This window comes from Ochotona curzoniae, unplaced genomic scaffold (genome assembly GCF_017591425.1).
Source record: "Ochotona curzoniae isolate NIBS_2020 unplaced genomic scaffold, NIBS_Ocur_1.0 contig_430, whole genome shotgun sequence".
NCBI lineage: Eukaryota > Metazoa > Chordata > Mammalia > Lagomorpha > Ochotonidae > Ochotona > Ochotona curzoniae.
The window spans coordinates 21951577-22239934 of record NW_024466219.1 but is presented as its reverse complement, the minus strand read 5'-3'; the positions used below and the strand labels follow the sequence as shown (position 1 = coordinate 22239934).

At 45.1% G+C, this 288358-nt stretch overlaps 2 protein-coding genes across 2 annotated transcripts; one reads left to right on the top strand and one right to left on the bottom strand.

Annotated features, from left to right (window-relative positions):
- The first annotated feature begins 51190 nt into the window (after positions 1–51190).
- On the top strand, positions 51191–157885 carry PTPN14 (protein tyrosine phosphatase non-receptor type 14). Its single transcript, XM_040985306.1, has 18 exons — positions 51191–51518; positions 64089–64258; positions 98265–98362; positions 101532–101599; positions 111394–111464; positions 112126–112213; positions 117113–117201; positions 119415–119502; positions 120303–120385; positions 123419–123476; positions 126698–126776; positions 129196–130652; positions 134752–134895; positions 139221–139439; positions 145175–145303; positions 147061–147295; positions 151780–151943; positions 157540–157885. The coding sequence occupies exons 1-18, from the start codon at positions 51345–51347 to the stop codon at positions 157666–157668; spliced, it is 3543 nt and encodes a 1180-aa protein (XP_040841240.1). The 5' UTR covers positions 51191–51344; the 3' UTR covers positions 157669–157885.
- Positions 157886–167274: 9389 nt separating this feature from the next.
- SMYD2 (SET and MYND domain containing 2) lies at positions 167275–212798 on the bottom strand. Its single transcript, XM_040985673.1, has 12 exons — positions 212617–212798; positions 193219–193282; positions 184190–184300; positions 181885–181945; positions 181073–181197; positions 177664–177731; positions 175232–175334; positions 173158–173268; positions 172514–172634; positions 171528–171702; positions 169448–169556; positions 167275–167666 (listed from the first exon to the last, which is right to left on the bottom strand). The coding sequence occupies exons 1-12, from the start codon at positions 212787–212789 to the stop codon at positions 167586–167588; spliced, it is 1302 nt and encodes a 433-aa protein (XP_040841607.1). The 5' UTR covers positions 212790–212798; the 3' UTR covers positions 167275–167585.
- Positions 212799–288358: the final 75560 nt, after the last annotated feature.

The window sequence follows — 288358 nt, the reverse complement described above, 5'->3', positions numbered from 1 at the left end:
TTCTGAAAACAATCAAGCTTTAAGAGAATAGTGAAAAAATAAAATCAAAGCATTCCTCAGTCAAGATGTGTAGTTATTATTGCCGTGGAAGTGAGTTAAGTGGCCAAAGCTATCCAAACTGTTCAATCTTGTGTGTTTTAAAGTCTGGGAGAAGGGATTCAGTAACTGCCCTGTTTGACACTGGATGGTCTTGATTCCATTGGTTTTAATATTCATCTTGCCATCTGACTTGCACGACAGAGAATAACCACCTGACATGTAAGAACTGCTTTTCCCACAAACTGTAAGCAAACCCTCTTTACCCTCTTACTTGGTTTACTTTGTAAGTGTCGTGTGGCCTGCTGCTGCACTTGTCTCTGGCTTCTGCTTGGAAATAGTGGTGTCTAAACCTCCCCATAAACATCCTTGATACTGTGAGCATTTCCTCATAGCAGAGGCAAGGTGCCTTTGCAGGGAAGATAGCAGAACTCTGCCTAGCCAGTGGATCCCGAGACGGACAGAGGGAGAGGGATAGAGTTTGGCAGTGCTGGTTTGGAGTGCCTTCCACCTCATTTAGCTGAGGAATGTCAGAAATTCTCAGAACCAAGGGCATCGGCTCTGTGTTGGGCCACACAGCCTGATGCAACTCCTAAGAAACAGTGTACCTCTGTGGGGAAGAAGCAGGTGTAAGTGTAGGAGAAGCAAGTTGAAGTGTGAACTGGCGCTTTCTGAGTTGCAGCAGCTGCTGGCTGCAGAATGTTAGGGGTGAGAGTACTAAGGGTGTTCATGTTGTTAAGCATTTGGGTTACTGTTGATGAGGACCCGTTTGCTTTTTAAAGTTTTTATTTCGGAATGAATCAATCTTTGGTTACAACTGGGTGCTGAAACTCAATAAATGCAAATGAGAGTGTTTTATAAACCAAGCAACTGTAGCGTAAAAGCTTTCAGAAACCACTATAATGAAATGGTATCCCTGTTGGTATTGCATCATTGTATGCCTTGGTTTAATTTATAAAAAGGCTACTACCGAACTCTACCTAGAGATTGTCACTCTTATCATATGTGTTTTGTTTGTTGTTTGTTTTTAAAGATGTATTTATTTGAAAGAGACATATAGAGAGGGAGGAACAGATTTTCTGAATTTTGGTTCACACAGTAAAGAACTGCAATGGCCTGGGTTGGGCTGGAATCCAGGAGTTTCTTTCAGGCCTCCCATGTGGGTGCAGGGGCCCAGGTGCTTGACGCCCTTTCTGCTGTTTCCCAGACATATTGACAGGAGACTGGATTGGCAGTGGATCCTCCAGGATAGCAACAGGGACCAGTTGCCCGTGGACCAGCGTTGCAGGTGGCAGCTTAGCGGGCTCTGCCACAACGTTGACCTCCCTAGAGATTTTCCTTAGCTGCAAATAGTTGTGAGAACAAAAAGCATGCTTATCTTTGAGATATGTTCTGCCTCCCTGAATTATTTTGGATAGATGAGGTTAAGGGTGTAGGAGCTATTATATGTATAGAGCTTTGTGGCCTGGGGCTCATCACTTAGGGGACACCATTTTGTGTTGCCCCCAATCAGCTAATGTTACTTTGTTCACCCCCCAACCTTTCTTTTTGTATCGCTCTTCCCGCTGAGCCTCTGTGTTGCCCCACTAGTGGAATCCACACATTTTCTTTTTACAAGACATGTTCTAACTTTCTGTGACAGGATATGTATACAAGATATTTATTAGTGATTAGTCAATCACAGGAATCCAGGCATATGGGGTCACCTAATGGATGATTGTCAGGCTTAAACGTATAGTTGTTGACCTAAGACAGCTGTGGCAGTGGGTTGGTCCCATCAACACAGTTGATTGTCCGGTGCTGTAACTTTTTCAATACAAAGCAGGTTTGTGCTTGCTATCACCCCATTCTTCATCTGTGCTTGTTGATGCCTGTGAGTTTGCTCATATTGAGCTTGCTCATATTGGAGGCCAGTGGCCAGGCCGTGTTGATTTCTCTCATGTCTCCTTGTTGCACACCTCCATGGACAAACATTCAATGTGCCAAATGTTGCTTCTCCACTCAGAGGTGAGGTCCACTTGTCCTCTGGTGTGTGACTGTCATGTTCTCTGTGCATTCTGCTGCTTGAAGGTTTTTGTTTCCCAAACACCTGATGTAGATCAGTTATCCATAACACAAGTTAGGACTCATTATCTTGACACATGTGCTGGAGCTATCACATGGAAATCCATTTTAAAAAGAAACTTTATGTATTTGAAAGAAAAAGAGGAGAGAGTGATTGATTTTCTATCTGTTGGTTGACTGAGCAAATGCCTGCAACAGGCAGAGCTGAACCAGGCCAAAGCCGGGAGTCAGGAGCTCTGTGAGGATCTGCCCCGTGAGTGACAGGAGCCCTCACCTGCCACCTCTTGGGGTGCATGTTAGCAGGAGTGAGGCCAGGACTCAGATCTAGGCACTCTGATGTGAAATGCAGACATCTCAAGTGATGTCTGGAAAGACAGAGAAAGATCCTCCAAGTGCTGCTTGATGTGGAGCAGCCAGGACATGACCTGGAGTCCATATGGGATTCCACAGCTTGAAGAAGGGAGAATAGCCAATTAAGCCATTGCACTGTTGTCGCCCCCCTGCCCCCCAGTGATGACTTACCCATTGCACCAAATGCCTACCCCTAAACTTAACCTTTGTTTCATTTTTCCAGGAATTTTTTGCAGTTTTGTGAGACTTAACTCTGGAATTATCTTAGATTCCTTCATTGTTGTGTTTTGTTTCTGGGCGAGTCCTCTAAGGATGACTTTTCTTTTTCTTCTACAAACAAATGTTATTTCTACTTCTGGTAGTCTGGACATCTGAGTCCTTAACAGATCCTAAGGGCAGTTCCTTTTATAGCATCTGTTTTCTCTGTAATGGAATGTATTCAGATGGTGTTTCCCCATGAATTATTATTTGACCTTTAGAAAACCAAGTAGTCAATTTTTAAACAAGATTTATTTTTATTGCAAAGTCAGATATACAGAGAGGAGGAGAGACAGAGAGGAAGATTTTCCGCCTGCTGATTCACTCCCCAAGTGGCCAGAGTTGAGCCAATCTGAAGCAAGGAGCCAGGAGCCTCTTCTGGGTCTCCCATGCAGGTGCTGAGTCCCAAGGCTTTGGGCTGTCCTCCACTGCTTTCCCAGGCCACAAGCAATGAGCTGGATGGGAAACAGGGCTGCCGGGATTAGAACTGGTGCCCTTATGGGATCCTGGCACGTGCAAGGTGAGGACTTTAGCTGCTAGGCTACCATGCTGGGCCCTAATCAAATTTTTTTTTTTTAATTACTGTTGGTGCGAGTATGCTGTAATTCCAGCTTAATTTTGATCAGTCCGATTTTTTTGTTTAACAACTATCCATACATTATTGGAAAGGAGTGTAACTTGCTGCGTGAATCTCTAAGGCCACGTAAGATGAAACTGCCCTGTGCAGATGTGTAGTGGGCCAAGTCCATCTTAGATTTCTGCCAACTCCGCCCCCTTGCCACCCATGTCTCTCCTTTTGCGTGCATACCTGTGGAATTTCAGGAACCCAAGCTCTGCTTGTGCCCCTAATCAGCTCTGCTGGGTTGTCAGCAAGCTGCTAAGCCTTTCGGACTCGGTTTCCTTGTCTTCTTCACGAGTTAGTTCATCAAACAGTTGGATTCCTTGAGTTGCCAGCTAACACGTCTGAGAAAATTCACTGCTTTTGGAACACTGTGCTTTGATGCTGCAGTTGAATTTGTTGTCTGACTGAAAGAGAAGACTTCTCTGCTGGGATCTTTCCTGGGAGAAACCGATTTATTTTTGTCCAATGAAAGAATAAAGTAACATTTAAAGTAGTCCGCTGAAGAGTTTGCTTTGCAATCATCCTCATTGGGGTTCAATGATTCGGCAGCGTCTGTCTAGCATCCTTGCCATGGAGAATGGGGCGGTTGTGTTCGCACGTTCCCATTGTTACATTTGTTTCATTTAAGGTTAAATTTTGCTTGTATGTGTTTCTACAGTTTCCTCATTGGTTGCTGAGGTTGTTTTCCGTGACAGTTGCCCAGTCCGACATTAGAAGTTACTGGGTGAGGGCATTAGTCAACTTCCGTTATAGCTATTGGAAAAAAATATCCTGTACACCCTGGCACCCCCTCGGAAGCATTGACGCCCATCACAGTGCCCGCAGCCGCATCATGTCCATGAGAGATTGAATGAGGAGTCGTGTTTGGGGGTACAGATGCCATATACCTCTTTAAGGGGCTTGTGTGGTAGTTATCTGCTGGCATTTCTTGGGGATTGCACCCTCCATGGCAGATTTCTTTAGAGTATATACTTATGACTTTAATTTGTTTCTGAGAACTTCGTTGCTTATTTTTTAGAGACTTTGAGGCCACTGGGGCTGTTTCAAGGTCTGAATGGGGAATCTTCGGTCTGGAGAGCAGGTCATGACAGCCTGGAGTGAGGAAGAAGTGGGAGGCAGGCCAGTGGTTTCCACATAGCAGGTTGGAGAGGAGCACAGGCAGGGAAGACAGGTTTCCTCGTGTCTTTTCCTTTGTTCCTATAATGCTTTGAATCCTTTCATATTGATTTTTAAAAGGTGTATTTATTTTTATTGGAAAGGCAGATATACAGAGAGAAGGAGAGATAGAAAGATCTTCCATCTGCTGGTTCACTCCCCAAGTAGACGCAATGGCCAGAGCGGAGCTGATCTGATACTAGGACCCAGGAGCCTCTCTTCCAGGTCTCCCACTCAGGTGCAGGGTCCCAAGGCTTTGGGCCATCCTCGACTGCTTTCTCAGGCCACAAGCAATGAGCTGGATGGGAAACGGGGCTGCCGGGATTAGAACTGGTGCCCATATGGAATTCTGGTGCCCATATGGGATTCTGGTGCTTTCAAGGCAAGGACTTTAGCCGCTAAGCTATCGCACTGGGCCCTCGTATGATTTTTAAAGGCTCTTACTTTCCAGAGGAAGAGTGAGTGTGCGCTTCGATCTGCCTTTCATTCCTTGAATGGCTGCAGTGGCCAGAGCTGACCGGAACCAGAGCTCTTCCGGGTCTTCCACATGGGTGCAGGAGCCCAAACACTTGTGCCGTCTTCCACTGATTCCCTGCGTACATTAGCAGGAAGGGAGCTGGATCAGAGGTGGAGTCTGGACTTGAACCTGAGGGCTGGTGTGGCAGGTGGCGGTTCTATTTGATGTGCTGCAACTCCAGCCCTTTCATGTTTTTAAAGCATGGCCTGATGCTGCTTTTCTTCTACTCTCACTGGGTTTTACGTTAACCAGAAAGGTTTTTTTTCTTTAATTTTAGGTATAGATAGATATGCAATCTATTTTTGTCACAGGTTGCCTTTTTTTTTTTTTGGCTTTTGTTGCTTTGACTCCTGGCTGGTGTATGTTTCCTCCTCAAAGTTTGTCAAGCAGCTCAAACCAGGAGGTGAATTTTCCTGTGGAAGCGAAATTGGCATTGGCACTCAGATTCTCAACTCTGGCAGAAATGCGGTTGCTTCTTAAGTAGCATACTATAGAATCTCACTACTCTGAAGTCAAATACTATTTCAGTCTAAAAATAGTGCAGGTGCCCGGGCTGCTGGAGTGGCTGGAGTGGCTGGACGCTTGCTGAAACTACCCTCAGGCTTCCCAGGCAAATGCTTGGAGCCAGAGTGATTAGTCTGGATTCATTCTTCCTGAAAAAGGCTACTCCTGAGGGGGTGTATAAGGAAAATGCAAAGATCTGGGGAAGAAAGAATAGGCAGATGTTCAGTGTGATAAGGACAGGCCTGGCCTGGGAGATTCTGCGCTCTGCAGTGTGAGGGTTGCACCGGTATTCACAGTGTACCAGGCTCTGTAATCTTAGCTGCCTCCCTGGCTGTGGTTGAATCTTGTAAGTCTTGGATAGCTTTATCATTTTCTCCCACAGGCAGGTGCCTGTTCACCATCGCAGTCCTCAAAAGTTGCTCGGTTTCAATGGTCTGCTGGCTTTGTCTCTTTTTTCCCCCCTCTCAATCTTACCTCTGCAATGTTTTAAATAACATAGATATCACCTGTAGTTTTGTGAGCAGTCAGCTATGAAGCAGCACAGTGAGCCATTAGAAACATCATGAAGTTGGTTTGTGCACTTGGTTGTCCTGTTAAAAAGTAACATGTTCACTGCTCACAGTGGGATTTTTCCTTCTGGTGGTCCTCATTTACACTTGTCCTTTTTCTGCATTGCCAAGGGGCAGGTGGGTTAGCCTGGTGGTTAGGATGTTTTTCCTCTTTGTATCTGCCTCTGACCCCAGTTCCCTGCTTAGGCAGACTTTGGGAGGCCAATATGATGGCTCAAGCAATTCTTGGCATCCGTGTGGGAATGAGTTCTTGGCTCCCAATTGCTGAGGGTTTTTGCAGGTATTCAGGGAAAGTGAACCAGTGGTTGAGCTGTAACTCAAAGTAAACATTTTGAATACAATAGCTTTTAGTTTCCTGACTGCGCTTCCAAGCAACCTCTTCTATTTATTCTTATTTTGTTTATACTCAAGGAATGTTAGCTTTTTAAAAATGCTGGTTTAAGCTCAGTGCAGTTAGGACAATCAGTTTCAGAACCTGATATAAAAAAGGTTGTATTCTACCGATTCGGATAGTTACATCGTATTCCTTTTCTGAACATATTTCTTTGAGTTGATTGAATTAACCTTGTAGTGACTGGTTGCTTTGCCTTTATGGTATTGTAAGAGATGGATGGGGTTTCTCTTCCGTGAACTGCGTGCGACTGGAAGTGTTTTGGATTTCAGGTGGTTTTGGATTTTTGGAATGTTTGTATGGACTGTCTTTAATTGCAGGAAAATCTAAATACTTCAAGACCTAAACCTTCTTGAGCATGCTGAAGTGTTGACTTGGATGCTTGGACTGGATGTTCAGTGTCCGAAGTTTCCCTTAGTCATGATTGTATCAACCTCCAAGTTGGCCACAGGTTTCCCTTTTGAATCTGTGAGATGCTGTGTTACTGGTATGGAATCTTTAATGTTCACGGGGAAAAATGATGCAAGAAATTCCTGACTTACATTTGCTTGTAGAGTAAGAACAGAGATCTGATAAGTGGGCCAGCATTTCGTTGCAAGGAGTTAAGCTGCCATTGTGACTGCTGCATTCCCACTGTGACTGGTTCCATTCCCCGGTGTTTGACTTCCAGTTCTGCTCTCTGCTCATGTGCCTGGAGGGGCAGTGGGAAGTGACCTGAGAAGCTGGCTCTCTGATACCCATGTCGGAGACCTGGATGAAGTTCCAGGTTCTTGGCTCCAGTCTGACCCAGCCCCAGCTATTGTGGACACTCGGGGAGTGAAGAAGTGAATGGAACATCTCTTTTCTCTGTGTAGCTCTTTTTGTCTCTTGGACACTCTACCTTTCAAATAAATAAATAGATAAAATTGAAAAACTCTTGAAGTATGGCTGTGGGTACCTGCTGACAGTTGGGAAAATTGCCTGCATTTTTCCTAGCTGCTACTTTTCCAACCTTATATGGTCCTTCCTGTTGACCTCTTGCTCTTTCTTGTTTCTATTTGTTTGTATTGTCATCGTGGTCAGCGCTTACATATCCCTTCCTCACAAGGGAAGGGATGTGATACATTAATTGTGCAATTTGTCAGAGAGCTCTTTTCTGTACCTTGATTAGAGTAGGTGGTTAAGGAATCCTTTTGGCCGCTAATTGTTTAGTACTTTATGAAAATGGCTGGAACAGGGCTGATCCAAAGCCAGTAGTCAGGAATTTCTTCTGAGTCTCCCACTTGGAGGCAGGAGCCCAAAGACTTGAGCCATCTTCTGGTGCTTTCCCAGGCTGTAAGCAGGGAGCTGGATTGAAAGTGGGTTAGCCACGGGCCTGACACGATAGCCTAGTGGCTAAAGTCCTCACCTTGCATGCGCCACAATCACATATGGGTGCTGGTTTGTGTACCAGCTGCCCTGCTTCCCGTCCAGCTCCCTGCCTGTGGCTTGGGAAAGCAGTTGAGGATAGCCCAAAGCCTTGGGAATCTGCACCTGCGTGGGAGACCCGAAAGAGGCTCCTGGCTCCAGGCTTTGGATCAGCTCATCTCTGGCGGTTGTGGCCACTTGGAGAGTGAACCATCAGATGTTAGATCTTTTTCTCTGTCTCTCCTTCTCTCTGTAAATCTGACTTTCCAATTAAAAAAAAAATCAATAACTCTTTAAAAAGAAAACAAACACAAAAAAGTGGAGCAGCCAGGACATGAACTGGTGCCTGTATGGGACTTTGGCTTAATCTACTGGAGCACAGTGCTGGCCTCAATTCATGTCTTTTCAACAGTGTTTTTGTTTTTGCAACTTTATTGAACAATTTAAAAAAAGAATACTTGTCATTTTCCAAGATAGACTCAATTCTCTGTGTAGGGAGACTGATGACCCTTCCCCTAAAATTCCTGGTATGGAATGACACACAGACCTGGCAAATGGCGAATTTATTTATCCCTGTGCTACAATGGCCAACGAACTCGTTTTAGCCCCTTAAAGAGATAGGCTAGCCTGGGGTAAATAACCACTGAGTCCAGGTGGGTGGAAAAGAATGCTGGTGACATTCTTTTCCGCAGCTCCCTGTGTAACCTCCAAGCAGGAGGTCAGGCAGTGAAACATTTGAGTGAACTGGTGAAATGTTTTGTATTTATTTACAAGGCACTTAATCACCAGGTTGATCCCAATAAACTCCACAAGTGCACAACCGTGAAAGGGCCACGCAAGGGGTCTGGGAGATGTCCTGCAGCCTACTCCTCTGCCCTGGTGGTGGATCTCAGCCGTGGGCCCCGGGCGTGTGAGCTAGGTCCCCTTCTGTTGCCACCTGCTGCTCAAGTTTGGAACGTTTTTGCTTTCAGGTTCCCGGTTTCCTGAAGCATTTTCAGTTTTTAACATTTCTATAGTCAAACTTTCTCTGTCACCATTCCTTGCTTCCTCTTTATTTTCTGTTGTGCTGTGGTTGATGATTGCAGTGGTTACTTCAGTGTGATTTCAAGAAAAAGATGCAAACATGTTCTCAGTGTTCATTTGTTTTGACATGGTGTGGAGAGAATAGAAAAAAAAGATTACAAGGAAAAAGCATGGTTTTTCTGCTAAGAAGTCTGCAGCACTCTCCCAGAAGGCCTGGTGCCGAGTGCCTACGTGAGCTCCGGGGTGGACAGTCATCCCCTGTGTCCATCCTTTCCTGCCTTGTGTCTTGGTCATCTTCACCCAGTGATGGGCAGGCAGACAGCAATTCTTCCTTGACGGGCTTTGGCTTCTTTTTATAAGTGGAATAAGAGATTTCACGGTGGCAGAGTTAAATGACATGTAAATACAATCCAGTTAAACTTGGAAGATCTTTGATTTAGTGTGCTATTAGAAAGCCAGTTATGCAGGCAGTTATCTGTTTCTCCTAGCACAAGGATAGGTGGAATTGTTTTAATGAATTAATAGTTTGTTGTTAGCTTTGTTGTACAGATAGAAGTCATTTAGTGTTTGAAGTTTGGTTACTTAGATTCATTTTTGAAAGCTGTCTTTGGGCTGTATTGGTGGATCTTAGGAAGTTAGGACCAGCAAGCAGTACTGAGATTCAGGTGTTGCAGGTAGAGGCTGAAACTATGCAAATGAAGAAGGTGCACCGAGTTGAGGAAGGGGTGGGAGAAGGGATGCAGAGTGAAACTTTTGAAAATGGGCTGGACTTTGGGATTCACTTGAAGATGCTATAGGAACATGAAGATCCTTCTCAACTGTTAACTTTTATTTAATGTGTAAGGATTGAATTGTTGGCATGTAATTTATTTTTTAAAAGATTTATTTATTTGAAAGGCAGAGTAACAGAATGGAAGAGGCAGAGAAAGGCCTTCTACCCCCTTGTTTACTCCCCAGACGCCCACAGCAAGCAGGAATTGAGCCATGCTGAAGCAGGAGCCAAGAGCTGCTTGATCCACTGCACCACAATACTGGGCTCTGGGCTTGAGTGGTTTCAGTCCTTGGGCACAAGAGAACCCTGGGAAGTTGTTGTGAAGACTTAGTGTGAAAAATTAATTGATCATTATCTGCTGTTGCTCACTGCTTGTGAAATATTTCCCTCTACAGTAGGTGGGAGGGAATAAAAATTTTTAGCCAAAGAGCCTCTTGTTGGAATAGTTGAATAGAATAACATTTAATCTGCATAACTATCTTGATGAACAGTGATGTAAAATGAAACATAGTTCTGGAGGTAGATGTGTGGTGCAGGGGTTAATTCAGCACTCGGCTCACCTACAGTCCACATCGGAGTGCCTGGCTTAAGTCCTGCCAGTCCTACTTCTGATCTAGTTTTCTGTCAGTGCCACCTTAGGAGGCAGCAGGAGCTGGCACTCACTTTGAATCCCTGCCACTCACATGGAAAACACGGATTGGATCCTGGGCTCTTGGCTCAGCCCTGCTGGTGCGGACATCTAGGAAGTGAAGCAGCAATGCGTCGCTTTCTCGTTCCTTTAGCCCCGAGCCTCTGCTTTTCAAATCAAATGAAAATAAGTTAATAAAAGTTAAAGAAAAAAATACTGTTCTGATATGACTTAGCCCATTCTGGAGAAGGTTGTGACACTAACCTAAGGAGTCTGCTATGTTGTGCTGGGGAATAGGGAAGTGTTTGTGGTCTACTGAAGTCATATTTTAGTTTTGTAGAAATACTACAAAACTTGCTTAGATGATAATTGACTTAATGTAATAATTTCATCTTTTGAATGTTGATATTGTGTTATAATATTCACTTCAGTATTTTGATAAACTCATGGGTAAAATACGTGAAATGATGCAGAGTTGGCAGTTGAGGTTATGTACAGATATCCAAAACAGCTTTCCTTTTTAGGGGATAAGCTTTATATTTATGTGTGTGTTTTATATATATTTCAAGTCCCATTTGTTTTCCTCCCTTCCTCTGAATTTTTCTCTCCCCTTGCCTTTGAAGAGGCAAAGGTCTCATTTGCTCGTGTGTACTTAGGTGTTTTGATTTCTGACCTCTGGTTTGCACTGATAGGGTTTCTGAGTCCTGGCAGTTAACTGGTGTTTCTTCCTTTAGCTGTCCTTCAGATTTAGGAAGCAAATTTAGCACAAGAAAATATTACTGGGCATGGAAGAATGAATAGGATGTATTTGTTAGGGACACAAGAAAGATCTCCAATAAGCGAGAGGGAGCCCTGGCCATGAACAAGGCAGAGAGGGAATGCCTTCAGATTCAGGAGTATTGAGGAAGCTAGGAGGAGCCCACCGTGGCTGGTGGATGGATGGGAAGGGGCCCCAGAAATGCCTTCAAGTCTGGGTACGATAGTAATGATGTCACTTTTTCATTTGGAAAGATCAGAATTTTCCTGGACGGGACATTCAATACCTGCCTGTCTCCCCGAGTTGTTCTCATTTATCAGCTAGTCCAGTGTTTTCAAACATGAACTGCCTTTCTATTTCCTTTGAATCTGATCCCAAGGAAAATAAATACTTAAAGTCCTGGTAGGAATCTATAGTGCTTGAGTAAGCTTTTAGTAATAGGTAACTTCAAACACACTTTTACCAAGCCACATTTTGTGTTTGTTTTGTTCTGGTGCTAATCTGGCAAGAGTAGTGTCCAGCAGGAAAGTCAACATATCTGAATAAACCATCTGTTTCATAGGAATGCCAGCATTCTGGCACACACAGCAGCTGCTTGGCGTGCCTAACACCGGGCTGACTCTGCTAGACACGTGCCCTTGGGCACAGCGGCACATCTCACTGGTCACTGCTTAAAAGGATTGTCTGAAGGGTGCGGAATCCTTCTTCCAGCTGTATGAAGAACTCTTGGGCTGTGAGCATTAGGGAAAACAGGTGACAACAGGAAAGCACTTGACAGAAAATAGTCTCCCCACTTCAGTGTGGAGGCTTCAGCTCTGAGCAGTGGGTGAGGGATGTGAAGAAAGGGCTTGTCAACTGTATGTGCCAGTGTGGAGGGTATTTTTGAGAACCCGGGAGTGGTGGTATAGAGTGGATAGGGCAGACCAACGTCCTCTGGGGTGAGGTGGAGGTGTCCTTCTTGACCCTTTGCCTTTGGAGGAGCTCTTTGGTTGAAGCATGCCCAGATACAGAGGGCTTCTTTGAGAAGTTGCGTGCAGAGGGTGGGGCCACAGTGAGAATACCAGCCGAGTTACTTCTTGGCCAGGAAAGTTATGCATTGCCAAATGTTGCTTTTCCAAGGGCAGTGAGATAGCAAGGCATTTCCTGAAAGATGGAAGTAAGAGAAAATTCCACTTGTAAGATAAATGAGGCAGAGAGCATGCTGAACTCTGTTTTTCCAAAGCTCTGTTGGCTTGAAGGTTGAGTTTTTCATTTTTTTTGAATCCCTGAAAGAAGGATTTCTTCTGTGTAAGAAGGGGCTTTTCTGCTGGATCATGCTGAGATATAAGGCATACAACAGGTGCCAGTCCCTGAGCCATTGAGTTGCAGGTTAAAAGCCAGGTTAGGAGGAAGAATTTTGCTCTCGGTCCGTCTCAGCCACAGCAGTGAATGGCGGAGGGAAGAGCATGCTGTTTTCTGACTGGAGGAGCTGAGCGGCTGGAGACTGAGCAGGCTGAAGAGGGCCTCTGTGACGACCCACATGCTGCGCCTGGGGACTCTTACTCTCTGCTTTGTTCAGTCCTTGTAATCCATGTGGTCTTATTCTGAATCTGAAAATGAGGGTCCAGAGAGCACCCGCACTGGGTACTGTCTTGGTACCCGCATTGCATGATTGTGCACAAAGTTGTCTGAGCTGGTGTCGTGGGGTGAGGGCTTCCTGAGATGGCAAGAATAAGTTCTATTCTCAGAGTAGCCTGGGAACTGTCAAGAGGCATCCCCACTGCTGGGTTATGCATTCAAATTATGGTTCTTCTTGGGAACCCAAGGCTCAAGAATCAGTCTTCAGTGGTATACTCCTGGAATCTGTATTTTAACTGATTTCCTAGGTGGTGTTTCCAGTTTCCCTAGACAGGAAGCCACAAGTTTATATTTAAAACTATCCATAGACAACTGCTGTTAGGGGTCCAATATTGAAAAGTCTTCCCAGGCTGGTAGGTAAGAGGCTCTCAGTGATTCATTCTTATGCACCAAGATTATATGCAGCACATCTTAAAAAAAAAATGGTTACTTTGGGATATCATTGAGGAGACCTGGAGGGGTTTCAAGTATGATGTTGCCATTTCAAGTGGAGGTGTTTGATCCCTTTGAAGGACATCCATGGACTGTTAATTTGGCTGCCTGGGGCTGTGTATTGACTTTACCTGCTTCTCTGGAACTTACAGCTTGGGCGCATCCAGATGGGGAAAGGCTACCTAGGGTTCTTGGGCCAACTGTCCAGCTTAGGCTGTCTTTTTTTTTTTTTAAAGATTTTATTTTTTATTATGTTTTTATTGGAAAGGCGGATATACAGAGAGGAGAGACAGAGAGGAAGATCTTCTGTCCAATGATTCACTCCCCAAGTGAGTGCAACGGGCTGATGCCATGCCGATCAGAAGCCAGGAGCCTCTTCCGGGTCTCCCACGCGGGTGCAGGGTCCCAAAGCTTTGGGCTGTCCTCGACTGCTTTCCTGGGCCACAGGCAGGGAGCTGGATGGGAAGTGGGGCTGCCGGGATTAGAACTGGCGCCCATATGGGATCCCGGATGTGCAAGGCGAGGACCTTAACCAGTTGCGCCACCACGCCGGGCCCGACAAGGCTATTTTCTAGCTGGATAATGTAGATGAGGCAGGCTTCCAACATCAAACTTCGTTTGAGTTGATGTTTACATCAAGATTCCTGGTAGAAAGTTGTTTTAATTTTTTAAAATGGTGGTAAAAAATATATAACAACTCTGCATGTGCTCCCACACTCAACCCTTGGGAACCACCATTCTGCCTTCTCTTTCTCTGAATTTAGTTACCCTGGATACTTCTTGTGAGCGGGATCACAAACAATATTTGTCTTTTATGATTGGCTTACTTGTGTGGATTGTACCCCAGAGATGTTTTCAATGTTTCATTTTATAGGTAGGAGCAGTATGCGAGACAGTGCAGGACCATTTGGGAAGGCAGCAGGGTCAGTCGTTTTAAAAAGAAAAAAAATTGGGGGCCTGGTGTGGTAGCCTAACAGCTAAAGTCCTTGTGTTGCATACACTAGGATCCCATACGGGTGCTGGTTTGTGTCCCGATGACCCTGCTTTCCATCCAGCTCCCTGCTTGTGGCCTGGGAAGGCAGTCAAGATGGCCGAAAGCCTTGGGACCCTGCACCTGTGTGGGAGATCCAGAAAATGCTCCTGGCTCTTGGCTTCAGATTGGCACAGCTCCAGCCATTGAGGCCTCTTAGGGAGTGATTCAGCAGACAGTAGATCTTCCTCTCTGTCTCTCCTCCTCTTCTCTGTATATCTGCCTTTCAAAATGAAATGAAATGAAATAAAAAGAGATAAAGAATAAATAAAATGAAAAAAAATTTTACAGAGAGGGAGATACAGAGAGGAATATCTTCCATCAACTGTTTCATTCTCCAATTGGCCACAAAGGCTGGGACCTGGCCAATCTGCAGCCAGAAGCCAGGAGCCAGAAGCTGCTTCTGGGTCTCCCACATGGGTGTTGGGTCCCAAGGCTTTGGACCATCCTCGACTGCTTTCCCAGGCCACAAGCAGGTAGCTGGATGGGAAGCAGGCTACCAGGACTTGAACCAGCACCCATATGGGATCCTGGTGTGCCAGGTGAGGATTTAGTTCCTGACCCGTTGTACCTGGCCAGGCAGGGTCAGTCTTGGAGCAGGAGTCTTTTGTGCTTTTATCGGAAAGGTAGAGCAGAGTCTGTAGTGTAGCTAAGGGCTGATGAACTGGAATAATCCTGGTGAGTTTTGGGCCACAATTGTCTGATGGTCAACTATGCACTGATTTAGGACAGGGCTACTGATTGGTTTGTTGAGTGAGAGATGGCACTGCATCCCTTAGTTTCCATGGGAAGGATGCATGGGCATAGAGGAATGAGCCCTTTGCCATCTAGCCATTGATGAACGCTGGGACGGACAGTTGCTCCATTCAGCCAGTCCACAAATGCTGGAGCATCAAGAATGCAGAAACTAAGGAAGTGGGGTTAGCATACTTGGTCCTGTGATGAATGGATGCTAAATAGAGGAATACAGAATGCCAGAAAATACAGCACATTGATTTAACTCAGTGTATCTTTGTTTCAGCCGTGTGGTGCTGGATGATGGGATTTCCTTTCTTTTTGAGACCGAATAGTGTTCCCTTGTATGTACATGCCAGTTGGGTTTAGCCATTCGTTGATGGTCACTTGGATTACTTCTACCTTTTGCCTGTTCTGAGTAATACTGCTGTGAACCAAGGTATGCGGAAGTCTCTTCCGATCTCTCAGCGCTTGTGCATACATACCCAGACGGGGAATCCTACGTTCACACTGAGCTTTTGTGTTTTGAGCGACTGCCATGTTGTTTGCTCGGCAGCGACAGCAGTCTCTGTGTTAACCAAGAGTGCACAAGCATTGTAGCTTGCCACATCCTCACTGTTGTGTGTTTTGTCTGTGTTTCTTGCTGATAGTGGCTGCCACATGAAGGGCTGGTCTTATTTCGACTTAGCTTTCCCCTTCCCTGATGATTCCTGATGTTGAACATTTTAACATGCTTACTGGCGCTGGTTCTGTTTTGTATTTTATGATTAGTTGCTTCAAGTGTGGGAGCTTCCAAGTATTGTAGAAATGTGTTTTATATTGCTCTTGTGTTTCGGAGAAACCTTCTCAAAGTGACTGTGTTCTACAGAAATGCGAACACGCAGGCCTGGTATGGTAGCCTAGCAGCTAGGGTCCTCGCCTTGCACGTGCTGGGATCCCACATGAACACCAGTTCTAATCCTGGCAGCCGGGCTTCCCATCCAGCTCCCTGCTTGTGACCTGGGAGGGTGATCAGGGATGGCTCAGGACCTTAGGACCTTGCAGCTGCCTAGGGACGGACCCAGAGGAGGCTCCAGGCTCCTGGTTTCAGATTGGTTTAGCTCTGGCTGTTGTGGCTGCTTGGGGAGTGAGCCAACAGACAGAGGATCTTCCTCTCTGTCTCTCTTCCTCTGTGTATATCTAATTTTCTGATAAAAATGAAAGAAATCTTAAAAAAAAAACCTGCTAATACCCAGTCACCCTGCCTGGGAGAGTCATTCAGGAGCAGACACGGGAGGCAGGAACCCTGGCTTCTGGCTTTAACTGCTCTGCGACTGTGAGCTTTCATTCAGGGTCTGCTCTGTGCCGGGGCTCAGAGCCATCAGAACAAGCACAGATGTAGTGAGGTTTGCCATCAGGCCAACACAGAGGTGTTGCTTTATGTAGCCGGAGCATCTTTTGCTGGCATCTGCTCAAGCTTTTGTGGATGAGATGAAGTTAGGAAAAGTGAGATGAAAAAGCTGAAGTAACTGAGCTTTAACTGGTTTCCATTTTTTCCCCCCGTTGAATGAATGAAAGAACAAAAAATGTTTCATTTGCTGGTTCATTCTCCAGGTGCTCACAGAGGCTGGGGCTGGGCCTGTACCAGGTTGAAACCAGGAGGCTCAAACTCAGTCTAGGTCTCTGATGTGAGCAGCATGGACACAAGCTCCTGAACCATTGCCTGTTGCCTCCTAGGGTACACATGATCAAACACTGGAATTGAAAGTGGAGCTGGAACTCAAACCCAGGCATTCAGAAATGGCATGCTGGCAGCATCTCAACTGCTTCAACAAATGCCACCCCATCTTCTCCCTGTCCACCGTAACGCGAACTTTTATTCAGAAAGCTGAGCTGTGTGATTATGTCAGTCTATTGTACATAGAATGGATTAATAAGCTACTGTGGACATATGTGAAAAATCACTTTTCCATTCTATTTCATTACTATAAGATTATTTGGTACTGAGGGTGGTGCTAAGTAATTACTTTGTACAAATGGAAATTAGCTGAATCAGTCTGATGAAAAAATAATAATGTTTAAGCTGCCACAGCCCCACCCCCAGCCCTAGAGGAGCGTGAATTCAAACTCCGTGACAGCCAATTTGTAGGATTAAAAGGTGTTGTATATACCGCTTGGAAATCTCATTCTGGGATTTAATGATATACTGTGACCTCCTGCTGACTCAGGATTAATTAAAGAAGATAACAATTGTTGACTTCTTCATTCCTTGGATATCCTTCATGGCTAGAGCATTAATGGGAGAATTGGCTATGTTTGCTGTAACCTTAGACATGGAAGACATTCCCACCTTTGTGGTTGGCAGTGTGGAGGATTGGGAAGGACATAGGGGGATGTAGCTAGTCAGCTGGTTAATAATTAACCCTTGCAACATGCTAGACACAACCTACTATTTGGTGAGACCTCCTGCCCGGTGTGAATAATGGTTAACCATTCTTTACCTTTGACTAAGACCATATGCCTTTCGCAATTTGTTCTTTCAAATATGTGAGACTGTGAAGTTTTTCTTGTTCTTTGCGAATAGGAAAAAGTTTTATGACTCATTCCTTACAAAGAAAACAGGTGGTATCCATGAATAGTTTGCCATCTTTTAGGAATAGAATGACTGCTGCAAATTTTTATTTCACCTTTACACAGCTGTATTGTTAGAGACCAATATAAAATGATGTGTTCCTTTGTATAAAATATAAAAAGCAAATGGTGTTCTTGTTTGCAGACACGTGCTTTTGTCTGCTCTTTTGAATGACAATGAAACATTCATGTTTATGTGGACCAGTCATCTGGACTGGAAAGACATTTAGAAAAAGAAGAGGGGGAACAGAAACAATTCTGAGTCACCCATCCCTCACAGGCTGCTTTGGGCTGCAGACAATGTCCACAATTTGATGCTTGAGACTTTGGAAAGAGCCATCCACCTCCCTGGCTAACAGGCAAAGGCCACTTGGCAGAAGGTGTACCATGAATGTACAGTGTCCGCTTGAACATGTATTCTATGCAGTTAAAACTTTTGGTGTTCTTAAACCTTCTTAGAACTAGTTTTTATACTAAGGAAAATGTCCTGAGTCGTGCGTCCTGCTTTCCTTTCCTCTTACTGGTGGTCTAAGGGACCCCCCTTCTCTCTGAGGAGCTCTTCAACTCCAATTTGCTTACCAGGATCTTTCCATGTGGCTGATCACAAGTGTCTTACACTCTGCAGAGTTCATTGGCTGTCTCTCCAATCCTACCCCTCCTCTGTCTTCCCATCCATGGTAAGGTGTTTCCAAGCCAAGGTTAAGGAAACTGAGTCAACCGAAACTCATCCTAGTATGTCTATAAAAGAGTAGTCATCAAGTCTTCTGTCTTCCTCTGGGATAGCTACTTTTTTTTTTTTCTCATCCAGGTGTCCTTCAGATCTGTCTCCAGAACAATTGCCCAGAATTCCCAGCCCCAGCTCTGTATCCTGGGGTTGATCTGGCCCTCAGTTGAGCTTAGGTTGGTGCCATGCGTCATTTATTGCAGCTTCACAGTAGCAGGGGTGCCTTGGAAACAGCGCATTCATTGGAAGTGTCAGTCTTACTTCCAAAGCTGATGTGTGTGCCACCCTTTGCATTTGGAGACGAAGCTGGAGCATCCCTCTGTGCACGTTCTGATCTTTGTTCCTGGTGCTTGTTTTTTGTCTGGTTTTGTCCAGCACAGCTGTGGGAAGGTGACTGGAATTGGAGGCAATTTTGGTATAGAAGGAAGAGCACGTTAGAGTATATCAGAAGCACCTGATGTGGCATCAGTTCACAGGAGTGCTGTGTTTGCCATGGATTCGATCAGGTGCTTAGATGCAACCCTGATCAAAAGGTCTCCTGCATGCTAGATGGTGATTGACTTTAAGGAACTTTCATAATTGACTCCTTGGAGTACAAAGGAAAGATTGATCTTCAAAGAGGGAAGGCTGAAGCAGAGGCACAGACACTTGCTTAATGTTCTGCAACCAGTACTGGAAGACTTGAGTCTTGGTTGAAGTCTCCACATGCCGTGACCAGTCCAGAGACACTGGGGAGCGGTGATGTCACTGGCGGCATCCTAGACTGTTGCCTAGTTGTACAGGAAAGGAGGAGGAACATGGACGAGTTTCCTTCTTTCTAGGGGTAAATGGTGGAGTCCCAGGACTTGTTTGCCCTCGACTTGTTCATACTGGGGAAGCTGAAACTCACTTTTGATCTAAAGTGGATGTAGAAAAGAGAGACCTGTTTGAAGTAGGTGACAGTATATATGCTGCTAAACACGGAAATGGTTTCTGTGCAGATGAAACAACTTGGAATGTTGCTGATGTTGGTATATGCTCTTCCTATAGCTAAATATGTCATAACTTCCCTGACTGCTTCAGCTTAAGTTGTTTTTTTGGAGCATTAGTGGTGTTACTAGTCCACATTATAGTAGGGACACCAGACACATGTTAAGGTGTTGCTCTTTGAGAGAAGAAAGGATGGGTCTTGGGAAAGTAACCTGAACTGAGACCTGAAATAAAAATTGAATGCTAGTTTTAATTTTTTCATTTCTTAAACTCTGTAAGTTTAATTTGTATTGAAAAATATCTACTGTGTACTGAAGATAAGGAATAAGGGGCAATTGATATTAAAGTATAACTGCATAAGATTCAGTCCAGTTAATTACTGAGCTATGTCAAAGGTGCTGTGTCTGAAAAGGATATCTAGGAGTGGGTGTTCTTTGCAGCAGGTTGATAAATTGCTCAAAGTGGCTGTATCCCACACTGGAGTGCTGGTTTGAGTCCTGGCTTCTCCACTTCCCCTCCAGTTTCCTGCAAATGTGCAGCATGAGACATAGAAAATGATGGTGGGAGTGCTAGGGCCTCTGCCACTCGTATAGGAGACGTGGATGGAGTTCTGGACTCCTGGCTTTGGCTTAACCCAGACCTGGTTGTTAATGGGCATTTGTAGAATGAACCAGCTGATAAAGATGTCCTGCTCACTAGCTTTTGCTTCCTTGCTGTCTTGCTTGGCAGTTCTAGCAGTTAAAAGCAAATGCTTTTCCCCTTCAAGCCCAGTGCTCAAAAAATGTTCAAGTCAGATTGCCACTTGTGTGTCATTAGAGATTATTTTTGAAGATTTAATGAATTGGTTTGTATAAAGTACTTAGATAGTCTGCCATGGGAAGCACTAAATGATGCTAGCTGTATTTTTTAAACAACTATTTATATATTTGGGAGTCAGAGGCACACACATACGTGCAGGTCGAGCTTTCGTGTGCTGGTTCGTGCTCCAAAGGGCTATAATGGCCAGGGCTGGGCCAGGCAAATGCCAGAAGCCAGCAGCTGCTTTCAGGGTTCCCACATGGTTGGGAGGGACAAGGACTTGGGTCAGTTTCTGCTACTTTCCCGTGTACATTAACAAGGAGCTTGGTCAAAAGTGAAGCAAGCAGGGGTTGAATTGGTGTGCACATGGGATGCCAGTGTCCCAGATAGTGGCTTACTCCACTTAACCTGATGCTAGTTGTTTTACTTGTATTTAAAATTCACTTATAGTGGTGCATTTCATGAAGTATCTAGTAATGTAGTTTTGGTTTTGATTTTAAAGTTAGAAATCCCTCCATTGACAGAATTTTGTCCACTTGGTTGAATTTTCTTTTGAGATTTTTTCTTTTGCTTCAGTAGAGCTAGTGTGGTTATGTATGTTTTCAGTAACTAAAACTATTAGTAAATTTAAGCAAAGTTGTCACTGAGTTGAGAGACAGAGTGTCCACCTACTGGTTCACTTGCCAGATGCCCGTGACAAGTCCTCACCTGCTGCCCAGAGGGTTCATTAGCCAAGTGGAGCAGAGCTGGGGCTCAGGCACTGCACTGTGATAGAGGATGTTAATGTCCCCCAGGAGGCCTAACTGCTAGACCAAATACCTGCCCCCAGGACAATTTTTAAATCACAAATTTGAACAACTTTTTTTTTTTTAACTTTGTGTGTTTAATCCTTTTTCCTCTGGGAACTGAATTATGGGAAATTGAGTCTTAACTTTGCATATGAGGAAACAGTTTGTAAAATGTATACTATTTGCCTGGTTATTAAAGAATGGGGCTGAATTGAACATAAATCTCTCTGTCCAAATCTCAGGCTTGGGTAACTACCGCAGTAACATCTTGTCTTGGTGGTTCCCACCAACATCAACAAGGTAGTGGGACAGGCGGTCCCAGCTCTCATCTCCCATTGAAGTTCCTATTTCTAACCATCTGTGGATGAAAAATTTCTTTATGAGGGCTTGGGCATCCACTTCTGCATATTAATTATGTACAGCATTTTGTATGTCGATCGTAAGTCAGATGGGGGTTTTTCAGAAACAACTTTTACAATGAATTGAGCTTGTGGCATGAAAAATGGAGTAAGTTAATTTTTTGTTAATATTACCCCTGGAGATGCTAGTTCATTTTCTTAGCAACTATGTGTTGAGTTCCTGATACATCCCAGATGCAGAATTAGAAGGAGGGAAGAAACAGGCGTGGAATTCTCTCTTAAGGAGTTTGCAGTCATTTGTTAATAAGATTCTTGCTATATATTTATTAACTTTTCTGTGGCAACTGTTCTTTGGCTTAATGGTAATCACACTGTACTGTTATTAAAATAGGAGACATTGTGCTTGCATTTTTGCTCAGTTCTACCAGATGAATTTCAGTATTTGCCATATTATTTGAATTTTGGTGTTGACTTAACACTGTACAGCATAGCAATTTAGAATAATGTTTAATCTTTAGTTTTCTCAAGCACTATTATGAGCATGATTCATGTTTTAATTACTAGTATTTTATGAGGCTACTTAAAGACATTTGTGGAAAATGGGATTAAAGGCCTTGGCGTGGTGGTCTAGCAGCTAAAGTCCTCCCCTTGAATGTGCCAGGATCCCATATGGGCACTGTTTCTAATCCCAGTGGCCCCTTTTCTCATCCAGCTCCTTCTTTGTGGCCTGGGAAAGCAGTTTGGGACAACTCAAAGCCTTGGGACCTTGTACTCGAGTGGAAGACCTGGAGGAGGCTCCTGGCCTCTGGATTCAGATTGGTGCAGCTCTGGCCTCTGTGGTCACTGGGGATGAATCATTGGACAGAAGTTCTTTGTCTCTCTTCCTTTCTGTATATCTGACTTTCCAATAAAAATAAATCAATCTTAACAAAAAAAGGAAAATGGGATTAAAAATAAGTGTCTTGGTGCAGACCATGTTTGATATCTATAAATTTCTTTTTAATTCTATTTTCATGCAATTTCTGCTGCCCCATCCTCCGTAGTTTCTAGTAATAATTAATAGTTACCAAGTACCCAGTGTTGGAAAATCTATCCTAAGTAATCACAACTATCTCGTTAGTGATGAACCATCTGAGGCTCCCCAGCCCCCAAGGAGGTCATTCCAAGGTGCTGGATGCTATCTCTGCGAGATATCTTTCAACTGTTTTAGGATGACCTTTGGTAGGCTGTAGCACATTGTACCCTTCTGAGGTAGCCGGGATTCCTCATAGCACGTAAAATTTTGTGAAATATGAGTGAAGAGATCTCTTCCATTGATCTCGGAGAAGTACAGACACCTTAGGGCCTTGTCCTGGAGAGCTCTTGTCACTTGACTCAAAGATTCAGTTTTCTTGGCTAGGAGCCACAAAGGAGTCTTTCACTTTCTTCTTGGTTGCTGAGAGGGTGGCACTGATTATAAGATGCCTGTCAGGTAGGTGTGAAATCCACATCCTGTGACATTTTCCCACTAGGAAAGCCAGGGCTTTTCAACAAACTTGGAGTTGACATGGCAGTGTTGCTGAGATTGTAACATTGCTTGAATGGGAGGAAGGCACGGATCTCTGGTTGCTTCCAACAGGGAATGTGCAAGGTAAAGCCATCTTTGTTCCACACCACTGAGATGATTTTCCTATTGTCTTTGATAAATATGACATCAGTAAGATGGGTACATGTGAATATGCACTACTTATTTGGGGGAATATTCTGCAGAGTACTTTAATTCTTGGGCATATCGCATTGATGTGTTTGGAAGAAGTATAAAGCAAAAGAACATGATCTGGAATTGTGATTCTTTGTCTAAAATGAGAAATTGTCACGTGGGAGGAGCTGTCACAGATACTCACAAGTAGAAAGGGCATTTGCTGCTTCCCCTCCCCGAGTGAGAGAAACCGAAGGCTGCCCAGGGCCCGGGGTTCCTGCAGGAAAGGGGGTGGCGTTTGAAGTTGAGTTTTCTGTCGTGTCAAGAGTATTTCTCTGTTCCAGACATAAAATGAAACTGAGTATTATTTTCCTTTGAGTTGATTCACAGGCGTTCTTTTTAAAATGCATACTTAAATTAGAAGTAATATAACAACTTTATGGAGAGTTTGACAGTTTAACCATTTAAAAATTACAGTTAGGTGAACTTTGGCAGACTTTCTGAAGTCATATAAATGGATCATGTTACTCTAAAGCATGTGCTTTGAAGCTTTCCTTGAAGGGCAGAGATAACTTCAAAATTTAAATTATGTTTATTTTTGCTTGAATGGGTAGAAGATAAACATGATGACAATTTTAAAAGTATGAAAGTGAATGCAATGAAATGTTTTCGTTCCCTTCCTGCTTTGTAGCCTGCTGGTACCTCTGCTGGAAACCAACTGTTAATAGTTTATTATGTGTTATTCGGAGATTTTTTTTATATCTACAAGCAAAGATGCTTCTTCCTCTTTTCCCACAGACTGTGTCTACTGATCTATCCACTATTATATGCCAGTATTGTCTGTTATTTTGGAAGCCCATGAAATAGAATTTTATGTTGCTTCCAGAATTTATTTATTAGAAACGTTTTAAGATTTCTTTTTTCTTTTTTATTGGGATGTCAGAGTTACAGAGAGAAGGAAAGATGGGGAAAGATTCTCCCTCCACTGGTTCACTCCACAAGTGACCACAACAGCCAGAGTTGAGCCAAGCAGAAGCTGAGAGCTCGGTTCTTCCATGTCGGTGCAGGGTCCCTGGGCTTTGAGCCATCCTCTATACAGTACGGGCAGGGAGCTGGATGGGAAGTAGAGCAGATGGCACATGAATCTGTGCCCAGATGGCGATCCTGGTGCATGCAAGGCAAGGATTTATCCATTAGACTACCACACTGGACTCTGTCTCCAGATTTTACAGAATATTTTTTTTCCCCTCCTGCAGAGATGAGTTCTAGAGTAAGTTCTTTTTAGTGGAACTGCTAGATTACAGTGTCTGTGAATGTTCAGCTTTGATAAGGCTTATTTGCTGCTGTCAAAATTATGCCACTAGTAATATATTATGGTGCCTTCTAGACTGTTAGCTTGGCAGGTTTTCTCTTGAGGTTAGGAATTTGAAAAATTGAAAACACACATTTAGACAAATACTCAGCTCATTATGTAAGTAAACATGTACATATTTAGATATTTCAATACGTATTTCATCGAGTCATTGTATTTTGGTCTTTTTCCTGGTGTTTACGTGACAGTTGTTAAGCATCAAGAGCTCTCAGGTTGAGAAAATGAAGAGATAGCGTATGCAGCTTTTGGTTTTGTTTTCTCTTTCTCCAGAAGAATATTCGTTTGTGTGACAGACAGCGAGGCAGAGGGAGAGAGCACTTCATTTTGCTATACTTCCTATATGTCCACAAAGACTTAGCTTCGCCTTCCTAAGAATCCACGCCCCTGATGTGGGTGGCAGGGACCTGACAGAACTGTCACGGTTTCCTCCCAAGGTTTGCATCAGCAGGAAACAGGCTTTGGGAGCTGGAACACAGAGCTGCATCCAGGCACTCTGACAGGGAGCATGGGACAATTTCTCTGGTTTCTCATTGGTTATAGGCATTTAAAAATATTTTTTGTAGTGGTGGTTGTTCTGTGTTACAAGTATTTTCTCCCATGTGGTTGCTCTCTGACTTGCTTGATGTTGTGGCTTTCATCTGTGTAGGAGTTTAAACTACTAATAGAATCTGTTATGGTTTTGGATTTTATTTAGGAAAACTTCCATGCCTTCAGATTTGTAATATGTATTTTTCTAGCACTATTACAATTTTCTTTCTTCCTTTCTCTCTTTCTCCTCCCACACTCTCCCTCCCTTCCTCCTGTCTTTATTTGAATGAATAGTAGATGAGACAGATCCCTCCACCCCCACTGGTCGTTCTCCAGATGGCAGCAATGGCCAAGGCTGGACCAGGCTGACGTCAGAAGGCTGGAGCACCAGCCCAATCTCCCATGTGGGTGGAACAGGCCTAAGCCCTCTGGCCATCTTGTGATGCCTTTCCAGGTACAGTAGCAGGGAGCTGGACTGGCGTGGAGGAGCCGGGGTTCAGACTGGGTACTCTTGTACAGGTATTGCTGTAGCCTCTTGATCCACTGCACCACAATGCCAGCCCTATAATTTCGTTCTCAAAATAACTGAATTAGACTAGTTGAGATTGGTTTTTACTGTTCTTTTCCCACTGTAATTTAACATTGAAAGGCAGGATTTGTAATGCTTTTGTAACTTATTAATGCAGTTCCATAAATGTAAAGGTACAGATTAAAAGTGAATTTTAGATTGTTAGATTGTTAAATTGTTAGATTAAACAATGTTAGATTGTTTTTTAGGATTTTCTAACTCTCTCCGGCTGACATTGAGTTCAAATGAGCAGCTGTTCCCTGGTCACTTTAGTGGTCTAGACTTTAAGAAAAGTCTTAGAGGATACTGAGTTCAGCTCTTCTTTTATCTGTAACATTTATTTAAAGGTAAGGTTGTTAGAGAAAATGGAAACCGGTGACTTGGCAGTCTTTGAGGCCTCAAGAGTAGGGCAGGGAGTAGCAGCCTGCTTTCCCAGGGGGGTTACACTGACCCGAGTTGGGTCTGCATTTTGGTGAGTGTGTGGTGGAGCTGGAATTCCTTGCCCTGGGGGACCTTGGCTGAGCTCCCTTGGCAGGTTGGGCTGGGCCACACTGTTTCCAGCCCTATCCTGTTACAGTCATAGAGTGTGTTCCGTCCTTTGACCTTCTGCTCTGGAACACTTTGCACACTATTATTCCACATTTCCTCTTGGATACCTTTCTCATCTGTTTGCTGGGATCTAGTTATACAGAAGCAATAAATACTGCAGAACATAAATATTTTTGTTGAGAACTGAAGTACATTTCTAAATCTGTGAGCACAAAACTGAAATGGAAAATTACTGGGTACATCAGACGCTCAAGAGCGAGAATGCCAGGAGAGTTTTATTTTTATGCTTAGAAAAGAAACGGAGTGTTGTTTATCTGTAGGTGTGAAAAATGTATTTGAAATAGCAAATGGTGATATTATTTAGGAAGGTTTTTCTTGCCCTATCTTAATTTGATAACTTTAGTCCTGTCTAAATATCTTTTGTCCTGGTATAGATTAAAGGTATATTATTTCTTATTCAGACTCCTTTGAATTACTGCAGCTTTTCTGATAGATGATTATTCCTCACCTTAAGGGTATTTGTATTTTTTCAGAAGAGGTATATAAGGAAATTCAGTACTTTGTGTTACGTTTTACAGTTATGAAGTCTCAGACTTAATGCTCAGATTCAAGGCTGTCATATTCCTTGTTTTTATTCATTTATTGGAAAGGCAGATTTACAGAGAGAGAGGAGATACAGAAGGATCTTCTACGTGCTGGTTCAGTCCTTAAGGCATTAACAGTCACTAGAGCTGAGCTGATCTGAAGTCAGGAGCCACGAGTCTCTTCCGGGTCTCCCACATGGGTGCAGGAGCTCCTCTGCTGCTTTCCCAGGCCACAAGTAGGGATCTGGATGGGAAGTGCAGCTGCTGGGGCATGGACCAGCACCCAGGGGGTGCATGCAAGGTGTGGATTTAGCCACTGGACCATTTCACCAGGCCAGGGCTCTCTTAACTGCTCTTTGTTATTCTGCTTTCTTTAGTTTTATTTTTTTTTTCCCACCTGACTGAGCAGCTGCAGGTGTCTCCAAGTCGTTCTGGTGTGAGGCTAAGAGACACAGAAGTCAGCACTAGTGTCCCAGTTCTCAGACAGCTGCAACTTGATTCTAAGTGATGCTAATGTCAGGTCTTCTCTGAGACCAGTTTGTTTCAAGAGCTGGGCAAGAGGAACTGGACTTTCAGACATCTCTTTCCCTCTACTTCACTTGGGGTGAGGATTACACCTGGTCAACAGTGTAAGCTGTACCTTTACTCTTACTCTTCCTTGAATTTCCTCTGATGCACAACTGCTCTCTCTTTCCCTGCTGGCCTGCCTTCCGCCCTGCCGTGTAGTGGTAACTCTGGGTTTTAGAAACACCACGAGAAACCACCCTTTCTTGAACACACAAGCATTTTGTTAGCTTTATTTCTCCTTTGTTCAGGTGAGAGCTGCACTTGCCTGACCAGTTTCCTAGCATCATCTCTTTCCACTCTTGCAGACAGGGTGGTTCTCCTTTCCTGACACTGGCTAGCAGTGAAGCACAGTGGAGCATGGAGTCTGAGTTGGCTCTCTCAGAAGGGCACAAAGAACCACATCCGAGGCTTGCTCCTGTTTCAAACTGAAGCCATTGAAGTCAGAGTTCTGTATATCACGAGTCAGCAACTCTGTCACTCTGGAGGATGCTGGCCCATGTAATAGTGTGGACAACGGGATGTCATGTGTGCAAAGTTTGGGAGGTACAAAAGTGGGGAAGGAAGGCTGTAAGGACAGGAGAGGAGCTGCCATGGGATGCTGGCGGTGATTTCTTTGACATCTCTGTGCAAACTGGGTGCCACAACTTTCAATAGTGCTCTTGCTTTCTTTGATGGGTGCTGTCATAATAGGAGTTGTAAAAGATCTTTCATGTAGATCATTTTGCCACATTACAGGTTTGTGTAGCTCTCGACTGTGGACACATGTCCTTGTATCTATAGCTTTGGTGTGTTAAAGTGGCCTAGCATCGGTCAGTGTGTTAGCATATGTCCCTAAGTAGGTTACAGTCGGGTTAAAAAGAAAAATTTCATGTTTTACCATTCTCTGCCAGTTAGGATGTGACAATTTTACTGGTTGCCTGACACTTCTTTCACACCTTGGGAACTCTTCCACTTACAGGTTGCTGAGTCTGAAGCTCATGTACAAACCATTTCTCCAAGTCCATCACTTTTTGGAGTTTAGTCGGGGAGGTGCTTTAGCTACTCTCCCCTTCTAAGGCTTTCTAGAACTATGATTGCTTTAATCTTCAACCAGCCCAGATTTTACATCTTTTCTCCAAATATAACTTACTCTCTCCCAGTTAAAGTCTAAACAAATATTTGAGAGGCAGAAAGAGACAGAGAAATTCTTCCCATCTACTGGTTCAGTCCCGCAAACAGCCAGGACTGGGTTTGGTTAGGCCCAAGCTGGAAGACAGAAACTCGTCATGAGTCTTGGCACTTGAGTGGCAGGGACTCCGCTGGATGAGCCAATCTGCTGTTGCCTCCCAAGTTCTGCCATAGCAGGAAGTGAAAGCAAGAGCCAGAGCTAGGAAATGAACCCAGACCCTTCAAAGTAGCATGCAGCGTTCCTCACTCTGGCTGTGCAGATTTAGCATGCATAATAGTTGATCATTCCCTTGCTAAAAACAACCACTGTTGGAATCCCACTGGCACCAACTCCCAGCTCTGTCTCCTTGACACCATCTCCATCACCTTACTCCGGGAGTCTGACTGCTCCATCAGCTGCTCTACAGGACCCCTTGTTTATCTGCAGAGGCATGACCATTAAAAGGGATGCCTTGTGTATAAGGATATTATCATACGCTGTTGACCCATCAAATGTCAAAAGACTGTCACACTTTTTATGGTCCTGTGCTTGGACATACAAAATGGAAATAATTTATAAAGGCATTTAAATAAATTGTACTGTTCAAATTAGTGTTACATGGTCTCAACAAATTTATAATTCAGATGTGTCTCAACAAATTTGTAACTCAGATTGTAGACTTCTTGGCATTAAGCTTATAGATGCTGAAAACTCATGCTGAATTTCCTATGGCTTTTCCAACCATCCACTTTACGTAGTAGCTGTGGGTTGTACTTTATTTCTTCTTTCTTGTTGGGGGGATCAAGGTTTTCTTTTACTCATTTGTATTCTCCCAAAGTTTAGTATGGTATTCTGTACTTAATAGATTCTTTTAGTAGAAGTGAATTCAATTAATGAGTGAATGAAAATCACGTTTTGAACTAAGATCACAATCCAGAAAGCAATTAAACAATGGGCATGTGTGGAATGGGGTGAAAAAAAAATCCTATAGCTGAAAAAATAGTATAGGATGCATGGAAATGGCCAATATTTATGGATAGATCAAGTAATCTGGATGTAATTATAAATAGTATATTTGCTGAATATTATATGGTGGGCTTTAGACTTAGATGTAGTATAATAAATACATATTATTTGTTTTTGAGGTTGAAGGCCATTAAGATAAGAATGAAGAATGAGAGGAAAAGGGTGAGTGTTTGCTTTAGGTATCCTTCACATGGAGTGGACTCCTGGGAAAATCTTTGTGTCTCCATCTCATCCCAGTCCTCTTTTCAAAACCAGCCCTGTAAATGCTAGGGGTTTCCCTGGTAAGCCCTGAGCTTTTGAAGACAGGAGAAGAGTAGAGGTTGCAACTTACATGCAACAATACAACTCCTAGGTCATATTGAGGCTTTGTAACAATGCATAGGACTTGATTTTAGAGGTCTTCCGGACTACTCCCAGCCTCACCCAATTTGCTGTAATGAAATGTATAAATCTTGTACATTTTTAAAGAAGACAAAATCTAAAAAGTAAACCCTACCTAAGCCAATGAATTAGTGGGTTAGGTCATATTAAGAAAATCATCCCTTTTCAGAAAGCTCTTAAAGTGTTGAAATATATTTGATGTGCAGACTTTTATTTGAAAGATAGACAGGTAGGCAGAGATCTTCTGTCTGCTGCTTCATTCTTCAAATACCTGCAAGCCCTGGGGCTGGCCAGGCTAAAGTCAGAAGCTGAAGCCCCACTCGGATCCCAGGTAACAGTAGTAGGGACCCAATGACTTGAGCCATCACCTGTAGTCTCCAGGGTGAAGATGAGCAGGAATCAGGGATTGGGAGCAGAGCCAAGACTCAAACTCTGGCATTCCTGAATGGGATGACGATGTTCCAATTGACACAAACACTTACCTCAAGAAAGTAATGTTAAAAATGTGATCTTGAATATCACTGAATGTAGGTATTGTTTGTGGTATTTTCATTTATACATGCAAAATTGCAAACATTTGAGCTGTCTTATTTATAGCCAGATGGTATTTTGATGAAGATGCTTTGGGCAGATACGGCTTTGAACTATGTAACTTTGGCTGTGATGGAGTAAACGTGAGGCTCTCAGTAGTACTCTGTGGAAGATAAATGTTACAGTAGCTACTGCTTTGTGGTGAGCAAGGTCATCCATCCAAGGAAATGCTGTTTCTGGAGGAAAGATTTAGATTCAAGGTTAGTGAGTAAAACATTTTTACCCCCAATAGCTTTGTAGAAATCCTAGAAGGGTCTTAAAATGCTTCCCTCTGGAAGGGAGCTGGATTGGTTGGTGAAGTTATTTGCTCACCCTGAAGCTGCCATATAGGAATAGCTTTGTATTTCTCCTACCCTGGGGAATAAGGAGAAGGAAGAACTGGGTAGTGAGGACTGAGTCCTTCAGGGTGATAGATCTGGTTTCTGACCTGCCCCCCCCTTTTTCTTTACAAGTAGCTACCATTTGTTAGCCCCTAGAATGTGTCTCTTGCTGAGCTAAACTGCCAAATTGATACTCTGAGCATTGACTTTTGTGCCAAATGCTACTGATGGATTCGTTTTGTTCTATTTTTAAAGAAGATTTATCTAATTGGAGATGAGAGAATCTTTCATCCATTTTGGGGTCAGTCCACGAGTGGCAGAGACTGGGCCAGGTTGAAACGGGGAGCCTGCAACTTCACCTGGGTTCCTCATAGGAGGCAGGTACCCAACCATTGGGGTCATCAGTTGTGGCTTTCCTAGACACATTAGTAGGAAGCAGAGGAGCTGGGACTGGAGCCAGAGCTCTTGTATGGGATGCTGTTATTGTAGCACGGTGGTGTCACCGGCTGTGCTGAAGCACGCACCCCTGGTAAGTTATTTCATAAAAGAGGCACTGAGGCTTCAAGAGGTGAAGTGTTTTGGTTAAGTTGGTAAGAGATGGAGACCTGACTTCAGGCTCCAGAGGCTGTCCTGGCAGTAGTCCTTAGTTCCAGTTCCGTTCCCTCATTCCTTTGTGCGATCACCCTGCAGGATTGATGGTGTCAGCTGTAAGTACTACGTAAAATTCTGGGGCTCTGGAGAACAAAAAGGTGCAAGACCTTGAGCAGCTCATGGTTGAAGGACATGGGGATAAGGCCTGCGAATGAGGAAGTCTGGAACCACTGCTGGACTCCAGAGAAGAGGTGTTAATAAAGACAGTCTAGGAAGGATCCTGGAATGTGGAAGGCCAGGGAGAGTTGGCTGGATGCAGAGTGGCAAGCAGGGCCTCCTGGAGGTACTGACACTCAAAGGCGTGGAGTTAGAGATGGCTTGGTGATGTCCTGCATTTGCAGGTGAATGATTCAGGTCAGGAGGGAGCGGGCGAGGGGGACAGTGTGCATGTACTCGGGCGTGGCTCCGTCACTTCCTAGGTTTATGTCTTTCAGCAAGACCTCTCCTGCTCCAAGCCTCAGTTTCCTCATGTGTAAATCAAGGGTCATTATTATTTTTTTAAAAATCTTATTTATTTTTATTGGAAAGGGAGATGTACAGAGAGAAGGAGAGACAGAAAGATCTTCCATCTGCTGAATTACTTTCCAAATGGCTACAACGGTCAGAACTTGGCCTATCTTAAGCCAGGAGTTTCCTCTGTGTCTGCCACGTGGACACAGTGTCCCAAGGCTTTGGACTGTTCTCGACTGCTTTCCCAGGTCATAGGCAGGAAGCTGGAATGGAAGTGGAGCTGCCAGAATACTAACTGGTGCCCACATGGGATCCTGGTATATGCAATGCCAGGACTTTTGCCAGTAGGCTGCCGTGCTGGGCCCAAGGGTAATTATTATGCCTAGCTCAGAGTGCTGTTAGGAGAGTTAAAAGATCTAATTAGGTGAAGCTGCTTAGCTCAGTGCTTGACCCATGATTTCTTCGTGCATCAAAGCTACATTTATTACTCACCATTGTCATTAACACTATCCTCATCTGCACCTTCATTATCTAGTTAGGTGAGGACCAAATCCCAGGGGCCTTCTTAACACTTGGTTTTTGTTGTTAAAAGTTTATTTATTTTTTTAATTGGAAAGCCTGATGTACAGAGAGAGGAGAGGAAGATCTTCGAGTAATGATTCACTCCTGAATTGGCTGCAATGGCCAGAGCTGAGCTATTCCGAAGCCAGGAGCCAGGAGCCTCTTCTGGGTTTCCCATGCCTCCCGTGTGGGTGCAGGTTCTCAAGGCTTTGGGCTGACTCAGGCCTCAAGCAGGGAGCTGGATGGGAAGCAGGACTGCTGAGATTAGAACCAGTACCCATTTGGGATTCCTGTGTGTGCAAGGCAAAGACTTTTGCCACCATGCTACTGTGCCGGGACCTTCTTAGCACTTGTTAGGTCACTTTTAGGAGCAGCCTTAGCCATGCCATGAACTGGGGAAAGTTCTAATGCTTTGGGTATACCCCAGTGAGAGGAGAGGGGTGTACAGAGAAGTCTCTTTAGGCTCCTTTTGATGAAACCTCCTGCAGTTATACCATAGAGGTGTGGGAGTCGCTTCTGACGCCTGTGCTGGTGATAGGGATCGACACATACATATATTCTCCTAGAGGAACTGTATAATGGAGCCTAGCATGCCAGGAAGTGAAGATACATTGTAGTGTGTGTTTCTACACCCAAGTGAAAGAATGACTCGCAATGAAATTGTTAAAGATATCTTGGCAATAGGATACTGGCCTTCTGCCATTGTCTATACCTACAAAAGCATGATACATTTAAATATCAGAATGATGGACTTGTGACTTGCTGAAGGACTATACTATTGTAACAATATGGGGAATTGGGAGGGGAAGGGGGGATAGAAAGGATGGAAGAGGAAATCCCTGAGCCAATGGAATTGTATCATGAGAAATAAAAATTATGAAAAAATACTAACAAAACCAAGTCATAAAGTAATCTCAGATTTTACTTAGTTTTCATGAAGGATTTGTCTTCAGCTTTAGGGTACTGCAACATTAATTTATGAAAAAACAGGACTGTGATTAGCTCCCAACTTTAAACTCATGGAAATAGGCAATTTGGCTCATATAGTCAAAATCTTCACTCGGGTAATGACCAAATAGCCTGTATAAACGTCTAAAAGAAACTAATGTTTGAGGCATCTCTCTCTCTGTCTCTCTGTCTCTCTCTCTCTCTCTCTCACACACACACACACACACACACACACACACACGGGTCTTTCCCACTGGAAAATCTTGAGATTTTAGGTTCTTTGACTTTATTGAGGGCGGGTGGATTCAGCACTTTTCTTTCGGAGACTTAACATTTTAGAGATGCTCATCAAGTTTAGAGGTAGTTGAAACATATTGTTGTGCCGGTTTTTTGAAACCCCCAGATAATCATCAAGTCTGAAGTCGGTGCTGAGGCAAAAAGGTGGTTTTATTCAGGTTAGCCTAGGTAACCCAGCGACCTCCCCCAGCCCAGCATCGCTGGGCGGGGGAGGGGCAGCCACAACTGAGGCTGCAAGGATCCACAAGGAGGACAAAAGAAGCGCGAGCCAGAAGAGCCAGGGAAGGGCCTAGAGCCCAAGCCCCCCAGTTCTTATACATTTCAGGCTATTAATTATACAGTCATGATTTAGTAGGCTTCTATTGGTGGGTTTGAAACAAGCAATTTTCAAAAAGTACAAATCGATGAGCTATTGGGCTATGAATCTTATCAAACACCAGGTACCTCCTTCCGTAGGAGTGGTCTACCTATGTGACCTGCCAGGTGTCCTGTCGGGTGTCACGTAGACTATCAGGCCTGAGGTTCACACAGCCCCCAGCCAAGCCATTAAGGCGGAATCACAAAAGGCAGAAAACGCCTAGGTTCTTCAATATTACATTTAACAAATGAAACCTCAGGCAGATGTCATGTCACTTGTTGCATACTAAAGTATTACCATGGTCAGGGATAACATGATTAATCTTGTCTAATGTGCAAATTAAATGATCGTTTATAAATAGTGAAAAAATTAAATAATAGGAATTCTAGTTTGGAATATTTAAAAATTCTGAAGTCAGTACTGGAAGTGTACGTATTGCAGAATAACTGAGTTGTTGTCATGACAAATGTGTTTACACAGATCTGATTCTTAAAATTATGATGAGCACAGCACTGATTTTGCTGCTTTTCTGTTCTGATGGGTCAAACAGGAAGATAAGCAACTTTTAAGTGTAGGAGCTATGTCCAAGGCACCATCTGCTACAGGTTGGGATTATTGAAAAACAGATACCCAGATGGAGCCAAGATCCACAAAAGATGCCTGAATCTAAGTCAACGATACAGGGCAAAATAGCATCACCTCAGGCTGCCGGTCCTTACTGTCATTCTACAGCATTGCAACGGTTGTTGGCAAGAGCTGAGAGGTAAATGCTGTTCCCATAAGCTGCTTGGCATTCTGAATAGATAAACTGTAAATCAGATTACTTGACATTTTGCTTCAGTGACACGGACAGAGCAAATATCTAAATATTTTTAATATGAATGCATTTGTTTGTCATGCGAAATACTGTTTGTCACAAGCCTTTCTTGTTAACTGACCATGATCATTTACCAGGATTCAGCTGATAGGTTCCTTTCTCAGTGTTTTCAATTGTTTGCTTACTTATATGTAAACAGCTCCCAATCAATAGTAATAATACAGGATATAGCTTAAGAGTGACTAATTAGCAGCTGAGAAATCAAACAGCAGGTATCATTATTGTGTCACAAAATGCAGCACTTGGCGCAGCTGATTTCTGAAGTGTTAAGATGAGAAATCTGAGCTTCCAGAGAGGCAGGGCTCTGGTGTTTGAATCAAAGGAGGGTGAAGAAAGCCAGGATGGGCGTTGGGAGAGGATGGAAGGCCAAGTGTGAAAGCTTGCTGCTTCTAGCACCCCCAAAGTTGAGTGTGCAAGAAAAGGTATCTACATTTAAAAAGTGTATAAATGATACGACCAACAGAAAGAGTAAAAAAACAGTCATTTTCAGAAAAGTTAAAATGAAATATTCTACAGAGGACCAAAGCTGTGCTTGAGCCACATGTCTTATCTGTACAAAGCCACTGAAACTCATGAGTATTGGACAAAAAACCTGGTAGCTGAAGCCCATGACAGACAAAGCGAGGCCTCCGCCTGGCGTTCTGTACGGCCCAGACTGTAACCTGTTAGAGAAGCTGGAGTGATAGGACAGGCTGTGCTTGGCAACTTCTGTGTCTTTCAGTTGAGCTTTTGGGGCCAGTGTATCCGGCTCCGCCAGGTTTTGTTTTTCTTACCATTTCTGTTTGTATTTTGCGGTGTGGGTTTTCTGAACTTCTCCCATTTTGAGCAAACGTGGAACTTTTAATATCTGTGTCTTGTTTGCCTTTGAATTAAGAAACAAGTGAAAACATATTCATTTTGCCACTTAAATGCAGCCATTCCTGCCTTCTAGCTATAAATCTCTGGGTATTGGCTGAGATAAATGAAGCAGGCTGAAACAATAATTAATTATATCTTTATATGCTGGATTCGTTTGATGTCTTATTTTCCCTTTTATTCTGTGCATCATTGTCACAGCTTATGTGTCAACCAAATATAGCTAGCAGTTTGTTATATTTTCTTTCCGAATCTTTCAGTGGTGACAAAATCTTTTCCTTCAGACACAGGTTTTTTTTTTTTTTTTGGAAAAAAAAATCCAAATTTATCTGTTCTCATTTTTCATGAATAAGCAGTCTCCATGCATTGGGTTATAGATTATAAAGATGAACCAGCTCACTGTAGTAGTGCAAGAATAAAAAGAGAAGTTATTGGAAAATGACAGGGATTTTTTTTTAAAAGTTGGTAAAATCGTTCTTAAAATAAGAAGGTTAAGAAAGGTTGGACAGTTGGTGTGGAAGCAAGAGAGCAGTGTCTTAATAACAGCTCAACCCTTAAAGGTGTAATCTAGTTTAGGATGATGGTTTCCATTTGCCCTTTGCAAGATGAAAGCCTTTCAGAAAAATATGAGCAGTAGAGTATATCAGTAGCATAATACAGTACAAAACCAGCAAGGTACTTAGCCCCAAAGTAGTTTCCTCACCGTGAGCCTGGTTACTTAGTTACTGGAATGAGCTGTTGGAGATACGGTCGCCTAGTGCAGTTTTTCATTGATGTGGTTAGCCATCATCTAAAGCTTCTTAGCATTTAAGTGACTAAGCACTGTTTCACTTTTTCCAAAGCAGTCCATTCACCCTTGAGAACATCCAAGCACAAGTAGAATAGTGTTCCTCATTCATGACTTGCTGGTTTTCAGTGCTGTGTTAGAAACTGCCCACCCATCTCAGTGGCACAGCACTCGTGAGAACTGAGGGTTTCCTATGGCTCCAGTGTTGAACATGTACATTTTATTGTTAGATATTTGAATCTCTCATGGGTTCTTCTTAAATTATTGAATTAGGTGAAATAAACGGAACTTCGATAGGCTTTGTTCAAGACCATCCTACGCTCAGAGGTCTAATTTCCTTTGAAGAATCTCATATCCTCCTTTTGACTATCCAGAACCCTTCAGCAGTTTCCAGATGACTGTACATTCTCATCAGGTGTTTCTTTATCACCCTTGGCTGTGTCTGAGCTAATCTCCGCTCGGCTGCACAGGGTGTCTGCTACACTTTGACTCTACTCCCACCTAGCATTTCACATGACTTGGGAGGCAGAGAGAATGTCTCCTTTGGGAAATGCCACAGCCAATGTTGTGTATTGTAGAATCATTTTTGAGTCAGTGGCATAGAAGTATAGGGAAGCATAGCCATTTGATCCTCAGGCCAAGTGAAGTTTTCCCAGTTGCCGCTTGGTGAAGTTTCCATGGCTTTCCCTCTACAATGGGACCAGTCACTGTGACTAAGAAGAGGGATCACTGATTTGAATGACGGTTGAGCACATCTGAGGTCCACTGTCGAGTACACACTGTATAGGAAATGTATTCTGCTTCTGAGATCTCTTGTTAGTGGGACCAGCACTGCGGCGTAGCAGAGAAAGTCACAGCCTGCAATACTGGTGCCCATATGGGTGCCAGTCTGTCATGTCCCAGCTGCCCCTCTTCTGATACAGCTCCTTAATAATATCCTGGGGAAAAAGTGAGTGATGACCCAAGTGTTTGGGCCCCTTCCACGTATGTGGGAGACCTGGGTGAAGTCCTGGATCCTGGCTCCACTGGGCTCCACTGGGCTCAGCTCTGGCCGTTCAGGGCATCTGCTGGGATGTGTATTCCCTCCCCATCAATCTGTCTGGCTCTCTGGCACTCTGCCTTCCAAGGAAAATAAGTTTTTACAACAAAAACATTTCTTAAAAAAAAGTTCTCTTGGAGCTGGGGACATTCATATTTTGATGTGTTTCCCTTCTGGGATGAGTTTTTTTTTTTTTTAAAGATTTATTTATTTATTGGAAAGTCAGATACACAGAGAGGAGGAGAGAGAGAGGAAGATCTTCGGTCCGATAATTCACTCCCCAAGTGAGTGCAGTGCCGATGCTATGCCAATCTGAAGCCAGGAACTTCTTCCGGGTCTCCCACACAGGTACAGGGTCCCAAGGCTTTGGGCTGTCCTCAACTACTTTCCCAGGCCACAAGCAGGGAGCTGGATGGGAAGTAGAGCAGCAACCATATGGGATCCCGGCGAGTTCAAGGTGACGACTTTAGCTACTAGGCTACGCCACCAGGCCCGATTTTTTTTTAATTTGAAAAGGCTACTACTTTTTTTTTTTTTTTTAAACTAGGCATATGCAAACAGAAATCCTACTCCTGAATGTGGGAACTCATTCAAATGATCGATTGTCTCTAAATCTGTTTCTAAATCCAACATCATTCCATTCAAAATTTCAATAAGCTTTTTAAATAAGTTGCTTCTAAAATTCATGTGGTGAGCCAAAAGGTAAACACCTGTTTAGTAGGAGTTTTTTTTTAAACAGATGACAGAGTAAATCAGAGACTAGCAGATCTGCATTTTCATCTGGTGTCATTTTCTTCCAGCCTGTAGACTTGCCTTTTCTTGTGACACGTTGTCTGAGTTTTCTTCTGTTTGAAAAATGTATTTTATTTTGGCTGGGAATAAAATGCTACAGTTTTCTTTCAGCACTTTAAAGATGTTGTTTCATTTGCCTTATCTTGGCTATTTCTGGTTAAAAGCCAGTGTTCATTGGAGTGGATAACCCCTTGTTTAGAATGGTTGCTTCTAAGATTTGTTCTTTATCTTTGGTTTTTGTTGTAGTTATTGTGTTCAATAGTTTGTAGTTTTTGTTGAATCTTTCAAAGTAAATGACTCAAAATTCCACAGGTTAAGTGAAAAAAAAATTTTTAAACTAAAGCTATTTTTTTATGAAAAAAACCCATAATTCTTATTTTAAAAAATTATTTATGGGCCCAGCGCGGTGGCGCAAGTGGTTAAAGGTCCTCGCCTTGCACGCCTGGGATCCCATATGGGCGCCGGTTCTAATCCCGGCAGCCCCGCTTCCCTTCCAGCTCCCTGCCTGTGGCCCGGGAAAGCAGTCGAGGATGGCCCAAGGCTGTGGGAACCTGCACCCGCGTGGGAGACCCGGAAAAGGCTCCTGGCTTCGGATCGGCATAGTATCAGCCCGTTGCGCTCACTTGGGGAGTGAATCATCGGATGGAAGATCTTCCTCTCTGTCTCTCCTCTCTGTATATATGCCTTTCCAATGAAAAAATGATAAAAATAAATCTTTAAAAAAAAATAAAAAAAATTATTTATTTATTTTTATTTTAATAACATTGTATTATGTGATACGGTTTTATAGGCACTGGGATTCCCCCTCCCCCCGCACAACCCTCCTCCCATGGTGGATTCCTCTACCTTGTTGCATAACCACAGTTCAAGTTCAGTTAAGATTCCTTCATTTTAGGCATATACCCAGCATAGAGTCCAGCATCTTATTGTCCAGAAAAAAACCCCATAATTCTTACAAGTGATGTTAAAGTGGATCTGATAAAAGAAGCTATTATGTGAAGTTGATTCTGTTCAAGTTTGAATTTGTCAAGCTTTACACCATATGGTTTTCATTGAATTACTCAAACTTCTTTGTTTCAATCATTTTAGCAAAAAAATTCAAGGGAAATTATAGCTTATTGTCATAATTTTCTGCATTTCACAGTAATTTTGAAGTTGTATAGGTAAATACAGTAAGAAACTCCTAAAAAGGCATGCTTGGTCATGGTGCATCTTCTAGGGTGATGGTGAACAACAGAGCTTTGATGCAGCCTGTGCCACCTGCTGGCTCTGCAACTTCAACCAGTTCATGTGGCCTCAGTTTCCTTCATCTATAAATGAGGATCCATAAGGAATAAGATAATACAAGTAAATATCTTTGGCACAAGTAATCATTAAAATGATAGCTGAATCGATAAACCATATTGTTATAATACCACTCCTGAAGCAACCAGATTCGACCAAATTTATATAATACTTTCATATTTATGTAATACTTTTATGTGTATATATATAAGGCTTTCATATATATATTCAATATTTAGGGTGGGCAGGCAGACAATGATTAAGAATAACGCAGAGATCATGTAGAGGGAATAGGCATTCTCTTCTGCTTCCCTTTCATCCTTCTGAAGGAGCAAGTGCTGCAGCTGCCGCTGAGGTCACAGAAATGCAGGTGTGTGCGTCAGGGCTGGTTTTCGCCTTACAGTTGTATAGTATCCTGCGACTTTTCCTGCTTAGTAACAGCAGCGAGCATCCCTCGTTCAGTGTAGCTAACCACTTTGTAATCACTGCCAAGTACCCTAACCCTGTGCTGTGCTGAACTGGATGAGAACCTGTGTTACAGATGCTCGGGTTGGTATTTCCCACCTGCTGCTACAGGCTGTGTGTTGATTTCCTATGGAAGTTTCCCCAGGCCAACATTGTTGACTCTGAGTTTGAGTTGGCTAGAGTGCTGAGGGATTTGAATTTGCGAAAGCTGAGTAAAGGGCCTGGCATGGTAGCCTAGCGGCTAAAGTCCTCGGCTTGCATGTGCCAGGATCCTCTATGGTTGCTGGTTTTAATCCCGGTGGTGCCGCTTTCCATCCAGCTTGCTGCTTGTGTCCTGGGAAAGCGGTTGACTCCTGGCTTTGGATCAGCTTAGCTCTTCCACTTGGGAAGTGAACCAGCGGATGGAAGATCTTTTTCTCTGTCTCTCCTCCTCTCTGTTATCTGGCTTTCCAATGAAAAGTAGTAAATAAGTCTTTAAAAAAGAACGCCAAGTATAACTGCCAGTTTGTACACAAGCACAGTGGAGAATGTGTGTGCATTTCCTTTGTTGTGTATATAAAGGTCAGTGACTTGCTCAGCTCCAGGCAGATCTGAAATTCTCAGTGCCTGAAACGTGGGTACAACACCAAGAGCAAAGGGAGCCTCTTAATTTCATCAGGCTTAAATCTCTGTAGTCTTTTCTGTATTCATTATTAGACAGGAACTTGTTAGAAATTGTGCATGTTGAAGTTCTCACTTGGAAACAAAAAAACGCTTGACCTTTGCCTTCCGTTTCCTTGATGTGCTTGCACCCTATGTGGCTGCAGATGGGGTGGTGCCATCCCCACACCCCCACATGCGTCCTCTGCTCCTGTTGAACACATGTGCAGGAGGAGGAGCAGGGCTTCCACATGGGGCCACCAACCATGACAGGAATGGCAGTACCCTAGTAGTTTTTACAGCAGTAAAGTTAGAAGCGGATGCACGTCTTCTTTTCTTTGTAATGTTGCTGAGAGCTACTTAGTATATAACATAAGGTATTCTGAGTTCCCTCTTCAGTAATGGGGTGCATGTCTGTGTGTGTGTCTTTACAAGGCAGTGGGGGACAGAGAAAGGACAGTTCTGTGTTTGTGGCACCCGTTTGTGCAAAAGGAGGGCAAATCTGCTTAGGCGTTTTGTTTTCCCACACTGATACTTAATGCTTGGTTACATCAGTGGGGTTATACAGCTGACACTAGTCCATACCTGTTTGCATTCTTTCTCCCTCCTGATTCAACTTCTTGGCTCAGAAGTGGCAATTGCATTGCAGTAGTGTGGAACCCGCCGGCTCATATTCTTGACTCACCTGTGGTGATCACAGATCTGAAACCCACTGGGCACCCTGTCCCGCTTCCAAGGCAGTGGGACCTGTAGTTGCTTGCTTTGCTTTCATGTTCTGCCTCCTTACCTGTAGAAATCCCCTGCTCTGTAACTACTGATTTGATGAAAGCAGTCTTTGCGGTTGTGGTTCATTGCATTTGGTTTGTTTCCTTGAGCTTTCCACAGTTGCCAGTGAAGTGGCATTGATCATAGTGGCAGTGATGGCAAACACATAAATAGTTCTTATTGTATGCCAGGAATATTATACACAGGTTGAACATTCTTATTCCCAAATAACTGAAATCGGAAGCTTTCGGAGTATTAGCCTGATGGTGCAACCGAACAATTCGATACTATAAACCTGTTTTAGGCAGGTGTTTGACCAGGTGGTTAAGATGCTGGTTAAGATGCCTGTGTCCATGTTGGAGTTACCTGGTTCAGCACCTGGCATGACTCTAGTTCCAGCTTCCTGCTAAGGCAGAACTTGGGGTGCGGGGCACAGCATTGATCACCCACTGGGTTTCCACAACCCATGTGGGAGACCTGCGTTGAGTTTCCAGTCCCTGCCTTTGAGCTCCTCTCAGCCCTGGTGTTGCAGGTGTTTGAGGAGTGATCTGGCACGTGGGAGCTCTGTCTCTGTGCCTTCTAATACATGAACTGTGTAAAATTCCCTGCATGTTGTGTGCAAAGGGTGTATATGAAATGAAGTTTGTGTGTTTAGACCCAGATCCCAAACCCCAAGATTTTTCTTTTTGTATAGATGGGTATTCCAAACTCTGGGAAAAAAATATAAAACATAAAGCTCTTATAGTTTCAGGCATTTTTTGGTGGGAGACCCTCAGCTGTTGTTACTAATTCTATAATTGTCAAAATGGGTTTCTGTGCTGGGTACTGGTGCCAGCTGTGCATGGTTTCAGTGAAGAAAGCCGGGAGCTTCTGAGCCATGAGTGTATAGCAGGTGACTGGCTTATACAGGAACATGATTCTGCAGCCAGGGTGAGGCTCACTGGTGGAGCAGCAGAGTTCTTGAACTAGGCCACCTGCCCAGGGACACAGCATTCTTACTGCTCAGACCCAGCCTGGAAAGAGTTGGCATAGTTGGTCTGTGGCTGTGCCCTGATTGATGGGAAGTGACACAGAGGAAGGTTCCCATCCATGAGGCCTGGCCCTGTGAGAGCAGTGGAGGGAGTCACTTCATGGGCAGGAAGGAAGGGAGGAGAGAGAGATACGGAGAACTACCATGGGACGCCACAGGCTACTGCCTCTCCGCAACGGCCCTGCTCTCCACTAGGTCTGTGCCTTCAAAGACACATCTCCGGAGGAGGCTGGAGCAGGTGAAAGGTGGATTTGCCTTTAATGAGGTTCTCTCACTCTGGATCATGTGTCCAGGCTGGAAGACCTCTCCAGAAGCTTATGTGGTTGTGTTTTAGAGTTGCCTTTGAAGAGGATGCTGCGATATGCCTGGACTCTGCCATGGTACGGCACAGAGCTGTACTGTAGACTGGAGCCTTTTGGGTGAGAGGTGCTGGGGGTGCTCCCCTGGGGATGGATCCTGCGTTGGGTTGCCATGTCCTCTGGGTTGCCATGTCCTCCAGCATCTTGTGGCTGGAATTGAGCACCAGGCTATGGGTCCATCTTATCTGAACAGTGGCCATTTTAGATGAGCAGAGAAACTACAGGTGCTGTGTTACAACATTCCTTGTAGAAGGTGGGTGCTTGCTCTTGTCAGTATTATTTGTCTCTAGCCCTCTTTTGTGTCATATCATCATGGCTCCCTTGGCAATGTCATGGGGTCAGATGGAGCTCTGGATTTTGAACTTGACTGTTGTTAGTCACTGTGTGATCTTGGTTGGGCAGCCCCAGTGTCCTTGTTTGGAAGCTGGGGTAGAAGCAGAGCAGCTTTCCTGGGGCTGTGAGAGTTAATATTTGGTGGAGTGCTGCTGTCTTTGCAACTGCTTGGTGCATGGCAATCCTTATCACCACCTTATGAGTTCTCTGGCACTTACAGGGGTCCCCCAGTCTAGTTCCCAGTTGTGATTGGTACTGACTGACATTCCAATGACACACCTGGCAATGGGTGTAGGCACTGACTGAGAGAAAAGATACAATTGGAGAGTTGCAGATTCCACAGACTTTCAAGGAAGGTGTGGTATCTTAGCACAAAGCATTCCTACCCTGTAGAGACAGAGAAAGTTCATTTGAGGAGACAGGATCTGGTGTCTTCTCATAGGATTGTTCATGAATGTTGAGGGGGGAAGACTTTATTTTATACCCGATTGATTGATCTTAGCATTTTGAACAGCTTCTCAATAGGCCTTCAAAAACTTTCTTGCTATTTTAAAAAATGAAGCAAAAAAAATTATTGCTGCTGGTTTAATCAAGTTAAAAGCAAATTTTACTTGGATGGACAGAAAATTCAGATTCCCTTTTTCTGACATGCCTCAATAAAGAAGTTCTTGAATATTTTGCCAGGTAACTCTGCAGAAATATTGTTTTGCTTGTAAAACCCTTGCACTTTTTACCTTAGAAAGTTTTGACACGTATAGAAGCATAAAGAATACATGATGCCTGAACATATTTAGCTCTCGTGTTCAACACTGTCAGGTCCTGACAACTAATATTGCTTCATCATAATTCCCATTCCTTTGATTTGTTTTTTAAAAGGCAGATTCCAGACAACATGTGATTTTATCCATAACATCCTAGCTGCACTTTGAATACCTTAATAGATAAGCGTTGGTAAGGTAATGAGAAGGTGCTGTGCTTTAAGATGCTTCTTGTGGCATAGTCATACCCTTCTAGAGAGCTCAGTGATCCGCAGAGGAGGCCTGGAGAAGTGACCTTTTAGGAACTGCTTGTCCTTGCTGATCATGGCCTTCTACACCCACAGAATGAACAGTAAGATTTGATAGTCCCTGAGCTGGTTTGTATCTGAGTGTTAGAGTGCAAGATAAGAGAACTTTGTGTAATGCAATGTGATTCCAGGTGACAGATATTGTGGTGGTGTTTAGATGGGCCTTACGTGAAGATGTATTTACTTTCTGCCTTCTTCAGCAGATGTTGCCATGATTTAATTGGACTTATCTGCAATAGAGCATTTTAATCTCTTGTCCCTGTGTGTGTAATAGCTCTGGGTCTTTCTGAAATCTGCTAAGGACTGGGAAGACAGATCAAAGAATTTATAAGGAACTGTACATGAAGCTACTGTAATGGGATGATGTGATTTTTGTTTGTTTCCTGAGCCAAGAGGATTTTGTGATCGTTGACTGCCTACAGGATGTCTTGGCTCTGCTTTTGGCTGTCGGCACACACAGGTGGCATTGCAGTGCAGTTACTTTTCTTACAGATGAGACGTAGCTGTAATAGAGGAAGATACAACATGTCTCTGTTCCAGCTTCAGATATACTTACAGAAAGATGTGCTCTGAGATAAATTTCTCTGTCACAACAGAATGTTTAAAAATCTGTCTGGAAGAAAATAATGGCATTTTGAAATATGCTTTTTATCGTAGGTTCTTTTCTTTAGAACTAAGGAGTGTCACTTGTATGTCTGGTTTTGTCCAGGTTTACTTGACTGAACGGCATGAGTATACGGAACTTATTTGGCTGCTCTGCACTCTAATAGGGAAAGAGGATGCTAACAGCCTAATTTTCAGCAAACAAAACAGATTCTCTGTTCTTTAAAGAGACATCTAAAAAGGCATTTTCAGTATCCATGTTTTTCCTACGTCTCCTCCAACCCTTTTTTTTTAACCTCTCCTTGGGAACTTGGGAAAAAGCTTGATGCTTTCAAAAACTGAACTGTGTCTTTTGCAGGTTTCTGCACAGGATGGACCTGTTGCATCAGTTTTTCCTGTCTCAAGCCAGGCCTTGTTACATAGTTTTGTGAGGTTTACTTTGGAGTTGTAATAGCATGCAGTGCTGGCAGACTTCCACATGCTGTTGGTAAATACAGCTAAAGAGCAGTCTGTCGTGGTGATTTCAGAGCTGAACATTAGGGAGGGGAAAAAGTCAAGTACGGTGTAACAGAGCAGGAGGAAATAAAGAGAAGGCGTGACGATCATATGCAACATTTTCATTTCAGCTTCTATTTTTCATTTTCTGAAAGACTGGGCAGGTTATTCGGTAAAGAGAGTTGAACTATGTTTGGTTGATGTGTGTAAAAGAGTGCGCCACGTGTTACCCAGTGTTTTAAAGATTTCCTCTTACCCAACTGCTCTTTTGAAGCCTGGGAGAATACTCTTCGCTTTGTGCTTTCAATTTTAAAGGTTTTTATAGGCTTTTCTTCCTCATGACTAAAAACAAGAGTATGAAATAATGAAAACTCACAGCTCATAGTTAAAAAAGAAAATGTAAGGCATGAGAGCTTCTGGGATGCTCATTGGATCTTTGTGAGAGGAATGCGAAGCAACATTTTTGAAGCTGTAGGTCCTTTCCTATTGTAGCTTTTTCTATAAAAGGTTTTTCAAGTGTGGTGTTTACAGAACAAATATCCCAAACACTGCTTTCAGCAATCAAGGCATGTAAAAAGAAATGGAGTTAATAGTTCCATGTATGTGTGTGTGTACACATGTGTGTGTGCACTTGCATGAACTTGCCTAGTGTGTGCCATATCTCTGGTCTTCTGCTGCCCTTCCCCCCAAGTTAGACACATCAAAGACATGAAAGGCTGGAAAGGGGAAACTTGGGTAGTGAGGGTGTTCTTTTGGAAATCTGGGTTCTGTTGCTCCCCAGTTATACAAGTGAACTCAGTACCTTCACTCTTGTAGTTTAATCCTCACCTAAGACTCCAGGTTCAGGCTTATCTGAGACTTTAGATTCCTCAAATGGTGTGAAGAATCGTGGAAGCCACCCTGGAGGCTCCTGCCCCATCATTTCGAGGTTTGTTTTCTCGTTCCTCTTCAAACCAGGTTTTTATCAAGCTGTCCAACACATCCGGAGCCATGTTTATGGTGGGAGGAGACAATGAAACTAAGTATGACACAGATCTTTGGCTTTGGGATGCTAATCATGGCTAAGATATCTTGAGGAGTTTCTGTAGTGTGAGAAAAACCTGTGTTGTGGCAGCCACAGCAGACACACAGCCATGGGAATTCTGAGACCACATTGGGGTCAGTTTGCCCTTAGATCAAAGGGACAATTGGTGAGACTAGATGTTATGCACGTTGTCATTGGCTAGACCAAAAGGACTGCTGGAGTCTCCTATGCCACTCAGGAAGGGACATTTAATCTGCTGTCTCTGTTTTTGCTTCAAGTGTCAGAGTGTAGGGAGGCATGTGTGGCTTGATCCATTTGCCCAGGGGATAGTCTCAGCTTTATATCAAACTTGATATTCTTTGCTTTTCTTTCTTTTCTCTTGAAAAACACTTTTTTCCCATACCAGCTGGTAGGGTACTCAGTAACTAACACACCTGCCTAGCAGCCCTTTGCATACCTTGTGAGGGTTCTGGGAGAGGAATGTGAAAAATGTGTCCACATTGATTTCCAAAGTGGCCTTCTGGAGGGGTCAGTAGTTGTTATTGAAGCCAGTCCACTGGTAATGGCCAACTCATGCCTGCAGGTGTGTGCCTATTCCCGTCCCTCGCAGTAAGCTTCTATCTTTTGTCTTTCTGGACAGAACCTTCTAAAAGGTTCTCCACTCCGCTCCAGACAGCATTTTTCCTCTGTCCAGGTTTCAGCTTTCCATATCTGAGGGCTTTGTTATGACGGAGGCCCAGAAGCCAGTTCAGAGTCTGTGGCAGGGTCCCATGGCCTTGTTTTCCCATTCACTTGGCTTACTAAAGGGTTAGAGCCTAACTCCTTTATCTAATGCCACTGTCTTTCAAGGATGCACCCAGGACAAAAGATGATTGGATTGTTTTGAAATTAGAATATGCTACTGTTTGTCTTGAAAAACAAGTCATGAGTTAGCATTGTTATTTTTATCAACCAGCTTTAAAAAAAAAAAAACCTTCAACTTCCTTGAATAGATCTGTTACAACTTGATATTGCTATTGAAATATAGGATTTGCCCTTAACATCTACCAGAGGCTGTGTCTGAGATAGAACTGTGTGTCTGGGTGGATATTTAAAAGGTGGAATTGTGACACATAAGTATGGATTCCTTAAGAACTTAACAATGGTGGGTACTTTATAGACTATTAAAATCATAAAACTGAGAGAGACAAGAGATCTTCTCTAACCCTATCATTACAGGTTCAAATCAAACAGATTCTTTGCCTGGGATAATTTCGGTATAGTACTTTTTGAAGGGTAGAGAAGTCTTAAAGGAGTACCTGATAGTTTTTTTTCAGATACCACACTCTGTGACTGTGCAGGCACTGATATAAATGTCATGTGATTTTAGTTTAGTTAGTGTGTGTGTGTTAGATGTAGAAGATACATCTTTGTACCTCTAGAGGGGTTCAGAGCCCAAGTGTACTAATATTTTAAACAGATTGGTACATTAAAATAAGCACTGGTGATTGTGGGTGTTCAAATAAAATAGAGATTCCTTTTGGTGGGAAAGATTCAAGACAGCCCAGAGAAGAGGGAGACATGTTGAAACTGAGTCTTAAGGAGTAGATGTGAGCTTGTTGAGTGCCTGTGGTGAAGGTTGCCCTCTTTTTTAACATTTTAAAATTATTAAACTAGTATCATTTATGAATTTTTAATTATTTATTTGAAAGAGTGACTGATATTTGTGGGGTGGGGGTGGGGTTTCTGTGTACTTCTTCACTGACTGACCAAATGTGAGAGTGGGAGAGTCGTGTGGGTGTCAGGTGGGAGAGAGAGGAAGTGAACAAGCTCTTTTGTCCATTGGTTCTTCCCTGCACAAATGCTTGCAGCTAACAAGGCTGGGCCAGGCTAAAGCAGGAACAAGGAATTCCATCTAGGTCTCTCATTTGATAGCTAAGCCCAAGTATCTGCTGCTTTCCAGGCACATTAGCAGGGAGCTGGATTGGAAATGGAACCATGTCTCTATCCCAGGTACTGTGGTACGGGACACTGTCATTCCAAGTGATGACTTAGCCTGTCACCCCAAAATGCCTGCCTGTCTTAAAACTTTTGAGGCATACAGGAAAGCTAAAAGCATAGTACTGTGACTATGTGTATCTCTACTTTCTCAACTGAAATGCTGGTGAGATTTTATCCTATTTGCTTTGAGCCTGGACTTGTATATGTGCTTATTGGTACATGTGTGGGATCCTAGAATCAATCCCTGGAGGAGGCCGAGGAACAACAGAACTTTACATTTATTTGCAAAAAATAACATCAGACTGTTGTGGAATGCAAAAACAGTATAAAACCACATCAAGTGTACCAATTAGGATTACTCAGTAGCCCTGAGATCATACTATAGCTGACCTTTTTTGTTTCTGTGTTTTTATTTGCTGTGGAATCTGTGTGCATTGTGCAGTTGGCTTGTTATTTCACTGGCTGTGCATTGTGAATAGTTCCCCGTGGAACAGGCAGTGGAAGTTGTTTGTGCTGTGATGAGCATGCACCAAGCCAGCCACATTCTTTCAGGTGTTTAAGGTGAGACACACCCAAATGTCAAGTGCCTGGCCCAGGATTAGAAATATGGCTTGTGCCCATAGAGCAAATACTTTTCTGTTTAGGATTCTCTGGCTCGTGTTGGGTGTGAATCTTGATCCCTTCTGCGCTGTGCTTCTGTAAGTTGAGGGATATTTGGGAGTGTAAACACTGAAGGTTGTGTGTTTGAATTTTGGGTTCCCAGTGGTGCTGCTGCAGCTTTATTTGGGGTGTATCCCTCCAAGTTTTTGTACATATCAAGAGATCAGGTTGGCATCCCTTGGAGGTAAACATGATACTCTGCCAACATAGTGATTTAGAAATGTTAAGATATTTTAGCAAACCCAACTTTCTAGCATATGTATTTTAAGCCATCATAAAACACATACCTGTCATGTTAAGGAATGTGCCCAGGGCAAGTATTAAAGGCCTGCTGTGAGAGTCTGGGGTGTGTGTTTTGCTGTGTTGTACGGTTATGCCCTGACAACCACCATGAGGCCTAGCGTACACCAGGGAGTGGCTTATAAATATTGAAGCCCTTCTGTTTATTAATTTTAAAATTCCTACAGGTCACAGTTACTCCCGTTTGCCCTCCAAGTGCTAGAAAACTAAAGGATAATAATAATGGGCAGAGGGATGAGAGTGAGAATGCCTGTGTGGATCTGCCAGAGTTAGGGACACAGGCTAGAAAGCAAGCAGATGAGCAAGAGATGGTCCTTTGGGCCTGATGGAGAATGAAGTTTTGGATGGACGAGTTTTGGGAATGTTGTTGGCTTCTGTGCAAGGTGAGTCTTGTGAACTCCCAGCAGGAGCATTGCTGGCTCGGGACGGACTGGTAAAGCTACGTGTGTTGTTTTTCTCTTGCGTTCTCCGTGGCAGTAATGTCATCATCTTCCTTTGGTGGAACATAAGGGTGCTTGAAAGTCTGCTGCTGCTAAGTCACATGATCTGTAATTTTACACAAGGCATCTTATAAAAGAGCATGGTAGGGTGGTTTCCTACATCTGATTGTCTAAATGTGTATTAGAAAAAAGAGTTGCGGTTTTCAGTGCAGTACCAGATTTTGTTTTATTTTATAAAAATGGAAAATAACTGACTGTATTCCATATACATTCCTACCATTTATTGTCATTCACTGTAAATAAATATTAAGATAAAAGCAAGCTAGAAACGAAGGCTAATGATAGGAAGAGAAGTAAAAAGAGGTAGTGTTGCAGAACGCGAGGAGCAACAAGAGAGGCACTGGGATTCACAGAACCTCGCTTTTTTCACTGGTAGAAGAAGTAACAGGACAGTCTATGCTACAGCATTGTTCATGGGATTGAAATGAAAGAATATACACTTTCATGCTGAGTTCTGCTAGCACGTTTTGAGCATACGGTAAAATGGTACTTTGAAAAGTTCCTGGAAAATGAAATTTAAAAATAGTTTATTTTGGTGCAAAACAATTGGGGGCTTGTATTATGGCAAAGTGAATAAAGCCTTTGATGGCGGCATCCCAAAGGGGCACCAGTTCTTGTCCCAGCTGCTCCACTCCCAATCCTTCTCCCTGCTGATGGCCTGGGGAAAGTTACGGAAGATGGGCCAAGCATTTGGGCCGTGCCACTCACCTGGAAGAACAGGATGGTATGCCTGGCTCCTGGTTCCAGCCTGGTATGGCATTGGCTGTTGTGACCTTGAGGGAAGCAGTCCGGCACATGAGAGCTTTCTCTCCCTCCGCACGTTGAGCCCCCTCCTCCCAATCATTCTGTAACTCTGATTTTCAGATAAGTCAATAAGTAAATCTTTTTATTATGCTATGAACTTTTTTGGGGGTAAGACTTATTTATTTTCATTGGAAAGGTAGGTTTATTGAAAGAAGGAGAGAAAGAAAGATCTTCCACCTGCTGATTCACTCCTGGATGGCTGCAATGGTTGGAGCTCAGCTGATCTGAAGATAGGAGCTTCTCTGGGTCTCTCACATGGGTGCAGGGTCCCAAGGCTTTGGATCATCCTCTGCTGCTTTTCCCAGGCCATGGGAAAGTGGGCCAGCTAGAACAAGAACCAGCACCAGTATGGGATGCTGTGCTTCGAGCTGGAGGATTAGTCAGTTAAGCCGTTGTTCTGACTCCAGTAAATAAATCTTTAAAAACTTGTAAATCTACGTATCTTCAGGGACTTCAAAAGTTCATGGGAAATTGTATTATGAAAAAAAAATGTGAGCTGCAAAATGCTTTTCAACACAACAGACATGTGCTTTAGTTCTAGTTCAGTGAACTTTTAAAAAGTACCCTCATAACGTACGTGACTTGAAGTCGCATGGACCTAGGTTTGCATTCCGTCTTTCTGTTTATATCGTGCATCCGGTGATAAGTTATCGAATCTTTCTGAGGCTCCATTTCTTTAAGTGTAAGCTGGCTTTTTCCATTTTATTCTTATGTGATGAAATGCATGGACTTCTCAGGCTTGCAGGTGCTTGAATTTGACCACTCACCTGTCAGGGGGCTGAGCCTGTGTGTCTACAGGATGTGTATCATGCTGTCACTAACTTCCCTTCCAGCCCTTAACTGTGCTCTTTTCCATTTGCAGCCATCTTCCGGAGGGCCACGCTGGGCATGGACGCCTTATCCCATACCTGGAGGAGCAGAGGTGATAGTGCGACCACTCTGCCACAAACCTACTAAGGTCAGCCCAGGGGCACGTGGGCCAGGATAGAAAGGCAGCATCCAAGGGCCACATCACCATGCCTTTCGGCCTGAAGCTCCGCCGGACTCGGCGCTACAACGTCCTGAGCAAGAACTGCTTCGTCACCCGGATCCGCCTGCTGGACAGCAATGTGATCGAGTGCACGCTGTCAGTGGAAAGTACGGGGCAGGAGTGCCTGGAGGCTGTGGCCCAGAGGCTGGAGTTGCGGGAGGTAAGAGAGATCCATGAGGAAGAATGACACGGATGAATTGTCGCTCTGGTTTCTTGTACCTGTCTCGTTCTTCAGTCTCAGCCCTGGACTCATGAGGGTCCTGTGATTGTGCAGTGGATGGAGAAGTGCAGATACTTCCTGGAGCTTGCTGGGGTGGAGGGTCCTCTCGGTTCCCTGCTGGGAGGAGGACTTGGGGGCATGGAAACCACTCCTCCCCAGGATGGGTTTCCTCTCTTCAGAGCAGTCACGCCTGTAGTTGGTGTTTTGATGTTCCACCTGAGTTTCGAGGAGACAGCATCCTTAAGTGGCATGGCAGGAGCTGCTTTTTTGTTGGTTTGTTGCTAAATTTTCCTGGAAGAGAAAACCACTGGAAGTGGGTGTGCCCGCTGCGGCATTTTGTGGGTTTGCCAGGCAGGGGCTGGGCTTCACTGTGGCTGCCTCGTGGCCCCCTCTTCTTCAGCATCTTGTTTGGGACATGCCCATGGACATTCTGCAACCCAAGCTGACACTTAGCTGGGCATACTGTCAATCCTGAGAAGAGACTTCATGGCTGTGTAGTTTGTGTAAAGAAATTTCTGCTTTTTTCTTTCTATCTATTTAATTGGAAAGACAGATTTATAGAGAGGCTATGACACAGAGTGCCTGGCACAATGGCTCAATAGCTAAATCCTCATCTTGCAAGCACTGGGATCCCATGTGGGCACCGGTTTGTATCCCAGCTGATCCACTTCCATAAACATCATGCTTATGGTATGGCCTGGGAAGGCAGTGGAGAATGGCCCAAGTGCTTGGGACCCTGCACCTGCGTGTGAGACCTCGAGGGAGCTCCTGGTTTCAGATCAGTTTAGATCTGGCTGTTGCGGCCTGTTGGGGAGTGATTCGTGGGTGGCAGATCATTCTCTCTGTCTGTCTTCTCTGTAAATCTGTTTCCCCTCTCACCTCCCAAACAAAATAAATAAACAAAACAAAATAAACAAACAAAAAGAAAAAAAAAAACAAGTCCAGCACAGTGGCTCAGTGGCCTTGCAGTTGCCAGGATCCCATCTAGATACTGGTCTATCCTGGCTGTTCCTGTTCTCATCCTGCTCTCTGCCTGTGGCCTGGAAAAGCATTAGAGGACGGCCCAAAGCCTTGGGACCCTGCACCCAAGTGGGAGACATGGAAGAGGCTCCTGGCTCCTGGCTTCTGACTTCAGATCAACTCAGTATTAGCCCTTTTGGCCACTTGGGGAGTGAGCAAGAGAATGGGAAATCTTTCTTTGTATCTCCTCTCTGCAGATCTGCCTGTCCAATAAAAAGTAAAGTATTTTTTATAATTGTGTTGGGTCCAACAAAATATTTTTTTAAAAAAGAAAAAAAACAAAAGTGAGATCTTTCAGCTACAGATTTACTCTCCAAATGTCTGCTATGGTCTGAGCTGAGCTGATCCAAAGCCAGGAGTCAGGAGCTTCTTCTGGGTATCTCATTTAGGTGCATGACCACAGGCCTTGTGCCATCCTCCTCTATTTTTCTAGGCCATAAACAAGGAGCTTGATCGAAAGTGAGGTAGCTGGGACCCGAATCTGCACCCAGATGGGATGCCAACGTGCTGTAAGGTAGAGGATCAGCCAACTGAGCCATCACCCCTACCCCCCATGCTTTTTTTCAGTCTTGTAGATGCTCTGGACAAGAGACTTGTGTGAGAAACCTGTGCATAAGCGTTGGCATTGTGAGAGCCACCTGACAGTTTGTAGATGGGCGCCTAGGGTGTAATGGTTGAATGCTGCTGGAACTGAGTCATGGTAGCCCCCAGAAACTCAGGAGAGGAGGAAAACCTGTGAAGCTACCCTCTGGACTCTCAGATGGCCCAAGTGAGCTTTGCCTGGTTTCTCTCAGATGGCAAAGAAGTGTTCGAAGTGACTGTAGTCTGCACCTGCAGAAAGGGTCGATCCTCCGTGACTTACCTCTGGGAGCACTGCTTTACCCCAAGTGTGTCCCTCGTCTGCTGCCTTTGAGTGTCTATGCCAGTCGCAGCTATTTTTCTGTGCAGGAGACTCTACAGGGCAACAGTGTGTACGGCTCAGCAGCTGGGTAAAACAATAAATGTGAGTGGTTCCAATGTATTGATAACTGGCTCTCCTTTGTACATTTTTAGCACTTCAGGCTCCCCAAAGTTTTCCTAAGTTTAAACTTTAAAAAATTGGGAACAAAATTATTCTCTTGTTTATTTGAAATGGAGAAAGGGAGGACGGGAGAGGAAAGGGGGAAGGGAAGGGAAGGAAGAGAAGTGAAAAAAGAAGTATCCTAGGGGCCCGGCGCCATGGCCTAGTGGCTAAAGTCCTTTCCTTGAACGCCCCGGGATCCCATATGGGCGCCAGTTCTAATCCCGCCGGCCCCGCTTCCCATCTAGCTCCCTGCTTGTGGCCTGTGAAAGCAGTCGAGGACGGCCAAAGCTTTGGGACTCTGCACTCGTGTGGGAGACCTGGAAGAAGTTCCTGGATCCTGGCTTTGGATCGGCATAGCATCGTCCTTGCGCTCACTTGGGGAGTGAATCATCGGACGGTAGATCTTCTTCTCTGTCTCTCCTCCTCTCTGTATGTCTGACTTTCCAATAAATAAATAAATCTTAAAAAAAAAAAAAAGAAGTATCCTAAATTCCCTTAATATGCTAGGCCAAAGACAGGGGCCTGGAACTTGATTTAGGTCACCTGCACAAGTGGCAGAGTCATGTGTGTGAGCAGTCAAGTGGCACCTGTCATGGTGTGCGTTAGCAGAGCTGGGACGTGAGCCCAGATGCTCTGATACGGAGTCTGGGGCTTCTGAAGCAGGGTCTTACTTGCTGTGTCAAACATTTACCCACTTAAGCACATACACGCATGGAGAGCCATGGGCATAAGGGAGATCCCTTAATACCATAGATTTCTTGGACATCAGACTTACCTAATGCTTACAAAAATGTAGTTGTAGAACATTTAAAATGCTGTGCAATGGTTTAACTTTGGAGTGCTTCCGTTACCCGCAGTAGGGTTCTTCACATGCATGCCCAGCAGTGTAGCATGTGGTAGAGTGATTGTTAAAGGTTGGCTTTCGCGTCTTGCACTTGGTTCAGATGTGTGGTTCCATGACCACAGTAGTTGGGTGACCTTGGAGAAGTTTCTAAATTCCCTGGGCATTAGTTTTCTCACCTGCGAAATGGGAATGATGGCACCTTACATGGATGTTAGGAATGCTGAAAGAGATCCTCCGTGGAAGTGTGTAGTGCTATATCTGACAGTTTATAACTGTTCAAATTTAAGTTTTAAGAAGCAATTTTTTGGATAAAATGTTGAACTACATTGGCCCTGTTTTAGTATTTACTAAGCTTCGGGTAAGTAAGGTGCAATTCTGCCTACAGCACAGTATCATAGGGGGATCTAGTGTTTTAATAGCCAAGTGGAGACTTAAGGACCTAACTCGGAACGCAGGCACATTGTGGGGGCAGCGGCTCACCACTGAGCTGTGCAGTGTGCGGCCCGGCCCACTGAATGCTCCAGCTGGGGAGAGCGGCCTCCATGCAAGGTTAACAAGATTTCGCTCTGAATAGATTTGAAATATGCCATGGAGCAAAACACCTGAGGAGAAAGGCAGAAGGGCATGCTAGCTTGAGTTTTCAGTGATCCAACGGTGTGAAAAACCGCCCCCTCCCTTCTTGGGGGTTGAGCGGCTCTGGTTGTAAATCGCCAGGTAAAGCCAGAATTTATGGTGAAAGGTGGGTGGGGTCTGAAGACAGTAATAATTACTTCCAGGAGATGATTGTTGCTTTCTCTGAGAGGGCAAAAGTCAATCCCAGATTATCCCACAAGCGCATTGCCAGGGAGGGCGGAGCAGGGCAGGCAAGGTTCTGTTGTCAAGTGTGTCTTGCTGTTTGATTGACGTGCTGTTGCACAGGTTACCTGTCTGCTAGATGCTGTTTGTTTCGCTTTGGCTTTTTGTTTGTTTCTTTGCTTTTGCTTTTAACATGGGCTAGCGTTGTATCCATGTTAGAGAAAATCACTTTCTTGTAGAACTCTGCTTTCCTTGGGTGACGGATACCCTCGGGGGCAGGTGTGACCTTTGTGAATCCATCTTGTAGGTATTCTTGAATAAAGGATGTGCTATATGATTGCATATCTTGCTCTTCATGTTCTCATACCTTCCTCAGAAGCCCAGTAGGGAGGTGCGAAGGCAGGGTCAGTTCTCGCACTTTAACGTCGCCTTTGGACCATTTTCCAAGTATACTTGATGACATTTTCTAAGTGAAGGTGAGAATCCATTACAAAACATTTAGCCCTTAGGAAGACTTGAAAAGTAGAAGATGGTATTTGGCTTTGGTATTAGAAGTGGTTTAGATGGATCCTAAATCTTACAATTGCTTTATATTAGGAAAGGATATATGGTATACTTAACAGTAATTTTTTTTAAAGGTACATGTAAGGCAGGGTTGGGGAAAGAAGGGAAAGGGAGAAAGGTGGGAGAAAGAGACAGAGATGAAGTGCTTCCTGCCATTGGTTCACTCTCCAGATGACGAGGTGTTTAAAACTGGCCCAGGCTGAAGCAAGGGGCCAGGATCTCCATTTGGGTCTTCTGCATGGGTTTCATGTGCTCAGGTATTTGGACCACTTTCTGCTGCTTTCCAAGGCTCTTCAGTGGGGAGCACGATTGGAAGTGGAGCAGCCAGGGCCCAGTCTGGCATTCTGATAGGGATCCATCATTGCAGTAGCATGCTTAGGCCACTTAGCTACAATGCCAGTTCTAAAAGTAATTTTGATGTACCTTTGTTAGATAACTTAAAAGTAGATTGACTTAGGGCCCGTTGCGATGGCGCAGTGGTTAAGGTCCTTGCCTTGCACGCCCGGGATCCCATATGGGTGCTGGTTCTAATCCCAGTGGCCTCGCTTCCCATCCAGCTCCCTGCCTGTGGCCCGGGAAAGCAGTCCAGGATGGCCCGAAGCTTTGGGACCCTGCACCCGCGTGGGAGACCAGGAAGAGGCTCCTGGCTTCGGATCGGCATAGCATCGGCCGTTGAGCTCACTTGGGGAGTGAATCATCGGACGGAAGATCTTCCTCTCTGTCTCTCCTCTCTGTATATCTGCCTTTCCAATAAAAATAAAACAAATCTTAAAAAAAAAAAACAACCGGGCCCGGCGCGGTGACGCAAGTGGTTAAAGGTCCTCGCCTTGCACGCCCGGGATCCCATATGGGCGCCGGTTCTAATCCCGGCAGCCCCGCTTCCCTTCCAGCTCCCTGCCTGTGGCCTGGGAAAGCAGTCAAGAACGGCCCAAAGCTTTGGGAACCTGCACCTGTGTGGGAGACCCGGAAGAGGCTCCTGGCTTTGGCTTGGCATAGTATCGGCCCGTTGCACTCACTTAGGGAGTGAATCATCGGACGGAAGATCTTCCTCTCTGTCTCTCCTCTGTATATCCGCCTTTCCAATGAAAAAATAATAAAAATAAATCTTAAAAAAAAAAAAAACAACCAAAAAACCCCCCCATGGTTTGTTTGCGTATTTTAAAAGTACATACATGGAAAGGCACCAGAATTTAGTGGCTGGAGAGGTGGAGTTGGACCAAAATGTGAGAATTTTGAATTTTGGCTTTTTCGTGTACCTGTCTCATCTATGAAATGGAGATGGTCAAGTAACAACTTTGGTTTGCTATTGGGAGAGTTCGGTTTTGAGAAGTTTGTGCGGCCTCCCTGGCAAGGGGGGCTCCTTGCCTGATCCATCCGGGCATGGTTGCTGCAGGGCTTGCAGAGCCGGAGCGTCATCTTGCCCTTTTGCAAGTTTGCCTGTGGCCCTTTCAGATGGCTGTATCGCTCCACTTCCTTGCTAAACTCTCTGGAGATGGAGAACATCTATGAGCAGGTGATCCAGCAAGCTGAAAAACGGTGATTTGGAGCACCACTGAATGGTGGCGGGGGTCTCTCCTCAGGTGAAACTAAGAGCCCTTTTTTTTTCAAGGAGCCTAAGAAAAGCAGGGTGATTTCCTCTTACACAACTTCTATTGTGTCTTTTTTTGTTTTGTTTTTCTAAGTTTTACTTATTTGAAAGGCAGAGTTACAGAGGAGCAGGAGAGACAGAGATCTTCCATCAGTAGGTTCAGTCCCCAAATGGCCACAGTGGCCCAGGCTGGGCCATGCTGAAACCAGGAGACAGGAACTCCATCCAAGCTTCCCATGTGGGTGGCAGGGGCCCAAGGGCTTGGGCCACTTTCTGTTGCTTTTGGTTTGAAGTGGAACAGTCCGGTCTTGAAGCAGTGCCCACGTGGGGACAGGTGTGGAGGATGGCAACTTATGATGCTGTACCGTGACACCAGTTTCATGTCATCACTAAAAGTCATTTTATCCAAAGATATTACAACAGGAGTAGTTTTCCACATTTTACATTTCCATAATGGCTAGAAATTATAAAGGACAATCTTAATGTGCATTTTGCATCTTCAAAGAGAACATTACTTTAAGGTAGTTCTAGGGTTTGATTTTCTTGTTACTGACTTCAGGAATATATCATTTGTTAGAATCCTTCATACGTTGGTCCCTGAGATATTAATGAAATTCTTTGTTTTACAGTTTAGTGAACCATACATATATATATATATATATACATATATATATGTTTATATATGTGTATATGTATGTATATATAGACACACATATTTATATATTTTTGTTTTCCTGTAGAGAATTAAAAGAACCCACAAAGGTTAGGTATGTACTGAGGGGTAGGTGCTGCAGCATAGTGGTTACAGCTGTTGCCTGCAGGGCAGGTACCCCATATGAGCTCTACTTCAGGTTCTTGCTGCTCTGCATCCCATCCAGTTTTCTGCTGTCAGCCTGGGAAAGTAGATGGCCCACCCAGTTGGGCCCCACCACCGACTCCTGACTTCAGCCTGGCCTAGCCTCACCATGGTGGCCATTTGTGGATTGAACCAGTGGACAGATAGAAGATCTGTCTTTTCTCTCCTTTTGTGTGCTTCTCAAATAATACATCTTTAGAAATAGACTATATATGTGTAGTCTTTGATGCTCAGCCCTGCAGCCTTAGAGTGTTTTCTTGGCTGTGCATCTTGAGTCTGTGTTTCTTTCCCTGAATTTTCTTTCTTTTTTTCCTTTTCCTGTATTTCCATGAAGCGATTGGCTGGAGAAAGTGGAATGTGCTGTCGTCGGTTGTAGACGTATCGGGTATAGAAGTCCCAGGCCTATCAAGTAAAGGCTGATGGCACTTTGTTTGTTTGTTTGTTTGTTTGTTTTTGCGGTTATCCAGCTGTCACACAATGGTTTATTCTCCAAAGCCATTGAACTGTACTATGTGAAGTGTTGTTTCAGAGTCTGCTTATGGCTATTATTTGAGGTAATTTCCATGCGTCAGTGCCAGTTACAGTGCTTGAATGTGACTCCTATGTATATTATGTGGAGATATTCCAAATCTGTTAATTTATGACTGAAATGCTGGGTAGGACAGGCTGCCTGTTATGCTTTGAGCTTCTGCCTAAGAGTGACTAGCTCTTCGGAATGCTTTCAGGAACATTGCAGGTTTAGTTTCTCTTAATGATCAAGATTGCATCTGTTACCTTTAGAAATGGCATTAAAGCCTTGCATTGGCCACAAAACTGGAAAAAAAAAGATAGAAAAATCTTTTCCTATTATTAGCTAATGTGTGGGATAATATCTCTTTAAGTGGAAAAACAAATTGACAACACTCCAAACTAGTTTTCAGTAGACTTCATTATTTTTTTTATAGCAGCTTTGGTTTACAGTAAAATTGAGCAAACACTAGAGGGATAATCACTTTATACTCTTGTTCTCCCTGCTTCTATTTTTAAAGGCTTTTATTCTTTTTGTGTTTTTGTAAAAATTTATTTATTTTAATTGGAAAGGCAGATCAGATTTATGTAGAGAAGAGACAGTTCTTCCATCCACTGCTTCACTTCCCAGATGGCCACAGTGGTATGAACTGAGCTGATCCAAAGCTAGGAGCCAGGAGTTTTTCCAAGTCTCCCGCATGGTTACAGGGTCCCAAGGCTTTGGGCCATCCTTACTGCTTTCCTAGGCCATAATCAGGAAGCTGGAAGGAAAGTGGAATAGTCGGACACAAATGGGCGCCTATATGAATTCTCAGCATTTGCAAGGTGAAGATCTAGGCCATTGAGCCATTGTGCTGGGCCCAGGCATTTCTTCTTTAGGATCTGTTCATAATACCCACAGGAACACTTTGACACTATTTGCACATCTATCTGCCACTGAAGAAACTAGTAGATTTTTAATGTGTGTGTGTGTGCATGCATGCATGTGCGCGTGCTTCCTTTTTTAAAATGCAAAAACCTCAAGCCAAATGAATCAGGAAACTACTCTTGTGAAAGTGACATTTTAGTGTGGTTCTCCCTATACCGATCAGTCATGGTGTAGTTTTGATAATTGCATCAGCGATGCAGTTTCTCTCCCTGAGAGCTGGTCCTCTGTCTTGTCATCATTGCAATAATCTCATTGAAGAGCTCATGGCCCCAGAGCTATATGCTGTAGCTATATGTTTTTTTTTTTAAGATAACTTGAGAGAGAAATAAGATTTTATACTTTCCTGAGAGATGCTGTGAGGACTAGATGGGCCTGTCTCAGGTGTTGGCTCAGGTAATGCAGGGAGACCCTTTGGATCATGTGGGAGTGGGCTTCTGCTTGGAGTCTTCCAGCATGTTACTATTTGGCCATACTTAGCAATTAAGCTCAGCTTCCAAAACTGAGCTGCAGTTTAAACAGTTATGAACAGGTCCAATGTGCAGTCAGCTGGACTTGATGAGATTAATTGTGCCTTTGCAGGAAGTTGAGGGATGCACCTGTTAGAGTTGGTGAATGCTCAGGCTCTTGAGTTTGCTTCCTTTTTGGCAGCAGAGCAGGTATCAGCTGCATTGTGTGGTTGGGCAGGGTAAATGTGTAGGAAGCTTTCACTGTTTAGCCAGGGGTAGAACTAGGAAAGAAGATTGCTTTGGAGATGGACTCACAACACTGTGTGGGGATGGCGAGCTCATGCATGAATTTATCTTCTGCTGGACCACCAGACTCAACCCTTCTAAAAGGGCTCCCCTTGATTGTGCCCTGGGCTGGAAACTGCATTTCTTAAGTAGCATGGTGAGTCACTCTTGCAATACTGTGTCCTTTGGAAATACTGTGTTGGAACAATAAATAAGTCCGATGCCACAAATTAGATTTTTACACCAAACGTGATTTGCTGTGCTATCTAGAGCTGTGTAATAATTTTAACTTCACTCAAGATACCATCTTACTATGTACTTGTACTTCATCATGTTCCTTTTCAACATACATATGCATGCACATACATGTCTGTTGCATGACTGCATGTGCACACATGTATGTGTACTGTGGAATGTTTTTTCTGTGGGTAATTTCTTAGGGAGAAAGTCGCTTTGGTGATCTGTATGGGTGGGAATGTGATTATGACATGTTATAATTCAAATGAAGTACAAATCATAAAGATATTCCCAAAATGCCAAAAGGGCATTTAGTGAAAGATAATATAGCTGGTTAATTGGTTAAGCGATTGCTTGTGAAGCATGCTCTTCCTTTACCCTTAGTTGAAGCAACTTGGCATGTGAAACAGTGTACGTCTATTGCTCATTCATTCTAAGCAGTCTCACTGGTGGTCACCCCAAATACAGTGGGATGCTTGTTTATAAGTACCGTGTTCCACAGAGGAATTCGATGTAATCCAGAAACACCCTGGATGCTTCTTGATAAACCTTGATGAAATTACTACACACATGACCTCATTTTAAGGTTAGCCTAAGAGCCAGCAATGTGACATAGCAGATAAAGTCACTGCCTGCAGTGCCAAACTCCCATCTGTGCTCCAGTTTCAGTCTCAGTTGCTCCGCTTCCCATCTAGCTCTCTGCTAATGACCTGGGGGAGCAGAGGAAGATGGCCCAAACTTGTGGGCCCTGCAGCCATGTGGGAAACCCCAGTGAAGTTCTGACCTATCTCTGGCCATCTGGGGAGTGAACTCGTGGATGGAAGATCTTTCTTACCTCCTCCACCTCTCTCCCTCTTTGTAAATCTGCCTTTCAAAAAAGTAAATCTTAAGAACAAAACCCAAAATGGTTAGCCTAAGCTTAGGTCATAGATTCCCAGGACAGAATCAAAGTGATGTGAAACTTGCAAGAAGACCTGAGGGTAGGTACTGCTTTGTGATTATTTTCTGTGTACATTTTAAGTTTACATTTTTGTCTGTAGATGGTCCAGCTTCTACTTTTGTCTGCATTTTTCTCTCACTTTTCCAGTTAACATTGTGTTGCTATTCCGTCGTTCACAGAATATGCCAGTAGTGCTAACAAAAAAATTATTAGGAGTTGTTTGCTTTCATGTACTAGCGATGATGCTGATGTTGGTAACTAAAGCAACAAGCATGACAGAAGGCACATGGCTGACAAATGTCATTTCATTTCTGTTCCGTCCATGCTGTGAGTCAATCTTATCAAATTCCCCATTTTACAAATATGAGAGTGCAGGGACCTCTATGAAGTTACTGAGACAGTGAGCGCCAAAACTGGGAGCAGCACTGGCTTTAAAGCCTGTTTCCTTTGGATTCAGCCACAGTTCTTCCAGTCCTTCCCTCACATTGCAACAATTTAGGGGCTCATTGAAGCCAGAATATGCACACAATTGTCAGAATTAATTCCAGTGGTTTTGTGTTAAGTTGGTAGAGATATGACCTTGGGTGCCACTTTGCTTGAGAAATGCTCAGGTTGCTCATGTGAACTTCCTCCTTTTTGGAATATGGAGAAAAGCTATTTAAAACGTCCATGAAAGCATCCAGGCATATGGTTTTATGTAGGCAAGGATACATCTGGTTTGCTGGTAAAGATGAGTCACACCTTCACCAGCAAGTTTTTTTTTTTTTTTTAATTGGAAAGGCAGATATACAGAGAGGAGAGACAGAGAGGAAGATCTTCCCTCTGATGATTCACTCCCTAAGTGAGTGCAACGGCCGATGCTATACCATTCCAAAGCCAGGAGCCTCTTCCAGGTCTCCAATGCGGGTACAGGGTCCCAAAGCTTTGGGCCGTTCTTGACTGCTTTCCCAGGCCACAAGCAGGGAGCTAGAAGGGAAGTGGGGCAACAGGGATTAGAACCAGCGCCCATATGGGATCCCGGGCGTGCAAGGCGAGGACTTAACCACTTGCGCCACCGTGCTGGGCCCACCAGCAAGTTTTGATCAAGGCCCAGATGGGTATGAGTAATATTGAGGTGATGGCCAGTTGGAGTAGCAATAGTGATCTAAGAATATCTTTGGATGGCAGCTTTGTGGCTTACTGGGTTAAGCCCCTCTTGCAACTCTCAAATCTCATGGGGGCGTTGGTTTGAGTCCTGATTACCCAACTCTTGATCCAGCTTTGTGCCAATATATCTGGGAAAGCAGCAGAGGATGGTCCTAGTGCCCACATACCCTGTACCCACGTTGGAAATTTGGAAGAAGCTCCTGTCTTCAGCCCGGCCCAGTAATGGGCATTGTGGGTGTTTGTAGCATGGACAGTGGATGGGAGACCTCTGTCTTCAGATGTCCCTCTCTGTGGAATTCTGCCTTTCAAATATATAAAACCAATGTTTAAAAACAGAGAAGACCTTTGTAAATTAAACATTGTACCGCAAACATTCTTTTGAAGATATTTTTCCAGGTGTGCTATAACCTATTCTAGGCTGTAATTGAAACAGAAAAGAATCTTCAAAAGCAGTGATAGGGTTTTTTGTGATTATTGTGCTAATCCTGAAATCCTAGCATGAATTAATATAAAGATGGGATTGGGTGCATTAAAGTACCTGTTTTAATCATTTAGCATGTTGTTCAAAACTAAACTGTTTGAAGCTTCCAGTCTAAGGGTGAAAATTGCACTTTCATCTATCAAATCCCACCATCATGTGCCAAGAGCTGCCACCAGGGGCTCCAGTGGCAGCTGTGAAGAGGAGAGCCTTCCAGTCTCAGAGCTGGATACCGGGAGAGATTTGCTGCAGCTCATGTATAATAAAGTGGTAGAGGGTGAGGGTTTTAAAGTACTTCATTAAAACTCAAAAAGAGTAAATAAAATTTCTGTTGAGATCTGATACTATACAAAGCAGTTTTACAGTGCACACTCTTCCAGTTAGACAGTTTTATCTTAGGGGTGAGTGATACATTTCTTTGCAGCAGGGGTGAGAACAGCATTGACCTTTGCCAGCATGTGCCATATGAGAGCTTGATGTGTTCAGACAAAGCCAGCTTCGTGTGTTAGAAGCAGATCAACACCAATCCGCACCCTGCATATACTACTTCCTTTTCCAGGACCCACCTGCATGGGCATTAGTAACAGAAAGGAGTCCTGCATCTTGTGTAGGTGATGGCATTGCGTGAATACAGTTTTTTTGGTTTTTTTTTTTTTTTTGGTTTCAGTTTCTGTTTTAATTTGCCCCAAAGTTAAAATAAAAACCAAGTTTTTGTGTATGGGCTGGGGGAGCAGAGACCAAGCCTTGTTTTCTGTGTGGTCTTGTGTTGCTTGTGGTGAGAATGAACTGATGCTATTTTATCCTTTCATCTAGACGCACTACTTTGGCCTTTGGTTTCTCAGCAAGAGCCAGCAAGCACGATGGGTGGAGCTGGAGAAACCTCTGAAGAAACATCTGGACAAATTTGCTAATGAGCCTTTGCTTTTCTTTGGAGTCATGTTCTATGTGCCAAATGTGTCATGGCTTCAGCAAGAGGCCACAAGGTAGGTGCATTTCCCTACCCCCCTGCATTCCAGATGAGGGTGTGGACTAACTGTGAGTCTTCCAAAGAAGCAGATGAGATGGCTGATTTAAGGGTGTGTGTGTGTGTGTGTGTGTGTGTGTGTGTGCGCGTAGGTAGTGGGGAGATGGTGGGGTTGCAGGGAATTGTTTACTTGGAGCTAAGCAGCTTCTGAATTTCGGTTGAACTCCTGTAGCTCCTATCAATAAGGCAGTAACCAGATTGAGCCAATCTAGTTTTGTAACTTGCAATCTCAATTATTAGTTGGACACAGATTAAAATTGAATTGGTAGAATGTAAGTAATTAAAATGCTGGAATTTAGTAGGAAAGGAACTACCCAGTGTTGTTCTGTCCATTTGTTTCCTTAAAATATTTCCCAGCAGAGTGAAATTGCAGATTCTGGATTGGAAGATAGGGAAAAGTCACTAAAGATGACAGTGTGTCAGGGAGAGAATGTGGAGACAGGAGTTCCGATTGCCCTGGCTTAAATGAGAGGAGACTTGGGTAGGGTTTCTATCCTGCTGTACCTTTGAAATGATACTTTTTTCTCTCATTTGCAAAGCAAGGAGTTTGATGAGTTCACAAAGTTCTGATAGTCTGTGATCAGCAAATGAAGCCATGTTCATTTTTGTGTTGTACAAACAGTAGTTTTCCAAAACTATCTGGTGAGTCTTCACATTCAGTGGATATTTCCAGTATCCACTACTTTTGATCTTTTAATTGGGTCATGGCGTTCACACCAGTGACATCCTGAGGAGGAGCACTGCTTGCTCATCGCTTGTGTGGTGTTTCAGATTTTAAATTTCTGAAGCAAGGATGTCATCGAATTCTGTTTTCTTTTGTAAAATCAAGAGTTGTCGGGCCTGGCGTGGTAACTAGGGGCTAAGTCCTCACCTTGCATTCACTGGGATCCTATTTGGGTACTGGTTCATGTCCCTGCTGCTCCACTTCCCATCCAGCTTCCTGCTTGTGGCCTGGGAAAGCAGTCGAGGACTGCCCAAAGCCTTGGATCCTGCACACTTGTGGGAGACCTGGGAGAAGCTCCTGGCTCCTGGCTTTGGATCAGCACAGCTCCGGCCTTTGTGGCCACTTGGGGAGTGAACCAGCAGATGGAAGATCTTTCTGTCTCTCCTTCTCTCTGTATATTTGCCTTTCCAATAAAAAAAAAATGTTAAAAAAAAAGTTGGATTAGCAGGAGTCCTGTGAGGGTTCCCTCCCCGCCCCCCACAGTCCCCCACAGGATTTTAGGAATTTTTGTTGCCTTACAAAGGGTCCTAAAGCTAGGGCATACCAGTGAGTGTCAGAACCAGCAAACGACTTAGGCTGGGAAACAAGAGAAAAACATGTTGGAAATAAAGGAATGAAGGCTGATAGCAGGAGAAAGAAAAGGAAGAATTCAAATAGTTTTGGAAGGTTGAAGACCACTCACAGAGCTTGTCTGGGCTGTAGGAGAGTGAAGGAGGCTTGATTTGGACAGAATAATGTTTTTAAATGCTTGATTTTGGTAGTGCAGATGAAGAGATGAGCAAAACTTGGATGTTTTGGGGACTCAGGCCCAACATTGTTGGAGGGTTCTGGAAACATCTGAAGTCTGAACTGGATGGTGAAACTGCCTTCCAGGCAGAGCTGCTGAGGGAAGCCCTGGTGGTGGGGCAGGATTCCAGGGGAATGTTTCACAGGAGGCCCCGACAACATTCATTAGGAGCAGGTTAATGATTAAGTCACCTGTCATCCACTGTTGCCCAGTCGTCCCAGGTGGCAAAGGGCTTTGGCATCTCTGAGAGCACCTGGGATGCCATGTCTAACACAAAACACTCAGTCTTTGTGATGCTCCAGGGTAAGGCATTTGCATAGATTAGGAATAGAAATCTGCCTTTGATTTGTGGGAAGCCCATTGGAAGCTGCAACCATTCGGCCATCTGTGCTTTAAAAATAAGCCTTTGTCTGCAGCCAACCAAAGTTGTTTTCACCCAACACATGTTTGCCTTGGTTTGGCTACTCCTGTTTGAGAGTAAAACAGGTTCCATAGCACTCACGGGCTGGAATTAATATGCAAGGCTGTGTTATGCGGATGAAAATGCATACAACACCGAAAAAGAAGCTATCTTTAGATATTTCCCCTCTGGCCCCAGGCAGTCTCACCCATGGGCATTTGTAGGAATAACACAACCAAAAACAGGAAAGAAACCCTCTGAGGATGGTGTTGATTGCAAAGTGTTTAGTAAGGCGACTGACTTCGTTAGAATAGTGAAGTTGCAAGTAGGAAAGGGAGAAGCATTGCCTCTTTGACATTACTTTGGCATCCCGTGTTTCATCTGCTCTGATGGCTGAGAGTTCTGAGGAGCAGACAGCTTCCGCAGGGAGGGAACCTGCTGGTGCACCCTTCAAGACACACAACCCAGCCCCTCTCAAGAGCAGGGAGACAAAAGATGCTGAAAGGAGAATTCACACAGGAGTAGAAACACAAAGGGAAAAATCCCCTGTATTATTACAAAGGCGTGAAAAAATAAACTGGTGAAGAGAACACACTAGTAGACAGATGGAGGATGAGTCATGAAACCATAGGATTTCAAGAGATTAAGAACCACTGAGCTTTTGACCCCACTCCAAACTGTAAGATGTGTTACCCCTGCACATTGGAAAAGGGTGCTTTTCTCTCTTTGGTTAAAATGACTCAAGGGATGGGACCACCACAGATTTTTCCCATTTTGCTTTGCTTCTCATATTACTTTCTGCCAGATTTTTTTGTTGTTGTTGCTCAGCAAAGGGATTCTTGCTAGCAATTCATCTCTACCTGCGTTTATATTCTCCTCTTAACTCAAAGGAAAGATTCTTGTAATGTGTTTTAGCGATTTGCATAGCAACAGGCCCTTGATAAACACGGGTTTTTTTTAGGGTTGTCTAAATCCCAAAAGAAAAATGATGGCCTGTGAGAAGTGGAGAAATTTTTGGTCAAACAGAAGCATACTTAATAATAGCGAGGGGAAGCCAGAAAACTGCTGCTCGTAGTTTAGGTCTGGGATTTTTCCAGGTTGTCCTCAAGTGAGGAAGTCCCTCTTTCATTTTCTTCAATATTGAAGAGAACACTAGAAAAGGGAAAAGGGATTTTTGAGAAGTTGAGTTTAGGCTTCCATGTTAATTAATGAGTACCTATGTGGTTTCTTGAATGCTTAATTCTGGGCCACTTTTCTTTATACCAGAACACATTTTTCTTTTTACCAGTCTTCGCATTACTGCTATTCAGTGCAGAGACACTTCTGCTTATCTTTCTGAAGGCAGGTAACATTTCCTGGTGTACCTTTCCAGGCAATGCTGTCCACTCTCTTCGACGTGAGCACTTGGCAGAATTAACATAACTCTATTTCTGTTCTGGGCAATGTAGTCACTCCCTTGGCCAAAGAGTCTTGGTCCACTGTTATACATTAGAGGAGACCCCAGGTCTATCGGACTAGTTCCAAGTGCCATACAACTGGACCTGGATTCTTGTCTCTGACATAGCAAGGAATTCAGGCATGATATGGATGTCAAGGTCAGCAGAGAAGCAGGATTTATTTATATTAATGCTGGCAGTCTATACTTAAGGAGTGTGGGCCTACACTAAGGAGCTTTGCTTGACAAGATTTATCATTTTATGTCATCTGGAGGCATGAAAGGTGGTGTCTAGGACAGGGTTTAATGGATGGATCATAAGGCACAGAGTTTGGGGATGGGGTTAAGCACTGTCCATCTCCTTTGCTTTTTGCTGGGGGTTAATCTTGGAAGTATCATGACATGAGATATATGATGTGGGTAGGAGTGTCAGCCATGGTAATTTTATTATAAGTCTAGAGTGAATTAAAGGTCATTATGGGGGTGCAACAGGCAACTGTGTTGGACATTTGGGGCCAGTGATGGATCTGAGCAGCAATTTTGTGGAAGCTGCCATATTCAGCTGCATGGAAATGGTGTAGGGCTTTGGGTGGTGCTGGTGGGGTGCACGGAGGGGCTGGCGACCTCAGTTCCTCCTGGTGAGCTGCCTTCTCAAGTACATCATAAGGAACCTATGTGCAAGTGGAGCCACATGGGCATTTTTTGAATGTCATGGCCACCGTGGTCTCCTGCAGTTAGGACCATTCTTCAGTGCATCATCAGTTCCTCCAAAATCCTCTGCCACAGGCTCTCTTGTAGTCTAGTGCCAAGCTGCACTTCTTACCAGTCATTATCGGAAAGACTTTTAAACAATTTCATCTGCAGATGGGCTTGTATGTGCCTTCACTGAAGTTGTGGGCAGCTCCTGTTTGGAAATAACTGACAGGGCAACCAGGAGTAGGTGCTCACCTTCAAAGCTGTGCTTTTGGGAAGTTTAGGTACCTTAGGGAGGGACATGGCGAGAGAGCAAGAGTCAGGTTGCTAAGTTTTTAGATTGTAATGGGGAATTTTCCTCCAGTGACATATTCAGGTCTGTTGCATGTCGATGGCACGGCCAGATGAGGTGAAGCTCTGCATTCCTGCAAAGGACTCCAGGGCTGTTTCACGGAGTACATTGTGTTAATTGGGACTCAGGAAATAGTTCCAGGACCTGAGAAAGCTTTCTTCACCTTCCCTTTCTTGTAAATTCCCGGGCTTTTCCCTCTTAGACTCCTGCTGGCTGCCTTGGGTGCTGTTGTAAACAAGTTACTGTTCAACCAGTGTTTAAATTGTCTCCTGAGAAGCTCTAATGATGGTAGTGTTTCCATTTCCCTTTACAGCGTCCTTTGTTTTGTTTCTCTGGTTCTTATAGTCCTCTTATTATTTTGAAATGTCATTTTAATGGATATTTAACATTTACCCGTGGGCTGGAACATAGGGACTCCCTTCAAGAGAAACTTAAAACTCAGCATCAATTTCCCATGGATAATATAACTTGCTGAGTGGCAAATCCTCCTCTTGGCCAGCTCCAGCTAGTGAATGGGATCTTGTTCTTTCTCTGGCGGTTATTGAGAATAGAGTTATTTCTCTAGATACTTCAGACATTTTAAGATAAAATGGACCCTGGATCTAATCTCAAACATTCTGTGTGGTTAAGGTAACGTATATTCTAGTAGGAGAGGAAAATGATTGTCTGTCATAGACAGAGCAACCTGGGAGGAAGAAAGAATTGCTTTCCCTAAAGTGGATTTAAACTTACAATGCTAGTTTCTATTGGATTTTTAAATTTTCAATCCTTATTAAGTATCAATTTCACATTAGATACTCGGCCGGTCACTAGAAGTGTAAGAATAATTAATTTCAATGTCCAACCCTCCCCTCCCTCCCCCAAAGGGCGTACCTCCAAACAGCATTCATTTCATTTCCATCCAGTTGCTTTATAGATTTATTTGAACTTGCCCTTACAACCCTTGTTGCCAGAGCCTGGCTCGATAGCCTAGTGGCTAAATCCTCGCCTTGCATCTGCTGAGATCCCTTAATGGGTATCAGTTTGTGTCCCAGCTGCTCCACTTACCATCCAGCTCCCTGCTTGTGGACCAGTCGCCTTTGTTTTTTCTCTTAGCCCTGACACCCTGGGAGATTGTTGGCAGCAGTTGGAGAGAGGATTGTTGATTAGCTAGGATCCCCTCATCACGGTCAGGGGGATGATTGAAAGGAAGCCGAGAATGCGCCATCAGTGTGAGCCTCAGTGCACAAGTCTTCTGAGACAAGGGCTTGCTTCTTCTTTGTTTCCCTCTTAGGGAAAAGATAATTAAAGTTACAGGATGTGCAGGTATGTGGCTAGCTATCTAGCATCCCCCTGCCCCTGAATAATGAAGTATAGATGACTTAAATGGAGCTAGTTTTACCTCAATAGTCTAGGTGTTTCTTTGAGATTTTTCGCCGTAAGGATGTAGAGAACAAATTGTAATGTTGTTCAGTAATATCACGTTAAATTACGTTATTCATTGTAGCTACAATATAATAAAATGAAAAATCAGAATTTTAAAAAGGAATCTTCAGAGATTACCATTTTTAAGGCATCTGAAATGTTTGATTTGCACTCTTTTTAAAGCAAGCAATGCTTTATGAAATAATGCTTACAGGCTTTGCCTGTAAGGTGACATAGGCTCTCGTATTTTAGTCACTTGGTTCATGTGTACTTATTGGCATTTAACAGTCTGTCTGGAACTTCTCAAATGCACAGATAATGTGTTTCTGTTGAGCTACTTTGAGAACAGCATTTTCTTAAGGGAGCTGATTTTGTCCTTCAAGAAGTCTTTGATTTTCAAAGGCTCATTCATCGATTCCAAATGTTCTTTGTTAGTACTGCATTCCAAGACAGAAGATGCTGCATTCAAGCCATGAAACAATAAAGATTTGTAATACAGCATGGATTAATTTCAAACATTTTTTTAAATGAAAGGCTACATTGAATATGGTGGTGCTACACTGAAGGGTTTGTTTTTCATAAAGAGGTGGGAGGGGACAAACATAAGCTAGGGAAGCAATGTTTTTTCTCTTTAACATGCAAGCTGTGCTTTAGGAAATCTTTTAAAAGATATCCAGTTTCTTTTTAAAGATTTATTTATTCTGTATTGGTAAGTCAGATATTCAGAGAGGAGGAGAGAAAGAGGAGGATCTTATTTGCTATTTCACTTTCCAAGTGTCTTCAACGGCCAGAGCTGCACTGATCTGAAGCAGGAACCAGGAGCCTCTTGCAGATCTCCCACATAGGTGCAGGGCCCAAGGCTTTGGGCTGTTCTCGACTTCTTTCCCAGGCCACTCGCAGGGAGCTGGATGTGAAGCGGGACTGCTGGGATTAGAACCAGTGCCCACGTGGGATCTGGTACGTGCAAGGCAAGAACTTTAACCACTAGGCTACTGCTCGGAGCCCAAAAGATATCCACTTATCAAGGATTCCTAAGATTTGCAGAGATTGGGACTGGTGTCTTAATTTCAAAAATACATTTAGGGCCCGGCGCGGTGGTGCAAGTGGTTAAAGGTCCTCGCCTTGCACGCCAGGGATCCCATATGGGCGCCGGTTCTAATCCCGGCAGCCCCGCTTCCCTTCCAGCTCCCTGCCTGTAGCCTGGGAAAGCAGTCGAGGATGGCCCAAAGCTTTGGGAACCTGCACCCGCGTGGGAGACCCGGAGGAGGCTCCTGGCTTCAGATCGGCATAGTATCGGCCCGTTGCGCTCACTTGGGGAGTGAATCATCGGACGGAAGATCTTCCTCTCTGTCTCTCCTCTCTGTATATATGCCTTTCCAATGAAAAAATAATAAAAATAAATCTTTAAAAAAAATACATTTAAAATAAATCTTGGGTTGTGGAAGGCACAAGGAGTAGATGTTTAAGATTCTTTGCTAGTCTGTCTTTCTGTAATCTCAGTGTGAGGGCATTAGGCTGGAGCAGAGTGGGTGGAGAGAAGGGGACACGTGATAAATATACTGTCTCCAGACATTAAAGAGACTCAGTTTGAGCAGGCAGGATGTAGGAAGCACAGAACTGGAGACCTCTGAACTTCCCAGCCTGGCGTTAAACCACTCTCTCAAGTTCTGTGGAAGAATATTTCACAACAGTAATAATGCTGATAATGCCTAGGATGAGCATCTATGTAGAGATACGGTGTGCGCGATTTCTTACATGATTATCTTTTTTTATCCCTGCTAGAACCTGATGGAATGAGCACTGAAAAAGAAATGTATATATATTTTTTTAAGTAAGGAAAGTTTTTTGGTTTTTAAACAGTGGAGATTTAGGTCATCAGTTGAGTTGAATCTTTTGTATTACTTGGCTGGAGAAATATATCCTAGCATGTATCTCCTCACAAGCTTATTAAAGTAACAGGAAATTTTGTTTCCACAAATGTTTTGGACCTGAAGTACTGGAGGAATTGGAATAGAAAATTGTGAACTGGTGTGAAGCAGGCTGGGATTGATATACGGTGGCTTTTGTTCCACTAGGGTCATTTTGGGAAGATATCTCATACGTGCTCAATAAGTTGAGATACACTGTGGAGCTTGGCCAAGTTCCCTGTAGAGCTGCAGTTGTCAGCCTTTGCTCCTTCGTGTGACCCATCTGAGCCCAAAGGCATTTGGGTTGTGACTTTGGATACTTAGCACTTTCCAAAACTTCCAATGCCTCTGGGTCCTTGGGACAGCCCATGCTGCCTCAGTGACGTAGGTAGTTTACTCTCAGTCAGCGGCATCCAACGGTTTTACTCCCAGCAGTGTCTGAAGGTGCTTCTATTAGATGCGTGAGCGTACGTTCCTCTAAGTCCTTATTCCAAATCTTTGTTTCTTTCTGAGGTCATGTTCCCTGAACTTTCTGTTACAGAGACTGACTCAGGCATGTCGGATTTGCTCTTTATTGCTTTCCATTTGTGTCTCATTTCTGATTACTTACAAAAAGGGACATCCACAGCAAAGGTTCCAGGTGTCTTGTAGGCCTCACAAAATATCACCCAATTTGTGAATATTACATAATTGAGAAAGTACAGTTTGCCTAGTCTTAAAATAGATAACTTTTTAAAAAATTATTTATTTTTATTGGCAAGCCAGATATACAGAGAGAAGGAAAGACAGAGAGGAAGATCTTTCATCCAACGATTCACTCCCCAAACGACTGCAATGGCTGGGGTTGCGCCGATCTGAAGCCAGGAGCCTCTTCCGGGTCTCCCATGACTCCCTCGTGGGTGCAGGGTCCTAAGACCTTGGGCCATCCTCAACTGCATTTATCTAAACTTTAAAATATCTTTACTGGTCCTGCCCTCTCCTCCCCTGTGAACAGCTAAGACACACTGTGCAGTTGGATTGGATGAGTTGTGTCAAAGAGAAGGAAGTGTTTGAGACAAAGGAAACAAAGTCTGGGGGAAACCAGCAGTTCTTTGAATGGAGTTCTTTATTCTTGGTGGAGATTGGAAGTAAAAATGGGTTTTACTTAGCATTTTATTAATTATCTCCAGCCCTGAGTACCAAATGAAAGTGCCAGGCTTTCAGCTGATACTCAGAAGAAGGGTGAAGAGCAAAGAGCTGGAGATTGAGACATTGGAATAAATGGTAGAAAGGTGTCGGTGGGTATCAGGTTATCAGATGTGACTATGAAATAGTGATACTGCTTTCTGGTGTATTGTGTAAAAGCATGGGGTAATTGTAACAGGTGTGTTGCAACCCACTTTAGTTTGCAGCCCAGAACTCCAGTCCATGGTCAGCTGTCAGTCTCATGTTTGTTGCTGGGGAGAGTGAGTAGCCATTTTGCCTGCTTCCTGACAGTGTAAAAATGTACTTACTGTTACACAGAGGATTTTCAGTAACATACTGATGAGATATGTTAATACTTGAATCAACAGTGTGAGCCGCAGGTGTTTTTGGCAAGTGCAGATGTTTTGAAGAAGGTAGAAAAGACAGAGTGCTGACACAAGTAAGGAGCTCAGAGAGTCCAGGATAGTCTTGAGAAGGTCTGTAGTTTGGCTCTTTTAAAGAAATGATCAACTGTGAAATGATAGAGAAAAATGAGAATTCTAATAGAAAATTTGAATGGAAGTTATGCCTCTGTTAGAACACTGCTGTGTATTTTAAATAATTATTAGAATTAGCAAATAAGTAGTTTTGGGATTGATTTTTCAAGGAAATGATATGGCATACGAATCAAATTCTGTAACAGCAGGAGCACAAAGGTGAAGTCTGAAGGCATCCTCCCGGTCCAGTGTCTGCAGTTACAGTCAGGAGATGATGCAAGCAGAGTTGGGAAGGATGAGCTTAGAAAGCACCTGTCACAGCATTCAGCACATGGCTGTGGGAGTAACGCATTAAGTTATTTGATACAGTAGAAGCTGATGAGGAACTGCTACATGCCCCAGGAAACTGTGGTCGTAGAGGTTGGGTATCCCTAATTCCAAATATCTGAACTCCCAACTGGAGAGAGATTTGGAGCTATCGGGGTGCACAACCATTAAGTATTTCAACATCTGAAACATTTCTGATGCCAAACATTTCAGAGAGGGGATGCTTACTCTGTGTTAGTCATGTAGTTTTTGTCCCACACTCAGCAGAAACCTACGTGAAGGAGTATTCTGGGACATTGTAGTTCGGCTTAGCCAAGTTAAAGCAGTACAGTGTTACCATAGCACCTGGTACATCACTGGGGATTTAAAGGTTAAGTTCTCTAAGACTCTTCAGATGTATAGAGTGTGCATTTGGAATTGTCTCATGCATTCCAAAACCCAGAATTACCCCCTCCAAAGACAAAGGATTTAATGCCAGTGAAGAGAACTTCAGGTTTGACCTTTACCCTCTCAAGCATTTTCCAGAGGTGGGGTTACAAAAACAAAGAGGTTAAATGAGAGTTTTGTGTTGTCATAAATATATACAAAAAATAGTTATAGGCAAGTGAAATAAAAAAATACCTTTATTGTGGTGCAAGAAATTTTTTTGAAATCCATGCATAGTAGGGCTCTTCAAAATGTTCAGTGAGTGTCACGGAAGTTCCCACCCGTTTCCCAAGAATTTTGCCTGTTTTGTTCCCCATGTCCACACACAAGGAGGGCTGCAACAGGGTGTCCAAGCTGGCAGTGTGTCCTGTGCTTGAGTAGGCTGAGGGTATCAGCTGAGTGGGCCTGCCCTTGGGGCTTCGCAGATGGCGCAGCAGCTGTTTAGACTACTGAAGCCAGATTGGCTGCCACAGGCCAGGCCAGGCCAGGCCAGGCTGACCCAATGCTAATCTCACAGTACTTGTAACTTGAAGAGGGTGTCATCTGAAAAGATCAACAGATTCCAATGAAAGATTATTTAAGGGGATGACAGGCTGTTTGTGATTGACAGTAAAAAAACAAACTGAAGGCATCAAGGTCCCCTTTTTTGTTTTCACCCAAGCGTGATCCTTAAATCCTTAAATATGTCATGGTCAATAGTGTTGTGTTGTGTTTTTTTTTTTAAAGTGACCTTTTAAAAAAATATTTATTTATTATTATTATTATTATTTTATATTGGAAAGTCAGATATACAGAGAAGAAGAGACACAGAGAGGAAAATCTTCTGTCCATTGATTCGCTCCCCAAGTGGCCACAATGGCCTGAGCTGCCCCGATCTGAATCCAGGAACTAGGAGCTTCTTCCAAATCTCCCACACAGTTGCAGGATCCAAGGCTTTGGGCCGTCCTTGACTGCTTTCCCAGGCCACAAGCAGGGAGTTGGATGGGAAACAGGGCCATGGGACATGAACTGGCATTCATAAGGGATCCCGGTGCATCTAAGGGGAGGACTTTAGCCACTAAGCTACTGCTCCGGGCCTGAAAAGTGACTTGTACCTTACTGTAAGATTCTTGAATCAGAAGATGTCCTCAGTGAGTGTCACAGGTGACTCTCTTGGGGGCAGTGTGCTGTTGTGCATTCGGCTGTGCTAGTGTTAATTCCGTTAGTTCAGGGTTACAGGTGTGCGTGATACGTTTGGAGGATCTGCAAAGAAATTAGAAAGTGGCAAAGTTTGAAAAAGTTGACTTCAGCTGATGAAGTTAGAGTGTAGATGTGTGGTCTTCATCACTTTACGAAGGGTGAGCAGTTCCCTGGGTGTTTCTAGAATGAGCAGAACAGGGAATCAAGACTCTTTATGAAGTTTGATGAGTTTGATTATATTTCTCTTTTCAGAATATTTTAGCTTTTTAAACTTTCATAATGCATAATAAATTCTTCATAATGTAATATTTAACATATTCACTGAACTGATTTCAATGATTTCTTGCTGTTTTCTGCTAATTTGTGTTGCATGCAGATAAGCAGAGGATGAAACCATGAGCAAGTTTAGAAGCAAGTTATAAGAACATTGAAATTCCTTTTTATGATTTGGCTTTTTAAAAAAGACACGAATTCCGGTGTTAGTTCATAGAGTATTCCCACACCCAGCCACTGACATAACATATTCAATTAAAAAAAAAGAAATTTCAGTTCTAGAGGGTTAACTGTAGTTGTGTTGATTCTAATTTTCTGCACAAGTTTCTGTGATTACCTCTTGCTATGCACTGAGACATGGTGTGTGCTGTGTTCGCGGCACTGCACATATCCATGCTGTGTAAGGTGCTGACTCCTGCTCACAGTCCTGGAAATATTGTCCTGAGAACTCATGCTGTGCCAGTCTTTCACACACAAAAATTGGCCTTACGTAAAAAAGGCTTAAAGTGTTTCATCCACAGGAAGTTGGAAAATTCCATTGAAATGTATCTTTACACCTGGTTGCTTTGTCGGCCTTTTTCCCGGGGGCACGATGTTTTTTTAGCCATTAAGTAAGTAATACTTTTCCCTTTCTAAAATGTGCTTTTTTTCCTTTCTGATTTAATGTGAGTTTTGACCAGTTTATGGTCTTGTGCAGTTATAAATAAAATACAATTAGAAATCTACACTGAGATTTAAGCATCTATAGAATGGTTGAATTGTGGACATCTTAAATTTTACTTTGTGGTACTTTTTTGCCTGAACACACACACACATTTTAGTGACCGTATTCCACCTTTCTTTTAACCCATGACATACATACGTATATACACGTATGTGTCATTACCTAGCATTGAAATAAATGCGGAAGAAGCAATCTAGGCCTTCATCATGGGGGATCAAACAGATGTTTCCTATTTCGTTATCCAAGGTAAGGCTTGTGTGAGATCATGAAGGGAGGTCATATGTAGGAATTGTATTGATCCTCCCCTTTTACACTTTTCATTTAAGGAACACAGAGCTTTATAGTAAGTAATATTATAAAACCATAAAGTTGGAAGACTGCTCAAGGAACCCAGTCTCAGCACTTTAACATTTGGTTGTTTTATGCTCCTCGAATGTTGCTTTTGACCATGCTTTTTTTTTTTCCCCTATAACAAAAATTAACCACAAACACTTTATACCTTTTTGCTGCTTACTATTTAGTATTTCTTCTTTCAGCACCGGAATAAATTTTTCTGAGTTTTTTGTTTTTTCTTTTTTTTTCCTTTCAGTCCATTGACCAGTTATTTCTATCACTTTTATGTTTGTTCTCTCTTGCATTCTTGGGGAAAGAAATTATGTTCACATTGATTTCTTGACTGCTACCAAAGGATGCTGGTACCACCCCTCCTGACTCCTCCCAGTCTGTCCCTTTTGATGACCTTCACTGTATTGTATCTCCAGCCCACTCTCTTTCTTTGAAAGGCATGAAGACAGAAGTAGAAACACAGAGGTATTCCATCTGCAGGTTGCCTACCCAGAGGCGCAAAACAAGTGGGCCTGGCCCAGGCTGAAGCCAAGAGCCCAGGACATAGTCCAGGTCTCCCACATGGGTGGGAGCAATCCAAGTACTTGACCTGCCATCACCTCTTGCTGCCCACATGTGTATTAGCAGGAAGCTGGAATCAGAAATGGAGCTGGAGGTCAGACTCAGGCAGTATGAGATATGGGTGTTCTATGCAGTGTCAGGTACCACACTGTCTGCTCTGATTCAGTTCTCTTCCCATTCAAATCCCCAGTCTGGTGGAACTCAAGTCCTTTCAAATTTTCCTTTTGTTATACTTGTTTTCAGCTCCACCACCTATCTTTTAAAAGTAATTTTTGACAGATGTGTGCTGATTTTTATAACCTATATTTTATTGTTGATTTTGATTCTTGCTGCTGATGAGCGCAGTCATTCATCCACATACTGATCATTTGTGCAGAGCACTGGATGGCTGCACAAAGTGCAACCCTGTTAAGCACACATTCACGGGAGCCCGTTGGCTTGTTACATTCTTGTTTCAGACTGCTTTGGGTGGCAGTGAGAGCTATGACTTATCAGTCGCCTGTCACCAGGACACTTAGCTGTTATTTCAGTCAGTCCTTGTCTTAACCAGCAAAGCAGACCGTGATGACCTGTTATCTCCTTTCTGCATGCTCTTGATCTGAAATCTTTCCCTGAATAACCTCATTTTTCTCTAAGTAGTTTCTACATTCCTTTGCTGTCACTAAGGGAAAAGTTCTCCACAGAGATTTTTGTTCCTGTGTTATTTATTACTCCAGACCCTGACCGTTCCCTGGCTTTCTTCCTTGGTAGAAGGTTCTACTTGGAGTAACATTGTTACCTTAATGCCAATAGTCATTTTTTTTAAAAAAAAAAAGATTTATTTATTTTTATTTCAAAGTCAGATATACAGAGAGGAGGAGAGACAGAGAGGGAGATCTTCCGTCCACTTACTCACTCCTCCAAGTGAGCGTAACGGCCCATGCTGCGCTCATCTGAAGCCGGGAACCAGGAACCTCTTCTGGGTCTCCCACGTAGATGCAGGATCTCAAGGCTTTGGGCCGCCCTCGACTGCTTTCCCAGGCCACAAGCAGGGAGCTGGATAGGAAGTGGAGCTGCCAGGATTAGAACCGGCTCCCATATGGGATCCTGGCACGTTCAAGGCAAGGACTTTAGCCACTAGGCCACACCGCCGGGCCCAATAGTCATTTTTTTAAAGTAAACTTTTTCTTAAAGCAAAAATTAGATGCCTTTCAGTGAATCTTTGCAGTGATCATATCCGTGTTACCAGTCAGTCCTTAGAATAAAATCAGAACATCACGAGCTTTTTTTTGTTCGTCTTTTCTGATTAACATTTCAAGAGAGGCATCCATGTTGTTGTGCTTAGTTCATTGCCACATGACATTGCATTGTAGGAATGTGTTGCAGTTTACCCATTCTGTAACTTGAAGAATTTTGGTTAGTTTTGAGTTGGGAACCATTATGGATTGTGTTGCTGTGAACATTTGTAGTGTTCATCCTATGGATGGTCTAGCACAGGGCTTTGACGAATAAATGCATTTTTAAAAGATTTATATGTTTTATTTGAAATGCCGAGTTGTACACACACACACACAGAAGGAGAGAGACAGAGAGCGAGATGTTGTGTTTACTGGTTCACATCCCAGATGGCTGCAATGGCCTGGGCTGGAACCTCTTTCCGAAGCCAGGAAACAAGAATTCTATCCAGGTCTTCAAGTGGGCACAAGTGGCCCAGACACTTTAGGGTTCTTTGCTGCCTTGCTAGGTGCAGTCACAGGTTGCCGGATCAAAAGAGAGGCAGTCGGGACTTGAATTTGCATGCGTAGGATGCCAGAGTCACAGGCAGTGGTCTACCCTGCTCTGTTGTAAACACTGGTTTAGTCTTTACAACAGTTTCTGAAGATAGTGGCGTTATTCTGAATTCACAGAATATGAAACAGGCAGAGAAGTTGAGTAACTTGCACAAGGCCACAGAGTGCGTTTGTGACAGAATTGTGATTTGAGTCCTCTGTGTGGCTCTGAAGGCCTACATCGATCACTTTGCCATGTGGTTTTCCAGTTAGATCTCTCCTAGCCCACCCTGCCCCCTGTGACCTGAAAGGAATGAAGTGATGAAAGGCACAGACTTTAGCATCATCCACCCTTGGATTTGAATTCTGGCCTGCCACCTGCTTGCTGTGTGACCGTGGGTGAACTCTTTGACTAGTGTCTTCCTGAAGAGAGTTCATTGTTAGCAGGAAGCTGGTTAGTAAATGAGGTGCTGCGTCTACACTGGCACCCACAACGTTACTGTTGTTTGGTCTCATAACTTGTATGTATGCTACCCATTTGTGAAATATAGCATACGTATAAGCTGTAAGCCTCTTAAGACTGTTTTGCTCATTTTTTCCTAAAAATCTTCGTTGTCTTATCCATGGAGGTTTAGCCATTGCAAGACTGTCTCTTCCTCACTGTTGCCGACTTGCTGACCTGACGCTTTCTTGTTTGCATGCTGAGGCCATTCATTGCCTTCAGCCAGCCTGGGCTTCTCATCCTGGTCTTTGCCTGTACTTGAAGTGTCCCCCTCTTCCTTTTTCATTCCTGCCTTATGAATTTCCTTTGTCTCCTTTGAGCTGCAGGCATGCATTCGCCATGTTTATTGAGTATTTCCAAAGTATAAAGCACATTTCTAGACTATGGGACAGTTAGTTGATCACCTAACAGTATTTTGGTATGTGACAGATGGCATTCATGGATAGAACAATGAGGAAGAGCTTTGCAGAGACATATTCTCCCAGCATCTCCAGAGAAGCAGAACGAATGGCATGTGTTTGTGTATTGGGGGAGAAGTTTATATTCAGGAATTAGCTCAGTGAGTCATTGTGGCTTGGCAATTCCAAAATCTACAGAATTGATGGCAGGATCATGACCAAGGAGGAGTTGTGGTTTAAGTCTCCAGGTAAACTTCTGAATTCATTTTGTGAAAGAATAGCCTGTCACTTTCCAAAGAGAGGCCTTTCTCTCAAGTCTCCTTGAGGTGGTCGATATTTTTATTAAGGCCTTTGGCGGTTTGGAAGAGGCTCACCTACATTGTGGGATGTAATCTGCTTATTTCAAAGTCTGTTCATTAGGATGTTGCTCATCTATATAAAATACATTCCTAGAAGCATCTAGAATGGTGTTTGAACAATCAGCAACCTGGCTATCATGGCATAGCCAAATTGAGGCATCCCAAGGAGGTATCCCTGGAATTGGGGTTTTGATCAGAGTATATTGGATTTTGATAAGTGTTTCAGACTTCTTAGATGAGAAGACCAGCCAGCCCATGGGCTGTAAGTGTTTTGTTCTTAGAAATACAGAGGGTAAGGTAATGCCACCTGTAAGAAAGGCTCACTGGCAAATTAATGTGGAAGGTAGGAAGCAGGGGGAACTATGCTTGGAGAGAAAAATTGTGTCCAGGGAGAAGAAATTTGCAGTGTAGAAGTCCTTGAGGTCATCTGGGAGGTGGTAGGAAGCAACTAAAGGGGAGCAGAAACCTTGAGTTTCTGTGTTGGCTTCACCCCTATGTCCTGTGTAGGAGCTGCCAGCCCTGTGGGAGCCAGTTTCTGCATCCAGAAGGTTGATGATGAGGATAATGCTGTCTTTCTCCCTTCTGCCAGCACAGGCAGACCCCTTGTTGAATTACCTTGTCTAGATTTATTCTAAAATCTATGATCTGTGACTTCTATGAAGATGTCAGCCAGTCTCAGTAAGCACAGTCATGTCTCTATGGAAGAATTCATGAAGCCACAAAGAATGAAAGAGCATGAAAAACTGAAGAAATAGTTGTAGTTTGTTTCTTTGTGACAGGTATAAGAATACAGTATGGTTTGCCAGCATAAAGATCATAGTGGCACTCTACATTTTCATTAAACCAGCAAACTTTTTTAAAAGAAGATTTATTTATTTTTGTTGGGAACTCAGATATACAGAGAGAAGGAGAGACCGAGAAAAAGCTCATCATAGGGGATCCTGATGCAAGTAAGGCGAGGATTAGGCACTAGGCTGACATGCCAGGCCCCCAGACAGCACACTTTGAGTGGCGGTAAATACATGGATGAGTGACTGTTAATTACACAGACTTGTTTGGCTTCCCGGTCCTTTTGTTGAATGTCTTCTGGGCAAGTTGTCCCACAAAGACTGATTTAATGTCATTAGCCTTCAAGTTGCTGGTGTTTTTTTAAAGTATGGCAGTTTTACAAGAGGGAACATATGGGAAGGGCTCTAGGTTTGGGCTCTCCTGGAGCCCTGGATACAAACTGTATTTCCTTTCTCATTTCCTACCAACTGTGGGTTTCAGTGAAAGATAATGGTGGTTATCATTTTCTAAAAAGCAATAGTTAAACTTCCAAATGTATTTTGTTTGAGACTAGTCTGTCGGTTTCCAAAGAGAAGTCCTTGTCTGAGTCTGACTTCAGCTGCTCAAACAGAAAATCTCACAGCGTTCTCTAACTCACTCCACACACAGCCTTGAAATACGTCCATGTTTAGATGCTTTCTTCCACATCCACTGCGCTCCCTCTCATCTGATCTGCTCTTGTTTCCCCTATCTAGGGTTCCTGCTGCTGCCATCGTAGGGCCTTATGGCACAGGTTCCATGTGACAGCCAGTGCCATCCTTATAAGTTTGTGTCAGTGTGCGTAGCCCCTGTGCTTGGTACCTGCCTCTGGTGTGCCACCATCCTCCTCACAGTCATGGTCATTCTGTTGCCGTAGGGGGCCTTCTCTGCCGTGCACCTGCCTTCGTCTGTCTCCTGTCTCCTGTCGCCTCAGCCTCTCATTCTCTTGCTCACTCATTGCAGCAGTGGCCTCTTTCACGTTCAGGATCACGCCATCATACACTGTCCCACAAACCCTTGTGCTTGCCCTTCCCTCTGCCTGGAGCTCTATCATCCCCTCCGACATCCCCCGTGTCCACATGGTCATGCCTTGCTTGTGCCTTTCAGAGCTTTGCTTGGAGCTCACATTAGCAGAGGGAGCATTTTGGTCACTTTAGCTCTATTGCCCTTTATATTGCTTACCTGTTTTTGTCTCAGTGGGCCTAGTATTTATTTACTTGATTATTGCCTGTCTGTCTCTGACCAGATTGTAAGCTCCACATCCAAGAGCAAGGGTCTTCCTAGTTTACAGCAGTCTTCCTGATGCCTGGACTAGCTTTGGTGTGTAACTGAATCTCTGTGCCTTTTAGTACTTTCCAATAGATTGAGTTGAAGTTGGTTTACATTTTTTCAGTTAGGAAGCTGTGTGGGGATTGAAAAAATGATTGTGCTAATAGAATTTGAGAACTTTTCTAAAGATTTGTAACCAGTAAATCTTTGTGCTATTTCACGAATATGTTAACAAACTATAGGAAGCTCTGTATTTTTTGCAATCTAATTTACCAGAAGGAAATAGTGAGGTTTTTGCTGAGGGAGGAATTTTGAGTACCTACTTAATATTTTCCTGTAGGAATTCTCCCCTCTGAATGAGTCCTTGTCCCACAGTGCCCGCCCAGCCTCAAACTGGCATCCTCTCTGCATTTCATGCTACCAAGGCTCTTGGCTCTTAAAGAGACATTTGCTGTGTTCCTATTCTGGGTTCTAGTAAGATCGTCTTAAGTTTTTGTAAGTTTGGATGAATAGGAGTAATCTATTTATAGTGGTCTTGGGTGGAGTGGCAGAAATGAAGAATTTTCTCAGGTTTCAGAATTATAGGTCTCTGCTTAACAACGCTCATCCTTGTTCCCGTTCCCTGAGCAGAGTTGACCTTCTCTCTGTGCGTTGTCCCTTGTCACTTTGGGTCTTCAGTTTTTTTTTTTTTCCTGGGAAAGTGTGCTCACTTCCTGCTGTGTCAGAATTACACAAGATTGTGTTAGAAAAAGTTTGAAAATTAAAATTCTGAAAGAAGAAAGAGTGTCTGCAGTTACTTTGAAATTATACTCAGCAAGTGAAGTTTGTTAGGTCTCTTCCCTTAATCTTAGAAACTCAGAAGTGATTTGAAAGGAAGAATTGTTGAAGGACATTTCCATGCTTGAACTTCTTAAACATGATTTTGGCAGAAGTCACAGCAGAGGAAGATTCTAGATTCTTAGGCAGTGAGATGTTTGCTGCTTTGGTATTTTATCTTTGGCAGTTGTTGCCACATTTGATACTCTCAGTTCCTTTTGAAGATTCTGTGAAAGAAGGTTACTCGTGTCCAGCATTAAAAATTCAGTAAGATGGTCAATGGATTCATGCTGCAATGTGTTTATAACTTTCTCCAGTTTTTTCTTCTTCTTTCCATTTTTGTGTTTGAGATTTACATTTCTGTCTTATAGAAACTACAGACATGCCCACGTAGGCACAGGACTGGAACAAAATAGCACTTGACTCTAAGATCTCTGGCTTAGAGAGGCTGGGCCCCGCTCAGAGCCCCTCGGTTCTCCTGGGTAAATGGGACTTCTTGTGGCTCTCTTAAAGGATTGTTGTTTGAAATACCACTCATGTAAACACTTGGAAAACAATGCCAAATATGCAGAGCGTTGTCATCGTGTTTGAGCATTTGAATACCCCTATTTTTTAATTTCTAGGGAAAATTATTTAAAATCTAACTGGGGAGCTTTAAGTCTTCTAAACTCTTTGGACTTCCGGAGTCTGAAGACTCCCCAGGTGAGGTTTCATAGAAGTCTCCCCATCTTGACTGCTGGACTCAGACCCTAGCCTCAGGAAAAATCACGGCATGTATGACCACGGAGTACAGGAGGCAGGACTGGGCCTCTTCAGTTGCTCATGTGCATACACCGTGGAGAATGTGTCCTGATGCACACAGAAGACATGACGGCCAGCTCATCTGAGCCATCAGAGGACACTGAGCACCTCGCCAGAAGATGGAAAGCAGAACAGGTCTCTCCTGACCAGACCTTGCAGCACGCGTCTGGGTCTGTGGATACACTGCAGTAGACCTGATCAGTCAACAGAACTTAGATTGTCTCAGCCCTGGCAGTGTCCGAGAACCAGCAAGACCATTCAAGTAGCACCACAGAACATTCCTGCCCATATTGAGGTGTCTAAGGCAGTATCAACTGACTGCTGCCATCCCCAGGTGCTGACTGTAACAACAGGGAAAATAACCTGAAAGTGGAAAATGGGAAGGGAAGAAGGATGGAGGGGGGGATCCCTATACGTACAAAACTATCATGGGAAATAATAATAAAAAAAGTTGAAGAAAAAATGTTCAAAGATTCATTTATTTTTATTGGAAAGTCAGATTTACAGAGGAGAGACAGTGTGAAAGATCTTCCATCCTCTGGTTCACTCCTCAAGTGGCCACAATGGCTGGAACTGGGTCTCCCATGTGGATACAGGGTCCCAAGGCTTTGGGCCATCCTGTAGTGTTTTCCCAGGTCCCAAGCAGGGAGCTGGAAGAACAGTGGGAGCAGCTGGGACATGGGATCCTAGTGCAGTCAAGGTGAGGATTTTAGCCACTAGGCTACTGCACTGGGCCCACAATTTTTTTTTTTTAAATGACACAACTCCTTAGGTTTAGGGATTTCCCCTCCCATCCCCACCCCGCACACAGTATTTTCCCCTGTATTGTGACAATAGTATAGACAGTCACATGTCCATCATTCTTCTACTTAAGTGTATCATGACACTGTAGCTATAGACAATGAGGAAAGTGCCGCATTCTGTTGTCAAGATATATTTAACAGTTTCATTGCGAGCTTTTTATTCAGTAGAAGCACTGTATACTTCACTGTATCTTCAGTTCACGGTGTATTTTCTTCCATTATACAGTTCCTCTGGATAAGTGTATGTATATACATGCTTGCCTATATATCTCTTGATTTTATATTTTGCATAAAGGTTGCCTTATATTAGAGAGGACATCTGATTTTTGTCCTTTGGGATTGGCTTATTGTCTTTAGATGGGACTATTTGGTTGTAAATGGTAGAATTTCATTTTTTTAATGGCTGTGTGGTATTGGTATTCCACTCCTCTTTTGATGGGCATCTGATTGTTTCCATGTCTTTGTCATTGTGGATTGTGTTAAGTATAGGATTACAGATCATTTTCTCATATGCATATTTTAATTTCTTTGAATATTTCCCCCCTGTCCTGCAACAATGTATTCCTAAAAGTGGAATAGCTGGGTCATATGGTAGATCAATTTTCGGTTGTCTTGGCTGTCTCCATGCTGACTTCCATAGTGGTTGTACAAGCCTACACTCTTCCCACAGTGAAGGAGGCACCTTTTTCTGCACATCCATGTCAGCAGGTGTAAGTTCTGAATGTAGGCTAGTCTTACTGGACTTAGGTGGAACCTCGATGTATATTTTTTTCTAATTTCCCTAGCTATCAGGGAAATACAATTTGGGTTTTAATAATCAGCCCTCTTGTAAAAATTGCCTCCCAATGGCATTACCCTAGTAATCGACAAACTTCATATTAGGCCTAGTCACTAATATTTGGATCTGGTCTCACTCTAGTCCATTAATCATTATCATGAGATATTGTAGACCAAACTGAATATGTTAAGTCTTTGGGTGACACCGTGCTCGTGTCCGAACGGTAGCATCCTAGACCCTAGTGAAGTCCTCTGATGGACGTGTGTAGCAGAGACTTGCCATGTGCTGTATTTTGAGAAGAAATGTAGATATGAACAAATAAGGTTTTCAAACTATCCAAGAAAGTGAAAATGGATAGATATAAGTTCTTTGTTTAAGTCCATGTTAGTTACAAAATGTGATGGGAATGTGGAGGGTGGAAGAATTTGTCCAGTAATTTGAGAAATGATAAAGGTTATTATTATATAATAAGCTGGAATTTAGTAGTTTTTTTTTTGTTTTATTACTTAGTTCAGTATTATGCCAACTCTTTCAATGGCTAACTCCCAAGAAAGCGTTCTTTTAACCCAATGGATTTTTCTAAGTTTGTAGATTATCATAATGCTTTTGACAGAACAGTCTAGGATTATCTACTGAGTCTGTGCATTACAGAACAAAGGGAGATGATCCCTGTGCTCAAGGTGTGTATAGGCTAGTAGGCTACAAAACAGAGGTGAATCTGGCCTATTGCAAGATAACATTTTTGGTCTTGAAAGCTGTGATTGGAAGAGATTGAGCGCAAGTCCTACTGGCAGGTGGAAAGTGGGATGGGTATTTTCTCACCCTGCGGGATTAAGGTCATCCAGTAGGAATTCAGAAATATCTCCTGTGTCTGACTTTGGAGTAGAAATAACAGCTCTTTTACTCAGAGCGTTTCAGCCAGCTTTTGTGTGTCTGTGTGTGGTTTTCTGTCCTTGTTTTCAAGTTTGCCATTACTAGGGTTCACTGTCACGTGGCTTTGATCTTTTCAAGTTGTGGAAATGTAAATCAGGTGGCTCGGCGAGCATGGGGTATGTGGGCACCTTAACTTGGCTGATAAACAGAAGAGTCGGGCTTGGCTAACCGGGACTCAGGGTTGTGGTGACAGTGACAAACCTGCTGAGGTGAGGGGTGTAGATGACGTTGCTCGGGGTGTAACAGTTCCAAGACAGATGATCCAAGATAAAGACAGGAACAAATCTCTGCCCATCAGTGTGGACACACACAAAGTCATGAATCACTTCTTCTTAACTGACGTGGGAAGGCCGCACAGCTGACAGGCATTCCTTGGGACTGCCTTGTCACTTGCCTTTGGCTAATGCCGAGCCTTAGGTTGCTTTGCAGTGTGAGAGTTGGTAGGCCAGCATGTTTGAGCTGCAGGAGCTGAAGAAGACCCTTCCTTGTGCTTGTGGTAGGAATCTGGATTGAAAAACACGGGAGCCTAGTACTTTGTGTTCTTACCCTGTCCCTGGTGAGTTTCACAGTCTTCAGTAATGGGCCTATCCACGCATATGCATGGGTCTCAGCATTTTTTTCCCCCCACAAAATAAACTTTTAATTCTACTTTCCACATACTTTTGTAAGTACCCTCATACGACTTGGGAAGAAATAGGTGCTACCTTGAATTAAGAGTTGGAAGAGAGGATTGAGACTGTTCGGAAAAAAACCTCTTGCCTTGGATTTGATTTTTTGCAGTGTCTCCTTTAAAGCCAGCGTATTGCTCAGAACAGGTTTTCTCCTTTAAACTGTTCATCTGCTAGCTCACCAAATTTCCAAGGATGTAGAGCAGACTGCTCAACCACGAACCTGGCTCTTTTCCAGAACGGCAGATCCTTGAGTTGTTGACTCATCTGACTTCCAGATGTCGTTTAAACTCCTTTTTCCCACAGTAGAGTTTTGGAAATATTATGAACACATGATTTTCAGGGGAAGCAGGTGTGTGTTTGGAGCTGATGAGTCAAGACATGTTTATTGCTCATGTAACAGGGAAAAGGCTCCATATTGTACAGGTGCAATTTAGAAGTGGTTAGGGCTAGCTGCTCAATATGGGCCCTTGTTGTGCATTGTTGATTTGTTGCAAAGGGGTCTTGTTGATCTCTGCTCTCTTTGCCCATTAACAGGATTTGTTTATTTAATTATTTTTGTTTATTAAAAAAATTAAAGAGCTTCCAGTTCTATCCACTGGTTCACTTCCCGAATTCCTGCAGCAGCCTGTGCTGGGCAGGGCTAACCCAGGAGCTGGGAACTAAGTCCAGGTCTCCCACTTGGGTGGCAGGAACCCAAGTATGGGAGCTGACACCTGCTGATTCCTAGGATGTTCGCTGGAAGGAAGCTGGACCTGGTCTTGAACCCAGACACTCAGGAATGTGTCTCAGGTGGTGTCTTACGTGTTTCACTGGATGTTCGCCATCCACAGTGTATTGAATGCTCTTGGTTCCTGATGGCAATTCATCCCCATGTTATTCCTTATAAAGCTGCTTCACAGATCAGATTGAGTGGTTTACATGTAAACATTGTATGCTGATGGAGTATTTTTGTTCTTACTGTGAAGTCAGAAGTTTCTTAAGGCTGTCTGTTTGTTGGGTGATGGATTATGTTTCTGAAGCCAGCAAGTGCCTCTTTCATACCATGGAAGTAGTGTCCAACAGCCTTACCACGAGGTGACTAGTCTCCCCCCTCCGTTGCCTTTGTCAGTATTCCAACTCTTCAGAAACCCTCGTGGAGCATCTGTTAGTGCCAGTTGTGGAGGGGGTCACGGTGGAATGGGTTGGTGCTGCAGGAGAAGCATGGGGTACCGGACTGTGGGGCTGTGAAAGGGGCCCTCTTACTCATTGAGTGGATTTCAGCGGAACCTGGCAGGATGGGCACGCTGGTGTGCAGATGGAGGGGGATTGGGTAGGAGCGAGGAAACAATACAGAGGTGGGAGAGAGCCTGGCAAGTGTTGGGAAACACAGTAAACATTCTGCAGCTCCAAATTGGGAAGTATGATGTAACATGAAATTGGAAAAAGAGGAGTTTTGACCCTCATGTGCTATATCAGAGGTTTTGATATTTTCCTGGTTCTAGCCATTATGTATTTTGCTCCTTTTTGTAAAAAGAGGGAAAAAAAATCATGTAAAATTGACCATCTTATTTTAACTTATACAATTTGGTGGTTGATAGTGTATTCACAGGCTGTGTCACCCTGTATATGATCCAATTAGAATTCATTCTCTAATCCCCCCCTTCCTCCAGCTTCTAGTGAACGGAACCATACCAGGTGTGACTTTATGTGTCTGGTTTCTTTTGCTCAGCACTCTGCTTCTCAGTTCTTATTGTGGCATTTATCAATTATCCTTTCCTGCTTGTGGCTAAATGATGTTCCATCATGTGGGGAGACACGTTTGTTTGTTTCCTCTTTCTGCTATTTAGAATATTATTGCTGTAATCATAGACAGGTGTCTGTGTGTGAATGTGTTCTCAAATCTCTGTTCTTTTTCTGCATGTGTAATTACTGGGTCTTGTGAGTAACTATATTTAACTTTCTGAGGAACAGCAAAACTTTTCCAAGTCATTGGAGATTTTTTAAGGCTAAGCAAAACACTTAAAACAATTTTTGGACACTTTAGTATACGATTTCTTTGGGGGGATAAATATTTCTACATGTGTTATATTTTTCTGTTCAAGTACCATCCACAGCAACAAGCTTTCTCTGGCTCATTTAAATGCTATGCAGATGATTGCTGGAAAGGAATCTGTGGTGTTTTACAGAAAATGAGTTTGCTTTCTCAAACCGAACCCCTGATTAAATTATAGGCTATTATTAGGGGATTTATTGTCCTTATAAACTGTGCTTGGAGTCCCTGTAATTTGTTATAATTAATGCAAGAGTTCAAGAGCAGAAAGCAAGGATCAGGTTGTGGCTTGTCTGTCTCTTTTGCAACACCTTGCTGTCATTGGCTGTTTTTCACTGCTGGCTAAGGCCCTGTGCATTTGTGTGCATTTAAACAAACAGTATCCTTTTTAGGAAAAAATTGCAATCCCGTGACTCATTGGAACCGAAGGAGTCTTGGGAAGGAGTTAGGTGTCTCTGGCAAACGCACGTATTTATCGATCCATGCATGTTGAAAATGTCTGAAATTGAGCTTTTGCCAAAAAAAAAATCCTTTCTGTGTTTCTGCGTTTGAATGTGTTTTTATTTTCCTGCATGCACATGTGTTAGCTGGTGGTGTGAAAAAGCCTGAAGAAAAACCTTCCCTTTTAAGGTTGCCTTTGTCGGAGTTGTAGTTTTAGCCTTTTTCTTTCTCTGCTCTCCCCCCCCCCCCCCCCCGTTTTGGGGTTATTTTAATTGCTGAGTTGCCAGTGCATTGACTTTGTAACAACAGTGCAGAGTTTTACTTGCCAACCTGAACATACTTTAAGAGCTTTTAGGTGGTATGTGGCTCAGGTACCGACCATGTTATTACACCTTGCTCATCGCAAGCTGAATTTCTTCTCAAGGATTTTGAGACAGAGGGAGGGAGGCATTCAGGTTTATCTGGTTGCATGTCTGCGTATGTACTGTTTATCTGGGCCTGGCAGCCTGGAGCAGTGTGGGCCACCCTGTCCATTATCTGGATTTACGGCTGCAAACACCCTGTGGAATGGATGGAATGTGCAATTTCTCTCCTGTTGGCATCTCTGTCAACCCAAGATTCAAAATTGTTTTTCTTTGCTCTCTGGTGCCCCAGAATTCTGGGACAGTGTGTCCCTGTTCCCCTTGTCTTTTACAGTAGAGAAATTTGTACATTTGTTTCTTATTTAATATAACAATATGCCAGTAGACAGCAAACAAAGCTGTGTGGTGCTTTGGTATACACTGCCTTGAGAGAACTGGGTTCCCATGCAATCTAGAAGGATTCTCCTGATACTGCTACTTGTAAAGGGAATTTTCTAATGAGGAAAGGGCACTTTAGGTCTTACCCTGCTCTTAATACCAATGCCAGGACCATCTTTCAGTACTTTACACCCTGGTGTTTCTTTTTAAAAAATTAAAAACTACCAAGACTGAGGGATTTAAGGATGAGTTCTCTCTGAATTGCCACATCCCTGTGGACACACAGATAGGAAGAGACAAGTTGATTTGCCTGAACTTGAGCTGTGAGGACACAAGGCAGAGAGGAGCCTGCGATGATAATGGCATTAATGGCAGGTGAGTAGTGAGGCTGACAGAGTGCTCTCACTCAGCTGCTGCTCAGTAGGTCACAGAGATTTGGATCGATCCAAGACCTCCTTGAATAGTAGGGGCCAGAAAGGGTAATCCGATTAGGATATGTGCTGTTCACACAATCATGCTAACCACGTGTTAGCATGATAGCAACAGAGTTAAGTTTGGATAGCTGTTTTACAGACAGACAGAGCTTCCACCTGCTGATTCACTCTCCAAATGCCTGCAATAAGCATCACTGGGCCAAGGTGAGGCCAGGAGCTGGGAGTGTAATCCAGGCCTCCCATGTAAGCCGCAGGATGCCAGTTACATTAGCCATCACTTAGAGCCTTCCAGAGTCTGCATCAGTGGTAAGCTGGACTCAGGAACAGAGCCCATAGAATCGAGGTGCTCTAATACAGGACCCGGTAGGCCAGATACCCACCACTGGGTGATGGCCTAAGGATCCAGAATACAGAAACCGCTATGTGCACAGGGCCAGCAGAGACATGTGTGTGTAACTGAATGTTACTGTTTTTTTTTTTTTTAATCTGTATTTAGATATACGTAAGTGGGAAGCCAGTCTCTCTCTGCTGCTGCACCTAGCCTCTTCCAGGCAGGGGGCCTGTGATCAGAGTCCCTGAACCTCTGTCCCTCAGTGCCATGTGTGACGCTCATCCTCCTGCCTCTGGGGCAGAAATGTGAACCATCTCAGTTGATGCTGTGGGGAGGGAAACAATCTAAAGTATCCACAAGCCACAATGTGAGAAATGCCTCTAATGGGATTTGATTGAAAAACTGCTTGGTGAACCTGCATTGTGCTGCAGTAGGGTAAAGCGCCACACACAATATCACGATCCCATGTGGGTTCTGATTCCCATTCTCTTCCAGCCCTGTGTTAATGCATTGTGAAAATAGTGGAAACAGGTCCAAGTGCTCGGAACCCCAGAGCGAAGCTCCTGGCTTCGGGCTGGCCCATCTGCAGGTGCTGGGCCATGTACAGAGTGAACTGGTGAATGGAAGGAAGACTTTTCTGTCTTTGTAACTCTTCTTTTCAAACATATAAATACATCTCTCTCTCTTTTTTTTAAGGTTCTTATTTTGTTACTTGTCACATGTACAGTGGCAAGACCATCTGACTGGGGTCCAAGGAGGGTTTGGTAATTGAAATGTGCTGGGATGGGTCATAAAAGGCCACAAGGAGTAGTGTCTTTAATCTCATTTTTGTGATGAGGCTGTTATGGAGCTGATGGGGTTCAGTGGTGCAGGGAGTCACATCACACTCCCAGTGCATCTGTGGTTGGCTGAACTCTGCTGCAGTTCTGGTCCTGCCTTTAGGGAGCAGTGACACTTTTAGCAGGTGCTCATCTTTCTGGAGCAATGTCCTTTTATTGGACCCAAAGGATGTACTCAAAAGTTGTAAAATCCTTCCTTCCTTAACTTTCTTAGCCTGGAGGATGCTGATATATGCTTTGAGCTTAAGCTTAAAAATGGCGCACTTTATGACCCCTAAATCTCGGTAGCTTTCAGAAACAGAGGCTTACTGCTTTTCCAGCTTGCCTGTCCATTGTAGGTCCAGGAGGCTTCTGCCCCCTGCTGTCTTTCCCAGGACTCTATTTTTACTGAGCCACAGCCCCTCCCTGGACACTGCAGGTTTCAGGACACCAGAGAACTGTTCTGAAGGCTTTTGCATGGGAATAACTGTCACTTCCATTGCCATTTCATCACTTGCATTGCCATTTCATCACTTGTCCCAAAGCTAGTTACAGAGGAGTGAAGTCCGTGGATAGGACTCAGAAGGCAGCACTGAGAGCAGCAGTGGACATTTGGAGTAGTAGCCACAGCCTCCCATTGCTCCTATGTCCACCACCCTGTGATTAAGGCCGAGAAAGCTGCATTTTTGCATGGAAGTGTGGCCAAAATGAGATTGTAAGGCCTTCCTGTTAGATGTTACTGTTTCCTGATTGGGGTACTGTTCGCTGACCTGAATTTGGAATGAAGGTTTCACTTTTGGGGTGGATAAGGTAAGTATTTTTTAAAAGCAGCACATACTTGGCCTCTGAATCCCTTGTGCCTTCCTTGTGGTATTGTGGCAGTGCACTCCGGACTTGGAGATTGCTACGTGGAATTTCTTCATCTGAGAAGTTGAATAGACATGCAGGTGGAACTCAGTTGCATAAAGGCTTAGCACGAGTTACAAAGAGTGATCAAAGGGCTTAGTACCACTTCTCTTAATATTCAGAATGTTATGGGATATATTTTTGAAAGGATTCTTCAATATTTGTTGGAAGTTCTGAATACTCTATTGATTTAGGATGACCTTTTAAAAATGTTTATCCTATTTGAACAGCAGAGGCATGAGGGGTGGGGGGAGTGCAGAGACAGGAGAGAGAGAGAGATCTGTCTTGGTCCTCTGTGCCACTGTCTCTGCCTCCCAGTATGGGGTTTTAAAAACTTTATTTCTAAAATTTCAAGGGAGGAAGTAACTTGGAGAAGTCATTTATTTTCTTGCCATGGAGTAGGAACATCTCAGTTCTGCAAGGCCTCCTGAGACTGGCTCATAGCATGTCAGCTTCCAGTTGTGGTCTTTAGTGATGTGGCTGATCATAGAGCTGTTTCCAGTTTACCCAGGCTAATCTGTATTTAATCAATCAGTGAGTCTGTAGAACGAAATGAAAAAGAAAATTTGAGAGTAGAAATTTTGCCTTTATTTCATAGTCATAATTATATTCACCAGTTCTTAGAGGGAGAGCAGAATCCTAAACTAAAACCACTCTTTGGACCTCAGTAGTCAGATGGGCTATTTCCAGGTCTTTGAATATGAAAAATATTACAAAGTTTTCCTTGGGAACTTGGATTTTCAAAGAGGATCTCTTTGGAAAGTTGGCAAATACTTATTTTCCTGGCATGAGGATTGGTTTTTTTTTTTTCCTTTCCTCTCCACCCAGAGCTGTGACGGGGTGGAGTATACTTTTGTGAAATTGCATGTTTCCAAAATAGACTCTACTGTTATATTTTACTGCTGTTATAATTGAATCTCTAATTAGAAATAAGCTGAAACCAAGCATGCTAAAAATAGAGCCTCAGTTTATATTCTCTAATTTTCACGTCACACAGGATTTCTAGATTTTACAAAAGTGTCTTTTGTGCACAGACATACCAACCCGTTTCTAAAGTGGTTGGATTTTGTTCTTGTTTCTGCAGTCTTGCGTAGTTACACCTGTAGTCTCATGGGGTTTAAGTGCTGTCTCGCTGCTGCTGTTCGGATTATCCTGTAGTCTGGGTGGCTTCCCAGATAGAACATTGCTTGCAGGCCTATTCCCACACCAAAGGGCTAGGCTCTTCCTGATATTCCCTGCTGGTGGAGTATGAGTCACTATTGACTAGGTTAGGATGGAGTTGGAACAAGATTTGCTCATGAATTATACAAGTGAGAGCTGTAAGTTAAAGTTTTGAAATAACAATACAAAAAAGCTAGAACTACTATTTTGCTGGATCTTGCCGGCAGATTGGTAACATAGTCCCAAAGGGAAACTGATAATTTTCAGCTCCAGGTGGTGTGTGAAAAAGCTGCAGCTCTGGCACAACATACTGCCAGGGTAACACCTTGTTAAGATGTCTTATGTCTTGGACCTGAAACATTGAACCCATAGAAACCGTGCCAAAAAGCCATGGCAGCAGGGGTGGGAGAGGTGCTGGATGTCTCTGTAAGTCAGAGTCTGTCTTTGCCTTCTGTAGGATGACTCTTGGCATCTAGTGGACCTGTGCTCAGAGACAGTGTTAAATAAATAGGTGTTACTGTCCATCCTAGGCTTACAGGACAGAAAATAAGAACTATGCAAAAGGGAAAAGATGGAATGACAGCTTTAAAGACTGAAACATTAGATGTTGTGTGATTTGCAAAAGTAAAGTCACCATCCTTTCCTGCCTTGAGGCTCTCAGGTTTTTTTTTTTTTAAGATTTATTGTATTTATGTAAAAGAGTAACAGTGATTTTCCATCCACTGGCTCACTTCCTGAATGGCAGCAATGGCCAAGGCCGGAGCCAGGAGCCAGGAGCTTCATCCAGGTCTCCTACAAGAATAGTAACAACCCCAGCACTTGGTCCAGCCTCCACTGCCCTTCCCAGGCCATTGGCACGGAGTTGGATGAGAGGTGGAATGGCCAGGACTTGAACCCGGCACTCAAGTGGGCAGGTGGCTGCTTCAGCTAGTATGTCACAGCACTGAGCCCTCTGGTTTTGTTTTGAACATTCAGAATCTTTTTTTTTTTTTTCCAGTGAGCTTTGGGATTGTTTTCTATACAGATTCCTTTCCTTTCCATTCCTGCTTTTGCATATTTTGGAGGCTTTTGTTTGTTTCTCTTACCTACTCGCTTTTTTCCTCTTTATAATTGTGCTTTTAAAATAATGTCTTTCTGAAACACCAAAGCACCCTTATTTTCATTTTATTTAAAAGATTTCTTGTCCACGGTCTCTCCAAATGCCTGCAAGAACCAGGGTAAGGCCAACCCGAACCCAGAACTCCAACTGGGTCTCCCATCCATGTGGGTAACAGGGACCCAAGCATTTGAACCATCAGTGCTGCCTGCCAGTGCACATCTTAGCAGGAAGCTGGGATTGGAGACAGAGTCAGAACTCAAATGCAGGCACTGCTGCAGGACGAGCAGCTCCGGGCTGTTGCCTTAGCTGCTGTGCCAGATGCCCACGCCAGGGAGTACATTTCTTGATGCCTAAGTAAAGCATTTTTTTCTTGCTGTGCTGAATGAAAAAATGCAACCTAATAAGATCCTTGATGTTACCTGTTGACAGTTCTGTTCTCTATCCTTATGAGATGAGAAACAAGCAAGCAGCAGTGGCTGCTTGGTCCATAAGAATTCGAGGCACCCGCCTTCTTCAGTGTTAACTGATATTATGTGGAATGGCTGAAAATACAGCCCAGCTCAAAACTCACAGGTAGAAAATGAGGAAGGAAAGGAAAGGCAAGGTGGAAGATAGTCGCGTGACATATTTACTGTGAGAATCCTTTAATCTTGGCTGATTCAATATTTGATTTTCTTGTCATGTTTTTTTTTTTTCTGCAGATTCCCTAAAGCACACACACACACATACACACACCACAGAGAGCCTTTAATTTCCTTAATTTTACCCAGTGTTCAAGAATGCACCTGCCGGGCCCGGCGCGGTGGCACAGTGGTTAAGGTCCTTGCCTTGCACTCCTGGAATCCCATATGGGCACCGGTTCTAATCCCAGCAGCCCCGCTTCCCTTCCAGCTTCCTGCCTGTGGCCCAGGAAAGCAGTCAAGAACGGCCCAAAGCTTTGGGACCCTGCACCCACGTGGGAGACCCAGAAGAGGCTCCTGGCTTTGGCTTGGCATAGTATCGGCCGTTGCACTCACTTGGGGAGTGAATCATCGGACGGAAAATCTTCCTCTCTGTCTCTCCTCTCTGTATATCCGCCTTTCTAATAAAAATAATAAATCTTTAAAAAAAAAATGCACCTGCCTAATGTTAGGAGCTTGTACCCAGTCAGAAGCAGCAGTGCTGCCACCTCCCCATTAGTCTTCCAGCTGTGAGTTCCTATTTGTGCCTTTGTTCCTGTTTCTTGCCACTTGGCTGCTTAGACGAACGCTGGATTAGGAGGTTGTCATGACTGTGTGAAGACAGCAGTATCCTCAGAGCCCCACCGTGTGTGAGTGGACACAAAAGCTTGCTTGTGTCTTTTGGCAAATTTCTTGGAAAGCCGGTGGAAACTTTTTCAAATAAATGAAACAAACAAAAAATTTAAAGAAAAAAAAAAGGCTCCTTTCCCTCCCTGTTCCGAAGATTATTTATTTTACTTGAAAGTTCAGAGATACTGAGAGAGATCTTTCATCCACTTTTTCACTCCCCAGGCTGGTCCAAAGCTGGGAGCCATGGCTTCTTCCAGGTGGGCCATCTTCTGTGTTTTCCAAAGCCATGAACAAGGAACTGGGTCAGAAGTGGAGCAGCTAGGACACGATCCAGCACCCACGTGGTGTACCAATGCTGACAAGTGGAGGATTAACCTTTTATGCCAGCATGCCAGACCCTTTCTCGTCTATTCTAAGGAGTTTTTAAACAACTCCCAGTGTTTGCTTTTCTGATTTGAGCCCATGGTTTTCCCACCTAATGCTGACATGGTTGTCTTCATCCTGCCAATGAGACCCATGAGGAGAGAGGATGAGTACAGAGGGTCTGGTTCCTTTCCACAGTGGGTGCTGAGTGGATGTGTAGTGAGTGCTGTGATCCCAGAGCAGAGCCAGCCTGGAATCGCTTAGCTCTGATCGCCACTCGGAAGGAAAGCCGGGCTTTGGGTTGCTGGAGTCCCCTGAAGTTAGGTTCAAGTGGAGAATTACGGTATAGCTGGAGCGGAAGGGTTATTAGAAATTAAAGCCCACAAAGGGGACTCTAGTAGGAGTGCGCTCAGATTATGGTCAGGGAAAGCAAAATGCTCAGGTGTGAAATCTGCAGTGAGGAGTTTCAGGTGTTGAGGTGGTTCCAGGAGCAGTGGCACGGGCTGTGCCTGGAGCAGCGATCCGGACTGTGGCTGGAGGCTGTGTGTGGACACATCCTGTCCATCTGCACTTGCTGATTGGAATATCACTTCAGACTGCAAAGTTGCATTTGATTTTGAGTTCATGGGTTACAGATATGTAAGGTAAAGCTCTGGATTTTCCGATAGTTTAGCCTGTTTGCAGTTTTGCTATCCGGTTTTCAGTTTGTGAGGTGCTGTATCTCTGGAATTTGTTGATGAATGTGTGGTGTGTAGCTTTGGCAGTTGTGTTATGGGCGAGGATGAGCGTGGTCGTTCTTGATGCTGTGTTCTAGAGATCTGACCTTTTATTAGCGATTCATCCTGCTGGTCCACATGTAAGTGCTCTGTTGGTCCCGCTCTCCAACCCAGCGAGTGGGATGCAGCACCTGCCATGTCAGACAGAAATAAGCAGAGATAAGCAGAGACAGAGGTCACCTCCATGTCACAGAGGTGACAATCATTAGCATCACTGTCCTGTCCTGCTGTGTACATGAACGTCTGTGTTAGGATATGAGGGTACTTCAAAACGTTCATAGAAAATAGAATTGAGGTTTATTTTGATGCATATTTTTAGTACATATGTTATATTTTTTCCTAGTTCATGCTTACCATTAATTTTATAAAGTCCCCCTCGTATGCATAGGACTCAACATTTTTTATCCCACAACAAAAATAAAATCTTTCTAGTTCCTTATTTAACCAACTTCTAAGTATGTGCTTATAAATTTACTTATTCCTCTATTCCCACAGATATCAGTATTACCTGCAAGTTAAGAAGGATGTGCTTGAAGGGCGGCTGCGGTGTTCGCTGGAACAGGTGATCCGGCTGGCCGGCTTAGCCGTCCAAGGTAAGGTACATGAAGGGCCGTGTTCTTTGTGTGATGGTCATGTTGATGACGTCTCAGAGAGAAAAGGAATGCTCCGTTTTCGTTGTAAGGTATCTCACAGCAAAAATGCAAAGTTAGCAATCTGTAGTGGCAGGGTGGGACATTTCTTTAAACTGTAAGCTGCTTGTGACTTCTTAACTACAGTTTTATTTGAGGACATAGGAGCTGTTTTCCTGTCTTCACTAGAGCTACATTTCAGGATTTGTAGGACATTTTCTAAGAACTGCTGTGCTGCGCAGTGTGGTCAGATGCTGTGGTGTGAAGCTGTGGTTGTGTGGCTGTCGTAATAATGTCATGTTATACAGCCTTTTATTTTTTCTTTTTAATTACACATTTGAAAGGCAGAATGAAAGAGGAGAGAGGGAGAGACAGAGGAAAAGAAAATCCGTTTGCCAGTTTACTCTCCAGATGTTAACAGCAACAGATTGGCCAGACTGAAGCCAAAGCCTGGAACTGCTTCCACATGGGCATTCCCCGTGTGGAACCCCAAGTATTTGTGCTGTCATCATCACCCATTGCCCCCCATGCACATTAGCAAGAACCTGGATCCAAAGGGCCGGAACTGAGACCAGGAACTCTGAAATAGGATGCTAATTTCCCAAACAGCAGCTTACACTGCCGTCACGCTGCCTGCCCCAAGTGTGAGAGCTTTAAACATTGTACTGCAATTCATTGTAATGCAGTTAGGAAGATAAATTCAGAACTCACATTGGTGATGTGAATACCAGATTTGTATTGGAGTAAGTGTACCTTTCAGCCTGCCCTATTTAGATTTATCAGACAACAGCTTTTTACCACCTCTAAATTGAGATGTCTGGTGACTTCTGTTTCTTTTCTTGTTTATGTGAGTTACCTATTTATTTGGATGGCAGAAAGACAGAGAGCTTTTCTGCTGTGTCTCTTCTCTGTTGGCCCCACTGTCTGGGAATGGTCTAAGCCAAAACCTGAAGTCTGGAATTCCATCCAGTCTCCCGTGTAAGTGGCAAGAAATTACCACATTCCGCTGCTTTCCCAGGCACATTAGCAGGGAGCTGCGTGAGAAGGGAACACGCTTGAACTGAGGCTTGAACTGTTTCTTATATGGGATGCCAGCATTGTAGGCTGTGGCTTAATGTACTGTACTGCAGCTCTAGCCTCAGATATCTGGGTACTTATATAATGTGTACACACACATACACATTTTTTATATTTTTATACTTTACTGTTTATGGAGTGTTGTTTAACTGCCTTTAGTTATATTGAAAATAAGAAAAAAGAACTAGAATCTTTTTTTAAAGAAACCTGTCTTGCGTATGTCTTTTTTTTAAACACCGATGTTCGTGTGTAAGCAGTTGAGTTTCCATCACGTGCACTGTTGTCTTAGAAGCTGCGGATTGAGACTTTGAACTGAAGTTGTAACTTGGAGTTCTAGATGTCTGAAGAGCCTGTCCTTGACCCCCTTTGATCCTGGGCTGTTTAGCGGGTATGGACAACTGTGTAATTCCTGTACAGTTGGCTGCTGTTGTCCCTGTGGATAGAAATGTGCACATTATGTCATCTCGCATATTTCTGGAATGACTGGGAGGGGAGGAAGCCTGGAGCGGCTCACATAGAAAAGCCAATGGTGGACCACTGAGACGGTAGGAGGAACCGGTAATAGAGGAGGCACGAGACCCAGTAGGTTCTTCCTTTGAAAAATCTCTCTCTGCTGTTTGTTTCATTTACTGTCCCTTCTCCTGAGCTGTAATACAGGTGTTCTGGACGTTGGAGCATCCCCAAGGGAAACTGTCAGACTGATTCTGGACTTCTGTTTCAGTTGGGTCTTTGAAGCTAGGGTCTAGTGTGGTGAAACCTCCTCCAGCTGTATCGTGTTTAAAATATTGTAGGAGACATGTAACATAGATATAGTCTGTTAACAGTAACACAGTGTAACACAATTGCGTTATATAGTCATTCTTTTACAATTATATTCCTGATTTATTGGTTTATTAGGATGGGAACATTATCAGAAATGTAAGATGGAATGAAATGTGATAATAGATCATTAAAAATAATCTAGAAGGGCCCAGCATGGTAGCCTAGTGGCTAGAGTCCTCACCTTGTATGTGTCAGGATCCCATATGAACACCAGTTTATGTCCCGGTGTCCCCGCTTCCCATCCAGCTCCCTGCGTGTGGTCTGGGAAAGCAGTTGAGGATGTTCCAAAGCCTCGGGACCCTGCACCTGCATGGGGGATCTCCGGGCTCCTGGTCTCAGATTGGCACAGCTCTGGCCATTGTAGCTGCTTGGGAAGTGGATCAACAGATGGAAGATCTTTCTGTCTTTCCTCCTCTCTATATCTGACTTTCCAATAAAAAATAAAAATCTTTAAAAAAAAGCTGGGAGAGTGGCTTGTGCAGTGCTGCAGTGTGTCAGCTGGCTGGTGAGTAGAGTTGTACTGTACTGAGACAGTTGCCGTCTCGGCAGCTTCCTCACAAGGACCTTGTCTCTGTGTTTTCCTTTCATTCTATATTAATAGCTCTCTTAAAGATACCCGAGTCCATTTCTGTCAGATGTTAGATTCTCCCTATGACGTTAAAGCTTCACATGTGTGTGAGAGCATGCAAGATAAAAAGGCATGCATTTACATGCGTATTATGTGCGTTTTGTATTCATTTGCTTTTTGCTCAGCCATGCTATTGCGAGATGAAAGCGGCAGAGCACAGCATTGCTTGGCATCTTGCAGCATGCGTGGTTGTTCAAAAGGCATACGATTTTGCTCGCCAGGGGTAGTTTACAGGGGGGGAATTCCAGCTGCATACTTTAGCAAAAAGTGCAGATGTGTTTGACATCTTTAGTTCTCCAGATTAATCTCCGCTTTAAAAGTCCCCTTGGCAGATATTCTTAAAACATGAATTATTAACAAATGTTTGTTTTAATTTTTTAAAGTAGCATATAGGAATCACTTTCAAATTTCCCTATTTGAAAATTATGTAGTGTTGCTGACATGCTGGCGTTTGTAGTATTTCTAAGTGAAACTGATAACTATCAAACACATCTGGCATTATTGTTGAATAATAGTGCAATAATAGAGTGAAGTCGGGAAAGTTACTGTGATGATGCATTTATCTTACTCCATTTTAAATCTTGTAAACCCTTCTTTTCTTCTTAGCTGATTTTGGAGACTTTAATCAATTTGATTCTCAAGATTTCCTCAGAGAATACGTGCTGTTTCCTATGGTAAGTGTGTTTGGCTTTTGGTTAATTTTCCATCATGATGTTTGATTTTTTTTTTCTTCTGTACATCTCAGAGGACTTAAATATACATATTCCCGGAGAAGGAAATCTATGCAAGTTTTTGAAAACAGACTGCGAAAGTAAAAATGCCGCCTGCTGCCTCACGGGGCTTTCCTGCCTCCGTTTTAGATGGTTTCTTGTTAGCATAGAAGACCTTCACTGATTTTTGCATATTCATTTTGTAACTTGCAGCTTCATGTACCAATTCTAAAAGTGTTTTTGTGAGATCTTTGGGGTTTTCTACATGTAAGGTCATGTTGTCAGCCACTTCACTTCACTTCTTCCTTTTCTGATTGAATCCCATTTATTTCTGTTTCTTAATAATTACTTTGGCTGCAGCATCCAGGACATTGCTGCAGGGAAGCACAGAGAATGAGCAACAGAAGAAATAATAAATAAAATAAAATAAAAATCCATTTCACAAAAGCAGCCAAAAGGGAAACACACACACTCGAGTCCCAAAATACTTAGCAGTGAATTTAACCAAAGAAGTAAAAGACTTTTTTCCTGAAAAGTATAAATGGCTGATGAAAGCAATTACAGATGATACAAATGGAAAGAAACTCTGTTTTCAGGGAAAGTTCAGTATGTGACATTCCCATACTAGCATTCAGTGCATTCCGTATCCAAAATGTAGTGCCACTCAACACAGAAATTAACAACAGCAATCCTAACATTCTGGTGTGCTTCAAATTTCCGAATATCCGAAATAATCTTGTACAGAAAACACAAAGCTGGATATATCCAACAGGATCATGAAGCTGCGTTAACCAACAGAGTGTGGTAGAGGCCTCGAAGCACACGCATTCGCTGATGGAATTAGGTTATAGAGTCCAGAAATAAACACTACCCATCTATGCTCAATGGTTGTTGACTAAAAGAACAAGAATATAAAATGGGGAAAAGACAGTCTTTTTAATACATGATGCTGAGCAAGCTGGCTACTTACATATTGAGAGATGTACTTGGAACCTTCCCTTATCCATTATATAAGAATCCAACTTAAGGGCCCCGGCGGCGTGGCCTAGCAGATAAAGTCCTCACCTTGAATGCACCAGGATCCCATATGGATGCTGGTTCTAATCCCAGTAACCATGCTTTCCATCCCCCATCCTGCTTCCTGCTTTTAGCCTGGGAAAGCAGTGGAGGACGGCCCAAAACATTGGGACCCTGCACTCGTGCAGGAGACCTGGAATAGACTCTGGGCTCCTGGAATTAGATCAGTTCAGCTCCAGCTGTTGCAGTCACTTGGGGAGTGAATCAATGGATGGGAGATCTTCCTCTTTGTCTTTTCTCCTCTCTGCAAATCTGACTTTCAAATAAAAATAAATAAATCTTAAAAAGAAAAAAGAATCAACTTGGGCCCAACATGGTAGCCTAATGACTTAAATCCTCGCCTTGCATGCACTGGGATCCCGTACGGATGCTGGTTTGTGTCCCAGCAGGTCCATTTCCCATCCAGCTCCCTGCCCATGGCCTAGGAATGCAGTCAAGGACAACCCAAATCCTTAGGACCCTGCACCTGCGTGGAAGTTCCCGAGGAAGCTCCTGGTTCTTGGCTTCGGATTGGCTCAGCTCCAGCGATTGTTGCAAGCACTGGAGGAGTGAACCAGCAAATGGAAGATCTTTTTTCTGTGTTTCTTCTTCTCACTGCAAATCTGGCTTTCCAATAAGATATACGTACATCTTTAGAATCAACTCAGCATACATAGGAGATTTTAAGATCTGAAACTGTAAAAATGTTAGAAGAAAATATGGGCATCTTTCCAGGTAGTGCAAAGTGATGGACAATTCGGGGACAACTGGCAGAGGTGCCAGAAGACTGGGGCCCAAAGGAAGCCCTACCGTAAGGTTGTTGACATGAAGCTCGGCCCCTGCTGCGATGCACTGTGGGTGTGAGAGAGAGGAGGCAGCAGGAGATGCCGTGCTCTGAGTGCTGTACACACAAAGCAAGGGTCCATAGTGCTTCCAGCAACAGGCTTGTCCCCACCAAGACCCCGTTGACGGCATGCTGTGCAAATCCTATTTCGCGTTGTTCCTGTGCCACTAGAAGAGGTCCCAGCTAATTTCCCAAGAAGGAAGGCATTTAAAAGAAAAACAATGGTCAAGGAAAGCTAAGAAGAAATATGATGAAAGGACAACGGATGCCAAAGCCAGTGGCAGTCTTCTGGAAGAGCAGTTCCAGCATGGCAAGCTGCTTACGTGTGTGGCATCAGAGCCAGGCCAGAGTGTGTGGCATCAGAGCCAAACACACAGCTGTGTGCCAGAGTTCAAGAAGCTGGAGTTACAGCTGAGGAAGATGAAGGCCTGGAAGGTCAAGTCAGTCCTCCCTCATGTGATGAAGGTGTTTATTCTAAGAAAGAAAAGAGACAAGGAAGAAAGTAGAAAAAGAAAGCTACATTGATTTGTGCGATGATTTTTTCTATAAATGGCTTCCAGGCACAGATAATAAAAATAGAATTGTATCAAACTGAAAGCTTCTGAACAAAGGGAACAATCAAGCATGTGAAGAAACTGCACCTGGGATTGGGATACGATGTCACAGTGTATTGTACATCAGACACAAGTCTCGGATTCAAAATATATAAAGAACTCAGACTGCTCAATATCAGCAAAACAACCCTGTTTTAAAATGCACAAAAAACCCGGTGTTTCCTATCAAAAGACATACCCCCCTCCAAAAAAAAAGATAGATAAAAAGCCAACAGATAGACTTAAAAATGCTCAACATCAATAATTATCAGGGAATGACAAAACTGTGATGCGGTATCACCTCACACCTGTTAGAAAGACCAGTGTTGGGCCTGATGTGGTAGCCTAGTGGCTAAAGTGTGCTAGCGTGTGCCAGAATCCCATATGGGTGCCAGTTCTAATTCCAGTTGCCCCACTTCCAATCCAGCTCCCTGCTTGTGGCCTGGGAAAGCACTTGAGGATGGCCCAAAGCCTTGGGATTCTGCACCTGTGTGGGAGACCGGAAGGGGCTCCAGGCTCCTGCCTTTGGATTGGCTCAGCTCTAGCTGTTGTGGCTGCTTGGGGAATGAATCATTGGACGGAAGATCTTCCTCTCTGTCTCTCCTCCTCTCTGTATATCTGATTTTCCAATGAAACATAAAATAAATCTTTTTCAAAAGAGGCAGCCTGGTGTCAGAACAGTGGATAGTAAGTGTTGAGAGAAGGGAGCAGGGATGGCATGATGCCATAGCATGCTAATCCTCTGCCTGTAGTACTGCCATTCCATTTGGGCACCTGTTCAAGTCCTGGCTATTCTACATCTTGATCCAGCTCCCTGCTTATGGCTTGGAAAGCAGCAGAATTGGCTCAAGTCCTTGGGCACCTGTGCCCATAAAGGAGACCCAAAATAAGCTCCTGGGTGCAGACTTTAGCTCTGCTCAGCTCCAGCATTGCAGCCACTTGGGGAGTGAACCAGTGGATGGAAGTTCTCTGTCTTTATCTCCCTCTCTCTCACTCCCTTCTTTCCTCTCTGTCTTCCTCTCTCTTCTTCTTTCTTGGTAGCTCTTTCAAGTTAAATACATGAATTTTTTGTAAAATGGTGTGAGCAAAGGGAACCCTTGCGCATGGTTGGTGGGGATATAAGTTAGCACAGCCACCATGGAAACAGTCTGCCAGTCCTCAAAAAACTAAAAGAATTATTTGATTTGTCAATCGCATTTCTGGGTGTAAATCCAAAGGAATTGAGATCAATATGTCAAAAAGATGTTTGTACCCCCGTGTTCATCACAGCAGTATTCAGAGTAGCCAGGATATGGCCATCAACTGATGAACTGATTAAGAAAGGAAAAGTGGGGCCCCGGCGGCGTGGCCTAGTGGCTAAAGTCCTCACCTTGAATGCGCCAGGATCCCATATGGGCACCAGTTCTAATCCCGGCAGCTCCACTTCCCTCCAACTCCCTGCTTGTGGCCTGGGAAAGCAGTCGAGGACAGCCCAAAGCCTTGGGATCCTGCATCCACGTGGGATACTCGGAAGAGGTTCCTGGTTCCCCGCTTCAGATCGGCACAGCACTGGCCATTGAGGTCACTAGTGGAGTGAATCATTGGACGGAAGATCTTCCTCTCTGTCTCTCCTCCTGTCTGTATATCTGACTTTGAAATAAAAACAAATAAATCTTAAAAAAAAAAAAAAGAGAAAGTGGTGTGTAAAAGAGAGTGCAGTTTTGTTATTTGTAGTAATGTGAGTGAATGTGGATGATATTACACTTAGTAAAATAAGTCAGGCACAGAAGACAAATACCACATGATCTCAGGTATAAGTGGAATCTCTCCGGAAGAGTGCAGCTCTGAGAATCATTGTCTCCACTACCAGGAGATGGGATGGTGGAGGGGTGGGATGTACATCAAAGGGGCAGCTTCAGGTACACAGGACTAAGTTCTGGTGACTTCTTTCCTGGCAAGGTGACTACAGTTACTAATGTATATTTCAGAGTTGCTCAAAGATGTCTTCACCAGCCCCCACCCCAAACACACACACACACTCACACACACACACAGTGAGATGATGGTTGTGTTAATTGGCCGACTTACTCATCCTGTGGAGCTGCATGTATTGAAGTATTGCAGTGTACTCCGTAAACATGTGCTGTCTGCCAGTAAAAAGTAAAAAAGAAAAGATGCAGAAGGCCCTTTGCTGCCAAGCCCCTCTGCTTTCACTCAGTGCCCCTCCAGCCTTTGCTGCCTTCTTTCTGAGCAGCTTCTCACCCCAGAGCCTGTGCCCTGGGTGTCCTTTGCCTAGAGTGCTCAGCTCCTTTGCTTAATGTCAGTTTGATATCTGTGTAGACTTCTTTTTCATGGCTACCTGTCTTTCTCATTCAGCCTTAACTGCTTCCTGTTAAATCACTGTGTGTGTGTGTGTACACATGCACACACGCATGTGCACACACTTCAGGGCTCCTTCAGCACCTGAAGTCGCACCCTCCTCCTTATTTTTGCTTTTATTGTCAGGCAGAATGCTCATGGGGAACTTCCCCATCTTGTCTGTTCCTGTGTGGCACATACTCAGTGTTCACAGAGATTAATGAAGTGAACTGCCCGTTCCTGAGTGAGACCAGGTTTGAACTCCTGGGGAGTCTGGTGGATGATTGATTGATAGCTTCGGTGTAAATGAGAGCATTTTAAATGAGGAAGACCTCAAAGATCTGAAATGCCATTGTAGGGAAAAGTGAAAAGCAGCCTAACAGTCCTGGCTCTGACTCTGGATATTAGAATCATTCACTGCTTGTTTTTTTTGGATCCGCTGTTTCACCCAAAGTACTGATGTGGGTAACTAATACCCAAGGGATAAAACTGTAGAAGAAATAGTACAGTGTGGTTGAGGGAACAGGAAACTTACAAAATCAGAAGGCAATGCCAAGTGCAGTCACGTACACAGGGTTTATGTGGTAAGAGGTCACCTGTACTTGAGGGATTAAGGAAGGCTTAGAGGCTAATGAAACGTGAGCTATGTCTTAACGGTGACAGAGTTGTGTCGGGCAGAGGTGAGAAGCACAGAAGTAATGCTGGCAAAGGAGAGAAGTGATATGCTCCAAGTGTTTGGGATCGAGGCACCTGGTCAGTGTAGCTGTAGCTTGGTGGTACCAGAGGGGAAACTTGGTTGAGGAAACTGAGAGCATCGGAGAAATTAGGGACCATGCCTTCCTTCTGGGGTTTTGCAGTCCCTACACTTTGAACTGCTGGATTAGAGCAATGAGACCTGTTTCCCAGACCTTGGACATGAGACAGAATTTATTTAGGTGGTAGCAGGGAGATTAAAATTAGAAAGCATTGCAAGAGATTTTTAAAGTAAAATGCTGTATGGGAGAAAGTTAAGTGTGGTAATAAAGGCGTTATGTTTTGAGAGATTAGGATTAAGGAAAAAAAGGATTGCAGTTATTATGCATTTTTCTTGCATGAAATGAGTTTAAATTAGTTCCAAACTCACTGTGTTCTTAGAGGTTAGGGAAATAATTCAAATCCTTGACTTTTCATGAATGGATCCATTATTCTGATTCTTATTCTCTATAAGAAAGCAGCAGTGTTACCTCCTGTGCCTGCTGTTGGTAATGCCTTACTGCTTTATCCCTTAAATCAAACTGCAGAGACATTAGCATATAGCTTAGCAGAGAACCTACCCTAGGACTTAGTGTCTGTATGCTTGAGCCAGCCTCTCTGACATCTCAGAATATCTTCCAGTGTGCTTTGTTTTTGAAAGTGAAGCAAATATGATTTAGTGAGTTTATGTTTTTGTGTCACATGGAATTGCTACTAATTGAGGTTCAATTTTCCCACCTGTTTTCCCCCTCACTCTCATTGGAAGCCATTACCACAGGCCTGGTTGAAAGACTAGGGTTTGTGTGCTGGGCAGAGTTTTCAAAGATACGAGTTTCAGATGGTAGAAGGCACGGACAAGTCACAGTGCCATGGTGTAATGTACTCCTTCCAGCCTTACCCTCCTTTCAGAGCAAGACTGTGCCTCTATCATCTCAAAGTATGTGGTGCTTCATCCATGTCACCGCTGGACAGACATTAACCCCTATCATTATAGAGCTAAACAGGTGATCTTCAGGGTGAGAACTGCCAGCTATTTATATTTACATTAGTTAGAAAATCCAGTTCCTTCCTTTCATTGCCTCCATTTGGGGCATAGTTTAGCGAGGTGTGTTTGTGTCTGTTAGCTTATGCTTAGAATGCTTCCATTGACCTCCATGGCTTGCTGGGGACACTGAGGATGATGGAACATGTGTGTCTGAGCTTCTGCCACAGCTTTCTCCCCACCTCCCCCAGTGCTGTGTTCTGGGGGCACTGTGTCCTGTGGTTTGCAGACCTGGTGCCAAGCAGTGCGGTGCCAGGCCCCTTGCTGAACCACTTGCTTGATTTTATGACCCTGGGCAACTTACTTAATCTTCTTAGGCTACCGTGAGGGTAACGTAAGCCCAACTCCTTTTAGGTAAGCGTTTGTTGTGAAGTCCCTATCTTGCCATATAAGAGTCTCAGTGTTTCTCCAGTTGTCATGTTGTTGGTAATGGTGGTAGATTTCTGTCTATACGAGATGCAAACACAAGAATGTTGATGACTGTACTTTCCAAAAACCATATTCATCATTTATCACTATATTCATTTAACAGTGTAGACTGCTGGCCCAGTGTGGAATACAGTTATCACATGCTCCTTGGAATACCTGTATCCCATATTCAAGTGCCCAGCTTCCATGCCCAGCTCTGCTTTTGTTAGTGTGCTCCCTGGGAGACAGCAGGTCATGGCTCAAGTAGCTGAATTCTTACACTTACGTGGGAGACCTAGGGTGAGTTCTTGGCTCCTGCCTTAGAATAGCTTGATTGTTGAGAGCATTTAAGGAGTGAACCAGCACATGGGAGATCTCTGTCTTCCAGCCTTTTAAATAAGTAATTTTTAAAATATAATCAGACTGAGCGTAGGCAAAGATGCAAATGATTATTAGCCAGTTTGACATCATTTGAGGATCTGGAAATTGTATGTTGCATAATGAGCTCAGTTCAATAAACATTGATCACCTACTGTATATTGACACTTTCTAAGTTGTCTTTGAGTCAAAACCCTGCTAGAGCTGTTCTACATTGTGAAGAGGAATTGCTGCAACAGAAAAGCAGACAGGAGTAGGGGATAAGACAGGGCATACAACTAACTGCCAGAAATGCAGTAGGCAGGCTATGAAAAGGGCTGTGAGAGTGGGAAAGATAAGTCCAGAGCAGGAATGCTTCATCTAGCTGGTATCGAGGTAGGGGGTCAGGAAACCTCACTGGAGAAAAGTGGTGTGAAGGGACTGGATTATCCAGGAAGGGTGGGCCTGAGCTTGACTGGGGATATAAATGCAGTTGGTGCTAAGGGAGAGGAGTTTGCCTGAGACCTTGATGCCTTGGGAGAGGAGGTCTGGAAGGGAAGGCTGGGTCATACCAGAAGAATGGGCTGAATGCCTGCTCCAGGTGTTGACCTAATTGAGTTGGCAGTGGGGAGCCATGGAAGGCTGTAAACTTTCTGCTTGCTTCCATTGGGGCTTTCAAAGAGAAGAATGCATTCCTTTGGTGGGGGAGGGAAGATAGGATGAATGGCTGTGTTTGATCTTACAAAGTAACCGAATTTGTCAAATGTCATTTCTTCAGCAGTGAAAAGAACAAAGTTAAGTACACAGGGCGCTCCACAGGTGTGCGGCTGTGTACAGGCATGCAGGCTCCCATTTTTCATTCACACACACACACAGGACCACTTACATTTCCCCCTAGTGGGGCCCATACCCCAGTGAGGCCCCAGGCACAGATGCAGGGGTTTGAGTACAATAGTAGGGGAAGGGAGTACTATGGGACATTTTTGTTTCTAAAACTAGGAAGCAAAGAGGGGTTGTTGATGGAACTCTTTTTGATCTTCACTTACCTTTATTTTCTTGTGTTGATGGCTTTTCGTAGCTTTTCAGAATTAGCATTAGGTTATGAGTTCTACGCAGTACTGAGGTGCACCTGCCTATCTGAGTTACTAAGCCTCATGGTATGTGGGTTTTTTCTTTTTTAATTTATTTGAGACTGAGTGACATAAAAAGAGATAGAATCTTCCATGTGTTTGTTTATTCAGCAATGGCCACAATAGCTAGGGCTGGTCCAGATCAAAGCCAGGAGCCCAGACCTCCATCCAGGTCTCCTGTGTGGGAGCCCAGGTATTTGAACCATCTTCCACTGCTCACAGGTGCACTATCAGAGAGCTGGATTGGGAAGAAAATAGCCATGGCTGGAACCAGTGCCCATATGGAATGCTATGGTTGTAGGTGGGGCTTAACCCACTGGACTAAAGTGCCAGGTCTGCCCCACCCCCCAGTATCTTTGTTTTTGCACAACATGAAAGTGTTGAGCGTATTTTTTATTATGATCTGAGTCATTTCAGTGGATGGCTGAATAGGAAATAGCATCTGAATAAGTTAACAGGTAGAAAACAAAGGTTACCAGTAATTCCTTCAGTCTTCTGAGACATGAACCATACAATTAAAATCTAAAAACCTAGAGCTCCAGTAAATTGTTAGGTCCTTATTTTTTAGTTGTTAAAAGATACTTTTCTTTTGTATTTTAATTTCCCAAGATGAGATGTTTTTCATGGTTTGGGGGTACATACTTGGGAGGGTATGGCTTTAACCTTGAAACTTTGGACTGGAGGTCAGTCTTTGTCCACGGACATCTCTCAATATTTGTGTGACCCTGAGTTCAGGATCTCTACGCTGGCACAGTCTGAGAATGCTCAAGTTCCTTCAGAATGGCATGGTGTAGCATAGGGCCCACGCGTATCCACCAACGCGTTTCATATCACCTGTCAATCACATGTAGCATCTAATTCAGTGTAAATGTTAAGTAGTTATTGGATAACAGGGCATAGTATGCACATACTTCATGCAGACTTGACTATTTTCCAGCTATTTTTGATCTGTGCTCAGTGGACTCGATGGATGCAGAAGCCAGGGATTGAACATGCAAAAGGTTTTTGATAAAATTGTTTCTGAGAGACAGGCAGAGCAAAAAAACAATGCTCCTTGCTGGGCACTACAGATGGTAGAATTGTCAGGCGTAATGGCTAGCTGTGGTCTAACAACAGAAATGAGCACTCGGTCTCATAAGTTGATAGCCTGTAATCTGTAGGAATGAGGAGAGTTTGCGCTAAGGAAACTGATCAGGATAGCCTGGGAGGACAGCCTGGGAGGACAGCCTGCCCACATCACATGCTTTCTGTGCCTGCAGGATTTGGCCCTGGAGGAGGCTGTTCTGGAGGAGCTGACCCAGAAGGTGGCGCAGGAGCACAAAGCCCACAGGTAAGGCAGGCAGCTGGAGGCTTTCATTTTCCACCTGGAGCCCTAACTGGAGCCAGAGCATCTCTGTGGCTGCCAGCAGGCAACAGCTATGTGCTTGGTCCTGAGAAGGGGCATGAGAGCCTTGCTCCTCTTTCCTGTTCCTGTTTTTGTTTTCTTCTCTCCTCTCTGTCCCTTTTTTCTGTCCTGCCTCCCTCCTTCCACACCAGGAAGCCCACACAGATGTGGACCAGGGCCGTGACCTCAGGACCTCCTGGTGCTCATTGGACCGGTAGAGAACATACCCCCCTCCCCACCCACCCTTGAGCACTTGATTACCAAAATGTCATCCCCACCGTTAACCTTTTCTTCTTGTCATTTTCCTTTTATTTCAAACAGCCATGTTATTGACAGAGATGTCTGGAGTAGTTGTTTAATGTTCTGAATTAAGGCTGGGGCTGTTCATTAAATACCTTAGCTTCCTCTTATTCCCTGGTGAGTAAAAAGTCACCGGGAACTTGGTTAATAAATTACCTGGTAAGATACCAGGTCCTCGCCATTGGGTAATGATTGCTCTTCCCAGAAACTGAACCACAGCTCTGGAATTTGCCAGCACAGAGGCAGAGTCTTCCATTGGCTAGGCTGCCCTTAACCATTTCCTCCTCTGCTGCTGTTTTGATTTCAGTGGAATCCTGCCAGCTGAAGCGGAGCTGATGTACATCAATGAAGTGGAACGTTTGGATGGCTTTGGACAGGAAATCTTCCCTGTGAAGGTAACGAGACACACCCCATCCTGCTGTCCACTTCTCAGAACAGGGCAAGGTCTGGAGAACCAGCCTGGCTAGCAGAGGGGCGCAGTGCCATGGGCTCCTTGCTGCACTGTGACGTGAGCCCAATTCAAGTAAAGTGAACAGATTTATGAGCCGAGAGATTTGGAGGTTCTTCACAGTCCTCAGCGGAAAGTCTCAACAAGTAGGCAGTCACGTAAGTGTATCACTGACGCCAGCTCAGCGAGCACCCTGAAGGCCTCTGGGCTCCATCCGGTCTCACCACAGGACGGGGGCTGGTATCACGTGTGCTAGCAAAGGCCATTGCCAGTAGTTTCCTTCCCGAAGCTTCCTCTCCTTTTTGACTCTGTCATTGAATGCAGGGATCACTGTTTTTGAGGGGTGGGCGGGTGATGTTTCCTATATGCAGTCATCCTTGTGCAGTACCTCTTGGGGGCTGTGTGGACATTAGCCCCAATTTAAGAAAAAAAAGTTTATTCAAAACCTGAAGCCCCCGGTGGGTTTGAGCAATGTAGGAGGGGCTGTTGTCTCTGCAGCACGGCTCTGCACACAGTTTTTTTTAAAAAAGGTTTATTTATTTTTATTGGAAAGGTGGATATACTGCGCCCTGTTTTATAAGTGACCTGCAGTGCTGCCCTCCCCAATAGCCGAGTCTTTGCCCTTTCCTTGATAAGAACTGCCCGTGTGCATCAGCCTGTGTAGGGTAGCCAAAGCCTGCAGAAAGAGGTAGATGGCTTTTGGGGCGGGGTAGGTGGTATTGTTTAATTTTGTGTTTTGCCTCTGTAGCAAGTGCTCTTGGTAGGCTTGTAATCCAGCTTCCTCACAGTCATGCCTTAGGAAGCCATCTGCATCCCACTTATTTTCAGCAGCCCATATATAGTCATGATATTTTGGGTCATTAAAAAGTCAGAGTAAACTTTTCTCCATTGCTGCAAAACTGACTTCTCAACCCGTGGAAATGAAGAGCTTAGGAGATGCGGCCTTTGGTTGTTTTTTAGGGATTCTGAGGTGTAGGAAGCAGGGGTGATGGAAGTAGCATTGAGACCCATTGTGTTTCAGTTGGATGCCTGCAGTTTCTGCTGTGCCCTTCACTGGAATCCAGGGGGATGCTCCACCTTCCTCTGAGTGGGAAGACAGGTGCTGCTGACTCATTGCCGGTGGGAGCAGTTGGGCTGCCCTGCTGCGTTTCCCCCGCTTCTCTCCACATGACTGTTGATGACTAAGAAGACCACCTCGGAGCACATGATGCTAGGCGACCTGTGGGGGTGGAAATGTGGTCACATGGGAAACAAAGAGCCAACAGGCAGAAAAGGGCTTGGAAAGGACTGGGGAGAGAGGGCCTAGTGGCTAAATCCTCACCTTGCAACTGCTGGGAATCCATATGAGTGCTAGTTCGTATCCCGGCTGCTTTAATTCCCATGCAGCTCCCTGCTTGTGGCCAAGGAAAAAGACTGGGGAGAGATACTGCAATCTCGTGGTTCCTGTCCTGAACTGAACAAGAACTATGAAAGCGCGTCAGGATGCAGCCCAAGAAAGAAGCACTCCAAGAGATGTGGCTTTTTTTTCTTTTTTTTTTCCCCTGTGAATAACAGTTCCTTGAGGATTTCCAAGGTTGGAAGAGCACTTTAAGCAGGCCTGCTCCTTCCTTAACAAATACAGGTGTGCCTGCTGCCTGAGCCAGTCCTGAACTATTAGAATTCATGGCCGTGGGGAATTGTGCTTCTAGGATTGATAAGACAGCCTGGCGCCCCATCCTTATCTAATTGGACTCAAAGCTCTGAAGTTTTGACCAATGCAGTGCCCCTCTTCATGGAGTGCCTATCTTGGAATCCCTTCTGTGTTTCCTCCCCATTGGAGAACTACTGTTCTCCTGTCCACCACTGGAGTCTGGCGTGGGCCTGGGGAAGGTACTCAGAGAAGTGTTTGCAGACTTTTACCTTCTCTTTGTGTTTCTCCTGCTGTCTTCTTATCCCATGTACCTGCCTCTGCAGCCTTCCTTACTTTCTCAGTTTGTCAAAAGCACCTGGACGATTCTCTTTCTCCACACTCCCAAGTTTTCGGTCTTAACCCTCTTTCTGCTTTTTCTGCCTGTAAGTTGTCTTAGCACTTCTGTATCCTTGTTAGAAGGCTTCTGTCCTAAGGTATGCTGTGGTGTGTGGGTTGAGAATGGGACTCTATCTTATTTACCTTGAAGGAGATCTTGTGTTCTAGGGGGATGTAAGGGCTGCTCTTTCCTCACCGTGTCCCTCCTTGTGTATGTCCTTAGCCCCAGATAGGGGCCTCCCCTGGCTGAAAACAGTGACCTGAGTGGTGGTCTGTTGGCCAGCTGCTGAGCTCTGCTCCCACTCAGCTTTCAGAGCCTCAGCCGCCAGGGTAGGTTCTGCCAGGTAAGAAATTGGAAGACCACAAAACCAGAGTTGGTCCCAGCACAGGGGCCAGCAAGATCCCTGGCAGGAAGGTCCACAAATCCCTCTTATGCTCACAAAGAACCCACCAGCCTTTGGCATCCCACTTGCAAATGTGAACAGTCAAGCCTCACCCTCGGAGCACATGCCCTGCTAGGAGTTTCAGAGGCCCTCCCCGTGAGAATGAAGCAGCCTGGAAGATGCAGAAACTGCAGGGAAATCCTGTCTGGTTAATCTCAGAGACTTAAACTGTCATTTGCAGCCAGGGAGGAACAGGGTGGTTATGAAAAAGGCCACTTAAAAGATAATGAAATACAGTATTAGAAATGGAAAACTTAGACCCCCAAGAGTATAGAACCAAGAGAAAGCTTATCAAGAAGCAAAATTCCCCACATCCGGGACTTAGGGTGGGTGGGAAACTGGGTGGGGCTTCTTCCTCTATATCCCTCTTTACCTCAGATACATGAAGGAAGCAGTATGGAAGTGGTGGTCTTGCCCACTTCCCTGTAGCCCTTGAACCTTTTTTACCCCAATTAAATATGTAAGGGTTGTCAAAATAATAAATAAATAAATAAATAAATAAATAAATAAAGTTGTGATTCAGAATTTAAAAAAAAAAAAAGAAGAAGCAAAATTATGTAATGTGGGGGACAGGAGACCTTCTAGTACAGCCAGCATCTGAGAGGGGCTTTCTAGAAGGAGTGGATGTAGGAAATGGGGTGTGACAGGAGCTCATGTCCCAGCTGAGGGCTGGTACGTGTACACTGAGGACTGAGCACCATGGACACTTAAATTCACAGGCCTCCTAATCACTTCTTTTGCATAAGCCAAAAAGAAGACTCAACTCTGTGTGTATGTAACTATGATGTCAAAACAAAGCTAAGATTAAAGAAAAAAAAATCAGGGTTGGTGTGATAGCCTAGTGGCTAAATCCTCCCTTGCATGCCCAGGATCCTGTGCTGGAGACAAGTTCATGTCCTGGCTGCTCCATTTCCCATCCAGCTCCCTGCCCGTTGCCTGGGAAAGCATTAAGGGATGGCCCAAAGCCTTGGGACTGTGTACCCACATGGGAAACTTGGAGGAAATTCCTGTCCCAGTCATGGCTTCGGATTGGTTCAGCTGTGACCATTGCAGCCACTTGGGGAGTGAGTCAGAGGATGGGAAAATCTTTCTGTATCTCCTTCCATCTGTAAATCTGCCTTTCCAACATAAATAATTAAATCTTAAATAAAATGAGATGCTCATGAAAGGGAAAATCACAAAGGCCAGTGGATCTTGAAAAGCTTGGCTACCACAGAGGCTACCAAGACATACAAAGGGGCAGGATTGTCTGGCTGCCTGAAGTTCTGATGCTGCCTGAAGTTCAGCTCACTGTAGGCATAAATGGGTGTGGCATTCACCATGGGCTGCAGCCAGGTGTTACAGGACCACTGGTGGGCCAGTTCATGAGAAGTTAAACCTTTTTTTTTTTAAATTATCTATTTATTTTTTAAATTTTGTTTATTTGGAAGGCAGAGTCACAGTGGAAGGGAGAGAGAGTGAGCCATCTGCTGCTCTACTCCCCAGTGCGATGGCTGGGTCAGGCCACAGCCAGGAGTCTGGAACTCCATCTGGGACTCCCACAAGCATAGCAGAGGCACAAGCTCTTGGGCAACCTTCTGCTTTCCCAACTGCATTATCAGGAAGTTGGATGGGAAGTGGAATAGCTGGGAATCAAACCAGCATTCAGGTGAATGCCTGCATTGCAGGTAGTGATTTAACCCATTGCATCCCAGCACCAGGCTCAGATTACTTTTTTAGTTGGCAAATAAAGATTATATATTTAGTGTGTAAAACATGTTATTTGGAAATATGTGTGTATTATGGAATGGCTTGATTGAGCTGATTCATATATGCATGACCCAAAGACTTAGATTTTGTTTTGTTTTTTTACAGTGACAGTTAAAGTCTCAATGATTTTCCAGAATCTAACATTGATTTTTACTGTATCAGTAGTGATGTGCAATGGATCTCTTAAAATTCTGATATGTTGTATCCTGTGACTGACAAAGGCTCTCCTAGCCCCTGATTTGAGGAATTTGACATTTTTAAAAATTCCACATCTAAGTGAGGTTTCACAGTAAGAAGAGTCTTCAAAAAGTTCTTGGCAATGTACATTATGAAAACACTACCCGTGGATTGAAAAAAACTTTTGTGCCAAAGTGAACATTTCTTTTGTTTCCATTTTCTACCGGCCTTTATATTTCTGTGCCTGGCTCATTTCACTAGACATGATGTCCTCCAAGTTCATTTGTTTTGTTGCAAATGACATGATTCCCTACGTTTGAGAGTCTGCTTCATGTTATGTTATGTCTTTCTGGCACATTCTCTTTATTCATTCCCCTGTGATGGCACTTGGGCTAATTCCGCATCTTGGCTGTTTGAATAACGCCACAGTGAATCTGGGTTATCATAAGTGTCTTTTGTTGTTATCACACAGGACAATCAAGGCAACAGCATGCACCTTGGCATTTTCTTTATGGGGATTTTCGTGAGAAGCAGAATTGGAAGACAAGCAGTCATACACAGGTAGTCTGATTTGCCTTTTTACTGCCTTGTTTTCTTCTGCCATTCAGGGATACTAGACAACTGCACTGAAAGTTGGAAGTATCCAGATGGGTTAAAAGCCAGGCTCTGGATTAGATCTGAGCTTCTCCTAACGCAGATAAGATCAGCTCTCTGTGGGATTTTCAGCAATTATAGAGAAATTTATTTTGCTTCTCCTGAAGGCCAGTCTGGGGAGGGGAAGCCTGTCTACCCACCTGACTTCAGAAAGTATGTTGTGAACTCTACTGAGTCAGAGGAGTGGAATTCAGCATACAGAATGAACCTCATTTGAAATCACTCTTCAGTTAGCTTCCTGCTGGTTACCTTTGACAGGATTACCTAGGACCAATCATTAAATGCAGACCGGCTGCTTCCTCTTGTCCTGGCTCTTCTGCACCACGTGCTGGAAGAGCACAACTAACCTTTGTATGAACAACAGAGTATTATTTATAAAAGTGTGTTTCGCAGAGGCCATCAACTTACTATAACTGGGAAGACTTTGGCACTTTTTTTATTGTTTTGATGTTTCACCCTCTTTTCCACTCCCCATGAGTGTGTCCAGTATAGGGAGGTGGCAGAACGCCCTCCACCATTATCTGTCCGTGAACTTGTGCTTTGTGCCACTGCCCATGCATTCCGTTGTAATGTCCGTTCTGAAAGACTGTGTGTGTGCTTTCATTTAAGCACAGCTTTCCTGTGTGTGCGTCTGATAGGCAGAGCGTGCTCTGGGACAGGTGATCAAAGAGCTCTCAGAGGCAAAGCACACAGCCCACGTTCCCACCGTGCGTCTTGGCCAGCTGGGTATTGTCTGGATCAGCAGTCACTGTAGTTGATTTTAAGACGGTTTGCCAACCTAAAGCTTCCTGATTGGCTTTTATTTTCCTAGGTCCCCACCCTGCCGTTATTTTTTATGATTTTCTCTTACTCTTTGAATAAAGGCACTATTGAAACCGGAATTGGTAGGGAGATCTTCGAAGCTATGAAACAAACTTTTTTGACTTTTGGATTTGCTGTATGCCTGTAACAGTGTAAATGAATTGAATAAAAGGGGTAAATATAGGCAGAGTTGTAGCCAGGTTTTTAATGTCTATTCAAAGCTCTTGAAGCATCTAGTCCCACCAGGTTTCCAAAGTGAAATTGATATTTCAGTGTTTTTGTTTGTTTGTTTTTGAGTCTACAGAGAAGTAAACAAGTCTTACCCATCAGCTATTGAGGTAAGATAGAAGAAAATGGAAGTTTGCAAGTTGGATAAGCAGAAGCCCTTCAGAAGTTGTGTTTAGTTTTCTTAGGAACTGATTCTAGGCCATCTCGCCTTAAATCCCTCTACTGACATGCCACATTAAGTATGCCACCAGTCCTGTGGTGAGGGGGAAGAATGTGTGTCCAGAGTTTGGCATTGGATTTGAAGGTAGGGAGTCAGGGGAGACCAAGGATCTTTTCTCTCCATAGGCCTCTGAGCCCTGCGATAGAGCAGAAACAGGGGAACACCAAGCTAAGGGTCAGTGTAGTCCAAGGTGGGTAGACGTTGGCTCCGGGCAGCACAGGGTTCAGTAGCTTGGCTTAGCTTGTCTGCTGCTGGCTTTGATGTATCTCACTTTAGGGAAGGTATCCATGAGGAAAAGGTGAAAGGGAAGATCTGCTTTTGTGCGTATGTGTGTGCTTAGATCACAAAAGCATGAATACATCAAACCTCCCCATTTTTTTTTTCCTCAAGTGACACCGGCATTCTGTAGAGTACTTGGCAAAACAGAGCCCATGTGGATACTTTGGTCTAGATTTCTGGAAACATGACTTTTTAATAATAAACTCTTTGATCATTAAAAATCAAGAGTCATGGAAACTTATTTGGTCAAGTCTGGAAATGTGAGAGGACAAAGACAATAGGAGTTCCTTGTAGATTTCCCTGAGAGCGATTCATAAGGAAGTAATACTTGGTAATACTTGATCTAGCTTTGGTTTACATACAGTTTTGACCCATTTAAACAGACGTGTGTTGTGTTTTTCTACCCTCCTCCTTTGAGAGAAGGAGTTGTGCTTGGTTTTCTTAGGAACTGATTCTAGGCCATCTCACCTTTGAATACTTATTTATTTATTTAGGTAAAATGAGGCTTGACTGTAGCAAGTGACCTTCCTGTGTGAAGGCATACATGCATGGAATGTCTTTGGGCAAATAAAGCTGTACTTCTTTTGACCAGGTGGAATGATATTGGGAATATCACTCATAACAAATCAACTATTCTGGTGGAACTCATCAACAAGGAGGAGACAGTGCTCTTTCACACGGTAAGCAGCATGGACAGGCAAGGGCAGGGCACAGGGGCAGCTGCCTGTTGGAGTTAGCAGCTCCTCAAGACCTTCCCTTGATCTTCATACTCTAAAAGAATATACATTTTGTTGCGGAGAGGTGTTCCAGTGGCTGTCCAGTGTTACCATTACTGAGCTCAGAACAGTGGTGATGAAATTTCTTGTTTGAAATGCTGTGTTTCGAAGCTGACTTTTGATCCAACACCCCCACTTGCCTTGCATATTTCTGATGGAGTACTTGTCTGGCCTGCTGCATTCCTCAGCTCCCCACTTAGCAGCTGCCAGCTGGTAATCCTGGATTATAGCACATGCATTTTCTCTTGCTGGCTGACCCAGATCTTCATTCCCATCATAGTCCAAGCTTAATCTGAAGTCAGCTGAGTGACCTTCTGTTGAGTGCCTCATCAAGAGCTAAGACTGCTCAGGCAATTCACGGCCTTCGCATTGATGATGTCTGATGTTTTCTGTTCACTCTGCCTCCCGTCCAGTTATTTATTTTTATAGTTCTCAGTTTGGAATTAGTGAAGGCATGCCAGTTCATCAGTGTAGCCCAAGACCTTGGACATAAGGTCTGCCTCTTTTTTTTTTTTTTTTTTTTTGGTGACCTGTATGGACATGTTGGCCACTAAAATTTAGCAGGTTGGTTTGTTTGCCGGTGCCACAGGCTCTTGTGTGTTTGAAAAGGAGGGGAAGGTAAGTTATGTTCAGATCAATCCCAGGGAATTGTTTACCTCAGCAAACAATGCTTATATATTTTTTCTCCATCTTTCTTTTCCAAGGATGATATCGAGAATGCCAAGTATATTTCCCGGTTGTTCAGTACAAGGCACAAGTTTTATAAACAAAACAAAATCTGTACTGAGTAAGTAAACATGTAATCCCCCATCTTGCTAGCTGGCTTGTCAGTCTAGATTCACTTGCTTGACAGGCACTGGGAGTTGCATTTTCGTCTCTTTCCTCGCTAAAGAAGGAAGCTGTCACCTTGCAGGAGAGAAAGAGCGGTAATGATGAAGACTGTCTCATGTAGCATGCAAGCCTAGAGAGAGAGTAATTCGCAAATTGACTGCCAGTGCTCGACTGCCTGGGCAGGATGGCTGCATTAGTGCCTTTCCACCCCCAACTCTGAGTTTGGATAAGTTGAGAGGCTGCCAATTTGCCAGGGTGCCCCTTCGTGTCAGATGTGGAGTGGGCTCAGACGTGAGTAGTGCGGTGACGAGCCCGCTTAAAAGAGAAGAAGCGCTTGTCATCCTCAGCCCCGTTTTGCTGACACAGTTGGCTAACCCTGCGTGTCGTGTGCTCTTGGGTCATGTCATCTTACTGCAAATGAGAGGCCAGGGTAATTAGAGGAAGATTTGGAAGACACTCATAGATGGCACAAATCCGTATGTCTTTTTTTTTTTTAAATTTAATTTGGATATAAAGATGATAAAAGGGTGTCTGATGAGGACACTTAACTGTGACCTGACCTTGGCGACCGCGTGCTGGGACTCACCCCGCCGTGGGCTCTGCCCTGATTGCCTTCAAAAGACATTGGGAGTGAGTTCCTGAGCAGAGTGTGTTCAGCCGTTGGGACACCCAGGGCACTTCATTTTGTTTCAAAGAACGTCAGGACTGCCAGTGCGCGGGGAGTGCTGCCTTTCCACTGCCAAGGTGGACACGTCCTGGAATCAAGAGTCCAGTCCTAGAGCACTTCCTGCTGAAGCATGTGGCTGCTTTGTAGCTGGAACCCAGGATTGATGCAGACTTTCTGTTCAGCATGCTGGAAGCTCTTTCAAAGCAGTCAGTGCAGTCAGGCCCTGTCGGGATCTGAAGCCAAAGCCTATGGCCATAGGCCTACTAGCACAGTTAGCAAATCTAAGACACAGGAAGGGTGAGCCAGGGAGGAAGAGATCTGAGGCTATGTCTTTGCTCCAGACACTGGTGCCCCATACCCACTTCCCTCCAGGACGCCTCTGCACAGTTTTTCTCTGCAGTGTTGATTTTTGTCCTTGACCCCATCAGGAGCACTGGACTTGACTTCCATGGAGTGAATGATTTCACTGTAATTTTCTGGTTGAACCATTTGCAGATTTTATTGTAGAGCTTTCTGTGTGTATTTCTTCTGTGGTCCTCTAATATTAGTGAACACTACATGTTAGACTAAAAGCTGAAGTGAAATTGGGTTTTCATTCTCCTCCTTCAATATCCAACTCTTTCTTAGCAAGCCTAGGGATGTTGCTAACTCTGATGAAAACTGGGCACTGTCTGTGAAGGGTCTCTCCGCCTCTACACCCACTCACACGTGTTCAGTCAGCTCTGTGTGAGCTGCAGAGGCTCAACATGGGCTGGGTCACTCTGGAGTTCATTGACACCGTCATCAACAGGTCAGCATCCTTCTCCAGAGAGTCCTGTTTGCTGGTCTCCACAAGGATGCTCTTTGGTGTCACTAGGTAGTTAATACCAGGAGAGGCTCCTGGCATGTCAGGGACAAGGGGAAGTGGTTTAATATAGGTCTGTGAATGATGTGTATATTCAGACATTTTACGAGTCAAATATTGCTCTGTCATCTCCACTGGCTCTTAAAAGAAAGTGCATCATTACCAGAAAGGTAATAATGGGAGGAAGGATGGGCTCTGAGACAGGTCTGCCTGTTCTGGTTTTTATTCCATGCTAACACTGAGCTTTGGAGAAGTGTTCTCATGGCATTTGACACCCACCTTAAAGGCCCCTTTGATTTTAATTCTCATTTTTAGCTCTTTTCTCTTTTTAATTCATGTTGGCTATCCAGAAAGGAATATCTGTAATAGGTGTCATCTTAACAAAAAGTACCTTTGGATAGTCATGTTCAAAAACATTATATCTGTTTTGGAGTTTTATTTATCTAGAAGCATTTTAAGATACTTTTCTTATTGCTTTTTAAAAAATCTTTATTTATTTATTATTTTCATTTTATGATACAGTTCCATAGGCTCTGGGATTTCCCTTATCCCCTCCTCAACTCCCCTCCCCAATACCTGTCCTCTATATCATTACTAAAGTATAGTTCTTCATACACAGTCATATGTCAATCATTGCGGGCATGGACAATGGCAGAGAGTCCAGCATTCTATTGTGAAGATATAGTAAACAGTTTCATTGTAAGTCCATCTTTGTCTGGAAGTAGAGATGCATACTACATTGTATCCTCACATCTGGATATGTTAGTCTCCATTTCACAGTTACTGTACATCCCCTTAAATGAAAAGTCATAATACAAAATCAACAATGGAAAGAAAAGTAGAAATTTACAATGCCATGAAGTTAAATAACATGCTACTGAATGACTAATGTATTGCTAAAGAAATGAACACACATACAGAGCACCAAGGATCGTTTTTAAAAACTATATTAAGGATTATGTTTTTTGTTTCATAACCGTATTTTCTTTATAATAAGCTCCATTCTTTTTTTAAAAAATGATTTGTTTAAAAGAGATGAGAGGACAATATCTTATGTTCCATTCCTGGGCCAAGCTGAAGGAAACTTTTGTTCTCTCATTTGAGTGGGTGGTACCAAATACTTAGGCCATCTTCGCTGTTTTTCCAGATATGTTAGTAGGAGGGTGGACTGTAATTAGAACAGCTGGGACTCCATCAGTCTAGGGTGCTGGCATCACAGGCAGAGGCTTATTAATTTGTTATGCCATAACACTGGTCCCAGCCTTATTCTTTTAATAATACTTTTGAAAGCTTATTACAAACATATGTGTTCCAAACATTTTGAGGATAAAAATGGAAATTGAAATGGTTCTTAGCATTAGTATCTAGAAATAAGCACTGTTCATGTTTTGGTGTCAGTGCTATTGATCTAGTCTATCTTATCAGCATACATCCGCTCAATAATGATAGTGATTCTCATTTTTTTCTACCTCTTGTAGACAGTCAAATTCTCCACCTCCCATCAGACGCCAGCCCACCTGGAGCCGGTCCTCCCTGGTACGTACAAGATCTTCAGTCAGTAACTGGTTGGAATGCTAGGGAAGGAGTGTTGGTGAGGACCTGGTGACCAGGGGAGATCTTGTGAGTACACAGGAAGCTATGTGGGCGCAGGAACAGCCTCCCAGTTCCCATTACACCTGTCCCTGCCCATCCCTTCTCCAGTGTGGCCTGCATTTACCTTTCTACATCTTGTTCCCAGCCAGTGAGAATTGTAAGGTTTTAATTATCCAACGAAATTCAAATCCACCCATCATTATTTTTTTTCAACCAAACTCAAACTAGTGCAACTACTTTAGGGAGGTGAGGTGAGGTAAGTCTCCCTCCTCATGTGAATAAGGAAATACAACTCCAGTTCTAATGTTTGTGATCTTAGTTGGGCTGTGTTTTATTTTGTGGATTACTCAAAAATTAGGAAGTAGAAAGATGCAAAGAGTTGATTTCCTTTTCAGCGTTCTACTTGTTTTGTGATAGTTCTTTTAGGTCTTTTTTTTTTTTCTTTTGGTACAAAATCAAGGTAGATATGTGGCCATTTAGTTTTTCTAGATGAACTGCTCTTTTTTGTAAGAGAACAAAATTACATTTTTGTTCACAAACAGTGTATACCCTCTGGTATATCGTTGACTTTACTTAAGTCAGTCTGCGGGCAATTTGCTACCTAGAGACCACATGAGCATGGAATCACAGAGTGGCTGAAGTTGGGCTGTGACATTATGACATGAGAATTCACGAGACTTCCCTTGAGTGCTGGTTCTGTCAGTATCATGTACCACATCTCACCTGGAGCCCTTGGCCTTGGAACTGTAGGGGCACTGTGGGAGTCCTGCTGGAGAACCAGTGGATTGGTCTGTGACTCTGGTGTCTCTATTCTCTTTCCTTTGCTTATGTTTTTTTCTCTTTCTCTTTTTTACTGCCCAAATGTCTTTAATTAGTGAGGACATTTTTCATTTATGGTCATGAAACACCACAAGGGCACAGTGATCTGATCTCATGTAATTATTCTGGAGGCATGCAGAGGCTTCCCTGTCTTACTTGGGTGAAGTCAGTCCAGAAGTTGGTTTTGGGGCCTCCCCACCCCTCCTGCCCTTGGGGTTTCAGCCGTTTCACCAAGAGTCCCTTACAGCAACGTTATCTCTTGGCCTCCTTGCTGATACCCAGAAGCGGCAGTCATCATGCTCATTTGGCCCTTCTACTACCTGTAATTTCAGTCTGAGAGAAATGGGACAAATACTACTGAAATGTATTGGGAGGTTTGGCAGCTACTGTCCTTAACCTGTACATTTAGGAAAAGACTTAAGAAAGCTTGTGGGCAAATGAAATGTAAAGATAAATCTATGTTAGTACAAAGAAGGTTTTTGTATTCGTGCAGTTTTTTTTTTAAAGAATGCATATTTTCCACAAATATATACTAATTTACAGTATATCCTTATACAAATACCTTCCCACTATTTTTAAAACACAAGAAAGCCACCAAGCCGTTGCACTTACCATGGAAAATTTGAAATGAATTATATGTTGCCAAGAAGAGAAAAAAATTTTCAATTATACTGTAAAAGTCACCCAAAGAGACACTTGAAAATATTTCAGAGAATTTGTATAATTCTTTACTTTGGTACCCTGAACTACTTTCTCGGCTTAGTTTAATTTCTTTTCTGTTGTTTCCTTTGAATTTTTGGACTCCTTGTCTTCACTACCTTCTTCAGTTGCCCCCTTGATGCTCATGCACATTTGGTAGGAAAGAAAGAGAAAGTACTCCAGAAAAACACAAGGAAATTTGGATTTGGATTTCAGAGAAAAATTTATATTGGTCTTAAAAAAACAAAATCCATAGGTAATTTTTTATAAGTTTTGTTTTTTATTGGAAAGGAGATTCACAGAGAGGAGGTATAGAGAAAAAGATCTTCCATCTGCTGGTTCACTCCCCACGTGGCTGCAGTAACTGGAGCTGAGCCAATCCAAAGCCAGGGGCCAGGACTTTCTTCCAGGTCTCCCAAATGGGTACAGGGTACCAAGGCTTTGGGCCATCCTCGACTGCTTTCCCAGGCCACAAGCAGGGAGCTGGATGGGAAGTGGAGCAGGGCATGAATTGGTGTCCATATGGGACCCTGGCACATGCAAAGTGAGGATTTAGGCCACTGAGCAGCCACACAGGCCCTGGATAATTTTGTCCATAATATACATTCTCTGTGAATTTTTGAGGCTCCCTTTATTTTAAGAAAAAGTCCATGTCAGGGGAAAAATCTTGAAAGTTATAAGCCTAATAGTAATGTGAATGTAATCCTTACAAACTTAAGAGATTTTTTCCTTCTGACATGGATTTTTTTCCGTAAGACAAACTCTTACCTGAAATCCAGATGTAAGCAGAGTGGACAATGATTGAGGAAGGAGCTTCATTGGATTGACAGAAAATGGTGACCAGCTGGAGTTAGAAGTCTTGCCCTAGGTCATGTTCGTGAATAATCTTCTTTCATTTGTTGACCCATCAACTATTTACTCTAGGTGAGGACCCTTCTAGGGGTTTTAAGATTTGTCCTCTTCTGCAGCAGGAGTTTTTCAGGGTCACTGCAGTCAGTCATCTGTGAGAGTCTGTTGGGAAAGTTTTTCCACTTGGAGAGTGGCTGGTATAGCACTGAACTGGATTCCCAGCCAGGCCCTCACTCCCACATTTGGTTCTGTGTTTGGGGGGAAGTCCATAAGTGATCTTGAGAAGTGCACACTCCTTATGGGCCCTCTTTTAGATCATTGGGCAAGTTCACCTCTGGCACCAGCTTAGCACTGACTTTACCCCTGCTTGAGGTTAATGTGACTCAGCCTCGTGGGCACAGCTTCCACTGGCCTATGAGAGCTTGTGGCTCCAAGAAGAGCCCATTGGCCTCCCCTGTCACTCTCCCATGATTTCTCAGGTGGGTGGTTCTAACATACCTTGCTGAGTGCTTCCTGTGAGGCAGGGCATGGAGAACCTTGCACGGATCAACGGGCCAGATGGTAAACATGGAGCTGCATGCTGCGTTTGTAGCCTCTTCCTCTGCCTGATCCTGAACCCAGCTTGTCACTTATTCCCTCATGGTTTGTCCAGTCCCAGACTTAGTTCTGATCTGGGGTACAGATGAGAGGGAGAGGTCCAAGGGAGAGACATGAGGCATGGGCGGTGGTTCTCTGATGATTGGGTGTTGGTTCATGCCGAGGCCTCCTACCCAGCTCCGCTGTGTTCTCTGTTCCAGCCCAGGCAGCAGCCGTACATCCTGCCTCCCATGCATGTCCAGTGTGGCGAGCACTATTCGGAAACGCACACCTCACAAGGTAACTCTGCCTTTCCTCCTTCAGGCGCTGGCGATGCCTCTACTTTAGCTTGGTTGTGGTCTGCGTGGAGGCCAGGAGTTTCAATTTGTGAGAAACCTGCGCATCAGTTATACCTGAAAGAAAATTGCCCCCCAAATTCTCTGCCCGGGAAAGTCAGGGCTGAGACGGTGAATGAGTTCTTTTCTCCTGCCTCTCAACGAGATTTAGAAGAGGGCAGCTGAACCAGCCGAGTGTGTTAGCTGCAGGGCCAATATCACAAGCTTGGAGACATCGGCCGGTATCTCATGGAGACAAGTGGGGACAGGTGTTCTGGCCAACCGGATGTAATCCACTGTCTTTGGGAGCAGCCTTCCATATTGAAGCACCTCCTGGGAGGATCAGCTCTGCTTCCAATTCCAGCTTCCTGCTAGTGTATACCATTGGAGCTGTAGGTGATGGCTCAAGTACCTGGGTTCTTAGCATCCATGTCAGAGACTTTGGTTGAATATCCTAGCTTCCTGACCTTGGCATGGCCAGCTCTGAGTGTTGTGGGCATTTGGGGTGTGAACCAAGAGATGGGAACTTTCTTTGTATCTTTGAAAAAAGAGAGAGAGATCCTTCTTTCAGAGTTTTTCTTTCCCTTCATCTTTCCCTGTATCCTGTTTCTTAAGGTACTTGTTGCCTCTCAGAATAAAGAAAATCCGTTTTTGCTCTTTTTCTCCCTTACGAAAAATATGTGAAAAAACTCTTTCCAGTTGGTAATCATAATTATAACAGTTCAACAGTAAACATTTATAGAACAAGTGTGTTGTGCCAGGCACTGCTCTAAGTAGTTAGTATTGATATACTCAGTTAATCCTCAGAATAAACCTATGGTGGTGTTATTCCAGCTTATCGGTATGGAAATGGCATAAAGAGAAGGGTACTAGTGAAATTTGGATGTGAAAACTGACATCTCAACCATTACAGGAACTGCTTCTCAGAGAATACTAGGAAACCTGGGGTGTTACCTGAAGCCCTGGGATCTCCAACATCTCTTGGCCAGTTGGGATCCTCTGTGATACCAAAGCATGAACATGAAAACAAAGACAAAATTTTAATTTAATAAAACTACTGCTTTAAAAAAAGTTCAGATGGCAAAATTACCCTGCCTCTGGGAGATGGGGGTAGCCAGCCCCATCGGAAGCAAGTTCTACTGGAAGTGTGCGTGTTGTAGCCTGTTCATCTCCTTTGCCTTTTGTCTGATCAGATCTGTTCCTATCCTTCAGATCATTGAGTATTTTTAATTGCCATTTCTGCCTGTTGCCTTTTCACCTTCCGCTGCTTTGTTCTTTTTTAAATCAGTAGTGGAAAATGTGTTTTGGGTACAGAAGCGTGTTTGATCAAGAGGTGTCCTTTCTAGGGACTGTGTGTGTAATGAACGTGGGACTCCTAGAATGGCTTCCCTTTAGAAATAGATTTTTAGTGTCTAGAAGAACTTTTTCACAGTTAATAGTTACTTAATTGGACCTCAATGATACAACCAGGTCAAGAGGAGGATTTTGGAGAGGGCTAAAAGAATGTCTTATTTTTTAGAAAAGATTTATTTAAAAGGTAGAGTGACAGAGATACAAAGAGATGGAGATCGAGAAAAGAGAGATCTCCCACCAGCTTTCTCTCCTCCATGGCTACAATAGCTGAAGCTGGGCCAGGCTGAATCCAGGAGCCAGGAACTCTGACCAGGTGTGCCACCTGGGAGGCAGAAACTCAAGTACTTGAGCTATATCTGATGTGTGCCAGGAGCGTTAGCAGGGAGCTGAATTGGAGGTGGAGTAGCCAGGACTTGAGCCAGGAATAGGAAGTAGGCATCCCAAGCAGCAGCTTACTCCATTATGCCATGACACCCACTCAGAACTCCTGGATCCAATCATGACTTGCTCTGGTTGCTGTTGAGAGCATGCCAGTGGTACAGCTGTTACTGCTTTGCCAGTTGTCTTGTGGCTTCCTGACTTCTGAGCAGCCCCATGGGTAAAGAGACCCTGAACATCGCAGCTCGGCAAAGTAGCTCCATATGCTACAAAACCTCAGATCTGTCCTTTTGTTAAAGTTCTTGGCGTCTTGGCCAGACATCTGGTGATGGTGCGATGCGGGAGGACAGGTCTCCGCGATGGGAGGGCTGTTGCTGAGGCTTGCTCTAAAAGCTTGTGCTTGGCAGAATGGAAAACTGACGCAGACAACACATTCTGAATGTGCGTAGCCTTGTTTACATTTGGGTCTTCCTTTTAGCATGCTTGAAAGTGTTGCTTCTGCCTGCTGGCTTCTTTTCTGAGAACTTTTCCATTTTTCTGTGAAATGTGTTGGTGGAGACCGTGGATTTCACTTTCCATGACTCGTTTAAATCACCCTCTGTGTTGGAACGGATGACATGGAGGTTCATGTGCCTCTGTTTGGCCTCTTGTAGACAGCATCTTTCATGGGAATGAAGAAGCCTTATATTGCAACTCTCACAACAGCCTGGACCTAAATTACTTAAATGGCACTGTCACCAATGGCAGCGTGTGTAGCGTTCACAGCATCAACTCCCTCAACTGCTCCCAGAGTTTCATCCAGGCTTCCCCTGTCTCCTCCAACCTCAGCATCCCTGGGAGCGACATCATGCGAGCTGACTACATCCCCAGCCACCGGCACAGTGCTATCATCGTGCCCTCTTACAGGCCCACCCCTGATTACGAGACCGTCATGCGGCAGATGAAGCGTGGCATGGTGCACACCGACAGCCAGAGTCAATCTTTGCGAAACCTCAACATTATCAACACCCATGCCTACAATCAGCCCGAGGACCTGGTGTACAGCCAACCCGAGATGCGGGAGAGACACCCCTACACCATCCCATACACGTTGCAGGGTGGTTATGGAAACAAGCTCCTCTGTCCCAGTGACCCAATGACCCCAAAGAATAAGGCAGTGCCCAGCAAGCCCGGGGCCAGTGCTATCTCACACACGGTGAGCACCCCAGAGCTGGCCAACATGCAGCTCCAAGGCAGCCACAACTACAGCACAGCCCACATGCTCAAGAACTATCTCTTCCGGCCGCCGCCCCCCTACCCTAGGCCCCGGCCAGCCACCAGCACACCGGACCTGGCCAGCCACCGCCACAAGTATGTCAGTGGCAGCAGCCCTGACCTGGTGACCCGCAAGGTGCAGCTGTCAGTTAAGACCTTCCAGGAGGACAGCTCGCCAGTGGTGCATCAGTCTCTCCAAGAGGTGAGTGAGCCCCTCACAGCCACCAAGCACCATGGTGCGGTGAATAAGCGCCACAGCCTGGAGGTGATGAACTGCATGGTGCGTGGCATGGAAGCCATGACGCTCAAGTCGCTACACATCCCCCTGGCACGCCGCAACACGTTCCGTGAGCAGGGCCCACCTGACGAGCCCCCTCAGCTGCCCCAGTACCAGCACAAGAAGACTCTGTCTGACGCCACCATGCTGATCCACAGCAGTGAGAGCGAGGAGGAGGAAGAGATGCCTGAGCCTGTGGCCCAGATCCCCACACTTCGGGAGAAGATGGAGTACAGTGCCCAGCTGCAGGCCGCCTTGGCTCGCATCCCCAACAAACCCCCACCCGAGTACCCTGGGCCAAGGAAAAGTGTTAGCAATGGTGCACTGAGGCCAGACCCGTGCAGCCTCCCACCTGCTGTCACCCGGGCCAGGCTGCTGAGGCATGGGCCAGCCAAGGCCCTTAGTGTTTCCCGGGCCGACCAACCCACTGCAGCCGGACCCTCGCTTGGCCCATCCATCTCTGAACCCGACCTGACCAGCGTGAAGGAGCGGGCCAGGAAAGAGCCGGTAAAGGAGAGACCTGTGTCTGAGATGTTTTCCCTGGAGGACAGCATTATAGAGAGAGAGATGATGATCAGGGTAAGTGTCTTCCTCTTCATGGTGGGGAAACACATGGTGCTAGGTGCTAGGGGGTGTGGCCAGCAGAACATTCGCAGGAAATGCACATTACGAGACAGTGATGCGTGGGTCTCAGACATAGCTTACAACAAAGGAAACTCATCTTTTGGTTCCATTTTTGAAGTGCCTTGGTACATATTTTTAAGCAATAAAGAAGATACTAAAGATTTATTGAGTGAATGTGTTGCTTAAAAAAAAAAATCATCAGACATAGGACAGATAGTATTTCTTTTTCTCCAGATGTTGATTTGTATCCTGTCAAGTAAACCTCCCATTGTCATTTGTGGCAGCAGGTATACTTGGCGTGCAGTGTCAGAAGAGAATTTTGGGATTGTTGATCAATTCCTAACCCAATATTTTGCTGTTTGGGAACTCAAATTCTAATTGTAAAAAGTGCTGAAAGCTTGTTTCCCTGTATCTCTTGGCATCCTTTTTTTTTTTTTTTTTTTCCAGGAGAAACACTTTTTCCCCCAATCAGCTGTCAAGGAAGCAGCCTTGCTATATCAATCAACTCTCTGTATAGATCCATGTCAAGATAGCTCATCAGTGTTGTCCAGACAATGATGTAGCTAGCCTTATTTTCACATTTTTGTTCAGCGGATGTTCAATTCAGGAAAATCATAATAATTGGATATATAAATTAGAAATTTTCTGTTGTCTTTCTGTTTCCTATCGGGCCTCTTCAGAGTTCACGTATGTAAGTGTACACATACAGACCCATACCCACACACATAGTTGTGGCCTCTGAAGGCACAAATTAGATATTGACAGCTCTTCTAAGCACTTATGACCCAGGTGACCAGGGATATTTTCAGGCAAGATGCACACCGAGAACAAAGTGAATCTCTCTTCTTAAAAACTTGTTGGATTGAAATTGCTGCTTTTAGAAGCTCCATTGCTGCTTATCCTGAAAATTTTCACTCTCATAGAAACACTATTACCCACTCCAGACTGACTGCTGTTCATTCTCTATAGCTCTGCTGTAAAGTTGAACCTCATGTAAGAATTCTGGTTGCAACTGAAACTTTGCTTTGATGGGGTTCATTAGTCTTGCTGTGATTATAAGTCATCCTCACTCATCACTGGAAATCCATCTGAGAATGATCAGAAGCCAAGATTTTAAGGAGACTGCTTTGCCAAATTAAGGAATCTAACCATAGCAACTTGGTTGCTTTAGGAAAAAAAAACATTCTCAGCCTCATAGTTTTGGACTAAGAGTTTTGTACAAGCAGAACTTTTTCCACTTTCTGCAGAGCTAGAGGGAAATTGTGAAAGATTACCTGCATGGCTGGCAATGAGAGTTTTTGGCTTGGGGTGCAGTGAAATGTGGAGGGGATGCCACTGGGGTAGAGCTTTCCCAGCTTGGAAAAAAAAAAAAAAGAACTCATTCGTAGAAAGGGGATTTTTCAACACTTGTTGGCCCCGGGCCTTTGAAAAGCAACTGTAGCCTCAAGAATCTATTAGTCTTGCCAGCTTGATGCTTAATGACGTCCACATGGTCCCATAACCTCATTTGGTCATATTCATCCTCTTAAAGAGCCTGTAGTCAAAATCATGGTGTTTGTCCTTGCATTATTGCCAAGGAGCAAGGTGCTTGCCATTCCAACCCTCCCCTCCCCGTATTCAGTTCCATTCCATCCATAGGCATATGAGCAACTAACAGGTTTTAACCATTAACTTTCAGTTCAGGAACATGATTATTGTTATTTTTGTTACTTCTTTTTCCCCCAAATCCTTTACACAGTCTGGAGCTCAAGGATTACAATATTTGCTGGTATCCAGACCTCAGAAGAGGGTTCGAGACTCCGTGTCAGGGAGGAGACCAAGCATGGCCGAAGGCGATGGCCATCTTTATTTTTGAATGCAGGGACTCTGCCCTGACCTACATGGCACCTGCATAGCTCACATGCATCTGTCCTCCTCTCCATGGGCTTGCTAGCAGTGGTTGAGAGGACAGAACCACCAGCAGCCATCCCAAGGCCTTCTGGATAAGGGGACAATGAGAAAGTGTATACAAATGGAAGCCAACTTTTTCCCCAGTGGATGAGAAAGAAGTATGGTAAGAATCCTCCCTCCAAGCAGCTCTGAGTGATGTTGGAGCTGCTTCTCTGTGCAGTGGAGGAATCCAGACTGTGGACTTTATGGCTGCTCGTCCCAGCTCCTACTGCTCTCTTGAAGACATCTCACTGTTTTTAGTTCTCTAACAACCAGAATCCAGACCAGATCTTTGAGTTATGAATGTTGTTTCCCTCTCTGGTAAAAAGCTGAGTATAAGAAAAAGTTAAGAGACAACTCTTTTATCACTGGGCCTTCCATTATCGCCAGAGAAACAGTAATTCTTTCCCACAAAAAATACCAGTTACTGACTTACTCTCTTAGGTCTACTTGAGGTCACTGTCTAATGTGAGTAAGAAGAAAGAAAGACTGTTGAGAGACACTAAGAACTGTTTTTCTAGAAACTTTGGATAGGAACAGTACATTCCCAACTAAAAAAAGGAGTGATGGGGAAAAACATCCTATGGTCCCAAAATGCAAACAAGGACTCACCGATTTAAATCCAGAGTCTTTTGCAAGGTGTTGCCTGAGATTGAGAAATCCAGGCCATTCTGAAGGGTGTTGTGCCTTCTGGCTGAGAGTCCTTTGTGCTCTTCACTTCCTTGCCGTTCACTCTCCCCCAAGGTGTCTCTCTGATCTCATGGGTGAGCAGACTCCATCACCAGGACAGGTGTCTTACAGGCAGTATCACTTGCAGAGGCTCCAGTGCTGATAGCAGGGGACATCACAGTGACAGTGTTGCACATGCAAGGGTAGCATGGGATGGTAGGATGTGCCGTCCCTCTATTGACAGAGTAGTCTCCTACCCTGTGTGATCACCGCTGTCAGGATACCTTGGGAAGACATTTGCAAGTGATAGAACCAGAGAGAAAGTCCCTGAAGGCTTGAGAAAGAAGTGATAAGGTAACCCCTTCATCTGAGACAGTCAAACATGACCCTTCAGTTTCCATTTCAGTTTGGATCAAAGTCTGACACTCTGCTTCTGTTCTTCTCTTAATGCATAAGATAAAGTTATTTTAAGGGAATGCTCCTAATGAACCCTCAGTGAGTTTGAAGGGTTTTGGTCACAGCTCAGTCAGTTTCAGGCACTGGGGAGGGAGCAGTGGTGGGCCTCACAGCCAGTGCTCAGCTCATCTCATTCTGATTGCAGGTGCAGCTACAGATAGAGTGTGGACCCCCAGAGAGCTGCAAGCCACTCTCTGATGGGAACATGTAACTTTTCCTGTGATGATCTGCTCAGCCCCCGTGTCAGGCTTCCCCATAAATAACGTGGCCTTGTGAGATACGTCCTGCTGTGGTTGTTGGGAGACACAGGGTCGGTCCATTCCTTTGGGTCCGCTGGATGAGACATGCAGGGCAATCCTGGGCTGATCAGTTTCACTGTCTTGTGGAGGAGCACAGCTGTGACTTCACCAAGGACCAGATACTAGTACAGGGTAGCATCCTCAGGCTTAGTTCCTGGGGATGGAAACTTAAGGAGACTCGGCCTCTCCTGGATATGTCTGCATCTTTCTCCGTCAACAGCACAGAGGAGGACGTTTTACACATATGCAACATTCCTTCTTTGAAAGACTCCACACCATTGGGATTGGATTAGTTGATTCACGTAACTTTTTGTTTTCTTTGTCCTGTATTCATTTAACCCTAGTCTTTTAAAATATAGTCTGCGTGTCTTATATATGTGTGCATGCATGTATGAAAGAGAGGGAATGCAAGAGACGGCATGCCCTATGGCAAGATATGTCTGTAGAGAACCTTCTACTTTTATTTATTTCTCTAATGAGTGAATTAATTAAAACTTAGAAGTACAAGCTCAGCAGTCCTGTAGGAACTGGTTTTCTCGGGTATAGAGGGAATAATGGGAAGTCTGGGTTTGCATTTTCCCACCTAATGGTGAGTGTCTGCATTCCTTGGCTGGGGAGTTACAGATTTGGGGAGATTAAAACACATTCCAAGCTTGTGCTGGTATTCTAAACAATGAGGACGTGCCTTTTCTTGCTGTAAGAATCTAGAGAAGCAGAAGAGGGCAGGCCTGGAAGTACAGAAGAGGCCGCTGATGTTGGCTGCTTTGAATGGACTCTCCGTGGCCCGCGTCCCGGGGCGGGAAGAGAGCCGAGGTGATGGCGCCCGAATGCCCATGGATGAGAGGGTGAGTGCTGGACTCCTCAGACGTGTGAGTCATTCCCAGCCCCCTCCCTGCCCAAACATGCCAGGCCTTGGGTTGGTTTGTTGAATCCATTCTTCAATTTGAGGTTGGCAAGATCTGGTCTGGCTAGCATTAAATTGACCTTTTCCAGCGTCTTGTGTTTCTTTCTTCAGATCTTCCCACTTTGTCAAATTGCCTTAAAAGACCATCCTGTAACAAGCTGTATAGTGTTGTTCAACACTCATTTTCTTTGGGCCTGTAATATTTTTGTAAAAAGAAAAAGAGAAACAACAGCTATGCTCTCCACTTCTTATGATTTTTGTAGATGGTTACTATTTCTTAGAAAATGGTTATTTTATCTAAGGCGTTTATAGAATTCTTTAATATGCCGTCCTCCTGTATGACTGCAGAATGTGCTTTGGTTTTGAAAAGCAAAAAGAAGGTGAAGGTGATATTTTTAATGGTGAAAAATATTTTTAGAGGTGAAAAAGAAGATGCTCCTGGGAGAATCAAAATGAATAGGGTAAGGACACATTTAAGCCGATGGAGAATCATTAGCCAGCATGAAGCAGGGAGAGCAGATTTCAGGAAATAGAGAGGACAGGCTGACAGTAGAGGGGCACCTGGAGACTGGCGGACACAAGGGAACAGTGGAGACAATGGAGTGGTATTGTAGTGACCAGATACCCCAGCAGCAGTCAGCGAGTGGCTGTCTGAACTCCACCAGTGGCCAGAGCTCCAGCAGCAGCTAGATGGGAATCAGAGTTCACCAGGAGCTCAGGAGGTGAACCCAAAGAACTGGCTATCCTGCTGATTTGTTTGATTCAACCAGGAGCAGAGATATAGCAACAGACCCCAACCAGGCTATGCAGGAATAGGATGGCTTTCACAGCCCAGACACCTACCACAGCCACATGGGGCACCATTTTGTGTAGTAAGGCAAAGGTTATGGGACTGAAAGGACAACAGCAAATTGTGCATGTACTAAGGTGGGACCGAACTCACTTCCTGCTCAGTGCATTGCACTGGTCCCACACCACAGGGAAAACAGTACTGACATGGTATCTTATAGGTTCCACCCAAAATAGGTTTGGGTAGACCCTAGACCTAATTGCCAGCAGACCCAGAATTCCACCAGTCCCCTGTCAGGTGCATTTTGGATAGTATGGCAAAAGCTGTGGGACTGGAGGGACAACAGTGAGCTGTGCATATGCTAAGCGGAAAGAGAACTCACTTCCAACTCAGTGCATTGAACTGGTCCCACAGGGAAAATAGTACTGAGTTTGGCACCCTATGGGCCCCGCCCAAAATAGATCTGGTTAACGCTCAGATCTAACAGCCAGCAGGTTCCAGCAAGATCAGCAGCACCAACAGCCTGGCTATTTTGGACACCTGATGTCTCCTTTATCCTGGGAACTGCTTGAACCAGAAGTAGGAAAAAGATTGTACAGACAGTGGTGCAGCAACAGCACAGGATCACAGGAGGTGAAGAGTGGTGAGCCAGGAGCTGGGGCTACAGAGACTGTGGTGAAAGCCTAACAGAAGAACCCAGACCTGGACCTCGCTGGAGGGAGTAGCCTAAGTGACTACAAAGAACTGGGTACCAAACATAATCAGTAAAATTGAACTGTGACACAGCTTAGAAACTTGCCCTAAGGAGAAGAATATGCTAACCAGAAGTACAGTGACTAAGAGCAGAAGAGATAGAGGCACAGTGAATATTACTGAAGATTTCCCTGCAAAGGAGCAAAAGGCTTTACCAACCTCAGAGTTAACTGAGGGATACATCGAGGAAATAGGGGATAAAGAACTTCAAAAAATTTGTTAGAGAGCTTCTTATCCACAACGAGAAGCACATACAGGAATTTAAGGAATATGTCATGCAGGAAATAGCAACACTGAAACAAAATCAAGCTGAATTATTATAAATGAAGAACACAATGAAGCAAATTGAAAGTTCAGTGGAAAATCTCCATAATAGAATGAATGAAACAAAAGAATCTCAGAATTGATATTTCTTGCCGCAATGATGACACAATCAAAAAACTGAAAGTGGAGTATAGGGTCTAGCTAAAAAGGTAATTGAGAATTAAGAGACACTATCAAATGGCCAAATAAAAGAGCTACGGGAGTTCCAAAAGGTACAGAAAGAGAAGCTGGGTTTAAAGATGTATTCAATGAAATAATGTATGATAATTTCACTCATCTGGAGAAATAACTGGAACACAACATCCAGGAGGGGTACAAAATTCCCAACAGGGCTGACCAAAAGTGATCTGCACCGTGACACTTGATAATCGAGCTGTCTTCTGTCGAACGTAACGAAAAGATCCTTAAATGTGCATGTTTTAAAAAAATCAATTGTCATATAGGGGAATGGCAAGCAGATTCACAGCTGATCTCTCACAAGAAATTATAGGCCAGAAGAGACAGAGTCATATTCCAGATTCTAAAAGGAAAAAAAAATGATCAGCCCAGGGTATTGTACCCAGCAAAACTTTCCTTTGAAAATAAAATAAAATCCTTCCACAATAAAGAAAAATTCAAAGAATATGCCTCTTCTAAACCTGCTCTACAAATGATAAAGATGTTCTCTTGATGGAGAAAAGGAATAGCATCTACCAAAGCCAAATGCAAAGAATATCCCAGTAAAATGACAATAGAAGACTAAATCAAACAATGAACAACCCAGTACTAAAATGACAGGACTAAATTACCACCTATCGAGATTAACCCTGAATGTAAGTGGCTTGAACTCATCAATGAAATGTCAGATTAGCGAATGGGATCAAAAACAAAACCCATCTATCTGTTGCCTACAGGATACACATCTCGCCAACAAATATCAGCATAAACTCTATCTCATGAATTTTGATGTTTTTATTGTCATTTCTTCAAAACAGTTTTTTTTTCTCAAATTCTTCCCTGACTCACAGGTCATACAATAGCACCATTTTCTTCAAGAAGGTCCTTGATTTTCATTTCTTCAGAGACATGTTAGTCATTCAGTAGCGTGTTATTTCATGTTGTTGTAAATTTCTGTTTTTCTTCTGTTATTGATTCTGTATGGTGGGTTTTCAATTAAGGGGATGTATAATAACTGTGTAATGGAGACTATCATATCCAGATGTGAGGATACAATGCAGTTCTACTTCCAACTCAAAGAGGACTCCCACTGAAACTATGAACTGTATCTTGACAATAAGATGCTGGACTCTCTGCCATTGTCCATGCCCACAATGTCATGATACACTTAAACAGCAGAAGGATGGACTTAAGACTGTTTGTGAAGGACTCTACTATTGTAACACTATATTGGTACAATTTGTGGGAAGTTGGGAGAGGTAACTTGGGGAAGCGTATACGGGAAATCCCAGAGCCTATGGAACTGTATCATAAAATAATAAAAAAAAGAAAGAAAAATGCTACTGTAGTTTCTGTAATTGCTATCAGAAGATTAAGAGACAAGTAGTATTAATTATTTCAGAATGTTAGATTTCTGCCAGTATGCATGCAGTATTAGAATGAAGGGACTTTAAAGGGACCATTTAGTGCTATTAATATCATATTATTATAATTAGCAGTTTATTCAGGGAGGGAAATTAAAAGGAGGGAGATTTAATGGGAGCTGTAGACTGTGACCCAGTGTTTTCTTAGCATTTAACTCAACTACAACAACTGGGTAAGTGGAGAAAAGGATGTTTAGAACAATGGCCAAAATGGTGGTTTTGAATGTCAAGTCCTGCTAGTTGTTGAAGATGTGTTCTGTTTACCCTGTGAGAAAGAAAATGATTGTCTGGCTGGAGAAGCTAGCAGGGTGGTTAATAATGAGACCAAATATTTACTCTCATGTTAGTGACACATCTTGAAATCCCTCATTATCGGGCCTGGTACAGTGGCCTAGTGGCTGAAGTCCTCACCTTGGATGTGCCAGGATCCCATATGGGCGCCAGTTCTAATCCCAGCTGCCTGACTTCCCATCCACCTCCCTGCTTGTAGTCTGGGAAAGCAATCGAGGATGTCCCAAAGCCTTGGACTCTGCACCCGCTTAAGAGACCTAGAAGAAGCTCCTGGTGACTGGCTTCAGATCAGCTCAGCTCTGGCCGTTGTGGCCACTTGGGGAATGAATCAACAGATGGAAGAATGTTCTCTCCGTCTCTCCTTATCTCTGTAAATCTGACTTTCCAATAAAAATAATCTTCAAGAGCAAAAATTCCTCGTTATCGCTTTCCCTCATTGTCACTGTTGATGTAACATGCAAAGGTATTGGGTGATTTGCTTGGTTTTTGGGGATCATTTAGGGAGCTGAAGATTGGTTGCTGTTGCAGTTCAGAGCCCTGAAGAAGAAGCTGGAAGAGGGAATGGTGTTCACAGAATATGAGCAGATTCCAAAGAAAAAAGCCAATGGCGTGTTCAGCACAGCGACCTTGCCAGAGAATGCCGAGCGCAGCCGCATCCGCGAGGTGGTCCCTTACGAGGAGAACCGGGTAGAGCTGATACCGACCAAAGAGAACAACACGGGTTACATCAATGCCTCGCACATCAAGGTAGGAAGGGGAGAGCGTGCGAAAGTTGGGCAGGGTCGCTGGGCTACCGGTGGAAACAGGGAGAAAGTACAGGGGCTGCACCTGGGCCTCCTGGCTTGTCGCTGGGCCTCTGGCAGTGGGAGGTGAGGAGTGTTTTTCAGCTCCTATGTTGTTCTGGTCTCCTGGGAGGGCATGGCTATCCACGCAGGGAAGGAGGTCTGGCAGCCTCGGGGAGACTTTCTCTTCTCTGTGTGTTGTAACTCACAGGAGCAACTGAGGACTGCCTCTTTCTGTTCCAAAACCACAGGGGTTGTTCTGTGGTCTTTGAGGTTTTTATCCGGTTCAGTAGCAACAGAGACTGTTGCTTTTTTTTTTTTTTTTTTTTTTACAATACTCATGGAAGCCTTAATTTGTAAATACTGTTTAGGTCCATGCATATGTGTACGTACGTACACACACACACACACACACACACACACACCATGAAGATGTTGTTGATAGTGAATCTTGCAGGATTTGCTATAGTAATTGATGAGTTAGTGCTGTTAAATTTCTCTTATTATTTTTAAGTCCATCATTTCTTCAAGTCTCCATATTTGTAGCTTAAGTCAACTTGAGTTAGAACAAAAAAAAACTTTGTTATTTATTTGTATATTGGAAAGGCAGTGTTACAGAGAAAGGGGGAGAGGGGGAGAGAGAGATGTTCCTCAGATGATCACGGTGGCTTCAGGTGGGCCAGGCTGTAGCCAGGCGCCTGAAAAGCCCATCTGGGTCTCCCATCTGTGTTCAGGGGCCCAAGGACTTAGGCCATTGTCCACTGTCCCAGGCACTTTATAGCAGGGAACTGAATCTGAAGCAGAGCAGTGCAAACACCAACAGGCTCCCGAATGGGACCATGATTATAGGCTGGGGCTTAGCCCACTGCTCCACAAGGTGTGCCCTGAGTTAACAATTTAATTACAAACATGCACAGAAACATATAGCCCATCTTTCCTGAATAGCCATCCAGTAACAACAAGTTTACAAGAATAAGCAATTTTTTTTTTTTGCCAGGGATCATTTGGATATTTAAGACATAATTTGTAGTCATTCAAAACTGTCAACTTAAAACTTAGTCTACTATAAATTTATTGATTTTCTAATCCTGCCTGTGGTTGCCTGATAGAGTGCGAAGGTGGAATATCCCCTTTGGCTCTGAACTTAATTAGGAAGATGTTCTCATCCTTGTTATAGGAGCATTTAAAGCAGCACAATTTGCACCTCTAGTCCCTATGTTCTTAGTCGTAGGGGACCTGTCCTCCATGGAGTTCCAGTCCTCGCAGAGGCACTAGTGGCTTCTGAGCTTCTGAAGCTCGCTGAAGTGGAGGCTGTGTGCTGGTTGTGTTCAGTTTCCATGCAGAACATGTAAAGGACAAGAGTACCAAAGAAAGTGTGTGGAAAATGCATGTCATGAAAAAGCTACATGGGTTTCAAATCTTTTTTTGCCCCCGAGATGAGCTTATTGTTTAATTCTGTTTTCCATGAACTTTATGAAATATCAGCTCATGTTGCGGTTTAGTGTAGTGTTTCAGAAAATACTGTCAAAAGATGTACGGCATTGCAGTGCTTGGGGCTGCACCTCGGGATGTAACAGGTTCAGCCTCGGCTTAGGACTCTCCAGGCCCTGTACTTGTGTGTCTGCTTCAAGGCTTGGCTGCTCTGTGCTTCCAATCCAACTTCCTAGTCGGGAAAGTGAATAGTAGCTCATTTTCCTAGGCTCTTGCCACCCGCACAGGACACCCAGAGGGAGTTCCTTGCTCCTGGCTTCAGCCTGACCCAGTCTCAGCTGCTGTGAACCAGTGACTGGAAGGCCTGCCACACCCCTGCCTTCCTCTCCTACGATCTGTCGTTCTCCTTTTGAAATAAATAAATGCATCTTTATAAATAAAGACCAGGGGTCTGGCGCCATAGCCTAGTGGCTAAAGTCCTCGCTTTGCATGTGCCAGGATTCCATATGGGCACCAGTTTGTATGCCAGCAGCCCCACTTCCCATCCAGCTCCCTGCTTGTGTCCTGGGAAAGCAGTCGAGGATGGCCCAAAGCCTTGGGACACTGCACCCGTGTGGGAGATGCGGAAGAGGCTCCTGGTTCCTGGCGTTAGCTCAGCTCAGCTCGGGCTGTTGCAACCACTTGGGGAGTGAATCGTCAGATGGAAGGTCTTCCTCTCTGTCTCTTCCTCTCTGTATATCTGACCTTGCAATTAAAAAGAAAAACCTTTTTTGAAACTTTCTCCATCCACCCATATGAATTGAGTAAAAGTAATGAATCCAATAAAAATAAGTAATTTTTTTTAAGATTTATTTATTTATTGGAAAGTCAGATATACAGAGAGAAGGAGAGACAGAGAGGAAGATCTTCTGTCTGATGATTCACTCCCCAAGTGAGTGCAACGGCCGATGCTACGCCGATCCAAAGCCAGGATCCAGGAACTTCTTCCGGGTCTCCCACACGGGTGCAGGGTCCCAAAGCATTGGGCCGTCCTCGACTGCTTTCCCAGGACACAAGCAAGGAGCTGGATGGGAAGTGGATCTGCCAGGATTAGAACCGGCACCCATATGGGATCCCAGTGCATTCAAGGCGAGGACTTTAGCCGCTAGGCCACGCCACCGGGCCCAAGTAAATCTTTTTTAAAAATGTAAAAGAAAACCAGCTATCAGAAAGTGTTGCTTATTTCATATTCATTTTTCTTGAAAAAATTATTCATTTGAAAATTACTCATCTTTCCTTTCGAAAGGCAAAATCACCGGACGACACAGAGAAAGACCTTGTATCCATTAGTTGATTCCTCCGATGGTCACAACAGCCTGTGATGGTCCAGGAAGAAGCCAGAGGCTGTGCCCAAGGACTTGGACCATCTCCCATTGCCATCCCACGCACATTTGCAGGAAGCTGTGTCACAAGCAGAGCAGTTGCTACTCAACTGGTGCTCATATGGGATACTGATATCACAGGTGGTAACTTAACCCACTGCATCTTAACACCAGTGCCTATATTCTTAGTTTGGGAATAAGCGTTAAAACAGTTACAAAACAAAACAGTAACCTAAGGAGGCCAGTGTTGTGACGCAGTGGACTGCTGCCTGCAATGCAGACATTCTATAAGAGCACAGTTGGAGTCCTGCCTGCTCCACTTACGGTCCAGCTCCTTGGACCACAGCAGAGGATGAACCACGTACTGGGCCCCCTACCGTCCACATAGGAGACCTGGATAGACTTCCAACTCTGTCTGCTTTGAGTTTGGCTCAGTCTCAGCTGTTGAGGCAGTTTAGGGAGTGAATAGCAGATCTCTCTTTCTCTATGTAGCTCAAATAAAACAGGTCTAAAAGTAAATACATAAAAACTGAACACCATGAAATTCTGAAGTATGTTGGCAGTAGTGTTTCAGGAGGCTTAGATTGTGAAATAATGAGCAAAATAAAGTACTCAAGCAAAGATGCCAATGACACAGCTGCTTCTTGGTGAAGTATCTGACAGTCTTGCATGGCGTTATTGTTCTGTTCTTTCAGCCAAATTTCTTCCACTATTTTCCAAATGCTTTCAGGAGAGAGCTGTCACTGTATGAGCTGTCCCTGTTGGGTGTTGGTATCGGGGCCATGCTCTTCCTCCGTCCTCTCCCGAGGCCCGCATTTCATCCTGCGGATCTGGGTTGGACCTGGCTGCCTTTGGTTGACTCACCGAGTTTACAGGAACATTTCCGTGTGTTTTTGGAAGAGGGTTGTACCTTTTGCCAATGTTTTCTCCCCTGAGTTCCAAGCGGCCGTTAACACAGAACGGAGATTTATGTACTCGAGAGGTGAAGTCACAGCTGTGCAATCCGCCTCGGTAGCACTGCTTGGTGCGTTCTGAATGAAGTTTTGAATGCCCTCCTGCCAGGACTTGGAATGCCCAGAAAAGCCCCGGGCAGCGGTGTTCTTGGGAGGTATTTATGATTTCTATATGTTGGGTGCCAGAGAAGCTAATGTTTGAAATCACAGTTCTGCAGATAAACCAAACTCCGAGCCAATAACTTTATGAATGTTTTCTCCCCCTAGTATGTGGAAAATAGATTTCTCTTGCCAGCTGTGACCTAAAACTGTGTTGTGTTATAAGACAATAGCTAACATTGTGTGTTTGAATCAAGTAAGTTCGTTGTTGTCTAAAACAAATCCAGAACGGTTTCAGACAATGATCACTCCATGGCTCCTGGAACTCCCTGGAGCTCTGTGTTGGCCCAGCGGGAAGGAGCCCTGGCTTTGCAGTCTCATGGCTTCAGAATGGAGGGGGGAAAGGAAAATATTCCGCCAAATGCAACAATTTTACTTTGACCTTCAACACATTTTGAGTATCACTTCTTATTGAAGATCCATTGTGGCTGGTATTTCTAGCTGCACAAATGATCCTCCTTTGATTGCTCTGAACTCCAATAGGAGCTCAGAGCCATCCACATTTGGTAACTCTGTAGTTCATTGGGAGGTTGTAGCACTACCCGAGGTGAAGCCCTTGATAAAATACCATGTATTGTTGACAAGTGCATTTCCAAAATCCCTGCTCTACATGTCACCAAAGGGCAGTGATGGCAAGGAAGGTTTTGGGTTCTCATCAGGTCAGGAATGTTAATTCATGGTAGGCTTTTGTAAGAGGGCACCATGGAGCACTGTTTTTCAAAGTGTGGGTTGCGACACAGTGGTGGGGCTGTGGACAGTCAGGATTGCGTGTATGTGCTTGTATGCATGCTTTATAAAGTAGAGAAAGAATGTAAAACATCAGTTCATTGCAAATAATAGGCATAAATTAACTGATTAAGATGTGCACATGTGTATTTATATATGCTTATGTATATGCGTATATGTATACGTATACTTATTGAGATAGAAATATGTTTATTGGAAAGTCAGATATACAGGGAGAAGAAGAGACAGAGAGAAAGCTCTTCCATCCTCTGTTTTCACTACCCAAATGGCCACAATGTCTGAAGCTAAGCCAAACATAGCCAGGATCTAGGAGCGTCTTCCAGGACTCCCACGTGTGTGCAGTCTACGGTTTTGGACCATTATCTACAGCTTTCCCAGGCCACAAACAGGGACCTGGAAGGGAAGTGGAGCAGCTGGGGCACAAATCAGTGCCCATATGGGATCCTGACACATGCAAGGCAAGGATTTAGCTACTAGGCTATTGTGCTGGGCCTGAAATATATGTATTTTTAAAGGTTTGTTTATTTATTTTGAAAGGCAGAGTTAGAGTTAAAAACAACTGGTTCTCTTCCTGAATGACCGCAGTGCTGGCTGCTCCTGTCTGAAGCCAGGTGGCTGGAGTTCAACCCAGATCTCCCACATGGATCTAAGCACCCAGTGGTTGGGGCCATCTTTCACTACATTCCCACGCACATTAACAGAAAGCTGGAGTAGCTGGGACAAGAACTAGATCCCTTATGGCATGCCAATGTCTCAGGCAGTGACTTGACATGCTCTGCACAACGCTGTTCCCAGATGTGTTTCTAATATGTGCTGGTTTGCAAATACCGTGAGTTGCAGAAGAGAAGAGGTCAGGTAAATGTTAAATAGAGCTGAATGGCCGTGTCATTAGCTTTCTGTGGTCTTGGGATTTTTGATCAAAACGGTGGCCCAGTTAACTCTAAAGATACCGTCCAAGGTTGGATATTGGATACAGATGACATTGTGATCAGTAGTTGGCTCTGTCCTGGACCTGGGGTTTGTTGACCAATGCTCTGCTTGGTTTGCAGGTGATGATCAGTGGGGCGGAATGGCACTACCTTGCCACTCAGGGGCCCCTGCCTCATACATGCCACGACTTCTGGCAGATGGTGTGGGAGCAGGGCGTGAATGTGATCGCTATGGTCACCGCAGAAGAGGTAAGGAAAGTGGTCCACCCAGTGCCCTTCTTGGGGCAGCGATGATGACAGAGGCACTGGTGCCAGCGGGCTGTCCCGTTCTGCTTTCTGCAGCCGTTCCTGCACAGGTGCTTCTGTTTTGTCTTCTTCCTGCCACAGTTTTTTGTTTCTGTTTTTTCTCCCAGTGCTAATTTCTTGTTGTAGCCTTTCCCTCTCTCATTTTCATCTGGCTTTCATCTCATTTCCTTGGGTTGTTATACATGAAAATTAAAATATAACAGCATAAAAGCTAAAGCAACCAACCTTCAGTCAGCTGACTGCATGGCAGCCAAAGACATTGCTGTTTGCACCGTTCGAATCTGAGCTGCTCAGGCCGCTCCTGGGCAATCACCCTCTCCTCCCAGCCTGAGCCCCACCGGGCCCACATGTCATACTGCTTATCAGCAGAAAAGAGACCTGAGCTGTCGTCCCGGGCAAAGGCTGCTATGGGAAGAGGGAAAGAAATGTCTTTTTCTTCGTCTGCCAAGCCAAACACAGTTTTTCTGCTGTAACTAGAGAACTGCTTGTGGTGTTACTCAACCTGGCACATACCACCGCTTGATCCAGTTAGCTTAGACTTTGCTGTCTTTGGGGAAAGAAGTATTGTGTTTCTTCTCTTGTCACATTCTCAAAAAAATGTTAGCACCTCCTTTGTTGACTTTCATGAAATTCCAGCTTGTATTGTTTAAGTCATTGAAGGGGCTACTGTCTTGCATTTTTTTTACCACCTCTGCGATGTGGCAGTAGTTTGAAGGCATCAATAATAGAGTTCTTCCATTGACTGTTTCTAGAACAGCCCAGTGGAAGACAGTCTGTAGATCTTCAGAGTCCACTGAACTTCCTGGGCTGCCCTTTGTTTTGACACTACCTGGAAGAGAAACAGTCTCTGGACCCAGTTGAGTCCCTTACAGAACTGCATCACTGCAGTGGATGCATTCCATTCAATTCAAGGAATCCCATGCACTTAACCCAGGGGCATAGCAAACAGTGAAGCAAGCACCATCCTTACTCCCATGGAGCTTCCATCGTAGTGGGAGAAACCGTGAAGAAGTTCAGAAGTTCAGGGAGTAGTCACTGCTTTGCAGAAAGCAGCGCAAGGCTTTGGGGAAGAGTGTTGGAGGGAGAGGGAATGGCGGGCTGGATGTGGAACACTTTAGGTAAGAGAAGCAGCCAAGGCTTCTCTGTAGAGGAGCCATGAGTGACAAGGAAGAGCCCAATGGTTGGCGCTGTGTGATGGAGGCAGTGTCAGCAGGCAGTGTCTCAAGACAGAAAACAGTCTGAGCTGAACCAGAAGCGAGAAGTGTGGCCAGAAGGGTAACTGGTGTCTGGTACTCCCTTACTTAAAACCTTTGAGTGGCTTCCCCACCATCCGTAGTGTGACATTCAGACCTGTTGCATGAGCTGAGAGGTCTTTTGTCCACCCGTCTCACCTCTTCCCTGCTCACCTGAAGACCTTTCTGTTCCATGAGTTCAGCATGCCTATAGCTGTCTCAAGTTTATGCTTGCTCTCCTCTTTCACTTACACTTAAATGTGGCTCTTAAATTTTCTGTTGATCTAAGTACCATTTTAAGTAGTACTGGTCTTAGCCAAGACATACAGAATCTACCATTTGCTAGACACTAAACCATACTATGAAGTTCATTGTTGAAAAGCTATTTGCATTTTATTCTGTGCTTAGATTTTAAGATGAAGAACTTTCTCTGACTGACTGCCAGTTTTGCTTTTGTGTGTGTTTTAGGAGGGTGGAAGAACCAAGAGCCACCGATACTGGCCCAAACTGGGTTCCAAACACAGCTCAGCAACGTATGGCAAGTTCAAGGTCACCACTAAGTTCCGGACAGATTCTGGTTGCTATGCAACCACAGGCTTGAAGGTCAAGCACCTTTTATCTGGACAGGAAAGGACGGTTTGGCATTTGCAGTACACAGACTGGCCAGATCACGGCTGCCCAGAGGATGTACAAGGATTTTTGTGTAAGTTCTTGCTGTTCTGTGCTTAACCAGCTGCATCAGCGGTCTGTCTGTCACAGATGAAATGGACAGAGAGAATTCTTTCTGATGTTGTAAAATATTACAACATCAAAATATATGTCCCATTATTTTTTTGGTAGAAGAATAATCCGTGTCATTTATTCTGTTTACCGGTTGCAAATAAGCTAAGACTATAATAAAATAGTTCATTTTACATTGGTAAAACACACTTGTGTATATAGGTACTCATTCATTGCTGTCCTGATACAGGCTACAGTATGAATGAACCCTGAAGACATTTGACTAAGTGAAATAAGTCAAACATAACAAATACTGTGGTTTCCTTGTGAGGTACCTACAATAGGCAAATACACAGAGACAAAAAGTTGAGTAGGGAAGAGGATTGGGGAGAAAAGGCTTAGGGAATTATTGTTTGGTTGGGAAAGTGAAAAAGTTCTGGAAATGGATAGTAGTGGTGATTGTACTACATTATGAATGTATTTAATGACACTGAATTGTACAGTTAAAATGCAAAGTTTTATATTTATGTCTGTTTCATCACCATAAAGGAAAATAGAAAATAAACAATACATACTTCTCTTGAAGGTTTACATCTCATAAACCCTGTATTTTGCAGCAGCAGTAAATCTTAGTACTTTATCAAATTGAGATCACCTTGTAATTTTTTACACTAAAATCTGCAAGAAAACTTGTGTATTATTTCACATTAAATGTAATATATATTACTTTTTTTAGGATAAGGTTGTTTAGCAACCAATTCATAATATTATTCAGGAATTTATTTGAAAGGCCAAAAATTGGGTATACGCCTTCTCTGTGCCAAGCATTGGGTCAGGCTCTTAGACAGAGCTGGATCCAGGCCCACAGTCTAATGAGGAAGACAGACCAGTGATGACCATTGGGGGGTGGGGGAAGGAGGGGGTCCGCCGTGGACTTTGCACTGGTGGTCTGGGTTCTCCCTATCCTTTCCATGTGTTCACTAAAAAGTGTCCTGTATGTGGAGAAACCCTTTCCTTTCCTTCCCTATCTGGGAAGGTCATCCTATTGCTTGCAAAACTGTCACTGCCACGTTGGGAGACCTGTGATTACCAGGAAGGGACTGCTAGCCAGATGTTGAATCATGCCAGACCATGATTTGATTTCATCAGAATGGATGGAGTTGGATGAGAAAGGAGACAGAGATTTTCAAGAGCTAAAAAAATACCAATTTATAAGTTCCAGCAGAAAATGTCTGATGCATGCTTATTCATTGATATAAGTAGTTTAATTCCCTCATTAGAATAATGATGGTACCTGAGTATTTGGATGTGGGGAGTGGCAAAACCACTGGGATCAATCAGTCTGGTAAGAGCAGGAGAGGGTTAGTGGTCCTCCAAACTCAAATGGCCAGTCATCTTTATAGCTCATTCTTTTTTTTTTTAAAGATTTATTTTTTATTATTTTTTCATTGGAAAGGCGGATATACAGAGAGGAGAGACAGAGAGGAAGATCTTCCGTCCGATGATTCACTCCCCAAGTGAGTGCAACGGGCCGATACTATGCCGATCCGAAGCCAGGAGCCTCTTCTGGGTCTCCCGCGCAGGTGCAGGGTCCCAAAGCTTTGGGCCGTCCTCGACTGCTTTCCCAGGCCACAGGCAGGAAGCTGGAAGGGAAGCGGGGCTGCCGGGATTAGAGCCGGCGCCCATATGGGATCCTGGGCGTGCGAGGCGAGGACCTTTAACCACTTGCGCCACCGTGCTGGGCCCTATAGCTCATTCTTAATAAGGAGGGCAGGCTCTGTCTTTCCTTACAGGTAATCTTTAACTAATCTACTTACTAAAATTTCCTCCAACAGGCAGAAAATGGAAATAATACAGCTGGATTAGTTGGGTGATTGACTAATGGCTCTGGTGAAAGCTAGAGCTTTTAGAAGTGGGTAAAAGTATAGTCAAATCTTTGTACTCAGCATCCATTTAAGGGAAGCTAATCTAAATTACTGAAAAATAAAGGGAATATTTGCAGAGTTTAAGTTCATATATTAAGTCTCATTTCTAAGAAACTCAAGGCAAGTGTTCTGTCCAAGGCCTTGGAAATGCTGACTTTGCATTTCTTCTGCATCCTAAATATTTTTAGCCATGCTGAAACTAGACTACCCGGGTGCAGAATACCCACACCATACTGCTGCTCTCCAGAACTCTTCAGTGAGTGAAAAGTTAAGGATTGATGGAAGAACCTTCCATTTATCCAGTTTCTTGGTATTTTGTGAACTTCAGTTGAAAGTAGCATCTGCTCTCTTTTCCAACATTCCCCCTTTTTTGATTTATTATTATTATTATTATTTAATTGGAAAAGCAGTTTACAGAGAGAAGGAGATACATAGAGAAAGATCTGTCCACAGGTTCACTCCCCAAGTGGCCGCAATGGCCCGAGCTGAGCCACTCTGAAGCCAGGAGCTTCTTCCGGGTCTCCCACTTTGGTGCAGGGAACTGGAAAGGAAGAGGAGCGGCCAGGGTACAAACCAGCACCCATAAGGATCTCGGTGCATGCAAGGCGAGGACTTTAGTCACTAGGCTGTTGCTCTGGGGCCGTGACATCCCTTTTCTGTTTCTTAAATTTAGCTCCAGAAAAGCTTCATCTCTTGCATGAGAACACTCAGCTGCCAGATTTCTTTCCCTCCTGGCAAGGCAGTGATGAAAGGCATCCCTGTGTCCAGCAGCAGCTCCTTGCTTGGTTCCTCTCGGGATGTCTCTCTTTGTTTCATCTTACTTTATGTAGCAGTGATGACACTTCCCAAACAGATTTATCTTCTAATTCCATTTTCCAACAACTTTTTGAAGTAAGACCATACAGGTTTTTCTTACCAAATTTTTATTTATTTACTTATTTATCTGAGAGGGAAAAGGAGGGAGAGAGGAGAGAGGGAAGGAGTATGTGTTGGGGAGAGTGGGGGACATTGAGAGAAAGAACATGAGAATGAATGTCCCCTACCTACTTGTTCACTCCCCAAATGCCCACAATGGACAGGGATGGATCAGGCTAAAGCCAGGAGCCGAGAGCTTAATCCAGGTCCTTCGCATGAGCAAAGGGGGCCAAGTACTTGAGCTAGCATTGGCTGCTCCCCAGGATGCTCGCTCGCTGGAATCTGGAGCAGAGCTGGGCCTTGATGTTGGATGCAGGCTGTCCAAGTGGGGTCTTGACCATGGTGCCAGGTCTCTGCTCTGCAGGTTCTTTTATTTTATTGGAAAGTCAGGTAAAGAGAGGAGGAGAGACAGAGAGGAAGATCCTGTGTCTGCTGATTCACTCTCCAAGTGACCTCAGTGGCTGGAGGTGAACCAATCCGAAGCCAGGAGCTGGGGAGCCTCTTCCAGGTCTCCCACGTGGGTACAGGGTCCCAAGGCTTTGGGCCACCATCCTCAACTGCTTCCTCAGGCCACAAGCAGGAAGCCGGATGGGAAGGGGGCTATTGGAATACAAAACCGCGTCCATATGGGATCCTGGCACATGCAAGACGAGGGCTTTAGCCACTAGGCCACTGTGCTGGGCCCTGCAGGTTCTTATTTAACTGCATGTGAAAGACACTTGAATTCCTTCCATGGTTTGAATATGTGTTTTCTCTTCAGCAATTTGTTCCCTTATTGTCTTATTTCTACTGCTGCATTAGGATGAAGTTTTCTGAATATCAGCACCTTTATCTCTGTCTCCTGACGTAGTACAAAATGTAAACTACTAATTTCCTGATTTTTGGACATTGTTGACTACATTATATACTTTTACCTTTTTCCAAGATAGTGTAAAAGTCCGGAAATCTTGTATGACTGGGATCTTTTTTTTTTCAGTCTTATTCCCTACATGGCTCTGGTGGGCTCGGCAGATGTTGGAAGGGACGTGAGGGCCATGACCCCTCACCCCCCACACATGCTGGCTCAGGAAGAAAGACCCGCTGGGCCCCTTGCCTAACCCCCTGGAATCCATGTTGAAAAGCAGCCTCCCCATAGTCTACTTGAAAATGTAAAACTGTAGTCAAGCCACGGTTGACATTCACTCATTCCGGGCGGGAAGAGGAGGGGCAGATGGACGCGCTCTGCCTGCCAGAAATTGGCTCTGACAGGCGGACGTTTCAAGGGGACTTAGCTGTTGTTCCGATCCCAGCCTGTTAATAGGAGGAACTGCTGTAAGTAATGTCTAGAATCATCTGCTTGGGGGACTTGGGGATTTACAGAGGGGAAAACAGAATTTAATTTTTTAAAAAAAGAACTATTTAATTTAAAAGTGCAGAGTCTCCCATGGACTAATTGACTCCCAGCTGGTCCATTCTGGATCCAGGACTGTATAGTGGGTACCAGCCAAATAATTAGTGTCTTAGAAGAAGTGTAAATTACTGTCAGTTTTAGAAGATGCACCATCTCCTCCCCACTACACACACACACACACACACACACACACACTCCTATGTACTTTGGTGACAAGGTTTCCCTTTTGTCCTACAGCCTACTTGGAGGAGATCCAGTCTGTCCGTCGCCATACCAACAGCATGCTGGAAGGCACCAAGAACCGCCACCCTCCCATTGTTGTCCACTGCAGTGCGGGAGTTGGGAGGACCGGCGTGGTCATTCTTTCCGAGCTGATGATCTACTGCCTGGAGCATAATGAAGTGAGTCATTCTGGGCTTCTCCAAGTTCTCCACCTTGGGGTCAAATGTACTCAGTGGCTACACCTGTGCCTGTGCCTGTGCCTTTTCATGGTCAGTGGTTCATTTCCTGTCTCCTCACCATCGTTCTCTTAGACCCCCCCAGCCCTTAGTCTGACCCTGTCATTTATAACCTTCCTTATCTTTGGCCTCTGCCTCCTTTGTGTGGATGCTCAGATAACATGGAAGAAATAATGTGATGCAGGAAACATTTAAAAGACCAGAACCCCAGGCAGCATCCATTTCCAGAGAAGTCTGTGCTATTTGTCAACAATCCAGTTTTATCGAGGGTCATTGATCATGGTGAATTACTTGGTCACGTACAGTTTAGATGCATCGTGCATTTGGACATTGTGTTCTGGTCTTAATCCTGTGGGAAAACGTGTCTGCTTGGAAATGTTTTTGATCACACACAGCAAAATTTGCAAAATTTTTATTTCAAGAGGGTTGATAGAGCTTCTTAAGGTTGGCGTGGGGTGGCAGAGAGGGATCCTCTGAGAATGCATGCGTCACTAGGGCCGAGTACTATAGCTCCTGTCCCCAGGGAAGCTGGGAGCTACTCGGTATGCACCCACAAGGTGCATGGCCTTCCTGTCCTGCTGTCCTTTAGGGCAATCCAAGGAGAGACCAGCCATGTAGTGTAGGGCAGACAAGCAGCAATGAAAAGCTAACGGGCAGCCCCTCTGCGTTCTGTTTACATGGTGCTGTGCAGTAAACATAGAGCTTTAGTCTGCATCTTTTTATCTTCCTTGTTGGCCTTCATTTCCGCAATGTGGAAGAGCTATGTCCTGGCTGCTTACATTCAAGAGGGATGCAACTTGTTCTGATAGAGAATTATTCTCCACCTGCCCACTGCTTCCAAACAAGAAGTACCCTTGTTTAATTTTCAGGATATACAGCTAAAGGAAACTCAGTGGTTTGTAGATTTTAAACCACAGAGTGTTGGGCAAATCCCATGGCAGAATTGGTATGTTTAGGCATTTGCTAGTGATTTGATGGTTTGAAAACCAGATTAAAATCATGAGGATTGATAAGTGGAAACTTGAGGAAAACAAATAAATGCTCAGTTTACACATGTTCAAAGGACTTTGAAACTCCCTTCCTCGAGAAGGTTACATTTTGGAAGCTTTCGGTGTTCACCTAGGAGAGCTTGTGCTCTGAAATAGCGGATGAGGGTTGGCAAGGCTTCAGGTTGGTGTTCCAGAATGGTAAACAACTTGTGGATGAGTGGAATCGGTTCAGACTACATGACAGAAATCTCAACATCATCTCTCTCTTACTGTTTTGTCTCCCAGAGAATCTGATTATTCGCTTCCTCCTGCCCTGTCGCTGCTAGAAGTGTGTAGTCACTTCTCTTCAGTGAGCAGTCAGTTCCTGAATTCCCCAAGAGCTAGAAAGATGGCATAAAAAGGGTGGGATCAGTATACATGTGGCCAAAGTGTGTCTGTACTCACCCTGGAAGCTTGCATGGGTTCCAGGGAGAAAGTGGGAGCGTCCCTATCTTTGTTTCCCTCCTTCGGGGTCTCTTCTTATCCTCAGAGCATGTTCTTTACTGAATTCCCCTTATTTTCTCCATTCTTTGTGTATTCTTTGCCCTCTCTCCTCCTTTTTCACATCAAGAAGCTTCTCTGGGGACCAGCACAATGACTCAGTGGCTAAATCTTTGCCTTTCAAGTGCCAGGATCCCATATGGGTGCTGGTCCATGTCCCCGATGCTCCAAGTGCCATCAACACCCTGCTTGTGGCCTGGGAAAGCAGTTGAGGATGACTCAGAGCCTTGGGACTCTACCCATGTGGGAGACCCGGAATATTCTCTGGGCTCCTGGCTTCAGATTGGCTCAGTTCCAGCCATTGCAGCTATTTGGGGAGTGAACGAGTGGATGGATCTTTCTGTTTCTCCTTCTCTCTGAAAACCTGCTTTTTCAATAAAAATAAATAAATATTTTTTTTAAAAAAAACTGCTGTGGCTATGGTGAGTCACCAAGGTGAGTCTGTTCTGAGCTCTTTGGAGGTCTGGCAGAGGCTAAGTCCCTGCAAGGCAATGCCACGGGACTCATTGATGTCCGCACATTCCTTGTCCAGGAGAACAGAGGCAAAATGGCGGCAAGGTACAGATGGATTTAGCCAGGAAGGTGCATTTTCTAGGTGTCTCCAAACATAGCGACTTCCCTCAGTGCCCAACTGCATGCCAGGATATTCTGTGCTGGCACATGGTCAGTCCGCAAGGGACTTTGTTCCATTGATATTCAAAGATAGCCAGATGACTCATACTTTTCACTTCCGTTCCTCTAGCACAAATATAACCCAATTCTTCTCTCCTGTTTCCTATAATTGCTATTGGTGAATGTTCAGGGAAAACACTTTGTTCTGATGCTGTTTCAAGCCTGCCTAGTTAAGATTTGAGCCCCTGTCTCAGGAGAGACTAGAACACGTTAAGTTTGTGGGATTTTTTTTTTTAATTTATTTAAAAAGCAAAGTTACATAGAGAGAGAGGTCTTCCATCCACTGGTTCACACTCCAAATAGTCACGATGACCTGGGCTGGGCCAGGCTGAAGCCAGTAGCTTTTTCTGGGTCTCCCACAAACGTGCAAGAGCCCAAGGACTTGGACTATCTCCTACTGCTTTTCCTGGCCACTGGCGAGCTGGATTGCAATTGGAGCAGCTGGGTCTGAAACTGGCACCCATAATGCTACTGAAAATGGTGGCTTAACCCTACTGTGTTACAGCTCCAGCTTTTTTGGGGGTTTTTAAGCAAAGTTTGTTTTGCTTTGCTTTGTTTTTAAAATTTATTATTATTTTTTTTAATTGGAATAGCAGGTTTACAGAGAGAAGGAAAGACAGAGAAAGATCTTCCATCTGCTGGTTCACTTCCCAAATAGCTGCAGTGGAACTGATTGGGAGCCAGGAGCCAGGAGCTGCTTCCAGGTCTCCCATGTGGGTGCAGGGTCCCAAGGCTTTGGGGCCATCCTGTACTGCTTTCCCAGGCCACAAGCAGGGAGCTGTACAGAGAGTGGAGCAGCTGGGACACCAACTGGTGTCCAGATGGAATGTCGGTGCTTGGAGGTGGAGGATTAGCCAGTTGAGCCAACTTGCCAGCCCCTAAACAAACATCTTGACAAATAAATGTGAAGTTGTATGTCCCATTCTCCTGCTCAAACTTCCTTCCTTCCGCAGCTGGATTTAGCATGGTTTGTATTTCAGTCTATTGTGTACCTTGTTGTCACTTTGTGAATCACATGGCTTGTGGTCTCCTTGGACTCTTCCTCCTTGGTCTCATTAACATAGAGAAGCTCAGCATAAGCCATGAAGCGGGCCACATGAGGCAGTAGTCATGAGAACCAGAGTAAGCTCAGCCTGGCTGCTCAGAGAAGCCCGATAGTGGAGGGATTGGGGGACTACCGAGTGTGAGCTGGAGCACTCTGAGGGGCGTGTAGTTTCTTGGAGAGTTCAAGTATGGGTTCCTGTACTTTCAGTGTTGTTAATGCAGTCACCTGTCCCTGACATAGTTCCTTCTGGAAGGTTGGTTTCTCAGTCTCTGAAGAGCAATTGTGGCAGCCATGCTGCTTTTCTTCATCTCTTGCCTGCCTCGTGGAATGTCAGCCACCTGGGGGCTTTGTGACCAGTTCCTACAGTTACTGAAATGAGGCTAAAAGCAATGCAAGAGGAGGGTTAGGTGCAACATGAGGTCGTGGGGGAGGGTTGATGATGATGGAGGTGGTGGGGGAGGAGACGGTGATGGCGGTATTGACTGTGTGTCCTTACTCTCCCAAGAGCCTTGCAGAATTAACCCAGTAGTTCTCATGGTGGCATGGTGAGTTAGGTCCTGTCCATGCATTTCTGTAACAAACACTGAGTCATAGGAGATGAAGTAACTTGCCTGTGTGTCACTGCTGGGGAGCGGTAGAGCTGGGAATCCTAACCTAGGGTCTGTGCTCGTGGCTCCTGAGTAGTCTTGCTTCTCCGTCAAAGCCTTGCACAGGCATGACAGGGACAGTCACATTCTCTCTATCCTGTGTCTTCGGTGTCCCAACAGTAATGCTCGTGAGATTCTGTATGAACCAGGTTCATGATCAGATACACCTGGGCTGTGTGCCAGGACACTGGTCACTTTGGAGTATGCTATAGGCCAAGACTTGTTGTTTCCATCAGAGTCTTATAATCGAGGTTCTGCATTTTGGCTCATCGTTTGAAGATTAGCTGCTTCCCTCCCTCCCCGCCCCCCCCCCACTCTTTTTTCCTTCTTATTACCCAACAGCTTTGTCCTCTCAGAGTCTGTGATGTGCATTCCTTAAGTGGCTTTAGAGACGAGCGACCAATGGGGATATAGGGTGTTGTGATATTGCATGTTTGAAAAAAAATGATTCATTTTAACGGGTTACAGGTTACAATGTGAGACTTGCAGCTGAATTTCTATTGCCTTACTTCCCATGCTTGCTCAGCTGTGCTCACTTCGTGTTTAGGTTAAGAGCATCCCCAGCTGACAGGTGCATGTCCCTGCTGGTCCAGGAGGATGGAAATGGTGAGGGGACACTGCACTGTGCTCCAGCACTGATGGCTCCTGTATTAATTTCCTTCCCTTGAGATCAGCTCTGTATTTTCAGAGAATTCACAGGCAATCCCATTTACTACTCAAAATGTTTTTAGTAAAGAGCTTTTGTTGCAACTTCGGACAAGTGTTCAGAGAGTGTGCTTTTATTTTCAAAGGGCAACACGTAAATTATCTCTGCTTATCTTGGCCACAATCCTGTGATTTAAAGAGATGGGCAAAATGGTGTTCCTAATATCTTTATTAATGTTCATAAGATAAAGAGTTGTTTCTGTTAAGAACTCACTGTTGCCAGAGACCAGACTAAATCACTTTGTGTGTGTTTTGCCACTGGATCCTGCGAGGTGAGTATTGTTTATTACCCCATATTTCTGCTAAGGAGATGTCACCACCTTGGGTAAGACCACTCTCCTATTGGGAGAAAATGCAATTACTCTTATTCTCAAATTAGGAAACTAAGACCCAGATGTATCTTATTATTGAATTGTCTTGGAGTTGAGAATGTTGGTCAAGGTTTCATTCCAGCCTCTCTCATCTAGCAGAGTAAACTATGGGGGGGAACTACAAAAAGTTAATGGAAAAATGGAATCAAAGGTGTGCATTTTGTGATTAGAATGTTTTGGAAACCCGTGCATGCAAGAGAGCTTCTCAGCAAGTGCACAGAAACAAGTCCCTTCCTATTACAGAAGGAACTGTGCCAAGTGGTAAGATCAATTTCTAATAGCATTTTCCATGAACTTTTTGGAAGTTCCCACCTAATTAAAATATCACACTGGTGATCCCTCATGTCCATACTTGATGTTTGCTACAAGACCGAGGAGCGGTTGATACCTGATGTTCAGATGCCCCAGTGGCAGTGGAGACGCTGACTCATAATACCGAATGGGAACAGAGGCCTTTGCTATATCTCGTGCCTGCGCTTGGCGGCAGGCGTTTCCCTGCTGAACGAGGGAAGGGGAATGAGCCCAGGGCAACTTCCTCTCTTAGGATCTTATGCCTTTTCTTTCTCGCAGAAAGTGGAAGTCCCCATGATGCTACGGCTTCTCAGAGAGCAAAGGATGTTCATGATCCAGACCATCACCCAGTACAAGTTTGTCTACCAGGTCCTCATCCAATTCCTGCAAAACTCCAGACTCATTTAATCTCCTCAGTGGAACATCACCTCCAGACAACATCTGGTCCCCACCGCTGGGGACAGATGGCTGGCACCAGGCTCCCTGAAGTAGGAGCCCAGCGTGTTCGCGAGCATCATGTATTATTTTATATGAGATAATTTATTTTTCCCCCTTTGGAATAACTTTTGTGAATTATGATAATACAGTTTTCATGATAATATAGTAATTTTCATTTAAACAACAAGTTGACTGATCTGCATTGTAATGTGGTCGTAGGAAAGGTGGCTTGTTAGCTGGTTTGGGATTGCAGAGGCAGGAGGGGCATATGTCTAGTGACCATTAGTGATCAAGTGGGTTTGTCACCCACCTGTGGAAATCCCCAGCTTGATCCCTTGTGGCTAAATTATAGATGGTGAGAAAATGAACTCATCCTGAAATACAACAAAAAGAGCCAAGATGCTTTCCTTAAAGAAAGAAAGAAACCTAGTCTGTTTTGGGGCTCATGTGCTTTGATGCAGGGGTGATTTCCTCTCTTCTTCATCTCTGCTCTCATCTTCAGTAATCTTCCTTCTCACCCTCTCTAGCCCTGCCCTCCCAAGTGTGAGTTAAAGATAGGAACAGTCGGAGAAAATGTTTCCATGCCATGTGGGAATGGCCATCTGTGGATTGAGTAGTGCCTGCTGTGTCTATGTTGGTCATCTCTTCCTTATTCTGGACTCCAGAACCTGGTTCCTTGCCAGCCCTGTGCCCTGGGTGCTCTGTGCTTCTCTCCATTTATACAGGAGGCCCCCAGCCTGGGGTGCTGAGCCCTGAGCCAGCCCTGGGTACCCTGAGGCCTCTTGCCTGATTATGAGAAGTTAACAGACCCCAGGGTGGGAAAAAGATGGCATTGGTGGGGCCCTTGGTACTCTGTGCTAGAGAGCTCTGATGTGTGTGAAGGATGGGCATAGCAGGTACAGGGCTCGGGTGTGTTTGCCTTTCCGTCAGTTGCTAAGTTATAGAACAATCAGCTGGGGAAGTTGATGGCTGGGAGCTGGTAGGCATGTAAGCTGGCAGGTGAGCGGCCATGAACCACTCTGAGTGTGACTGCACCAGGCTTTGGCCAGAACGGCAAAGTTGATCCTACTTAGGACCCCAAAGCTCAGATCATGGTGCACACGATGAAAGATTGTGGCTTTTCTGTCGCAGCATCCTTCTACGCTGTTCCCTTTCACCATGAGACCCACTCACTGGTTTTGGCGTGAACCACTCCGAATTTGAAGCTCATTTGCCAGTTTCTGCCTTTGGACTTCATTGGTCAGTGTCCTCTCCCATTGCTTAGTGACACACCTGTCAGACCTGTTCCATACCCTCTCCCTCTTGCTGCATTTTGAGTTTAGTGTTTCACAACTTCTTTTTTTAATACAACTTGTAAACTGTGGTGTTATTCTTAGGATTCAGTGTTCTGCTTGCCTGCCTCCATTGCTGCTTACCACCCCCTCCCAAGCTAAAACACCAAGCATGGCATGAGATCAGCCAGAAGGGGCATGGCTGTGTGACTTCCTGTCACCTCTTACGGACAGATTCCTTTGGACTGTGCATCAGTAGGTCTGACATCTGGCCAGGTGTCATGCGTTGGACTCTGTATTTAGACTCGAGATTATTCTGGGAAGGAGAGCTTCCTCTTTCTCTTCTTTGAGATCCGACGACTAAGTCATGGAGTGTAAATTCAACTGTTAACATAAGTCTCCAGTGAGCAGCGTGTAGCTCTGGTCTCCTAGACCTCATCACTCATGGACTTCCTTTAATCCTGTCCGCCGCTCCCCTTTTACGCCATGGGTAACAGGATAATGCACAAAATGCAGGAGGGGGTAAATTTAATATCCAGCTTCCTAGCCAAGGTTTATATGGAAACCAAAGGAAAGCATCCAAGAGTGATCCCACATAGTTCATTTTTAAGAACAAATGGCTTGCTTTTTTGCATTCCTTTTCACATCTCCAGTAAATGCCAGTGCATCTCTTGTTCCATTAGCAGCAGCCATTTCTGTGGCATCTGTATAATAATTATCCAGAGATGCTTTATATCTGGGAAGCAAGCCAAGGAATAAACCTTGAAGCAAAGTGTATTAAATTAGTTATCTAGTTAGAGCTTTTGGAATGATTTCCTGATGAGGTATCAAGTCTGAAGCTAGAACTGTCAGGGTCTATTGCTGCTGTGAGGATGTGAAGAAAGAAAATGAAAAATAGAGGAGGAGGGGGAAATGAGACAATGCCATCCAGCATTTTCAGGCCTCTGGTTTTGAAATTTTCTAGTTTATTTGCCCTTTTTCATCCACACTCATTTGGCTACACTGACCCAAAGGGTGTTGCCTAAGTCGCTGAGGGCCCGGGCCCAGAATTTGATCTTTATCCATGAGATGAGCTCCGTGGAGAAGCCAAGGCTTATGTTGCCGAACGTGTTTCATTTTGTTTGGGCTCTAAGAGACTCTGCCCTTTAGTCAGAGTCTAGTAACGTGTACAGATAGCACTTATATTTATATGGGAGGCATTCCAACACACAGGAGAAAAATGTGATGATATGATGCTTATTTTGGACACAGCACTTTTAAGTCCTTGCAGCGTTGTGTTCATAATATGCATTTTCAATGAACTTTTGGAATTCTCCTTCTCGAAGCTCTTTTATTGCATAGGAAATAAGGAAGGATTTCGGCAGAAGCATTTGGTCTAGCAGATGAGTTTGTATCCTAGCTCTGCTCCTGCCCCATTCCAGTTTGCTGATAATGACCACCATGCGCAGACAGCAGGATATATTGGGACCTTGGCATCCACGTAGAAGATCTGCATTGAGCTCCTACTTTCTTGCCTTTGCCTGGCCCAGTCTCAGCTGTTGGAGGTATTGGAGGTGTAATCCAGCAAGTGGGAGCTTTTGATATTTCTGTCCATGTGTGTCACTCAACCTGTCAGATAAACAAAAATTAAGACATGGCTGCATTAGAGAAGGATGTCATGCCCTAACTGAGCTTCTCCACTCAGGTGCAGGTACCAAGCAGATCAGGGAAGATAGACACATTTCCAGATGGATTATTTTTAGCAATAAATTCCTTCAAATCAGGAATTGACTTCTGTCCTCTAGTCTGAGAAGGAGATGTGCTTTGTAAATTACAATGGAACTGCCCTGAGCAGAGAATCTTGGTAGATTCCCCTGAAGGAATCCCCGTGGGATTCAGCCACCTGCTCACGTTCAGTCTAAATTCCCATTCTCTTCACTTTTCAGATGTAAACCTCAATGGGTGTCGCAGGTCACTGTTTCTAGCCAGCTGACTCCTTTTCTTTTTTCCACATGAATACTGACTGCCCCACGTGATCATCCTCATGACTGACAGTATTTTCAGTAATGACACAAAGTTCAAACAGTAGGCAGACAACTTCTACCCTGATACAGTATGATCCCTAACACCAGGTGTCACTTCTCCAAGCAGGTGCTAATGAGTGTGTGTACCAGGCAGCCTGCGTCTTCTTGTAACCCTTCCGGTTTGCTGTAGCGGCCTACCTCCCTCGCTGTGTGTGCCACCTTCTGGCCCTTGGAGGTTACTCTGCAGAGGGGCAGCGGTGTTGCTTCTGTTCGGGCTGGCGATCAGCCCATTGAGGGAGGACTGTAGCTGCTCCCCTTTCTTGATGTGTTAGCTGAGTTTGTTGCATTGATCTGTATTAGCTGATCTCAGCCGAACATGGCAAATGAGTCCCAGATGTGTCCTCTTTCAAAAGGCAGACTGTAACTCTGGTGTGTGGTTCCTGCTCTCCTCTCTCCTTTCAGTGGTGTGAGTGTGGAATGGAAGAGCTGGCATCCCACAAAGGACTGGACTGCCTCATTGGAATCAGTTCCACCATGGTCCGTAGAGTGGGAATCAAGGCTGACACAGAGCCAAGTGGATGTCAGCCAGGATGAGGATGTGCACTTTGGGATCATTGCCTGGGCTTGCTGCTCGACAGCACAGCCCTGCGTCACCGTTGTGGCCACCTTTTGTGGGATGCCAGCTCTTCCGTTCCACACTGAGGTCGCAGGTAAGAGGGTGCAAGCCTCGTGAGCAGAGGGCCGTGCACACCTGCGTGGCTCCCGGAGCTCGTACCCTCTTACTTGCGACCTCACTCTCCTTTCCAGCAAGTCGTGTCCATGCAGGGGAGAATGTGAGCACAGCAGCTGAGCTTGTCTCGGGTGAGGGCTGGCTGGGAATGCCTTCTCCTGTTACCGTCTCCATTCCGAGACGCCCTCGCTCGCTTAGGGCTCTGCTGGCCTTCCGGTCTTTTGTGTTTTCTCACTTCCTACTTTTTTTTTGTTTGGCTGTTGAGCAACCAACCTTAGAAGAGTTAAATCTGGTCATGGAGAATTCATTATCTCAGAGCTCTCCAGTATATGTAATTAGGGAACCTCATTTTTAAGCTTGTATGATCTCAAGGCATAGGATCTAGCAAATGATAATTCAAATGGGAGCAGCTAAAAAATAGCCCTACCCAGGAATCTCCCTCCTTTGTCCTTTACTCTCGTGGTCTTAGGAATTGTCCCTCGTGCAGGCGTGGAAGACAGACATGGTCCTATTTAAAAGGTTGCAGTTGTCCTTGTATTAATTTCAAGATGAACTTGTATAGGTTCATGTGGCTACACTTGGCATAACGATCAGACTAATTTGTTTCTCACTTTTGCTTGGGTCCTGCTTCAGGCATCTCTGCACTGGCTGGCCAGCCTGGTGAGACAGCTCCCAGGCTGCCCAGGCACTGGGGATGGATTTGCTTTTAGTGAGGAGGGGAGAAAACCGTGACCCACCGTCCCATCTCTATGTAGGTGACATCCTTCCTTCCCAGCTGCAGACTCTAGGTACCATCCCATCAGATAGAATTTTCTAGAGGGAAGCTGAGAATATGGGATCGGGATCTTCCTGTGCCTTGGGGTGGAACCTTTCGCTGAAATCTCAGGAATGCTGCCCTGAGTTCCACGAGGGTGGCTCTCGGAGCAGGAGGGCCTGGTGCTCTCTGCCTTTCTCAGGGGCCTCCTCCCTCACTGCGGACCAAGGTGTTAGCTAATAAACACTCATGGCCATGAACTGCAAGCTTTTAACTCAAAGCTGCTTCCCCTGAGAGCTTGAATATTGTAACATTTTACTGCAATTTCTTTGAGGTTCTTGCCATTATTTGGAATTCCAGACATCCATTAGCCTCATGGTTTGAGATAGTGAGGTCACTGCTCCCCAGGATGATTTCCTGTGTGCGTCCTTTGTGGCTTCAGCAGGCACTCCCCTGCTTAGGGATAGTAACAAGGAAAAAGAGGTTTACATATGCAGGTGACTATTCATTGTATTACCTAGTGACTTGGGTTACAGCAGGAACAGCTTCATCTAGTTTGTCTCACTGGACTCTTGTTCTACAGTATTTTGATGCTTTCCTTGGTCTGTGCTTTGTAAAATGTTGTGAATTTGGTATCATTCGAAACAAGTGCTATTTAATAGGTTTCCTCTGGAAATGATGTACAGATAGGTCGCCAACTTAGAAAACAGGTGCCCTTAAAATTCTGGGGTCAGCCCACAGAAGCCTGCTGCCTTCCGGCACAGCTGAGGTGTAGCACTGTGTTGGCTTTTGTGGGTGGACCAGAAAGCGTTAACCTGCACCTCTTCTGCTGTTGCTGCAAGAAATGCATTCCAGGTTGGAAGTTGGAATCCTGAGAACAGACTTGTTCTCGTGGTGGCCACTAGCTACTTTGCAAGATGGAAACTGGATCTCTTTACCACCAGACTACTGTTATAGCAGGGCAGAGGGCTGAAAAGTTGAAGGACATTCCCTACATGGGGACTCTGGTATAGGTTTCCTATTAATTTTATGTTAAAAGCCTTAAGTAAATCTATGCATGCTATTCTATGTGCTATTTTATATCAGTAAATAAGCTTAAGCTTGCCAGTTTTATACGTAACGGAAAGATGTGTAAAACTGACTTTGACAGTATTTTTTGCACTGTTTCTGTTTTTATAAAGTTGTATTTAGATACTGATTCTAGTTGATGTTCTTCTCACTGTTCATGCTGTAAAATTTTTCATATGTGCCTTTACAAATGTGAGACCTTTAACCTTTTTGTAAGAGATATCTATTGATTTCCATATGCAATAAACCTTTTTGTTTTTCAGAGAAAACAGTTAAGTTGAAATTTTCAGTACTAAGTATGTTTACATTAGTTGAAAGCACCTGTATCTCTTTACTGCTAGGATTATTTTTATAAGTTAGAATGTCTGGAAAGTCTGCCTTCTTGGGCCTCTTCCTTACTAAAGGTTTAGGTGTGGCTTTCCCAAATTCATCAGTGTTAGAGTCACTAAGCAAGTAGAATCGGTGAGTCTCTCGGTACACAGCAGTAAGCTGCATTTAACTCCATCTTCTCCCTCTGCCAGTGTCATTTACTCAGAGAGCAAACTGTTGATATGAAAGAGGCAGGCACCAGGCTGCTATTGGAAAACCCAAAGTCTTGTTCCTGGGCTTTCAGCTTCCTGATGGCTCAGTTTATTTGTAGGTTGCAAGGTTGCTGCCTCTCCAGATTTCCAGCCAACAGCTTCTACAAGACGTGCAGGGTAAGCTCCCCGGATGATGAGGGAGTCTTCCAGAGGGTGTGGCAAATGGATATTTTCAAAATACTCGGTGTATTTTTTAAAAATTGCAGAAGTCTTCAGTTCCATTTCCAAAAACTTTCTGATGCCCCTCACATCTTTGATAGGTCAAAGGGCCGTGTCACAATTGGAGCCAGTAACCAGTCCACAACCGCTCTTCACTCTACAGAGAGCCATCGGAGGGCCCAGTCTGTTTCATATCATGAAATGAGAATCGTTGAAGACTCTTGGGGTGAAATGGATGACAGCTCCATTAAGCATTTATGTCTGTGTGATGACTGTGGCATCAAAATCATTACAATTATTTAAAGAAAAGCTAAAAAGTGTTTAAAAGATGGTCATAGGTGAACTAGAAAAGTCAGAATGGCAGAAAAGGTAAACTAATTAATTAACTAATATTCAGGTGCTGAGTAAATAGACCAGGCTTATTTTCTTTGGTTGATTAAAAAAAAAAGTACAGCCCTCACAACTTAGAAGTTCAAAGAATGTGACTACTATTAGACCAGTTGTCTCCAACTGGACTGTTAGCAGAGCTGGGGAAGAAAATTTATGAAAAGGTCTGTCCAGAATACAAAAATTGTAACAAACACTGTATACAAATTTGTGATAAAATGACAAAAACAGAATCAAGCTATTTGTGATTCTGTTTTCCTCAAGAACAACAGATTGACAAAAGCAGATTTACAGTTAAGAAAGACAATGTGGAGAGTTCCCTGGGGTTGGCTTGTGGCACAGTGGAGCAAACCAGTGCCTGCAGCGGTGGCATCTCTGGCATCACAGCTGCCTCTCTGCTGACCCAGCCCCCTGCCAGTGTGCCTGGGAAGGCAGCTGAAGGTGGCTCAAGCCCTTGGGTCCCTGCCGCTCCTACGGGAGCCCCTAGTGAAGCTGCAGTCTCCTGACTTCAGCCTAGATGAGCTCCAGTGTTGTGGCCATCTCAGGAGTGAATCAACCACTAGAAAAGTGCTTGCTGTTTCTCTTCTCTACCTTTCAAATAAGTAATTCTTAAATACATATATATTTGGCATATGAATTAAGAAGAACGTGTGTATCTTATAGAAATATGACAACTATTTTTGAAGCCAAGTTTAGACAAATTGAGAAGCTCCCCAGATCCCCACACACATCTGCTGTGAGAACTGGTGTGAAGAGCTGGGTCATGAGTATTAATTCATAGTAGAAATGCACTAATTCCTGGAATTAGAAGCAGAGTCTGAACTTGATCTCAGGGGCTTCCATGTGGAAAGTCCCAGTGGACAAGCCCAACACCCATACCTGGAGTAGTTTTTTCAAGGAAATATGGTCATGTTTATTTTTTAAAGTTCTCCCACTATTTGATCTTGACTTATACTTTGACAGGCTAACACTGACTGAGCAGTTTGTTAGTTAAAGTTCTATTTTTTCTAGTAGCAAATAGGGAGGGGCGAGCCAAACGTCCATGTGATTGTCATGGCTCAGTGAAGGAATGCCTCTGCTTTCAGTGGGATGTTCTGCCTGTAAAACAATGAGGCAGATCTAAGTACTGAAGTGAAGAGTGCGTGTTAAGTCCGAGCAGTGGGTTAGTCATGTGTCAGTCCCATTCTACCTCTGCTGTGCAGCTCACATGGATCCATCCTATAGGCATGGAGAAAGGTGTGCCCATGGACCAGGCTGGGCACATGCTGCCTCTGTGGGCAGGGACTGGTGGTTTCTATGGGATGAGTTTACTGGGAAAACACAGCTTCCATGAATTTTATAAAGCCAGTAGAAGGTCCAGCATGGTAGCCTAGCAGCTAATGTCCTCGCCTAGCACACGCTGGGATCCCATATGGGCACCAGTTCTAATCCTGGTGGTCCTGCTTCCCATCCAGCTCCCTGCTTGTGGCCTGGGAAAGGAGTCAAGGATGGCCCAAAACCTTGAGACCCTCTACCAATGTGGGAGACCCAGAAGGGGCTCTGGGATCCTGGCTTCAGTTAGGCTCAGCTCAGACCATTGCAGCCACTTGGGGAATCACTGGATAGAAGATCTTCCTACCCTGTATACTTGACTTTTCAATCAAAATAAAATAAATCTTAAAATAGAAACAGTGGGCTAGGCTTATGGTCAGTTTACAGAATATGGAAGAAATTTGTTCTCTTAAAACACTCAGCTCCTCTGACCTGGGACCACTCGTTTACTTTTATGTACTCTGAGCTATGCCAAGGGGCTTACACATGGTAGGTGACCAACACTCGGCTTGTGCATAGGACCTGAGAACAGAATGCATTCAAGCTGTTGAGTCCCACTGTGCAGCCAACTGTGAGAGGTAGGGGTCTGTGTGTGTGTCTGCAGATGAGGGGTGGGACATCTACCCTTAGAGCCATTCGACCCATGTGCAGCCCAGGACCAGGGAAGGCGGTACAGTGTCAGCTGCAGCCAGCTTGCCTGACATGCACAGGGACCTCTCAGCACGCCACAGGGCGCTTTCCTAAGGGACACATTCCTTACCTGGGTGTGCAGCCACTGCCAGCAAGCCAGCCCTCGGCTCTCTGCTGCCTGGGCTGAACGGCCACTGAAAACTGCCTTCCAGCTATCTTGTGGTTGGAGACCACTGTGTTTGCGCACAACACAGGGTTGGTAAGGAAAGAACATGTTTCCTTCCCAAGCTTACCCTGGAATCTTTCCAAAAATAGAGAAGAGTACAGTGCAGAGCAGGCAGGGGGTGCATGATGGAAAGTCTGCTTTCCGACGCCCGGGGGAGAGCCGAGATGGTGAGCCTGTGCCAGGCAGTGCTCTACACTGGAGGGCAGACGGAGCAGAGGCCGGCACCTCCCCACCCGCACTCTCTTCTTTCACTCTTGCTATCTTCTCTTGTCCCGTTCCCCCCGTCCCCCGTACGTGTCATCCCAGGAAAGAGTGCCCAAATCAAGATGCCTGCCAGCCCTAGTGGTGGGGAGAAGTTTTGGGCTCACAAGGTTACAGAGAACACACGTCACTTCAAGACTGGGCTCCCACCACCACATGCACACAAGAAAACACAAACCACCTAAACCCATTCTCTTCCTTCTCTCTCCTCCATAGGATTTATTCAGAACATTACAGTAGGGATAAAGGGGAAGATAGTTGACATTTTTTTTTACAGTATTATAATATGCAAAATCATGCTGCTCGCTCTCTCAGGAAAAGAAACATTCAAAACTAGTTTGCTGTGTAGACAAAGGCCGGTCTGGAGGGGTGGCGTGTGCAAAGTTGCAGAGCAGAGAGGTGCTGTCATCGCAGCGGGGTCACGGTGCAGGAGTGATGGGCTAGATTGGAGATGAGCCCTCTGAGGTCTCGGGACTGAGCACATGGGGAGATCAGGCACCACAGTCTCACTGGCTTCCCAGCTCCTGTTTGATCTCAGAGATGTATGGGTGATCTTTGCCGTGAGCTACTTCCATGATTGCAATGGCCTAGTGAGAGAAAGACACGGAAGGCGTGAATGTAGAGGGCCCAGGGCACCCAGACCTCCACCAGGGTGGACCGGGGCTCCAGCCAGGCTCCTCCGTTTGAAGGCACGGGTGGGAATGGGCTTTCGCAGCCCGTGTGCTCCTTGCAGAGCCAAGGAGCTGAGGTTGTCTGATCACCAGCTAGCCACCCGGGCCCTCCCACCAAGGAAAACATGCTGGAGCACTGATGTGCCGAAACTGACTTCACAAGTTCTTTTGCCACAGTATTCTGGCTACTGGAGCCCACAGCGCTTTAGAGACCCAGGGGTTGGGCGATGCTCAGGCAGAAAAGCAGGAGGTGCTGGCAAGAGGGTGGACAAGATGGACTTGTCAAACCCACCTGGACTTCGATGGCCTGTAAGATGTCCCTCACATCTTCCCTTCTGGTAGTTTTTACACACACACACCCCTAAGAACGGGTGGTTTCAAGGGATGCTGGGGATCAAATGTTGGGTATGGTTTCTTTACAGTGAGATGACAACAGTATCCTGTGACTCCAGCATTTGCTGTGTGACCTCAGGCCATTTACCTAACCACTCTGGATTTTTCCCCTACACAGGAATAACAGCTCCTTCTCAGAACACTGTCTGGCATGGAAGGAAGCTACCTGTCAAATGCAATTTTTGGGGCTGTTTGTTGTCTGGTCTCCAACCTTGTTACTCCCAAATGGGAAAATCAGAATGATTCCCACACGCAGGAGACTCCGGCTAGCCCTGACCTGACGAGGCCTTCTTTGCAATTACGCTTCGACAGGAAGCGGGCTGATGCACAGGGCATGGCCACAGCCGTCACCTGTTCTGGATACCTTCCCTGCCCTGTGCTGTCCCCTCCAGGCTCGCTCCTTGCTCAGGTCTGCTCCAGCCCTGCAGCTGTGACCTGCTGGGCTGAGTTCCCCTCACTCTGTGCGGGAGACAAACCCCTAGCTGGAAAAAAAAATCCAGCATCACGTTCAGCTCTCATGGTCAGCCTGGCTGGACCCTGGATGTGGGTCCCTGCTCCCACCTCCCCACATAGTCCCTGGGGAAGCTCTGCAGAACGTGCAGGATTTGGCCAACATTTAAACACGGACTCCCCCTAGGAATGAATCGATGGGCCGCCTCTCAAAGGACACGGTCCTTATAGGAGCTGTGCACCCACACAAACAGCAAGGACCCAGCTCATACCTGGAGCACGGTGACTGGCAAACACTGAAGGCAGGCTGCCCAGAAGCCCCCACCCTCCTGCCAGTCACACTCCATTCAGTGGCACTCCCAACTTTCAGCTCAAAAGACCGCCAAGGAGCCAGGCCGCTCACCTGAGGCTCTCAGTGTGACAGGTACTCGATGGACAGTGTAGATGCAAGCCCTGACACTGAACAAGCCCATTCCCGACTCCAAATAGCCTGGTGCATGATTCTGCAAACTCCTGAGGACCATGTCCTCATTCTGGTCCCCTGGCCTGCCTCTGCCTTCATCCCTAGCTGACCAAGGGGACAGCAACAGCCGCTGCTCCCAGGCCTCAGGCTGAACATGTGGCTGCAACTAGCCCCACCTACTCTGCCTAGATGAGGGTGGCCTGGGTGCAGGTGGAGGCGAGGCTCAGCCGCCCCACTCCCACAAGAGGGAGCCCACCCCAACCCAGGAGTGTTCCTGGGGCAGCAAGGCGGGTCAAGGGCTGCTCTCCTCCATGCTGCTGCCCTCCAGCCAGGCTAGGTGTGAGGTGTGCCCAGGCCACCCGGCCCCTGCCATCCAGGATCCTGGACCTACCTTCTTCAGGGCTTTCTCCCCAGCAGCTTTGTTTTCCAAGCCCATGTAGAGTCTGCCCAGCTTCAGCCACATGGAGGCCACATTGAGCGAGTACAGAGGATAATACTTGCTGGAAGGAGAGAACAGAGGCCACCTCATCAGGGGTTGCTGAACTCAGCTGAGCATAGCGTGGTGGGCAGCCGGGCTCTTCCAGACCCACAGGTGCCAGGGGTGAGCATGCACAGGCCCACAGCCCCCACTTTGCTTCAACCCACTCTGCAAATGGCCTGGGAAAGCTGCAGAAGGCGGCCTGAGTGCATGCATTCTGCCACCCACATGGGCAACCTAGATGAAGCGCTTGGCTCCTGGGGTCGGTCAGGCTCAGCCCTGGCTTTGCAGTCGTTTGGAGAGTGAGCCAGTCAATGGGTAAGTCTCTTTCCACCCAGTACCCTCCCACCCCCACTCAAATTCGGAAATAAGCTTTTGTATTTTAAAGCCCTATTCATGGGAGCAACAAATTGGCCCATCAGTTCACACGAGGAGGCTTGCATGTTTCCACACAGATTGCCACCATGCAGTAAGAACCCAGTTTCCTGTCGCATCCCATGCTGTTTAGCAAGACAGCAAGCTGCCCCGAGCTGGGGGATGCTCCTTCCTCCTAGAGGTTGCTGTCTACACACTGTAGTCCTCTGAGTGTTTCTAGGTTAGAAGGAGCTGGGGAGACAACATCCTCCACCCCAACGCGGGCTCACTCCTCCAAGGTCAGGCAATGTCAGGGCTGCGCTGAGGCCAAAGCCGGAGCCAAGAACAACTCCCACTTGGCTGGAGGGAGCCCAATTCTTTGAGCCATCAACACTGCTCCCCAGGGTCTGCGTGGGTGGAAGGCTGGAGTCCAGAGCTGCAGCGGGGCGCTGGAACCAGGTATTCCAGTGTAAGGCACAGCTGTCTCACTGCCAAGCCAAGTGCCTGCCGCCTCTGTCCACAACTGAAGGTGGACGTGGAAAGTGTCACAGAGCACCGAGTCCCAGAGACAAGAAGGGACTGTGAACCAGTGGTTCACACACAGGCTTGTCGGCCTCACCTGGGCCATGCTTAGTCTGCTCCTAACACTATCGGGTCCGTGGGCAGGGGCCAGCACGCTGCTTGGAGGGAGCCCTGGGCCCAGCAGCCCCTGGAAGGCCAGTGCTGCTCCCCCCAGACAGGCCACTAAAGCTGAGGGAAGGCACAGCACAGCAAAGCCTGCAGAGCATTCACCGCACAGCGATGCAGATCACCCAGGGGCAGGCGTGTGACCAGAGGACTCCCTAACCCATTGGAGGAGCAGGGGATGGGCTATGATTGGAGACCTAACAAGTTCTGTCTCCAAGAGCAGTGTTCAGGAGCCATCCTCCCCTTGGGCTCCCCCTGCTGGTTGATCAGGGCACAGCAGGGTAAGGAGGTAGAAACCTGCATCAGGCACCGGGTACAGGGAGCCCTGCCCGGTGCTGGGAGGGGGGACTTCTGAAACTCAAGAACACAGGCATGTCTCAGTCTAACGGTCACAGAGTCCGGTCACTTGGTCTCGGGCTGACTCTGTATATGTCCCCAGGGACTTGACCCAATCATCCCAGCAACCAAATGAATAGTCAGAGGGACGACAAAGTGGTGACTTTTCCGTCACCCACTTCTCAGGCAAGACACCGCCCTGTGGCTAATACCCACTGTTACTAGCACCAAGAGCCTTAGCCGTTTAACTCAAATCTTATGATGCTAAATAACTGCAGCCAGCTCACTGGCCCCAGTGGGAAAAGAGGAGCCCAAGAATGGGATGGTGTGAATGACATGAGTGATGCTGGGAAGGCAACCGAGATGCTGCTGGCTGGCTCGGAGCTGCCACTCAGGCCGAGGAAGTGGGCAGAAGAGCAGTGCCCGGACGGCTTCGTGACACCAGCTTGGGTAAAGGACCTGGGAAGGAACCTGCCCCAGCACCCCATCCTCAACTGTGACCTGCCTCCCCGCACGAGTCTCCTTGGGGTGAAAGCGGACAGCCTAGGCTGCGGGTGCAGAGACGTGCTGGGGGGCAGGCAGTCCATGCTCGGTGGGCAATGGCCGTGGCGGTCACCTGTAGGGCCTGATGATTTTCTGTCCGTACCGCAGGGCTCCTTCCCAGTCCTGCATGAAGAGGCACACGCCCATGGCCTGGTACATCATGTGCAGCATGTACACGTTACTGTCCCCAAACACTGAGCCCATCTTCTCCTGGCTGAGCTCGCAGATCTCCAGCAGCTCTGCAGGGGGTGCTGAGGAGTCAAGGAAACCAGTGACTGGCTGGGAGACCCCTGCCGTCCCCCCACCGCCCCTCTCCTTTCCCTGAGAGAGCCAATCACAGAAAGCCAAGAGAAAGGGGACGGGGCTCTCCCTCGCCCCCCCATTGCCCCCAACACACACACAGGGAACCTGAGGGCCTCAACTGCCAAACAAAACTCCAGGCATTTCTGCCACAGTAGCGCTGCAGACTCTTGGGTCTGAACATGAGCCAGGCTCCTTGGGATCCCAAATCCTCGGCCTCTTTGTGAAACGCCAAGCCTTGCTTGCCAGCCCACACACCCCAGTGTGTCGGCTCCCGGAAGCTGTGCACGGCACAGGGCGGGAACGTGGTGCCTTTCTCTGACTTGAAGCTCCCCGCTCCAGAGTACAAACCAGACAGACCCCTTGCCAAGCTCCCAGAGGTTAAGGACGTGCGTGCGGGCGGGCGGTCAGCAGGGCTGGGCACAAGCCCAGATCTGTCCAATCCCACAGGCATGTGACTGGGTCCGTGACAGCCCGTGCCCTCGCCTGCCTGGTGGGAATGACAGCAGTCCCTGCCCAGGGACCTGGAGGGGCCGGCTGAGATGGACAGTGCCCTAGGTGCCACACCTCCCCCAAGCAGAATGCGCCCCCCTCAAGGGCCTTCAAGACTACCCGTGTCCCATGCTTCTCTCACACCATACAGTGCTGACAGGCACCCCGCACCCTCACCAAGAGCCCCCACACCCACCCTCCTGCTCTCCTGTCCCCTCCCCCTACGTCACAGCCTTGACCCCGGGGCGGCTGCAGTCACAAGGATATATTTGTAGTGCTTGGCCCTCCGGAACTCCTCTATGACGTTACGTGCGTATCGGACCATGTCCCGGATGGCTTCTGCCTTTGGTGGGTCATTCAGCTTCCGGATTTCCACCTTGGCCTTGTCCTGTGGGCGGAAATGTCCACAAGGGGCAGGTGTTATGGCCTAGGCACCAGCACACAGAGGCTTGCAAACACAGAGACCTCACCACCATGCTCATCTTGGAAGGAAGGACACGCAGGCCTCGTCTACCATGAGCAGTGGGCTCCCGGGCCCGTGTGTCGCAGGCCACCAATGACAGACACTGCGGTGGGGACTGCTGGGGGCATCCCATGTCTTGGGGGCCAGGAACAAAGGCTCGAAACCAGTCAGCCAGTCTGCCGCTCTCTCCCATGCCCCTCTTGCAGGCAGTCATCTGGTACAGCCCTCCCTCCCTCTCTCCTGCGGACAGGGTGAGAGCCTGCATCAGCTTAGAGCAGCAGGTCTGAACAGAGACCCTGCCGAACGACTCCCCATTGTCTTTGGGAGGCGGATTTCAGAGGTCACTGCTACCATGGAGGACATGTGCCCACGAGCCGGGGGCTCTTTGGGCAGACAGACCCTGAGCCCGGAGGGCAGCTGGGCACTCCGGCTCTACCAGCCAACTCACCTTATCTTTGGTGGTGCACTCCAGGCACTCGCAAGTGAAGAAGTAGGAATCTCTTAGCCGCTCGTTCCTGTCCTCTGTCGGATACAGCAGATCGATGTAGCTGGTGAAAACCTAAGGCGTCCAGGAAGGGGCAGCTTCAGTGCACTGGCAGGCAGCTCGGCCCCCTTGCTGGGGGCACTGCAGTCCCCCGGCTGTGCAGCCCCCCGAGGCACCTTCCCTTGCGGGGGACCCAGACTGGACCGCCTGGGAGAATCCCTGGAGAACTGAAAGGATGGCTCTAAAAGGGGGCTTATGCTAGGACTCTCAACAGGTAACACTGCATGGGCCAGGGGACTCATCCTCGACGGGGCCTGCCATGCCTCTGCTTGTCACCTCAGGGATGGCCTGTCCCCCTCAGGGCTGGGAGGGCACAGGAGCCGCAGGAGTCCATCCAGCTGAGTCTGCCTGTTTCCTGGCACCATCTGGAACCTGGGACCAGCAGCTAAGGGTGGGTCCACGAGTAGGCACTAGGAGACAGAGCTGCAAGGACAGGCCATGCAGCTGCTCTGCTCAGGGCAGTTCCTGATCCTGCTGGACCCAACCACCTGCAGCTGCCCCCTGCGGCTCTGCAGCTTCCTGTCCTTGCTGGTAACAGGGTCTGAAACTAAGATGTGGAACTCAGGCAGCCAGCACCTGAGATGCGCCCCCCGTCACACACACACAAATGGGCAAACGTCTGCCAGCCCTGGTGTATTTCACACTACTGCTGGGCATGCCAGTGACCTTGGGCACTGCCAGACATTAGGTTTGGCACTGCTAGGGCAGCTCTACTCTGCCCAGTCCAAAGCGCACGATGGGAGTCTTTCTCACACCTTGCAAGGGGCTCCTTCCCTTCAGAAAGGCGAACCCCAAAGCACTGACTGTAGATCTGTGACAGCACAGGGCAGACAGAAACAGCAGCTGGCCTGGCCCAGATTTCCCTTTTAAATGACAGATGGACACAGTGCAATAAACACAAGATGCCAGAAGATGGCGACAAAGGCCACTCCAGTGTCACTGCTCAGGCTGAGCTGCAGGAGGGGAGAGCGGGCTCCTCTCCTGTAGGCTCCCAGAACTGGAGCCCAAGAACAACCTCCCCACTGAGGAAACCCAGACACCCAGCCCACGTGAGATTCCCTCATCCTGTGGGGATTTACATTTAGCGGGGCTCCCGTCCCAGTGCACCGGGATGTTAGCAGCTTCCAGAGAAACCATTCTTCATTAAAGGCACTGATCGCTGTGTGAGTTACTGACTGAGCTGAGACGTGTTGATGACAACCCTTAAACATCCATGGGACTTGCCCAGGCATCCACTTGGGAATGCAGTGCAGGTGTGCCCAGCACTGGGCAGGCCGGGCAGGCACCAAGGGGACGGATGCCTGGTTTTCCGCATCTTTGCGGGTCCCAAGAGGGAGATAAGATCTCTTTACCATAGACTGCTTCTGCTTCCCTCCCCAGCAGTGCACACAACTAGTGACCTGAATTATATTCCTAAACGGTGACCTCAAACCCGAAGCTCTGACCGGGCACAGGCTGGGCAGTGTGCTCCCTTTGGGTAACCGCAGTCCTCTGGCAGTGAGCGAGAAGGAACAGGCGAGGTCCCTCCCTCCCTCCCCGACCCCGATCAACAGGGCAGCTCAAGCTCTCTGAGTGGCAGTCAGAGAAACACAGACTCAAGAGAATCAAGCCACAACAAGAGTCCACACCAGCAGGCACCTTTCTCCAACACTACTGGTTGAAGGAAAAAAAAAAAACTTACATATACTCACACACACACACACACACGCAAATTTAGTTAGCTTATTTCTCCTGTTTCTTAAGCAAAAGACGAGAATGATGCCCAGCATGCAGAAGCCCCGGACACAGGACTGTCCACCATGGCTCGTGAATCTGATCGCTCACATCCGCCCCCACCCCCACCCTGCTCCCCTGCAGACGGACAGAACGTGACTGCTGAAATCACTCATGGCTGGCACCAGAGGTGACAAGTGACACTGCCTGGGTCACTTGCTCAACGGCAGCGCCCGTCCCAGCCCTGCATGGCCAACGGACTCACCTCCTCACCGGGGCTGATTTGCTGCACAGCTCTGACTTCCGCCAGGGTCCCCTTGTAGGTCACAATGACATTGGGGCAACAACTATGGTTCATCAAGGCGACACTATGGATCAGAGGAGAAATCCCAGTCTTCTGAATACGGCACACACATCGGGGGTGGGGTGAGGAGGGGGCACGGCTCTCCACTTTACATGACAGGACTCAGTCATCCTCTGGCGTTCCATGAAAGCTCAGAGCTGGCATCCCGTGCCCGGGGGTCCTGCAGGCACTCAGAGTAACAGCCAAACTAACTCTACTGGAAAGCACCTTCTGCAGTTCAGAATGGAGCTAACTACACAACAGAAAGCTAGTGCTACAACTAACTATGCCCTCTAGGAATTCAGGAACCAAACCCTAAAGCCCCTCCCTCGTCTGCGGCTCCTCCCTGGGACACTGCTCAGTGGGTAGGCTGGGAGATGCCACCTGCCCCCGGCGATCCCCCCAGCCCCGGAGAAGCCAGGCTGAGTCTCTCTGCATCTCAGTTTCCTCATCTAGAAGTCAGCAGGACTGCTCCTACTGCACTGTCTGCTTTTTGGAAACAACGAGGAGGAGGGAGAGAGGACGTGGGGAGCAAGGGCGCAAGGAAAAGAGAGGAAGAGGGAAAGAGGTTTTGCCCATGTGAGGTGCTTTGAGCTTTCCTGTTACATCAAGGTCAAAGTTCTGAGAACAGAAATTTCTAAACTACAGGGGGAAAGTGCTTGATCTCTGAAAATGTTGCCTTTGAAATCATAAGACTAAGATGATTTCAGCCTAAAAGGGACTCCCTCTCCCCACCCCCACCCTAATTAAAACTGCTTAGAAACGGTTTCAAGTTCATTTGGGTACTTGTGTCCCTAGGCATAACGGCTATGCTGACCAGAGTCACCTATCCCACCCTTCAGAGACCACAGCCACTCCTGGGCGCACCCTGAGAATACAACAAGGGAATGGGGGCTGTGGAGACTGCAGAGGATAAGGTGCAGGGTGGGCCGTGGCCCTCACCACCTCCTGGGGGCTGCAGGTCTGTGGATGGCCTCGTGCCCGAGAAGGGCAGGCAGCAACTCCCCTGGACCCCAGAGATACCTCCATTCTGCACCTCAGCCCACCTGGCGACCCAGGGAGGGATGTGCAGTCAGGTATACTGAGGCACACTGGAAGGGTGGCTGCATGGGAAGGAAAAGCAGATCCCAGGACTGCCTCACAAAAGTACTGAGTTGGTCCTTCCAGAACAGACTCTAAGGCTGAGACCCCAGAACAACAGGAGTGCTTGGGGTCAGCTCACTCTGGCCACCTTGGAGAGGAGTGACCACAGGCACAGACACCGTGGGGCCCGCCAGGCCTGAAGCTGCAGGCACGGGCCTTTGTCAGGCGGCTCAAGGACTCGCTTCCCCTCTCCTCCTCCCGAGGGCTGAGGCTGAAAAAGCCTCTCCCAAAGCAGCAACATCTTCCTTCTCCAACCGGAGCTCTAACTGCAGGTGATGCTGCACTGGCACTGGGGACAGGGAACTCGTATGGGTCAGTGTTTCTATCTCTGGTCCAAGGGCTTTTGTGACAGTCACTCACCAGGCAGGGACCTGCACCTGCAGCTCCTCCCTGTGACCCACAGCACATACACACACGTATGCCTGGATAGCAGGTGTCCAGGGGAGTCAGCAGTGCGCGGCCTGCCTTTGGGAGGAACCGCTCTACACTGCAGACTGGGTGGGCTGGTGGAGGCAGCCCAGTGTCCAGGCTTCCCACCATGCAGTGAGGCTCAACTTCAGAGGAGAGCCATTCGAGGCAAGCTGCTGGGGTCAGACCCACCAAGGCCTCCACTGGCGTACTGCCTAGTCTTCCTTGCATTACCTGGGTATTCCATAACTATTGAGAAAGATCCACCAGTTCTCTGAACTGTTCCTTTGGGTCATTACTTTAGCAAATCCTGCCCCCACTCTAAGCCCATTTCTGAACCAGTATCTTCCCTAAAGGGAAGATGGAGAAGTAGCTCAGCCACATGAGCCTATGGCCGGTTCTTGTCTGGCAATTAATACATTCACTCTGAGCATAAGAAACTCAGAGTGCCACAACCATGGTGATGCAGAAAGCAAACTCCTCAGCAGGACCCCGGCTGTGCCTTCTGCACACTGGAAAACGTTCCCGAATAGCAGCTCAGCCTGGCAGGACTTAACAAGGAAGTCCTCTTAACTACTGCCTTCAGAGCCTGAAGTGTAGGGGAGATATTTTGAAATCTGGCAGATTAAAAGGCTGTCTTAATTCCCTCAGAGAGTCACATCTGCCACATGCAGTTAGCCGAGTTATATTAAAAAGAAATCAAAGAAAAAAAAGAAGAAAAACCAAACAAACCATGAAAGAAAGAAAATCAAATTAGTGTTAAACAAGTACAAAGAAGAGAAATGAAGTGAAGCTCAGCCTACTCGGGGAATATCGCGGATCCCAAGTGAGAAAGTTCTTCATCTTCGATGGTGAAGCCGTTACAGTTAACCTGCGGTCAGAGGGGGAAGACAGGGTCAGAGAGCTATAGCTTCTCTCTGCTTTAACTTTGACCTTTAACAAATTAACTAGCAAGAACCACTCGGGTGGTCTGACAAGCTCCCTTTTGCCCAGAGTATCCTTTGTGCAAACAATTCACTCATCAGCCCCACAGACAGACAAACCCAGGCAGAGCTGTTGGCAGAGGCGCCTGTTGGTGCAGCCAGTCGACCTGCTTCCCAGTTTTGCCCCAGATCCCAGGGCTCCGGGGACTTGTGTTAGCGAGCTGGAATCTGACCTGGTTACCCACAGCTGTATGGTGTGATCTGGGGCCCACTGCCGAGTCCTTTCATCCTCAAAATAAATAAATAAAATGAAAATGAAAATAAGAATAAAAAATTAATCCAATGCTTCTGTCAAGGGGAGTGGTCACTGTGTAAGTCCTTACCTGTCTGACCTGACTGCTGTCCTTCTCTGCGGCTCAGGGACTAGAGACACGGCAGGGCACGGAAACGCCAGCCTTCCTGGCAGCCAAATGGATGGCAGGCTCCTTTCTCATCCTTGCTAAGCAGCATGGCACTGAATACCTAAGGCAAACCTCGTCCCCGGGGAGCATCAGCTTAGAGGGCGCAGGCTCAAAGCCGGGACCAACTATGCCAGCAGTTCTCAAACTTCACTCTTCGTCCATGTTTCCTGACAGACAACAAGGTCAAAACCAGAGTCCCCGGGGAAGCAGAGAGGCATGCTGGGAGGGGGTTCAGACAAGTCACTCCCGCGCCACAGTCTGCTTTCTGCCAAGACTAATGGCTCTGACTGAATGCCAACATGGCAATTTCATCTCAAAATGAAAGGCCGAGGGCAAAGGCGCTCACATAGGTGACAAGGGCCAGGGTGGGTTTGCCTGGCTGGACTGACCATTCAACACTGAACAAGGAAAACGTGAGGGTACGGAGGGTGAGAGCGAGGCGCAGCCTTTAAAGCACTCAGAGGTTGGGCATTTTCCAGTGGAAGCCTTAGTGATCTAGTATAGAGTATAGTGTCCACTGCATAGACCTGGCCAATTCAGCCTTCGGACGCTATCCCATCACCCTCAGCAGGTGGCCGTGAACCAACGGGGCAGGTGCAGCATCAGGGCTTTCATTCACACGGCACAAGGCACTGCAGCATGAACTCTGGTGTGTTCTGCATTGAACGCTGTAGATGACTCTCCGGCTGGACACTAACGCAGACCCTCCCGCCCCCTGGGCCCTCGGATGCTTGGTGCTCGTGCCAGACAACAGATGCCTGCAGGAAGGAGGCGAGGAATCAGCAAGCTTGCAGGACTGCGCTCTGGACAGACGGCACCTGAGCGCTCCAGGGGCTGAGTGCCTGGCTCCGCAGTGCTCTCCTCTGCAGCAAGCCCAGCGGGGCCAGTCTGTGACTGCGGCATCCTTCAGGCTCCAGTGTGCCAGCACAGCCAGTCCTTGTCCCACCCAGCCCCCACTGCCACTGCCTTTACCGCGTATTTCTTCATAAGCTGAGTGTCACTTACTATCCCTTTTGGGGAGTGGTGATGGGGTTGGAGCCAAACTGCACAGCAATTTCCCTGCCAGCCTTCTCTCCCTTCTGCAAATCTCCCCAGGGGATGAGAAGGGAACTCGCACATTAAGAAAGATGTATGGGCTAGAGTCCTTTCTTTTTCCTTCCTAAGTCAAATCAGGCGTAAGTGCCTTGTTAGAGCTATTCTCACAATTAGCATTTAGACTAGTTTAGGCTGCACACCAAAAATATACTTTGTAGCCACACACATCTTCCCAGAAATTACAGCACACCTCCATGCTGGTGGCACAGTCACCTTAGGCTGCCAGCTGCAGCAGGGCCATGAAGGAGGGTAGGGGACAGAGTGTGGGGCAGGTGCAGCGGACACGAGGTTGGGGGTGGCAGAGCAGGATGCCGGAGGCAGGGGGCTGGAGCTGCAGCTCTCACTGCACTCCAGACTTTACTGGGGATGTTCAGTGCCCCGTTCTGCTTGCTTTTAACCTTGCTGCTCTTTGTAGCATTTTTTTTAAAGTTTCATGTGCTTAATGTAGAAAATCCAGAAAAATCACTCAGTGGGAAAAAAGCAAAATGGTCTACAGCTCCAAACACAATCCACTGTGAACTCTATTCCATCATTTCTCAAAAATGTACAAGTATTTTCATATTCAGCATGTGTTTTTTGGTTTGTTTTCGCATCTTGGTTTTGTAATTAGTAAGATAACAGATCACCCTCTTCCCACACTTTTGGACAGGCCCCTTAGTCTGGCACCGAATGGCCATGTTATCATTCATCTCACCACACCCTGGCTGCTGGCCCTGACATGATCTCTTCCCCCCCGCCTTTTTCCAGCCCCCTTCCTCTCTTTGTCCTCTGACCTTTTTGGTTTTTTTTAAGATTTATTTATTTTTATTGCAAAGTCAGAGATATACAGAGAGGAGGAGGAGAGACAGAGAGGAAGATCTTCCGTCCGATGCTTCACTCCCCAAGTGACCACAATGGCTGGTGCTGTGCCAATCTGGAGCCAGGAGCCAGGAACTTCTTCCTCCAGGTCTCCCACACTGGTGCAGGGTCCCAAGGCTTTGGGCTGCCCTTGACTGCTTTCCCAGGCTACAAGCAGGGAGCTGGATGGGAAGCGGATCAGCCAGAACACAAACCAGTGCCCATATGGGATCCCGGTGCGTTCAAGGCTAGGACATTAGCCAATAGGCCATGCCACCAAGCCCTGTCCTCTGACCTTTAAAGGAAGCCTACCATAGGGTAGCTTGCCTGTTCCTTTCTGCACATAATCACTGATGCTTCTGCCTGGAGATGGGATCGTGAGGTCAAAGGGCACAAAGGTGACATTAATTCTAAGACAAAGCATGTCAGGATCCTCCCGAGTTCTGTGGGTTCTGGCGGGAAGGGAGTGGCTGTATGTCCCTGGAACAGTATCTAGGCCTTTTCTCCCACTGAAGTTCACCTGAGCCAGATGCTCAGCTTACTGAGGAGCATATGTGGGTGTGGATGGGCAGAAACCTGGCTGAGCACCTCAGGTCAGGGAGAGTGGTCCTGGAACTGACCAGCTTGTGTCAAGCAGTGTCAAGCAGTGACCAGCTTGACACGTTCAGGTCACCCTGCAAGGTGGTGAAGACAGTGGGCCCAGGGCCCCGTCTTCCAGTATGAGGGGCTTCAGAAAACTCACAGAAAGTCTGTATGATGAAAGCACTCTGTGTGGGTTTCAAAAAAAAAAATGTGTGCCCCAAAGTACACCTATCTTGTCATTCATTTCCATGCAGACCTGCGGCAGCACCGTCAGGAGCTTGCCCGTGGAGTGCAGCGGGAGAAGGGCTCCTCACCTGGGCGAACAGCACCACAAGGCTGCTGCGGTCGGGGAGCTCAAGGTGCTTGGAGTAGAAGTGATGCAGAGCGGAGATGTCGCTCTGAATCAGGTCCTTCTTCTCATTGTCCAGCTTATCCAGATCTGCGGATACACGACGTGTTATCACGAGGAGGAAGACCCTGCGTTTTATAGCTCCACCCTCTTCTTACCATACCTCGTATGGAGAAAAGGGGAGAATACAAAAGCCAACATGCTGAGTCCCAGAAAACTCAATGAAGTCCTTTTCTTTCTCCTCTTTGGAGAAGACCCTCAGTCTGTGAAATACCTGCTGGCCATTTACAGGGAGGTGGACCATGAGTGCAGCTAACTTGGTCAACCAGCCTCAGCCTCATGGGGGCCCTCACCCCTGGAATCTGTGACTGGCCCTGGCACGAGCACTGTGGTCAAGCCATTGGACAGCCCCTGAGATAACGAATTTTAGCTAAGGGCATCAGCTCTCTACAGGACTGTAATTCAGCCAAGACCCAAAGCCATGCAGTATTCCAGGAGAGCCAGCGGGAGATGGCTTGGGATGCAGTCATCCCTTTAGTCTGCTCCTAGCTGCCCCTACTTATTTCCTGATGATCCTTGGCAACTCGGAAAGACAGAAGCTGCTGCTGCTTCTTTTTTCAAACAGTCAAGTCAAAATAATTGCTAACAGTTTTTCATGATCACCCCTGCTCCTGCAAGCACAGGCCCCTCCTTCCTAGGGTCCATTCAGCCACCCCACCCATGCCACCTCTGATTCGGGGCTGACACAGCCAGACGGCCAGGTGTGCACTGACTTACGGGATTCAAACTCCTCCACGGCCAGCAACTTCTCAGACGGTGTTCTCTCCGGGTGGCTTTTCTAGAAATTGGGACGTGGGTAGTCAGCGACAGACTTGAATGTGCAATGTGCAACGCCAGCCAGGACCTGTCACTTTTACATGAGCATTGAAAAGGGAACCACGATTCTCGAGGAAGCCTTGAGAGCGATTGGCCTGAGTGCTCTGGGTGTTGGTGCCATACACGGGGTCACCCCCTGGGGGGATGCTCTCTGGGAAATGCCCACCTCCTCCCAGGCACCTGAGAAGCTGTGTACACAGTAGGCTCACAAGCACTGCTTATGGGGAAGAGCATGGCCAAAAAAACCAACGTTTTCTTTTTCTTTTTCAGGGCTCTTACTTTAAAAAGGACCAAGTCTACAGACAAATCATCCTATTTATTATTTCTTGCTCTTAAAAAGGAACAAAATCACCCCCCCAACCCATTTTACACTTTCTTTAAGCATAAGCTAAAATGATCTGGAATTCTGTGTTTCAAAAAGAACACTTTTTGGGTTGTGTCTGTTAGGACAGATTCACTTGAAACGCGTGGCTGCCTTTGTTCTGGACACCCCGAGAGGCGCTAACAATAGTAAACCTGCTAGGCTTTGAGCACATGAATAAACTTGGTGTTGACAAGAGTTCAAACGCGCAGCTCAGGAGCTGGCCTGAGGCCTCGTCTTTGTAATCTAGCTATTCAATTTGGGGATACAGGTGGTCTAGCTGGGCTCTCACCTCCCTAGTGAACATGTCAGGCTTCCCCTCGGAAGTGGGGTAGCCGGTCTCCCCTAATCCTTTGCAGGCTACTAGAATACCAATGGTCTGATTTTTTTAATCATCAAGTCCTGGAGAGATAAAAAGATGGTCAGGTAACTTTTCATTTTGCAGACTATTAGTAGTAGCAGTAATTACAATCTAAGTTGAACGAAACTCGCATAAACTCATCGGGCCATTCAGCCTGCCCACCTGGTGCCAAAACATCTCAGTGGTTCTTTTTTGGGAGCAGAAATCTTCCATTCACCGGATGTACGTCTCTAAGATTAGTAAGTCACCTCACCCAGGGAGAGCTTTTCATTCAAGAAAGCGCCCCAGCTTCTTCTAAATTCTTCCCACAGCCACAGAAGCAGCCCTCAGGAAGTCAGTAGGAGGGGAGAGTCGTCTTCAGGCTGGGCTCTGAAATCCTCCCAAATGCAGAGATTGCTGCTGATCTAACTCAGCCCCATCCGTCTCCCCTGCAGCCCGCTACCCTGTGTGTACCTGAAGATGACCATTTCTGAGAACCCCAAAGTGAACTCCCCCTGGGACCATAACCCTGACTCCCCAGCCTCATCCCCAGGGTGCTTCTGAGTGGCTCTGAGCTGGCCAAGGGGTGTCTGGGCAGGCAACTGACCCAGGCCGAGCAGAGCTGGATGATGACCTCAGGGCTGGGGAATGTTCTCGTCCTATTTACTGCAGCCAGGGATCCTACCTTGGCCCGGACACAGATCTATGCTAACCATTGGAATCTCACTTGGCTGAGAACAGAGAGAGACCATGCTGAAGGAGCGAGGGGATGGGCAGGTTTGTGTAGGCTGTGGATTAGTCAGGGCACAGAAGAGGCCTTGCCCCCTGCTTCTCTGCCAACAGGGCAAGGCAAGACCCCCGTGGTACACACTGCTCCTCAGCTCCGTGCTGCCCCTTCGGGAAGTCAAGCACAAATCCCACAGCGTCTCCCTCTCCTCTGCAGATCACATCTGGTGGCTGTCTAGTCTGCCCCATGGCGATGTTGTTCTTTCCTTCTGCTCCCTTTTAATCCTCCTCCGCCCATCCTCTCCTTGCCTCAGCTGCTGCCTCGCAGTGCCTTCTCTTCCTGGCATTTGCCACCTCCTTGCCTGCACAGACACGAGGAAGAGAGTAAGAGGCCAGAGGAAGGCAGCCGTGGCACAGGATGGTGACCAAGCTGCACACTCCCAGCCAGACAGGCAGCACGGCAAGAGCTCAAAGCTCCTTGGGTCAGTTTGGTTTCTCACGAAGCTTTGATGATCTTCAGCCAGGTCTTTCATGCCACGGATCGCCATGGTTTCCCACGTGAGCCTGGCCTAGAGTATGCTGCAGCCTCATGTCACAGAGGGGCACAATGAATCAGCTGCCTGGAGCACTGTTTTCCCCCTGTCCATATGGCTCCGACAGGAAGCGAAGACCAAGAATGTCAGACAAAAGACAGTCACCATGGGTCAACTATTTGCCTTCCTGACCTTGGAAGAAAGAAACAAAATAAAAAGCACCTGACCATGGCCTCGCTTTCTCACCTGTTTGGCCAGAATCCTGGCTGTCAGCCTTACGGTCTCAGAGGGATTCCAGTTTTCCCCAAAAACCACCATGGAAGAACACTCGAGCTTGTGCATGGGCCAGTCTTCTTTCTGGGAACATTGAAAACAATTACCTAAGATACACACACACACACACACACACACACACCCCAACTTTCCATCATTTGCCTAAGTTGTCAACTGCAGAGGCGAGGGTCCTGGGATCTAGCCCCCATTCTGGCTCTGCTCTCCCATGGTTCTGTTCTGGATCTGTCCTCATGCCGGGGCAAACAGCACCTCCTACAGGTGAGTTAGGGAACACACACACAAGTGCACGCTTTGCCAAGGGCCATCAGGAGGCCTAGAAGGGCAACTATCAGTAACATGTGGGAACAAGATATTCAAAGACTCAATGAACAACAGAACCTGTATTCCTCCTTTCCCATGTTTCGAGGTTCGTGTGTCCCATGTGGAGAGGGAAGGACACAAATTCACTGAGGGGGAAGAGAGGCACAGGCAGTGCGAGGTGAAATGGGACAGTAGGGAGAGCAGCAGCAAGTGTAGAGGAGTTTTAGAGGCCCAAAGGAAAAAAGTAGTTTGAGTTCTAGGGAGTAAATGGTGAGATGAAGGCTGGTGACAGGTGGCATGTGAGGTGCTGAGAAGCGATCTGGCAGCAGTATGGTCATCGCTGACTGATGAGAACCAGCTTTGGCAGAGCCAAAGTTAGAGGCTGTTGAGAACAGAGAGCAGACACGAGACCTGGGAGGAACAAGAGAGGGCAGAGAGGGAGAGGACTGAGTGCAGGCGGGCACACGTACACATGTGCTCCAGCATAGGGACATGGGGCCTCATCCTGTTCTGCCCGCAGTCTTCCCCGGCTCCAACGACAGAATCATCCTGGCACAGCTCCTCCAGCAGCTGCCCTCCAGCAACTCTCAGAGGACCTCTAGGTTCTGGGCTCTTCTCCCCAGCCCTCCTTCCTAGCATGCTGCAGCCCTGCCCTCTCTGACCATGCTCATTGCCCCTGCACCATGGACCAAGCTCAACGGAGCAGCCAAGGATCCTGTTAAGCAATATAGTCATCAGGCCAGTCCTCAGTTCAGAACCATCTAATGGCAACGGGTGAGGTCTTAGGGAGAGCCTGCGAGGCCCCGCATGCCTGGCACTCCCCTTCCATTGTTCTAACCCTCTTGTCTCTCCTCCGTGGGCCACAGCAGTGTCCTGGACACTGGATACACCCAGCCATGCTCTACCTCTTGCACTTGCTGCTGTCACCTGGCTAGCACAGAACTCCCAAGTGGCTCCCATCCTTCTTCCTCTCTCTGCCCAGCTCCAGTGCCACCATCTCAGGATCCCTGCCCATCATCATCTGGTCAAAAACACCACTTCCTTCACCACTCTCCCATGTCTTGCTTTCTGCATTTTCTCCTGACTCACTGCTGAAAAGGGTACACATTTATCAATTGGGTGGCTTAGGATCTGTCTCCCTTCAATAAAAACCAGAACCCAGAACCTCTATCTGTGCCTGACACCTCACCTAGGCATCAGATGAGGTTGCTGAGCAAAAGATGTCACACTGTTTCTTCCTCCCACCCTGACCCCGCGAAGGTGGAACTCAATGTCACTTTACGATCTATGTAGTAACTCAGCGCAGCCCCTGGCTTTCTAGGGCTGTGCCATGAAAGAGCTCCACAGAGTTAAATAATGCTGTGCTGAATATAACTAAGGGCAGGGAGAGAAAAAAACGACCAGATATGCCCAAGAGGGAAGAGGCTCTGGTTTTAGCCAAGGCCTAAAATGAGCATGGAGTGCTGATGCAGGAATGGAAACAAAATGGGTGGGTCCAGATTCCTGCAGCCCCCACAGTGCCCACAAACCCCACGCATCCCTGTGGAGGCAAGAGGAAAATACAAACAGGGCAGCTGGGACCCCAGGAGCTCTATGAGTCATCTGACTTCAGACTCTGTGTCCTTGATGGACGTTTAGGCTGCTGCTCATCTCAGCTGTGGGTGAGTGCTTCACTGCTGAGAGCAACAGTGGGCTCCAGGGAGAAGGAACTTAAACATTAATGCATCGCAATACAACTCGCTGTGTATGAACACAATCAATTTATTGTGGCAACTAACTGGAAATCTTTTTGCATAAATTCTGAAAAGTTTAATACATGAATCAGAGTAATGAGAGATGAATAACTGTTACTGATAATTAAAAAGTTCTAACAATATGCTGTAATACAAGTTATTTAAAACCTAAAAAAGAAACTCATGTCTTTGTGTTTTCATCAGAGACTTGAAAGATGCATCCCTGTAAATCTGCCTTTGGGGCTTGGAAAGAAGTCAAAATAGATTTTGGAGAATGCCACTGGATTTTCATGAGTGTGTGCACCAACAGCCGTAGTTTCAGCTGCTATTGAAGAGGTGTTCTCTCTCCTGGAACATCTCTGCACAGTGTTTGACAACTGGTTTTCAACAACTGACTTAGTGACAGCCTTATTCTCCTCATGTGATCGTGAGCACCACCAGACGGTGGCACCCCCGATCGCTTGGTTTGTTTGGGCTGCTCCAACTGGGAAGCTACAAGATGACAGAAATTTATCTGCCGTAATTCCAGCAGCTGAGAAGTCCCAGTCCAAGTCAATGTCGGATTCGGTGTGTGGCCAATAAGTAACACATCATATTGGCAATTAGACACAAATGTCCTCAGAGGGAAGGGAACCCAACCGCCAGGTAGTTGCTGGGAGAATGGTGGCCTGCCACCACACCAGGGGCATGCCAGTGTGGGCCACTCTGGTTCCACTCTACAGCCAGGCAGGCCTCTTACACCCTGCGGTGCCCACCTTCTGAGCTGTAAATAATATGATCCTTAAGTCACTTTACAGGTCCAGAGCTCGCAGTCTGAGATTTTACACCTCCTGATCAGCACTGATTGGATGCAAAGAGCCATGGCAACAGTGAATGTGGCACTTCCCAAAAGTGACAGCATTTGTTTGTCTTATTTTTCTATTGAGTGTCAGTTTTTTTTTTAAGATTTATTTGTTTTTATTGGAAAGGCAGATAAACAGAGAGAAGACGGAGAGAAGAAGATCTTCCGTCTAATGATTCACTCCCCAAATGACCACAATGGCTGGAGCTGAACCAATCTGAAGTCAGGAGCCAGGAGCCAGAAGCCTCTTCCGGGTCTCCCACATGGGTACAGGGTACCAAAGATTTGGGCCATCCTTGACTGCTTTCCCAGGCCACAAGCAAGGAGCTGGATGGGAAGCGGGGCCGCCAGGATTAGAACCGGCACCCATATTAGATCCCAGCATGTTCCAAGGTGAGGATGTTAGCCGTTACGCTATGGCACCAGGCCCAGTTGTCAGTTCTAATATCAGTTCAATTTTCTTTGAATTTTTTTTTTATACTTATTGGAAAGCCAGACCCACTGAGAGAAGGAGAGACACAGAAAGAAAGACTTTTCATCCTTTGGTTCATTCCCCAAATGGCTGCAACAGCTGGAGCTGAACAGACTTGAAGCCAGAAGCCAGGAGCCTCCTTCTGATCTCCCACGAGGGTGCAGGGTCCCAAGGCTTTCGGGCCATCCTCTACTGCTTTCCCGGGCCGCAAGCAGGGAGCTGGATGGGAAGTACCTCAGCCAGGACATAAACCAGTACCCATATGGAATGTTGGCACTTGAAAGTGGAGGCTTAGCGAATTGAGCCATTGTGCTGGCCCCAACATTTGGTGTTTCTATTTGCCTTGTGGAACTTTCCAAAGTGTGTGCTGTGTGCATGTCACATGAGCTTTCTTGTGAAGAAATGTTTTAGGATTTCTGACGCCCACGTCCATCATCTCTGACAGCAGAAGGAATCAGCTGGATGCTACCCTGCTGAGTCAGCACCACTGGGTGTGTGCTTTGTTTTTGTTGAGTAAGAGTGAACGTGCACTGGACCATTCACACAGTTCCAGGGATGCCGCTGCTGACCATCTATGGGAAAAGAGGGTCCCAGATTTAAGATGTGCTTTCCAAGGCTGGGCTGGAGAGGACTTCACCAGGACTGAGCCTGAGAATAAGACCCCACTCAGGGTCAGAGAAGCATCAGTTAGGCACTGGCCAGCGCACACTTACAGCTAGAACTGCCCCACATCCTTAGTCCGAGGTTCCTCATATACACATTTCTCCTATCAGGATATGCCCTCTTTCCTGCTTCTACTTTGTTTTAAATTAATTCTTGCAATTAATTTGGGGGGGGGGGGTTGGTGCTGTGGTATACAGAGGTTAGGTTGTAGCCTGCATCACTGGCATCCCATATGAGCACTGGTTCAAGTCCCAGCTGCTGCAGTCCCAGTCCAGCTCCTTGCTAATGTGCCTGGGAAAGCATCAAAGATGGCCTGGCCCAAGAGCTGAGGGCCCTAGCATCCTTGCGGGAGACCTGGAAGAGGCTCCTGCCTCCTGGTTTTGCCACTGCCTAGTTCTGGCGTTAGCCATTCAGGGGAATGAATCAGTAGAGAAAATTTCTTTCTTTCGGTCTCTCCTCTTTGCTCTCTTGTAAACCTGCCTATCAAATATGTAAAATAAATCTCTTTTAAAATTTTCTCCCTTCATTTTTGTTAACAATGAAGAAATAGACCCCCAGATTCTTCTGCTACATGTCTCTATGTTAACATTCTAAAACTACTCTCTTGTACATACCATGGTCCAATTTAATGAAGTCTGAGTGAATAACAGACTTAGCTTTGCAGGCATAGTTATAAAAATAAATAGAGTTCATTAAAACACACAGGTTACCAAACAGCAAACCTAACTAAAAAGGCATTTCTACTTCTTTTATATTTCCTCTCCTCTTTCATGCAGCATTAATTAAAATCTTTCCTCTGGCACTGTTCCACTGTGGCAGGTGAACTAAGAGGATGTCAATGGTGTAAGACAGAACCAAATGGCAAACCCCTAAGGCACTGGAGTCCTGGGGTGGGGTGGGGGAATAGACACAGGGACTAGGCCCCTGAGACACCTTGTTCCAGGTCAACAGGGGACTCTCAGGAAGGAAATGTGGGCCCTAGCTCTCCTGCAGAGGCTGCCGACCAAGACAGCCACAGTGGACACAGCTCTTCCTCATCCACCCAATCCTGCTAGCCCCCTATGATCATATCACCTCAGGACACTGCAGATATCTTGATTTGTGTTAAATGCCCTCTATGAAGCCTGCACCAAGATGTAATCACACAGTGAGTCATCTCTTAGTTCCCTGTCCCACCCTTAAGTGACACCTGACAGTATCAACAGCCACTTCTCCAACACTTTCCTACAAGGGCCTTCTTCCCACAGGGTCCTCGGCACTTCTAACCACACGGTAACCCAGTGGGGAAAGTCCTTTATGAGCAGTCGGTGAGGTCTCTTCCCAGGGCGCTTGCTGCTGACCTTGGGGAGGTTCCCAAATCACAGCGGAACTGTGTTCTTATTGATGAAAGGGCTAGCACGGACAAGCTCCTTTCCAGCAGCACTGTCAGCTGTGTGGTGCCTGCTGTGTCTGGTACTCCACCCACTGGCTCCCGGTGCGAGGGATGAGCAGCGACTGTGGGCTGTGCTCTCTTTGGTCGGGAGGAATTCAATGGTTTTCCCTTGTCGCTGCTGTTGTGTCACGTTTATCCTGTAGCAGAGCCTTCACTTGGATCCTACCCCAGCGCTTCCTGAACGCAAGTGCTTGTGATTCCTCCTTAAGCATCTGCAGTGGGAAACCCCTGTGCCACCCTTCACATCCAGGCACTTGCTTTGATTAGGACTCTCTGTGCCATTCCACTGTAGCAGTAATGGCTGAAAACCCTTAGTGGTTGGATCAACCAAACAGAACAGATATGTCAAACCCTGCTGTACATGCAGAAACCTCTGGGACCGGAGCTGTGCTACGGCTTGCCACAGAGGAGGAGGAGGAGGAGGAACTGAGGAACTCTGGTCCCTAGAGACATAGCAGAAGCACTGAACAGAATCGCAGGAATACCCAGTGCTTAGGATGCGGGATGAGGAGCTGGGAGAATGTTCCAGTGGATGGGCCTGAGGCAGCAGGCTGTAGTGTCAGAGCATTAGAACTCAGTGACCACTGCCTCCTTCTTGGGACACAGTACCACCCGTGCCACGTCCTGTCCCTCTTCAGAGGAAGAGGTGCGGACTATAAAGAAAGGAAGTGCTCTGCTCCCTGCAGGTTGGGGTGGCTGTCTAACGCAAGCCTCGCCCTTGGGGAGACACCTTCCACGTGGGCTCACAGATGAGGTTTCTGAATCTGCAGATCTAGGGGGATTAGGTCCTGGGGAATCATAATGGGCACCCGAAATCTCTACCTGGATGGATTAAGGAGACACATTAGAGTGCTGCTACCTGTGGAGCCCTACAAATTATAGCTTGGTGGGGCACCCAGAAGCCCAGAGGCACTCCATGCACTGGGCATTGGAGGGCTCCATGAATGCACTAACCACTCACTGGAAGGAGTTAAGACTGATGCCGGGACAAGCACTACTCACCAAGAGAACAGCCATAGTGCCCTCAAGTTCCCAGCCCTAGCCTTTCTTTAGGGTTAAAAATAAAAAGGCCCTTAGGTCAAGTTTGCTGTCTTCTTTATTCCTTATGTACAAGTAGCTGCAGTCCAGCCTAACTTGTACCAAATCACCTCTACCATTGACTGTGATTGTCACAGTCACCCTTGGACCCTGCACAGAGTGAGTAGCAGAGTTAATGAAGGACTTTCAAATCTGCTGTGCTGTCCTCGGTCTTCAGCTGGGGACCCTGAGACTCAGAGGTGCTGTGTGGCTTGCTAAGCCCCCCACTGGTGAGCAGCAGCTCCAGGACCTACAGCTGGGAACGTGCTCTCCTGTTTGTTACACCCCCTGGACGGGGTGTGGTTGACCACGCTTGCCTGAGACACCAGAATGAAATGAGTTCATTCTATGAGTGTCTCATGTACACACAGGAGTATGTATACATTATCTGGCACACCTGATAACCAACCGTGAATGCCAGGGCCGATGTTTCTAAGTGCCATGGTGATGTAGCTGCTGAAGATTCCAACCACAGCTGGCAGGAGGCAGGGCACAAGGCACACCCCCTGAAGATGCAAGGGCAAGCGCTCCAGCACAGCGGGACACAGGGAAACATGCGCAGTGCCTCAAGGGCCATGGTGGGACTTGAGTTTTCCTGAGCCAGTGTCTCTGCAGTCGGGGGTAGCCATCACCTGAACTCTTGACAGTAGAGGGAAGGTGTGCCTAGCCAGCTATCCCGTGGCTGCTAAGGCTCTTGAGGTCTTTCAGAGGCCAACTGCACTTGGAGGTGAGAAAGAAACCATCACCAGGCAGGCTGGAGGAGACGATGGCAAAGTGCAGAAAGAACAAAGAAGCACAAACAGGTTCAGATCAGAGCAAACCTCCCCTGTTGCTCAGAGCTGCCCTTTGATACCAGGGGGCTGTTCTGGGGTGCTGTCATGTTTCCCTTTTTACAGAACAAAGGAACAAATACAGAGGTCAAGCTAGAAAGTTTAGAAAACCCTAATGTATACTAGTCAAATACAGACTGTGAAAGGGGGCCAGCATCATAGTGCAGCCACTGCAGGCCAACAATGGCATCCTTGGAAGCACAGGTTCAAGTCCCAGCTGCTCCACTCCCAATTCAGCATTCCTGCCAATACACCTGGGAAGGCAGCAATGATGGCTCAAGTAAGTCAGTGCCTGCCACCCATGTAGGAGAACTGACCGGAGCTCTGGGCTCCTGGCTGGCCTATCAGCAACCATTCATCATTTGGGGAGTGAATCAGTGGATGAAAGATCTGTCTCTGTCTTCCTCTAACTCTGCCTTTCAAAGACATAAACAAATGTTGTGGCTCAACTGGCTAATCCTCCACCTTCAAGCACTAGCACTCCATATAGGTGCTGCTTCACGTCCTGGCTGCTCCACTTGCAATCCAACTTCCTGATTATGGACTGGGAGGGCAGTGGAGAGTGGCCCAAAGCTTTGGACCCCTGCACCCACACTGGAGACCCAGAAAAAGTTCCTGGCTCCTGGTTTCAAAACGGTTCAGCTCCAGCCAGTGTGGCTATTTGAGCCAGTGGATGGAAGATCGATCTCTCTTTCCGCCTCCTCCTCTTTTTATTTCTGTGACTGCTCTTCGAATAAATGAAAAAGTAACATTAGAAACAAAAAGACTAACTTTAAAAAAATAAAATAAACGGCTCTGAAGCAGTTAAAGGGATCACGTGCCCATGTCCACCATCTGCCCATGGATCCTGCCCATGTGGGTCCTGGGGAGCCCTGTGAACTGCGAAAGCTTGTCCTTCAGAAGGCCCAACAGGAACTCCTCCCTCTTGCCTCCCCACGGCCACAACAGGAAGGCTGTACTGAGGACTCATCCACTCAACCCAGCTCCACCTACCACCCAGGCTCCGCCCAGTGCACCACCCTCAGGCCGCACCACGATGCCAGGGCCCACCAAGGCCCACAGCCAAGGCTAGGGGTTCACCGGGGCCCACAGCCAGGCCAGGGACGCACTGAGGCCCAAGGCAATGCCAGAGACCCACTGAAGCCCAGAGCCAGGCCAGTGGCCCACCGAGGCCCATAGCCGGGCCAGGTGCAAATAGCTCAAGGCGAAGCCAGCCTGTTAGAATGATTTGTGAAAAATGAAGACTCGCAACAATAATCATTTTTTCAGTATCCGATATAGCATTTGAATACTTCTCATTTTCATCTCTATATTCTCTGTTACCGATGACCCTGAGACCAGACTGTCCACCTTGGTCACGCACCTGCTTGCTCTCTTAACTTGGTGTTCCCCTATCTTTGCCAGCTCTCCTGTACCTTGTTTCTAGTTCTACATGTGACCCCAACTGTCATGGAGCTGTCGACCCCAGGGCAGCATTCCCAAGGGGATCTGCGTCCAACTCCTCCACCACCACCCAGCTGTGCAGCTCCAGTCACAAGCGCGCTCCAGGATGCCGGGACACAGAGTGCAGCGATGGTGGAATCCTAGTGCCAAAGGAAGTTGGGCCCTCCCCGCCAGCTGGCCTGGAACCTACCTGACACTCCATGTCGCAGTAAAAGGCTTGCTTACATCTTCCGCATTTGGACAGTCCTTCTTTCCTTGAAAACAGAAAGGGCATGGTAGTGGCGAGAGGCAAAGATCTGTGCAGCAGCATATGTTGGCATGAAACCATCATGAGAGCCATGTGGTTGGGAAGCGGAGCCGAGACACACCTTGTCGTACTCTCCTGCTTCTCAGTGCCACCTGCCCATGGGCCGGTGGCCACCTTCAGCCCTCCAGGAGAGGCAGGTCAAAGAATTCATGCACCGGCATGGACCACGCCCTGCCACCGTGAGGGGCACTGTCCAGGAAGATGAGGGACAGAGGCCCTGGGAGCCCAGGGACACAATACCATCTGCACTCAAATTCAGTAGGTTTGGGACATGTTCAAAGGGCTTCACTTGGAAGTGTGACATAATGCACTCGCCATACTGGGGTGCACTGAACGCTGGCTGCAAGTACTGCAAAAGGTGCGACCTGGAATTTCACTTCAGATGCTGAACAGAAACATTATGACACCGGGCAGCAGAGAGACACGCAGTCTTGAACACAGCGCCACTGGGGCTGGTCAGTTGGCATACCCACCACGTCAGTGTGCCATGTAGTGTCTCCACTGCCTCTCACAGACAGATCTGTCCTCTGGCGGGGCTATCGCTGCCCTGCATTCCACAGATGACTGGCCCAGTGCTATTTCCCAGCATGCAGGTACAAGTGGGTGTGCTGCAGGAGACACAGCCAGGCGTGTTCATACACCGAGGAGCCACCACAGTAAACCACACACTCAAAAACCCTGCGCTCCTGTTTTTTTTTTTCTTTAAGATTTGTTTATTTTTATCTGAAAGGCATATTTACAGGAAGGTCATCCATCTGCTAGTTCATTCCCCAAAATACCCAAAATGGCCAGAGCTGGGCCAGAGCTGGGAGCCAGGAGCGTGTTCTGGGTCTCCCACATGGGTGCAGAGGCCCGAGGCCTTGGGTCTTCCTCAGCTGCTTTCCCAGGTTATCAGCAGGGAGCTAGGTCGGAAGTGGAGCAGCCAGGCCTTGAACCAGTATCCAACTGGGTGGCAGCACCACAGATTAAGGTTTAGTCTACTATGCCACTGTGTCAGCCCACAAACCTTTTTTTTTTAAGTGAGAAGCTATTTCTAAAGTTGGGGCATATGAACAATAAATCCTCCTCCTGAATCTGTGCCCTGGAGATGGCAACATTTTGAGGGATTTTTTTTGGCTACATTTTTGCCACCGCCATGGCTGTTGCAGGGACCACCTGCTCTGTCGTCCGGCGTAACTGCCAGGTGGGGCTAGCATTTTGGGATGTGGGGATGGAGACAGATGATATAGATATAGACATAGATATAGATACGTAGACATATAAATACAGATATATTCCCCTGTCACGCAGCAGAATCCTCCCCTGTTTCCTGTCAGCGAGTGGCAGTCACCACACTCCGCCCACACAATCGAGAAAGTGTTCTAAAAACGCTGCTGCTGGAAGCCAACAGACTCCCTCACAGCTTCCCTGACAGCCCTGGGATGCTGAGCGGGAGCCTGAGAACTGTGTGGGAGAAAAACACACCTCAGGCCCGAGGCATAAAAAACCGCTGCGAGTCTGTACATCTCCGCCGCTCAGCAGCCCAGGAGCCGGTCTGTGTCTTCTCTCTGGCCTGCCACTCGCCTGCCCACACTGCCCAGGGGGCGGGAGAAGGCCTCCGAGCTCTGACTTTGCATTAGGGGAGACAAAAAGAGACCGAACTGCCGGGTCACAGCTCTCAGTGTCGGAGAGGAGATGAGCTCTGAGAAGGCCGAGAAGTGGCCTGTCAGCAAGTGGCCGCGACAGGAAGCAGGGCCACAGGCCAGCCCATCAGGACGGTGGGGCCGGGAAGGAACCTTCTTTCCAGACAGCGCTGTGTCAGGAAGCCCACCCCAGGTCCAGAACACATCTCTCTGTTAGGTGACAGGCTGCAGGCCTCCCCGAGAAGCCGAGTGAAGCCACTGATGTTCTCTGAGCAGCCAGCCACCTTCTTCCCCATCCATCCCCTCAAACAGCACATCCGGGGCTCCCAGGTCGCCTAAATCTGACCAGACCACATTTGAAAACTAGCTCAACTGCAGAGCCCACATAAAGAAAGCAGCAAAGAGCCATTCAGGTAAAACCAAGTCACAGAGGCAAAACCGAGGCTCACTTTCCAAGTTCGACCCCTGGGGTGAAGAAAAGACCCTTAGGAAAGTGAGAAAGAATGGCCATGACCAAGAACTGCAGTGTGCTTTACCTGTGACAATAGGTCTCCCCTGGGACCTGCCAGGCACCAGGTCCACAGCCACAAGCAATGAATGCTGCTCTGTGACCTCCAGCACAGCAGCTTCCTGTTGGGGTGTACAGGTTGCTGGGTTCCTGGACCTCTGCAAAGAGGTGAAAACTATCTTCAAAATAACCCCAAGACTCAGCTGAGTCTCTCCCCCGGCAACCCAGAGTCCCGACACCTGTGCTGAATGCAAGACTGGATGAAGGTCAGGTAGCACCAACTGCAGCGCTGAAACCAGCGCCTGGGAGCCAGTGTGTAACTCACCGCCCACCACATGGTCACAGTGAGCAGGGAAAGCCAGTTTTAGCAAAACACATCACTGATAAAGGGAATGAGCAACACCATGTTAGCCCGCGGTTCGCAGCACCCTCCATTCTGACATACTAGGATGAAGCAGAAGGCATTTCTGTTTCATGCTAAACTCTGCTGGCCATCTCATGGAACGGTACCTGCGTGTGCGTGGACACTGGCCAGTGACCTAGCCACTGCCTTCTTGAAACACCATCTTTGAATTTTTTTTTTCTTCTCCAACGCCGGATTTTTTTTTCACTTGAAAGAACAGCTTGAGACAAATCGTCAAGATCCAGGCGTGAGCAGCTGGCAGCTACATTACCGAAAAGAATGAAGTGACCCTGTCACTTTCAGGAAAGTGGTATTTGTGTCTCAGGATGCGACCTGAGCTTTTGAGCAAAAATCGGGACTTTGAAACACATCTATCTAATACCCTGTCCCTCAAGATTTCAGATTCCGAGATGAGATGGGTGGTGAGCCTTTTCTTTTTTTTTTTTTTAAAGAAATGATCCACTGATTTGGAGAGCAGAGTGACAGAGAAAGGAGACAAGACTGAGAACTTCCACCCACTGATTCACCCATCAAATGTCCACGACAGCCACAGCTGAGCAAGGCCAAATCCAGGAGCTCCAAACAGGCATCACACACAGGCAGCAGGAAGGCGAGCACTTGGGCCATCACCTGCTGCCTTCCCAGGTGCACTGGCAGGAAGCCACATTGGAAGGGGAAGAGGTGGGATTTGAACTGACACTCTCATGCCCCACGCAGCAGTTTAACCCACTGTGCTACAATACCCACTCTTGGGCAGTGATATCAACTATGGATCTTCATAAATGTGTTGATAAACTGACTCAACAATGTCAGAATATCTGCATTAACTTAGTGAACCAAGATTTTTCAAATGACCAGTTATGTAAAAGTCAGGCACATGAAAGGTGTACATCAACAGATTGCAACATACAATGCAACACACGTGCTTAAGTTCACTGAAGTGGCTTCAGAATCGCACATGGCAGTTAGCCTGTAAGAGGGCATCATTTACATACAATATTCCCATTTGACTGAAAAGTCTAACAGTCCTTTTCCAAGTATATATCTATGAGAAGCTGGGCCTGCCATGTTGCTCAATCAGGAGAAAGCCACACTACACAAACTGTAAAATGCAGGACAAAATGTACATCCGCGCATCTAACAGCCTTCTGTGGATCTGGATGCTGAACAGATCTGCAAATTCTTATGTTTAAAAAGAAAATATTTTCATAAAATAGTTTTTTTTTTAATTTATTTTATTTTTCTTGGAAAGTCAGATTTACTGAGAGAAGCAGAGGCAGAGAGAAAGATCTTCTATCTGTTGGTTCATCCCACGTGGCCACAATGGCTGGTGCTAAGCTGATCAGAAGCCAGGAGCCAGGAGCTTCTTCCAGATCTCCCATGAAAGTGCAGGGTCCCAAGGCTTTGGGCGGTCCTCCTTTGCTTTCCTAGGTCACAAGCAGGGAGCTAGATGGGAAGTGGAATAACTGGAACACGAACCAACACCCATACGGGATCCTGGTACACACAAGGTAAGGACTTAAACCACTACACTATTGCACCAGGCCCATAAAATAGTTTTCATGTTGGAGGAGCCACTGTTGGTTCAACTGGCTAATCTCCACTACAGTCTAGCATTCATCAGGGCCACCATTCATGTTCACGTAGCTCATTCCCTTTTAGCTCCCTGCTTGTAGTCTGGGAAAGCAGTGGAAGATGGCCCAAAGCCTTGGGACCCTCCACCCACAAAGGAAACCTGGTGTAGGCTTCTGACTTTGAATAAGCTTAGCTTGGGCCGTTGTAGCCACTTGGGGAGTGAACCAGTAAATGAATAATCATTCTCTCCTTATCCTCTTCTTTCTGTACATCTGTTTTCCAATAAAAATAAATAAACCTTTAAAAAAAAATGTTGGAGCTGGCATTGTGGCAGAGCTGGTTATACTGCTGCCTAGAACCCCATCATTCCATATGAGCACTGGTTACAGTCCCAGCTGTGCAGTCCCAGGCTCCTTGCTACCAAGGTGAGAAAACAGCATTGGACAGCTCATGCGCATGGGCATGTATCTGTTGGTGATCTGTGGAGTTTTGAGCATGCGCTTCGTTTGGAAATAAGCTGTTTGCAGTGTTTGGGAAGTGAGTGAACCATTATGTAGAAGTACCTCCACCCACCATGTCTCTCTGTAACTGTCAAAAGATATAAAGCAAAAATCTTTACATAACAGAGTTTGCTAACTTTATGGCCACTCATTTTAAATGAAAAAAAAAAACCTTCCTATTTTCTCTATTTTATTCCCAAATATGGTCACTATTAATGGATAGAACCCATATGAACCAAGGTTCTCTGGAGGTCCCAACTTAAGTAGAGAGGGTTTGTGAGATCAGGAAGCTTGAAAACTTAATCCCATCATGTGTAAGAGGAAGACAGTTCCTGGTTTAAATGGTGATCCTGAGGGCCCTGGATGTGAAATAGCCAACCCCACATGCTCCTTCCTCAAGCATGCATTTTGTCTTCATAGTGCACGGTGCCCTTCCTGGAGGTGCTGTGCCAGCTCTCCAGGACTGATTGTGCAAAGCAAACATCATCCATGTGCCTGCAGAAGCCAACCATCACAAGACAGAAGTCAAGGTGTTCTCACTCTTGTCTGGAGCATCATGTCCCTGCTCCAACGGTATCCCTTTACATCATTTTGTCTCCAAGCTGCCATGGGGAGGAGCCCAGGATCATTTTTCAAAATGGGATCTGGAGTGGGGGTGGGGGGAGGCATTCCACAAAGCATCCCTAGCCAACGGTGGCATTGGGATTAAGCTTACTTACAACAGAGGGGAGGGCAATAAGGACTGACACTGACCCTGCAAAGCCCCTCTCTGCCCTCCCCTTCAGGCTGATAAGCTCCGTTTGTCTCAGACAAAGGAACTAGGCAGGTCTGAAACAGACCAGACATGACTCTGAGAGCCTGGTGGCACTGCAATGCTGCTCAGTAAAAACAAGAGGCTGGGGTGTTTGGTGCAGTGGGTTGACACTTTTTGGGGTGTCCACATCCCATTCTGGAGTGCCCGGTTCAGGTCTGGGCTCTGCTGTGCATTCCAATCTCCTGCTCACATGCAACCCTGGGAGGCAGCAGGTAATGGTAAAAGTATGTCCCTGATACCCCTGTGCCAGACCCATGGACTTCCTGGCTGCTGACCCCAGCACATGCATTTGGGGAGTGAATTGCCAGATGGGAAGAGGTATCTCTCTGCCCTTGAAATCAATTCTTTAAATCTAAGAATCAAAAACAAAACACCTGAAAGGCCTTTTCCGACTCTCCAGAGAATGCTAACCTGTTTGTCCATTTGCGTGAGCATTCCATTAGACGACACAGGTTCTCCAGAGACTCCTGACAGTTCTGCTAGGGACTGTAACCTAGGAAGTCACCCAACACTCTGCTCAGTGGCACTGACCCTCAAGGGGTGGACGAGAGCGCCAATGGAAAGGTCCAGCCAGGGGCTTCAGGGCTCGCCCTGAGCGAGGGAAACTTGCCAAATCCAGGTGGGCAGGTGTCTGTGCTGCTTGCCCTGTGCTTGAGCAAATGAGAGACAGACAAGGAGATCCTGCAAGTGCCTTGCTATCGCTGGCTGACATGGGGTGTCAGAGAGAAACTCCATACGGGCTATCCCCAGGACTCTACAGGGCATCTGGAACTGACTCCAGCCCTGCAGAACGCACAGACAACGTTCATTAGTGTTGTCATCTGATCCCAACTGTCCAGGTTTGGGGAAGACCATTTAAAAACAAACAACAAAAAAAAACTGCTCTCAAAACCCAGAAAGGATGGGAGTGAAAAGAAAGAAGTGAATCACTAAAACATCTCCTAATGATTCTCCACCTTGGCTGCCTGGGGCAGGGCATCCGGGAGGCCTCGAACTCCCAGAAGCAGACCAGCAGCCTAGGAGAACACACTGCTGGCCGCTGCAGAGCACCTGGTCCAGAGAGCAGAGGCTTTGCACTGGCTACACCAGGTGTGCGGCACCTTGATGATCGATGTTTAGGTAGCAATGAAGTGGCCGGCCATGTTTCCTATGAGCCAAGGGCAGCTCTCTCTGCATGTCTTCCCAAGCCACCTGAATCACTCCTCCCATCTCTGTATCTTGGATCACTTTTTCTTGTTGGCCTTTCATGAGCTGGGGGAATCTCAGGCAAGTTATTAAATGACCTCGGCTTCCTCCGTGGTAAATGAAGACGTAATTTTACCTGGTTGGTCTACTGGGAAAAACCACCGCGAGATTGCGAGGCCCGTGCTCACTGCACCAAGCCACCTGGAACGTGGTGCAGAGGCAGGAAGCGCTGAGTACTAGCAGCTCACTGTTAATCAGTCCTTGCGTTTTGGTTGTTTTAAAACAATGTCAACGGCTGCACTGGCTACAACCTTTGGTATGGTCTCGCTCAAATTCATAGTTAGATTTATGTTTCTGAAGCCTTTGTTTTATGGGCAAATATCTCCCCTGCGGTGAACAGAGGAGCTCTTTGAACTTAAGAAATGGTTCTTTCACAAAAAAACGGAAAGGAACACTACAGAGGAATGCAAGTATTTGATTATTAGTGGCTGGAACAGAGCGGAGAAGGCACACTCCTGTCATTTCCCACTAGAGGAGAACCATGCAGTGATTAATTTCCTTGCTTTTAAGACTTGAAGCCGTGAAGATCAACAAGTTGGAAATGTAATTAACAACTCCTGCTAGTTAATGCGCTGCCGCAGGTGCTGTTGGTCTACATAAAACGGATCTGATTCTGTAAGCTCCCAACTTTCTGCTACTGAAATGAATGTTTGGTGGGTTTTGCCATGAAAGAGAACGATGCTGCCATATGGGGGGTTTGCAATAACAATTACTTTTAACTAACGGTGACAGCAGAAGTGACAAGTCTGCTCTGTTGAACAGAGGCAGCCCCGGCGAAAGGAAAAAGAGAAGAGAGGAGGAAAATGGCCCAGTGGTGCAGTTCCACTTCACCATGGGCTGGAACAAGACAATCAGAAACAAAGTCGGCCTCCCACCCGGACCGGGTGCCTGTGTGAGCAAGACCTCCAATCTTGTTGGAGGAATTGTGGTGGAACCCTATTATAACCCTGGTCAGGGGAACAAGGATAATGCCAGGCTACAGGTTTTGTGAGAGAGAGTGAGAGAGAGAGAGAGACAGAGAGAGAGAGAGAGAGAGAGAGAGAGAGTGTGTGTGTGTGTGTGTGTGTGTGGCTGTGAAAGATGCTGCACATGCACTTTAATCCACAATGGAAGCGTGAACGGGGGCCCACAGGCAGCAGGGGGCTTCTCCCAGAGTGTTCCTGCCGGCACCAGGCTTTGTTCTGCACCTTGTTAAAAGTTAGAGCCTGTGTCCTCTGAGGGGAGGCAGGAGATATTTAGGGCAGAAGGCAGCAACTAATAGGTTTTCCCCATACTGGAACTAGAACGGTGAGTGAGACACAGCAGGCTGGGTTTGGGGGTCAGGGCGGTGGCCAGCGCAGGGACAACACAGTGACGCTGGCCCAGGACTGATCTGTTGTAACGTAGGTTCAGGCTAAGAGGAAATATTCCTTTGCCTTGGGAAGGAAAAAAACCTTCACGAAGTGTCTGGATAGAAAAGTATTTGTCCGACAGCACAGTGAAGTGCATTCTCTTCTGTCAGTGAAGGACTCCTGCATCCTAACCACAGTCTAAAGAGCTAGAGCTTTTCTCAAAGAACAAATGAACTCCTTTCTAAAATGTCATGCTTTCCACGGCAGATGCTTCCTAATGTCGGTGCAAGCTCAGAATGACACTTCCTTGCTACTTGCATCTTTACTCCACTGATGAAGAATTCAGAAGGAAAGACAGAACTAACGCCTTTCTTACATTAAGTCTGTTCTCTCGGGATACCATGGGTAAAAGATAACAGCCCATATTTCCCTAAAAGTGCAGTAAGTGGCAGGTGTTGCAAAGGGCAATTCAATTAATGCCCGTATTATCAGCTGTCCCTATGAACACTGTGGCTGCAACTTCCATAATTCTCTTGAGTAGATAACAAGGAAAATGACAAAACCAAGGTCACAGTACTTTAACTACTTTAAAACGTAAAACAGGGGTCAGAACTACGGCACAGTGTGTTAAGACACCGGCTGCAGCATCCCCAAATGAATATGGATTTGAGCGCTGGCTGCTTCATTTCCAATCCAGCTCCCTGGCAAAGCAGCAAAAGACAGCCATGGTGCTTAGGCTCCTGCCACCCACATAGGAGACCTGGAAGAACCTCCCGGCTTCAGGAGCCATTTAGGGAGGTGAGCCAGGGAATGCAAGACACCTCCCTCTCCTCTCCATCTCCACCTTGCAAATAAATCTTTTTTTAAGCCTTTAAATACTCCTAATAAGACTCTACTTCAGCATACTGCCCACAAAATAGGTAGCAAATCATCCTAACAATCCCTTTATAATCTCTGGTTAAAAGATGGGTTCCTGGAACAGGGCTGGGTCCTTAGTAACTAGAACTGAACATGATCTTTAAAAACAAATGAATATGGGGCCCGGCACGATAGCGTAGTGGTTAAAGTCCTTGCCTTGAATGTGTCGAGATCCCATATGGGCGCTGGTTCTAATCCTGGGTGGCCTCACTTCCCATCCAGCTCCCTGCCAAGGATGGCCCAAAGCTTTGGGACCCTGCACCCACGTGGGAGACCCAGAGGAGGCTCCAGGCTCCTGGCGTCGAATTGGCTCAGCTCCAGCTGTTGTAGCTACTTGGGGAGTGAACCATCAGACGAAAGATCTTCCTCTCCGTCTCTCCTCCTCTCTGCATATCTGCCTTTCCCAAGACAGCCCTTTCAACTGCTTGGGGGGTAGGGGGACGTCAACAGCTGACACTCTTCTCTTGATTTTCCTTTCTTGTGAACAAACACCAAATGGAGCAACCACTGTGCAGGTGAATTTCTCCAACTGTGGACTTTGCCTGGGGAACTCAAACTTAATGGACATTTTTCTTTTGATCCTCACCGATACTATTTGTCTTTTTGAATGAACAAGAACACTTGCTACATTCCCTAACCTTGCCCATGAGGCAGCAGAGCTATGTTAATCTACCCGAGCCGAGTATTTTCTATGAAAAAGACATTTTCTCTGTGCAAAGTGCTTGCCTAGGCTCTGGAGGACAATGTTCAAAGAAACAAGCTCTTAGGGGGAAGATCTGACTATATGGGACTGTGAGTGTAAACACCAGGCCAAGTGACTCAGGGCCCAGATGGCCCAGGTGGCCCTGAATGGTGAGCAACAACCAGCCGGCATGGGAGCCAGGGCAACAAGGCCTTCAGAGGACTGCAGGAGTCTCTTGCAATCCCCATGGTGACAACACACTGCCTGCTGGGTAAAGTTAAACTACCAGAAAAGAGATAGCAGGCAGTGGATGAATAACATGGAGAGGTCTGTGTGTGGAGCCAGTTAAGAGAAAGCTTGGAGAAAGAGATCCAGCAGTTTGAGCTATATCTTCTTGAGTTTGAACAGCTGGAAGGAGGCCAAGGATGAGGAAGGGAATCACAGCAGAAGGAAGAAGCACTAGGCTCCCTGCACCTCTGCAGGGTGCTGCGAAGACCACCCAGGTGCAGCCAAGGCTCTGAGGAACGTGTGGCATGGAGGGTGGTGATGGATGGGGCTGGAGGGGACTGGAGCAGGCAGGATCTCATCCTGTAGGAAACAAGGAGGTAGCCAAGGGTTGTGTGGGTGCCAAGAGGCCTCCTCTCCAAGCAGGAGCAAAGCTGTATGCTCAGGGGTGATGGCCCAAAGGGCCACTGGAAGGTTCAGCAGCAGAGAAGAGACTGTTCATTTTTCCAAACACAGCTACCCAGCTACAACGGGGCAACACCATACAATAGCCTTAGCTCCCTGATGGGTGCTGGGATCTAGTTCCTGCACAGGAAGGGCATGCATGACGATGGCGCTGTGCACACAGGGCCCTGGGAATGAGGCTGGCCTGCAAACGACAGGGCAGACTTCGGACACGGAGAAGGCCAGCTGGGCAGAGTGAGGAGGGTCAGGTGGGCACACGTCTCTGGGAGCCTGCAGGAGTGGAAGCAGCAGGCAGGCAGGGCTGGGCACCACTGCTCTTCACAGAGCCCTGCTCATTCTCTGCAAAGCCACAGCATGGGGAGGCGGGGAGAGAGGGTGGCTTCCAGCCCTCTCTGTATTTAGAAAACAGTTAGCAGCCTGGTGTCTTGGATGGCCTGATCATGTCCCCGGATTAATTATACATTGTGTGAAATGAATTCCTACTTTCTTATTAACTTCAAGCTTTCCACGTTAAGAAAAAAAAAAATCCAAAAGGATTTTGTGAGTTATATTTAGAAAACGCTTTCTCTAGTGCCCAGGGTGAGCTACATTTCACTAAATCACAGTGATGCACTCATCGAGTTGCTATTTTAACATAATGTTGGGGAAGTTACAATTGCATTAGGCCTAAGTTTTTCTATATAATTTTCTTTAATAGGAGGAAGAGGAAGAGATCACCTTTCTGCTCCTTCACGCCCCAAATGCCAAATGGCAGGAAAAGGGCTGAATCCAGGAGCCAGAGATTTAATCCAGGTCTCCCATGTGGGTGGCTGAATCCAATCACCGCCTTTCAGGGTGTACCGAGCAGGAAGCGGGGTCAGGAACTGCAGCTGGTATGTCACCTGGGTGGGTGGCTACAGCCCAGACCCAAGTACGAGCTGATCAATGCTCTAAGTCACGAGCCAGGTGATAGAGTTAAAACTTTGTGGGTGCCACAGCATTCCTCATGATATACACAATTCAGCAGTTTTCAACAGAATAAAAAAAAAGAAAAAAAAAAACCTCAGCTGAAAACCATCCTGTGTTCTGCACAAACTGCTGAAACCTTAGCAACTTCACGGCACTGGGGCAAAACAGACTATCCTAGAACATACCGGGTTTTTGTTCCTTTCCCTCGCAATTTTGTTTTAATCCAATGACACAAAGCCTGATAAGTATTTCATAATTATAAGTGATAACTGAACGAGTTGAAAAATCAGAATCCCTATCCTTGGCTCAAGACGAACTGCCTCCTGCTGAGCTGAGAACAGCAGCTGCCACTGGGCTGTGGGGCTCTGCAAGTGCTGCTGAGAGATTTTTCAGGTGTTTCCTACCCCATCACCCCACGTCACCCCACAGGGAGGCAAGCAAAGGAGCAGAGTGTCCGCCAATGGAGTCCATCCTGGTAGCACAGAGGCAGGAGAAAAAATTCCCAGTGCCCAATCATTTTGTCACGGCTTTCAACATCATTCCTTTCACATGCCAGCATCCAAATCCCTGGCTCCCACCATGCCCTGTAGACCTGGATCTACAGTTGGGCAGCCAGATTCTCTCTTCCTGTTCTTCCTGTCCCACGCCGGGACAGACCCATGCCTTCCAGCCCAAGTGTTGTCCCTGGCACTCCTCTCCATCGCATGCCTGTGTGTCCCCTGGGCACCCAAAGACCTTGGGTGCCACCAGAGTCCTGTCAGATAACCAACAGCACCTTTGTTTTCATAGCTAAGTGCCATTTTTTGTCACAAGGACTTAGAAACTGGCCAATGAAGAGCACCTGTCAATTCTCTCGGATCAAAGTTTTCCTACCAAACAAACCCGATCCATTTTAATGATACACGTGTAATACTTGTACCCCGTCATCAATACTTTTGCACAGGACTTTACGTTCAGATATTGGCACAAACTGTGCCCCATGATTTCAGAAGTTCTGAGCCTGGGCAATTGCATGGAAGAGAAAGAGAAATTGTTTCCTGAACCTTGGAGGCTTCTGTATGAATTTCCTACTACATTGCATATTTCTTTCCTTCAGAGGAGTCTTGAAGAGATCTGATTTGCTTCTGTTCTATTGTGTCCCTGTGAACGCCTTTGCAATTGAAAAGGAGGCCGCTGAGGGTGGCAGGAAGGAAGTCAGCAGAAGTCACACAAAGTGAGGTGTGTGGCTTTGTGACTGCTTAGAGCGCTAATGAGGCCAAGGTCACGGGTTCAACCCTGAACAGGCAGGTACTTCAGTCAATTCCCTGCCGGAGAACTGCACCCCTAAACTACTATGGATTTTCCAGAAATCCAAAGATGTGTGAGGCTGGGGGGGGTGGTGATGTGCACAGGCTGACGGCACTTGGCCCGAGAGCCGCTGGGAACCTCATCCTGCCTGGCCTCCCTCAGATCCCAGCACAGCCACTCTGGTGGGGCTGGAGTTGAGAAGAGGAGGAAGGCCATGGGGGAGGCTACCGAGGGGCCAGACTGACCAGGATTTGGTCAGGAATAACGAGGGAGTCCTAGCTTGGGTCTCTGTAGCGTCCGACAGTTGGGGGTACTGAGACCGTTCAAGCCCCCTAAACTCTTGGCAACACCTTCAAGTAGGTGGCACAAGAACTGCCAAGCCATTTCCTAACTGGTTAAGAGACCACCAACAAGGAATATCTTACCTGTAGGTTCCCACCCAGACCAGGAGGGGTCAGGGAACTGTTACAATCCCAAGACCCCACCTCAAACCTTTCAAGACCTACTGGCCCTCTGTCCTTCCAAGAGGTACCCTGCCTCCTGGCCCTCTGTCCTTCCAAGAGGCACCCTGCCTCCTGGCCCTCTGTCCTTCCAAGAGGCACCCTGACTCCTGGCCCTCTGTCCTTCCAAGAGGTACCCTGCCTCCTGGCCCTCTGTCCTTCCAAGAGGCACCCTGCTTCCTGGCCCTCTGTCCTTCCAAGAGGCACCCTGCCTCCTGTCGCTTTCCTGGAAGGTACTTTCCCCTTCCCTCTTCTTTCTATTTCCACCTGGTCACTTTGCAAATTAAACATCTCTGTAACAGATTCCCAGCTTTTTAACCCACACTAAACTGAGGAAAGAACCCACCCGAGGTTGTCTGGTAACCTCAAAAAGTTCCTGGAAGAAAATGGAAAACAGAGAAGCATATTTTGTAGCAAACATTTTGAGATACTTACACAGGTTTTCATAATACACATCTTTTTCCATGACTTTTTTTGAAGGCTCCCCTCAAGGATATCCCAAGACACACTGCCAAATCTAAGAGAGAGGGCTGCCTGCAAGCAGCAAGACCGGGGACATGATGTTTAGGCAATCAGACGGCCTTGCACACAACAGGTGGGAGGCTGCCCTGCGGTGGACACTTGGTCACCTACATGCTGCAGGCAAAAAGGCAGACACACACCTGTCTTTGCACATGTGGGAGCACGTGCTTGAGCACCTGTGTGAGACGATGCACGCACACAGGACTGTAGGTATGTTCGTGTGTGCAAGGGCCTGGGAATGTATTTGGTTCTACGTACTCCAAGGACATAAAGAATACTCATAAGCTTCCACTGCCTCCTTCAAAGGCAAAAACAAAACAGAAAAGTCATAACCACTTCACGGTCCCTTTTTACATTAACAGCACTATGAAGTCCAAAGAGTTAACTCACTGAAAGGAACCTGGTAAGTCTCCCATCTCACATTCCAAAACAGGCAGCTTTCCTACCCTAAGCTCTCCTGAATGTCAGATTCCTGGCAAACTGCCGCCCTGCGCCCTGGGTCCTCTTCCGACACATCTGGCCATTTTTAGGATTTTTCAGGGAATCTCTTTCTTATCTTACAAGAATATTGTCTGGGGGTGTGGGCAGCCCTGTGCAGCTGACCTTCTGCAATGTGGGGTCTGGACAAATGGATGTTTCCAACAGGGGATTACTCACTGATGCCACTGGTGCAGACATACACACTCAAGTGCCAAACTCTGTTGTGTTTCTATGGAATACTTGAAAATACCCACATGCACTGGAGGACCAACACTGGCCATTCTCTCACGGCTTAAGGTGTAACAGCCCATACAGACAAGAGCACACGTGACTCACACTCATTCCAAAGCATCCTAACTAAACCAACACCTCTGAACCCATGCCAACCTGAGGCTGCTGAGTCTGCTGTGTTTTCAAACACCGTCCGTTCTGGCTCCTGAATCCCAGCTTCCTGTTAATGCCGGTCCTGGCAGGCACCAGGTGGACAGAGCGATCCTGCCACCCCCATGGGAGCCGTGTGTGGTGCTCCAGGCTCACGGCTTGTTTTCCTACGTGGCTCTCACCTACTGTTTGAGGGCATATGAGAAGTGACACAGCAGATGGAGGCTGGCTTGCCTGATCTCTATCTGCCCTCCCCCCTGCCTTTTTTTTTTCAGTTATAAAGTTATAATTTAAAAACAGCGCATTAGTTTGTTGAGTTACAGTCACCTAGTAGGTTCAGGCTCTAGAGGCCACAGAAAGGAAAAAAAATAATCACACTCAATGGGAAGAATTGGCTCCTTCCCTGAAGGGCACTGAGCCCGGCCGATAGCAGGCACTCGACAAATATTTGATCCAAAAATATGTGAAATTCAGGCCAACATACAACTGTCTTCTACACAAAATAGGATAAGATCCTGTTACTGCAGCCATCCTTGGAAGAACCCTTTATGAGCTCTGAAGAGCAGTAGGATTTAAAGGAACACCATTTTAAACAGAATTGCAGATTTTTTTAATGGAGAGGATTTTGTGCGATTGCTTCAGGGCAGGGATGGTGTGAACTGGCCCTTTTAATTCTCCGGGGTTTGGATTTCATTTCAGAGCTCCTGCTGCGGTTCCACCTTTCATCTGAAACGGCTTCCAAACACGCCAGAGCCCCTACAAACCAGCGGAGCTCCCTGCGTGGGAAAAGCGCGCCTGGGCTACCGCGCCGGGCACATCTGAAGTCCGAGGGGCCTCATCCTTGGCCCAAAGAACCCAGCTGCGGGTGCTCTGCGGATAAGTTTTCTCCCATTTTCCTTTACAAATATTAGTTTAGTCTCTTGTTAAGAGAGTTATAAATCTAAGCACTATGAAGTTACAGAAAGCTTTTTTCTTTTTTTTTTCCCCCCTTTTTGGTTTTCAATAATACTGAGATTGGACCCTAGAACACCAAGATTATTCTGGAGGACCCATGGCTGACCACAACCCCACTACTGTAAAAATGCCATTTACAGAGAGCACCTGAGTCCATTTCTCCACATTCTTAAGGGGAAATTCTATGCTTCTCATAGAGCGTTCTCTGAGTAACCAGAACCCACAGCAGGCTCAGGGGACACCTTCACGTGGCCAGGGCTACTTCAGAGTCTTAAGAAGGGGAGCAGCAGGGCTCCGTAGCTCTCTCACTACTAGGGAAGACTAAGCAAAGATGCCAATCTGATCAAACAACAGGAAACACAAGACAGACACCACCGGAGAATCAGTCTGGGGACACAGTGGGGAAGGTGAGGAAGGCTGTGACCCTCGGAGCAGGGCGACTTCAGCACAGCGTGTGTGCAGGCAAAGCATGTCCACTGTGAGGCCCAACTGCCCGAGTGGACATGATGGAACTCCCCAAAGCTGCTTCTGCCAGCTCTGGCCCAGAGAGGCTAAGCCGGCCTTTGCATGTCTCCTCCAGGCTCAGAACAAAGACTACACACTTGTCCTTGCGCTACCCAGATCCCAGGAGAAAAAGATGCAAAGGAAGACAGCTGACCTCCTGGGGAATGACACACACAACGAACATTCAGCTGGGACAGTACAGCAGGGCGGATTTCTCCTTCTGAGACAAACAAAGCCAAGCGATGATCTCCAGGACTGGGGCTGGCACGATGGTGCAGCATGTTAAGCCCCATCGTGCGACATCAGCATTCCACAAAAGCATCAGTTTGCATCTCAGCTGCACCACGTCCCATCCTGCTCCTTGCCAACATGCCTGGAAAAGCAACAAATACTGGCCCATAGGGAGACCTGGATGCAATTCCAAGCTTCTGCCCTCAAGCCTGGTGGTTGTAGCCATTTAGGGAGTGAACCAGCAGATGGAAGATGGCCCTCTCTCATTCTCTCTGTACTTTGTCTTTCAAATAAATAAATTAACTTCCAAAAGAAAAAAAAAAAACATAAAATGTCCAATACTCACTTACCTTAAAGACCTTGTCTAAAAGAACAAACAGCTGGGGCCTGGCACAGTAGCCTAGTAGCTAAAGTTCTCACCTTACACGTGCCAGGGGCACTAGTTCGTGTCCCGGCAGCCCCGCTTCCAATCCAGCTCTGGCTTGTAGACTGGAAAAACAGAGGAAGATGGCCCTAAGGCTTGGGACCCTGCACCCGCATGAGAGACCCTGAAGAAGCTCCTGTCTCCTGGCTTCAGATCAGCTCAGCTCTGTTGCGGGCACCTGGGGAGTGAATCAGCAGATGGAAGATCTCTCTCGTGTCTCCTCCTGTCTTTATATCTGGTGCTCCAATAAAAATAAGTACATCTAAAAAAACAGGCAAACAAAAAAGCCAAACAGCTGCCACAAGATGACCACCGATGGCCAGAAAACACACGTGAATAAAACCCAGCTGAGGGGTCTTACAGAGACGGCTCCTCACCAGAAGGCACCTAGATTTTTAGGCAGTACCTAATAGCAGCTGAGCAAGATACACATCTCCCTGAGTGTCACTCACCCGACTGAAAGCTCTCAGGAACGGCCCTTTGTCTGAACTGCCCCAATGGGAAGATCGCCGTGCCCTGGAGACACCCCCCTCTGTTCCCCAGTTCACAGGACATGCTTATTCCTGAAGGAACCACTTCTCTCCCCGTCAGGATCCCAACACAGTCCACAGGCCGTGGAGGCGCTTGGCTGGCTCCTCTCTCTCGAGCAAAGCCGTTTCTATTAATCTCCTGGCAGGAGACAGAGTTATCTCTTAGCTGTATGAGATGCACAGTGCAACAGCAGCTTCTGACCTCGACATCCATCCACCTGGGCAGGATTCTGCCCTTATTCCTTCCAGGCCTCTGGACACAGCTGGAGATGCCAATTTGTCCTGTCACGTGCAAAACAGCCGACAGCTCTATTAGCATGGTCTAAGCACCAAGCCCAAACAACTCACATTTAATTGAAAGCAGAGAGTGGGGCCCACAGACATGTCTAATGGTGTGGGTATCACTGTTTCAGCTGATTTCAAACAAGTCTCTCTGCAGGGCAGAGAGGAGTGGAACATTCTCCCAAGCCCGAGAAGGGTGGGGAGGGGGTGCCGCAGTGCCACCCTCTGCAGGCCAGACTTAGTGACGCTAAGAAACAAACGCAAAAATTCAGAGCAGCCAGCGCTGTCACATCAGGCAGCGAAAGGAAGATTGAATGCTTGCCAAAGCTGCATCTGGACGGACAGATATCACTGAAGTTGGGAGCGTGTGCAGAAAACACATCCAGGATACTCAGCCCATCAGCGGTGCTGTCTCTAGGCTCCTCTTTTCCCTGCTAAACCTGAACATCTGATCTTTTATTCACGTGCAGGAACGAACCGGCAGCTGTTAGCTCACTGCTACCTGCTCGGTGCCCAGCACGTCTGGTGGCCTCCGGGAGTCCCCGGGACCCCTGGCGGAGGCTCTGTCTGTGCTGGGTGACCTGTGCTGCTCCTGCAATTGCAGACACCCACGCTGCTGCAGACTCCGAGCCGCAGCGAGGCTCGCAAGATCAAGGGACCCGTCGCAGCAGCCTTTTTAACTTTGGGAAAGCCCAATGCTCACTTCACTCACGCGTCGCAAAGTGGTGCCATGACCCTTTAGCTCTTGGCTCACCAATTCAAAGAGCCACATCACATACAGCCCTGACGCTGCCCACGGCATGATTCTGTGTCTAGTTCCTTTCCAGCACCCCCCGCCACCCCCCAAGCAGAAGACAGTTCTGGCAGGTAGTCCGGGCAGGACGACTACAATATTCAGCCTTTGTCCCTTCTTTTGCTACGTCTTCTTGTAGAGTGAGGCAAGTGGGGCTGGGAGATGGAGGACTTTGGCATCTGGCAGACTTGAGACCTGTACTGAAAAGATCCCCCCCCACCACCACCACCCCATGCAGGATCTGGGGTCCGCTTCATCTAGCCCTTGAGCCTCCATTGCAAAGACCAACAAACTGAGGTTCAGGAAAGTGGAACCCTCTCCTCAGAAGGAGGTGGAGGGCCTGGGACAAACTGAACTACCTCCTAGGCTTCCAACCTTGGTCAATGTGCTGGGCAGAGCAGAAGGGAAGCTGAGCTGTGAAGGCAGACACACGGCCCAGCAGCTGTGAGCTCCCACTTGCCCACGTGTGAAAAGAAGGCAGCAATGCCTGCACCGGTGATGGCCAACGCGCCTTTCAGCTCTAAAACTGTCTTAAGACCGCAGGACAGAAGCCTGCGCGGGTGCACTGAATGCATATGTCCAGATCAAATGCACACACGACCTATTTATCATACAAAGGACACGCCGCATACCCTCTCCCACCATCCATTTTGCCTCACAGCGACTATGCTTTCTGACCCCAAGTCAGGGCTAGACACGTGTCAAACAGTCAACCTTTCAGATCCCGGGAGTCTCAGTACTATCCTTGGCATATGATTCAAATCCTCAGAGGAGACAGCCAACCTGAGGCAGAGGGGCTGGGCTGGGGAGAAAGAGGAAGGGGTCAGGGAACACCACCAGAAGCAACACAGACCGTGCAGGCTCGAATCTGGTGCCCCATGGTGCCCGGTGAGCAACGCTTGTCCATGCCCGGCCCCCAGCCTGGCTCCCGGCCCACGTGTGAGGGCAGCAACCTGCTCGCCCGGTTTTTCGCGCGTCCTGAGCCAGCCACTCTTGACAACGGGCGGCGCGGACCCGGCGCGTCTTCCGCAACACACGTGGCCCCCGCGCGGCGTGAGGGCGGAAACGCGCCGGCCGCCTCCGAGTCCCGCCCGCACCCCCCTCCGTGGCCGGCGCTAGGACCCCGCACGCCACACGCACTTCCTCCCGCCGCCTACCTGGCGAAGCAGTACTCGCAGTGGTTGCCCCGCTCGTTGACCGTGAGCACGTAGGCATAGGCCGGGCAGGAGAAGAGCAAGTCCCCGACCTGGAAGGTCTGGAGGGCCCGCAGCCCTCGGCCCTTGCCCGGGCTGCAGAAGCGCTCCAGGCCGCCGTGGCCCTCGGCCCGCATGGTGGCGGCGAGGCGGGTTGTGTGCGGGCGCGCAGGGGCGCCGGCTGTGCCGGGAGCCGCGGCTTCCCCCGATCTGTTATTGGAGCCGCGTCACCCCGAGCAGCGGGGGGCGGGCTGGGGACGCCGCCCGCTCCCCGGAAGGGACGCCGGCCCCGCCCGGGCCTCGCGCGTCCCCGCCCCCGCGCGCGGGACCCCCGGCGGCCGCCCCGCACGCACCCGCGCGCGCTTCCGGTGTGGCGGCCGCAAGGCGCGGCGGGGCAGGGCGGCGGCTCCGGCCGGGGCGCGGCGGCCTGAGGGAGCGGACCGGAACCGGACAGGACGGGACGGGGTCGCCTCCCGGGCACGCGTCCGAGGTCTGGCCTGGCCCAGAGCGTGACCCGCCGTTGGGCCGGGGAAGCGGGCAGGGCGTCTCCTGACCTTGCAGACCCCGTGAGGGCTGCGGCCGGAACCCCGAAGGGGAGCTAGCTCCTGGAGGCACAGGAGTTAGGTTGGCTGTGTGGAGGGCCGTTCGGTTCTCGAAGCCCGTGAGGAGCTTCCGGTGAGCCTGGTGGGCTGTCCAAGGGGCCGCAGGGTCAGCCCAGCTCCCAGAGAGAGAGAGAGAGAGAGAGAGAGAGAGAGAGAGAGAGAGAGAGAGAGAGAGCCGGAGACGTCCTGGCCTTCAAGGAACTTGAACTGTTGCCGAAGCCAGAGCCCTGCAGAAAATTGCAGTGATTTCAACGGTTTTAACCACTTCTCCGCTGTGATCTCAGAAAAAGTGAATCAGGTAGTCTCAGTGCTCGTTGAAGGTGTAAATAGTGCTCAACAGGTAAATCCCGCACACATGCAGCGTACTGGTTATGTGAGAGGAGTGTCATTTGTATTACACAAAGCCATTAAGAGCGACGCTGATGTGCATGCAGTGTGAACCTTATAAAGGGGTCGCTTAAGAGAAAACCTTCCTCCAGATATCTCAAACGGTGGGATCTCTAGATTCAGGGCTAGTTCAGTGAAGGGAGAGAGTAAATCAGAAGATGTTAGCTCAGAGGGAGTTTGCTGACTTCAATAAAATCCCTTACTGTTAACCAAACGAGTAAGCCTTGAGCCCTGCTACAGGGAGGGCCCTGCTACAGGGAGGGGACGTCAGAATTATGCAGCCCTTTACGTGCTGAGAAACATGCCGAAAGGATGGGTGACATGTAGCCTTGAGTTGGTAATTCGACACGGTCAAGACCAGTAACCATTAGTTACTGCGTTTATGGGCCAGGTGCTGAATCACTAAGCGCCTCACCTAATACTGACAACAGCTGGATGAGTTAAGGGTTAGGTTCCCCCATCTCTAGTGCTAGGAAACCAAGACTGAAAAAGAGTGATTGCCAAGACTACGTAGTACATTGCAGAGTTGAATTTCCATGCTCTTGTGAGTTCGAGGCCTGGGCTCCTGATCACTGGCCTGAGTGCTTGGGGTCAGTTTGTACAGAACGTCCTGTGGGAACACAGGGAGTGACAGATGGAGCCTGGGAAAGATCACAGTTCAGAAGCCACCTGCAAGCGTGTGTGTGCTGAGCCTCAGAATGGATGGGATTTTATAAGTGGCAGAGGGAAGAGTGCTCTGGGCTCAAGAAAGCTACGTTTAAGAACAGAGGACCTGCCGAGACGGGCTGGTTGGGGTCCCTGAGCAATTCTGAGAAGAGTGCGTTTCAAAGGAGCAGACAGGAGGTAGGCAAGGACTGTGGAAGGTCCGGAGGTGAGATCCAGCTGAGAGGCCGAGGGAAAGCCCTGGTCCGTTTCTAGGCACAGGTGTACCGTGATCCCATGATTTGGGTTGAGTTCTGGCTGCACTGCAGGTGGGTGGGAGTTGGAGAAGTTGAACTCAGCACTGCCAGTTAAGGGAACGTTTGCAGTTTCAAAAATAAGGGGTGAAGAAAGCTGAACTCAAGGCCGTGGTTTCAGGAAGAGGCCAAGATGTTAAGTCTCTTGGTTAAGCCCTGCTTAAGCCCAGGGTTTCTCTACGTGGGGAGATGTGAGGCCAACAGGCACCACATGGTGTTGCCCTTCAGCTTCAGCGTGCTACATCTTCCTGGCCCGAGGTAGGAGCCATACATAGAGCTTTTGGAATGGAAGAACCATTTTCCAATGACGTTCAGTACTTGGCCTCACAGAGTCAGCATGAAAGTCCATGACATCAAATTTATTCCAGAAACAGCATTTTTGGGCTGTTGATTCTGTGGAAACATCCCCTGCCTTTCCAGCATTGTGTGCTGTGACAGAGGAGGCAGACATTTAATCAGATTTCAATCAAATACAAACTCTTGGTGGTCACAGGTACCAAGGCAGGGCTTCCAGGATTTAACTGAGTCTGGGAAAGCTTTGCAGAGAGGAAAAACACTTGACCTAAGATGCAAAGGATGCATGGGACTTGGCCAAGAGAAGGCAAAGAGGGACAGGCCTTCTAAGCAGAGGAAACACCATGTTCAGAGTTCTGCCGGTTGAAAGACATAGGTGTGACCTGGATGAAAGACAGGTGTGACTGGAGCAGAGCTGGAAAGAAAGTGTGGCTCCTGAGGGTGTTGGGAAGCCGTCAGGTCTTCTTGACCAGGCTGCCGGAGCTGAGCCTGAGCAGTAAGGAGCTGGTGTCAGCTCCATGCCACCATGTGAGATGAGCTTTCCCTAGGAGAGCTGCCTCTGTCGATTCTGGCTGTTGCATTTCTGTATATCTGCCTGAACAAATCTTGAACATATTCCTGAACTCTGTAGGTTTCTCTTTTTTTTAAAAAAAAAAAAATCTGATACTGGCTCTGACTAGTAAGAAAATGGCAAGACTGACCTAGAAGTAACAGAACAGTAAATATTTAGAATAGATGATTTATTATCTCAAGAGAATAACTGTGCCAAGTGATCTACTTACTTCCTTTGTTGTAATTTTATGCGAGGATTTTTTTTTTCACCTTCTTTCTCTGGAGAAGATTTCCCCAGCTGAGGACCACTCGTGGAACGGTGGGGTTGTTTTCTCAGGTGCACAGTGGCTGCAGCAGGCTTATTCCTGTGGGTGAAGGTGACAGTGACTTGAGAACACTGGAAAAGAAACAGCCTCATTACAGAAAAATCCCGGTGCTGAACTTCAGTAACTCGAGCCGGGGAAATAGTCAGTGAGGCAATAGCCATGAATGTGGGAGCTTAAATTACGACGAAAAGTCTGTTTAAAATAAACGGGCCAAGGGATGGCCACCAGCCGGCTGGACCTGACCGATGACAGCGCTCTTTATGAAGCTCATACTTGTCACTCTGCCACTCTGGGCTCTCACATTCCGTGACAGGAGCCCTCGAGCCATCGACTGCTCCCCCCACTCCCCTGACCTGGAAAGATGGGCGTCTGGATGGACAGGCTTGGTTCTTTTGCCTCCCTGAAGTTCAAGAAAAGTGTATAGGATGAACCCCCCGCCCCCGGGAGTGGGTGCTGAATTTCTCTAGGCTGTGAGTTGATCTGATTTGTGGGTGTAAGATCCTTCCTGTCACAGATTAGCACGTGAAAGAAATAGCTGAGGCCTAGGGAGATAAAACCTCAGCCCAGAAGGACTGCTCACAAACATGGATAAGGGCCCTGTCCCCAGTCCTGCTGTGGCTCTGCCTCTAGCTCATTGATTAAACTGCCTGCAAGGTGACAGACAGCTAGGTCTGCATAGGTGAAAAGGCCAGCACGCACATGAACAGTTGTAATGGTAACTATTTTTTGACTAAGTTCCAATCCTTACAACCTATAAACGTTACCCTACATGGTTGGGAAAGGTCTTAGCAGCCATGTGTGCTAAATTAAGCATCTTCAGCTGGCAATTCTAGTCTAGATGATCCAGGTGAGCCCTCTGCGCAGTCACAAGTGTCCTTATGAGGAGAGGCCGAAGAGGATCTGACACTGACAGAGGAGGAGCCAGCCATCTGACCACAGAGAAGGAGATTAGGGTGACCAGGCAGCCGCCAGGGGCTGGAAGCAGCCAGCGATGGATTTTCCCCGGAGCCTCCCGAGGGTTGCGGCCCTGCCAGGAGCTTGCCTGGGGCCCAACGATTCCAGTCTCAGGCTTCTGGCCTCCAGAACTGGGAGTGAAGAAACATCTGTTGTTTGAGTCAGCCCCTAACCGGTGACTTGTTGCAACAGCCACAGGAAACTAATACTAATAATGTGTAATGAAAATGTAATAGGGAGCTGAACAAAGTACAGGAAGGCATCCCAGCAGATCTGAGGTTTTAACTTCTACAAGAGAGCATAAAGATTGATTGAGGGAAACAGGCTCCTAAAATGGATTTCCGGCACTCCAGGTGCAGGATAGGGGAGAATTCCATTTACAGTGATACATTAAGAAGCTCATGGGAAATGGAATTACAAGACGGATTTAGAAGCAGGCACCTAGTCTGGTGGTCAAAGATGCCTGCATCTCACATTGGAGTTCTGGGTTCGATACTGGACCCCAACCTCCTGCCAACGCCAGTTCCGGGAGGCGGTAGAGAGGGCTCATGTGCATGGGGTGTTCTGGGAGGTGGTAGAGAGGGCTCATGTGCGTGGGGTTCCTGCCACCTGCCTGGACAGCCTGGACTGAGTTCCTGGCTTCTGGCTTTGGCCCAGCTCAGTCTTAGCCGTTGTAGACATTTGTGAAGGGAACCATTATTCTCTTAGGTAAATAAACAATTTTTAAGAAGGATGTTTATGCAAAAATTTTTTTTTGGAATCTATAATTTTTTTTCGTGACATACATTCCCCATATACTTTTTAAACAATAATGTACACATGGTTTTCAAAATTAATTATTTTGAGATTTGTTTTTATTTGTTGAAAGGCAGAGTTACAGAGAAGCAAAGACGCACGGAGAAGTTGTCCCTCTGCTGGTTCACTCCTGAATGAGCACAGAGGCCAGGCTGAGCCAGGCCGAAGCCAGCCGCGGGGACTTTGATCTGTGTCTCCATGTGGATGTAGGGCCCGACCTCTTGCTTCATCTTAGGCTTTATCAGGGAGCTAGACTGGAACTGGAAAAGCTGGGACTTGAGCTGGTGCCCATATGGGAAGCTGGAACTGGAAAAGCTGGGACTTGAGCTGGTGCCCATATGGGAAGCTGGCATCACTGGTGGTGGCTTAAGCCACCATACCACCTCAATCCTGGCCCCCGATTTTTTTTTTTTTGCAACAAAATGGATTATCTCTCTTTTTTTAAGAGATTTATTTTATTTTTATTGGAAAGTCAGATATACAGAGAGGAGGAAAGACAGGAAGATCTTCCATCTGTTGATTCACGCCCGACCCCACAAGAGGCCACAACAGCCGGGACTATGCTGATCTGAAACCAGGTGGCAGGAGCCTCCTCCGGGTCTCCCATGTGGGCGCAAGGTCCCAAGGCTTTGGACTGTCCTTGACTGCTTTTATCAGGCCACAAGCAGGGAGGTAGATGGGAAGCAGGGCTGCTGGGATTAGAAGCAGCACCCATAGGTCATAGAACAGGAGTGAACCCCGTGGTGGAGGCCAAGAGCATGGAGTTACCTGGCTCTTAGTAGGCCCTGAGAGGAGAATGTGGACTGACATGGTCAGACTCTTGCTGTAGAAGTGTCGTTTCTGTGACTGAATAGAGTAAATTAGAAGAGGCTGAGGAGAAGGAGCAAGAGCGCGAGCCAGGGGGATTGCTGGCATGGACCAGGGTCACGGCCAGCAGTGAAGAGGGTGCTTATGGGTGTGAGAACTTTTCCTGGCAGGGCTTGTGGCTGGAGCGGGAGTGGGGAGAGGACGGGGACACGGCAGCCCTGGAGAACAAGGACCCCCAGCGATCGCCTCCACTCAATCCTCCCTGTTTACTTGCTCCTCATCCTGGGCCCTGGGTCTGTTCCACAAACAAGGTCTTGTTTTCCTGTTTCACCTCGGTTCCTGTTCAGTCTGCTTTCTTTTCCATTCTTAGGTGTCTGGTCATTGAGGTGGCCTGTCTGTCATCAGCAGGGCTGCAGGAGTGTGAGGAGGAAGCAGTCTAGGGCTGTGCCTCCAACTCTGCGCTTCCTTTCAGCCCTCCACATTGCCTCCCATTCACCGAGTGGCATGATATTGCAGAATAGGAGTGAAAAGACGGGTTTCTAAAGCCTAAGGTTTGGGGATTGCAAAATCCGAAGGTTCCAGGGGACACAGGCTCCAACTGCAACAAATTGGAAGTGATGTAGGAGCTAAGAGTCCCTGTGCCAGGGAAAGAACCTCCAGGCTTTGAGCAAGGGAGCACTGGAATCCCCAGGCAGTTGGGGTAACATAACTAACCGCCCCCCTAGTCCTGATGGGTCTCAGAACCCCTGTCCTGGTTCCCTCTGTAGTGGCAGTGGATGCCACGAGTCTCCAGGCTGCAGGTGAGGGGATCCTCACGCACCCCACAGTGGCCGGAGAGTGGAAAAGTGAGCCCTCGGCTATCATAGGAACAGTTGTGCCACTTTCCATTCCCTCAGATTCCTTGTCGGAATCCTAATCTCCCAGGTGATGTTTTAAAAGGTGGGGTCTGGGCCTGGTGCAATAGCGTAGTGGTTAAAGTTGTTGCCTTGCACGTGCCAGGATCGCATATGGGTGCCAGTTCTTATTCCGGTGGCCCTGCTTTCCACCCAGCTCCCTGCTTGTGGCCTGAGAAAGCAGTTGAGGATAGCCCAATGTCTTGGGATCCTACACCCCTGTGGGAGACTTAGGAGAGCTCCTGGCTCCTGGCTTCAGACTGGCTCAGCTCCAGCCATTGTGGCTGCTTTGGAAGTGAACCATCAGATGAAGATCTTCTTCTCTGTCTCTCATCCTCTCTGTATATCTGCCTTTCCAATAAAAATAAATAAATATTTAAAAGAAAAATTAAAAAATGGTGGGGTCTGTGGGAAGCCTTTAAAAAATTTTTTTTATTTTTATTGAAAATGCAGATATATGGAAAGAGGGAGAGACAGAGAGAAAGAGCTTCCATCCACTGATTGATTCTACAAATGGCTCCAGTGGCCATAGCTAAGCAGATCTGAAGCCAGGAGCCAGGAACTTGTTCTGGGTCTCCCACGTGGGTGCAGGTCACAGGCAAGCTGGTTGGGAATTGGAGCAGTTGGGACATGAATTGGTGCCCATCTGTTGGGTTGGAAGTGGAGAATTTAGCCTGTGGAGCCATGGTACCTGGTCCTTTGGGAAGTCTTTAGCTGGAAGGATGGAGCTCAAATGAATGGGATGAGTGTCCTGGTAAGAAAGGCCTGCGGGAGCTGGCCTTCCCCTCCCGGCGTGGAAGGACGTGGTGGGGTTGTGTATGAGCAATGGGGCCCTCACCAGACTGCCTCTGCTGGTGCTGCCACAGCTGCGAGGGACAGTCGTGGCGTTCTGTTAGAGCAGCCAGAATGCGGGCACCCCCCAGTAGTGCCAGCTGGGATGAGCACCGGAGGAAAGTGGGAACTCTGCTGAGTTCCTAGATGAGCTTCAGCTTTCTGGTCTCTCCCTTTCCGTTCGCTTTATTGATTGCTGTCGAACACTGTCCAGTAGTGACAGGTTCCCTGAAGAACTCCCAGTTGTCATTCACCGTCTAGCTCGTGAAGGTTAAGCTCTTTCCTGGCTGTAAAATCATCTGCCGATCTCACTTTGAGTTCTGCTCATTCTCGGCACCTTCTCCAAGTACTTCTTCAGCAGCAGTCTCCGCTCCCTGAGGCAGGTTTTCCCTGTTCGGTGGGTGTGTCATCCTCAGACAAATGCTGAGTGTTGTGGTTTACTTCATTGTCTTGTGTAGCTTGGAGTGTACGATTGTAGTTTATTCTAAAATATTTCCTGAGTGTAGTACTGGGGTAGTCCACTTTGATTTTTAAGAAAATGTCACTTTGGTGATTTGGGACCCAGCTTCTACACTGCAATAATATACTGTACTTGAACAGTGAACCAGTCATTCCAGGTGGTGAATTCATGGAGAGCTTAAAGGATCAGTAGCTTTACCAATCAGACTCCAGTCTGGGGTCATTAAAAACAATTGACCTTGTATGTCACTGCTTTCGAGGGGGCATATTGTTCTGCTGCTGCTGGGGGAATTGTCTGTATTCTCTGGGGGTGTCTGAATCTCGGTTGCTAAGGCACCCAGGAGTGCTGCGTGGGTTCACTGGCAAACCCAGGTGTGGACCCGAGCAGAAATGCATCTTTGTTTACCAACTGATGTACTGCGAAAGCTAAACCTCAGAATGCATAATGCACAGCAAGGAACTGCAGCGCCTACTTGGGCTGCATTGCAGCATGTCTGCCGCAGACAGATCCTGGAAGACAGCAGGTGAGAGCGCGGTAAAGGAAGGGGGACAGAGCACATATCTGCGTGAGGGTCAACTCGATGAATTCTTAGACTACTAGCCCCCATTTTCTTGTTTTTGAGAGAAAAGGAGGGGAAAAATAAACTAGGTTTAATTTTTTACCCCTGAATTGAACAGTGCAGTAGCTCTGATACCTACAAACCACTGAACACAAAGGCAACAGGAAGGCCGAGGCCCCATCACTGACAGGTTTCTTCCTGATCTAGTCATCGGAACTTTTAACATTTTATCTCTGGAAAGTCTCATTGCTTTTGTTCCTGTCCAACGCAAAAGCAGGCATCCAAATAACACCATTCCCAAGTCTTGCAGATGTCCCTTTTGTTAAGAACTATTAACAATGTTCTGATTTTTATTTTTGGGGCGGCAGTGTCATCTAGTGGCTGGAAGGGAGGGGCTGGGAACAGAACCTGACTTATTTCATGACCTTGAAAAGCATCCAGGTGCCGGAGTTTCATGGCTTTGCATCCTGCGAAATGCCACTTAGTTTTATGCACAGAGTATCAAAGAAAAGAGGTGTGGTGTGATAGTTCAGGCCTTCAAGCCTACAGTGCCATTCTCCAATACGAAGGGGAGAAAAATAAAGAAGAAAAAACATTCGTAGCTCTGAGTTGAAGAAGAATGTCAAATAGCATCAGTTCATGCACATGCTAAATTTGGTGAAAAGTCATCATCTTAAATAGGAATTAGTGCAGCACTTTAAACAAATCATTGGCTGAATTCTCTTTCCTGACAGGAGTTAAAGATAGTAACATTAGGGTCCAGTGTGATGGCTTAATGACTTAAATCCTCACCTTGCAAGCCCATATGGTTCATGTCCTGGCTGCTCCATTTTCCATCCAGCTCCCGGCTTGTAGCCTGGGAAAGCAAAGAGGGGATGGTCCAAAGCCTTGGGGTTCTATACCTTGCAAGAAACCCAGGGAAGCTCCTGGCTTCAGATCAGCACAGCTCCAGCTGTTGCAGCCATTTGGGGAGTGAGCTATTGGATAAAAGATCTTTGTCTCTCCTCTCTGTAAATCTGATCTGCTTTTCCAATAAAAATCAATAATTCTTAAAAAAATAAGTAATGCTGGGAAATCATTACAATTTAAGGTAACTATAAATGCAACAACGTATTTCCTTAAACCAGAAAAAGAGGATTTCCTATTCACTTAGTAACAAATTTATACAACATTATATTTAAATGCAGCTAACCTGAGTCCTAAGTAATTGTTAGAGCTGTTTTGCAAAGAACACAGAGGTCAAATATTTTGTCTGAATGTGTTGTAAAGGCTACTTTTTATGAAATTTAAAGAATTCAGGAATTTATTTCACTTGCTTATGTTTTTGAAATGCACTCAGATTTGCAGTAGATGAAACTTTCCAGTTTTTTTTCTTGCAACCATTGCTAATTTTATATTATTATGAGCCACATCCATATTTTTTATTTCAGACTTCTGCAAATCGAAAGTCTGAAAAAGGAAAATTGAAAAAAAATTAGATTGAGGGAAATAAGAGAATGTAGCTTTCTGAATCAAAGGATGAAACCACTGGAGAGCTTGTCCATCCCTGGATTTGTCATGTGTTGCTTTCACAGTATAAAGTACTCTCTTGGGTACTGTGGAGGAGCCAGACGTAAGTCAGAGACAGGCCTCAGGCTCCAGTATGTAGGCTCTGGAGGAGAAAACATGGATGTTCTCAGAAAGCTATAAAAATAAATGTACTAGAATGTAACCCACTTGTGGCCAAGGATGTGTGTGTGTGTGTGTTGTGCCCACTGCTGTAGCCAGAGGGGGCCCTCGTCACAAATTACTGCTCCATAAATTGGGATGAATAAATTAAACAAGTAGAGAGTGGCTAAGATTTGCCAAAAAAAATAGTACAATTGGTAACAGGAGGGACAGCCAAGTCATATGTGTGGATTATAAATAGTTAAGCTGGCCATTAGACCACAGACAATCTTTTATACATTGCTGTTGTTTTTCAAATTCATCAGCTGCTGCATCAACCTCTCAGCAAAGTCACGGGCATCCCGTGCAACGCACTAGGCCTACGTGAAGTGAGAAAGTTGAGACCAGAGGAACACTTGTGGGATCAAATCTGTGAGATCGTTTTAGGTGGCAGAATGATGAGATGTGTACAGCTAACTCCTGCTTTCCGTATTTATTGCCTTGGAGGGAGGCGTGGAGAGGCATGAAATAAACAGGAATGAAAGTGCTATGTAAATATAACAAAAATAGTGAAGATGAAACATGAGTGACTGAAGTTTGGGAAATATGGGAGGAAAGGATTTGAGGTCAATTTAAGGATTTATTTCTTGGGGCCAGCACGGTGGTGTAGCATGCTTAGCTTTGCCTGTGGTGCCGGCATAGGAGAGACTGAAATCTACCTGCTTCCTTACTCACCAAATGGCTGCAGTGGCCTGAATGGGGCCAGGATGAAGCCAGGGCATTTTAGTTTTAATATTTTGTTATTTAAATCAATTCCAACTAGAACATTAACCTTTCTCCACGAAATAATGTTAGCCCTTGCTCATACTCTTGGGTTTGCTGAACCTTTCTTTTTTCGACAGCTCTCTCTCTGGACACTTGAGTATGTAGTTCAGGCTGTCTCTCTGGGGCATTTTCCTATTCTGCTCATGGTCTGTAAACATTATAATAAATAAATAAATATATATATATATATATCAACCGCATGCAATGCATAATCTTATAAAAGTGTATATGCTTTAATAGCAATTCAGCTTTTGAGATTTAGTGAGAATAGTAAGACCAAATGCCTGAAAATCATTGTGTGACTATAGTGCTTAATCCAAATTATTTTTTTAAAGTTTGGTTAATTATTTGTAGTTTTTATACAAATGGCTCCCAAGGGCTGTATAATTCCATTCAGTGCTGATTGTATTTATATGGTAGAAATGGAAATCACTTTTTTTTTCTCACTAAATAAGGTATATTTATTGTAAAAGCAAAAAAAATGAGAAATATCAAGTAACTACCATGTAATTCCACCAGCCAAAGATAATTATTACTGTTAACTTGTTGGTACGTGTTTGTGTCATCTTTTAAATATGTCCATACTTTATGTCACGTACCTACATATTCTAGCTCTCTCTCTATTGCGAGTTCACACAGGATCCGCTTTCCCCCACATGTCTGGGACATCTGTCAGTGAGTATCGAGCCATATCAGAATTTGTAAGGGCTACATGAGTTGTTACTGCACTGCAATGTGTTTTACCTGATTTCCATTTTATGGACTTAAGGATTATTTGAAGTTTTCAAGTGGTCTAAATAATGCTACAACAAATAATCTTTTAAACTGTTTAAATATCTCTAGTAAATGCAACATTTTTCTTTTGGAAAATATTACTGACAGTGTAATTTCCTAGGGACTCACCACACAAATTCCTATAATAAGCAGGTGTCCTGAGTGTTTACCCCTGATGCTGGGTTTTGGGGTTCATACTTTAATGGCTCTGAGAATTCTTAGAATTAGGAATTGTAATTAGGAATTTTGTTCAGTGTAAGGTACCCAGATCTTTTTTTCTGTCATGTCACTGTCTCCTTTTAAGCCCAAAGAGCTACTTAACAATTCATTAGTCTTATCTAGAAGAGAATTTGGATAATGCTATTCTCTAGATACCATTTTTGTTGAAAACTATTAATTAAGCACCTGTAGGCACTCTGAACAAATCTTAGGAATTATTTAAAGTAATTACATGTTTTGGGCATTTCAAAAGAATGAATCTTTGATATAAATTGCCAGAATGACTTTCCAGCTAAGTAGTATTTTGGTTTGCCTATTTTTGTGGAACCCTGGAGTTTTATGTTTGTTTAAATGATACTTATGTCACAGGAATAAAAGAGATACATGAGCATTAGAGGAAGATGTAGGGTGTAGATTTGGACTCACTGTTGGATTTCTTGGGGAGCTGCAACGCCATGAATTCCCACACAGAGAGAGGACTGTAGAGGAAAAAAAAATCAAAGAGAGAGGAAAATATTAAGAAGCATTTACAAGAGGCATTATGAAAACTATAGAGCAACATGAAAAATAATGAATGTTAAACATCTTCTCAAAAAAGAACACAGAATCCTATTCAAAATCTCTAAACAGGAAGACAGAAGAAAAATCTGGGAAACATAAAGTAATAGCATTTGAATTGGGTTCTTTTCCCCCATCTTCTCTAATTACCGTTTTCATTTTTATTTTTAAAAATCTATCATAAAGATTGAAAAGAAGAGACATACCAAAGGATCAGACAAAATTAGGAGAAGAGAGGCTTATGGAGGAGGAGGAAGATCGTGGTTGAGTTGCACAAAGGCGACGAATAGATGAAAGTGAGTAGGGATGGGAGAGAGCAGGTTCAGTCGGCCTGGAGGAGGTCATTAATGGCCCAAGTGCTGTGAAGTGGACAAAAGCCAGTCTGTGGTGGGGTCAGATGAGAGAATCAGAGAAGAATCATTTTTTAAGGACCCAGGATCATAATAATTCACTTAGAGGTTCCCCCCAGCCACTCTTACTTTAGTTCTGGTTTTATCATGTTGGGATTTTGCCTATATCAGTTTTTTTTTTTTCTCCAGAAGCTGATAAATGAAAACCTTAAAAAAGAAATCCTATGAGTAAGCTTCTTTGCCCTTATTTTTGAACTGAAAAATAAATGGTAAATTCTCTTTCTGAGCTATTCTATGTGCCAGAAATGGCACCATTTAGACATCTTCATAATATCCTCCGCGCATGCTGTTTTAAAACAGAAGAACTCGGTCGCCCAAGGTCATTCCAGACGCCTTTTCTTCCCCTAAGTGACTTGTGTATATTTTATCCATAAAAGACAAATTATTATGAAAGGATATGAAATATAGGTTTAAGAAACTGAAAGAACAAAGTGCATTCTTTGCTCTTTGAATTTCTTCAAATTAAGTTCTTAAGACTCCTGCTGCTTACCTTCAAACAAGCCACCTTGAAACTGCTCTATGAAACCTGGCTAAAGGACGAACCAAAGAGTTTCACTATTAAAAAAAAAAAAAAAAGCAGAAGGGAGTGGGAGGGAGAACCTTCAGGCCTCGTAGTATCCATACTTATTAGCTAAATCGCATGCCTGCGGTGGGTCTCATGGGAGCACACAGTTGGAGCCTCTCTCAATTGCAGCTCAGCTAGGAGCATTTTATCCCCAGTAATTAAGGCCAAGGGTATAACCAGTGATGCGAATGGAAGCAATTATGTGGATTATTCAGCTCCCTCAACATGTCTGAAGAGTTTGCATGTTTGCGGCTTTGTGTTTGTCTGAAGTCGCCCTGCAGCTCCTTCCGTTCTCCAGGACACGGTACATGCCACCTCTGATGCTGTCAGAAGCTGATAAGCAGCACTTACAAGGTGCCAGGCACTGCTTAGCTGCTTTGGATATGTGTGACTCCATCAGAGAGTTTACATAAATAGGATTTAAAGTTAGCGTAATTTTGGTCATCTATACTTTTTTTTTTTTTGCTAATATGAATTTGCCATGAAGTTTTTGAAAACCTCTTATGTTATTATAACCCATCATTTGCAAACTCTATGCAGGAAGAAGCATTAAGTCCCAGATCCTCAGAAACAGCTTCCCGTGTAAGGATTGGGTCGCTGAGGTGGCCACAGCGTAGCCTGCTATTGGATTGGGAGAAGCAGAACAAAGAAAGGGAGGCAGTCAAGAAAGGGTCTATCGCAGGCCGAAGTCTTTGAGGAGGCAGCCTCATTTCACAGGGCAACTCTGGGATGTGAGCTAGCAACGGGTCCAAGGCTTCCATTCTGCAGCACAATCAATTGATGATCTCCAACAGTGGTAGGGAAATAGGTGTGTGTGTGTGTGTGTGTGAGAGAGAGAGAGAGAGAAAGAGAGAGAGATCTGTGAAAGAAAAGTGTCAGGTGCACAGCAACGTGAATGTGGCAGAAGCACTAACACCATTTGTGACAGCGAGCTGTTGTTATTTGTTTCCATGTAAAGGACACTGAGCGCACATGTGATACAGCTAAGATCTGGAACCCTACAGTTTGATTCCAAAAGCTCTGTGCTTCATAATACGCCATGTTGGGTAACATCAGATGTTTATAGGGTGTTGTGGTACTATCAATGCCCTAGCAGCTTTTACATGTAGCATAAATAATTTTGAAATTGTTTCTTAAAAGTGCTGAAAGTATGTTGGGGATGAAATCATTAACCCCTTGTTTGTATAGATTCTATCCCTAACCTAAGGCAGGCTCAAAGAACATACTAAAAATGAAACAACTGGTGTACCTTGAAGAAAGCCGTATGGCTCCTGACACACTCCAGCTGCTGGAATCCAACCAGTCGGGCAAAAGTTTCTGAATCATGATTCCACAAGTCTTTCATTAACCAGCTATGCTTATACAGATCCTATTTTTACGCTGATATAACATCAGTTTCAAATAATGACCTGATTTTTGTATACGCATCATCTTCTTAATCCTTTCTGTTTTAACTTGCTGTAACCCTATAGGTTGGGTCCCTGCCACCCACATGGGAGAGCTGGACTGAATTTCTGGCTCCCAGCTTCAGCCTAATCCAGTCCCAGACCTTGTGGTCATTTGGAGGAGTGAATCAGTAGACATGAGTTCCCTGTCTTTCAAATAAAGAATTATGAAGCAAAAAATAATAATGGGAATATGCATAAGGCCTATCTATCTTTTTCCACTTGGTAGAAAGAGGGAAAGCTGTGTATGGTTTCCTCCAGAGTTAGAATGGCTGGCTGTGCAAGAGGGACCAGGAGAAAAACGGGGGTTTGTCCACCTGCCTCAGATAAACAAGCGGAACCTTACAACTTAATAAGATGCAAGGGAGAGAGGCAGGGCTAGCCAGTGAAAACCTTCAGAAGCTTAGCTGTTGTCCAGTTTTCTTCCCAGAAGCCTTAGGGAAAGGGGTGAGCCCCTCTTTTGAATAGGTGAGGCTAAAGCTGTGGAAGCACTTTGCTCCCCAATGTGTTTAGTGACTCAGGATGGCAGAGGAGGGAATGATGAGGTAGAGGAAAGCTTGGTTGTTTGCAGAAAATGACTTTGAGGTCCTAGGTAATGAAAACTAACACTTGCATTGGGTTGGCTGCATACAAGTGACTGTTGTGAGAGTTCAGAATGCTTGTGGAAAATAGAATTTAGTGCAAAAAAAGTTAAAATCGTGCATACACACACAGTCTTCAATATGCTTATGGAAAAACTTCAAAGCTATGTATGTACTTCAGTTTTTTCCATCAAAAATCTTTTCATTCCGTTTTTCACAAACTTTTCTGAAGTGTCCTTGCTTCTTAAGTTCTCCTCACAGCCTTAGGAGGTACTGCTCTAATTTCACTAAGGAGGAAATAAGCTTACAGTTTTACTGAGGAGGTACTTGAGACACAATGAGATGAAGCAGTTTGTTCAAGGTCCGGCAGCCGTTAGCTGTGTTGCTGGCGTTTGAACCCAAGTTACCTGCTTCTGTTCTCTGTGCTTGTGTGGGTGCCCCGGAAGGTCCGTCTGGAGTGTGGAGACCCCGCTCCTAGCATTGCTAACACCTGCAGCCTTCCCTGCAGATCCTTCTACCTGGTCCTTGGAAATGCCTAAGCTACAGAAAACTTGAGGTTTTTTTTTAATGTTTATTCTGTATGTTTTATTTGACAGAAAGCAGAGAGATGGAGAGCCAGATAGCAAAGGATGCCCACAACAGCTGGGGCTGGGCCAGGACTATGGGACTGGCAGATGCCCAAGTACACCAACAGCCAACTGCTGCTTCCCAGGCTGTGCCTTAGTAGGAACCTGGGCAGGAGGAGCTGAAACTTAAACCAGGCACTCTGTCATGGGACACTGGCCTCCTAAGCAGCGTCTTAAACATTGCAATAAGTGTATGCCCCTAAATTTGGATTTTGGTAGCAAGAAGCATCTATAAAGTGGCTTTATGTTGCTCTATGTAGAAAACCCCTGTAATGTGCTTGAAAGATTGAAAGAACAGCCTCTGATGGACAGGCAGACAAGAGCTCTGTGCACATGGGGAGCTGTCACTGCAGCGGTTCTACCACGAGTCACTCCCAATCCTCAGCTGCTCGCTAAGAATTAAATGGCTGGAAACAGATCTCCCCAGCCTCCTGTTGCCCTGGTTTGGCTGAGGTGAGCACATTAGTGTGATATATTTAGTCTTGAGAAACAGTTAAATGTAAGATTAGCTTTACTGCCCAAAAGATAATGTATGCTGGTATTACACATGGCTATTTGCTTCATCTTCCCCAAGTAAATAATTGCACACTGTTGAGTCCAGCTACCCCTGTCTCGTTAATGGTTTGGGGAACGGAGTGACTCCTGCAAAGCAGGAGGACCGAAGTACCTCCGCTGCCCTCTGGAGGCGAGTTGGGTCAAGACAACCCACCTCAGCCTTGGTTGAGAACTGCGGGACAAGGTCTGGTGTCCTCTTTCCTTTCCTAAATGATACTTATCAAAAGGGGCAACAAACAAACAAACAAACAAAAACAACTCCTGAATTTCTAATGAATAATAATAAGACACGTATAGTTCCCTTGCTGGCCACTGATGGTTATGGCTACCCAGAGAAGATAGAAGAGTTGTCCTGTGTTTCTCACACCTCATCTCAGCCAGTAAGTAGAAATGACAAGGTTGTTTCAAAACTGTAAGTAGTATTCTTACTTTCTAAAACGTTGGCACATGTCAGGTACTATTCTAAGCGTTGTACCTGTTTAGCCTACATTACAGTCCTGATGGGTAGTGTGGTCATCTCCCTCTTAGTGGAACAGTTTGGCATCACTTGATAGGGCTGGACTTGAACCCAGCTGGATGCATAGACCTGCACTGTCTGTTAGCTATTAAGGCATGCATCACAAATCTAATTTTTAGGGAGAGGTTTTACTAAGAATCTTCAACCTTAAACTGATGATGAGGAAATAATTGACTCAGACACTGAAAAAAAAGGTCAGTGATATATAAAGAAGAAGCAAGAAGAATAAAGAGGAAGAAGAGAAAAACCATCCAACTAAATATAATGCCCTGTTCATGACTGAGTCCTAAACCTAAAGAACGAAGCTCCAAACATTACTGGGCAAACATTGCTAGGATGTCTACGATCATTTTTAATTATACTTTTATTTTTTTTAAAGATTTATTTTTATTATTTTTTTATTGGAAAGGTGGATATACACAGAGGAGAGACAGAGAGGAAGATCTTCCGTCCGATGATTCACTCCCTAAGTGAGTACAATGGCTGATGCTATGCCAATCCGAAGCCAGGAGCCTCTTCTGGGTCTCCCACGCGGGTGCAGGGTCCCAAAGCTTTGGGCCATCCTCCACTGCTTTCCCGGGCCACAGGCAGGGAGCTGGAAGGGAAGCGGGGCTGCCGGGCTAGAACCGGCGCCCATATGGGATCCCGGGCGTGCAAGGCGAGGACCTTAACCACTTGCGCCACCGCACCGGGCCCTAATTATACTTTTATAATTTATTTTTGTATTTTTATATTTTATGATTTATGTTCTTCTTTTTCCTATATTTGTAAAGTCATCATGCATTTAAATATCAGAACATTGGACCTATAGTATTGAAATGAATGACTATGTCATTGTAATAATTTAGAGACAAATAATAAGGGGGAATATAGTGAGGAAGGAGGGGAGGAGAGGACAGGGAAGGATGATCCTCTGCATGTAAATCTGTACTGAGTGGAAAAATAAATTTCAAAGATCTGATTTTAATTTTGGAATTATTCCAATTTTGTCATCACCAAATATGGCGTATGTTGAAGTCTATCTTTATTATTTACTCACCAAGAATGGATCAGTTATTCCTTTTGTTCCAGGGATTGATTTTACGTACTGGGGTTAGTTACATCTATGCCCAAAGCAAGATCCTGAGTTCATGGCCTTTACATTCAGATGGGAGAGAGACCATATATGTGGTAGCTTAGTCAACTGTTGCAAATGTTAGATGTCGCTCATTGCCAATGAAAAGCAGAGTTAGCACTGTGGGAAAATTGAGACAGGTGGCTGAAGAGAGAAGGGTTTGCAATTTTAAACAGGAGTCTTTGGGTAGGCAGCCTTCAAATATGACCTTACAGCACTGGAAGGAGAATGGAAGTAAATAGTGAAAAAGACCCTCTGGGGAGGGCACATGCTCAGAGTGAGGCTGGAGCTGAGTGAGCATGAGGGAAGGAGCGGAAGGGTGTGGTAGCCAGAGTGATACACAACAGGAGCACAGCGAGATCATCCTGAAAGTGTTGGGATTGATGCTGAAAAAATAGGGCAGCATTTGGTGAATTTGAGGAGAGAAGTCATGTGATCTGACTTAGTATTTCAGAGCGTTACCCTTGTGCAGTATCAAAGGTGTGAGAAGATTCTTGTAGTAGGAGGTTACAGCAGCAATCCAAACAAGAGATGACCGTGATTCAGCAAGGCTAGTGGAGCTGGTGGGGTAGCTATGTCATCTGATCTGTGTATGTTTGACGAGAGAATCAATAAGAAAGATTTACTGATACGTTAGCAGTGGTGTTTGAAAGAAACAGGGTGACTTATGCTTCTGTCCCGAGCAACTGGACAGATGATGCTGTCAGCCCCCAGGATGGAGAGACGAGGTAGATTTTGAGGGGGAGATCAAAGAATCAGTTTTGACATGCCAAGTAAGTTTGTGCTGTCAGACACCTGGACAGAAATGTCATAAAGGTGGTTTACATGTTGGTCTTGAGACCAGAGGGAGGTTAGGGCTACAGATCTACACTTAGTCATGGGGAGGGCATTTGATGGTTCAGTTGAGATGCTGGGTGGACATCTGTGACCCCTTTAGAGTGAGTGGGCAGGTGCCTTCCTCTGGCTCCTGAGTTCAGCCTTTTGCTTTCCTGCTGGAAGGCAGGGAAGACAACAGATGACGACTCGGGTAACTGGGTTCCTGATGCCCACATGCAAAGCCTAGATGGCTTTCAGCTTCAGCCAGCCCATTGCCAGCCATTACGAGTTTGTTAAGAGAGTAAACCAGTGGGTAGTAGTTCTCCTCCTCCTCCTCTCTTTCCTCTTCACCCTGGCCTTCTCTTTTCTTCTCTATTCCCTGCCACAGCTCTTTCTCTTACTTCTCCCCTCCTTACCTTCCCACTCTCTTTCAAAACCATACCAACTCCTACCCCCTAAACCTCCACAACTCACCCTAATTAGCACTGTGATGATATTTGGGGCTAAGGCAGCGAGTGCAGAGTAGAGAGAACTGTGAAGGACGTGCCTTCCAAATTATTCTGTTTCAAGGGTTGAGATTTGTTATGTTTCTCATTGTGTTTAGAAAATTGTTACACTCCACAAAAGGAAAAATTGACAATTATCTAAATTACTAAAGATAGTCAATCAAATCATTCAATTTGCAAAGCAGATTAATTTTCTTCAATTATCTGGTTTGATTTTCTATAAATGTCTACATTATTATTCAGATATCAGAACAGCTATATTTTGTTCTGTTCTATCCTTGGATTATTTAATCCCTGTTATGTTAACCTTCAGGACAGTGAAAGTTAAAAGTACATTCAAATGATTCCATGGTGGGTGGGTGGGGAGATAATTTTCATCCATGTTTATTTTGTGGATTAAAACCAAATGTGTAGTTGGAATATGATCATTATTGCCTCTGACACTGAGGGCCTGATTGTTCTCATCTTGGTGATTTTTGTCCAGGCAGAACCCTATTGATCAAGGACTCTCAGAGGAGGAGGTGCTGTCACTAGGCAAAGCTATATAAAACTATTTGTTGTTTGATCTAATAAAAGCAACTGGTGAAGATAAGGATTTGACTCAACTGCAAATAGTTGTCTCTAGTGGATTTCTTTAATCGGTAACGACTGAATTTCCATGTCAGAACCACTCTGATACCCTGATCACAGGTAACTGAGCAAACCACAGGGTAAGCTCAGAAGTCTTTCTCCTCATAATGGCCTATATGGAGGAGATGGACAATCTAGAGAGGACATGCATGTGATGAAGTATGATAGTGAAGAATACCTGATTTAACCCCACTTTTTAAAACTTGGAATTTACTAACTTGCATATTAGAAGGTAGAGGCTGATCAGTCTTCAATTGTTTTTGATCAAGAATCTAGTTGGTTTTGTTCGTTTATTTTCTTCCTGCCTCAGCTTTGCCATTCAGATTTGCTGTCTTCAACTTTGCGCTGGCTATTTTGCAGGCTGGAAAGGCTGCCAAGAGTTGTTTGCTCAGGCTGCTTGCTTTCTTGAAAATGCTCTGGGAGAAGGAATGTCCTTCTTTAATTATCAGGCAAGTGACGTGAACTCAGTGCCAATTTTTGTGGCCAGCAGAATGCCATGTGTTAATAGTCAGAAGGCTTTAGTTACCTGATCCCTGTGACAAAATCAAAGGGATTCCCTGGACTTACTTACATCTTTGAAGATGTTGGTGCCCTCTGAAGCCCATGGCTGCTTGGCAGGATGGGAGTAGCAATGGCTGGGGAGGAGGCGGGCATCTGGTCTTCCTTGGACTTGACGACCAGATGATCAAGGCCCAATAGACACATCACCTGCATTGACTGTTGGAACTCAGCTTCCTAATGCATTGCTCTTACAGAGTCTTCCTTTGTTTCACAGTGATAGAAACCCAACAATATCCATTTGTGGAAGAGGAGAATCTAAAACTCAGGAGACAGAGGTGACAAATGTTTATTTTTTTGGTTACATAAACAGTGGTATCTATGGAGAATGTCTTCTTAGTTTTGACTCCTCTTACTAGGACAGATATGGAATAATAACTAAATAATCACCATTTTTTTGGTGAACATTTTTCTGTCACTAATGTTTGCATGACTTTTTTATGGTAGCAGCTCATGTCAAGTACCAGTGTATGGGTGATTCCAATAAAGAAATTACAGTTACCTCACAGTTTAATTTAGAAGTTTCCAACTACTGTTAGTGAACTGTGTGATAATCACAGCTTCCCTCTAAAGCAAATGTTAAAACGAACTTAAAAGTATCATGTAAGGCATCAAGCCCCAGGGATTTCAGAAAGAAGAGAAGACAACACTAATAACATGTTGAAAGCCAGGAAGACAGTAGACAAGACCTGACCATGAAACCTGGTGGCAGTTACTTTCGTTCTCTGTTGCTTTACATCTTGATAGAAAGAGAAGAGCATTATTTTCTGGAGAGATGAACCAGAGGATCTCTGGATTTGAAGATACTAGCATACTGAAATCCGTTGACTCATGAAGTGTCACCCCCTCACAGCTTCCAGTCAGCTCCTTATTTCTCCATTGTCACACACTCAGGGGAGTCTCTAAAAAACAGAGGCAAAAGAACAGAGAAAGAATTCTGGAGGAAATGGAAAACATGTGTAGAGAAGATAGCTACTAGGAAAAAACCAGCTTTGGAAATGTAAAAATCAAGAAAGAACTCCCAGAGACTATAGTATAGTCATTACAATTAAAAGTATGATTTTAGAAATGAGGGAGAAAAAATAGTTCCCGTAAAGTAGAGCAAATAAAGATTTTTGTTTAAACAGAAAATAAAGATTTTTGTTTAAATTAGAGACTAAATTTAGGAATACCCATTTTTAAATCACTGACGTGCCAGAAAGAGAAAATGGGTCAACAAAAAGGATGAGAATCATTAGGGAAAAATCATGAAATTTCCCATTTTTAATTGGATGAACCCATGAAGAACCTAGTATATTGGGACACTAGATACATGTTATGAGCTATTGCCATTCATTTAGCACAGAGAAAATCATAAAGATACAGAGAAAATCATGAAAGATTCTGGAGGCAGTAAGGAGTAAGGATTAGGCCACATGTATAGAATATCAGAATGGCATTTGAATTGACAGTTGTCTTTTAAATGAAAGTTAAAAGAAAAAGGAATAATGTTTTAAAAATTCTGAGTGCAAATGAATTCCAGTCTGGAATTTTATATCCTACAAAATCATTACTCTGAGTAAGAATATTTTCTGACTTGGAAGGCCTCATAGGTGTGACCCTTCTGTTCCCCTTCTGCCCTGAACTATGTAAAAGCCATGATATACCAAAACAAGAGCCGAAGTGAATGGGGAATGATACAATATCTATTGCAAATGCAACAAAGAACAAAAGTCCTGCAATGCTAACAGAGAGGGCCAAGGGTGTAAGCTGTGCAGTGGACTGTAGGGCACTCAGGGTAGGTTGGATCAATCAGAGAATCCTTGGAATATTCCTGATCTTGTCTTCTTTCAGAGATTTATACTGAAAGAGTACAAATCATGGAAGAGTTCATGATAATCACTCAGAAAACAACACTATGGAAAAAAAAGAACTCCAAAAATCAAAAGTGCAAACTGCAAATAACATACCACATTCTACATTTTCTTCATTTTAAAATGTTATCAGCTCTAAGATGCACCCATATTTTATGTACCATTAATAAAGAGACACCTCTTCCACCTGACAGTGACAAATGACATAATGAAGTCCTGGGTGATGCAGGAGTCTCACATCAGTCTCTTGTTGCTTTGAAATTCCCTCCCCTTGTACTGAGGGATTTGTGTTTTCCTGTCTTCAGTTGCATTTTCTCTGATACAGAATCCTTTCCATAGACAGTTTTACCAACATAACAGATTCTTCTACCATTCGTGGGTGTCTGTTCTAAAACTTGCTGAAACATTTGGCTATGCTTTGCAAGAAAATATTGAATAGCTGTCATTCTTCCAATGACAAATATTTACTTTACTGCTAATAAATTTGTTTAAATGCCAGTTCTTCTTAAAGGTGTTTTATGTGGCACTTAAACTCGATACATTTTCCTGTCAACCAAGCACAAACTTAAGAAATGACATTGTCAGTAACTGACCAAACTTGTGCAGTTTCAGTGACAACTGTATGACAGTATCTGTCTGGATGGAAGCAACTGAAAGACATTCTTATTTGTCAGGAAAGTGAAGATGTGGGGATGAGGGAAGAATCTTAAATGAATTAAGTTGCTCCTCTGTGATTAGGATAAACATAAAAAAATATTAACAATGAATATGAATTAACCATGAGTTATCCATAAGTGAAGGGTCAAAAGTTTATGGAAAGGTGAATTCAAAGATGCTTATTTTGTGCACAAAATTGAAATACACCCAAAACTTTTTGCCATGTTAAGTTCTCCCTTAACATGTATAACATCCTTTATGCAATGCGGACTTCAACATTTTTGCACCAAAATAAGCTTCTCTTTTCCTTTTGTATACAGATACTTAAAGGCAGTGGTGAAGCAAAGCAGATCCTTGATCTAAGGGGTGAATGCGATTGCTGCTGCCTAGTCATGAAACCCTTTTCTATGCAGGTGATGTGTTATTGAAGAAGACGGTAACGTAAAAAAAGAGCTGAAAGAATCGAGAGAAGTTGCCTTTGGAGTGTGACTCTAGAATCATAGAATCCTTTTTTTTTTTTTTTAATACCCTTTTGAACTATTTGAAATTTTAGGCTGTGCATGTATGACTGATGAATATAAAATTTGAATTTGAAGTAAATCAATGGCAACACAAGATTGCTATTGTCGTCTTGGAGTTTGCCGTTTGAAACTTCAGTAATAATTTTCTATTGTCAGGCAAGATGTGGAAGATGTGAGCTAAGTGCACTGTGGATCTGTAATTCTTATGGAATTATATTGAAGTAAGTATTTCTATTGGTACAGAATTTTTGTATTTCATATCAAATGTAATCTTACCTAAAAGATCTGGAAATGAAAAGCTGTTATCTCTTTATACTTCTCATTAATGAGAGCGTTTATAGCTAGATTCATGCCTACTGCTTTGCGTGTCACTAATCCAGACTGGCTGAGTTTTTAACCAGCTCAAGCATCCTGCTTTATATATTGTGCAGAGAAACCTCCCTGCCTGCAATTTCTCATCTGTTCATGAATTCTCCTTCCTCTGTTCACAGGCTAGTTGCAAGCTGCTGGGTCAGATTTTAGAGTCAATACCTCACATTTTTAAGTTAATCCAAGTGCTGTTAACTAGTGATTGTCAGAACAGAGTGATTTGATGGGAAGACACTGGACTTCCTAACCCTGCCCAGCCATCCCATCTGTGCATCTCACACTTCCGATCCTTTGTTTCCTCATTTGCTATTGCTAAGAGTTAGAACAGGAATGCTTAAGGAGCTCATGGCTACAGTATTGTATGATCCTGAGCATATGCCTTTATCTAAATATTTTAATTTGTAGATTAAATCACAGTATGAGCTAGTGTGGATTTTTGATAAGACTCTGGATATAATGTGCCAGAGACTGACAAATAAAAATGTAAACAGAACTATTCAGACTCAAATGACTGCTAAAGGGAGTTATCTAGATAAAGAGCACAAAAATGCTAAAGTTTTTTTTTTAAACTAGCAAAGTGTCATTCAATGCTTATAACTTCTGTATAAGTGTAATATTCTAGGCACACATCCTTCATCTGTTGCAGCACATTGATGCACAAATGAAACATATTTTCGATGATTGGTTCTAAGCAAGTTGACTATCTTAAATGTTCATTAAATTTTTATCTCGCTACAACTATCATTATTTTTAATTTTTAAAGTTTTTCTTTGACAAGTGGTGTGGGACGAGGGAAGAGAGAAAAGAGAGAAAAAGGAGAGAAGATTCCACTCATTGATTCTGACTCCGCCAGTGTCTCCCATGTGGGTGGTGGGAACTCAATAACTTAAACCATCACCACTGGCTCCCAGAGTACATATTGACAGGATGTGGGAGTCAGGAGCTATAGCTGTAGCCAGGTATCAGGCTCACACACTCCAGTATGGGATGGTAGCATCTAAATATTTAGGCTGAATGTCTGACCCCTCACTGCTTGTTTGCGGCATCCCCATGATGTTGCCAGCCAATGCAGCAGCTGCCTTCCAAATCACAGTGACATAATCCTCTATACTCAGTTAATTAAAGAATTATAACCTAGTCTTTAAAAAAAAAGTATCAGACTCTAACTCCCAGTAAGTGTACATTTTGCCCCATCTAAGAAAAAAAAATACTCAATTTAGTTATGAAAATAGTAGTAAGCATGCCGTTAATAGTAAGAGTTGTGACAACCAAGGCAAGCTACTCCATGAGGCCTTGCCATGTGTGAGTGCAGGCTCTATGGTCTCTGTGCCTAGAGTTAGCAGACAATTGCCTCTTCTTTTCTTGGTTCTATAATTTCTGACAAATGCCATGTTATACAGAATCAGGTGAATAATAATGATTCAGTCCCACAACTGAAAAAGTAATATGGAATGCCAAGTTTTTGTTTAAGCAACCACACATCACTTAGTATTAAATCCCTGAAATTATATACAAGCAAAGGCACCGTCTGTCTCATTGTTTTTAAATGTTGGATGTATATTCATGTACCTAGATCCCATCCCTGGGTCTACAAATTGTTTTTTGAAAACAATACTAAATGCTAACTCAAATGTCAACTAAATTGAAAAAATTATTGCTTACTAAGATAATGAAACATTTGTGACACCTTCAATTTTATCTTTGGATCTATCTGAATTCTAGAGCATTACCTTCAATTTGATTTTTGGAAAGGAAATATGAATGATTACTCTTATTAGCTTATCAGGCCTACTTGTTTTGACAGTATCTTATTGCTTCAAAGCAAAGAACTGGATGTATTCCACTTTAATCATCTTTAATCTTATTTTGGGGGGGGGGTTGTTTAGTGAATTACTTATGTTTCTCAAATAGTGAGCAAGGAGGGCTATAACTCATAGGACATAACATATGAAAACATAAGTAAAGAGCAATCTTGCTTCCACTTTTCACTATCTCCTTTCTGCTGTTGGCTTTCCTCCATTTGTTCATTGGGTCAGAACCTAGGATATGAGCCCATTTTTCATTGATAATAATGTATAAAAGCCAGAACCTCACATTTTTAGGGTGTTTCATCTTTCTAAACCCATTGAATTCATTTCTGTACTGGTTCTTAGCTAATACAGTAGGTACAAAAATATTCCCAGAGGAAATATAAGCTGAGCTCTTCTCCTCCCTCTTTGTCCTACTAATTTTGTTTTCTGTTATTCCTGACAAAAAAGAATAGAGCTATAAGTGATGATCGTGGGGACAATAGAGCAAAGATCGGAAAATTTTGACATACCTTGTTCTGCAGAAAATTTATATTCCTAACGAAATCTTCTTCCCAGTGGATCTTGGTGAATCACTTGTTTTTGACCTGGATGGAAAACTACGAGACAAAACAGGTTCCACATGCAGCGAGGGACAGCAGCATGACCTTAAAACATGGTGGGGCTGACTTGGCACCTGTTGCCTTCATGGTGGAGCAACTCAGCAGGCCTCTCCTTGGCCTTCTGACTGGCAGCTGAACATCCTCTTTCTGTTTTGCCTTCTGGGCATGGACAAAGCCCTAGACTGCCAGGCCCAAACCACCTTCACAGGTTTTAGAAACCAAAGTCTTTCTTGGGCTAGCTTTTTCTCCCATCTTTTCCTAGACATATTCTTTAATTCACACACGCATGCACATACTGTCCTTTCCAATGAACATGATGAAGGGGAGAGAAAGAAAGGTGAAGGATCCAAGGGAACAGACAGATCCTGTCTTTGATCTCAAGTCTCTTTGCTTCTATGGTTCACGGGACTTTGGTTTTGGAGTCTCAGCCCAGTTTTAACGTTCGAGCTGCCTATTACTGGTGAAAAAGGGGGGCAGAAAAGAGCCGCTTCTCTGTCTCTTTGCCTTCATCTGCTGTTCACGTGGAAGTGTGTGCGGCTGACCCAAACCTCGCTGACATGTCAGCGTGCAGCCGCAGGACGAGGGGTTTTGATTTATAAATGGAATGTATAATAGGCACGATGCCTTCTGAGCCGAACGTTCATGGAAAATCACATGCCGCTCACATGAGGGACCAAGATCTTTTTTTATTATTTTAATGAATTGAGTTTTTTCAGTGCACCAGGGAGATAAGAAGATACCTGCCAATAACCCTCTGATTGTGTCCTCGGCCAATTGGTGGGCTTGAACATGGGTACTCCTCTCGTCAATTGAGTTTGTGTGTTAAGTCAAGGTTTAGCTTTGGATTTGAAGCTCTCGCTCAAACAAAGCCACAGACGCTCCGACACTGGAAACCATCACATAATTCTCCTCTTTGTCTCTTTAAAGAGCCTGAGGTTGGTAAAAAAATCCATTTTGGGAAGACTCAGTCTGAAGATAATGATAGTGAAGATGAGAAAAGACAGCAGGTTGTAAGTTCTGGCCTAAGTTGGGAAAGAGGAGGGGAAAAAAAGGTTGAAAAGGTAATAAACTACAGCAAGGCCAACAGATCAACCAACAGGAGACAAACCAACAGGTAACAAGGGGCCTTGGGAGCTTCTGAATAATAGAGATCAGTAGGAAAGCGTTTTGAATGAGAAATAAAATCTCCTTCCTGTCGGGGAGGAAGGGAGGTGTACAGTGCTTGAGAAATGGGGGAAAATGCAATTAAAAACCAGATATGAATAAAGATCAGGTGAGAGAGGATGTCACCCTGTGGCCTTTGGAACGGTGTTTCTGCTGCCTCTTGAAATTATTTCTTTCCTGGAACAAAGGAACAATGTTGTGGAAAAGTGGGTGCCAGATACGTTAGGAAAATGAGACACAGCGAAGCGGATAAAGGAGACAAAGACAATTGCAGTCATATGCAGAAAAGCAAAGACAGCTGAGGCTGAGACAAAGGGGGAAACTTTGGAGCCAGCAAGATGACTGAACCATGGGAAGGAAGGAGGGAAAGATGATTCACAATAACATTTGAAAGACATTGGCTTGAATATTTACTAGCGTGTTACACACTGCTTGGCCTTGGGAGAGTGCCTTTGTTCAGTGATCCATTTCCCAGGTTTAAGGCAGTAAACAGGAAAAGAACTTGAAAGATGGCCATGGATGCTTGGGCCATAATGTTTGAGAGCGAACCTCAGATAAGACCTTGGCTCTGGGAGACTGAGGGATTGGCAGTATCGTCAGGGAGCAGGATCATCTTCCCCCAGAACCTGGCTTCAAGAGGAAATGGCTGATTTAAACACTATCAAAGGAGTGCCTGTAATGAGACTGAAGTTTTCACCATGTCCTAGACTTGGGTGGTTTATTTCCATTTCATTCATCCTACATGTGGATGAGAGTAAAGAAGTAAGGCCAGCTGTACAGAGTAACAGCATACCAACTGGCAAGTAACTCCCCTTGACAGCGAGCCTAAATTTATGTTTGTGTTCTTTCATTAAATGCAAATAAATCAGAAGCTATTTTAAGTGAGATGTATGGTTGATTCATCTCAGGACTCCCACCCTCCCTCCCCCCGCCACAAAAAATAGAACAAAGAACAATTTATGGAAACGGTTGACTATCCTTTAGAAGATTGTGCTTAAAATGTCCCCGATGCACCCCAAAATATAGTGTCCTTAATCCTCCTCGATGAGCGTATAGTGCTGATCACAAGGAATTTCCTTTTTGTTATTTGTTCTTAGCAAGAAAATGAATTTTTCCTAAGCCACCCAAAGACTTACTCATGTAATTAGTTACTGGGCATTTGTTTTGGCAACAAAAGCATACATATAACATAAAATGTCTGTTTTGAAGTATTTATTAGCAAAATTCTGCCCCAACTGGGAAACAAGAGAATCTGAATAGAAATGAAAAAGAAAAAAAAGTCCCAAAGTTAGCCTCTACAGAGTTGAGACACTATGCCAAATGGCACAAGAAAAGGCATAGAAGAATGAAAAGCGAACTTGGAAAACAGTATTGTGTGAGGTATCAGCAAGCCCCTGAGTCGGCTCAGGGTGTTTGTGTGCAGTTAGCGGAAAATGAATGCTCTTGCTAATCTTCTAGAACACTCTATCAGGGAGAAAATGTATCAGTGCTAGCTGTGGGAATGGAACAGGAATCCAAGTTGCATCTAATTCAATGCTCAAGGTGTCACAGATTTTTACTGTGCGGCTTGCAGAGGGACTTGTAGACTCCCAGTGCTGAAGTGTGGAAGTGGGGCAGCTGGAAGGACAGCACTCAGAGGAAACACTAACTTCTTATTGGGCCTCTTAGAGCAGAACACACAGTGGGGGTGCAGTACATGTTTATATGATAATAAACCTTTATTTTTTAAGTTTTACAAGAAACTTAAGTGATTTTTCAACAATTCCCTCAGTCTCCATGGTCTTTAGTTTCTCCTGTGAAAAATAAGACATTTGGACTAAGATGGTGCATGTTGGTCGGACAGCCTGAGCAAACTCTGGAACTTTTTAAGGGAACACAGGCCCAAATTCCTTCCCTGCCTGCACAATCAGAATCTCTAGCTGCGGATCCAACAAAGCCAAGTTTGAGAACCAGTGCACTAAGTGAGCTCTGAATTACCTTCCACCTTTAGGATATTCTTCAGACACTAGCTCCTGTAATGCTTTAATGTGTCCATCATTAACTCCTTGACAACAATGTAGAAAGGGGCATTTTTTTTTTTACATCTTTTTCTATTCAGAGTGAAGAAAACACATTTTTGAAATTGTCATGCATGGGAGAAAGAGAAGGAAAGTAAGAGAAAGAACAAAGTATGCTTGATCTAAGCTATGTTGGAAATAACTTTCCAGAAGAAAGCTAAGGCTGTTGTTCTAATCTCTTGTATTTGCATAGTGTGTTGTCAACTATATTATCTAATTATCTTGTTTGAACTTGCTGTCGTAATACCCCTTCACCCGCAATTATGTGCCGCTTTTAAGACTTACAGTAGTAGGTAAGAAAAAAAGAGTGAGAGAGCCAGGAGAACAGAGAACAGCAGGCAGCAACATGCTTGGTCCTTATGGTCCTAACAGGGTGTTTGCATTGTAGCTAACTGGCTAACTGCAATTGAAAAAGCTCTTGCCTCTCCCCTGGATGAGTTACATCTGTCCAGATGTTTTCTTGCCCCTGGCAATAATTAGATGGAGGCTTCTATCCTTCCTCAATAGGCATATTTGGAGTTGCATTAGATGTTCTCAGTCTGGGGACATTCAAGAAGTTGTGACAGTTATAGGGTAAGATTCAAAAGAGGAGTCTGTAAAGCCACATGGGCTGGAGATGACTGTTAAGAAGGATTTTTTAAAAATGTAATCTAAAAAGGAGATGTTTCTCTGCTAGTTTTCCTTTTAAAAAGAAGTACCACGTGGACCATCTTGAATTGAAGATCAAATTAAATAAAAAGTGATGACCAGAAATAAGCTCCAGCCAAGATCGGAACTTAGTTTCTACATCCTTGATAGCAAAGTCCAAAGTAGTGTGCTTCTGAGGCGGAGACCTTTGTCTCAGGTCTGTGGGCACTCCTGCAGGCGGGTAGTGGGACCTGGTCTTAGGCAGCTGCTGTGTGTGTGTGTGTGTGTGTGTGTGTGTGTGTGTGTGTGTTTTCAGGGAGCAGGGGTGGCCTGAAGAGGGGGCTGTCAGTCTTTCTTATTACCCCAGTGGCTTCACAAGGGGAGAAAAGAGCTATGAAATAATTTTAGCTGCATTTTATGCCAAAGAAAGGCTCAGTCTGGCAGTTTTAAGGCCACGGAAACACACCCATTCCTCCCCATTGTCTGGGCCCAGGGCTGTGACTGAAGAGTCTTGTGGACAGTGGGCAGGTGGAGGCGCACCGTCAGAAGCCTGGTGGCTCAGGGTTGGTGAGCCTGGGGGAAGCAGCCACAGATGGCAGAGAAACAAAAGTCTCTCTAGAAATCACGTACAGTGTATTTAGAGACGGAGCTTAGACTCATGAAACCATTTCAGAGCTGTAGTTGGCATATGTGTGGTTGCAATAGGATGAAAATGTCTATGTCTATAGCCACAAAGAAAATTTAGAAAAGTATAAAAAATTCTAAATTTTTCTCTTTTTGGTACAAAGATTTTTAAAGTGTCATTTTTCTTTTTGTTATTGTTAGAAGAGCATTAACAGGTGATGTATCAGAAAGTTAATACAGTGACTCTGTTGAATGATAAATCAGTTTGTTCCAGATGCTTCCCTAGCTTCCGGGAGACAGCAAGGGAAATGTCGCCTTGCTCTGCTTCAACTGATGGAAACACCAACTTCTTCCCGTAGGTGAACCCTACATCTTGCCATAAACAGCCTCAGGAAACTGAGACCAAAGAAATGGATTCTGGAGCGTCCCCAGCCCACTTCTTGTGTTGTTCTTCCAAACAACTAAAACTGATTTGAATGAGTCTGAAGGCATGCCAGCAAGTGAATTTGATAGATTTTTTTTTTTAAGCTGACCCCGGAAAAACCTCATCTTTTCCAATGTAAATTGATTTGTGACATGAAAATAGAAACAGGCATGCTACTCCCATTGGACATCACTTTGAGTTATTAACAGTGTGGAATGCACTAATCCTTTCATTTCCCTCATACAGAGCTACCGTTTTTTTGGAAACGTATTTCTCACCACATAATGCTAGGGCAGGTGGAGGTCAACCAAAATTCATAGCACACTGGGCTCATGTTGGAGGAACTCCTTCTCAATTAAGTTATTTCTTTTTGAAAAGAGGAGTCCATGTGTTTGAGTTTGTAAAAAAGTATCTTACTTATCTGAAAGGCAGCCTGCCAGACAGGAAGAGCTCCCATCCTCTGATTCATTCCCCAAATGCCTGCAACGATGTCTTGCCTCTTCTTCCCTCCCCTCTTCTCTGAGGATTCCTTTGTCCAAAGGAACTGCGCTCTGATTTACAAATCCTTTCTGTCTTAGGCCTTTCTACGTTTTCTCCCTTTCTTCTCATCTTCCAGATTTCTGTTAGTTCTCAAGAGAGGAACTTTAGAGGCGGTTTCTGAAACCAGGGAGCAGAGGCCAGGGTTGTCTTCTTCATGATGTGCTCACTCCTCCCCTCTCCTGGAATAGGGAAATTCACGCAATGGACACCTTGGAATAATCCACCCTGTGAGTTTCCAAGTTATCTTGTTTGAGTTTTGACAAAGATGCTGGTGAAGATAGATCTTGATTATTCCAGGGTGCTTGGCTAATGCCATAAAAACTTTCCTTTAAATGTGATGGATTAACACTGGTATTCACCCGTCCAAAATGATAGCATGAAGTCAAGGATCATTACTCCTACCCCACAAACAACATTATGTAATTAGAGATGAAAGGGAAGAAGGGAAACAAAAAATTCAAGCCAGTGGAGTCCTTGATGGTTTAAAGTTTATATGATCATTACCAATAAGTATATCAATGAGTATTTAGCTACTATATACATTAATCTCTACTTATACTACATATCCTTACAAGCAATATACAAACTACTATATATTTTGCATGTGCTAAATTTATTTTAGTACATATATGCTTTAGTATCTTGTTTATTTTCATATTTTTAGACAGTTAGAGGTATAATTGGAATAGGAATACACTTAAGAGTGTGTTTTAATAAATGATCATAAAAGCAGCCTCAAAATCACAACGCTGGTGAGGAAAAACAAAGAAATGATTAGCAATATTTAAATTCAGGAGATGAACTGATGAATACATTGGCCTGTTGCTATTAAATAAGGCACACATAGCTCAATGAATATTTGATGACAAACTAAGTGAAAAGTTTGTTTTTGCTTCCCTCAGTAAAACATAAAATAAACACAGCTAAAAATATATTGCTGTCCATGTGGGAAAGCCATGAAAGCTAAAAATTAATCTGCTCCAGGTATTTCCACGAGTTTTCACCTGCTCTTGAAGGATTCAAGGGATTGTTGACATTAACTAGGATTTCCAGGAACCAAGATTTGATTTAAATTGTGAGATGTAAAAGTTTATCTACCGAAAGATTTAAAAGGCATTAAAATAAATATTGACTAATCCTTTAGGGAAATCAGCCAAGGATTAGATTATATTCCTGCAATCAGAAATGTTCAAGAAAATGGATAAAATGCCACATGCAAATTAACATCTGGGTTTGTTTTACCTGGAAAATATAAAGGACCATACATTTACGTTGTTGTTTTATAAAAACCTGCAATTTTTCTTTGCAAATTTGACATAGTTATATTGGAGTATAATGATACAAAAGAATGCCCCAAACATGGTAAATACTCCATTGCTTTTTCGGGGAGAAAATATTGTTTAAACCCAAATCTGTGTAATCAGGGAATGACACAGTTGTAAGGATCTTTATAAACCATATAACTAACACCCCTTCCCTTCTCATGAGGAGGAAACGGGGTTCAGAGGAGGACACGATTTTCTGTAGGTCACCCCCACAGACACCCCAGTTGTCAGCAGATAAATCTGGGAGTGGTTTCTGTCTTCTCCAAAATCATGTTTGACAGATGGTTCCTCAAAGGGAAGAAGCAACCAGCTGAGATGCTTCTTGAAAAATGTCCCGATTATTCTGTCACTCTGTTGCTAAAAATGTGATGGAAGAGGAAGAATTCATTCCTTGCCAAAGAAAGAGCCAACTGTTCACTGATATCTGAGTGGGATTGAAGGGAAGACATGGGACCACGGAGAGTGATCTGTATCCTTCCAACTTTAGTATATGTGCTGCTGAAGCAAGCAAGAATGATCTGTTTAACTACTAGCTGACCCCCAAAGAAAACTAACAATAGCTAAAGCATGTTGAATGTTTACTGTGTGATAACGTGGGTGTGTACAGCATTTTAAAGAATTCTTTCATTTACTTCTAAGAAGCATTATCTCACTTAATGGGAACAGGGTTATGTTCCCATTAATCCTGTGGTGTAAGCAGTAGGAGCTGCATGCTTGGTTGAGGAGAGGGATCTAGATAGTAAATACAATGTGCCTACATGCCTACAAGGACAAGCCAGAGTTAGAAATTCGAGAGTCTGCTTCTGGACAATTAACTGGGGCTTTAGATTCCACATCGTGTCCAAAGGAGGAGAAAAGTTGGCTGTGTGATTTCAAAAGGAAATCACAGGTAGAAGTGCTCAGATGAGTATTTCCAAGTTTCAGTGGGAATCTACTTTATACTTATGTCTTGGAGCCAACTCATCCTTTCTCTTCAACTTTAAAATGAAGAATTCTGAGTCTCAGTAAGACAGGGATTCAAACCATTCGTAGAAAGATAGACTTGAAAGATAACGTGCATTTCCAGGAACTTTTAAAATTACCTTGTACATCAAAATCCCCTTGATATGAAAGGGAAAGGCTTTACGAACATGCTTTCATTTGTTTGATAACTGATTTTTACTGGGCAACTTGAAAGCTGAAGTTGGGGTATCTTCAATCTCTGGAAGGCAGCATAATGACAATATAATGCTCAGATTCTCGAACAATGTGGTCTTAAAATACACTTTACATACTCCTAAAAAGGACCCCAAAGTGATTTTTTTCATGTGGGTTTATTCCTATGATTATTTACCATGTAGAAATGGGATGTGGCACATTTTTAAGAACATGAGAATTCAGAAGACAGCCTATCCAGCTCTCAGATGTATACCATTAACAAGCATCCTGTTGCTTCTGGAACAGTCCTTGTGAAAGAATGAAAGTGAAAACAATGAAAGTGTCTTAGTGTTAGGAAAACAGATTGGCCTCAGATATGGCCACTACTACAATAGCAACCACTGCCATAATGATTTAAATCCAGGCTCTGTCACTTACTGGCCAAGTGGCTTAATCCTCGTAGGATCCAGTTTTGTCATGTTGTGTGTACAGTAATGTCTGTCTTGGAGGGCTGATGTCAACATTCAATGAAATAGTGTGTATAAATACCATGACATAGTTTCAGTTTAGCATTGGATTACTGTTAGCTGTTACCTATATGGGTTGTATACCTGAAATGTCCCAGCTCACTGGCACAATTAGGTGGAGAATAGAGGTTATCTGTACCCGGGGGTATTATACATCATCCCTACTGATTGGATTCATCCCACCCTTTTTTCTATTTCCACAAATTCTCTCCATTTCTAAAATTCTTCTTTTTTAATTTATTTACTTATTTGAAAGGAAGGGAGAGAGAAATGGAGAGTGAATAAGTGAACAGAGTGAGTGAGGGCTCCCATCCTCTGCTCAGTCCCCAGTTCCTGCAACAGCCAGAGCTGGGCCCTCAACAAATGCCATGCTGATGCCAGTGCCATGCTCTTAGATTTGCCAGAATGTGCTATGTAAACCTCTATAGATGACCAAGTCTCAGGTATTCCATTGTAGCATCAGAAAATGAGAGAGGGCAATTACCAACAAGGAACTAGATGTAGCAGGATTGGAATGTCCCCAGAAATCTGTGCCTGATTTAGGGGGAAGAGATAAAGATCAGTGAAGTAATTGGCTTTTCTTTTTGAGAAAGTTAAAGATGACAAACCAAATGGCTCTGCAGTTTGTTCTCTAGAGTGATGTCTATGTGTGTCAGCTCAACATCCCATTTTCTTGAGAATCTCTTCATGTGGACTGAGGTGTGGCATGAGGGTTAGTGTGAGAGTCCCATTGTTCTGCAAGACTCAGGAGCATCTTCCGGGTGATAGAAGCGGCTGCCTCTGTTTGGAGGGCTTCAGGATCAGGTGAGCCGCATCTGCTTCTACTGCTTTAAACATCCACAGGGATGAAGCTCAATGACATTATACAAGCAAAATAAACAAGGTAAGAAGACAGATAGAGGCTACATGATTTTACTTATTTGAGGTCTCTAATCAATGAAATCGATGGAATCAAGGAAAGGAGTGGTAGTTGCCAGGGTTTGGAGGGGAGGAGGGAATAGGAAGGAACAGGGAGTTACTCATCCATGGCTTTAACACTTCAGTGAAGCTGGTGTCTCCTGCACATCATTGTGCCTGTAGCTGGCATTGTTGCAGTGTGCCCCTACTTGAGGGCGTGGATGTCATGTTAATGGTTCTTATTGCAATAAAATAAAATAAAAAAAAAATCGGTTCCCTTTCTCTCAAAGAACATTCCAGGTAAATGTACTATTGCTTAAAAGCAAACGACAACCATCTCTGTAATACTCAAGGAATAGGATCCCAGGACTTTGTTAGAATTGAAACAGGAGTGGGTAGCCCAGAAAGGTGGACGGATTAGATGCTGAGCCTCGTGTTCCTCAAGCTCGGTGATGTTTTGAGGAGCAGACTAGGTATAAATTCCAACTCACCAAGAGTTATTGAGGTAAGATCTGCGTGTGAGAGTTGAGAGGTCATTTTATGAACCTTAGCAGCCCATGGTATTGTTTCCTTTCATCCTACTTGTTTTCAGAGAAATCTGCAGTGGCAGGAAAAGCCAGATCCTACGCCAGCAATGAAGAACTGATGATGATGGGCCCCTGCAGGTGAGGAGTCTACAGCCACCCTTGCCAGGGGCTCCAGATGTTTCCTCTGGCCTAGCATCATCTCTTCAACTTCATCTGTCTTGCACTTTTGCCAATTTCTTCCACCCAATGGCACCTCCCCTTGCAAACAAAATTCCCTGTAAAGTCTTTTTAAAAGGCAGAGATTAAGAGTTATGAAGGTATGTGTTGACAAGTGACCACAGCACTTCAAGTAGCATGTACTTATCTACAAGCATAAAAACACATCCTTATCTGTTCTCAACTCATGCCATCTCTAGAAGGTTATATGCCCGTGTCAGTGGGCTTACTAAAGCTTGGGAGGGGAAGAAAGAAAAAAAAGCATTTTTTTTCCCCGAGAGGACAGAAGATTATTTATGTTGGAGCCAACTAGGTGTTTTGCAGGGTTTGGTATTGTGGTTTTAGTCAGTGATGGGCGGAAGTTAGTTTCTTGTGATATGAAAAAGAAGAGAGTAATGTTCTCACAGTCCTGATGTCATCTCCGATTGTTGTTTTTAATGTATTTCTAAATAACAGGATTTCTGGCACAAAGGTTTATCTCAGGAGTCAGCCGAGTAGCGTACTGAGATCAGGGGCTCTGATGATGACAGATTAATATTAGTTGAAATCCTCTGACTAATTTGCTTTGAGAGACGTGAACACTTGAAAAAACTAAAAATGCTATTCCCAAGACTTGACATCCTATCTAATGGTACAACAGGAAATGGAGTACAAAAAAAAAAGTCACTTTTCGCTGTGAAATGACAAGGTGGACCTTTTTTATCTTTCATTTAGATAATTTCAACAAATAAGTGATCAATAAACTCAGTTGTGGTATTTTCTTCCTTACACAAGAATTGCCAGAGCTCGCAGTACCTTTTGGCATTTTTGCTGATGTAAATGCTTTTTAGCACTTCAGTATTGCTGAAAATCATGAATGTTTTCATGGCTTCCCTTCCATACTGTATGGATGTGTATGCCAGTGTTTCACTCTCACCATCAGGGAAGGGGTAATGTGTGTTCTGTATTTGTTGGGGTTCATATCGGAATACCACCGACTGGGGGATCTCAACGACTCAGCCTTCTGAAGGTCCAAATTCCAAGGTCAAAGTGCTGGTAGAAATGCTGTCTGGTGAGACCTCTGTTCTGGGATGCAGCAGCATGGCTTCTCACCGGGTCTTTGCTTGTTTTTCCCTCCATGTGCACTTTTTCCTGGTGCTTTCCTTGTTCTGCTCCCAGTCCTGTTGCATTAGGGCCCCACTCTTGTGGCTCCCTTAGCCGTATTTACCTCTTTGGCCTTCAGTCTAAACATAGCATGTGAATTTTAGGGGAACGTGATTCAGTTCATAATCATGACTTCTGATGGTAGCTTCTTACTCCTCCTCCAAAAAAAAAAACAAAACCATGTTTGCAGAGTTCAGAGGAGAGGAGAAAATGTTAATTAGATGTGGCTGAGATCAGGGGGTTGATTGGAAAGCAGAGGAACTGTTTGTGTGAACAGGTTATACAAACTTTGTAGTCTCACCGTTACTTAATTACAAAGGGAAGCAGGTTGAAGAATGTAAGATGCAAGGTTTTCAGAATAAGGATTGCAATTCCAAATTGAGTGTGATATATATATATATATATATGTGATATATATATATATATATATATACACTTAAAGTGAGAATGTGCAAGCAACTAGGTGGTGCAGACCGTAAGTTCTTCAAGGGCAGGGACCACCTCTTTAATTTCTCTTGATTCCCCCTAATGCGTGGTGCTTAGCACTGAGCAGGTGTTCTGTAAGCACTGGCTGGCTGTCAGGCCAAGTGTTAATATGCAGAAGCTTTATTTGTCCTCATGAATCGGTGCTGGGGGCCATCGCCAAAATAGCCCAGTGAATTACAGATCCTATAATTAGACAGCCAGCGTTTCACCAGGCACTCTGTGTCCCTGGTCCTCGATGTGTCCTCATGATGACGTAGTGGCAGTTGCCAGTCTCTCTGGGGTCTGTGTTCAGCTGATGGGGAATGTTAATTTCCCTTTATTTTCAATCTTGGCAGAGGGAAAACTCATCACTGAAGCCCATCATAGAAAGTTGTTCTTTTATAACTCAGGAAAAAGATTCCCTCTTCTCCCTGCTCTTGATTCACAAGGAATGGCTTGGGAGTTTAAATTAGAAAATTAAAAAAAGGATCCGTCTGCTTGTAAAGTCAAGCAAAGTGCAACTGAGTACTTGACAAGAGAAACATAAACGATTTGCTTCTGTCTGCTGAGAACTTACGTGTCATGCAAGTTATGAGTATTTTATTGGCTCTCTTTATCATCCCCAAAATCCCATGGCAAAGCTGTTGTATTATTTGCCCATTTTACAGAAAAGGGAATAGGTTCCGAGAAATAAAATAACTTTCCCAAGTTTGTATAAATGGAGTTAAATAAAATTTGTAGATGGTCATGGATTGGGACTGGGCTCTTATACTGAGTATCAAACCGAAGTGAAACCACTCATGCTGACATTCCAGGTGATCAAAAGCTAAGTTGCTTTTTGGACTCTTTGAGAATCAGGAGGACATGATAATAACCAGATAACTCCACAGGCCAGCATTAGCCAGCATGAGAAATGCCCCCTGCGCTTATGGGAAAAAGAAAGTACAAATGACAGACCTGTGTTTGTGGCCCTTGCTTCTGCCTGCTTTGGCCTTTTCCTGTCTGTGAGAAAGGACCCACTGCCTGGGTTGCAGGAGGGGATTTTCTGCACCCACTCTGGTTCTGAGGGCTGCTCCAATCATGATTTGTACTTTGCCTAAACTGTGTTAAATCGATTTCATCTCCAGTTTTGATTCTCTCAGTGTTAACTGGCAGGAAGGGATCTTCAGCTGCTGTCCCTGATTTCCCAGTTGCTGTGTTTAATCTCTCTTTCTGTCCCCAGCCTTCTATATTCTCCTGCGCTCCCCATGCCTGTTTCACAGGTAAGGGAACAGTTAACTGTTGTAGATTCGTGGTTGTCTCACCTTCTTTTTCCCTGTGTACTGTTTGAGCTAACCAGTAAACTCTTAGCTATTTGGAAAATATGCCATGAGCGTTTTGTCTGTAGGTATTTCTTGGTAGGATTATAGCAGCTATATATATTTCATGACTTTTCTCTTTCAGATGCTTTCTCCCATTCTTATTCCTTTTGACAAGTGGAGAAATAGAGCTGGGATTGAGAATAATAGAAACTGCCAATACACATTGACACAGACAGTTGAGTTACTATGTTTCTTGACTCCCACTGTATACAGCCTTGGTTTATTCCTGAGCAACATGAACTCTATTTCTTAAAGGACATGCTCAAGGTCATAAGACGGCAAATAAAAAATTGCATTCAGCTATGTCGCTCTCCATTTGGAAGTGTGGAAAATGCAGTGGAGTGGTGAGCTGCCAGATATTCTAGCGGACTCTGGAACTCCATTGGCAGCCTGACTTCATTTCACTTCCTTTCCATCCCCAATGCTAAGCCTTGTGGTCAGTCCTGAGCCAAGCAGCTGTGAGGGCTGGCGGGTGGCTCAAGACCAATTAAGGACTTAGGTTGCATGGGAATTCTAACAGGGTGGGGCCCCAAAGAGCAAGCAATGAACAATAACAGCACACACAGAAGGTTCAAAAAAGGTGAAGTAAAGTAGAGCATCCTGGGAGATGCTTGATTTAAAGAAAAGTGTCATGACTTAAGGAAATTTGAGGGGAGTGTGAAATGAGTTTTGTAACTAAAAACTGCTATTCAAGAAGCCAGTAGATGGAAGACCAGGTAGAAGAAATAATCCTTAAGGAGAAAGCAGAACAAAGCCGATCAATCCTCCAAAGGAAAGAAAATAATTGAGGGAAAATCCAGGAGCAGAGGAGATCCTGGGTGGCTAACAAACAAGTAAGGCTAAGGGAGTTACTCATCTAAGACGGGGAAGATTGAACCAATGCAGGAAAAGCAAGAAAAGCACAAAATAGGAGTAAGTTTTCTTGAATTGAGTTGAGGTTGTTAAAGAAAACTAAAAGGGGATCATAGGTGATGGCCCCAGCCGACCCAAACTTTGTGTGATCAGCAATGGTGAGAAGGTTATTATTTACTGGAGCTTGTTACTGTGAGTTGAACATGAATCTACATAAGTATAAACATGAATAGTCTAAAGCATGAGGGGACACAAACAGAGGAAAAGATATAAAAATTTGTGTAACTGAGTAGGTGCATATACAAATAAGGTGTCTTCAAAAAGGTCATGGAGAATATAATATAAAATTATGCATGGGTTTCAAAATTTCTTGCATCAAAGTAAATTTCTCTTCTACGCCCATTTCCTGAAAACTTTTGGGGGTCCTTTTTAGCTATCTTCCCTCCCCAGATATATATTAAGATTTATTGTATCACAAAGTCAGATATACAGAGAGGAGAGACAGAGAGGAAGATCTTCCGTCCGATGATTCACTCCCCACGTGGCTGCAATGGCTGGAGCTGAGCCAGTCTGAAGCCAGGAGCCTCTTCCGGGTCTCCCATGTGGGTACAGGGTCCCAAGGCTTTGGGCCGTCCTCAACTTCTTTCCCAGGCCACAAACAAGGAGCTGGATGGGAAGTGGAGCTGCCGGGATTAGAACCGGTGCCCAAATGGGATCCCAGGGCATTCAGGACGAGGACTTTAGCCACTAGGCCACGCTGCCAGGCCCTATATATATATATATATATGTATATTTATCATGACATCTTTGATTGTGTTTTTAATTCGGACCTGTGTGTTCTTTGTAGATCTTCTACTCTGTGCTGAGGCAGGATTTAAGATTGTTGTATTATGTATCTCTGTGTTCTTTTAGATCGTTGTGTTCTGAATTTAGAAGATATTTATGGTGAGTGACTAATTTACTTTCATCTTTCTTTCCTATTGCTTTCTCATTGCACTCTGACCAGAATGCAGGAAATATTTGCTGACCATTGGCTACTTGGGGAAGGAAAGGAACCAGGAGAAATGATCTTGGAAGGTGGAGGTGGGTAACATGTTTTCCTTAAAATCACAGCTTACTGCAGGGAAAGTGTAGAGGTAGCTGGTCCCCCCCTTAAGGACCCCGTTCCCATGTCAGACAGCGGGGGCTCACCATGGTGTTTCTATGCCACAATCCCAAATCATTGTGAACTCATTCTTTTGGTTCAAATCTGAAAAGAGCTCAAAGGAGCAATCTCTGAGGAGATGGCCTTTCTGATGTCAGCAGGCAACAACAGAAAGTGCCCGGTCTCAGGAGAGCCATTCAGGAGTTCCTCAAGTAACTGCCATGGAAGCTACTCTCTAAGCAAGTGTTATAGGTGGAGTTGTGTGGCCCCAGTGACTAAGAGAGGAGAACAGGCAAATCTCAGCCTGGTCTCCATTTCTGCCTTGGAGTGCCAAACCCTTTGTGATACTCTCAGGCTTCTTAAATTGGGCCAAGGAAACACTGACAAATGAGTGCAGGGATTGGCCAAACTCATGATAAAAGAGAAACAGCCGGGAGGAAAAGTGAGTGAAAGCTGAGAGAGCTTCCCATTAGCATTAATTTGGGAATCCAAGAGAGACCTGACAAAACAATGAAAGTAGCAGTCGAAGACCCTTGTTGTGGGAATAGAGGAACATCAGGCAAAAACCTCGAGCTGCAAAGTACTCAGTGCTGGTACCTCTCCAGCACCAGGCCTCCCAGCTCCTAAGGAACAAGTGGGTGAGGGCTGGGACTGCAGGCCAGCCTGAAACTTAGAGGAGAACCAGACAGATGGATGTTCCCCTGGGTTTTTTACTCCATGTCAAGGTGAGGGTCCTGGGGGAGTGGGGATGACAGATGAAGGGCTGTGGGCCTGGGCCAGGCCATTGCCACTTTCTCTGTCTCATGATTTAGTGCCTGGCCCAGAGGGTGCTTGCTGGATGCTTGTGGGGTGCCATTCCTTTTGTGAAGTTGGGTCTGTGATTATTCAACTGTGGCTGATGGTCATGTCTCTGCTTCCTTATTCTCAAGCCTGAAGCTGCGAAGATAGGACCAGTTATCTTTTAGTGATGGGGGGAAAGAAAAAAACAAACAAATCGACATGAAGAAACCCCCTAGAAATACAGGCACAGTGTTGGAATCCAGGGCTGTTTTTGGCTCCTTGGGGTTACCGTAGATCCCTTTCCCTTTTCTCCTCTGTTTCCTTCTTCCACTCATCCTTTTGGATAATGAATAAAAACAAAATTTTGGCAACGAACCAGCTTTGTGCAACTTAGTTATACCGTCATTATTTCTCCCCTAGAATAATGTTGTTCAAACTTTGCTGTATCTTCAGTTCATGTGGAAAGCTGCTTAGAATGCCAGTTGTGAAGCAGGCAGTCTGGGGTAAGGCCTTAGACTCTGCATTTTCTATCAAGTTCTCTTGGGGATGGTTGCATCTCTTGGATCACAATTCTTGGTTCCCTTTGACTCAGCAGGGGAGTTTGAAAAGACACCCATATATAGGTTCTCCCTAGTGCGAAGATTTTGATTCCACCGGTCTGGGTGTGATTTGGGTGTAGAGAGCCTTAAAAGCTCCTCAGGTGATCTGCAGGCTGAAGAAAGCTGGACCAACACATGCACCTGGGTTTGAACTTAGCTCTGCCACTGGTGTGCTGGGTAACCTGAAAGGTGCTCCTCCCTGTGATCCTGTTTTCTCATCCATGAAATCAGAGGCAATAGGCCTCCCTGTTGGGACTGTAAGACTCAGAGTTATGTTCAGTTCCTAGAACACTGCTAGGAACACACAATCAGTTAATATGAATGCAGTCATCCCACAATGTCCATGGGGCAGTAGTTGACTGCCCAATGCAGAGCCTGTGAATAATGGGCCAGCTGTTTGTTTCCTTCATGTTACTTGGTAGTTCAGAAACACCAAGAGTAAGATTGAAACCTGTAGTCTGTGGTCCAAATTTAATTTTAATTATATATTTTAAAATATTAAAAGTGTCATTTATGAGAATAACATAGAAGTCTAAGTTTGGATTCTTTGGAAGAATATTGGTATTTGGTGGCAGTGCATGCTGTTTGCCCTGCTTGGAGCTAAGAGGCTTGTTCTTCCTCTAGAAGGGACACAGCCTTGCCCTCTGAGGAACACCTGCTCCTCTTTCCATCATGGTCTCAATGGCTGCCTTTGCACCTGCATTTCCCTTCTAGCTTGATCCACTGCCATGACATACCTGAGTGTATAAGTGTTTGACTATGTGACTCTGCATCAGAAACCTTGAGCTCCAGTTCTTTATCTTTCAGGGTGCGGTTGCACACCACCTTTCTCTCATAGGATGCCCAGCTCTTCTGACATTCAATGTGCTGGCCATGCCACCTCTTGCCTGTGTCATAGATACCTGGCTTTCTCACAGTCATACTGAAGGTTTCTGTCTTGCTTCCTATGAGAGACATAACCTTCTTTTTCTACACGTTGGTTGTCTTATTCATTTAATTGTGAAAAAAAAAAGTGAAAGCTGTCAACCAATTTTTATAAGTTGAAAAATTTATAAGTTGAAAATAAAATAAGTAGAGAACCAAAAATTGTAAGTTGAAAAATTTTAACCTCCAAGACATTAGTTTGTAGCTATGTTTGGGGACAACAGCTTGTAAGAAGAAATTAAAGCTAAATGAGGCCATTAGGGTGGGGCCTAATTGATCTGACTGATGTCCTTATAAGAAGTGGAGATTTGGGTATATAAAGAGATAACAAGTATGTGTGCACACATTGGAGAGAGCGCAAGAGCATAGCCAGAAGTCAGCCACCTTCCAAACAAGAAGGGAGGATTCCGAGGAAGCCTAACCTGCCTATACCTTACTCAGACACTCTGAGCCTTCAGAACTGTAAGGAAATCAACTCTGTTGTCCAAGCTGCAGTGGTGTTTGGCTGTAGGGTCCTAACAAACTTATATGGTGAGGAAAACTTGTTTTTGTTGTAAAGAGAATCAATTTTAGAAGGATATTTAATTAATGAAACAGTAACGTCTAATCACATCCTATGGTGTCAGTTTTGTGTTTTGTTATGAAATAAGTTTGAGCTAAAGAGAGTTTCCTACCTGAAGTGATTACTTTTTTCATTTTCCTATGGGGATAGGATCTGTTTTATCATTGTTGCCATTCCGGCTACCTCTATTACTGTTAATGCATTGAAAACACCAGAGACAAGAGTTGGTGGATTAGATGGCCCACAACTTTAAGAGCAAACACCCTTAATATGTCAGAAAAGAAATTCTTTTTTTTTTTTTTTTAAAGATTTACTTATTTATTGGAAAGTCAGATATACAGAGAGGAGGAGAGACAGAGAGGAAGATCTTCGATCCGATGATTCACTCCCCAAGTGAGCGCAACGGCTGATGCTATGCCGATCCAAAGCCAGGATCCAGGAACCTCTTCCGGGTCTCCCATGCGGGTGCAGGGTCCCAAAGCTTTGGGCCGTCCTCAACTGCTTTCCCAGGCCACAAGCAGGGAGCTGGATGGGAAGTGGAGCTGCCAGGATTAGAACCAGCACCCATATGGGATCCCGGCGCATTCAAGGCGAGGACTTTAGCCACTAGGCCACGCCGCCAGGCCCCGAGAAAAGAAATTCTTAAAGCCTTCTTTGACAAATACCCACTTTAAGCCAGATTCTGGGGGTAAAGATGTATCCACAGGCAAACTAATAAAATAATTACAGGAAGCATCATTTAGTTATACTTCTAAAGCACATTTGTTTAGCAGCTGTTAGGGTAAACTTGTTGGTTGGTTGTTGGCATTTATTCGTATTGGAAAATCCTCAATGGCTCCAGGCAGATGTCTACTTCTGGAATTATTCATCTACATGATATGTTGGCTCCAGAACCAGAAGTAGTAATGTCAAAACAGGGCTTGCTCAGTGGTGCATGAGTTTACCTTTGAGGAGCAGAAAAAGCCGACCAAACAGCTAGGAAAGAGGGAGTTGGGTGAGAAAGTTCAAGAGCAATGATAAGAAATGCTAGGAGAAAGAAGAGTTGTCTCCATCTGGGTAGCCACATGTCCAGCTAAAACTTGGAGTTCAAATATTGAGGAATGGAAGACACATTACTTGTACACAACTAACAACCTCTGCCCTGGTTACCAAGTGCCCAAGTCCAGGAATCATTGTTCTGTTTCTAGAATATCTAGAGAGATATCTTGAGGCCAAGAGTTACATGTGCATGAACTCATTAATTCAAAAAATATTCCAAGAACATTCTCTATGTGCCAGACAACATATCAGATGTTGGATTATGGAAGGTGGCAGACTTCCATCAGGCACACACATAGGTAGCCACTCTATTTCCATTAAACCACTCTCTATTTTATTGCCTTATTTCCCTAACAATATCTAGCTTTTTAAGTGCTTTCTATATGCTTTTTGTGTACCAACATATTTTCCTTTCACAATACCCAACAAGACAGATACTATTATTATCACCATCCTCATCTTACCGATGAGAAATTGTGACTCAGAAGTGTTAAGTAACTTTCTTAAGGTCAGGATTAGTAGCTGACAACTCCAGGATTTGAGCCAAGGTATGTCTGACTCAAAGCTTGAGCTTAATTTCTACTTTATATAGTCTTAACCATGACGATGTTTCCAATCCATGAAGCATGGAAATAGTCTAGAGGACAATGTGGCTTTATATCCCACCTCCCAGATTTTTAAAGGCAGAAATACACACGCACATAGCTTAAAAATCAAATGGCTCTGAAAGACTTATAAAAACCATCTGTGCTTTCTTTGCCCACTTTTATCTCCTTTTGCTTTTCCTGGCATCAGGCACTTCCAATTCATTTGGCTTTTCCTCTCATTTTCATGCACTTCTTAATTTTACCATTTTAGGCATTATTCAATGAATTTTCACCATGGCAAACAAAAGTTTATGCTTCTGCATGTCTACCATGCACATGGTGCTTCTTGCCCACCCTCCTTTATCCACCCAGTAGAGTCAAATCATTCTTTCAGTGAGATCAATATTTGCATTATCTAGATGATTTAACAGTAGTCATGTGCAAGCCACATAGTGCATCAAGACATGTCTTTTTCCTTGCCCAACTGTTTCTTTTCCTAAAGTCAATAATTACTTCATGCTTTGTTTGCTCGTGTTTCTGTTTCATTCAATCATTCTCTATCCTTTCTCCTAGTGTTCTAAACATCCCTCAGTTCCCCCAGGAGTGATGTCCAGTTCTTGTAGCAGACAGTGCTCTTATGCACCTGCTGTGTGCTGGGCTCAGGCAGAGCAATCATCTGGAAAATTTTTCCTCAACATTTTGGATGTTCCCTTTGTGTCCCTCTTAAGTTAGATTTTCACTTTCACAGAGCTATTGCACATTGTCTTTTTTCCCTTTGATCTAGAAATTTCCCAGGAAAGGAAAAATTGAGACCTTGCAGTTTCACTGGATAGAGAGATCAGTATTTTAAATGTTTCCCTTTGAAATGTGAAGTGCTTAACCATTGTCCAAAAATGTTATAATTAATCTTTATCCCTTTAAGAAACATATACATACTCACTTTGCTCCAGCTCTAGACTCTTGGGATCTTCTCATGATTCCCATGATGTTCCATTCTCTTTCATTGTGTGTGCACCTAATGGGTTTTCCATCTGGGAAACTCAGGTCTTCCAAGTGCAGCAGATTTTCTGCATTGTTCCTGTGATGATTTCCTCTGAGGTAGAATGTTTCTGGGAACAGTGGGCTGTGGTTTCTTAGTTCCAACAGGGCACTCTTTCCCCAAATTTATCTTTAGTCATGTTAACATAGCACCAGGATATCAGGGTGCTCAACCAACTGTGAAACTCAACGGAATTGAGACAAATGTCTTGCAAGGGTAAGTCTTAGGACTTGAATTTATGACTACCCTGGACACGACATTTGTCAGCAGTCATAAGACATTCCTGAGGCTGAGTGACTGTCTCTTCTGGTGACCCCTTATTTCATCTGAGGGTTCTGTGCAGACACAGTTCAGGGTGACTACCATTCAGATGAGTGCTCCTAACCCTGCCTTGGCTTCCCTTGAGTCATTCTCCCCATTATCTCTTCCCACAGATATGCTGAATTTTCCATGGTCATCAAGGAAGGAGGCAGGAGATGCACGCACCAGTTTCCTGTTGAGCTGATGGAAACTTTTCCTGCTTGCCGAGACACAGACTGATGGCCAGGAGAGCTGGCGGCTGAGGGTAGGACTGGGAAGGATGTGCAGACCTGTGGGGGAAATCCAAAGGAGTGAAGGTTAAGTGCAGGAACTGCTGAATGTGGATGAAAATTCTTTGGAATGTGTGTCAGGAGTGGTTTATCTTTAAACTAAAGATCTACCTTTGAAAGGTTTATGGCTATAAAGAAGAGGATTATTTAAATATCTTCCATTACAAAAGAACAGATATATTGCTCTCACTTCTAGAATTCTTCACTTAATTTTACCATTAATAATTAGTAAGATATTGGGATGAAACTGAGCTGAAGTGTTTTTAAAGAATTTTGGGCACTGGGCATGCATTTTTGGAAATGAACAGTGGATTCTGATTTGAAAACTATATCTGAATGTGTGAAGGGGCAGTCAAAGACGAATCTCCCATTCTTTCCTTCCTGCATTGTCTTCGCTAACACCTCCAAGTTTTACCCAGTGCCTTGGGGACAACTCCTTACATGAGCAGATTAAAAACAAAACCATGTTTTTCAGAGATCTGGTTCAGTATTAAGAATCATTAGTGGATGGGAGAAGGTTAGTCCTGGAGAGTCATAAAAAAAAATCAACTCAGAGCCAGGGTGTTCTAGCCCGTCTCCCGGTTGCAGGTTACCATGGCCTTCAGTCAGTTATTTAATGCACAAATACTAATGCTGAAACCAGCCTTGCTCCAATACTTTCTGTTCGATGCCTTGCTCAAGCACAAGGTGGTGTGGAGGGACCACAGAAGAGCTCTCATGCTGCTTGTGTATTCTAGGGGTTAGATATTGCAAGTCCACTCATTCTGGTACATTTGGGTACAGATGGTTTTGAGTGTATCTGCTCTGAGCAAGGCACTAGGTTGACCCCCAGGAGAGGAATAAGAATGGCAGTTTGTAATGAAATGAACAGTTGTGGGGGCCCATATGACAAAGCCAAATGAGTACTATCAAATGTGTGTGATTTCTGCCAGGCAACTCCTCCGAGTATGGAGTTAGGAAGCTGCTCGTGAAAATTGCTTTGTAAATGTATCCCTGTCTGTCTCCTCCCTGAAGGTCTTCTCTCTTGACGATGCGCCTCTTTAGGCTGATACTGTTCCAGCAGGGTCCATGAAACCTTGACTGCTGTACATAGTGCAATGACTTGAGTTTTTAAAATTGTTTTTTTTTGCTTTTTTTCCCTTATACAGGATATTTAGTTACTTTGATGAAAAGTAGTGACTTTTCTTGTTAGAACTCTTGCAGCTTCTATTCTTGCTGACATTATGGAGTATGGTATTTCACTGGCATTCCTGTTCTGGATTTTGCCTGTTTAAAGACTGTGCTCATGACATCATATTGCTTATGAAGGGTATTAGTTGTGTTTCCCAACTTAAAGATGGGTAGTAGGTTTCTATCACATATGTATGTTTAATTAGAGACAAAAAGTTACTACCCTGCAGATGATCATGCCACCTCAATAGCCAGGCTGCCTGAAGTCCTGGCTAAGCCTGGGAGGGCTGTCACAGCAGGAATGCTGAAGAAAGGAGATCTGAGGGCAAGGATGAATCTGGCTTGTCTTGTGCATCCATTTCCTGGCCCAGTTCCTGGCAGAGAGGAAGTGCTGGGGGATGGAGGAGAGCAAACGGCAGGTGCAACTGAGTCTCTGTCCCCAGTCCTTCAAAACATCCCTTCCTGGATCAGATTCCAACAGCGGATACCAAGTAGGTGCTCATCATGCATAAGGGTTTGCAGTCACATGTGTTGATTCACTCCTCTCTGCCAGCCATCCTGTGAGCTTGCTCGGAAAAGCAAAACTAACAGTTTCATCATCAGATTTGATGGAATATTAGCAGATTTGCTCTGAGTTTGTAGGGTAGTGCCAGCTTTCACTTGTGAAAACTTAGGCAGATTAGAGCAGCCTTCCTTGAGCACTTTGACCTCAGCATTTTGGAGGTGTAGTCTGCTTCCTTGGTGTGGGCCAACAGCAGGGCTGTTCTTTCAAAATCTACTTTCAAAATTAAAACACTGTTGTAAATGCAGTAAATAGGTTTTGCAAAAGCATTCAAACAGTGCAAAATTATCTTGGTGTAAAAAAAAAAAAAAAAGCAACACGAACAGTTCCTTCTCTCTTCCCCTGGTGGGTTTTAATCACCAGAAGTAGCCATCTAAGCCGCTTGCCAGTTTGGGGAATTTCACCAATTTTTTTTTCTAGAACTTTATCTAAGATTATATTCTGCATATTGCTTTACAACATTTTTTAATTTAATATTTTTTGGACAGTTTCCATGCCAGTGTATGCACACAAAGCGACGACTCCTTGCTGGCAGCTGATGTTTACTGTTGAGTTCTCCTGTGTAACAAGTGTCATGCATAATTTTATTATCACAAAACCATACGAGGTAGGCACTCCCCCTCCATAGGTGTTTAACATGAGGAAATAGAGGCTTTAAAAAAAAATCACAGCTCACCGAACCAGTCATATTAAGGCACATTTAGTTGAATGTGAGTATGAATGCATATACTGAATGCATATATGTATATACATACATAAAATACATATATATTTTATATTCTTTTAAAATTTTTCCATTACTATTGTTATTGTTATTATTATTTTATGATACAGTTCCATAGGTCCCAGGATTTCTCTTACCTTCTTCCTCCCACTGATTCTTCCTTCCCCTGGATTCATATACACATATGTTAAAAGTTTATGGAAATATGTGATTCAAAGATAAGATTATTTTGGTGCAAAAATGTTAGAGTCCATGGAGTTTTTCATGATAAGTACTTTGCATAACTTTTTGAGGGTTCCTTTTATCTGTATACGCACACACACATTTGTAGGTGTCCTGATGAGTTCATGCCAGACCTATTTTAAAAAAAATGTTTATTTATTTTTATTGGAAAGGCAGATATACAGAGAGGAGGGGAGACAAAGAGGAAGATCTTCCGTCCAATGATTTACTCCCCACACGGCTGCAATGGCTGGAGCTGAGCCGATCCAATCCGAAGCCAGGAGCCAGGAGCTTTTTCTGGGTCTCCCATGCAGGTGCAGGGTCCCAAGACATTAGGCTGTCCTCAACTGCTTTCCCAGGCCACAAGCAGGGAACTGGATGAGAAGCGGGGCTGCTGTGATTAGAACTGGCACCTATATGGGATCCCGGTGCATTCAGGGCGAGCTCTTTAACTGCTATGCTATCACGCCGGACCCTTCAGACCTGTTTTTAAGAGCCTGTGATGTGCTAGGGACTAAGTGTATAGAGTTGAAGACAGGTGGGTCTTGCCTGAATGGCAGTGCATGCTTGTAGAAGACGGACCATGAAAGGTAAATTCAGACATTGATACTCTAAGAACAATAAAACAGAGAGAATGGGAAGTGATAGGGCTGCCATTTCAGGATGGGTGTCAGGAAAACAAGAAAATTGAATGAACCAAAGAAGAAAATATTCTAGAACAATATGCAGAAGATGGGCATGTGTCTGGCAGAGGAAGGAGACTCCAGATAGAGCCAAAGGTTTGGGTTTATATGTGAGTGCTGCAATCATTTGCTGAGGGTGTGGTGGTCGTGGTGAGAGGGGCCACAGAGAAGGCAGGAGAAGGGCAGGGAAGTTCTGCCAAGGTCTGAGCTTTGCTGTAACTGTTTGCAATCCCAAGGTCAGAGTACAGAAAGGAGCCGGGAGCCACAGTGGCCAGGCTGGGCCTGAGGACCCCGGGGGGCCATGGTCAGGCTGTGGAAATCGTGGAAAGCTAGGAGGCCGATAAGTGCATGGGAGTGAGGGAGGTAGAGACTAGAGTTTCTACATTAAGGAAATGTAATCTTTTTTTTTTAATATTTATATTTATCTGAAAAGCAGAGTTACAGAGAGAAGAAAATTCAGGTGGAATGGCAAGAGAGGGCTTGTATCCCCTGATTCACTACCCACATGGTCTCAACGAGCAGGGCTGGTCCATGCAGAAGGCACAAGCCAGCAACTCCCTGTGGGTCTCCCAGGTGGGTGATGTGCCCAGGCAGTTGGGCCATCCTCTGCTACCTTCCCAGGAGGATTAGCAGGGAGCTGGATGGGAAGCAGAGCAGCCAGGACTTGGATTGACATTCGAATGTGTGATGCCAGTATTGCAGGGAGTAACTTAAACCCTTGCGCCACAACACTGGTCTATAAACATGTTTCTAAATGTCCGACTGTTCTAGAAAAAAATATGTCAACTTCAATTTGTCACTGTCCTGGGATATAGCTGATATCCCACATCCAAGAGTGAAAAATAACTTTGTGTCTCTATTTAAATTCATAGTTTTCTGCTGTGAAAGATGTGGAACTTATTCCCAGTGATTAGCGTGTCCTTTGCTCATTTTTATCCTATGGATTCTCTTAAATTTATTTATAACATTCTATGATATACAAAGTCTGTTGATGATAGGAGCTCTTAGTATATGTAATTTTAAGATTTATGTTTTATTTACTTGAAAAGCAAAGCTACGGGGGGGGGGGTGACAGACAGGGAAATGGGTCTTTCTTCTGGTTAGTTCCCAAATGGCTGTGATGCTTGGGCCTGGGCCAGATAAAGCCAGGGGCCCAGAGCTGCTTAGGGGTCTTGGGTGGGGATGCAGCAGCCAAAATACTTGGACCATCTTCCACTGATTTCTCAGGCATATATGTAGGGAGCTGGTTTGGAAGTGGAGCAGCCAGGAGTGGAAATGGTGCTCATACAGAATTCTGTCACTGTGGGCAGAAGCTTAATGCACTGTGCCACAAAATTAGCCTCACTCAAAATATTTTTATTTAACATTAGTCTTTTGTCAGTGTGTAATGATTTTACCTTTTTAAAGAAAGTTTTTTTTTAATTTTTATCAGAAAGTCAGAAATACAGAGAGAAGGAGAGACAAAGAGGAAGATCTTCTGTCTATTGATTCACTCCCCAAGTGGCCTCAATGGCTGGAGCTGAGCCGATCCAATCTGAAGCTAGGAGCCAGGAGCCTCTTTGAGGTGTCCCACATAGGTGCAGGGTCCCAACGCTTTGAGCCATCCTTGATTGCTTTCCCAGGCCACAAGCAGGGAGCTGGATGGGAAGCGGGGCTGCCGGGATTAGAACCAGTGTCCATATGGGATCCTGGGCCCATGCAAGGTGAGGTCTTTAGCCACTAGGCTACTGTGCCAGGACCAATTTTGACTTTTGATTTCTAAGTACTTTTTGCAGTTCAGAAGATTTAAAATGTTTATAAAATCGAGTGAATGATTTCCTGTATGGCTTTATTACTTGGAGTTCCTTTATCGTGGAAGCCAATGAAGGGATGCTCTGAAGTTTTTTTTTAGTTCTTTCGAAGTTTTCAAGGTAGTTTTGGAATGTCCAATTTTCATGGTAGGTCTGCTTGATTTACAGATCCAAGGAGGTAGGGTTTTTTTTTTTTTTTATCATTTGGATAAAATGTGCCACTAGGGGAGCTTGGGGAGATTAAGTAGAAGTTGCTGGGCTTTCCCTGTGCACACATAGTAGGTACAACTCTCCCACGCTGAAGGCAGGCTCTGCTGGCTTTGACCTACACAGGGCTAAGTCTTGGGGTTGTCTCCGACTACCTGGCTGACTTAATCACTTGCACAGTTCCAAGCTTTCCTGCACCAGAGAAGAGGCTGGGATGAGGCTCCAGTGACTTCGTCTGCCCTGGGCAGAGCCAGACAACAGCTGAATGTTGATGGGACCATTTCTGCTTGTCTTATTAGCAGTTGGTGACTGCAGAGTGTCAGGCAAACAATGATAGCCTGTACTCAAGAGCTGGCTTTAAGAAAGGATTTGTGACTTTAAACAAACCATATTGCAGGCAAAATGCATTAAGTCCTGCTGCTTGGGAGCTGGCCATGGGGCTGCGCGTCTCACTGGGTTTCCAGTCTTTTTCTTGTCCCTTTCTGCCATCTACCGGTCACAGCATGAAATACCCTGGAATGACAGTATATGGTGCCTATGCAGAAGGAAGCCGTAGGCATGTATCTTCTCGCTCTGAAATGTACTTTGCTAAATCAATTGTGCCATACGTTTCCAGTATTCAAAATTTACTTCTAACAGGAGTTTAATTCTAAGGGGACATAATTATCTGAGATGTCAGTGAATTATTTTGTTCCTTGACCTGTGAGGCAATGTTTGAATCTTGACTCTGCAACCCTTCAGCATGCCGTTTTGCTCCCTTGTGACATGGGAGCATCTTGATGCTGGATCTTGCCTGTCTGGGTCTGGGTCCAGATGACAGGAGTCTCCAAATGGAGGATGTGTGGTATCTTGCAGTGCGCAATTACCTGGTAAATATTTTCTGTTGCTTGCAATATACTTGGGAGTTTAGGCAGGCATTATGTTGGAACAGGAAGATTTTCAGCAACTAGTTATAGGCAGTGCTACATATTTCTGCTGTGGTTCTCGTTCTCCTTGCTTTCTCTTTAACACTAAAGGTTCAATTCCAAAGCAGCAGCTTCAATTTCTTTCTTTCCTTTAAAGGTTTGCTCAGTTTTATTCAAAAGACAGATTTACAACAAGAAGGAGACACAGAGAGAAAAATTTTCCATTTGTTGGTTCACTTCCGATATAGCTGCAATGGCTGGAGCTGAGCCAAAAGCTTCTTCCAGGTTATAGGTGCAGGGTCCCAAGGCCTTGGGCCATCCTCTGCCGCTCTCCCAGGCCACAAGCTGGGGGAGAGGTGAGAAATGGAGCAGCTGGGACATGAACCAGTGCACATATGGGATCCTGGCACTTGCAAGGGGAGGATTAGCCAGCTGAGCCATTGCACTGGGCCCAGCAGCTCCTGTTTCAAAGCCTCCCTTTGTTACCTCCTGTTAGAATTGTTCATATCGCGTTAGGCTCTCTTAGCGCAGTCCCTCTTCAGGTCTGAAAATTTTCCATGTAGAATACAGATTTGTCTTGCCTTGCATATTACCTGCATCCATGAAGGTAAGAACCAATTTGATTCATTATTATGATACTCCCACAGTTCCTCTTACAATATACTGTTTAGCAACCACTCAATGGCTATTTGTTGAAATGATGAATGGATAATATTTGTTTTCTTGGGGAATCCTGAGTCAGATAGAGCAGGTATGAACTGTACTCACTATAGACGAGGAATTGAGAGACAAGGTAGAGTTGAGACTAGAATTCAAGACTGGAGATTTCATGATATGCCGAGAAGGTACATGAAGGAGAATGTACATGTAGGTACATGAAGCGGGGCGATGTAGAGTTCAGAGCTAGCCCTTGACCCCTGTGCAATGGAAGGACATACTGCAGACTAACCTTTGAGGGACAGGGAAGAAGGAACCATGCCGGAGGTTGGTTCATGGTTCTTGCAACTTCTAAGGCATCATGTTTTCGGAGTCTGGTGCTCCATTCCCCATTTCTGCCTTCCCAGCACAGATTGTAAGTCTCACTGGTGACTGAGTGATGATTACTTTGGGTCTAGATGGATCATGTAAGTAATCTGCTCTTGACCCAGTTACATAGAGGAAGTGGCTTTGTATCTCACTCTGCTAGCTTTGTAGCCACCTCCCCACCCTACGTCATGTACCTCATGTGTTTGATTCCTTGTCTGAAAAATAGGCATAAAATATTTTGCAGAATGATTATAAGGATTGAGATGCATGTGTAAAATGAGGAACATAATCGATATCGATTTGTAATCATGTGGAGTAGGATGTCTGGCCATCAAGAGGCTTGCAGTTTGGAGAGACAAGATCCTTGTCAGCATCATGATCACAGTAATACAATCTGAAACAAGTGTCTTTGCAAGTCAGAGAGGAGTTGAAAACGGGGAGAGAGAAAGCCCCAATCAATGTTGTCTCTTTGCTCAGCCTTTTTCAGTGTATGTTTACTGAGCATCCACAGTGTGTCAGTCTAGATAATCAGAGGAGGTTAATTTGGTAGGTTGGGGGCCAGTGGGAGCTGAATTTGAACCCCGTTTCTGCTGCTTTCCAGAGCGAGAATTGGGGGAGGTACTTCAATTCTCTGCATTTACAACCAAGGTTTTCTCTCTTTACAGTAACATTTTAAAAAAAGATTTATTTATTTTTATTGGAAAGTCAGATTTACAGAGAGAAGAAGAGACAGGAGAAAGATCTTCTGGGTCACTCCCTAAGTGGTTGCAATGGCCAGAGATGAGCCAATCTGAGCCAGGAACTTTTTCTGGGTTTCCCGTGGAGTGCAGGGTCCCAAGGCTTTGGGCTATGCTCCACTGCCTTTTCAGGCCACAAGCAGGGAGCTGGAAGGGAAGTGGAACAGCTGAGATACAAACTGGTGCCCATATGGGATCCCAGTGTATGCAAGGCGAGGATTGAGCCACAAGGCTGCTGAGTGGAATAAATACATTAATATGCTGTAGCATAGTTTCCGGCATACTGTAAGTGCTCAGGTACTTGCAGTCAGACCCTTGCTCTGGTGTCCCAGTGACTATGATCAATGTTGGGGGGTTCGCAGGTGCTTAAGATGCACCTCCTTCCTCAGGTACTCACAGTTCAGTACATCTGGGATCCAACAGAGGCCTTTGGTCGATGTGCAGGTGTAACTTACTTTTCCAGAAAGGCAAAACATTTTCCTTGGAAACTTTGCAATAGTTTGAGCTAGAGAAAGGCATTTTTTTTTTTTTTTACTTAACCACACTTACTTCAGAGATGTGGACAATACTGAGAGAAAGTGTGGAGTTGCTGCTGTGAGTGTAAGTTTTTTCATGATTGAGACTTATCCTGTTCTGTCTGGTAATAAGCCACTGCACAGACATAGAGGTGAAGGGTCCCCACTTGCTGTGCCCTGTAAGATAGGCTTATGCAGAGCTATGGGAGAAACTATGGTTGAGTGCTATTTGGAAAGATCGTCTTGAGCATTAAGTCAGTATACAAGCTATGAAGCGTGTTTCAGAAGAAACAAATTCACAGTACCTAAGCCCCAAAACATGGGTTTCCGTTTCTTGTTTATGAGGTGGACACGCGGTGAACTGAGAATGCTAGTGAAGCTAGTGAAGCTAGTGAAGCTCCTATTTAAGGACTTTGAGTGTACAAGTGAAACTCTGCAAGGCCGGGGCCACACCAGCTGAGCTGGAAATTTCTCTTGCACTGTGAGGTTAGCACCATGGGGGACGCACAAGCAGAGACTTGGAGAGTTAAACAGGACCCCTCCTCAGTGTGCAAGGTGTGCAGAGGGCTTGTAAGAACTCCACTGGAGCTGTCCAGCAACCATCTCTAACAAGTTAGCATCTATGAAGCAGAAGGACACCTGGGTATTTTTAGATAGAAAAATGCTGCCTCCTTGTCATTTTATAAAAAGTGCTTTTCTTTTCACTTTCCTTCATTGGACCTTCTGGAATCACAGGAGGGAAATGTGCTACCTGGTACGTAAAGATAAGCTGTGCTTATTAACAGAGATTTGCAAGGCAAGAGGCTGTTTACAAATGGATAAGGAGGTCATTGTGTCCCTCTGGCTCCAAAGCAGGGACCTGTTGTCCTCAGCCAAGACAGGGCAGCCAGGGAGGGGATGAGCAAGGTTTCTGGCTTTGGTGTGACCTGGAGATGAAGGTAGCAAATGGCTCCAGTGCACTTGGCAGCAGGCACCCTGAGGCCTTTGAGGCCACTGAGCTGTCACAAGGGTAGGGTCCTTCAGAGAAGGATGGATACTCTGCAGGGAGGTGAAATGCTATCCTTTGCAGCCTGCTCTTTGAAATAAAAGGGGTGGCCATGCAGGGCAGTCTGGTGCTGGCTCACATCTCAGGAGCTGCTTTGGGTGTCTCCCCACCTTCCCCCTCCATGCTGCAGGGTCCTTCCACAAGGTCTCTGGGAAGGAGCAGGTGAACAGTTGGCTGTAGAAATGACGGATGTTGGGAGAGGCCCCTTCTACCTGGTGTCTAGCATCTGGTTCAGCTGCCTCTGCAGATGTTTCCACATTGCACAGATGTTTGCCAACAGGAAGACAAAGCAACCTTTTGGCTGAATTCTGCTGTTTCCAGTCTATTGTTCTGGAGAAGGCTGCATGTTTCTGTACTGTGTTTACATTTTGGGTTGCGAAGTGGCGATCTGGTTTGGACACTGTGCTTCATGTCCTGGTGTCCCTGTCGTTCTCATCAGGAGCTGTGAAAAGGCAGCAAGGAGCAGGGGAGCTGTGTTTCTGTGGGTATGCCCCAAAATGAAAGCCAGGGACCAAACATGAGGAAAGCAGCATGGTCCTTGGGGTTGGCCTCTTTCCCAGTCCTCCATCCCATTACTGTGAGTAGACTCGGGGGGAAGGAGGTGTGCTTGGAGAGGGATTGTGCTGTAACACGTGTGTTCCTTTGCAGGGAAACTCACAAGATAAAAGGGATGCAAGTGTCTCAAGTTTCAGGCAGGGGCATGAAGGCCAACACAGAGACTGCTTCCAGGTTCTTTGCTGAAAATTAGTTTGTCACCCCTTCCTTCTGCCCTGTGAGATTTTTTTTTTTGTAACTGAAGGCATTTCAAATATCATTAAGCTATTTGATCATTTCTGAGGGATAAAGTTGATCTGTGCGCTGAATTATAGTGCAATTCCATTTTGTTTTTAAATTTCAAAAAGGAAAGTGAGAAAAGAGTGTATGTGTGAGAAAGGGAGCTCCCATTCATGGTTTCATTCCCTGATGACTTGCAATGGCCAGAACTGGAGTAGGACTGAAGCTGGGAACTGGCAATTCAACCTGGGTCTCACACATAGCTGGCCTTCAGGTGCTGGGGCTGGAACTCAGAGCCAGGGATCTTGATATGAGCCACTGATGTCTTCAGTGGTGAATTTATGCTCCAGCCCCGCCAGTGTGATTTTAATTGGCTGGAGATGTGGGGATCCAGCTTCTAAATATCCTGATTCTCCATCTTGCTGGTACTTTTTCTTGAGGCCTCTTTGCAGAAATTTGAGGATACTTCAAAAATCTCATGTAAAATGGGTTTAGAAGGAACATTTATTTTGGTGCCAAAAATTTTGGAATCTATGCACAGCTTTTTTTTCCTTTTCATTCACATCACAAATTGTCCATGGACTTTTAAAAGACCCTTCTTAGAAAGACACCATATGGTTCTAGAATACGACTGTGACTTAAGGATATCCATGGAGGGGAGTATTGACTTTATGAATGATGCTTAAGCTTTGGGGCTCCTCATTTTCTTTTTTTTTTCCCTTAAAATTTAGTTATTTGTTTGAAATGCAGATTTACAGAGAGAGAAGGCACAGAGAAAGAAATCTTCCATCCACTGGTTTCCTCTCCAGATGGTCACATGAGCTGGAGCTGGGCCAGGCTGAAGCCAGGGCCAGGGGATTCTTCCACGTCTCCTATGAGGGTGACAGAGGCCCAAGCACTTAGGCCATCTTCCTCTGCTTTCCCAGATGCATTAGCAGGGAGTTGGATTGGAAGTGGAGCATGTGGGACATGAAGTGGTGCCCATATGGGATGCTGGAATTTCATACGGTGGCTTAACCCATTGTGCCACAATGCCAACCCTGGGACCTCTCATATTTGTGGGCTGCTTTTAAGGTTCTGAAAAGTGGCATTTTCAAGTGGTTATATGGTCCAATATTTTTGTTAAGTTTGTGAAAATAAAATCGGATAGTTTTTTCAGGACATGACCACCCTAATTGTATAAACTTTAGGTCTCTGAGCAAAATTTCATAGCATAATGAATAATTTCTTTTTTTAAAGAGTTATTTATTTTTATTGCAAAGTCAGATATACAGAGAGGAGGAGAGACAGAGAGGAAGGTCTTCCTTTTGATGATTCACCAAGTGACCACAATGGCCAGAGCTGAGCCGAGCCGAAGCCAGGAGCCAGGAGCTTCTTCCGGGTCTCCCACATGGGTACAGGGTCCCAAGGCCTTGGGCCATTTCTCCACTGCTTTCTCAGGCCATAGGCAGGGAGCTAGATGGGAAATGGGGTCACTGGGAATAGAACCGGCGCTCATATGGGATCCCAGGTGCATTCAAAGTGCTAGGCCACTGTACCAGGCCCATGAGTAATTTCTTATAAGCTGCCAATATTCATCTTAATAAGGAAATATAAATTAGGTGAAGAGAATAATTTAGGAGAGGGAATCTACTTTTTGACAATTGCACATTTTCTCTTACTATGGAAAGCACTTTTCTTCAGAACTGGAAGAAAGGAGGGGAAGTACATGAATAAACAAGGGTGCTTGCTCACTCTCCCCTGCTGACATCTCTCTCTGCCTCTTGGAAAACAATGTTAATAATGACCATTTTGGATAAATGAGAACATGCAGTTTCAGGTGAATACCCACTATATATTTTAATCAATATGAGTGTAATGCTGTATATTGATAAGATGTATTGTATGATCTTTTAAGACTTTTCTGAATCCTGGAAGAATTTAACCAAAAAATGAAGTAGACTAATAGAATTTTAGCATTAGAAAAAGCCTTAAAAAGACTGAATCCAATATATCAAACAAAGCAAAGGGTAGGAAGCTTTCCTGAATCCAGCCCACTGAGAAGCAAGGCTGGGATGCAGCACTAAGCTAGGAGCCAGTGAGCTGTTTATACGGATTGCACATGTGTATCTGTGTATATGCCTTCCTGCTTGCCTTCTCAATCATTTATATGAGCTTTGTTTACAGCCCACTGAAATGGAAGGGAGCCATGATTAATGTGCATTATTCTCAAAATGAAAGACTTGCAGGTCGGTGGTGTTTCATCTGTAATAGCATCGTTTTCACGGCTTGCATGCTGTTTTGCAAATAGCCCCCAAGTATTTTGCGTGGTGGTCACCAAGTTCTAAGAGAAATGAGATATTCTTTTCAGTGGTCTGGAAAAGAGCAAGTTTCAGAGACTGACTTCAGAATGACCCATTGTTTGGAGCCTAACAGGTGCAGGTTTCAACACTAAGGGTCGGATCCCATTACTACTCAAGTTGCATGGATCACTGACCCTGAAAGGGGTCTGCACACACATCAATGTGGGATCTGTCCTTTAGGAACCACAGCCACTAATCTGAATGACTATTTAGAGTATGAATGGCATTTAACTGGCGTCACTCCATTCTTCCATACTCATTGAAGAAGCTCAGTCCTTCTCCTCCTGCTCATTTGAACTGACACTTCCCAGGCCAGAGGGATGACCAGTGTGTTAGAAAGATGAGATCTTCATCGTGAAGGGCAGGGGACAGCTTGGGGACAGTTGGCGAGGAAAGGGGGCACTGGAGACAATTTAGACTTGGAACTTAGGATTCCGTTACTAGGAATACATGACAATCTGAAAAAATCTCAGATATTTATTTAACAGTTGAATGATCCAACCATTTTATAATAGTCTCTTAAATGAATGACTGTTTTACCTCTCATGCATACTGTACTTTTACCTCTTCATGATTTTTCAGATAACCTGGCATTTTTCTTTTGTATTGGGTTTAATAATCTATTCTTTACTTCATTTACTATGTGGTTTTATTTTTATATACAGGAAGGTCGTATTTAACATTTTTTTAAAGATTTATTTTTATTGGAAAGTCAGATACACAGAGAGGAGAGATAGAGAGGAAGATCTTCTGTCTGTTGATTCACTTTCCAAACAGCTGCAATGGCTAGAGCTGAGCCATCTGAAGCCAGGAGCCTGGAACTTCTTCCAGGTCTCCCACATAGGTGCAGGGTCCCAAGGCTTTGAGCTGTCCTCAACTGCTTTTCCAGGCCACAAGCAGGGAGATGGATGGGAAGCAGGGCTTCCGGGAATAGAACTAGCCCATATGGGATTTCGGCACATGCAAGGCGAGGACTCTAGCCACTAGGCTACTCTGCTGGACCCTGTATTTAACATTTTGACTAAGTTCTTTAAGTTATAATATGAGAAGGGCACTAGTGGGAATTCAGCTGAATTTTGAGGACACTGTATGACTATTTCAAGGAGCCATTTTTGTTGCTTTTGTTAGCTATTGGGTACAAATTGGGTGTTTGCCATGATCAGATCCCATGATTGTAGTCAGTGACTTGGCTGCTTTGTTATGGAATGATTGAAGGAAATGGGATTACATAGAAGCACAGAAATAAATTTTGTCTGACACCAGATGACAATTATTTTGGCTATCTAAATAGTCCTGCTATTCTAACAAAAGTAGCTGCAGTCTACTGTAATGAATGTGACTATAAAGAATGACTCTATAGGGGAGAATAATCTGTACTCTCAAGGATACAATGAGTCATGTTTTCAGAAAATAGCATTCTGGAAAATTTCTAGTTTGAGTAAGTTACAGTGTGGCTTGCACATTATAGCTAACATATTAATAAATGTTTTCATCAATTCACCTAGCAGAAGATTGAACACTTCCTTGTACAAAGTGTTAAAAAATTAAGACAGTTGTGATAGAATCCTGAGTTTCACAAACTTACAGTTATATCATGAACTAACTTTTGGTGATTATATACTCAGAATTAGGCCCAATCAAGCTCCTCAGGCAACCATTTATGTGAGCTTCTATCATGGTCCTCTAGGGCTTTAGGGGATCCTACCAAGAGAGTGTGGAGGGGGAGTTTTTCCAAGGAAAGTCAGTGTTATCAAAAAATCTTGGGGGCTTCATCCTGGGGAGAGGGAGAGACCATTATAAGCATAAGAAACACAAGTGCGCAGAGGTACAGTGGGTGAGTAACAGAGGTGTGTTCAGGGTTGCATGAAAGTTGCTGTATTACAGGTGGGCAGGGGGTTGTGGCACATGGCATTAACTTTCAGAAACACAGAAGAGTCACAAGGGAGGTGGCAACCCAATCAACATGCTCAGGGGCAAGAGCCACACTCCATTATTTAGTCCCTTTGTTAACTTGTTTATAAAGCTCTGCATGCTACCATGTGAAGGAGACTTTTATCAATCGCAGAATCTTCTCCTCCTTTCAGAAGCATTCCCTAGATCTCAGACTTTCAGCTGACATGGGTAGCCTTTAGTTATGGATCTGCTAAACTTTGCTCTAATGAGATGACCCTTCTCCTGTCTGGCTCTTGGACATGAGCAATACATTTTGGTCTTGGAGCTCATGAAGTTAATTGAGGTGGGGTCTGTCTCCTTTCTCCACGCAAGGAAAACAGGGCCATGGGCCCCCCCCTTCCTCAGGGACTGCGAGCTCCTGAGTTTTCACAATCTCTTTCCCTTTCTTCCCAGCAGCGCTGACTTGTGTAATCTGCAAGATCTGCCGTGTGGGAACAGTGATAGAGAATCTTTGTTCTTACTCATTATGCATTGACATTTTTTGGCTATGGTTTTGTGTTCTTTTCTTTTTGTTCTCCTGAAGCCTAAACCTTTAGACAATATTTGTTTGTTCTGAAACACACACACACACACACACACACATTGGTCTTCTACCCCTGATCTACTTCTCAAATGCTCACAACAGCCTCGGTGGTCCAGGCCAAAGTTAAGACCCTGAAACTCGGTCTAAATCCTTCAGGTGTGTGGCGAGGATCCAACTACTTGAGCCATCACCTACTGCTTCCCGGGGTGTACACCAGTGGGAAACTGGAACCAGTAGTGGAGCTGGGACTTGAACCCAGAGATTCCGTGTGGAATACAGACATCCTGGGGACATCTTAACTGTTGTGTCAAGCGTGTGTCCCTGAAGGCAAGGCTTTTTGAAACTCAGAAGCCAATGAAAGATTCCTGTCATTCTATTTTTCTCTCTGTTTGGTGAGGTAAAGGCTGTTGATATGTGTAGCTCAGTGTTGTCACCTCCCCGCCCCGCCATGAGCATTAAACATGGACAGAAGTACACTAAATCCACTGGATGAGATTCTGATTTCATTGATCTTGTGTGGGGTTTAGGCATCAACATTGTTTTATTTTATTTTTAAGATTTATTGATTTTTATTGGAAAGTCAGATTTACAGAGAGAAGGAGAGACAGAAAGATCTTCTCTCTATTGGTTCACTCCACAAGTGAGCCGATCTGAAGCCAGGAGCCAGGAGCTTCTTCTGAGTCTCCCATGCAGGTACAGGGTCCCAAGGATTTGGTCTATCCTCAACTGTTTTTCCAGGCCACAAGCAGGGAGCTAGCTGGAAGGGAAGTGGAGTAGCTGGGATATGAACTGGTGCCCATATGGGATCCTGGCACATGCAAGGCGAGGACTTTAGCCATTAGGCTACTGTGCCGGGCCCATGAGCATTGTTTTAAAGGTTCCCTACAGGTTCTTAGTTTACTTAGGCTCAAAAATCACTAGTCTGGCTGAGTTATGCAGGGCAGGTCCAAAGTATTGTAGAAAATGAAGGGAAAAAATCAGTGACTATACAGGTTTGACCCAGGCCCAGCAGGTCAACATTTGGAAAAATCCATACTCTTCTATGAAATTTTGATTTTATTATGTTCAGAATGCAAAACATTGAATGACAAGTTAACTAATGTTTATTGCCAAACTTGTACTAAGTACCATGCTTTATTTTAAAATTTGTATTGCACATTGACAAGTTATAGCTATAAATATTTATGGGGTTTAAAGTGATATTATGGTTCATGAGTACAGAGCAGAATACTTAAGTGAGTCAATTAATATATCTGTTGCTTCAAATATTTGTCTTTTTCTGTGGTAAGAGCATTTGGAATTTGCTCTTAGTAATTCTGAACTTTATATTACATTATTATTTACTGTTTTCATCACAGTATATGATACATACAAAAATTCAATTTATTCCTTCTGTTTGAGGCTTTATACCATTTACCATACTTTTTCCATAACCCCCAACCCTGGCCTCTGTAAGCACTGTTGTACCCTGCTGCTAATTCTACTCTGTACTAGATTTTATATATCAGTTTGAACAAGTGGCATTTATCTTCATGTGCTGGCTTAATCTACTTAACATAGATGACTTCCACGTTCATCCATGTTGTTGTAAGTGGCCAATTTTTCTTCCTTTTAAAAAAAAAAGGCTGAATAGCATTCTAATTTCGTCATCGTCTGTTGATGAACACTGAGATTGCTTTCGTAATTTGGCATTGTGAATAGTGTTACGGTGAATGTGTGAATAAGGACATCTCTTCAGTATACCAATTTTAAATCTTCTTAGGTAAATACCAAGAAATGGAATTGCTGGGTCATAGGGTAATTCTATTGAAACCTCCAAATCAAATGGTTTTCCTTAAGACTGTACTGATTTTTTTTCTTTATTTCTATGCTTTTCTCCAAGGCCATACCAATGCTTATTTTCCTTTAGCCCTTCGACAGTAGCCTTTTTAGTGGGTGTGAACTGGTGCTTGCTTGTGGTTTTGGTCTACAATTCTTTGTTGAACATTTTTCATGTACCTATTGGCTACTGGCATGTCATTTTCTGAGAAATGTTTATTCAGGTCACTTACCTACTAAACCTTTATGCTTTAACTATTTCTAATTTTAATCTTAGTTGAATCTTGAAAGGTAGGACTTGTTACCCTTGACTTTGCAGATGATGAAGAAATGGACCTTATGGAGGTTACCTAAATTTCTTAAGGTCATTGGGCAAGGAAATGGCAGACTGCCAGTTAGAATCCAGTGTGCTTCAAAATCCAGACTGCTCTAAAATAGCCTTGCTTTCCAAAGTGAAATAAGATAGTGTCATTAATTGAATAAATCAGTGAACAGTTTTATGAACTAAGCAAATACAGGGCAAGCAATAAGCCCTGAAGAAACAGATTCGTTCTGACTGCCTTCTTTTATGGGTATTGTTGGCCTCCATTGGGCGCTAACTGTTGCTTATGTCTTAAGCTTTGTTCCAGCTGAGACCACAGCTCAGCTCAACTTAGTGTATTTGTTTACATTTGTTTTACAAGAACATAATTCTTTACTAAGTAGCCAGTTTTTATAAGTCCAGTATTTTTTGCACAAGTAGATAAAATATCACAGAGCAAAGACAGAAAATTGAACTCCAAGGTAAAAATAAATTACCTTGCGGGCCCGGCGCGGTGGCGCAAGTGGTTAAGGTCCTCGCCTTGCACACCCGGGATCCCATATGGGCGCCGGTTCTAATCCCGGCAGCCCCGCTTCCCTTCCAGCTCCCTGCCTGTGGCCTGGGAAAGCAGTCGAGGACAGCCCAAAGCTTTGGGACCCTGCACCCTTGTGGGAGACCCAGAAGAGTCTCCTGGCTTCGGATCGGCATAGCATCAGCCGTTGGGCTCACTTGCGGAATGAATCATCGGACGGAAGATCTTCCTCTCTGTCTCTCCTCTCTGTATATCCGCCTTTCCAATAAAAATAAAAATAAATCTTAAAAAAAAATTACCTTGCTACCACTGGACATGGGATTTCTATAAACCTGTACTTTGACTATTTTTGAGGAAGGTCTTTATCTTATTTTTACTTATAGCTTCCTGCCATCCCTTTTCTTGACAGTTACCAACAGATTCACATTATAAGGTGCTAGTTAGAATATTTTCTAACTGTGAAAATGCTCTTATTTTCTGCTTATCATTGTCTAGAGTACTTGGCTATCTGCCTACAATCTTCATTTCTGCTTGCTAAAATGAGGCAAAGCTGCCACTTCCCATCTTGCTGCCAAAAAATTTCTTTGCTAAGAGATTGTCCCCTCTTTCTCTCTTTTTTATTAAGTAGTTTCTTATAAGAGATACCCAAATCAGAATACATTCAACACACAATTTTGTGTCCATTGGTTATTGTACATTCACTTTCTCTAGTAACCCAGGCCCTAGTAGAACACCTGGCATAGCTCAATAATGTTGGCTGTAATGTCTTCATGCATTGAAACAATGAGGGATAAGCCAGGTACATTGAATCACGCATTGTTAAAATGAAAATATTCTCGTTATGTGTCAGGTAACCAGAGGTCCAAGATCTTGAATTGATGAAAATGCGTAATGAATCCCTTTGCTTCTGCTGTCCAACTCATGAATTCACAGCCCACTCACCCTCAACATGATGGGGAGCTTCCCTTTGATGTCTTGCCATCTCCATATTTGTTCAATTTTCTCTTACACACACACACACACACACACACACACACACATACTTATTTACTTATTTATGTTTTAGGCGTGCACCTACTTAGAAATCATTTCAATAACCTCTCATGCTTTTATTATATTTCTGTTAGCCTTGCATTTTTATTGAACAGTCTACCTGGGCCCCATCAAAGCAGGATGGGACCTTCCACTTACAGAATGTTAAGAAGACAGACTAGAGACATGTATTGCTGCAACCAAAATGTGGTATTGAAAATGGGAGTGGTTAGAAAGCCAGAGAAATGGGATTCCTGGAGAAGTAACAAGGTCATGTAATCACAGTAGAAAGGCTAGGGAGGAATGTGTGTTTGTGAAAATGAGCATGGAGGAGAAAGAGAAAACACAGTGATGGTTCATCTAAGGCTAGGGGCCAGAAAGTATGCAAACATTGGCTTTCTGAGAGTCTGATGATGATTTTACCTAGTGGATTGAACTCTGGCTTTTGTTAAAACCTATTATTATTTATTACTGTTGGCCTTTATCTTTTTAGAAATCTGCTCTGTTGTTCTGGCACTATGCTGGAATTCAATGGAGGGGGCTGATGCAGTGGTACCTGCAATGTTCCCATCCCATTCCCATGTCAAATTAGAGTACATGTTTGAGCTTTGGCTTGTCTGCTTCTGATCCAGCTTCTTGTTAATTCAGGTGGGAAGGCAGTCCCCCAAGGACTTGTGTTCCTGCTACTAGTGCGAAAGATAGAACTCCTGCTATCTGGAATGAAGTTCTAGGCACTTGGGTTTGGCTTGGGCCAGCCCCAATCATTGCGGCCAACTAGGGGGTGAATCAGTGCATGAAAGGTCTGTTTCTTTCTCTGCCCCTCCCTCTTTCCATCACTCTGTCAAATCAGTAAAATTTTTTCAAAAGAAGAATTAACTAGGAGGGCAGAGAGAAAAATTTTTAAATTAGTCAGATTGAAGTTTTTTTTTTTTTAATTTCGTGGTTAAAGGAAAGGATAGAATTTAACAATGCAGTCATAAAATTCATATGAAAATGAGTTCCCTGAGATTATAGATAAACATGAATAAGAACAATAACCTACTCTTCTCAGTTCCCTTCCATGTGAAATTCTGGTCCAGCTCAATTAATCTGTCTCTTACCAAACTATTTTATATCTTCTGCAATGCATAATATTCTCCTTTCTCTCATGTCAGGGACATCTTCAATTTTGTTTACTTCCAAGATGTACAGTGACTTTGCCTTCATTCTTTTTAACTTGCATTTAACAAGTGTCTTAGTAAATTATTTTTTAATCTAACTGAAGTACATGAAAATATTGAAGTATTGGCTGTTTTTGGACTGAAAGGGCTAGCTCTGCTTTCTCTTTGTAAAGATTTATTTTGAAATGTTTATTAGAAAGGCAGAAATATGGAGAGAAAGAGAGACAGAAAGATCTTCTGTCCTCTGGGCCACTCCCAACATGGCTGCAACATCTAGAAATGAGCCAATCTGAAGCCAGGAGCTTCTTCCGGGTCTCCCACGTGGGTGCAGGGTCCCAAGACTTTGGGCTGTCCTCAACTACTTTCCCAGGCCACAAACAGGGAGCTGGAATGGAAATGGAGCAGCCAGGACACGAACTGGTATGTACAAGATGAAGGTGGGATGGTGACATGTGCAAGATGAGGATTTAGCCACGTAGCCATCACACCAAGTCTTCAAGGTCTGCTTTCCAGTTCATGAAGCCATTTTTAGGTACCCACATGTGCATTAATCTTTACTGTATACATGCATGTTGGAAGGCAATGATAGGGAAAGATTTAGCATACTGGATCCCAATGTACTCACCTTGACTTTGAGTACAGACTTGCACTATCCCACTAAGTGATCTTGGGCAGAGTCTTTAATGTATGCCATTTGAGTGTTCTGAAGGATCAGAATAAAATTATTGAATATGCCCCTCATCCATGTGAAGGTGTGATTGTACTAGTTATGAACATTGCCATTTAAGTTATTATGGTCCTAGTTAGCAATGCTTTCTAAGATCTGTGTGTAATCACCAATTCCAAATCTCTTTAGGATAGCAAATTTTTTTTAATTTTCTAGCGCAACCCTATACATAAACTTTTATTAATCATTATGTATTCGTTAATTGTTGGAATGAGAGTGATGCGCAGAGCCTGGAGAACTCATGATGCCTCCCAACATTTCCCTGAAACATTCCAGGCAGTAAAAGTGTAAAGGTAACTGATGGTTCAGATCCCAGAAGAATCCCATATTTGGTCAGAAAGGCCAGTGGCCTCTGGAGTTTCCTGAGATGGTCATAAGAAATATTTATAGCTATAGGCAAATCCTCTTTCAACACATAGCATTAAAAAGAAACTATATGTATTCTAAGTTCCATCCAGGCTCACACTTGAGGGGTGCTAAATTCCAGTACAGCCGATTACTTTGTGTAATTTTTTTTACCACTTCCTGTTTCACTCTAGTAATAAGACTTGAGCTTATATTCTCCTTCATTTCTGTGTTCTGAATTAATCTTATCTAGGACAGGGTTAGTTTTTAGTTGATTGCAAGCTAGCCTGGTACCACTTAGTGAAGTGTTTCAGACTCTCTTTCCAAGGGAAAACAAAACAAAATAAAATGCTATAGGGCTCAAGTGAGACTATGATTGGAAAAATATCCTCAATCTCTTTTTCACCCATTTTGGGATGAGTAAGCCTATATATATATATATACAAATTCCTTGTTCACCACGAAGCCATCAAATATTTCAAGAGAAATTAAATCCTCCAGAACCTGATACTTTTACTCTCAACTCATCAGAATCTTCTTTCGTAAGAGAAATCTGATAGCTAGGAAAGCCCAGAGCTTTTGTTCTTGAGCAAAGAGGTCACATTTGTGCCCGTGCTCAATGCAACTTGAACTGATAGAGGCTTGGGTTCAACTTGGGAACCTACAAACCTTGAATGACTTATTATGCCACTTGGATCCATTCTCTGCAAATTCACTCTGAGGCCAACCCTAGGATGGGATAGGCATCCTAGAAAACTATGTGTTCTGGGGGAAGGAAAAGGCTGCTGTCCCAGTCAAGTTACATTCAATGACTTGGTAGGTCAAGTCATTGTCATGGCCAGAAGTCGGCTCCTGCTAGGAAAGTCTGGAAAAACAGAAGGGGTATTTTAAAGTTGTGTACTCTGTGCCAACTCAGGAAAGGAGGGACACATCAGGGTTTGTGGATAGGATGAGTGGGTTTTGTATACTGAGCTTCCAATGAATTCTCCATAGCACATACTCACCATATATGTTCTTTCATTGTTGTAACAAATACCCATGAGGCAGGCAATATGAATAAGCATTGTACAAATGTTGTAAATACAGAGGTGAGCCAGGCTAGGGGGTCCCTGTATGAAAGACAGATAAAGATGAGTACAGGTTTCAAACCAGTATTAGCTATTACAATAGGGGAAAGAGTTCACCATGAATTGGCCTCAATTTGTCCATGGGGATGGCACAATTTCAAGACTGAATGAGAGAGAAGCTGGTGAGCCAGGGAAGTGAAAAATTACACAGCAAAGGGAGGGAAGGTTGGTTCATGGGAAACTCACCTGGATTTCTGCCTGGGTGCTTACTCAGACTGAGCTCTGTCATGCCTTCTCATGAACATAAGGAGATGGGAACAGTAACTTCAGGGGTTGGTTGAGCAAAGAAGCTTTTTGGTGGCCTGAAAATTTTTTCAGGCTGGCATGTCACAGGGAGCAAGGGTTTACTCAGATCATGGTCTTGGGCTGTTAGAAACTATGTTAATGCCTGCTTTAGTCATCTTTTATTTTCTTCTTAAAGATTTACTTTTTTTTCCCCCTGAGAAACAGAATTATACAGAGAGACAGAGAGAAGGAGAGGCAGAGATCTTTTATCCACTAGTTTACTCCCCAAATGGTCATAACATCAGGAGCTTAGCCAACCTGGAGCTAGAAGCCATCGGCCTCCTCCAGGTCTCCCAAGGACTTGGGCCATCCTCCATGCTTTCCTAGTTTATAAATAAGGAGTTGGATTGGAAGCAGATTACCCACTTCCAATAGGATCCCATATAAGATTCTGGGGTTGCAGATGGAGAATTAATTTGCTGTGCCCTGGTGCCACCCCCTGCTCTAGTCTTTATTGATGAAAGTTGAAGCTTAACTGAGAAGAGAGCTCAGAGAAATCTGACTGATACTTGAACAAGGAGAGAATCTTCATCATTGTCTTTGTGGTACTTCATTCTGTCAGGAAATGAGAGAGTCAAACTTTAATTAAATGTTTAATTAATCTTTTTGTTGTTCATGGTAAGAGAGCTTGTTCTGTACTTCAGATGTTCTTGGCAGGATTAGTAGAGAGAGAACCTGTCAGTTTTTCGTGAAATTAGTTCACTTGGGAAATTCATGAGTCAGGTAGAATGTGTAAATGAGACTGTATTGTTTTTGATATGTTTGTTTCATTGTGTGTGTGTGTATATATATATATATAAATCTGGTAGAGGGCCAGTGCTATGGCACAGCATGCTGAGTCACTGCCTGAGATGCTGCCAACCCACGGAGTGCTTATTTGAACCCCAGGTACTTTGCTTCTAATGAGCTCCCATTAGTGTGCCTGGGAAGGCAGCAAAGATTTATCTAAGCTCTTGGGACTCTGCCATCCACATAGGAGGCAGGATGGGGTTCCCGACTCCTGGCTTCAGCCTGGCCCAGATCAGATTATTGTCACCTTTCAGGGGCTTAATCAGTAGATGAAAGATCCCTCTCTCTCTCTCTCTCTCTCTCTCTCTCTCTCGTTCTCTCTCGCTCTGCTTCTGTCCCTCCTCCTCTCTCTGTTGCTCTGACTTTTGAGTTTATCTGTGTTATCTATACCTTTTAAACAGTGGAGGCTTGGAGTCCCCCCCTACCCTCCTTGCCTTTGTGGTGGCCAGGAAGGAGACCCCCAATATCCTGCCCCTATCACACACACATCTGCTAAGATGACTGAATAGTCCAGTTTCTACTTGGCAGAGCAGAGTAATCTATGGAGATGTATGTAGTATTCTGAAAGACTGAACTGTCCCAAATCAAGGATTCAGAGAAGTCATTTCAAATATGTAACACGTCTTCTTCTATTTTGGTTTTGACAAGTGATCAACCACAGCCCCAAATGATAAGATATCATCCCCTGAATTTCTCAGAACCACTTTCTTACCACTTAGTGTATTTTCGAAGTGGGAAACTCATAATCTTAAGGAACAATAAAATATGAACGAGAGTAGGACTCTGGAGTTCTGGTTTCATCTCAGTCACGGTTTATGATACAGGACAAGTCAACCCTTAGGCCTTCAATTTCCTGCTCTCTGCTCAGCAGGATGCAATGAGAGGTACCCAGATGGCAGAGGGCTGTGAAGATTAGAACATGCTATGCACACACTAGTTTCCATTAATTTCATAGACCTGCTCTGTGCTTGTAGCACACAGCACGGATTTAGGTACTGTCAGGTCACCCTGTCCTCCTGCTGCCTTCTCATGACGTAGCAGCTGAGCGCTGAGACAGCAGTAAGGGCAAAGCAGGGGGCGGGGCAGGACACTGTGCTCCTTTAGTTTCTTTTTTCGTGAGTAGGAAAATAATGCTGTCTTCCTCTGGGAGCAGCATTTATGGCCTTGGAAGGACATTCACAGCAAAAGAAGTCTTGCTGGCAGAGCTAGTTCTGGTTATCCTTGGGTCTGAAATGTATGCAGTCGCAAAGACAAGTGATCTTCCATTATCGGTGAAATACCTTGAACATCACTTTCATACTCTGCTGCTGTCATGACTGACCAAGCAAATCTAGCTTCCTTCCTCTGCTCCCTAGAGGAACGCCAAGTGATCGATTAATGATGACATTGGCCCATTTGCCAATACCAATTCATCTCACTGTGAGGATGCCAGCTCAACGTGCTGCCTCTGTGCCCAGACACAAACCATGGGAACCCTGATCAAGCTGAGCCTGCATAGGCACAGTGACACAGGAAAAATGGTTCACACGCCTGCCTGTCACATTTGTAGGAAAGATGCAGTAGTAGTTCTCAGAGCTAGCTTCTCCTTTATTTGGGTGGATGAATATCATAAGCAATCATGCAGATTTTCATATGTGTAATTCTCTGAAGGAAACAAAACAACTGGGAGATCCACTAGGAATCTGTGGTTCCCTGGAGGAAATAAAATCTGCACATGAAACAGCATGAAAATAAACACACAACAACATGTCAACAAGGACAAACTGATATCTACAGTCACCATTTTGATGTAGCATTTTTGAAATCACAGAATTGATTTGTGAAAAAAGTAAGAACAATATTCATTACCCAATATAATCACAAGGATAGCCAGTGAAATTTACCATTATTTAGAAGTGTTTCTTAGTATTAAATTAATGAGTATTTTCCCAGTACTGAATATGGATTATTTTTATTACTTGGGGGAAATTTTAGTTAGAAAATGAAGTACTGGGGAGTTCAGCCTTGGCGGCTTGGGTGACAGCAGCCCTTCACAGTGGTTGCAACCCATTTGCAGAGAGTACCCGGGCCAGGTCGGACCCAATGCCCAGGACTTGACCCATTGGCATCGTCACTACATGGTGACTGAGTCCTGGCTGCTGGAGGCCAGAGAGATTTCTCCCTCCATGGTGAGAACACCATGAGGAAAATCTGGGATGGGATTAAGGCCTCTAGCCCTGCCCTGCAACCACCACCTTGTGGTAGCGGGAAACAAGGGGTGGGAGTTCAACCTTGGTGGCTCGGGTGACAGCAGCCCTCTGCAGTGGTGGCAGCCACTTGCAGAAAGGACCCTGGCCCGGTTTGACCCTATGCCTGCGACTCGACAGATGGGCACCATTGCCACATGGTGACTGAGTCCTAGGCTTTGGGCGGCCAGCATGTCAAGTGGTGCCAGGCTCTGCCTGATGGTCGCCCAGTGGTGAGCTCTAGGTTCTTTAGGGTATTTAATTGCTGCCTAGAGACATCCAGGGTTAAGGCTAGTGTGAGTGTAGGTGAGGGATGAATTCTATGTGATTCCTAGCGATGGGGTTACAGAATTTGCTTGTAAACCAGGGGACTGAGATCTGAGGGTTTGGATGGAAGATTCCGTAAGTTCTATTTGGGCCAGACTGAATCGCCAACCCACATGGGAATCCCGAGATGGGCTGCTAGCGTAGAGTATCACTGACTGCCACATACCAGACCACATGAAAGCTAAGGGTGGGAGCCTGTCTGGCAGGATTAGGTACCAGTGCCTGACCTAGTGATGGAACAGGGAATTAATCACACTTGGCAGGATCAGGACACTAACCAACATGCAAGAGAACCAGATCTGGGGATAGATTCTCTGGGGAAGTGTGGGCCCAAACATGTGGAAATACAAGTCCCGCTGGTTAGCTCGTGAGTTGGGGTGGTGATGGGCTGAGCTAGGTGTGACCATGGAACCTGCCATCACTTATGGATAAAGGAACTAACAGCAGTCTGGGCAGATCAAGGCAGCAGCACCCGAATGGCATCCAAAAACAGGATGTGGAGTGGGCCAAGGTGCAACTGGAAGGGGGTGGACTGGGCAGTGCTGAGCAAACCTCAACTCACAAAAAATAACAGAAATCAGGATGGAGCACAGGTCATGCCGAGCTAGGCTCTTACACTGACTGGTCTGCATGAGCCAGGGATACTAGGCCACAGCATTGAAGGAAAAGGCTGAGACAGGTGAGGGGCTAAGCCAACTGGGTCAGAGCAACCACTGGGATGCCCCCTATCTGTGGTTGAGAACAGTCCCAACTGGGGAGCTAAGAAAACACCCTAACTGGGTTGGAGTTCCCACTGGTGAATGCAGGGACTGGAGTTGGGGCTGTGTTCTGATCTGCACATGGCTGCAGTCTCACTTGGCACAAGGGTGGACTGGGGCTGAAGACACCAGGCCGGGCTAGACTCCAGCACCATTTGGTTCTCTGGAGGACCAGGGAAGATGTAGGATGGACTAGGCTAGGTCTCTGCCCCTACTGAGCCATGTGTGAGCCATGTCTGGGTATGGACATGCCTTGGCTGGGCTGAAACATCCAACAGTAAGAACCAGAATGGGCTGAAGGCCAGTCAGGGAAGGCCACTGTTCCTGCTAGGACAGGAGGTGAACTGAGTAGGGCTGGCTCATGGACCCACCAGTATGTGCGAGATCTGGCAATGGGAGAGGTTCTGATGGAGGAGCCTGGGCAACTCCTCTGGCAAGACACAGTCCCTACAGGTGAGTGTAAGAACCACGATAAGGAGCAGCCCAGACCAGGCCAGAGAAAGGTACCCACCAACATTCATTTGGCCTAGGTTGGGGGCAGAACATTCTGAACCAGTTCATATCACCTGCTGGCTAATCTGAGCACCAGAACAGAGTGTGGGTTAGACCAGGATGGTTGCAACACATACCAATGCACATTACTGCTGGGATAGGATGCCTGGTAGGCTGGGCTAAGCTATAACCCTTACCAGCATCAGCTGGAATTGGGGCTGGGCTGAGCTGGGTCAGGCTACAACACCCACTGGCAAATACCAAGGTGAGGTGGGCCATACCAGACTGGGCCACAGCGCCCAAGCAGTACACTTGAGAACCAGGGAAGGAGGGGGCAAAGCCGATAGGGGAACATGGAGGGCTCCCCTGCTGGACAGCCACTCCCACTGGAAAATGTGAGCTGGGATAGGGGCAGATCAGACCAGGCAGGGCTACAACACCTGTGGGCCTCATGTGAGCTGGATTAGGGAAAAGCCAGGCTGGGCTGATTGTTACTACTGGTGCAAGCATAAATTAGAGTGGGTGAGGTTTGCTTGGGCTTTGCTGCAGCATCAGCTGGCAGAGGCTGGCACTGGGGGCTAATACTGTCAAGTTAAACTGCAGAATCACCTGGAGAATGCATAATCTAGGAGTGGGAGTGGCCTAGGAGGGAAATAATGGGTGCCTCCCTCTCCGGTCGCCACTCCCACTGGAGAGCATGAAAACCAGGATTGGGGCAGGGGTGGCTAGACAGAACAGCACCCGCCATTATGTTTGTGGGCTGGATAGTAGGGCAGGTTAGGTTGCACTAGGCTTTAATGCCCATTGATATATATGAAAACTAGATGGGATGTGGGACAGACTGAACAAGTCTGCAATACATAGTGGCAAGCGTGGGAGCCAGGATAGG

Coding starts and splice junctions, on each gene's coding strand:
- PTPN14 (XM_040985306.1), top strand. CDS start 51,345: ATGCCTTTCGGCCTGAAGCTCCGCCGGACTCGGCGCTACAACGTCCTG. Junction 117,202..119,414: donor AGACAAGCAGTCATACACAG/GTAGTCTGATTT, acceptor TCTTTTGACCAG/GTGGAATGATATTGGGAATA. Junction 145,304..147,060: donor CTATGGTCACCGCAGAAGAG/GTAAGGAAAGTG, acceptor TGTGTGTTTTAG/GAGGGTGGAAGAACCAAGAG.
- SMYD2 (XM_040985673.1), bottom strand. CDS start 212,789: ATGCGGGCCGAGGGCCACGGCGGCCTGGAGCGCTTCTGCAGCCCGGGC. Junction 181,946..184,189: donor CCAGGATTCTGGCCAAACAG/GTGAGAAAGCGA, acceptor CCCAATTTCTAG/AAAAGCCACCCGGAGAGAAC. Junction 175,335..177,663: donor GGATCCGCGATATTCCCCGA/GTAGGCTGAGCT, acceptor TCTGATCCATAG/TGTCGCCTTGATGAACCATA.